This window comes from Cupressus sempervirens, chromosome 8 (assembly GCF_028749045.1).
Source record: "Cupressus sempervirens isolate cs-2001-9-10 chromosome 8, ASM2874904v1, whole genome shotgun sequence".
Lineage (NCBI taxonomy): Eukaryota > Viridiplantae > Streptophyta > Pinopsida > Cupressales > Cupressaceae > Cupressus > Cupressus sempervirens.
Genome location: NC_143125.1, coordinates 663,014,301 through 663,302,658, shown reverse-complemented (window position 1 = coordinate 663,302,658; position 288,358 = coordinate 663,014,301). Strand labels below are relative to the sequence as shown.

Here is a 288,358-nt window from a genome sequence, read left to right as displayed (position 1 = left end):
TTGTCTACATATTTCTGCTATAATAAAGAAATCTAAGGCATACCAAGGTAACTTCACCGATTCTTCTTCAAATCCACCTACTCCCAGGTACGTAAACCTTGGGAATTGGATGTAAAAGCTTCCATAAGTTTGGACAAGCTTTTGGGCCTCTAGGGATATCCTCAGCATTGAAGATTTCTTGAGATTTAGATTCATGCTCTCTATCACAACATCATGCACTTTCTTGAACTCTTCTAACACTTTGTCCTTTTAGAATAAGGGGAAATATTGATAAATAGTTATATCTTTTCTCCAAGGCTCATGGGGAATGGAAGCAATATTATTGAAACATGCAATGCAATAGGTCAAGTAGGAGGACATATGGAATTCTTCCCTTGATATCTTAGAATGTTTAAGCTGATTCCTTAGCAAACTAGCTATCAATTCTTTCCAATCTAGAAACTTCTTCCTTGTCAAGATAATATCAATGTAGCAGTAAATCCAATCTCAAAGAGTAAGACGTCAGAAAACCCCTTAATTCAATGTAGTAGAACCATTAGATCATGGACATGAGGTTTCATATGGTCTTAGGTGACTATTTTAGATAACCTCAAACACCCTTTATAATTCATTTTCATCCATTTTTGGGCCATGAGGTTGCAATACTTGTCTAGGTTCTCTTAGTAGTGAACTAGAGACTGTGTAGGGTCAAAAGTAGCAAAAGTGCACTTAGGTAGATGCAAAACTGATGAGATGGTTTCCTTATTAATGGACAATACTGGCTCCCCATTTCTATTCAAAATATTCTTAGTTCTTGCATTGTAATGGTCAATACACAATTGAAGCAATTTAGGGCTTAAAAGAGCAGGAGGGAAAGTAGTAGCTTCAAGAAAACCACTTGTCAAAATCTCTAAAAAACCTTTAACCTCATTAGCCTAATCAAGAAAGTTCTCTTGTAGCTTCTCAATCCTAGCTCCCATTATATTAGTGTAAAAAATTATAGGCCTTTTACAATCAAGACTAGAAACATTCCCAAAAAATGCAGAACAAACCTCATTTTAATCATAAGGAAAGAAACACCCCAACACTGCTCTTGTTTCTCAGAGTAAAAACACAAAAGGAAGGACAAGAAATTTCTTATATTCTCACTTGTAACCAATTGAAAGAAAACTAGAAAAACTTCCCTTCTTTCATTGCTGCTCCACTTTTGATTCACCTTGATGTGGGATAAAAAAACTAAGTGGAAAACTTAGTATTTGTAAAGGAAAGAGAACATATTGGAAAAATTACTACCTCATGATGAGGTATTTATTGTGAGATCATTATGGCCTAACTCACATGCTTAAAACTATGACAAGATCCTATTATTAAATGATCACCTTAAGGGAATGTCCTTGCAATAATTACAAAATTCTGACATCTGATCTGGCCCCAAAGTGAAAGATCTACCTTCTCATCACTCATGAAAACAACTCACCATTCGCATCAAGTAATTATGAATTAGAAAGGAAACTCTACTCATTACTTTGACATCAGATTTAACATCTCAAGAACTTTCGCCTTTTCAAGAATCATTAAAACTCATGTGTAAAGCCTCAGTAGTAGAACTAATTTGAACAAAAGGCTCAATGTGGTTCAAGTAAACATATCCTTTGCACTTAGTAGGTCCCACCTACAAGAAAAAAATTTAGTCTCAAAAACTTTAGTTGAACCACTTTGAACTACTTTGAACTTGGATTCAAAGAGGTTCAAGGAAGACTCACAAAGAAGCATCACAAGTCTTGACTTTAAAACACAAGGCACAATGACTTTTAAATAGAAGGAAGCATGAGGAGCTTTCAGACACAAATTTTTTGGAGTTAATGGAGAAAATGAAAAATTACAATGGCAGCATAAAACTAGGGCTAACAGATGGTACAATATTGTTGAGAAAAGATGTCAATTTTCTCATTTTCTGGAAGTTGTCAAGGATATCTAGAGTAGATATTTCTCCATCTTTGCAAAAAGGTAACAAAGGGTTCACCTGATTTTTGTCTAAAGTTGCATATGTCAAGCATCATGACGAGATGTTGAATGTTGTAGGAATAATGTTGAATAAATCTTTGAACAAGTTCATCAAAATAATTGAGTGAGGATGTGATCTTTATAAATCATTCCATTGCTTGTTTATTTTGACTCTTGGGAAATAGCCTCATGAGATAAGTGCCATCATGCATAAAGTTCATAATTAGAGCATAGAGTTACCTAATGTGATCACATGGATCCCCATTTCCATAATATTTATCATATTTAGGAATCTCAATGTACCTAGAGAAAGACATGATGTAAAGATTCTTGTCAAAAGGTAATGCACATAAGGATTCCACAATCAAGGAGGACTTAGGCTTCTCCTTTTCTTTCTTCAAGTTGGAAATTTCAGTTTCAAAGTCTTTTATCTGCTTTAAAACAATCTCAAGAGGAGTAGGTTCTTACTTTTGGATAAATATTTGAACATAAAAGTTGTGAGGTAGTTTCAATCCCTCAGAAGACAAGTGCATAACGTATTGGTCTCCATTTTTTTCTAAATTTTTAAGCATAAGTTTTTTGAAATAGTCATCTTGTTGATTTAAGAGAGCTTCATCAATAATGTCATTGGCTACTTCACTTCCATTTTGAGACATATGTGAGGCATGTTCATGATGAGAAGATCTAGGTCGAGACACGAAACCCTCAAGATGAGATCATGGAGTCTTAGGAGGAGTATTACTTCCATTGTTCAAAAAGGGGTTGACATTGTTATCTCTAAAGATATTAGCAATGAAATTATCCTTAAAGTCATTAGAATTGATCCTAGCCACCATAAGTCTCACTTTCTCATCTAAGTAAGCCTTCTTCCATCTTTCTAGTTGTTCCAATCTATCAGTAAAGAGATTGTCCAAGCATCTATTTCTTTCCTCCCTAAACACAGTGAAAGATAAACTGTGTTCAATTATAGAAGCATTAAGTGGAGTGTCCAAAGTACAAACAAAGTGGCTAAGTGGATCAAACCAAGTGGAAAATTTATCTTCCTCTCCCTCATCAAAGATAGGTTTAGTCTCAAAGTGTTGATTATGTGGTTGCCTAGTTATTGGAGGTAGTTCTTCAAAGCTAAAGAGAGGATGACTTCCTTGTCCTATCTTAAACCTAGTTGTAACTAACATGTAAGAGATAGTATTTAATTTAATAGGATAACACAAGATGACTTGGAGTCCAAACTTAAAAAAGTAAAGTGATCACTTGTCAAAGAGATAGTGATGGAGTTATCAAAGTGACTCATCAAGAAAAGTGCCCAAGTAACTTACAACACCAATGAATCAAGTAAAGAGATAAGTGAGTAGCTAAATAGCCAAGTAGATGAGTAAGTGAGGTGACAAGTGAACAAATCTCCAAATCAAGTGTTTAACCAAGATGCCAAGGTAATCTTTTTTAGCCTAAATAGTCCCAAACATGTAGATTTCAGACTAGGGAGCTAGTATGAACAAGTATAGACACTTTAGATCATCCAAGAATGAGTAAAAAAGTTAAGCCAACGAAGTGTAGAAAATTGGTGATACAATATAGTAAGCCAGATGATAGTAGAAAGGTTTGTATGATACTTTGCAAGAGAAAAAATGATAGTTTCAAGTAGAATGACACTTTGACTATGGCAATACGATAGAGGAAAAAGATAGAAGTACAAAATATTGTATTAAGGTAGTATGATATTTTTTCAGACTCCAGGATTGCTGTATGATAATTCTAAGTAATATAGAATGATAGTTTTCTAATAAAGTCTAGTTTATGAATTTTTGTGATAAAAAGAACAAAGTTAACTAAGTTTTCAATGAGTGACTATTACAACAGTGTTGAATTTAAGTTTTGATAGTAAAAATAAATTTTTTTGAGTAGCAATGGTGATGCAAACACATGTCTTCAAACATTTGGACAAGGGACAAAGAAACCTTGCCAATAAAAAGACTTGTGAGGTCTTGAAAAGTAAAATCCCTATGAGACTATTGATTGTGTATGTTCAATAAAATTTTGATGGGTCTCACACATTTGAAAAAACATGAAGCAATATCTACTTAAGGTCACTACTCAATACTCAATAACTTGGCCCACAACTTGATGCTCCCTTGCCTTACACAAAGTGGTCGCCCATAATAGATATTGGCTTTGTCGTAGATGGGTTATCCATATGTAAAGGAACACATATGGAGAATGTAAATCTTTGGGTGATCTAGTTAGTCTACTAGGATTGATCCTTGCACCAAGATATTGAGTGGAAAAATAGGGTAGCTTCTAAACCTAGGTGTCTAGTAAGGATTATGTTCATAGCACTGCCTTTGCACCTAGCACGAGATGAAGGCCTCATGACCACAAGATTATTTAAAAAAAAACCACCTAATGATTTCCTTATGATCAAAATACCACAAGTACTCTCACTAAATGAAGTCAAGTGTTATGTCCCCCAAGGACTTTTCCTTTTTGTAGGTCCTTGTGATTATAGTAGGTTAGATAGTTGGGTTTTGATTGTTCCCACTTGGGTCATTCATATTTGATATTTTTCTACCAAATAGAAGACCCTCTAAAGGTGTAAATCTTACTAAGAAATTAAACAAAATGGATCCACACCAAGGAGGTCAATATGTTTGATTTACCATGAGGGTAGTTTACATACTCTCCTATTCCTCTATGCTTCACCCAAACATACCAAGCAAGTTAATTAAGACCAATAAATAGTAGAATATGCCACTCACTTTCTTGATCCAATGAAGAGTCTAGATTTTTGATTTGTCTCTAGGGAAACAATCATACTCTCCTATAAAAAAAGGAACCTTGTAAATTTTATGCACATATGAAAATAACAACTAGTATATGTAAGCACAATAAAATGAAGTAAAGATATAATAAATGATTTTTTTTTTTTGTGTATGTGTTTGGGAAGCCCTACAAATAAGTGCTAGTAGCCCTTGTTGCAATTTCTCTTTAGTAATTTAATAAATCAATTGAGTCCCTACAAAAAACAAAGTTAGGGTATAAAATAAGCATGGAAAACTCAAACTAACCTTGCAAGAAAATTGGTAGAAGCTATTAGAAGACTAAAAAACTAAAAAATGAAATCTTGGAAATGTAGTTTGAAACCCTAAATTCAGATTGTACAAGCATACCAGACAGGGTTATACTTTACCAGTTGATATAGAGTCATACAATACATCCTAGTGAAGTTGTACAATAATTTAGGTCAATATGACAAAGGGCTTTAGCTAGTACAAAATTACACAAGAGGTAATATGATAATGTAAAAAGTACTAATATGATAGACTTATATAGAAATTTATCATACTATAGTAGAATGAAGTGTCATACTGCAGTATAGAAAGTGTTGTATGATACAAATGGTTGCAAAGAAAAAATTGAGAATCTTCATGTAAGAAATCCAATGAAAGCAAGAGGAATGGAGCTAAACAAAAGAGTCCAGCCCCATAATGGGTTCCAAAAAATATAGTGTAAAAGGGTGACACACACTTCTATAGACCATTTTTCTCAAGAATACCCATGGTGAAGTGAATCTCAAGAGGTTGCCTATAGATTCATATCTATGATGTGAAAGGATACAATATAGTATGGTGGTCCTTAAATGATCCTTATTAAACAACCCTTGTAAGGTGCACTAGAGAACGAAAGATTCAAAGGAGTAGAGGCAAGAGTGCAAATATCTAAGAATAAAGGATGTAATTCAAATGTAAGTAAACTAAATGAGATGAAAGATCTAAGCTAACAAAGAGTTACAAAACCCCTAATTAGACTATGAGAGCTAAGCTATTGTATTAAGGAACCTAAGCTAAAAATGCAAGACGCAAATAAGAAAAATTAGTGCAAGTAAAATATGACAACATAACTATAGAGTGCAAGAATCTAAGATGAGAGAATGAGGAGAGAGCCTCCTTTTGAAGAAAAAATTCTGGCAGGGAATAAGAGGAAAGATCAAGGGCGGAGAATGAGTCCCATGTTGGCTTTGTACACAAGTTTTTAAGAGAAAAAATATGCGTGGAGGAAAATTAAAGTTATTTTGAAAACAAAGATTCCTCTCACATAGAAAAGTATGCCCCTCACATGTAGGAAAAAATGTTTTTTCTTTTATTTTTGAAATAGGAAAATGCATTTTCATGTGCACACTTAGGAATAAAGGTACTTTGGGGATTTTATTTAAGTAAAAGGGTACAAGTTCTTTCAATTAAATAAAATACTTATGATAAGGTGGCCAAACCATAGGTTATAAATGAATAAATAGTAAAGTAATGATTTGATCAACTATGAGTTATGGGTAAATTATGCAAGATTTCTAGAAAGGGGACTCATAGTCAAGAGGACCATTTTTGGGTGATTATAGGAATGACATTGAAAATGACTACTACAAACAATAATATGCTTCTAAAATATATCATTAGAAACTATGGAGATTAGAGGTTTGTAAAAATGAGAAGAGTAGTCAAACTTTCTAAAGATGAAATATTAGTAATAAAAACAATGATATCAAATGAGCAATATAAAAAAGGAGAGGAACAATGCAAATGGAAAGACCCATTGGAACGAGGGTTAAAGAGATCAAACAAGATATTTTAGAGAAAGTACAACAATATTACTTTAGTTAGAAACTCCACATGAATGTATCATATAAATTTAAGACAAGTCTCAAAGCATAATAAACATGTTTCCTTCAGTTTTTAACCTTGTTGTTGAAGTTTTTCAAATATTGACAACCATGAAGACAAATTTGGCATTTCAAGATAGCTTTGGGCATGTTAGCACTTGTTTCCTAGATATCAAGGAGAATTTTTTTATTGTAACTCCAAATATTTTTTAAATTGTGATAGAAGGTGTTTCAATATGGTAAAAAATTATAACTAGCACTTCTTAATTATTTATTTTTTGTTCTTGAGTGTGAAAAAACAAATAAATTTGTTGAAACTCTCTAAAGAATACTTTCAAACTTGTAGTAGTTATGAATTATTTCTATTAAATCAAAAGCATCATTTCCTTCTCAAAATTTTTCTTGTTCTTAGTAATTATTGTCTAAATTTGAATTAATTAATGTGGGTTTTTAGCAAACCCTCAAGTTTATCACATTCAAACTTTATTTTGGTGTAAGATATTTCATATTAATGAAGATCATAGGTAGTGTTATTTATTAATGATAAAAACATGTTTTGGAGAGAATCAAGACCCTCTACAACATGGTCAAATATATTATTCCATGAAAGCCCATAACAAAGAACCAAAGAAGACCAAGATGAGGATATTATCAATAGGCTACCTCAACTTGACACAAATGATGCAAAAAAGACCAACTTGCAATAAAAAACTAAAGAAAGGACTAAAAAAAACTCCAACCTAAACACCCACAAATGAAAAGCATTAAGATCTACCTTAAGTCATGCACTTGTAGGAACAAAGGGTAATGTGAAATTAGGGAAAATAAATCTTTTATTTTTTACCTTTTACTATAATCAAATGCTTTCCCACCTAGTAGCCATATCCTTCTACACCAAAAAATCCAACATTTGATTTCCAAGACCTTGAGAGGGAAGTTCAACTGTGCCCACAAATGAGCTAAAGATAGGGCCAATAATATCATGAGAGACATGGCCAACCACCACTAGATATACTACACTATCAATGCTCTCAACAGTTAAAGAAAAACCTTTAGCACAAGCCCTATAATAGGGAGCAATTTTGTGAGACACGAAAGTGTAGATCCAAAGCACCAACAATAATAGTGATACCATCATGAGAATATTCCACACAAGTGAATTGAAGCACACAAGCCTCTATAAATATAACATCTAACATTAAAAAAAGTTGAGAAGAAGATATAAGGATATCCTACACAACCACCTAGGAGAAACTCCATTGGAAGAAGTCTTCTCAACCATATAATGCTAACTAGAAGAACCTTTCCACAATAAGGAAAACTTTTCTATTTTATTTAATCCACATTGAGTCATGAAATGACCATTTTAAAACCATATTATACATATGAAGAGAATACCTTCATAGTCCAAAGGTTGGATCAAACAATCCTTAAAAGACTCACGTTTAATCATTGGAAGAAGCCCCTTAAAAACATTTAAATCAACTAGAATTTGGAGAAAGGTCAAGTGAAAATATTATTCTTCCAAAACCTTACGTAGTCATCTAAGAGAGAATCAACCCATAAATAAAGGGGAAGGTAGGGAAGTATAACCCAAAAAAGAATCTTGTTGGATGTTTTAGAAGAGGGGTTGAAATTAGGATAACAAGGTGTTACCATTAGCATATATCTATCAACCCAACCAAAAAAAATCACATAGTCTTATTTCTACCCACAAAAGTCTTAAATTTAAAATAACCTTATTCTATAGGTAAATAAAATACCAATAAGGATAGGCTCCCAATGTTGATATATCCAACTGTGCAACTCCAAGAGATGGGGCCAAATGCCCCTAAACCTATAGATCACACCATGGGAGGAAATTCCAGAGACATTTTGATCAATCTATTCCTCCATCTCCACCTCCAATACAATGGCAATAGAAATTGAGATAGGGAATGACCCTTTCTCAATGAACTTCTTCTTCAATAGACCTCTATAAGCATCTGAAGAAGATCTCTAAGAATATAGTTGGTACCATGAAATTTGAACCCAAATGACCCAAAACAATAGTTGCAAAGGCCATTATTTTGGTATCAATAAATTGAAATCACAAAGAACTCAAAAACTCCTTTATACAAGCACTCCAACATGAACTTTATTATGAAATTAATGCATGTAATTTTATAATCAAGTTGTGAACATAAGCCTTTAATTTGAGAAATATTGCGAGTTAAAAAATATAGAAATCCTAAACATTTAATAGTTTGGTGCATAACCTTGTAGTAAGTTTACATTTCTTCTCAAAGCATTTCTAAATCTTTTCTCAAAGAGAATTAATTAAGGAGTTGATTCAAGGGAACCAACTGATGCAGGCGCATCAACACATGTAAAGATCCCTATAGAGGACAAAAGGTGGATCAAAGGCAAAGAAGTGTATGGACAAGTCAATTGGAATGTTTTAAAGCCAATCATGGCCTTAGGAGGCTTTGAAAATGTTAAATTTGTAATGAATCCTAAAGGACCTGTTGAGGACCTTAGGATCTTTAATGGCAACTTAAGGGTAGAAAGGAAATATGGGATCAAATAGGTCTAAGGGATCTTAGGTAGGCCTAGGATTGGTTAACTTGGTCTAGATGACCTAATAGGAAAGTTGACAAAGTTAAATAGTTATTTTATTCAATAATTTGTAAGTTGGAGAATTCAAATATTTGAATCTCGATGGTTAGTGCATTTTGGAGGGAAAGTAGTTTTAGGGAGTTTTAAGCCTAAATAATCATGGAAACCAATTCCAATTGATTGGAGTAGCTAACAGGAAGGTTTTTAAGATCCTTTGGAGGCATTGTACAATATGCAACACCTAGCATTGATCATTTTGTACGGGTTGTGTGAAGGAAAGTAATACAACCTTCATTTTCAAGAATTTGAGGCATGGTGTTTTCATTCTCATTGATTTTATTGTAACTTTGAGATCTCTTAATCTTAACTACATTTTGTATGAGCAATTCATAATGCATTAAGATTGGTGAAGTTCATTACCGTCAAGTTTGTTGTTGCTGTTTGGAAGGATTTCATTGTTTTAGTGACAAGTTTCAGCTTTTAAACTAACATGTTGATCATTCCATGGATGTAAGAGTTTGATTCTCATGGAATGATCTTGTAACAATATGTACATATCATTTCTAATAAGATTTTGATAGGAAAGTATAAGGATAGGTGATCACCATTGAAGATTGTGGAGAAAAAGACATTGAATTCTTGGCTATGGAGCAGTAGTAGAAGCTGTAGCCATTAGAGGTCATCATTTAATTATTGAAAGTGATTGAGTATGTTAAGTACAAGGTGAATCCACCATTTTTTGTTCTCATAAGTGTGGGGACAATATTTAATTTGAAAGCCCTAGTTTTGAGGGTTTTGGGGAGCAATTTGGGGATTTTGGTGTTGCAAAAGTTTTTAGTAAAATTCCTCTTGGATATGTGACATTCATGACCAAAGAAGAGACTTTCTAAAGTGGGGAGACTGGGGAGTGTAAAGAACTTATAGTTCTTTTGTTAAATTGCTCACTTTTTAGGCATTTTAGAGCCATAGTTTAATGATAGTAGGGTTTGGTCCAAAAGAACCCTAGGTAACCTTTGCTATGTTGAAGTATGGAATATCTCAAAAACCCATAAATTTAATTTTGGACTTTGGGAAAGTTGGAAGGAAATCAAAGATCTTTATCATTGGAGGCCTAATAGGGGCAACTAGGCCTAGAAGGCCATTTGAAGAGATTAGAAGGGCTGGAGAGTTTGGAATATTCTAAAACCTTAAGAATCCTTAAATCTAAGTTATTATCATGAAAATTGTTACTTGTGTAAAAGTTCCATATAATTTTGCTTGATGATTTTCAATGACTCCCTTTTTAGTTTGACTTTTGAACTTTAAACCTTGAACTCAATTGAGTTCAATGTTCAAGTTCACTAGCTTCTTTTTCTGCCATGTCCATAAATGTAAATATTTTTCATTCCCCTAAAATTGAACTCTAAAATAATTAAGTTCAAAGTTCAAAGTTCAACCAGCTTGTCCAAATAGTCTCCTAGGCTTGGTGTTGACATAAAATTTATTGAATATTAGGCACTTTTGAAACTAAACTTCAAACAATAATTTTCTTTCAAACTTCATTGTTCATCATCCATATCATTTTGATGAAGTTCATGATGGTTTCATGCACTTGAATTTCTATATTCATTGCTTTGAACTTGAAATCTAAACTTCTAAATAGTTCAAGGGTTTAGTTCATAAGCCCAGAACATTCATGAAGACCTGCAAGTGGTAGTATGAAGATGCATCAGAATCTTTCTAAAAAGGCTGAAGTGACACCTTGTGAAAGATGATTGGTATAAAGTGTGGTAGAAAGTTTTTTATGTGTAAAGGAAAATAATCTCATCAATGAATTTAGTGCTCTTGTCAAATCAGTACTTCCCATATCAAGTCATGATGCAAGTATCCATTTAAAGGCTTTTCTAGGTTTTTTTCCTTTTCATTACAATACCAACGATAAGGTAAATACTCACCCTTGTATGGAGTCATAGACAGTTTCCAACATAATTGTTCGTGGAAGTACATTGTTGTTTCTCCAACACGGTGAGTTTCTTTTACCTCCTCAATGGTTACTATTACTTCTTTCACTTAGGTGAGTAACTCTATTAACCTCCTCCATTTCCTTTTTCTCTTGACTATTTTTGAAAAAGACTGTTGAGTTTTGATTCCATGGATGGTTCTCGCACTAAGTTACCCAAAGAAAAGCCTGTCACTTTTCTTACCTACTTCTTGCCTGCACTAAAGGATACCTTCCTTGCTAATTAGGACATAAACAAGCTACTTTCTAGGTTCTCCAAGGTAAACCCTAGTTCAATTACTGAAAAGATAGCTAATAGTGAATTTCTACAAGCTGTTGGTTTTCCAGGATCAATACTTTTCCCATAACTAGTTTTAGAATATAGAAGTAGATATGATGTTACCTAAAGATGCATTAGGATATATCTTAGAGAAGTTCTTGTCTATATAATCATGGGTGCTTTGAGGATTTTTCCACATGAAGAATATAAAGCCTGGACGATTGGTCTCTCAAAAATTAAGTTTTCAATAGACCCCAACACATTCAACAATGATATTGCCAAGAACTAGTTACTCAAGCCAAAGAAAAGGGGGTCACATCTTCCTCACCTGTTGACAAGAGAACACATAATTCTTGACATCAAATATGTGATTACTCTTCTGAATAGGGTCAAAGGAAAACAAAATTCCTTTCATTGGGATAACTAGATGTATTTCTTTGTCCAAGCCATCCCGAGTGATAAAAACAAATGTATTGACTAGGAAAAAATCATAGCTGATAGATTACATGAAGAGCTTTCCCAAGCATCTAGAGTGTCTGGTTTCTATATGAGTTCATACTTGTTTTATGTCCTAGAATGTTGTAAAGAATGGGTCGGACTTCCTCTTTCTAGTTGGGTAAATAACATGCCTATATATGAATATTTCCCCTATTTGCAAAAAGAAAAGAATTGAGATTATTTCAAGAGAGTGTAAGATATATTCCTTTCTGAACTGGTCTTTGAGCTGCAATGAAAGGAACATAAGAGATTGACAAAAGAGGCAACATAATTCATATTGATCTATGACAATTTCTTCATCGAGTTCTTTAAGTTCACATACATCTGATTCAATGAGTATGAAGGAAAACCACTTAAATTGACAAGGCATTGCTTAGATAGATAGGTTTTAATGGAAGTCTATAGTCAGGTAGCTAAAGTTGACAGAAGATGCAAATTTTGGAGAGGTTTTGGTTCTACATTCCCTATAGAACTCAGCCACTACAAATGCAGAACTATACAAGGTGCCTTTGATCTCAAACATGAACTAAATTTGATGAGCCTAGAGGCTCGTACTATTCACCTTGACTTTGATGACAGAGACTTTTCTAAGCCCCTATTTGAGTTATGACCAGAGTTCTCACATGTCCCTCACTTAGAAGATTTCTAGGTTGACTGTGATGGTGATTATGAATTTCGGAAGAGGTGGTGGTCTAGACTAACCTTGAAGTAGATAAAATAATTTAAACTTCAGATGAATGTAAAACGGGTAAGGGAGAACAAAGATGAAGAAGTGGTTGATCCTTTTTATATAGTACATGTTGAAGCTTTTCCTCTACCATAAATAGATTGGGATTCACTTGAGGAAGATGACCTACAGTCCAAGACTGACCCAGTTATAGTGAGAAATAAAAATTGGTTAAAGGAGAAAATGAAATAAAAAATGAAATTTGCAGAGCGAGCCTCGCAAGAATACCTCATCAGCTCTAGCTCACTTCTGCCTATTTATGATACTGATACTTATAAGGATGCCACCTTTTCCTCTATAGGTATTTTGAACCTTGAAATTAAAGTTGCACCCATGGTTCAAAGTTTAGTTCAACATGCAAGGCCGGCAAGGCAGACTCATTCTCGAACCAAGAAGGAGAAAGCCCAAAAGATTATCATGAAGGATACTTGTATAGACCCAATTAAGGTAAAAGTTGTACCAGAACCTTCCAAAGGAAGAACTTAGGAGGCCATGGATCAGAGTGATCAACTAGCAGTAGGTGATGTTAATGCCTCAAGTTCAATGATCCACAATTATTCCTCCCCTGCCTTGCAAACCTTTCTATCGAAAGGTACCTCTTTAGCACTAAATTGGTTTGCTGTGTCTATGAACAAGAAAAGGAGCTTGGTGCCTGTAAGCATTTCAATTGAGGACATGGTTGGGAAATGTTTGGGAAAGACAACCAAAATCAAAAGGCCAAAGGTAGAAACTATACTTGGGGTTGATGACTGGATAGGGGATTGGGTTGCTAATAAGTTCAAACTATCAAAAGACAAAACACTTGAAGACATCACCTGTCAAGACTACACTATGGAGAAAAGAGTTCTTAGGCCAGCCTCTAGAGCCATGGATATGAAAATCCTATATGCAAGACATGCTAGGGTCACCAGTTGTATTTGGAAAGATTGGAAAGAGATGAAAGAACTAAAACAATCCATCTTCATGCTAGTAGAGTACATCCATAATCTACAAAATGTAGAATCTGAATGCCAGCCCCAAGCTATTTCCATGGTTGATGTGACTTCGTCAAAAAATAAAAAATTCATAGGCTAGGTAAAAAGGGATAGGTCAGTCTCTAAAGCCTTTGATGAATGGCTTGATTTGGTAGTTTCCCACAAATTTAGCTACATAGCTCGCTTAGCTGAAATGAAGGTTAAGGCTAAACAAATGATGATCGATTTGGAAGCAAAGATAAATGTGCGGGCTAAGGAAAAGGAGAGATGGGAGGACATCATGGCTCACATCACAGAAGTTCAAGAGTATGGAGCAAATAAGTTTTTGGTTGAAAAAAAAATCTGGGATCAATGCAAATTTATTATGTCTCTAGAACTAACCTTGAATGGAGGAACATGGTCATTCAACAATTCTTGGAGGAGTGTTCAGAGCTAGTCAAAGAACTCAATTTCCTAAAAGAGATCCCACATAATGATGTGAAATGTATCAATGCTGAGATCTTAGGAATAAAGACCGGTTGAACAAGGATTAAAAGGAGATAGATATTGCTTTCCAAGAAAATCGACAAGCTCTCAAAGATGCCAAGAGGTCTCTTCTATGAATGAGTCTTGCAATCATTGCTCAAGCAGATTTGATGATCATAATTAGTGATGATCATCTGATGATGTAGATTAAGAAGATGGAGCATCCTCATTGAGTCATCATCATCTGGCAGCTAATAACATAACAGTTGGGAGTCCCACAGTAGAAAGAGTATGGATTTTAAAGTCGCTTATAAGGATTGGAAAACCACAGGTGGCAATATGACTTTTGAGTAAGGAAAACAAGAAATCTAATTAATATTTCAATTGCTTAGCTTAGGACTAAGGTTTCAATTGTTTAATATTTTAGTTTCCTAAGTTAGTTACTTTATGGTTCTAGGCTTAGTTTTATCAACTCTAACTAGAGTTAGTTTTATAACCATTTTATAAGCCTTGTCAACTATATATTGTAAGACTTAAAAAGTTTTTGGTATTGATACTCTAGTGATTCTATGATAGTAACTTAAGTCATTAAATCAAGTTCAGACTGAACCATTTTGGTAATGTTATTTACTTGAACAAGAAATAAACACATGAATCTTTTTGAATTTTTTTCTTAAGGCAATAATTCAACACCAAGATCAAGAAGCTTAGTAGATAGCACAAGAGAGACAAATAGCGATCAAATGAGAATCTCAATAATGGTCAAAATGATAATGGATATCAAATGAATACATAATAGAAGTGCCTGCATATAAAGGCAACTAAGATGACTAGGAGTTGGCAAAGAGATAATTGTTACAACTAAGCACATGTCCACCAAGAGTGGATTATCCTCCATTTTGCATGAATTTACATGCAACAATGAGAGGATAATAATACAATGATGTATCTCATAAAGAGATGTAGTAGACAACATGTGCTCAATTGGATTGCAAACAACTATGTTGTCTACATGATAACTCATGTGAATATGCAAACTCCTAGGTGTCTACATGACAAATAATATGCTAATGCATTAACCTAAGTAAACTTAAGTAAAGTTTAAATAGTAAATACTTATTTACACCAACACATTTGATACTGGTTACATTATTGGTCAATTGTGATCTTATGGTTTTAACAATCTGAATTCGTTTCATATGGAATGTTTTCTTGATCATGATTAATGATGATATGCTCTATTCTATAAATGGTTCTTAATTATATTGTTCAATGGAATGAATCATCCTTATTTTCATTCATTCTCTAATATCTATTTTATTAAGTCTTTGGGCTTACTTTTGAAACAACATTATCCTTGCAATACTTTTGTGTAATAGATGGTAAAGTACTTCTCAAAAGCCTTAGTTCTTTCTAGTTAAAAGATCTCACTTGGTAAATTCTTTGAAATAAAGGAAATTATTGTTTATCATTTAAGGAGGGAGTTGTGCCTCAAAACAGAGAGAGTTCAATCAAAGGAACTCAATTGTTGTGGAAGTTTTTCTTGTTCATTACCCTTTGTGCTTCATTTAAAAAAAGGAAAAATTGTTCACTATCAAAAATATACCAATCCTATCACTTGGAACCTTGGCGAGCAGTTCTTGTTAGGTCCTAAAGACATTGGGGTATTTAAGGCCTTAAGAAACACTAGTTAACTTATACAAATTTATGAACTTGTAATTGGGCCATCCATACACCACCCTTACCTCTACATAACCAAAACTATAATTTGGAGGTCAAATTTCACTATAGGTACCAAAAATGTGAAATTAGTCCCATGCTTCATAGGTTTTCTAAGTATAGGCTTAACTAAGGTATAAACCTTAGTGATGAATATAATATTGAACTTGCGTAGAAAACTCAATAAAGAAAAAACCATGATGAGAATGTCTCACAATATATGAAACGTATTACAAATAGGTTCATTAATAGACTTGCATCCAAAACTCACCATCTTAGGGAAAGATACAAACTAATTGCTGCAAAAATTCACCATCTTCGAGAAAGATACATAGGACATGTAGAGAAAACTTATTTTTTAAAACTAGGATACATTACATAGTTACAAAATATATGCTTTCAATATAGTGATTTCAAAACTTCCCCTTAATGTCGAAGTTCTTGACTCACTGTCTAAAGCAAACACTAGGCATTTTTGTGCCAATAATCTCACCTCATATTTCTCCACTCACATATTCCTCAATCCACACATTTTGTACAATTTTTAGTAATTTAATTTCCTTGTCTATACCATTCAAATAATTTTAAAACATCAATTAGGATAGTTAAGGAAAGGGGAAAGGTAATTCCATCAATTTATCCACAAAAACATAATTGCAAAGAAAGTGGTCCTATCTAGAAGATAGAGAGGACCTAAAACATCATAACATAATATCCAAGTGATCTAAAAAACACACACACACTTAGTGCACATCCTCCAAATTCATCAATAGGATAACATGAAACATAAAATTACTCCGCTGAAAATACATCTTTAACATAACATTGCTCAATGTGGATCCACATATAGAAAGGTGTAACTTAAAAGAAACTTGTCACATCATCCAATGCAGTCAAGAACATTAAGCAAGAAAGAGAACAAACATGTTAGCCAAATAACATTAAAAGATAACTTTGAATTTAGTACAATACCAAATAAATAAATTACTAAATATTATATCATACTTAGATGTTCCTTGAGCATCAAACATCATTCCAAAGAACATATCTCATGTTTTTATATCATTCCAAGTTGTCATAACCATTTGAATACAAACTTCTTTACAATTGGAAGACTAAGAGATTCATTAAGGAATCACATCACTAAAAAAAATATGTGGTACACTTATCAACCATAAATTATAAATGGGACACTTCACAAACAATATAATCCTTCCATAAAAGTTGTAAAACAAGAAAAATTAATGTAGAGACTTCTAGAGAGTTTTCTAGACTAGTTTTAACAATCAACCATTCACAACACACCCAATATATGTTCCAATCCACAAGATCCTAGAATTAAATGTAGAAGAATATGAAGTATTCTTCTAGGCCTCCAACCACAAACTTCTCTACAAATTCAACCTTCAACATTATTCAACGACTAAAAACACCTTTGTAGCAACAATTTTTCATCCAGGAAAAATGCGAGAGATACTAGAATTATATGGATCATAAAAAAAATTCACACCAATGTAATGATTCTAATTTCCATCTCTATCTTCTTGTCTCAATGATTATAATCCTCATAAAAACATTGATCTCCAATACATCATTGTCAACACAAAAGATGCTTGGCATTAAACCTTACTACATCAACATGAAAAAAAAATGATTAGCAACACAACTTTACAACTACTTTTCACAATAATGGCAACTGAAAGGAAATACAAGATCAAGAAATTGAAAAATAAATACAAGTATGTTGATTGAAGTAAAGTTACCAAAGTAGAGAGAAACTTTAGGAATCACCCAAATCTTGAAGAAGAGGCACAAGAGCCTTTGAAATTGGAAAAGAAAAGAAAAAAACTTATGATTTTTAAATGAAGATAAGGCTTAAAGATAAAATTAGAGAAGGAATGAGAGAAATAAATTCACTACAATGATATCAAAAAGTTAAGAATGCGAGGAGAAAAACCTCTAAAATAGATACGAGGAGAGGAGTTACAAAGACACTCCTATATCCATGGATTCCACCACTCACAATATGTGTGTGCAATTTATCACCATCCTCATTTAGAAGATACACTAATATTCCTTAATAAAGGGAAATAATAGAAATGGCTTGTCCTCACTCATGTACAACAAGACAAATTGCATGTAGGGATTCTACAAGAAAACCATAAAATAATATAAATAAAAAATAACTTAAACAAGTGAAGACTAAACAATCTAACATCTTCCCATTAAGTTTTATTAAGGGAGTTGGCATCAAACCTTCAATGGGTTGCAAAAAAACATTTTAACAATGCAACTGGGTTTTATTTTTATAAAGTGGCTTTTTAAAAATATTAACAACTTGAGCTTCACCCTTTCAATATAGAAGTGAAACTTGTTTTTCATCAATTTTTTCTCTAACAAAGTTGTTTTGGAGAGCAATATATTTAGTTATTCTATGAAATTAGGACTTTAAGCTAAGAAAATAACACCTTGATTATCAAAATGCAAAGGTGTTAGATCTTTTTGAGGTAGTTCCAAATCTTCAAGAAATCTTCTAAGTCATACGACATCTTTAGAGGAATTAGTGTATCCTTTAAATTCAGTTTTGTGGGTCTAAAGAGGTAGATTATTCTTTCTTACCATTCTAAGAAATGGTACCTGAACCAACAAAGAAACAATATTAGAACTAGATTTTCATCATTAAAATCTCCCCATAGATCTAAATTAGTGTCATAAATAAACCAAAATTAATAGTTCCTTTACTATATCACAAGATTCTTTTTGAATCTTTAAAATGCAATTTTTTAGGTTTAGATATAAATCTACCAACTAAACATACACTAAAAGCAATATTTTTGGTCAGGTAAGAACTAAACAATTTAAATGCCCTACTAGCTATCTATATAAAGTAGCATCAACTAAAATATTTTTCATAGAAATCAATAACTTTGTTCCTAATTCAAAATGAGTAGAAACTACACACCTTGGGGATGTGTCCCTACCCAAAAAAGTCAAGGTTTTTGAGATTGGGACATCCCTAGAACATCCCTCGCCATCCCTAGATAGGAAAAAATTATAGGAGATGCCCCAGTACTTGGGGACATCTAGGAAGTAAAAAAGGGACAACAAGCTATCCTTGGTATAGAAAGGGGACATCTAGACATCCCCTAATCGTGTTAGGGACAGCCGACCGTCCTTGATTTTTGTAAAGCAAAAAGAAATAAACTTGAATATGATGATGAAACTTTATGGAAGCCCTATAACCTTTGGGCATATTTATATTTTAAGATTTTTTTCATGCTAAACTTATATTTAAATATTTTTGTTCACATATTGATATGCATATTGAAAATTGAGTACTGAAATTAGTCATTATTTCCTATATGACATTCAAATGGTGTATGTTAAGGTTCTATAGTGTTTAAATGACATGCTTTATGCTTAGTTTCATATGAATGACATGAATATTTACAAATCATAGTGTATATTTAAAAATTTCCCTATATATAGCTGTCCTCATTTGCCATCCCCCCCATCCCCAAAATTGCCAAAAAAAATTGCCATCCTAGAAACTCGTCTTGCCGTCCCTGTCTCAGAAACTCGAGGGAACATATAGTAGAAACAAAATTAGCACAATCAATTCTAAATGTGTCTAAAATATTTTGAACATATTTAATTTGAGATAGAAAATACCACTAGTTGTTTGCTAAATTTGCATTCCCAAGAAATAATGTAAATTTCATATATTGGTCATTTGAAAATTATGAATGAGTTTTGAAACTTTTCTAAAATCAAATTATTGCAGCTTGAAGTTAGTATAAAATCAAATACATATAAAATACTAATCATAATGTCTTTTTCACTATGTTTAACATATAATTTGGAAATTTTTTACTCCTAGTAAAACCTTGAGAAAGAAAAAAATGTAGTTATCTTATACTATCATTTTCTAAGAGATTTTTTCAAACTGTAAATTAAATTTTTAAGCTTGCAAAGTAAGATTCCAGTATGTTACTTAACTAATTCAAGAGATAGAGACATAAATTTTCTCATGTAAATAATCTTTCAGAAAAACACTTTAACATTAGTAACTAATCTAGCATTAAAATTAGTAACTTCATTATTGCCATTGAATATAGTTTTATATAACTGTTTGCAAAAAAACTAAGATTTTTACCTTGAGATAGAGTATCTAATTTCAAAGTCTATTAGAAAGAAAAGTACCATATTCCTCTTGCATAAATTTCTCCCAATGCAGATGAGATTTAGTTTTTTCAAAGGATTTACGATCATTAGTAGTCATAACTTTAGAAATCAAAGCATAATTATAAAAACATTCCCTTCTAGATTTAGATTTACAATGAAATCATCATCACTTTCTTGAATCAAAATATAAACCATTTAGACTTCCTTTTAGAAGTAGTAGAATCATCACTAGAAGAAGAACCAATGTGAATAGATTTATCACAAACATTATCACTCACTTTTAAAAATAGAATCTTGAAAAATAGGGTTTAAAAAAGGAGTAAGGTTAAGGGAAGGAGGTGCACTCTCCACAACTACAATTTTACTATCAACAAATTCATTATCATGTACTTTAGAATAATGATGAATATCGTTCTCATCAATACAAACATCTCTAGGAATTTTAACTCATTCGTGATAAGATTGTAAACTCTATATGCTTTAGAATGTTAATCATAACCGAAAAATATGTAAGGAGAAGATTTATAATCTAATTTTCATCTCTTTATTTATTTTTATGAACATAATCAATTGAACCTAGTGCTTCCTACTAGACCAAGCCTATTTAGAACTTAAATTTTGCAAAGCTTTTGTAGGAGTCTTATTAATCAATTATGTAGCACAAGCTATATCTTCAACCCAAAATATATAATCCATATCCTTATCACGTAAAAAAAATCTATCCATTTCAACAATGGTTCCATGTTTTCTTTCCACTAAATCATTTTGTTGAAGTGTATAAGGAATGACAAGTACATTTTTAATGTTAGGACATTTCAAATAACCATTACATGTATTATTATGAACAAATAATCCTTACTGTAAAGTAACTAACTAGATCTAAGTTCTTCTAAAAAAATCATCAACAAATGTAAGTGCATACCTTAATCCTTGAATACAATTCTTCTCCATGGGTCATAAAAGGCCACTATGAATGAGGTGTAGGTTATAATTTTCCATTCATGATAAATTAGGAGGAAGGGGATCCCTATACATCTTACCATTCATGCATCTTGTGCATGTCATATTAGACGGAATTTTTTTAGGTAAATCATCTACCATTTTAGTTATTTGCATCAAGGAAATATTATTAGAATTTATGTGATCAAGTCCTTCATGTCAAATTTAATAAAAATTGTAGTAAGAAAATAATATTTTGAATGAACAAACTCATAAATTTGAATAATTTATCATTGTCCATTTAAGCATTAGCAATAATATGGTTATGATTTGGATAAATGATGTAACAAATATCTTTATAGAATCCCATCTTATAATCATGGAAAAGATTAGCAAAAAAAAGAAAAATTAACTTTAATTTAGGAACATCAAGAACATCATGTAATTTACTATGAGGAACATTGACATCACCAATAGCTTCTATTTACAAGTGTATCCATTTTCAAGTTGAGCAAGAATATTCGAAGTATCAGGATGCATAAAACCAAACATTTATTTATGAAAAGTAACTTGTTGAGATGCACCAAGGTCAATAATCCATTCAAGAGTCTTTCAAACATTGTAACTATTAAGTAAATGCATGAAAAGATGAAATGAAATTATTGTTACCTTTCTTATAATTAAGTTTATGTTGTTGATTATTTTTCTTATTTTAGTTCATAGGTTTCTTAAAAGAATTATTAGTCACATGGTCATCCTTACCACAATACCTATAGTGGGGATTCTTGTAAGAATTAGTGTTATGAGTATTCTTAGAATTATTATTATAGGATTTAAAATTAAATTTATTATTAGACTAATGATTATTCTGATTGAATCACTTTAATTTACTAAAAGAGGGGAAAATATTTATTCAATAAAAAAAGAGGAAAAAATAAAGTGCCTAAAAGAGAGCACTAGAGAATCCTATCACTATCTACTAATTGATCCAACACATAAGATAGATAAAAAAGAAATTGCACCTTATCCTCTATATTCAAGCCTTGTATTTGATCTGAGGCTTATTTATCCAAATGATCTACAACATCATTCCACTCCCTAGGAATGTGGGTGAAAGTAATAGAATCCAGGAGCAACATAAGTGGATTTTTTTTTGGTGATAACTAAAACTAAGTTCCAAAGATCATATCCATGCCTGTGTCTAGTCAATGCAACTTGATAATCAGACTCACAAATAATTCTGAGCCAACAAAGATCATAAAAATGTTTAACAACATATAAAATGGAAAGAGCATCCATTAAATTATTGGTATGGAAGCCATTGTAGATTGAAAAATTAAACTTAAATCACCCCTAGAAATATCTCATCCAAAGCATAGGGTGTTGGTGGACAGGTGGGATCGACTAAGGTTGGGGGTAGGATTTCTTATTCCCATACTTTATCAACTAGCAATGACTCAAGGTCTGAAAAAAGTCAGGTGGAGAATCTACCCTTTCCCATATGTCACTCCATTTCCATCAATCTTGATGAAGAAACTATATCTGATATTGAGTAGTGTAATAAGGTTCTCTTAGTTGATGTAGTCATTTGCTAATTTAGGGGTTTATGGCCTACTCTCCCAGGGATTCATGATTGGATCACAAAATATTGGGAACCTTAGTGTGGATGGTGTTTAGGTATTTCCTTTGGAAAAAGGTTTTTTATTTCTAGATTTCACAATTTGAAGGATATGGGGGTTATTCTTTGCGGAAACTTATTTTAAACGAAAAAATTGGTTCCCATTGATGGTTAAGCCTTGAAATCGGGACTTTAGCCCTTCATCTGAATTATTTTGTAAAAAGTCTATTTGGGTTCACCTTCCCAATCTCTCACTCCATCTATGGGAGAATTCATTTATTAAGTCTATAGGTGATGGTTTATGAGAATTTTTAATGGTGGATTCAATGCCCTTTAGTATTCTTCAATAGACCTATGCTCATATCCTAGTTAATATTTATGCTTCTAAGGTCTTCTATGTAGATCAAACTTTGTACCCCTAAGGGGTCTTGGATTTAGTCTTTAGATTATGAAGGTGTTCCTTGTAGATGTAGAAAATGTTTCAAAAATGGTCATGTGGTAGAAAAATATGAATATGAGGAGTTAAGGTTAAGAACTCTTCCTCTTGGTGGAAGGGGATCTGTACACAATATTATATGTATTATAAAAACTATCTCCAAGGTGGAAATAGAAAAGGTTGTGGCAAATCATGTTGTGTTTGCTAGATTTAAAGTGCTTATTGGGTTAGATGTGACAAAAGAAGTCTTGGTTAGATGTATAGATGTTGGTTCTGATTTTTCTCTTGTTGGTTTTGGTCAAAATGTTGTTACTGTTTTCACCTCAATTGAACAACAAGATGTTGTTGGTTCTAAACCACATAAGGATTATGCCATGACTAGTGGGGGAATGGTGTTCATTCCTCTATTGTGGATTAGGCTATTATTTCTATGGGTCCTAAAATGGGGGAGTTCTCCCTTCCTAGTGATTTTTTTCGTAGGTCTTTTGGCCTCTCAACTCTTGCATTTATTTTTGTCCAACTAGATTCTACTGGAATTATCACTCTTGTTGTCTCAAATATTGCTCCCAGTCCTTTGGATTTCATTGGTCCTATTATAGATCTAGCTTTTTTCTTATCTATTTGTGATATTCATGTTGTCTCTTCCTTGACTCCCTCTATTTCTCTCTTGACTTGAGGTGGGTGCTCTTCTTTGATGGATTCTTTGTCATGGCATAAATTTGTTGCTAAAATGGAAGAGAAGTAGATTTCTATTAAAAGGAAGAAATCTAAACCCCCTCATGCCAAGTTTGACATGACTCTTCATTCTCATAAAGGAAAATCTAGTGGTAAGTTGTGTGGGTCTTTCAATTGTCTAGTCTATATGTTATCTTATGATTTGTTGCAATCATTTAGGTTTGTAGGACTTGTTTGGGTTTTACCTATTGTGCCTTTGTCTTATTTTTCCTATGTGAGCTTCATTGAATATTTCTAGTTTTGAGTTGTGGATCCTTTATAATTTATTTTGTAAAGTGTTTTAGGGTCCCTAAAAAACCCTCTTTCACTTAATCAAGAACTAACTTATCCAGCTCCCCCAATGCCAAGATGCTTGGGATTCCAACGAACCTTCCAAATGACCTAACATAAAGGAGTCACCTTTACTACTTCTACCATGCCCATTAGACACCAAACTAACCCTTCACAAGGATGATTATGATGAGAACAAATAACATTACCGGGATCCATATCTCCAATAAAATTACACTTAGTTGCAATAGTCTCATGAAAAGTTAATAATCTCCCACCACAAGTGTATATCATTCATTGTTTCATCATAAAAAAATCATAATCTTCTTTCCAACCAAACATGCCAATAGATAAAAGGACCAAGATACAAAGAAACCTAAAGAAAAGAAGTTTTAGCATGAAATTTGACCTAGCATGCCCATATCTCAAACAAAGAAGAGTCATGATTGCAATTTTGGCCTCACACAATTGATGAATGGTGCTCCCTTAATAACACAAACACACACAACACAATAGAGAAATAAACAAAAGTTACAAGAACCAAATAATTGCAAGTGCAAAAATATTATCTTTCTATTATCTTCAATGCACTTAAATTACAATATTCTGAATTATAACATATTACAACCACATAGGAATTTTCATTAAAATAATCTACAAGCCAGAGCCACATATGCACCATCAAAACTTCTCTAGATCTAACCCTAATTGTCTTCTTTACATTGAATTTTTTTTACCACCTTAGAAGTATTTGGAGGCCAAAAAACAATATATTATTATTATTTATTTTTATTACATTGGAATATCTTGAGAATATGTCCCAAATAGTCTCCCAAAGCTCAAATATGTGTTTAAAGGAATTTTATTTTCCTTTCAAAAGTAGTGCAACTTTTGAATACCATATCTTGTGAAATGTTGACTTGATTGTATATTATAATAACTTTTTGGAAACCTATTGAAGCATCCTCTATCATAATATAATGAAACACTAACTAATAAAAGTTTTAGTTCTTTTCATAGACTCTAGAAACTTCAAATTGAGTTCAAAGTTTTTGTACCATCCTCCAAAAACTAAAATTTTAATATATCTAAAACCAAACTTATCCTTGTTGTAAAACTTTGTTGGAAAATTTATATATCTAGAGTGAACCTACAAGGAAGTAGTTGAAACACTCTTTTCTCAAATGAAAAACTTACTAAAAAAATAAAACTCACAAAATATAGTAACCCTACCAAAAGTTACCCCTTATTGAAAAAAGTAGACATTATTTTTGGGTGATGCAAGATTGCTCTTGCACCTTGGATGCTCTTTCATCAAACACCCGAGGTAAATTGAGAAATGACCTTGTTACATCATAAGTGTATAGAGGAAAACCAAGGAAGTCAACCTCTTTCTTTGACAACCATGATGAATCTTAAATAATAATTCCTTTCCACTTGACCAGATACTCTTCATATATCATGTTTCTTGTGCTTCTTCCAACATAGCTATCCAAGATATCTTTTATCTCCTTTGGAGCTGAAGTAGGTGTTTGAATATTTCATTATGCCTCTTTTTGATTCCCCAAATTGGCTCTCACATCCACAAAGGGTAAGTTCTAGGAGTTTTGCATAGTGGGATTGGTTCCATCCTAAAATATGACCTTTGAAATTTTAGAAGTCAACTCTTCATGGTTGGTGTCTAAGGAAAGGGATGCCGACCACCTTTAATCAAAAAACCTAAGATAAGGGGAGGTGAAGCACTGAATCAAATTTTTTTACATAGGATATGAATTTTTCAAGTGGTCTCTATAATGGTTCAACCTTCCCTATTCATCGTTTTGTATCATCATTCACCCTCAATATGGTCTACCACATTCTCTTTATTATTGGTAGGACAACAAGAAGCCAAATTCATTGGATATAGGGCTCACACATTTAGATCATATCATGGGAGACATATACAAGGGTCCAAATTAAGGCACATTTCTCCTAATGAAAAAATAATTATCTTGAAAATGGGTCATGGTACATGACCATATTTATCAAAAAACATAAATAGTTCATGTAAGGGTCAAAAGAGGATGAATCACCTGCTAAAGTCAATATCCTTGGGAAGAAGGCTATACAAGATACAATTCATCATCTATTTTAAGATAAAAATATATCAAATACTTGCATCTACATTAACAAATTGGTTCACACCTATGAGATTTCAACACATGACACATAATGATTAATAAAGGGGAAAAGGAATTAAGTACACAATTCCTTTGGTTTACTAAGAGAAAACATGCCAAGGTGAGACATAATGCCCTTAGAAATTAAATGTTAAAGTATACACTCCTAAACTAATATCCTTAGGGTCTTGTTCTCAGAAAAATAAAACCTTTGCAAATAATATAGTTTGTTTCTTCTATTGAACCAGAGTACAATATTTTCAGCCTTCTTAAAATTACAAAATGTCAAGTCTTTATAGAAAAACCCTTGATTGAGATGACCTAGAATGATTACAATCATTATAATCAATTGAAATTCTAAAAAATATGGCATGGATTCCTAAAATCTTTGTTGTGGGAAAATGCTTGAATCTAATTGGTTTATCGTTGCATGTCTTCCAACTAGGCTGAAGTGCATAAACCATGATAGCTTGATCAGGGTTCTCATGATTGCATGGACCAATATGATCATTGGAATGAAAAATTTCCTAGAAAATTTATTAGTAATGGAGTATTCTTTAAAGAAGAATAGTCCTTGGAAATGTGTTGGCAGGATGTTGGTTAATAGTTGTTCTCCTATTAGATTTTATAACCTGACTCTTTTAATACCCAATGTTTTTGAGGAGACAAAAGGATGTTATCGACAAATGAGTTAGTATATGTGTTCTCTCACTACCCTCTAAATTACAAGGTACACCTCCCTTAGGACTTGCAATTATATGCAATGAATATGTCTTTCTTAGATCAAAAGTTTTGATAGAATAAGCTCCTAACCTGAGAGTAGTAAGGGCTAACCAAATTGCTTGTAGACACAAACAATTTAGGCAAAATGGATTGGGACAACCTATCTCATCCAATGGAATGACTATAGTAGGTTATCTTGAGATTTTCTAACTCTTACTCCTATTCTAAATGCAGATAAATTATCTAAATGCAGAAGAGGAAAGGAAGAAGAGATGCACATGAGAGAAAATTGAATTCATTTAACTATTAGACTTGGATGAAATAGAATCCAACAAGTTACTAATAGATTCAACCACATTTATTCTTCAATTCCCAATAAAACTAATTCTAACATGTCATGAAATAAACAAGAGGAGAAGCAAAACCATATGTGAAAAATTAAATGGAACTACTTATACTGTAAATACCATGGTGAAATGAAATCCACAAGGTGATCATAGAATCACATGTAATCGTCCTTCAACTCGCAATGCATACCTAATCTATGGGCAACAAAACATGAAAATAAAATTAGGTAAATGGAATTATAGAGCCAATTCACCATCAAGTTTTCTGACCTTTGTATTATCAAAAGAGATTACATTTATAGTTTTTTGTCATCCCTTTGTTCTAGTAGAGCAATAGTCACATAATAAAAAGAAGAATAGGATTAAAACATAAAAAAATTTAATTTTCAATATGGTATGGGCACGTGGCATTTTTCCATTGATGATCTTGACTTCATGACACTTCTGAAACATATGATGACTATTTATCTTCATGCTACTTCAGGAACCTTGTGAAAATTTTTATTTTCTTCATATTCTGTTGTTGGCACCATATTTATATAATTTGAATTCTAACGATCACTGCAAGTTTGAATTCTAGCCATTGATCTCAAATTAATGATTAGGATTAAAACATAATCATGCTCTTTATTTTTCCTTGTGGCTTCTTATTATTCATCTTATATCTTATTCCAATGCGATGATGTGATCGATCAATTTTTGTTGTTTCACTAAGTTAACTCAAGGTTTCATTTAACCCCTTGCGAACATGTGAACACCGATTATCACTCCTTTGTAACTTCAATCCTAGGTTATGATTAACCCTTTATGACCACATGATTCTTTTGTTTTCGCTCTATCACTACCTTAACTTTGGGTTACCTCTAACCACTAGCAACCATGCATCTATTTGTTTTAAAGTTTAATTGTTAACGCTTTTTCCAGGTCACAACTTAAAATGTATTGAATGTTTCTTAGTTGACGACCTTGCAAAAACTATTCACCTTAACTGCTACCATCTCTTGCACTATCGCAACCTTAACTTTATATTACCCTTAACTTTTTGTGACCATACGATCTATAATTTTTGTTTCTTTGCCACATTAACCTCAGGTCATCTTTAACCACCCATGACTATGTGATCATTGGCTTTTGGTGCTTCACCGTGCTAACTCTGAGTTACCTGTAACCACCAGCGACCATGCGATTTCTTCTCATTCATTGCTTTCGGCCTTGACTCGTGATTAACTTAACCTCCTTGCAACCCTACGATCATGGGATTTATACACTTTCTCTCTGTTGTTGCCTTAACTTCAAGTAAGCTTTAACTATGTGCGACATTGTGATAACTATTTAGGACTAACTATTACTGCATTTTCTAGGTCACAACTTAAAATATATTGAATACTTCTTGGCTAGTGACCTTGCACACACCCTTGATCTAATCTTCATCTGACGACCAAGGATCTATCTTCAAAGTTAATTGACTTTCAACAAACCAATCACATTTTCTCCTTTTATTGATTGACTTTTCCACTCATCCATGTAGCTGATTGATACAAATCAATTTCTTTACATACTGAGCCCAATCACTATGATATCTTCCATGAAAATTGTAACAAAACATGAATCTTGACATTCAACATGATTAAGAATATGAAATGATGGATCAACAGAGTATCCAAATCTTCTTTTCATTAGGGGAATGCATGAAAAAACCCTCCAAAACCTAATCACCTAGCCTTTTGAGTAGTGCATTGCTTGCATGACTTCCTACATTAGGTTAGCTCAAAGGAATGATAAGAAGAGAGGTAATTCTATGGGAATTCTAGATTTAAACTCAATACATTAACATGTTTAACTTGACTCGAACCTAAAGAAAAAAGGAATGAACCAAATTGGGCAACAACTGGCTTTGTTTGGGGATTTATGCATAACAATGCTTAGAAAAATCCTAGAAATATCTGGTTTTGCATAACAAGGTGACAAATTGGCTACCAAAAAGAACAAACTAATCTAGGAAAACAACAACAACTAGCTAAGAAAGCGAGCAACTTAAGAAAAAGCAAATTGCATGAAAGAAAAACCTACCTAGCTAGATACTATGCAGGGGTTACCTGCTTTCAATTTTGCATCTGATATAGCTTCAAATCTTGCCCATTATATGACCATGGTAGGGTTTCTCTAGTAGGATATGTGAACTTGAAAGAGTTTTTTTGGTTCACTTGTATGATCTAGAATGGCCCTTTCCACAAAGGCTAAAACTTGGAATGCATCCCTCTTGGTTCATGTCTCTTATCCCACAATAGGACCAAATCACCTTCCATAAATTTCCTTGGTCTTGCTCTTTTATCAAATAACTTCTTGACTCTTCCTTGTGTTTAGCAATTCTATCAACAATTTCTTCCCTTTCTTCCTACAACTTGGTGAGATACAAAATTCTTTTTTCTAATCCATCTTTGAAAGCATCTTCTTCAATCATAGTCTTCAGTTTACATGCAACTAGCTCCAGAGGCAATGACAAGTTATCTTCTACTCTATAAACTAACTTGAAAAGTGAAATACCAATGGCTCTTTTAGGTGTGGTTCTATCAACCCATAAAGCACCATGTATCTTTTTGTGCCAACTTTTATTATTATCTAAGACCAATTTCTTGAAGATATTATTTAGATTCAACCTTCCTATTCCATTAAGGGAAATAATCATAGGAATGACCAACTTGGATACCATAATCATAAAAAAACTTAAAAATCTCCGAGGAATAAAAATAAGATGCATTATCCATTTTCAATTTCACAAGGACTCTAAATCTGACAAATATATGTTCTTTGAGAAATTCACATACCACCTTTGATGAAGTCTTCTTCATTGGCTTGGCCTCTACCCATTTATTGAAATAATCTATGGCAGTTAGTATATAAGAATGTCCTTGACTGGAAGGAGGATTGATTGGGCCTATAAAATCCAAACCCCATTGATGGAAAGGAGCTTCAATCATCACTAGCCTAAGAGGCAAGGCAACTAGCTGGGGTTTACTAGTAAACATCATGCATTTCTCACAAGTGGCAACCCACTTATATGCATCTTTAAACATGCCAAGTCAATAGTAGCATTGCCTTAAGATTTTGAATGTAGTAACACTAGAAGAGAATTGTCCTCCACATGCTTCATTATGAAAATATTTTAAGAGCTTTTCTTGCTTCTCCTTATCAACACATCTTAAAAATGTACCATCAATAGCTTTCTTATACAAAACATCATCATGAATTACATACCTTAAGGCCTTTGTTTTCAGATCCCTTCTTTGCTTAGTAGTCAATCCATTAGGGCATTCACCATATGTTAGAAAGTATGCAATATTCAAAAACCAAGGATCTTGAAGGCTTACCATAAGAACCTTTGGAGTATCTTCCTCTTCAATTTGTTGATCTTCTACCAAGGCTTTACAAAGTGCATTTCCTCTCATAAATTTGGTTGACTTGATCTCAATGTCATACTCTTGGACTTTTTCTATCCAAAATCCTCTATTGTTGCAACCAACCTCTTCTTGTGTCAAGATGCTTTTGACTATAGAATCTGGCACATGTATCACTAAATGAGAATGCAAAATATAAAACCTAAAAATTTTAAGTGCTCTAACCATTGTATATGCATGTTTCTCCATTTGTGAGTATCTTAATTCTTGATTTTTCAATGACATACTCATAAAAGAAATTGGCGCTTGTATCCCTTCTTTATTTTCTTGCATCAATATAGCTGACATGGTATGTTCTGATGCATAACAATATATGATGAATTCTTTAGTGTAATTTGGATGAACAAGAACAAGGGCTTTAGCAATAACACCTTTAATGTCTTCAAAAGCCCTCTTTCCAATATCACTCCATTTGAAAGTCTTATTACCCTTCATCATATCAACTATACACTCAACTATTTTTGAGAAATCAGGCACAAACTTCTTTAAAAAATTTACCTAGCCAAAGAAAGACTTTACACCAATTTTGCTCAATGAAAGACTTAATTGCTGAATGGCCTTAACTTCATCTGGATCAATCTTCAATCCTTCTTGAGATACAATATGACCAAGTAATTTTCCCTCTATTACACAAAATACTATTTTTTTGGGATTCAGTGAGACATCATGATCTCTACACCTTTGTAGCACATTTTCTAGATCTTTGATATTATATTTTCTCTTCTTGGAAAAGACTGTCAAATCATCAAGGTGTATAAACATAATTCTATCTTTCAAATCACCAAAAGCTAAATTCATTGCATGTTGAAATGTTGCACTTGAATTAATTAAGCAAAAATGCATCCTATTATATGCACAAGTACCCCATGGTGTGGTGAAGGTTGTCTTTAATTGAGCTACCTCATCTACTTGAATCTAATTATACCTTGAAAAGCCATCTAACATAGACATCATCTTTGACCCTACAAAAATCTGTAAGAGATGATCCACGTTGGGGAGTGCACTATTATCTTTGAGAGATGCTTGATTTAGATTTCTAAAATCCACACAAATCCCTATTGCTCCATTCTTCTTCCTTACCGAAACAATATTAGCAACCCAAGTAGAGTGATAAATAGGATATATGTGTTGGGAATATAGATGAAGTAACTGAAAGGGGAGGGGTGAATCAGTTACCACAAAACCAATTCCAAAAATCCCTTAGATGTCTATAATGCTTACTTATTGCTGATACTCGATAAATAGTGCAGGAATACTCTAACTCGATAAGTTAACTAGTTACTGATCATCTAGCATTCAAAGTTACTAATATGCATGCAAAGGTTAACTAAATGAACAAAAGAGACACTAGATTTAATGTGGAAACCTAATATGAGAAAAACCACCAAGTAACTAGTCACCAATTTTCACTCTTCTGAAGTGAGCCCTATTAGGAGCCAACCCTGTTAAAGGTTACAATACACACTATTAGGTGTGACCTTGTTAGAGGATTCAATCACCTTGTTAGGAGTGGCCTGGTTAGAGGTCTTTAGAAAAATTCAATTGAATTGTCACCTTGTTAGAGTATTTACAAAATGGCTATTAAACCAACTCTGTAAACAGATTCTAGATTCACTGTTACAATGATTAGAAAGCAAAAATGAAATGACTTGAATGATATGCAACTTATCTTTTGCTGATTATAGATCTATGTTTTATTTTACTAGATCCTTACTGATCAAATACAACTTTGCAGCTCCTCCAGGATATCTAATTCTTCATCAGAATTCACTCATTATTTGCTTATTCCTTCCTCATCCATATACTCACACTTCCACTCTCACTATTTATTCCACAACTTGAACATTTATATATATACCTTTTAGATTATCAAGTCGGCTCAAATATAAGTTACAACAATTGAAAAACATCAGTCGGCTACATTTATTCCATGAAACAATTGAGCTTAATATCAAAATAATAAAATCCTTCATTGGCCGACCTAGCTTGGTAACCACTACTCCAGAATGGTTTTCTAGTGTTAACCAAGTGAACCTCAGTAAACACTGCAAACCCTGTAAAAATCCTTTGGAGACCGAGTAAACTCGGTTAGCACTGACCTTCCTTTGCTGACCTTGTGAGCTCGATAGAAGCTAACTTTTTGCCACATTTTCTTTGATGACCGAGTGAGCTCAGTAGACACTAACTACTCCAGAATGGTTTTCTAGTGTTAACCAAGTGAAGCTCGGTAAACACTGCAAATCCTACAAAAATCTTTTGGAGATCGAGTGAACTTGGTTAGCATTGACCTTCCTTTGCTAACCTTGTGAGCTCGGTAGATTCTGTCTGATGATTGATATGACATTTGTGTAACATCAAAGACAATACTCAATTAACAATTATATCCAACAATCTCCCTCTTTGGAATTGATGGCAACACAACATGTCATAGCATAATAAAATTTGAAAACAAGTCTAACAAGTCTTTTTCTGTTAGACCAACTTTCTTTTAGCAAACTCTCCCTCTTTCAGTAATCTCCCTCTATGAAGGAATTACATAGCAAACTCTTCCTCTCAAACAAATTTCAAAAAGATATGATAGTAAAACTCTCCCTCTTTGACAACACATGCCAAAGACAACACAACTCAAATGAATTTTAATGTACCTTTAGTACTGATTCATATGCAATGTTTCCTAATTATGCTGCATCAACTAATAGATCTTCAACTTGGTATGTGTTGATGTATCACTAAAACTTCATTTTAGTGAACTTCAGATAGGGGAGTGACCCCTAACTTACCTCTTAGATACAAGAATGCATCCTTAGGTAATGGATTTGTGAATATGTCAACAATTTGTTCTTTTGTACAGACATATTCCAATTTGATCTCCTTATCTTGCACCAATTCTCTAACAAAATGATATTTTATTGCAATGTGCTTGGTTTTGGAATGCATCATTGGATTCTTAGATATGTTGATTGCACTTGTATTATCACAGAACATAACAACTGGTTCTTTGATTTCCACCTTCATGCCTTCCAACAACTATTTAAACCAAACAATATTAGAATAGTTTACTGCTGCAGCAACATACTCTACCTCTGCTGTAGATTGGGATGTACAATTCTACTTTTTTCTTGTCTAAGAAACCAACCTCTTTCCAAGAAAGAATGCTCCTCCACTTGTACTTTTTCTATCATCAAGGTTTCCTACCCAATCAGCATCAGTAAACACTTTCAAATCTAGATTACCTCCAAATTTGTACCATAAACCATAATCTTCAATTCCTTTCAAATATCTCATTATTCTTTTGATTTCCATCATGTGATTTTCTCTTGATTTTGCTAAAAATCTTGCTACAATACCAACTGCAAGGGCAATATCTGGCCTAGTATGAACTACATACTGCAACTTTCTAATCATAGATCTATACAAGGTTTGATCTAATTCTTTTGATTCATCTTCCTTGGTAAGTTTTAATCCAGTACACATAGGAGTCCCAACTGGTTTACAATCTTCCATACCAAACTTTTTCAATATCTCCTTGATGCATTTTGATTGAGTGATGTAGATACCATTTTATTCTGCTAAATTTGAAGACCAATAAAGAATTTGATCTCACCAAACGTAGACATTTCAAATTCCTTGTTTATTTTCTCTAAAAATTCTTTGCAAAGATCATCATTCCCTATGAAAATAGTATCATTTACAAATATTTCTGCCAAGACAACCTTATCATCTAGTCCTTCCTTTATATACAAGCTACTGTTATCATTAGTTCTTTGAAAACCAATTTGAATAAGATAGTTATGCAATCTTTCATACCATGCTTTAGGGGCTTGTTTTAGACCATATAGTGCCTTGTGTAATTTGTAGACCATGTTTCTTTTATCTAGATCAACAAAACCTTCAGGTTGTTCAATGTAAACCTCTTCATCCAGTATACCACTGAGGAATGCTGACTTGAAATCCATCTGATAAACTTTGAATCCTTTGTGAGCAGCATATGCAAGTAAGGTTCTGACTCCTTCTAATCTTACAACAAGAGAAATTTTTTTTCCATAGTCTATTCCTTCTTCTTGAGCATATCCTTTGCATACTAGTCTAGCTTTGTTTCTTGATACCTTACCATCTTTAGTCAACTTGTTTCTAAATATCCACTTAGTTCCAATCATATTTTTATCTTTAGGCCTGGGTACAAGAGACCATGTCTTGTTTTTTTCTATCTTCTCTATCTCTTCATTCATAGCCTCAATCCAACTATCATTTCCTAATGCATCTTTGATATTTCTAAGTTCAAAATCAGCAAGTAAACAAGTACCTTTCAACTTATTTCTTGTCATGGTTCCTTCAGATTTGTCTCCAATGATCTGATCTGTTGAATGATGTCTCCTGACATATTTTGCTAATACAGGTTCTTTGCCTTTTGAATGAATTTCATTGTTATCCTTTTGCATTTCAACTTCAAGTTTTGGCTATTCTAGCTTGGTAGATATTGGCTCGGGTCCTTCAGACTCAATAGACACTTGTTTGGTAGCATTTGAATGTAACTCGATTACTGATGACTCAGGAGTAGAAGATTCCTGATTGATTGGTACTGTATAAGGTTCAATGAAAACAAACCTTCTATAATCTTCTGGTTCCATTTTGCTTTCTTCTTCAGTCCTTTCTGCAAACTCATCAACTTTCACATGTGCACTTTCTATGACTTTGTTAGTAGACAAGTTCAAACATCTATATGCTTTACTTTTGCAAGAGTATCCCAGAAATATTCCTTCATCACTTTTCACATCAAATTTTCCTTTTTCTAGATTCTTTCAAAATGTAACATTTACTTCCAAATACTTTTAGATAACTTACATTAGGTTTATAGCTATACCATAGCTCATAGGAAGTTTTGAATGAGTCTTTTTTTAGCTGTACTCGATTCAGGGTATGAACTATAGTGCTCATAGCTTCCTTCTAGTATTTGATAGCAATGCTCTTTTCAATCATTAAGGTTCTTGCACAATCTATGATAGATCTGTTCCTCCTTTCAGCTATTCCATTTTTCTCAGGAGTTCTAGGGGATGATACCTATCTTTTGATTCCTCTTTCAATGCAAAATTTATTGAACTCATGTGAAATGAGTTCTCCACCTCTGTCTAACCTCAAGCATTTCAATCTTTTCCCTATTTCCTTTTCTACTTTGGCCAAATACTATTTGAATTTCTCAAATGCTTCTGATTTGTTCCTTAGATACATGGCAATCATCATTCTTGAGTAATCATCAACAAAAAGAATAAAGAACTTTTCTCCAGTATAGCTTTCAATTCCAATGGGTCCACATAAATCAGTATGCACAATTTCTAATATATCTTCAAACTGATAGTTTTTACTTTTAAAACTAGTCTTTCCCATTTTACCAATTTGACAATTCTTGCATAGACCGACCTCAAGTTTTTTTATGTTAGGAATGCCTCTTACTTTCTTGAATTTTCTTATCTTCACCAAATTATCAAAATTGACATGACACAACCTTTTATGCCATAACCAACTTTCTTCAACTTGAGCAATAAAACATGAACATTCACTAAGTTTAAGATAAAATAAGTTACCTTTTGTTTGAGTGCCTGATCCAATCAGTTTTCCTTTGCCATTTAGTAGTCTTGCTTTTTCATGCATGAATTCTAATTTGAATCCATTATTGAGTAGCTGTGCTGCACTCAACAAATTATGCTTTAGTCCTTTTACCCAATAGGCATTATCACATATAAGTTCTTTGGTTAGAGAGATTCTTCTTCTTCCTTTTATACAACAAGGTTCATTGTTACCATCTCTTATACTACCACCATCATAGTCTTCAAAATATTCAAACTTAGTTTTATCACCAGTCATGTGATGAGAACAACCACTATCTATAATCCATGTATCATTTTTTCTTATATGAGAAATGAGTGCCATTTCCTCATCATTATCAGACTCATCTTTTACAGCAATGTAGACAATTTCATCTTCTTCTTCATCATTAGAATCATTAGAATCTGTAGCCATAAAACATGTTATCTTACCTTTATCCTTGAATGATTTGAAGTCTTTCTTGCCATTGTACTTGTAATCTTTCTTCTCATCTTTGTTCTACTTGTTTGGGCACCTAGTAGCAATATGACCAACTTCTTCACATGAAAAAAAGATTAGAGGAACTTTACCTTTATATTTTCCTCTACCTCTAGAATATTTCCTTGCTAGTAGAGCTTCAATCACCTCAAGATCACTGTCTGAACTTTGGTTTGATTCATCTTCACTTTTTGACTGAGATTCCTTTTTCTTTTTTCTTTTCTCCTTGAGTGAAAGCTTGGCTTCAAATGCTGATTCAATGTTTTTGGAAGCTGGAACATAGTTGTCAAAGTTGTCTAGTTCAAATGCAGTTAATCTTCCAACTATGGCCTCTAGATTTATCTTATGATTTGCTTCACATCTTCTTTCTTGAATTGTAGAGACGCTAATTGCATAGATTGGTAGTAATGTTCTGAGAACTTTACTTATAACTGTCTCTTCACTGATATCTCCTCCAGATGCTTTGATTGCACTGACACATGCTTTAACTCTTTCAACATATTTGGCAATGTTTTCATCCTCTCTCATTTTCATTTGGTCAAATTGTCCTCTCAGACTTTCTACTTTGGCTCTTCTCACATTATCATCTCCTCCATAGATTTATTTTAACTTGTTCCACATTTCAAAGGTAGTTTTGCAATCCTTGATGTCATCAAATTCTTCGTAACTCAGAGCAGATGCTATATCTATCATCATAATGTTGTGGGTCTTGTTTTCAGAAATATTATTGACAGATAGTGTGCCAGCTGGTTTTGCATATTTTTCACCAGAGTATTTTAGTCTTATATCTCTAATAGAAGCTAGATGAAGTATCATCAACTCTTGCCATGCTAAGAAGTTGTCCCTATTAAGTCTTGGAATTTCCCTCTTATAAGACATCTTGATCTTTGTCTTAGATCCTTGAAATCTTATCTTGTAAGCACCAAAAGCTCTGATACCAATTGTTAGAAATATAGATGAAGTAACTAAGAGGGGAGGGGTGAATCAGTTACCACAAAAACAATTCCAAAAATCCCTTAGATGTCTATAATGCTTACTTACTGCTGATACTTGGTAAATAGTGTAGGAATACTCTAACTCGGTAAGTTAACTAGTTACTGATCATATAACATTCAAAGTTATTAATATGCATGCAAAGGTTAACTAAATGAACACAAGAGACACAAAATTTAATGGGGAAATTCAATATGGGAAAAACCACCAAGTAACTAGTCACCAATTTTCACTCTTCTCAAGTGAGCCCTATTAGGAGCCAACTCTGTTAAAGGTTACAATACACACTGTTAGGTGTGACCTTGTTAGAGGATTTAATCACCCTATTAGGAGTGGCCTGGTTAGAGGTCTTTAGAAAAATTCAACTGAATTGTCACCTTGTTAGAGGATTTATAAAATGGTTGTTAAACCAACTCTCTGTAAAGAGATTTTGGATTCACTGTTATAATGATTAGAAAGCAACAATGAAATGACCTGAATGATATGCAACTTATCTTTTTTTGATTACAGATCTATGTTTTGCTTTACTGGATCCTTACTGATCGAATACAACTTTGCAGCTCCTCCAGGATATCTAATCCTTCATCAGACTTTGCTCATTATTTGCTTATTCCTTCATCATCCATATACTCACATTTCCACTCTCACTATTTATTCCACAACTTGAACATCTATATATATACCTTTCAGATTATCAAGTCGGCTCAAATATAAGTTACAAGAACTGAAAAACATTAGTCGGCTACATTTATTCCACAAAACAATTGAGCTTAATATCAAAATAATAAAATCCTTCACTGGCCAATCTAGCTCAGTAACCACTACTCCAGAATGGTTTTCTAGTGTTAACCAAGTGAAGCTTGGTAAACACTGCAAACCTTGCAAAAATCCTTTGGAGATCGAGTGAACTCGGTTAGCACTGACCTTCCTTTGCTGACCTTGTGAGCTCAGTAGAAGCTAACTTTCTGCCACATTTCCTTTGATGAGAGAGTGAGCTCAGTAAACACTAACTGCTCCAGAATGGTTTTCTAGTGTTAACCAAGTGAAGCTTGGTAAACACTGCAAACCCTGCAAAAATCCTTTGGAGACCGAGTGAACTCGATTAGCACCGACCTTCCTTTGCTGACCTTGTGAGATTAGTAGACTCTGTCTGATGACTGATATGACATTTGTGTAACATCAATGACAATACTCAATTAATAATTGTATCCAACAATATGATCCTATCCTACAACATTTTATCAATCTGCTTAAAGACTATTTCTTTGATTATAGGGTTGTAATTTATTTATTTATGTCTGAATGGCATTGCTCCTAGCTTAAGAGGGATTTCATGTTTGAATTTCCCATCCATGAAACTTTTTAGATCCTCATAGCTCCAATAAAATACATCTTGAAATTCAATGAGTAATTTTTTGATCTCTATCATCTTTTTTTATGTGCAACACTTTCCTATGTTTATCATTTTTGGATTGATCTCTATCCCTATATTGATTCCATCATACTCACCACATGATTTTCCATTTTTATCTCTTTCTCTCTTAATGTATACATTTTTGTCTATCAAAAAGCTTTTCCAAAGAAATTAGATGAGGTGGAATCTTATTACCTTTCAATTGAATCATAATTGGATCATCACTTGAGTTAGTGCTTCCTTCAAAATACAAACCTACGAAAGGTTCTGTCCCTTCAATGAATTTTTGTATGTGTTTTTCATCCTCAAACACCTTCCAAGAATATTCATTATCAAGAACATTGGGCTTGAATAGAACTTCCACTTTATAGATTTGATCCTTAAAATTAGGATAGGTAGATGCAAAGATGCAAAAATTGCCAAAGAATCAACTCTTGAATTGAATTCCTTTGCTATTGCTATAACTGAGAAAGCATCCAAACTCTCAATTTCATCCCACACCTAATTATTATAGTTTTTCAATCTTGAGTTCTTTACTACATATTGGTTTTTGGCTTGTCTCATCACCAATTTGGCATCTCCTTGAGCATTGAGTATCTTGACTCCTTTTTTTTTTGCTGCAATTATACTAAGGAGAATGGCTTCATACTTTGTAGTATTGTTAGTATTTTTGAAATCTAACTTGTATGCCAAACAAGTTGTTTCTCCACTATGTGATGTTAGCACTATTCTGCAGGTAAACCAACATTGGCACAACTGCCATCAAATTCTAAAGTCCACAATTGTTCACTATCAATTTACTCTAGTTCTTCTTGAATATTAGGGATATCAAAGAATAACATATAATTATGAGATTACATTCCTTGATATAAAATTTGAGACCTAGGATCATCTAATTTTATGACAATGAACTTTTCCTTTTCTTCTGGTTCTAATTCCTCTTTCTTGTTCCTAACTGGAATAATAGCATAGGACCAATCTAGTTTTATCTCTCTCCCCATATCGTTGCAAAAACTTCTACTTAGGAGCATTCCATAACTTGTAGGGATTTCTACAACTAGAATGGTAAGTTTAAGTCTTTTAGAAGGATAGGAAGCTAGAGGAACTTGAGTATCCTTTATTTGTCCAAGCAAGGGTACTTGTTTTGCATCCATTGAGTAACAATGACCAAAAGTTTTAGTTAGGGGTAGACCTAAATGTTTTGTCTATAGAAGCAGGCATCACATTATCATAAGCTCCTGAGTTTATGATGCAATTACTCAACCTATTTCCATTGATAAGTAAGGAAATGTAAAAAGGGTCTGGTTTTTGATTTGGAGAGTGGCTAAGACAATAGACTCTTCTTCTTGAAAAAACTTAGGAAGTACAAGATCTTCATCAGTCAAAGAAGTTCCACTAGTGCTAGCATCAATATTAGCATTATATTATCATGATCTCCATCTTTATTATTATAGTGATCAACTAACCTCTGTAATTGATCAGGATTAGATTTCAAGTAATCACGTAGAGATATCTAAATTCTCACCTCTTTACAATATTGTATTATGTCAAAGGAATTAGATGACTTATCTTTGTGCTCCTTTTGTGAAGTTGAGGGTACCATGTCATTGTCTTTATCTACTTTATTTAATGGTACATGATTTTTAGCAAGCACTACATTGGAGGATTGATTCTTATTCTTCTGACCCTTGGCCATGACTATCAACTGAGGTCCATCTAGAGTTGCAAAATAGTCCCCTCTAGTTTATGAATCTCATTCATACTCTAAGAAAATGTTTTCAGAGTTGCCACAAGGAGCATGATCAACCTCACTGTTAGGATATTCCACTATTTGTTCTTTATTTTCCACAATCTACTTATATCTAATAATGTCAACACAAGTATCTCCATCATGATCTGCCCTCAAGTGGAAAGCACACATATTTTTTCTCTTTGGAGCAACTTCAATTGCTAACCTTTGTTGAGCAGGTGGTATTTGCAAGGTCTTACCTCCATTTGGATGTCTAGAACCTTCTTGATAAGGTTGATGAAAAGAATGAGCAAGCCTATCGATTAATTTCTTTAATGAAATAACCTCTTTAGACAACTTTTGGAGCATGGCATCTATATTATTTGAAGTGTTATTTGCATTACCCATGGTCCCAAATTGAAATTGTCTTTACTACTTACCAGAGGCTATCATGTCATCTTCCATCTCCACAACTAGTGTTTGGGTAGCTTGTAAATTTGCTACATTTGCTCTTCTAATTTGATATCCCAGATTAGGAGGCATAGAACTAATGTAGAATGTCTTCTTATTATCATCTGTTGGTGCACTTGAAATAGGTATTCTCTTGATAAGTTTACTAAACTTTGCATTAAAATCTCTCATAGAAACTGATGTTTCTTGCTTTATTTGTGCCAATTGTAGTGAAAATACTTGTGCATCCTCTATACTTTTGTAGTGTTCTTCAAATATTTGTTTCATACTATTCAAATCTATGATGCATCCTACAGGTAAATATTGGAAGCAATCAGCAACATTATCTACAAATATCCTAACTACCACATCTTCATGTTGAGGATTCACCACACCACAAGATTTATGGAAAGCACTTAGATTTTGTTTTACAAAGATGGTGCTGTCACCATTAAATCTTGGAAATTTCTTCCTTGATGGGAAAATTATTATTAGCTGCAAGGGCCAAAGGACCAATTGAATTTCACCAAGGAAGTGTCGTAGCTACTAGTACAATGATCTAGATTGTTTGGAAAGTAATAGAAATAGGGAGTGTTGCACCAATTAACAACAAAGAATCAAAAATAGGAGAAATAAAAGTCCTCGTAACGAGAGGAGAAGAATATTGAATTCTCTTTGTTCTAGTAGGAACAATTGCAAACAAGTAAGTATCTTGGAGTTGTTTAGCTACGAATTGCCTTGCACATGTTCTTCCTCTTCTGTAGATATCTTCTAGAAGAGGGAAGTTGGCCTTCTTGAGTTCCTTGTATATTGGGTCAACCCTTCCTCTTTTCTTGGCACTCCTAGTATAATTAGGATCTATGATGTATCAAATGTCTTAGAAAATGGTGTTTTGAGTTTACGCTAACCTTGGTGATCAAGGAAACTTAAAACTAGTCTTCAAATTTGAATTAGTTTCTTCTCTCTAGCAGGTTGAGGCTGTAAAACTAGTATTAGGTTCTTATGGCAAACACCTTACTTCCACAAGACCTTTCTTGCAACTCAAAATATATATGGAATTAGAGTGCAAACTAATTATGAAGAGAAATTCTTTAGAGCTCTTACATTTTGAATTCTCCCTAGTAGAGTTGCCAAAAACTGTTGGTTAACAATTTGTTCTCCTATTATATCTGATAACCTAAATCTTTTAATACCCAATGTTTTTGGAGAGACAAAAGGATGTTACCAAAAAATGGGTCAGTGTATGTGTTCTATCACTGCCCTCTAAATTACAAGGTACAACTCCCTTAGGAATTGCAATGATGTGCAATGAATATGTCTTTCTTAGATCAGAAGTTTTGATAGAATAAGCTCTTAACCTGAGAGCAGTAAAGGCTAACCAAATTTCTTATAGACATAAATAATTTAGGTAAAATGGATTAGGACAACCTATCACACCCAATGGAATGACTATGATAGGTTATCTTGAGATTTTCTGACTCTTACTCCTATTATAAATGTAGATTAATTATCTAAATACAAAAGAGGAAAGGAAGAAGAGATGCACATGAGGGAAAATGGAATTGCTTTAACTATTAGACTTGGATGAAATGGAATCCAATGAGTTACTAATAGATTCAACCACATTTATTCTTCAATTCCCAATGAAACTATTTCTAACATGCCATGAAATAAACAAGAGGAGAAGTAGAACCATATGTGAAAAAGTAAATGGAATTACTTATACTGTATAAATACCATGGTGAAATGGAATCCACGAAGTGATCACAGAATCACATGTAACCATCCTTGAACTCTCAATGCAGAACTATTCTATGGGAAACAAAACATGAAAAGAAAATTAGGTAAATGGAATTACAGAGCTAACATTGAGTTACCTCTAACCACCAACGATCATGCAATTTCTTCTTATTTGTTGCTTCGTGGCCTTGACTTGTGATTAGCTTAAACTAAATTTTGACCTTGTGATCATGGGATTTATACACTTTCTCTCTTTCATTGCCTTAACTTCAAGTAAGCTTTAACTGCATGCAAACTTGCAATAACTATTTAGGACTAACTATTACTGTGTTCGCTAGGTCGCAACTTAAAATATATTGAATACTTCTTGGCTAGCGACCTTGTGCACACCCTTGAGCTGATCTTCATCTGACAAGTAAGGATCTATCTTCAAAGGTGATTGACTTTCAACTAACCAATCACATTTGCTCCATTTATTGATTGACTTTTCCACTCATCATGTAGCTGCTTGATACAAATCAATTTCTCTGCATTCTGAGCCCAATCACTATGATATCTTCCATGAAAACTATAACACAACATGAATCTTCACCTTCAACATGATTAATAATAGGGAATGATGGATCAATAAAGTATCCAAACCTTCTTCTCATTAGGGGAATGCATGAACAAATCCTCCAAAACCAAATCACCTAGCCTATTGACTAGTGCATTGCTCACATGATTTCCTACATAAGGTTAGCCTAAAGGAATGATGAGAAGAGAGGTCATCCTATGGGCATTCTAGACTCAGACTCAAGACATTGACATGTTTGACTTGACTCAAACCTAAAGAAAAAAGGAATGAACTAAAAATTGGGAAACACATGCCTAGGTGAAGTGAAGGTGTTCATGGACGTTTGATGGAAATTTGGATTTTAAGTTATGTACATTCTCCATAGAGTGATGAAAAAATATGATGAGGAAATGCATGTCAAATGTCACAAGGGCATTGTTTATTATGAATAATTCCCAGATTGGTCAAAGATAGAAGACAAACACATAGTGTTTAATTGATGTAGAAGGACCAAGGTAATTTTAGTCGCTAATATTTGTCAATTGACTAATTTTATAAATTTTTGGTCGGTAATTTGGCTAATAGTGTAAGATTTAATGCAACCTAAATCACCATATTTTTATAAATTTTAGCTCTAAAATATTTGAAATTGCTCAATAATTTATTTTATTAAAAAAATTAAATTCAAAGGTTCACGATAATATTTGATATATGATTAGCTTTGATTCACCTAAATATTATTTATTATTGGAGAAATTAAAATTAATTCACTAATAATTATCATAATTATTAGTTACTTTAGGGATATATCACCAATATTTAGTTTTTACTATTGATTTAAAATATAATGTAACAATCCTCATAATATTCCATGAGTTAAAAAATATTCAATTTTTATTTTTAATATTTAATGGTGATTAATGATATTTCTATTATTATTGAGATTTGCCAATATTTTCTATACAAAAATTATGATTCCAAAAAAATCGGCAATATAAATAATATTTAAAATTAAAAAATTGAAAGATTCGTGAATAGAAATATATTTTTTAAAATAATAATGAAAGATTCACCAATATTTTATATCTTTTTTTGGTGGAGGGTTTCTTAAAGACTACCTTGAGAAGGACTCTACATCTTGACAACTTTTGGGGAATCTCGGCTTGCTAAAAGTGAACCTTAGAAACTTTTGGTTTCACAAACTAGAGCCTTATCACTTTGGATGGGAGAAAATTCAGTTCTAATTTCTCGCTTTGATTATCTCCACGAGTTGTTGAATTTTTTTTGAGGCAACGAGACTTGCATGCGAATGAAGATCAAAGATTATCCTTGAAAGAAAAGTGACTACATTGATTATGACTTTGTGATGAAATTTATATTTGATACTTTGTGACTGTAATAATATTAAATAAGCATTATATTGACCTATCCAAAAATTAAAATAGATCATCTAGGGATTTGTGTATGTGTGGAAGGAGGTTAATCCTCCTCTTTCCTAAGAAGATGAACTAATTTCCATTTGTTTGCTACACTACGTAGGTGAGATATTGTTCCATCACCAATCATAGAGAGCCTCAACACTACTCATGCATTCACAACTCTAATGAGGAAATTGCCTTAATAGTAATTAACATTTCTCTATATCCAGAGACATCCATAACCCTTGAGTTGCTAAAAAAACCTAGATTTTTTGACTTTTGCATTTTTCTCTCTCTCATTTTATGCATCTTTGATTTTAATGCATATCTATGATTTTGACATCATTCTTCCAGATTGGTTTCAAAGGTGGTAGCAGATTATATCTGAATTTTCACCTAGAAGGTAAGGGAATGATATCTCATGATCATTGTTAGAAGTGTTTAAATGAGAAGCTTGCTAAATCCAACAAGATATCACCCATTTTTTTAAATGACAAATATTAATGCTAAATTTTGTGCAAAACATACAAAGGTGTACAAAATAATCTTTCATTTTAAGTTGAGAGTAAATGCAATTATCTTTTTCAAAGTTCAAGTAGTATGTATTTCCTTCATTGACACTATCAACAATGGAAAGTGAGCTCAAAGTTCTAGAAATAGATAGATGGAAACCCTTAAAAAATGAGTGGAGTACTTTTGCAAATTGGTGTGACATCTCACCCCACTTGGAAACCCAAGAGAAATAAACCTAACATGTACCAATTTTTACTAATTTTTTTTTTTTAAACACCATCGAGATAGCACTAATGTAGAAGCAATATAAACATACACATAAAATACACATAACCAACTACAAATACATTTTCAATTCCTCCAAGATTCCTTCATGTTGCATTACATTAAGAAGTTATATTAATTAGTTTAAGTCTCAAGTACAATGTCTCATGATCATAAAGAAGTAATAGATACATAATCTCATAAGTAAATTCATAAGTACAACTAATACCATAAAATTACATCAATTAAATAAAATTTGTTGCACATGTTTTAGGGTATGTGAGAATAGATACAATACACCAAAATTACATGATAGCATATATACATCAACTGAATAGAAGTCTCTGAGATAAGAATGATAATGGTACCATTGCATCCACGAGTATCTAAGATTCGTCAAACTGAGGGGGACACAAATGGTAAGAAGACACAGTTGAAGTTGATGAATGATCAACCCTACAACTCTTGAGAATCACTTGCATGCAAACACCTGTTACAAAAGAGAGAGGCAAAAAACTATGGAGGAAAAAATTTCTAAATCCATAGATGAGATATTCTTGATGAGAAAAAAGTAGATTGCTATAATCAAAAGTGAATAATGTTTACAATAAGAGATCATTCTTATAAAGAAGATTGAAACCCTAAAAAGGTCTAACCTAGTTTGCATCAAAATAATTAATAAAAGAATTAATTATTAGATGCATAAAGTTTAGATTAAGCAACTAGAGTTAATTAGGAAATATCTAATTACTCTAACACCCCCCCTTAAGATAAACTTAGGGAGTAGCTAAAAACCTAAAAACTACTATAGAACGTAGATTTGGGTCCTGACAACAAGGCCTGATGAGGTACCCAAGCACAACCAAATTTTTAAAAAGAGGAGAAATAGAGAAAAGAACATGGGAAAAACCCTACTCCAAAAAGAGATGGAAAACATGCTAAAAGAAACTAGTGAAAAACTGAAGAAGCCTCCAAACTAGGGAATGTCCCAGAAGATAGGAATAAGAGATGATCATGAAGAACATCACTAAAGCATGTAGAAGCTAAAAAGCTCTGTCAAAAAGTAACTATTGATCTGAAGAACCTCCACTTAAATGGAACTTGACCAGGTAGAGAAGATTGTAATTTGCATCGAATCAGGAGGCACAAAAAGGCAAACAATTGAACTTAAAAATATAGATGGCATGAAAAACCAAAGCCTGAAGAGTTGATCAATTGAACCAAGGAAGTAGTAGAAACAATAGAAGAACCCCCTAATGAAGAACAAGGGTGAGGTGATAGGCAACTGAAAAGTGGGCCAAAAGAATTGCATGTCAAGGAACCATGATCAAAATGCACAAAAGAGTACATATGTGTGTACTAAGGTGATCAATCTTAGACATGTCATGAGGTTAATGTCACAAAAGGGACACTCACTAGACAAAGGAAGATGACAAACAAAGGAAAAACATTAACCCCCATGACACTTTATTAGAGTAGTGCATGTAAAATAAGGCACAAGACATAATGATTCCCAAGAATACAATAATCTGCATGAGTGTCCTTAGATGACATTGCTCAAATCATAAGGCAAAATAAAGCAAACAACTAAAATGAAAATACAGATGCAATATGACACTTTATCTCAATATTTTTGCAAGAATGAATACACATGATGTCTAAAATAGACTAGAAAAGACATAATACTAATATAAAAGATAGTACAAGTCATGACGAATCATCTGAAGCAATGAAATCAATCCTCAGACCTAAAACAACCGAGATATCTACTAGAATGCAAAATTGCAAAAGTTTGAATAAAATGTTCTTAGAGAAGAATCTGGAAAAATAACTAGCATCATTGGAAACATCTCGGAAAGACCTTTCCAATGATATAAAGGATTCCCCAATCAGAGATTGAATGCTTAAAATATGTCCCCCAGAGTGAAAAACTAAACTCCTGACTTTGATAGTAGAAAAATCTATAAAAAAACATCAAAACTAAAAACTAGCTATATCACTATGACGGGCTCAAAACTAGCTTTCTAACAATATCTTGTTTTCAAAAAATAGAGTCTGTATATCTAAGATATGAGCAAATACATGAAGATAGGCCCAAAAAAACTCCAAGGAGGTAACATGAAGTGGTGAAGTAGTGCTGATGTAGTGTTGATGTCAGCAAGTAATGAGCCCAAATTTGATGGTTAGACAGTCGTCAAGGCAAAAAAAAAGCCTGAAAATGACCCCTATTGGTAAAAAAATTAGCTAATTGCTGGAAACACAATGCCAGACAAAGGGTCGATGCTGGATAAAAATATGGTGGCCAAGATCAAACTTTCACATGTTCAAAAAAATTGCCAAAAAAAAGGAAAATAAAGCATGTGTTTTGATCATATCACCCAAGCAAGTGGTAAACCGCCAATGAAAATTTGGAGAACACCCATAAATTCTGCCAAAAAAGGAAACTCATATAGGGTAGACCATTAATGTAAATAAACGATGATTTGATTGTGAGTCTTCCATAAAGCTTGATGTATTTTGCAAGGTCGGTGCACAAAAAGGAGTGGACACTCACCCACAAAAGGGACAAGTCATAGTGTGGGGCTCTCCTCCTTTTCGTTTTTAAGATCAACAGGTGGAATAAGTGAAACATAAGCCAAATACATGCTACTCTGACATGGAAGAATGGAGTTGATGGATCCCAAGCCAAAAAAAATGTATTGCAAAGCATCTAAAAAATCATGTGGTTATTTACTCCAAGAAACCTGGTAGAAGTCATGCTTAAGAAGACATAGTAGTGCGAGTACATGTGAAGTGACCAAAAATTGCACTAAAATCCTTAGAATTTCCACCTTCACAAAGTAACATTTAATAGAACCAAAATTAAGACCATCTATTAGCAGATTAAACCACACACATTCTCCAATTACAACAAATTGCCAATCAGAAGAGGTGGATAGGCAGATTTGGAACTGAAGCGGCACAACCAAGTCAAGGTAGGGTTGAGACACCCACTAATGATGCCTCATAATAGCTGAAAACCACCCTCATCACAAAAGAGAAACTATCGATTATAAAGTCACCATCACAATGCACAATATGAGAGTGTTTTGGAGAAGCACAAGGGTGACGCGGAAGAAAAAATGGAGGGTCCATTAAGACACTAACTAAAGCAAAATATGACCATTCAATGGCGACCCACAAGGTTTCAATAGCATCATATGTGGAGCCAAATACATGATAGGCAGGGGGAAGAAAAAATTGAATTCATGGACAGAGAAGCTAAAAAATTTGATGTGGGAAGTCATAAACACCACCTAGGAAATGCAGTGATCCACTAATCAAAACATTTCACCAGTTTTGAAGATGCCATCAATCAACAACAGATGAAAAGAGGACAAGCCCATGCATGGCCCAATCAACATGAGCACAAGGGATGAAATATGCCAACAAAAGTCCCTCAAAGCGCTCTCTCCGCCATAGATGAACCAAAAATGGAGCCTCGTAGGGTACAGGTAATGTGCATGATACTAGCTGATAGTCTACAAACGAAAATTGAAAGTACGAGCTTGTGTGTAGTGGGACCCCCAAAATAATTTCTTGCCCCTTGTCCTTAAAAAATGATGCCACCTTTCAAAATAACTACTCCCTTTTGGAAATTTTAACAAAAAAAACCCAAAAAAAAATTATCGTCATGATTTGCGTGCCTAGGTCAAAACAGCTTGGGTGCAAAAAAAAAATTGCCTCAGATTTCAAAAACATCCAAACTGGACATATTTTATATGGAAATGGAGTTTTTCAGGTGCTCTAAGCTCAATAGTGATGTCCATATTTGCTCAAAGTGCCTTGAAAATCAGTGACCCCCAGATCCAATAAAAAATGTTGAAAGCTTAGATCTAAAAACTAATGTCAGATCTGATGCCAAATCTCTCACGAATAGAATAGAGGCATGAAGATCTGGAGCTCTGATACCATGTTACAGTTGATGAACGATCAACCCTACAACTCTTGAGAATCACCTACATGCAAACACCTATAAGAGAAGAGAGAGGTAGAAAGCTATGGAGGCAAAAATTGCCAGATCCATAGACGAGACATTCTTAATGAACAAAAAGTTAGATTGCTATAATCAAAAGTTAATAATATTTACAATGAGAGATCATCCTTATAAAGGAGATCAAAAACCTAAAAAGGTCTAACCTAGGTTACATCAAAATAATTAATAAAAGAATTACTTATTAGATGCCTAAATTTTAGCTTAAGAAACTAGAGTTAATTAGGAAATATCTAATTACTCTAATAGACACTACCTCCCAACCGCATGATTACTTAGTTAGACTTCCACTCCCACTGTGTAGGGAAGATAATGAATGATTCACATATGACTAATCAACCATGAAATATTCCTAGGAAAGGAATCCCAATAGCCAAAACTAACTCAAGGGTAACACAAACTACTCAAGAAGAAAAGGTAATCCAAATAGAATGAACATTCAATCCAATACCAACACCACAATCAAAATAAATCATACATATACCAAATATAGAACAAAAGCCAAAATCATGATATACAATTCCAAAATTTATCCACCTCAAGACAGAAGGCACATGTCAAAAGTACAATCATCATGAATCAACAATCACCATCAATGAAAGTGAACAATAACATTAAATACATTCAACAATAAGTACACCAATGAAAACACCACTAGAGGAAAATACAAAAAATATAGAGGAGACTCATGCTCCATTCTAGGGAGTGCCATCACATGGTCAAACTACTTGAGTTACCCTGGAATGATCTCTCAATAGACCCTGAACCCTCAAGCGTTGAGTTACCCTATATTGATTACTCTGAACCCTAAACCCTCAACATGACACATGCAAAACTAGAACACCCTCTCAAGAAGATGAGGCAAACCACTCATACTATCATCCTGTTCTCATCCTTAGCCTATACAAGAACTCAAGGCATGGGTGAGGCAATATCTCTAACTTATATTTTTTAGTGTGTTTTCCAAAATATTAATTACTAGATTATCACTTATTACATAACTTACAATAGGTTACCTTGGCACTCACCACTTTGGGTCCTAGACCCCTACTGCAATCCACTCCCAAAGACATGTACTTAGACAACCTCTCCTTAGCACATAAAACATAGATGTGTCCCATATCACAACACCCATAATGATCAAACTCGATTCCTTAACAGATAATCCAAAATATAAGTTGTTTCTCCTAACCCAAGTAAACAAAGATGCACCATATAGGAAACTCATAAATGTAACTTTCAAATTAAAACAAAAGCTTGTCATAATATACAGAATATATAAACTTCATAAAAAAATATCACAAAAGAAAACCTCCAGTGTACGCCCTAGTTGTCCAACTAAATGACACAACAAAACCTTACATACACGATCGTGACATTAAATAGTTATACAAGTGTACAAACCATAAAAATATTTCAAGTCCAAGAAAGGATCCTTCTTAGGACAACAATATACATATGAATGACTATCAACTAATAACAAAATAAAATCCAAAAAATACATGAACATATAATTCCCCATTGATCATACAATATAATTAGCACTAAATATAACCTAATTTAAGTACAATCAATATTATTATAAAATTGTCTCATTTTCAACCTTAATTTAAATTAAAAATATATATTCATAATATAAAACACTTAAATTATATATTTAGAAGAAAATACACATATATAATAACTAAAAGAGTAAATAAGTTAAGTTTAAAAGATCATTAATATAAAATAAAATTTGAAAAGCTATAAATACATAATAAAATATATTCTAATAAAACTACATATAAAATCCATCTACATACCTTATTTTAACTTTATTCAAATTTGAGGCATCTCTTAAAAAAATCAATTACTTAAGGAAAAGTAATTTAAGAAAAAGTATAATATGAGACTATGTTTTGGACAAGGATCATGTAGCCCACATAGCTTATGGTAGATTTTTTAAATTTTTTTTTACATGTATAGGCCTAGCGAAGGAATTTTTCCAGCAAACCTACCTTTTTTAAAACAAATACCAAGATATTTAAATCATATTGTAAAATTCAATCTAATTAAAATTCCAATCAAACCTTAGCCTCAATATTTGTTTTCTCCCTAACATTTTCTTCTATAGAAACAATTAAGAATCTAATTTGATTCATACATATCTAGGAAAAATAACCAAAAAGACAAACATGAAGAAAACAAACCTTTTGCAATGAAATATTCAATCCTAGATTTTCAAAGCCTACCTCACATTGATGCTAAGAATCTGGCAACCTGGTGAAACCTTTGCTTAGATGAAACCCTTCAGGCTACCAAAAAATCCTTCCTCTCCAAATCCAAAAATTGCTCTTCAAAAAACTTGTGTAATAATGACTAGAAAACCCTCTGATATAGAATTCTAATTACCTTTTAGGATTTTTGTCTCCACAAGCTCTAAAATTATAATTATTTTATTTAATTATTCCTTTCATACACACTTAATTCACTTTTAAATTAAAATATTCTTTTATTTGTTTCTTCATTTATTGTTTAAAGTAAATTCATAAAAAGACATTTATTTATTATTTAATTAATAAAGATAACTTAAGTGCATTATTTAATTGCCAGTAAATTTTAAATCTTTATTAATTAAATAATATTGCTACACAATATTTAATATTTAATTTCTACACCCTTTTAATATAGTTTTCTAAATTAGGACTTTTAAATTAAATCTTTTAATTTAACTGAATAACCATATAATTCCAATAATGAAAGATCATCCTATTTTAATAGGTTTTTTCTATTTTTTTAAATTAAAAGCATTTAATAAATCAATATCAATGATCAATCCAAGAATCATAACTAACTAGTCTATTAGGCAAATCACTAGGTCAAACCCCAAGAAATGCATAAGAAAAATCAACCAAAGAAAGAACCAAACCACATACACACAAAAGACTCAAGAGTTTTAAAAAGGGTAGACAGTCAGTTACGAGTCCTCCTTTTAGGACAAGTATTTATGCTACGATTGTGATTGAACCTGATCGTTATCTTCCCATCCTCACCATTTGAGCACTTGATAAATTGACTGGTGATTTACTATGATACCTATCCCATACTTGCATGTGTATGGTGCACGTGTATGTTCTATCTTTCTATCTAACATGTTTGATGTGGTTAAGGAAGGGATTCATAGTCACCTGTTGGTCAGGATCTACATGATGTACCACTCCCTGTCACTATCTATTTAGTTGAGATATATTTATGTACATGTACATGCTCATCTTTTATGCAGAATGCTGGTACCAAGCATTGTAATGCCTACCCCTAGTTTGTTTTTATGTTATGTCATCGAATTCCTGATGATGTGATGTGATTTAGTCATACTTGTCACCTGATTTGGTTGATGTTATTTTCATACTTAGATTATATATTTGATAAGCTACTTTATACTTGGATATTTCATGTGTTCATGGTTATTTTGTTGATGATGATGATGCTTTGAATGTTTCATATAGTGATTTCAAGTATTTTCATGATGATAGTTATATGGAAGATTTATATATGGTTTTTATGGTTACTTACCCCATACTTGCTTGTGTATGGTGTACATGTATGTTTTACTTTATGCTTGATGTTTCTGATGTGGTTGAGGGAGGGGGTAGTAACCTACTAGTCAGGATCTAAATAATGTACCACTCCCCGTCATTGCTTGCTTACACACACACACACACACACACACACACACACACACACACACACGTTCGACTTTTATGCATATTGCAAGTATCAGGCATCGACTTCCTAAATTGCCAAGCTAAGCATGCCCTATCATAGTATCTCAATGGAAAAAGAGGGGAGATAGTTCTCAAGTCCAAATCCTAAACCTGAGTCAATTGTCTTAAAGTATAGGAAAAGTATTTGATTTAACTACCTTTCTGAATTTTTCAAGTGATGTGAATTCGAGATTTTAATCTTTGGGTTTGAATTTGTACTTTGTCATTTAGATGAGTTTTCTTTTTAAGTTTGTGGGTCTATTGTGATTTTCGGTAATAATTAAATAAAATAAAGAGATATTAAATGATTTAATCAAACAAAAAATTTAATAAAGAAAAATCAATTTTTAATTATATTTAATTAATTGGGAAATTAATTAAATAGAAGAAATAAACTTAAAGAATTAATTAAAAGACCAAATTTGGTGTAATTCTATTTATTTAATTTAATAATAATAAATTTAGAGGTTTCATTTAAATAATGAACTTTAAATATTAGTATCAGTTAAATTATTAAAAATATTTTCTAAATATGTCTTCTTGTTTGATAAAAAATGAAGTGAGAATAATTTAAATAAACTTTATTCTAATTAAAAGCAAAAAGTGTGCACAAGGAATTAAAAAAATTAAAATAATAAAAGAAAAGGCTTTTTGCATGTTAGTCAAACGGAAACCCTAAGAAGAGAAGATTCTTTATTAGGAGATTAAAGCTTGTTTCTACACACATAGGTTTAAAGGAGCAATTTTTAGAAGGATTTTGGGAGACGAGATTTTTTGCATTCTTCGAGCATTTGTTAGATCTTATTATTAGATTGAGGTAGGAATTTGGTAAAATTCATCATAGTAAACCTCTTGTTGTATCTTTGTCTTCTTTGTTCCTATTATATGGATCTTTGTTATGGAAATTGTGTGTTAAACCGAAACCCTTGTTCTTGAAACATTCATTCTTCATCATTGAATCATCTAAGAGAAATACAATTGAAACCCTTAAAGAAAATCTTGAATTTAAGGAAGAAATTAATGGGTAGGGTTTGAAAATCGAGAAAAGATTATTGCTTTGTAAAATTTGTTTGATTGAAAATAATTTCTTTACCAGATCTGAGGTGGAAAAAGTTTTTAAAAATTAAAATTTTTTACCACAATAATAAATATATTACTATGCTAATTTAATATGATTAGAAAATGATATTGATTTATAAATAGGAAGGGGAGGGGGTTATTATTATAAAATAATAGATTATATAATTAATGGTTGACGGGGCCATCAGCCCCCCACCCCACATTCCTTCCTCCCTCGCGGCGGTGTGAGCCTGTCGATGGGCTTTTAAAAGCTCTGCACGATAGTCTCAGCTACTGTAGCAGTAGGTACTGTCGTAGGCAATACTTTTTCGTAGCGTTAGTAGAGCTGCTGCAACATCTTTAAGCCCACGAGCTTTAAAAAATTATGAAAGGTAAGTTTCTTTTTTAATTTTAACTTTTTAAAAATTTAATTTTATTAAATGTTTTATTAAATTAGTTAAAATATATATATATATATATATATAATTTTATTAAGTTTAAATTGAATTATATTTTTATAGTTTAATAATATTAAATTTGATTTTTGGAATGAAATTTAATATTTATTAAATATGATGATTATTTAAATTCTATAGTGGTACTTAAAATAAATAAATTAGTAAATGGGTTTTATTGGTGGATTTTAAAAGAAAAATATTTTCCATATATATTATCATTGAACTTATATATAACACATATTTATTTGGAAAACATAGACGATTAAGATATAAACATAAAATTTATAATTTGATTGATCTACTTCTTGAAACCTTTATCCAACTATGAATGATTATGAAATGAAAACTTGAAATTGCCACAAACTGATTGTTATGGATCTATATCATAAACCAAAATAACTAAATGAACACAATTATTTTTAGTGCATGTCAGATTACCAATAGTGGCATGTTGTGATAGTTAAGTTGTTGAGTTGTTATCCTTTCCATCAACGTTCAAATCTAATGGGGATGAGGTACCCCGTTTCTAGCCTCACTGATTCATAGCTCCAGGTCAAAGCATTTACCCCTCTTTAAAAAAAAAAAAAAAATGCATGTCAAATTTTCATGTTTTATCTTGTAAGGGGTTTTCGAAAAACCTAGTTTTTGACCAGTTAGGTATGTTTACCAGAGGCTTGGGAAGTGATTGATTTGTGATGATATTATGTAATGTTCTAATTTTTTGAATTTTTCCTTTAAAGAATTGATTAGTTAGTTATTGTGAGTTCCAGTTGCTTGTATAGGATTGATGTGGACATTGTGACTTTATGAGATTCTCTGTTATGAGCTTAGGCTAGGTTATCTTTGTGTATACTGAGAAGTGGCTTGCAATGGAGGTCAGAGCTCTAAAGACATTGCCTGGGTAACCCATTGTAATTTTTAATAATAAGTGATAATATTTCATTAATGGGGGTTAAAATAAATGAATAAGAGTTAGTGTATTACCTCGCTCATGCCTTGAGTACTACTGTAGGCTAGGATGGGAGTAGAGAGGATGCTCGGTTGTGACCTTGCTTCATTGGTTTGCCTTGTCGATAAGAAAGGACATTGATGTTGCTTAGAGTCACTAGGGGGCCAAATTCCCAAGAGATTGCCAAGGTAACCTTAGAGTTGGCTCATGCAATGACACTTTACCACTTATATATTAGGTTTCCTATGTGTCTTTTTTGCCTCTGAAATTAGATGTTACTTGTGTAATTGGTACCTTTGAGATAGATTGCTATCAAGACTGCTTGACCTAGTTTCTTGTTATGACTTTTAGCTTGTTATCCATTTGGGACTTGAGATTATCTCCTCAACACAGTCAGAGTGGGCAATTTAGGTTCTACGAGGTTGGGTGGTACTATTTCTTATACCATTGAGATTTGATAGTTGGATGCCAATGTTGGATGTATTTGTGCAGTTATTCTATTATTCTGATCTTGTGATTATGCTCTATGATCATATTTTGATTTATTGTACTTTGATTCTTTGAGATCCTATGTGATATTGTGCTTTATCTCGATGTATATTCTTTTAGCATTTTATACCCTATGACTTGTACATAGGATGATTATGCATTTTGGTTATGCCATGTGGCATCTTATGTACTTCTACATTATTTCATATGATTTGATACTTATAGTTATTCTATGACATGGATTTTTTTTACTTATTAGATTTAATCTTAATAAAACTTATGTGTGCGATTCTATGCCATGGAACCCTTGAGAGATGTAATTGTTAGTGTGCTGCTTATGTATGTATGTGATTTATTGCTTCCTCTATGTTATCTCTTGTTTGTTTTAATCTTACAAAAATAAAATGTTTAGCAAACTTAGTAACTTAATAGGTTAGTTTCTTTTGGGTTCCCTGGCCAGGTGTTACATCACCATTTAAAATGCTAAATTTTGTGCAAAACATGTTAGTACACAAAGGTGCCAAAAATAATATTTCATTTTAAGTTGAGAGTAAATGCAGTTATTTTTTTCAAAGTTCAAGGAGTACGAATTTCCTTCATTGACACTAGCAACAATGGAAAGTGAGCTCAAAAATCTAGAAATAGATAGATGGCAACCCTTGAAAAATAAGTGGATGGTCAATTTATCTATAAAAGGGGAATGTGTTCAAAAGGTGGCATAACATTTCGAATACCGTTAGAGCCAAGAGTGAAGGATTTACCTTGCTTAGCTAGGATTATGGACACTCTTGTTAGATTGATAGGCTGGCCAAATTGGTCAATATAAATGATAAATTGGTTCTCACTACCCTGAAATAGGAACTAGGTAGAGACTACCTACATAGTGAGGACTATTACATGATAGAAAAAAAACATTTATGTAGGTTTATAGGTTTTCTTCTATATGTAGGAGATTCTAAGGATATGATACTATTTCTTGTAGTGGAGATATTTCATAGAGTTTATTATGAAGGGCTCATGAACTTTATTGTGTAGCTTGAAATGGCATCAAGTTGTCATTAGCAACCAATTTAAATATTTTTCTACATATAGGCGGGGATGTGTCACTCATTCCATTTGTGATGAATTTCCATTGTTGGCCTCTCACCATTTACCCTTTTTATATTTAGCATCGAGTCATATCTATAATGAAATATATGAATCTAGATGTTGATATAATTGAAAAAATAAATTAATTTCACTTCAGGATCATGTTTGAGTAAGCATGGGAATCACCTATTCTGTCCAATGAAGAGGAATCTGCATGCTTGAAAGAAACCCCAGGCAAAGGAGAGGACAACTTAGGTAATGATGGAACCAACTCTGGATATGCTTGACTCGTGCCTTGACAAAAAAAGATTTCTTTCAAAAGAAATGTTATGATTTTTAAAAAATTTAAAAAATATGAAGAAAAAAATCATTTGTATTTTTTTTTTTAAAGTGTACATAGGTAATACAAATATAATATATGAATTATTTCCATGTACGTTTTTTTCTTGTCATCCACTATCTTGGAAATGTTAAATTCTTTAAATCTTAAAATGAACCTTTAATGCTAGCTTATAAAGAATTGAAACATCATATCATTTAGGCCTCATTATCGTACACATAATTTTAATGGGCAGTGGGTACCTTTCTAAGAATGCATGCAGAAATGAGAAAACCTTATTGCATTTCCATGCCTTCTCTTATCAAACAAAAGGGATAGTGCAACATTAGGATTTTGTAACTTTACAAAATGACTATTATAATTGTTAGAGACCAACTACAACTAACAAGGGATAGAAGACTACACATGTGACACTAGAAATGTGTTCTCTTGCATAATAGTGCTTATTAAGACAAAAACACACCAAAAAAACTAAGTATTTATGCTTACAAGAAACTATTAATTGGGCTTGGGAAGTAGGCATCCTTGTGGCCTAGATTTTTCTATTTAATTAATGGCTCCAACAACTTATAGAAAAATAAGGGAAACATGGGTATGAATGAATGAGAGAAATATTTAATAATTTCCACAAGGTCAAAGCAACCTATGGGATCCACAAGTCAAAAGAATATCACACCCTCAAGAAAAGGGTATGAGAGCATTAAGCCTTTTGATGTTGCTTCTTTAAGACTACTCTTTGATAATGAATGTTGATCACTAAATTTTCTATCTTTTCTAGTTGTGTTTCCTCAAAAAGAGTACCTAAATTGCCCATTTTTATAATATCTCCATAGTTGGAGTGGATGTCATTGTATGTTGAGCATTCCATGAGAAAGTGTCACTCAGCTTCCACCACTCTCATGTTGCAAAAAGACATATTATGTTCTCCCACTCTTCCTTGGGTATCATCCATCCACCCATTTTGCATCTCAAATAGTAAGATCTCTTCCTAAGTCATGCTACGAGCATTTTAGCTCTCCACTTGATATTTTCTCCTATGTATGCTTTAATCTCCTCATGGTCTTGCATTGGGTTAAATTCTTTGATATAATAGTCTTTTTTGTACTCCTTTTGTTTTGACCATATGCAACTTCTAATTTTTTCCTTCGTGAGGTTTTTTACTCCAAGATTGTTATTGAAACATTCATGCATGCTAATATTCCATTCTTCCAATCATTTAACATTTTTTTTCATCCACGTGTTATTTCATTTGTCTAGCCTTTCTTCCATTATCAACTTTGGCCAACAATGATTTTTCATACTTCGGGCTTTCTTTAAGCAGAATAACTAAATCATTGTTGTGACCTCTAAAGGGAAGATGTCCATTTCTACAAATAAGATTTCATAGGGGACCATTTTTTTAATTTTGACATTATTGATGATTACATGATTTTGGATTCTTTCTACTTGTCTCCATTTCTAATCAGACATATTGCTGCCCCAAATCTCACAACCATAAAGGATCACCGGTGTAACCAAAAAACCAAAGAGAATATTTTTGTAAAGAATATATCACTTTATATCCTCCTTGAATTCTTTTTTCTCTACATGTTTCCCAACTGAGTTTATTAGTGAAGTCAATTCAAAGGTATTTGTACCTATCCACCGTCTCTAATGGGTTGCCATTGAAAATGAAAGTGTTTTGTTGCCTCTTGTTTCTTCTCAAAGAGAAAATCATCACTTTGGTTGTGCTAGTGTTTAATTTTTTCCCTCACTTTTAGTCTGAGTTGCTTCTCATCGAGTGTTCCTTTTCTCCTTTTGGTTGGGCTTTATGGATTTTAGTGTGCTTGTTTCTACCCCGCTTTCTCTACACGAAAAAAAAAACCTAAGTCAGATGTGCATCTGAGAAGTTGTCCAAATTGTTTTATTGTGTTTAGAAGAGTCTTAAGCTTCTCTCTAATGAGAGGAAAAATTTATAAGTTCTTTGTCCACGCTTCAAGTATGCAGATTTTGGAGTTTCTCCCATCCCACTACTTTTCTGCCTAGAAGAGAAGGGATTTCAGTGCAACCCCCCATAGCAATAAAATTGTCTCTATGGAGGAGAAGTATGTTGAAAGTAAGAAGAATATCCCAAGTGAGATTCTATTGAATTATGTCTTTAGGGAGAACCTCTTTTCAAAGATTCCTGCAATACAAGAAAGTGAGTGAAAACTATGACTTGTAGGAAAGTAGTGAAGGTGCTTCTCCAATGCACCAAAGAAAAGTTTTTGCATGCAAAAGTCATATCTCCAAGTATATCAGGCTTCACCATTTTCCTTAGCCACAAATTGAAGTCCAAAAACTAAAATATTGTACTCCTTTCACTTAAAATGGTGAATTTGAAGAAGATCTAATTTATTAAAAATAGGTCATATAGATAAGATGTGTTTGACGTCACTTCTGTCTGCTAAACCTTTGCATTCGAGTAAAATTTGATTGTTAAGCTCAAAAGGATCCTCCAAAATTAATGAAAACTTTCTCACTCATGTGACGTAGGAATATCTAGCTAACGACCATAAAGGAAGATCTATAAAGTAAGATTTTGCTACATTCTTGCATCACCTCAATTCCAATGGCTATTTTCAATTTCTATAGAGAAGTTAAGTGCTACATTTGCTATAAGTTCACCATAGATGCAAATTTATTGGATATGATAATCTAAATGGGATAGAATGCAGATTGAAAAATCCAAGTGATACTTAGCTAAGTTTTTATGATCTTAGTGATCTACATAGAAGGTTGCAAGTAGATCCTATTCATCCCATCACCAAAAGATTGAGGGAAAATGGTCTAGTTGAGGCAGTTGATTTTCCAGTAATAGTTAGGTGCCCAAGATAATTTTTGAATGTATTACCCACTACGACCTAGATACTCATCAAATCTAAACTCCAAACACTGAGGTGCTTCTCTCTCTTGACCAAGATGTGCTACATAATTGTTTTCAACTACTGATAAGAGAGGTGAACAATGACATAAATTTATAGAAGTTTTCCTCTATGTATAATGAGTTGAAATTGGCGAGGAGAGGAGATATGATGACCACATGGTTCCAAACCCCTTAGAGCCACAAGATTAAAGTGCCCAAGACCTTCTATGCCACCAATTTAAAATGGAAAATTATGAATATTCTTGTCCTCCTACACATGCTTAAGGGGAATGAGGAATCCTTAAATTTTAAGGAACACTATTTCTACTGGGCTCAAGTAGTATGCACTGAAGGAGAGTAAGTATACTGGGCCCACATAATGAGTGACAACCAAACTAGTTGTCTTTAGACTACAAAAGCCTAGAAACAATTTTATATGTCCTCATACCTAATTTATACCCTTCCTACCATCTAGTTGTGGCATGGACTACTGCATAATGAAGAGCTTAATGAAGACATTTAGGTGTACAATTTCTACCCATGCAAGCAATACATCAGAACTATGTGGAGTTTATGAAGGTGAATGGTGCCTTCACAATGAGGATTTTTTTTGATACTGCAGGGGTGCCCAGAAAGGTGGTTCTCCCCATAAGTTATTTCCATCGTGACCCAATTTGGAATCTATTTCATCCAGTTCCTGTAATTTTCCTATAGTAGGCACGTTTCAATGACTTCCCATGGAAGTTAACCAAATATGCAGACAACCAAATTGTCTTGGTCGAGATGTGTTGGAAAAATTTGTAAGTGAACTCTTTGTACTTAGATGCTAAGAAGGAAACTGACCTTTTTCCAATCAAAGTGGGAGTTTACTCTTGTGCCTCTTGATCTAATGCTAAAAACATGCTCAAGGCCTTTGAAGAGAAATACAACCCAGATTTATATGAGGTAATTTGGTTGATGTTAAATCCAATAGAATATATCAAGAATAACATGTAGCTAGGCTAAGGATTCAGGCACATCCTTGCACTAGAGGTCTATTGGGAAAATTGTCTTGATGGATGCATAAGAAGAGACAGATTCTTCTTCTAAATGATAGCGAAGAAAGTAAAATTGTACAATGTCAGTATAGATGTGGAGCAAGTAGAGGAAGATGGTCAATATATGTAGTCCTCCACATATATGAAGAAAATTAAAGACACTCCCATTGATTTGACTCATCCTATAGGTCCTTCCATTGACAATTTGTAGGAATTAATAGATGGGGTAATCAAAATGATTGATAAATTGGTGGAATGGATGAAGCTAGTATAATGAGAATGAGTAGCTTGTCTTTATAGTCTCAAACAACACAATCATCTTTCACAACTTCCACCAGCTTCATGGCAGCTATTGTATCCACATCCATGGGGCCCTCGCAGACTATAAGGAGAGGGGATGGAGATGAGCCTCTTGATAAAAACATCCCCACCACCCCAAATTGTAGAGGGGGCTCAGTCCCAATTATAGGCTCAATAGAAGAACCTAAGAAAGATAAGAATAAGGAGAAGGAGAAAGAGGAAAATTCCTAAGATGTTAAGGAAAAATATGCATCTATCTAGGTGATTATCTTAGATGGCCCAAATGGAGCCTAGTAGGATGATGGACATGACAGAGGACCACCACCATATGATACACCTAGAGCACTAGATACCCAAGGTAACATTCACACCACTGCTTCTTTGACTAAAACAATTATTTTTCCTTTTCCTGCAAGGAAGACTAGCACTCTACATATGAGAAGGAATCTTTTTGATGCCACAACACTCTAGTCCTCACTTAATGTGCTCACCTCAGAGTTTTGGCAAGAGAACACACTTGAGAGAACGTGGAAAAGAATAGAGGAAGGATTGCCTCCAAAAGACTTGATCATGCAAGCCATGAAGCAATATCACCAAGAAGGTAAAGAGAGATCCCACCATAGAAGGTCTATGAAAAGATGTGAACATAGGCAACTACATCATGGAAATTTCCCAAGCTCAAACTGATGGCAACCTGGTTGATCTCGACTCATTGGATTTCAATGTTTAGCAGTACGACATGGGGCCATTGAGACATGATGCCAAGCTCATGATGTGGAGATTTCTAAACTAGGAAGTGGACAAGGAATTAGAGGAGTTAAAGATATCAAAGGCCCAACTCAAGGCCGCAAAAAAGCAATTATCTAATTGTCTTAGGTAGTTGTTTGCTCCATTGGCTATCTAAGTAGGGGAATCATCAGATCCAAGATCCTTTGACCCCTCTGCAGAGAAAAACAAGGCTCTATTGGCCTAAGAGGAAAGGTACTTTGGTCAGATTAGGCATGGGTGACTAGAAGATATGAAGGTGAGGGGTCTGCCCTTAATGATAATGATAAGAACTTCTGCAACTTCACCTCTATGTATAGCAAGAAGAAATTGGTGATTCGAGGACATATGATGGCCATAGGGTTCCAGACCCCTTGGAGCCACAAGAATAAGGTGCCCAAAACCCTCAATGGAAACAATTGAAAGAGGGAATTTGTGGATATTCCCTTCCTCCTACACATGCTTAAGGGGAATGAGGAATCCCTAAATTTTGTGGAACATTATTTGTACTTGGTTCAAGTAGTATGCACCAAAGGAGAGTATGTAGACTAGGCCCAAAAAATGGTTGACAACCTAATTGGTTGGCTTTAGATTGTGAAATCCCAGAAGCGGTTTTATTTGTCCTCATACTTGATCTATGCCCTTGCTACCATCTAGTTATGACCTAGACCACCACATGTGGAAGAGTTCTATGAAGACATTTAGGTTTATGAATTCTACCCATGCCCACAATTATATCAAAGCTATGTAGAGTTCATGAAGGTGAATGATGCCTTTATAATAAGGATTTGTTGGATACTGTAGGGGTGCCTAAAAAGGTGGTTCTCCATTGAAGTTGTTTTCATTGTGACCTAATTTGGAAGCTCTTTCATCCAGTTCTGAAAATTTTCCTATATTAGGATTGTAGGCTTCAATGGTCTCCCATGGAAGCTACCTAGATATCTAGATGACCAAATTGTTTTGGTCAAGATGTGTCAGAATTTTTTTCAAGTGAACACTCTGTGCTCGGATGCTAAGAAGGCAGGTGTCCCTTTTCCAATCACAATGGGAGCGTACACATGTACCTCTTGATCTAATTCTAAAAACATGCTCAAGGCCTTTGAGGAGAAATATAAGCCAGATCTATATGTGGTAATTCATTTGAAGTTTGATCCAATAGACTATATCAATAACAACTTGTAGCTAGGCTCAGGATTCAGGCACGTCCTCACACTAGAGGACTATTTAGAATATTGTGCTAATGAATGGGTAGGTATAGAGAGATTCTTCTCCCGAATGACATTAGAGAAATTAAAATTTTACAATGTTAGTATAGATGTGGAGGAGTTGAGGACGATGGTCAATACATTTAGTCCTTTACATTTCTGAAGGAAATTAAAGACATTCCCATTGATTCAACTTCTCCCCTAGGTCCTACCATTAACAATATGGAGATATTAATAGATGGGTAATCAAGAGGACCAATAAATGGGTGGAATGGATGAATGCTAGGAGAAAGAGAATATAAAGCTTGCCTCAGGGTATCAACTAACACACTCATTTGTTGTAACTTCTACTAGCACTTTGGCAACCATTGTATTCACATCCATGGGTCCCTCACAAACCCTTGAGAGAGGGGATGGAAATGAGCCTCCGAAGAAGAATATCCCCATCACCCTTACTTGCAAAGGGGGCTTAGTCCTAGTTATAGTCTCAAAAGAGGAGTTTGAGAAAGATAAGGATAAGGAGAAGGAGAAAGCGGTAGAGTTCGAAGGTGCTAAGGATAAAGATGCATCTTTCTAGTTGATTAACTTAGATGGTCCAGATGGAGCCCAATAGGATGATGGATACAAAAAAGGACCACCACCACAAGACACACCTCAAGCACTGGATACCCAAGGTAACATTCTCAACACCACTTCTTCAACTAAAACAATTATTTTTTATTTTTCTACAAGGAAGACTAGCCCTCATCCCATGGAGAGGAATATTTCTATGCCACATCACTCCCGTCCTCACTTAATGTGGTCACCTCAAAGTCTTGGATGGAGAAAACAGTTGAGAGAAAGTAGAAAATAACAAGGAGTGCCTCCAAAAGAAATGGTCACACAAGTCATGAAGAAGCCTCTTATAACCAAGAAGGAAAAGAGGGATCCTACCTTAGCAGGTTTGGGCATAGATGTAAATACATGAAAATACATCATGGAGATTGCCAAAGCTCAAATTGATGACAGCCTAATTGATCTCATTCTGATAGATTCAATGTTCATCATTATGTCATGGGGTCACTGAGACATGAAAGAAAGCTCATGATGTGGAGATTTATGAACCAGGAAGTGGACAAGTAGTTGAAGGAGTTAAAGATATCAAAGGTCCATCTCAAGGCTGCAAAAAAAGAGTTATTTGATTGTCTTAAGCAATTATTCACTCCACTAGCTAACTAAGAAAGAGAACCATTAGATCCAAGATCCTCCGACCCCTCTGTAGAGGAAATTAAGGCTCTTCTAGCCAAACTCCAAGAGGAAGGGTACTTTGGTTAGATTGGGCGTGAGTGGCTAGAAGATATGAAGGTGAGGGGTCTTCCTTTGATTGAAAAGTTGTGTGCCCTTTGTTTAAGGGTCAAAAAATCAAAAGACATCATGTAAAAAAATATTGAGTCTTTTAATAAAAATATAGATAAGTATAAGGATTCCATATTTGTGTTGTATGATGTCATGAACACATAGGTAGAGAATGTAACATGTTTGGGCATTCTCAAGAATGGGGGCAAGCCCTTGTCCAATTAGATGAGGTCTCTCGAATTTAAAAGAGAAAGTATGGTAAAAGCTAAGAAGTAGATGAAAAAGGTGTATGAATCAAAAAAAGAAGCAAGGGGAAATAAATTTTTACTATCTCCAGGAGCTACATATGGAGTCTCATGTTAAAAAAACTAGTGAAGTAGTTGATATCAAGCACATGAAGAATGCCTACCAGGACCTCATTGATGGATTAGTGTGCCCTAATAAATTCAAGACTTTTGACTTCTACACTTTAACTTCCCTAGATGGAATGCTCATAGAGGTATCAAAAAAATTGCAAACCTGGGTTGACATTGTAGAAGGATAGGCATAAATCATGACTTTTGGATGATCCAATCAAACAACATGTCAATCCCCAACACAAAGGATCTATCAGCCATCATTGGGGAAATGGAGAGACATAAGTTAAGCCAAGAAAGCACCAAGCCAACCAATAGTGGAAGTTAAAACCTTCTAGTTCTCCTAGCCTAATCATTTCTCTATTTTTGGGATAATATGTGTCATACTCTTCTATTTTTGACTTCCCTCTTTATATCTTCTCATAAATGTAATCTTTGTAATAACTAGAAGATTAAGGGCTTATATGTGTAACAATTTGAAAATTAATAGAGGACCAAAAAAAATTGGTGCCAGTTTTCCCCCTGTCACTGAGATGATTGAGCGAGACTTGGAAGATTTCATCTAATTTGTTTGTCATATTCATTGTATGTTTGGTAATTGGGATATGGATAAAGTGTAAATCATTAAGTTCAATGTGTTGTTGAGTTCTAATGAGTTTTAGGTGATCCAAGAATTATTATGGTTTTAGTTGTATTCATGTTTCTTTTGTTTGTGTTTGGTGAATTGAATTGTGATGAAGCCATAATATATTGAATTTTCCATGGGTTGATGAAGTTTAATTGTTTTTGGTAATCTAAGAGTTAGCATTGTCTTGAGTACATTTTTGTTTTTCCTATTGTAATTACATATAAGGGTAGGACTGCATAATAATTTTGTTAGCTGAGTGGATTCATGTAGGAGTAGGATTAAAAGGTGAAGTATTAAAGAGAAGGTTATTTTGTCCTCATAGTTGTGGCAGCATTTGAACTAAAAATACGAATTCAACTTGTGTCTTTCATGGTGATGGAAAAATCAAATAATGACCTGTAGTGCCTCTTGTGTTTCCAGTCTATACCTTGTTTATTTTGATTCGACAGATACTTGATACTCTTATTATATGTACCTTGAGATGACTTGAGGGTTAGATGTTATACTTTGATTTCAGTATCATAGATGTTGTATTGCTATGTTGTTCAATTTATCATATTTGCATGTCGATGCCATTTTGAGATGATAGTAGGTTTATGATGATATTTGGTTATCTGGTATTTGGACATATCTCTGATTCTAATATGTGATGGATTTTATGCTATGGTGATTTACTTGATTCTTGTTTCATTATGCTATGTGTGAACATGAGTGATGTAAATGGATTATTTAGGTATTATTGAATAAATGGTTAAATTGGCTATTTAATGCATTTATTGCTTCGACTATGTTATTATATGTAATTACACTTGATCGTGTGTTTTAGTGTGGAGGATTTATATCCCTGGTAGTGGCATGTGGAGTTAGTGATTCAACTATTCATATTTTACCAATGTTATCCTTGTATGGTCAATGTATCCTTATTTTAATTGTTTAATTAAACCTTCGGTGATTATTTAATTCGAACTCATATGTATTATGTGACTAGACCAATGAGCATGTCTGTGCATTTAGAAGTTTGCATTGTCGCAAAAGTTGTTAAGGAAATTTATGTGATTTTGGATTTTCAAACTTTTTATTTTATTGAATTTAATTTCTGGTAGCTTTGCCATAGATGAATTCCTATTTCTAGGAATAACTTATTTTTGGTTGGGTCCATTTGGAGTTTAGCTAGTCTAACTGGCTATTTCCCCTAATTGATTATTCACTCAAAAAGTGAATAAGTATTGGAAAGAGGAATTTAATTCCTCATTTCTCACTTTTACAAAACACAAATTTGAGAGTTTTTTTGAGAATCCTTTTCTAGATGATCACTTTTTTTTTCATTGTGAGAGTTGTAGGCTTGGGATCTTTGTGAGGTTAGTCTCGTTGGATCTGGCTTAGATAGACCTTGCTTTTCCATGACTTTTGGAAGTTTTTGCTGATGATTTATTTTTTTGTGTTATTTTTGGTTTCAGTTCCTTTGGCTATCAGATGTAGCTCTCCTGTTTTCTTGTTTCAACTTAGATTCTATATCTATTTTTGGTAGCTATTTGTTTGGAGGTTGAGAAGTAGTGTTCCCCTCTGTATGTGTTTTCTGGTTCTACTCGATTGGTCGTGCATGGACACTTTCCCTATTTTTGGGATGGGGGTTGGGGGTTTCATGCCATTATGTTGGCCATTTTTGCATATGGTGTTCGAACCCAAATTTTATTGGATTTTTAAGACTTTGGTACCCAAAGACTAAATGGGGTTTAATTTTGAAGTTTTCTAGTTTTTAGGGTTTTTACCTCATTTTGTGTGCCACCCTATTTTATCAAGTTTTCTTGGCATGAGTTTGGTTGTGGACCTGGATCATCCATTTGGATGTCAATCCAACCATTGTTGCACTCTTATGTTGTATTGGGATGTGTGCCACATCCATCCTCTCAAGATTTTTTTTGGTTTAGTGATATTTTGTACTATGTTCTCATCTTCCTTGTGTTATAATCTTCATGATGGTGGTGCACCACAGATGAGTACATGTGTGTACATTTTTTGGGTGACTTGTGAGGCTTGATCTTTTGTGGTATTTTTGAGAGTTATGATCACTAGGGTTGGGTTGGGAATATGCATGCCTATGGGCACTCATCATTGGATGAGCATGGGTAGGATCGGGTAGCATATGGAGGGGAGTTCTATTTCCACATTCTGGTGTTCATACCCAGAGTGTTACATGGGAAGTCTTAAGTAAGTGATAACTAAATAAAAATACTGGATGGTAGTACACTTAAGATAATTAAAATTGGATTGTGCACCTTCTGTTGGGAAGAGCAACCACCAATACTAGCTTAGGCTTGTCGATGCCAAGCGACTCTCCATGATGTCAGCCCCTACATAGTAGCTCATTGAGTATCTGACTAGGACCTGTAGTTTATGCATTGTCTATGATCTTGGTTTCAGTCATCACACCATCTGACATAAGTATTAGCCATGAAAAAAAATTTTATGTGTGTTTTTGGTTGGATCATTATCTCCATTAGCACGATGGGAGTGGACCTACAGGTTCCATGTGGTTGGGAAGTGTAGCTACCTTGACCACTGTTGGGGACTAGTGGATAGAGACGGTTCTTTATTCCAATATGACCATTGCTTTTTGTTACATTTGGCACTTTGAGTTCAAGAGTATGTTATCTTGTGTTTTATGCTTTCATTAGAATGCTTGGATATCATGTTAGATAATGTTAGTTTTATTGACACATTCTTATATAATGATATTTAGCATATGTTAGATGATGAATTGATTTTTAGGATTATCTTATGCTTTACTTTTTAGCATGTTAGATTTCCTTATACTTATGTTGTTGTACATTTTAGTAGTGATGCCCTCATAAGACAACTTCAACGATCCGATCGGTAGTTTGGGATGTTATGCATGGGGGATGGCTAGGACCTTCGATGTCTCATGATGCTATTGTGGTTGGGAGGAACTGTGTACTTAGTCGGGTTGTTCAGTTCATTGAGATATTGTTTCAATTCACTATGACATTACCTTTAGTACTTTTTGTTATTGCTTTGTTAGATGGTTAGATGTAGTTCAGTCTAGTAGTTATTATTTCGAATGTCTTTGCCTTGACTATGTATCTGGTACTCCCTGGTGTGGAGGTTTTGGTTTCCTATTTTATCCCTTGATTTGTCCTTAGAGTAGTTCATGTTGTTCCTAGGCAACCATGCATCAACATTGGGTGATACTTTAAAGTATTGCAATGGCCAAAGGAGAAATATCGTGCAATCCCTGACTGTATTGCATGCCTTAAGGAGAAATGTCATGTGATACTGGAAAGTATAATATGCTTATTAAAGGTCGTACAATATTTGTGAAGTATCACACGCCTTCTTGAGAAGTGTCACTTAAACCCTGAAAGTATCACACCCCTTCATTAGAAGTATCCTACGATACTAGAAAGTATTGCATACTGTAGAATTAAAGTATCGCCTGGGTTTTTGAAAAACTTGTCCAAGTGGGCAAAGGGTACTTTTCAATTTGACCAAAAGTTTTTTCAGAGGTATTTTGGATACCCTTTACGATGTTCTCAAATATCTTTGAATTGCATTTTGAATTTGGAATGTTTTTAGATTAAAAAATGTTTGCATCCTTTTGTGGTTCATCATTTTGGTCAGTAGTGGTATTTGGAGGTCCGTTGGTGTTTGGATGTTTGTTTAGTCTTTCGTTGTGATCTTTGTGATCCTCATATGTTGTATCTCTTGTGCATCCATACTTGTTTATATATCTTTTTTCTTGACTTATATTTTGTTTCCAAGGATCTCTAGGTGGGGCATTACATCTGGTATCAAAGTCCATGTTGGAACATTGGAATCTCTGTGTTATGCTTCCACTATGTTTGTGTTTTTTGTTGTGTATTGCTATTACAAGTCGATATTGTGATATCTTGTTAGTTCATGCTTGCATCTCTTATGTTGTGACAAATTTTTTTGACTTTATCTTTTTTTTTTCCATAGTGATGCCTCTCACTCATAGGTCTGGTGGTTGGGGTGGTAACTGAGTTGTTCAAGAAGAACACCATGAGGAGGAACACCAAGATGGTGGGGGAGAGTAGGCTAACAATAATCAGAATGACATGGGGGCATTGATGCCAGTGCTTTAGGAGATTCTTGCTCGGTTGGGCCCTCATGTAGAGAACATTGACAGGATCATAATTAGGAAGAGGGATCTCATCATGGAGGTTCCCATCAATTAGAGCATAAAGAGGAGAAGCGTAAATGAGAACGTTCTCATACACCATCTGGTGGTAGAAGGCACTAATGGAGAGGTTGTGGTCGTAATGACAATGATGATTTCACTCAAGTTGAAATGATGTGGGAAGTTCAGAGGTCCAAACCATCATTGTTTGATGGCTAGGGGACAAGACTCAAAGATGAGACCCGATTTCTTGATATGGGGTGTTGTTTCTCCTTACTACCTTATGGGAGCAACATGAAGGCTCTTTGTGTGATTATGTAGTTGAGGGAACATGGTTCCATTTGGTGGGATACAAAGAGTGATAGGCTTCATATTAATGTTGTGAATCTCACTTGGGAGATCTTCAAGGAGATGTTTGGGGAGAAATTCCTATTGCCATAGTACCATGAGGCTCGAATTGATGAATTCCATGAACTTAATCAGGGCTTCATGACAGTAGATCAGTATGAGAAGAAGTTCCTTGGGTTGAGACAATACTTGAGCTATAGGCATGATGAGGCACTCATCAATCAACATTTTGTTAGGGGCCTTAGGGACTCTATCATTAGGGATGTCCATGCTCACCAACCAAGGACACTTGCACTTTCCATAGAGAAGGCAAGGATTATGAAGAGTAATGTGACCAGAGGGTTCAACAAGGCAAGTTCTCAGAACCAAAGTGCACAAAATTTGGGGTAGGATACATAGTATTCTTAGTCCTTGGGGAAGGGTCAAGCCCAATCAGCACCCTCTCAAGGTGGTTATGGTAAGGCAGATAGAATGCAGGTGACTCAGGAAAGAAAGGAGATAACCAAAGTCATGGGCAGAAATCTTAGCAGGATTTCCCTCCTCGAAGTGGTCATCAAAACTCTAGCAGGGGTAGTGCACCTTACCCTAGTGCTACTCAGGGTGGTTGTGGGACAGGTTCTAGCTTTGCAAAGAATTGTTATTCTTATGGTCAACCCGACCATAGATTTTTTGAGTGTTCCATCAAACCATCTACAAAACTTGGTAAGAGTGTAGCTAGATCTAAGCCTATAGTAGGTGATGCTGGTAGGAATCATTGATTCTTTGTGGCAGTTGACAACCATTAAGCTGAGCATCAAGGTACAATACTTGAGGCTATAGGTAAATTTTATGGTATTTCCTCTTCAGTATTATTTGACTCTAGTGCTTCAGACTCTTTCATTTCACCATCTCTTGTTCAATAATGTGGGCTAGTGGCAGTACATTAGGTCGATAGGTTGTAGGTTGAGTTAGCCACGTGTCCCAAAGTGGCTTTAGATTCCTTAGTTAGGGGTTGTATTTTGAATTTGGGAACCTTCACCACCATAGTGGATCTACGTATTCTACATCTTGGATCATATGACATTGTGTTGGGCATGGATTGGTTAACTGCCCATCAGGTGAACATAGATTGTTGCCATAAGTTGGTACAGTGTGTTGATGAAACAAGTGGGTAGGTGGAACTTTTGGGAGTTCAGAGACCGGTCTCACTTCGGATGATCTTAACTAATCAGTTGAAGTGAAGTGTGTGGAAGGGTTGTTAGTTGTTTCTTTTTTCTGTCAATGATCTTGAGGAAGCCAAGAATTGTACAATGACACTTGATGATCACCCACTCCTTTGTGAGTATGCAGATGTGTTTCTAGATTAGGTACTTTATATGCCACCACAGCGTGACATTGATTTTTAGATTGATCTTGTACTAGGAGTGGAGCTGATTTCATGAGCTCCTTACCGTGTGACTACTTATGACCTAAGTGAGCTCAGATTACAGTTGGAGGAATTATTGGCCAAGGGCCACATTTTTCCTAGTCTTTCCCCATGGGGTGCACTAGTCATCTTCATAAAGAAGAAGGATGGATCTTTGCATTTGTGCATTGACTACCAACAGTTGAATAAGATGATAGTGAAGAATCGGTATCCTTTGTGAATGATAGATGACTAGTTTGATTAGATGAAGGGAGCACAATTGTTCTCAAAGATTGATCTAAAGTCAAAATACAATCAATCTCCTATCTAGGAGGCTGACATTCATCTAACAACTTTTCATCTATGGTATGGACATTCTAAGTTCACAATTGTACCTTTTTTTAAACCAATGTATGATTAATGTTTATGAGTTTGATGAATGGTGTATTTTGCACATACCTCGATTAGTGTGTCATTGTATTCTTGGATGACATATTGATCTATTCAAAGACTGTTGAGGAGCATGAAATCCATTTATGTCAAGTATTATAGTGCTTGAGAGACCATTAGTTGTATGGTAACTTGAGTAAATTTGGGTTCCTCTAGTTAGAGGTGAAGTATTTAGGACACATCATCATTGGTGATGAATCGCAGTGGATTTGAAGAGAATTCATGCTATCATGGATTGGTTGGTACACACTAATGTCTTAGAGGTTCATAGTTTCATGGGATTGGCGAGCTACTACCGTCGCTTTGTGAAGGATTTTTCACAAGTAGCTCATCCCATCACTTCTCTTCAGTGGAAAGGGAAGAAGTATCTTTGGTCGGATCAGTGTGAGACAACATTTAATGCTCTTAAAAAGTGTTTGAATAGTGCACCAATCCTTATAGTGCCTAATCATGTAGGTGATTTTATGGTTTGCACAGATGCTTCGTTGGAAGGTGTGGGTGCATTGTTAATGCAAGATGGTCAAGTGATTGCATAAGTCTAGGAAACTCAAGGAACATGAGCTTAACTACCCCACTCATGGTTTGGAACTTGTAGCTATAGTGCATGCTCTAGTTTGTTGGAGGCATTTCTTTTTGGGACACAAGTTTGAGTTGTATAGTGATCATAGGAGCTTGCAGTATATATTTACTCAGCCAAACTTGAATGCACGAAAGTGTCATTGGATGGAATTCCTATGTGAATGACTTTGATGTTCATTACATTAAAGGGAAAGAGAATGTTGTCGTGAATGCCTTGAGTAGGAGGTGACATGAGATATCAGTGATTTCATTGGGAGTGGATTTGCAAGGCTGTATCTTGGAGGCTTTGCCTAGTGACACTTGGTATCAAGAGGTGAGGGAAGAGATTGAGTTTGGATGTACCCTTGAGGGGAGATTTTCCAGATACTTACTTGAGTCCAATGGACTACTACGACACTTGGGGCATATCTATGTACCAATTTTTGGCAACCTTCATACCTTGGTTTTGTCAGAAGCGCACCATGCACCATATTCTACACATACCAATGTCAAGAAGATGCATGCTGATCTTAAGCAGTTGTACTTTTGTGCAGGGATGAGATGCAATGTTTCTGATTTTGTTGCTCGATGTCTCAAGTGTGAGAGAGTGAAGGTAGAGCATCAACATCTGGTAGGTCTTTTGTAGCCACATACCATTTCAAAGTGGAAATGGGATACAATATCTATTGAATTTATCACAATATTACCTATATCATCATAGAGACATGAGTGTATTATGGTGACACTGGACAAGTTGTCCAAGGTAGCACATTTTTCACCCATGAGAGCATCTCACACAACTTCTTCTGTAGTGCATGTTTTCTTGGAGGATATTGTTTGTCTACATGGGATTCCTCGTCAGATTATTTTGGATAGAGATCTAATGTTTACTTCTACACTGTGTATGTCTCTCTAGCATGCCTTGGGTGAACGACTCAATTTTAGTTCATCTTATCACCCAAAGACCGACGATCAAACTAAGAGAGTGAATTAGGTTCTAGAGGATATGCTTCGCATGTATGTGATGGATAGGTAGGTGAAGTAGGAGTATTATTTGTACCTTGTTGAGTTTGCATACAACAATGGGTATCATAGTTCTCTTGGCATGTCAGCTTTTGAGGCTTTGTATGGTAGATTGTGTCATACCCCTTTGAGTTGAGATCATTTAGAGGACTGAGTTCTTTTGGGTCCAAAGATACTTCAGGGTATGGAGCAATAGGTTGTGCATATTAGAGAGCATTTGGTTATTGCTCAGGACAGGCAGAAGAAGTATGTAGATGCCCATAGTTTGTATTGTCATTTTTCTGTTAGTGACAGGATGTTTTTGAGAGTGCAATCGAGGAAGAGCCCCATCTGTTATGGGAAAGGCTCTAAATTGGTGCCATGTTTTGTCAAACCTTTTGAGACCCTCGAGAGGATTGGTCCTATTGCTTATCGAATAACATTGCCACCTAACCTATTGCGCATCCACAATGCCTTTTATATTTATGTTTTGAGACAGTATATTCCCTATGTGACCCATGTTCTTGATTGGGATGCTTTGTAGGTAGTAGACATGAAGCTTACTTTGGAGCCCATTCATATCCTACAACAGTGGAGGCTAACCTTTCAAGGTCAAGACATCAAGCAGGTAAGGGTCCAATGGGACCCCAACGATGAGACTTCTATGACTTGGGAGGATGCTACACAATTGAGAGGATTGTGCCTCTATTTATTTTCCAGTTTCAAGAAGTATGCTTATGCTAGTGGGGGAGGATGTAGTGCCTCTCATGTTTGCAATCTATACCTTGTTTATTTTGATTTGAGAGATACTTGATACTCTTATTATATGTACTTTGAGATGACTTGAGCGTCAGATGTTATACTTTGATTCAGTATCATAGATGCTATACTACTATGTTGTTCTATTTATCATATTTGCATGTTGATGCCATTTTGAGATGAAAGTAGGTTTATGATGATATCTTGTTATCTAGTATTTGGACATATCATTGATTCTATTATGTGATGGATTTTATGCTATGGTGATTTACTTCATTCTTGTTTCATTATGCTATGTGCGAACATGAGTGATATAAATGGATTATTTAGGTATAATTGAATAAATGGTTAAATTAGTTATTTATTGCATTTATTGCTTTGACTATGTTATTATATGCAATTGCACTTAATCATATGTTATAATGTGTAGGATTTATTTCCCTGGCAATGGCACGTGGAGTTAGTGATTTAGCTATTCATATTTTACCAATGTCATCCCTGTATGGTCAGTGTATCCTTATTTTAATTGTTTAACTAAACCTTTGGTGATTATTAAATCTAAACTCATATGCATTATGTGACTAGACTAGTGAGTGTGTCTATACATTTAGAGGTTCGCATTGTCGTGAAAGTTGTTAAGGAAATTTATGTGATTTTGGGTTTTTAGGTTCAAATTTTATTGAATTTAATTTTTGGGAGCTTTGCCATAGATGAATTCCTATTTCTAGGAATAGCCTATTTTTGTTTGGGTCAATTTGGAGTTTAGCTAGTCTAACTCACTATTTTCCCTAATTGATTATTCACTTCACTTCTCACTTTTGCAAAACACAAATTTGAGAGCTTTTTTGAGAATCCTCTTCTAGAGGATCATGTTTTTATTTTTTGTGAGAGTTGTAGGTGTGGGATCTTCACGAGGTCATTCTCGTTGGATCTAGCTCGGGTAGACCTTGCTTTGTCGTGACTTCTGGTAGTTTCAACAGGCAATTTATTTTATTTGTTGTTTTCGGTTTCAACCCCTTTTGTTGTTAGGTAGGGCTCTCCCAATTTCTTGTTTTAGCTTAGATTTTGTATCTTGTTCTGGTAGTTGTTTGTTTGGAGGTTGACAACTAGTGTTCCCCTCTATTTCTGTGTGCAAGTTCTGCTCGATTGGTTGGGTATGAATATTTTCTTTTTTTTAGGATGGGGGTTTGGGGTTTCATGTCATTATTTTGGCCAATTCTACATATGGTGTCCGAACCCAAATTTTATTGAATTTTCAAGAATTTGATACCCAAAGACCAAATGGGTTTTAATTTCAAAGTTTTCTAGTTTTTGGGTCTTTTACCTCGCGTTGTGTGTCATCCTATTTTTTTGGATTTTCTTGTTGATCTCATATTAGTTTTGGCAAGTAAGTGTCAACACACTTAAGTTATTTACTTAGTTCATGCCAAACAAGTAGTACACACCAAGCACAACATGTATATTATATAGCATGCTAAGTCCACAGTGAGTGTCGAGTCACTCAAGTGCCGAGTAGACAGTACATACCGAGTGATTCAAGAGCTGAGCAAGCAATGCATGCCAAGTGATGTAGATTTCGAGTCATAGTAGAGAGATCACTATATGTTGAGCATCAGAGACTTCAAATGCCGAGTAAGACAATTTTGACATATTTGTTTGTAATGGCACAAACAACTATGTAAACCATTTTATAGCTAACTTAAAGATGAATTATGATATTTTGGAGATAAGGATGACTCTTAAGTTGGATTCCCAATGCTATTACATGCAGTCAATCATAAAAAGGGAAGGTTTAAGTAGAAAAATAGATGAATCTCAACCGTAGATTCATACCTAACCCTAAGTCACCAAAATCTTGTGAAGGAGGAAAAACCCTAAACTCTTTAGCAAGTGTGTAAGTTTTTGAAGGAGCAAAGAGAGTAGTTTGCATGCACAAACAAAGCATTCATGGTGGCTAAGGAGTTATGAAGTGGGCTTACATTGCAGAATCCATTAGAGTAGACCAAAGGAAAGAGAAGAGTATATAGCAAAGAGAAATCTGATTAAGAAGGATCAAGAATACATCAGTTTAGAGGTGATTTGTTATCAAGCAATCAAGTGCTAACCATAGGATCAATGTTGAGACATTTTAATAGGTGATTTCAATCAAAATATTTTAATAGAGTATTCCTAACAAGTTGTATTGAAATCCTTTAATAAGGTGCTTACTTAATTGTGAGTTAAAGTCCTTTAGCAAGACACACTTTTAACAGGGTGTTGAAATCCTTTAGCAGGGTGAGATCTAACAGTCTTTGTAAGGTTTTAACAAGGAAAACCTTTCATAGGGTAGATGATGTCTCATGATCAAAACATTGTAACCTTCATTGGATACACTTTATTACTGTAGTAGTGAAGATTTGTGGGTGTCATCCCCACCCCAGTTTTATCTTCTCACTTGGAGGGTTTTTGGGTAATCATATCTAATGTCATATGTGTGTGAATGTTTACTTGCTTACATGTTTTAGATATACATGCTTTACATGTTATTTCAATTTACACATTGAATGTATGAGATGGATATGTGGTGAAATTTTTATGGGTCCAAGTTTAAAATGCTAATTCACCCCCGCCCCTCTCAGAAGTTTATCTTTCCTAATATAATTCCAAAAATTGGTATCATAGCCTTAGTCTCTAAAAGAGAAGCTTTGCAACTTTGAGGAAAGATCTTGAAATGGAAGTCTACAAGTTGAGAAAGACTCGAGAATCAGGAGATTGAAATACATCTCATTCTACATCAACTGAATGAAGCAAGAGAAGAACTAAAGAAATCCTTGAAGAGAAGGAAGGAAATTGCTATTGTGGCGAATGACACACAATACATAGAGATACACACTGCTAAGGTATTTTCAGATGGAGACTCCAATGAATTTGATGCAGTAGTTGCAGATCTAATGGAAAAGAATAGAGCCCAAGCTAAAGAAATTAGAAATCTCAAGTTAGAGCAAGAATCACAAGCCATACTACTATGTGAGGTGACTGAACAGAAGAATAAAGCTATGGAAGACAAAGCCATGATTGAAGATGTTAAAAGAATTTTGGCCAACAGACTGGAAGAGAAGTGAATACAACTAACCCATATTTCCAACATGTAATTGGATACTCTTAGTCAAATGATGAATGCCAACTATGAATTGAATGTCAAGAACATTGAGATGACAACATTGAAGTTGTCGAATGAACAACTACAAAGTGACCTAAAAAGGGAAAAGGAATTTGCTAAAAGTTTTTCAATAAGTCTAATGAAGCCATCAAATACTTTGAGCAACTATTGAGATCCCCTAGATCCAATAATGACACATCTAGACTGGAATGCACAAGCACTGAAGAAGGAGAGACATCCAAAAGTGCTGAAGAAAGGAACAACAAAGGTGAGAATTCCAAACTTGTCATAATTGTGGTAAGAAAGGATATACTACTAATGTGTGCAGGAGAAAGACTACAAATCAGAATGTCAAACATAAGAGCATGATTCATTGTCATTGTCATAAGTGCAACAAATAAGGTCATCAGGCACATGAATGCAGAACCAAGACCATGCACACACAAAGATTTGAAGGATATTGTTATAACTATTAGAAGTATGGACATAGAGCTTTTGAATGTAGATCCAAACCCATGTGTTCATAAAATAGGCAAACAAAGGTAAGGAACAATGGCAACTCTTATAACTAGAATTATAATACAAGATATACCTATCATTATTGTCAAGAATATGGAAATGTTCTTGAGAATTGTATTACAACACACTTCAAAGGTGACTACAAGAGGTGGTTGAGTCAAACCACATGTTTTAGCTATTTGAAGACTGGTCACATCAGTAGGTATTACCCAACAAGGTCAAAGGCACCAAGTTATCAATTTGACAAAGGAAAAGGCAAGGCAGATGTCCAAAATGTCAAAAACAAAATGAACAAGACATGGAAGAAGAAAGATGATTGCAACACATCTAATGGAGAAGGGATCACTTCACCCAATGGGTCAAGTGATCACACCTCATCAAACTAGGCAATCAAGAGGTATGTGGGACTAATAATTTAAGGTTATATCATTCATCAGTTCCAAAGGATTTAGTACTGAAAAGATTACATTAGCATGAATAAAGATGCAAGATGTCATTAGGAATTCAAGAAAAATCTTTAAGTTTTTCATGTTATTGCCGAGCATAGAATATCTCCTATGTGTGCCGAGTGAAATGTTAGAAGATGTTGAGCTAACAAAATGGCTAGTTGATGCCAAACTCATAGCAGTGGCTAAGTGAGCCTAAAATTGGTTGATGTCGAGCTTACAGTTGTGTAAGCACTCAGGATTAATTGCAAAGTTTTAAACAATATTTATCAATTTTAGCTCATTTCACATCATTTCAAATTCAAGAAAGAGCAAGGAGAGCATAAGGCGATCTAGAAATCCATTCAAAGTAGTTGTAGAAGATTTTAGCAATGATTCTACACCAACTTGTCATATCTTATAAGGTATTTATCGAGAAATGAGCTACGTAGTTTATATTTTCGTAAAACCCTAGTTTCACACCAATGGAATCTAGTTCTAAGAATGTCTAACTAGTTAGTAACAAAGTTAAGCAAGCAATTTTCAAAGCTATTCCTAATATTGCTTACAAGAAAGACCCTTCTGGTGTGTTATCCATGATACCACCAAATTTTTTAATGGTGCAAGATGTAAGAAAATGTTATAACTGCAAAATAGGAAGAATTGTTGATATGGAGATCAAGGAAGCATACAATAGACTCTGTGATAATGGTGTACTAAAGGAAGAATTCAAAATTGTGGAGAGGAAAGGGTTAAATCGTGCCCTAGATTTCCCAAATGTGTTCAAGACCAAATGGATCAGGATAGTTCTTAGCCAAATTCATGATAGTTCATTATGGTTGGACAATGGACCTATCAAGATAAAAAAAAATGATAATTCATTGGGTTACTAGATATCCAATCCTATATCGGCCTAAGACACTGAAAAGTGGCTCAAAAGAGGTGGTTGAGAAGAACACTAGAGCTGTATGGAACAAGAGAGGCATGACAATTGACACAATCACTGATCCTTTGATAGAGTTTGTTATAAGGGTTATATCACACAAGTTTTACCAATCTAGTAGATTAAATAGTGTGCCCTGTATAGTTGTAGATGTGGGATATAAAATTGTTAAGAAAGATCACACGTATGATCTAGTAAAGTTACAACTACAACAAATGGTTGAGAATTTATGAGCAATAAGAATTAAGAGTGCACAATGTAAATTTGGTTATATCTTGATTTGTATATTCTTTTATGTGCAAAACAGATTCCCTACATTTGGAATAGTTGCATGGAAAACCAATAGATTAGTAGTAGTGAAAATTGGTGAATATATTGAGCAATTAGGTGAGAATTTTGAATCTATGATGACAAGCTACTTTGCAGACTTCAAACAGTCAACAAAGAAGAGGTTGAGAATACTAGTGTCACTAGTAGAGAAACACTATGATGATGTATGTTTTCTAGTGGATGCTGATTATACTTCTGTACAAGCTGCTACACCAAGGGTGAGATCACTGAGGCCACTTGGATATGAAATAAATGTCGATGAAGTCTTTGCAACTATAAATGCATTACTTGCAGAATAGGTGGAAAAAAATGCTAAGGCATTTGGAAAATATGAAATGGAAAAGTCCAAAATCACCATGGAACTGAAGACTGCCTTAGTTATCAGGAAGAAAGACAGGCTGGTGAAGAAATTAAAGGCCAAATTTGGTGAAGGTGCCAAGCAGGAGGAAAAAGAAGAAGAGGATGAAGAAGAAGAAGACTCTCAAGCACAAGCACCACGTACACTTATGGAATGAGAGAAGACAAAGAAGAGGAGGAGACTGAGGTTACTGAAGGTATTGAGGGAGAAGAAGCGAGGAAGCACCTACTCCCACAAAAAAAGAAGAAGAGGAAGGCTAAAGCCCAACTAGTGATAAAAGCCAAGAAGGTAGCCAAGCCAAGTCAGCCCAAACCAACAACACCTACTATAAGAGCTAGTGCATGTGCAACTACATGAAGGGCTAAAGAAAAGACAAAACCTATAGAATAGGGAGGTCAAATGCAGAAAAAGCCAATAAGGAAATAAGTGGTACAAGTAGAATCTGATGAGGAGAAAACATAATCAGATGACAACAACCAATTTAAGGTGGTGAGTCACAATCCCCTATCAGATCTTGAGAACCTTTGTGAAAATTTTAAGAATAGTGTAGATCTATTAGGATTTTCTCATGTAGATTTTGATTATCTTGGTAAAGTGGAGAAAAATCAAGTGGAGGAAGCCATGATGGAAAAATTTAAGACTACCCCACTAGAGATTGCCAACTCAATGCCCAAAATCCTATATGATAGAGTTGAGAAAAAATTGCAACATTGTCTAAACTTGGAGAGACAAATAAGAGAGACCTCACTTGTACAAGTGATGCCTAAACTAAGGGTCAAATTGCTAAGGCTATGAAGAAGTATGTCATTAGGTTTATACCTAAATACAGAGGCTTCAACATTTTGCAAAACAATATTGAGGATGTATTTAAGAAGTCCACACAGATGTGGAAGATTATTTATGGGTTGACTACAATTAAGGAAGGTGGTCCATAACCCATTGAAGTGAAGGATGATGAGGAAGATGGCAAAAATGATGACACTACTAAGGGAGGAACATAAATGCATATAGATGACAAGGCAAAAACTGAGGTAGAGTAGCACGAAGAACAAGGTGTGCAAGATACACAACTACCTAGTGTCAGCCCTCAACATGTAACAAATGAGAATACAAAAACAGTAGTTATTAAGGATGTTTTTGATGTCACAACTCAAAACATTAATCCCCTTACAAAGGAAGATCTCAAGAAGATACTATATCGATCCACATTATAGGAAAAACTTTGTGATAATTTTGTATTGGTGAGTGTGGATGAATTGCAAAAATCAGTGATTGAAACAACAAGGGAAAAGGTGGATCCACAAGAACCACCTTCTACCATTCCTCAAGTCACTTATGCACAACATTCAGACAAAACACTAGAAGCTACATCTTAAAAGGTTGAGGCAATTGCAAAGGATATAGTTGAAACACAAGTCACTACTAAAGAACAACAAGAAATAGGTCAAATAGAGTCATTTACACCTACTAGATAATATCAAGGCGCGTCACAAATCATTGTGGAAGTCAAGGGAAATCATGAAGAGATAGATTTGACACCTAAGATGAATGAGCAAGCAGCTATACAAGCCCTAGTAATCTTACGAGCATTTGGCACTCCTTCCACCCAAACTCTTCAAAAGTCGAGCACAGATGCAACACCATTGTAGATCTTAGTGCCGAGCCCAAATTCATCAAAGATAGAAGAAGTCATAGAATATGGAGATGTGAGATTTGATGAAGAAATTGTTCTACCCAAATATGACTACAATACAATGACTATAGAATAGATGGGCATACTCTAACAAGCCCTAGCAATGAAGAAGCATCAAGAAATGCTTAGAAGGGAGCACATGCAAAAGCAGACACTATAGGATATTAAAGACGTCTTTTTAGATGCATTTAGTCTACTAACTCTAGATGAGACCAAGCCACTAATTCAACAGCTGACAAACATAGGGAGAAGGTCAGTGATGCAGACTTAGATACAAATGCTAATTTATTAGAATGTTCATAAAAGAAATTTCAAAGCAAAGTGAATGAAAAGGTATCAGGTGATATAGCACTTACACAAGTTGCATTGGCAACTAAGGTTGAGGGTGTGAAGAAGGTACTTGAGAACATATTATGATTGTACACTAAATTGTGTAATCCAACACTCTTCACCCAAGAAACTAGAAGTCACATTTTAAGCTTGGAGAGCCAAATCAATTCATCAGGAGTAAAACTATCTGTGATTCCAGCTCAAAGTGAAAAGCACTTCAGAACATTGCTATAAACCTAGAGTTAGTTAGCTGCATTGTTAGCAGATGAGGCCAATATAAGGGCTAAACTTATTAGCATCCAGACCACTCTAACCCCTCATATGAAAATTTTTCACAAGGAACTAGGCTATGCCAAAATCTTAATGAAGAAATACCCAAATATTTCTACACTAGATGGTCTAGTCCACCTTGCTATTGAGCTAGCTATCCAAATCAAGTCATTGGATGTAGCATGTGAAAATTGGGATGCAACTCTCAAGATAATCCTAGATGTCTATAAATCTTTCTTGGACAAACACATTATAAGTGTATAGCCAATTGACATAAGTTTCAAAAGGGGGGGGGGGGGAGAGGACATAAAGATAAGAGAAACAAAAGAGAGAGTGAGAAATGGGGAAGAGTAAGCAAAGGGGGAGACATAAAGATGAGAGAAACAAAAGTGAGAGAAAGAAAAAGGTCAAAGAAAAGACAGATTAAGCTAAGGGGGAGCAAGCATAAAACAACATGAAGTCAAAGAGTATTAATTGAGGCATATTTACTCAGTAGGAGTATAGCATTTTGGATATAGAACAAACTTATTAACTCATGGGGAGTTATCAGATTTTGAGGTATCTAAGTTACAAAATTTTGCAATTTTGAAGTTTTGTATATAAGCCGAGTTAGAGATATGTTATGCTCATGAGATTAAGGATATTAATGCATACTCAAGTGCTTGTGACACTCATGTCAAAGTGGAGATTGTTGATCTCAGATTGGTTTTGACAAGTTATTTACTTAGTTCATGCTGAACAAGTAGTATGTGTCGAGGACAACATGTATATTATAGAGCATGTCAAGTCCACAGTGAGTGTCGAGCCACTCATGTGCCGAGTCACTCAAGTGTTGAGCAGACAGTACATGTCAAGTGATTCAAGAGCCAAGAAAGCAGTGCATACTGAGTGATGCAGATGCCAAGTCACAACAGAGAGATCAATATATGCTAAGCATCAGAGACTTCAGATGTCGAGTAAGACAGTTTTGACATATTTATTTGTAATGGCACAAACAACTATGTAAATCATTTTTTAGCCAACTTAAAGATGAATTACGATATTTTGGAGATAAGGATGAATCTTAAGTTGGATTCCCAATGTAATTACATGCAACCAATTAGAAAAAATGGAAGGTTTAAGTGGAAAAATGGATGAATCTTAGCTATAGATTCATATTTAACCCCAAGTCACCAAAGTCTTCTTAAGAAGGACAAACCCTAAACTCTCTAGCAAGTGTGTAAGTTGTTGAAGGAGCGAAGAGAGTAGTTTGTGTGCACAAACAGAGCATAAGGAGTTATGAAGTGGGGTTACATTGCATAATCAATTAGAGAAAAACAAAGGAAACATAAGAGTATACAACAAAGAAACATTTGATCAAGAAGGATCAAGAAGACACTAGTTTAGAGGTGATATGTTATCAAGCAATCAAGTGCTAACCATAGGATCAATGCTGAGACATTTTAACAGGTGAGTCAAAATCTCTTAACAGAGTAGTCCTATCATGCTATATTGAAATTCTTTAACAAGGTGCTTACTTAATTGTGAGTTAAAGTCCTTTAGCAAGGCACACTTCTAATAGGGTGTTGAAATCCTTTAGCAGGGTGAGACCTAACAATCTTTGTAAGCCTTTCACAGGGTAGATCATGTCTCATGATCAAAACATTGTAACCTTCATTGGATATACTTTATTACTGCAATAGTGAAGATTTGTGGGTGTCATCCACACCTCGGTTTTACCTTCTCACTTGGAGGGTTTCTAGGTAATCATATCTAGTGTCATATGTGTGTGAATGTTTACTTGCTCACATGTTTTATATATACATACTTTACATGTTATTTCAATTTACACATTGAATGTATGAGATGGATTTATGGTGAACGTTTTATGGGTCCGAGTTTAAATTACTGATTCACACCCCCCCCCCCCCCCCTAGAAGTTTATCTTTCCTATTGTAATTCTAACATTTCTTGGCATTAGTCTAGTTGTGGACCTGGATCATCTGTTTGGATTTCAGTTCGACCATTGTTGCACTCTTATGTTGTATTGGGATGCATGTCGCATCCGTCCTCCTGACACTATTTTTGGATGAGTGGTATTTTGTACTGTGTTCTCATCCAGTCCTTGTGTTATGATTTTTTTGATGGTGGTGCACCACACACGAGTATGTACGTGTACATTTGTCGTGTGACTTGTGAGGCTTGATCTTTTGTGGTATTTCTGGGAGTTACAATCATTGGGGTTGGGTTGGGAATATGCATGCCTACGGGCACTCATAATTGGATAAGCATGGGTAGGGGGCTTCTCTTTCCTTAGCCTAGTGTCCATAGCGTTGCATGGGAAGTCTTAAGTAAGCGATCATTAAATAAAAATACTGGGCAGTAATAAACTTAAGATAATTAAAACTGGATTGTGTTCCTTTCATTAGGAAGAGTAGCCACCAATACTAGCTTGGGCTTGTTGATGCCAAACGAATCTCCATGATGTCAGCCCCTACATAGTAGTTCATTGAGTATCTGACCAGGACCTTTAGTTTATGCATTGTCTATGATCTTGGTTTCAATCACCATACTGTCTGGCATGAGTGTTAGCCATGGACATTTTCTTTATGTGTGTTTGTGGTTGGATCATTATCTCCATCAGCATGGTAGGAGTGGACCTATAGGTTCCACGTAGTTGGGAGCTGTAGCTACCTTGACCACTACTGGGAATTGGTGTACAGAGACGGTTCTTTATTCTAGTTTGACCATTTCTTGTTGTTACACTTGGTACTTCGAGTTTTAGAAGATGTTATCTTGTGTTTTATGCTTTCATTGGAATGCTTGGATATCATGCTAGATGATGTTAGTTTTATTGATGAATTCACATATTATGATATTTATCATATGTTAGCTGATGAGTTGATTTTTAGGATTATCTTATGCTTTACTTTTTAGCATGTTAGATTTCCTTATACTTATGTTATTGTACATTTTAGTAGTGACATCCTCATAAGATAGCTTTGACAAGCTGGTCAGTAATTTGGGATGTTACACGAGAGGGATGGCTAGATCCTTCGAGGTCTCATGACGCTATTATGGTTGGGAGGAACCACGTACTTAGTTGGGTTTTTTAGTTCATTGCGATGTTGTTTCAATTCACTGCAATTTTTATTGTCAGTACTTTTTGTTACTACTTTGTTAGATGGTTAGATGTAGTTCAGTCTAGTAGTTATTGTTTCGAGTTTCTTTGCCTCAATTCTAGATCTGGTACTCCCTGGTGTTGAGGTTTTGATTTATTATTTTATCCCTTGATTTGTCCTTAGAGTATTTTGTGTTGTTCCTAGATGACTATGCATCAGCATTGGGCAATACTTTAAAGTATTGCACGCCCAAAGGAGAAATATCATGCGATCTTTGATTGTATCACACACCTTAAGGAGAAATTTCATGCGATACTAGAAAGTATCGCACTCCCATTGGAGAAAGGTCGTATGATACTTGTGAAGTATCACACGCCTTCTGGAGAAGTGTCACCCAAACCCTACAAGTATCGCACCACTTCATTAGAAGTATCGTAGGGTACTGGAAAGTATCACACAATGTTGAATTAAAGTATCGCTTGGGTTTTGGAAAATCCTATCTAGGTGGACAATAGGCACCTTTTGGTTTAACCAGAACTTTTTTGGAGGTGTTTTGGATGCCCTTTATGGTGTTCTCAAATACCTTGGAATTGAATTTTGAATTCGAAAATATTTGTGTCCTTCCATGGTTCGTTGTTTTGGTCAGTAGTGGCATTCGGAGGTCCATTGGCGTTTGGATGTTTATTTAGTCTTCTTTTGCAATCTTTGTGATCCTTGTATGTTGTATGTCATGTGCATCCACACTTGATTTTTAAAAAAATATCTTTGCTTATATTTTCTTCCAAAGGATCTTCGGGTGGGGCATTACATGACCTCTTATGCTCTTTGATTAAGAGCATACCCACCTTTAGAATATGATTCAAAACAATATTCATTGCCTATCTACCCAAAAGGGAGTTACACCTTCAAAATTTAGAGGGATGTGAAGGGAGAATAAGAACTAAGGTAACTCCCCATCTATTAGTAGCAAACTAGTCTTCGTGCCATTGGGCAAGAAAGAGTTAATATTTTTGTTAACAAAAGTGGGAGAACAAAATATTAACCAATAGTTTTTGGCAACTTTGATTGGGATACAAAAAAGAATTACTCGACCATTTTCCCAGACTATTAAGAAAGATGGTGCTTCCTCATGAAGGCATAATCCTTAGCCTTCAACCCAACTTGTGTTTTCAAGATGAACAAGAAGATATTGTTGGATAGTTGAACACTTTGTCTTGGAGATTGAGAAGCGTCAAAGATTATAGAAGAGTAAGCCATGTCCTGGAAATAGAAGAAACCATAGTCAAGAACTATGATAGATTCATCCAACAATAAAGGTGGGTTCAATAGCCAAGTCTTAGAAAGAGAAGAAGCCATAGCTGAGAACTAGGATAGATTCCTCTTACGACAAAGGCAGATTCAATAGTAAAACACCAGAAAGTCAGCTTTTCCAAAGACATTCAAACCAAGAGAAATCATTCCATCCTAGAGTCCAAATACAATAGAAGTGTGAAAGGATGGGGAGAGATAGATTTGGTCTTTGAAGAGCTCAAAAAATATAATTTCCCACTCCCGAAGCTCGTTCGACGAGGTGCTAGGGAGAATAGAGGGATATATGTCATCCTTGAAGATATAAAGTTAACTCCTTGGCAAAGAACCCCACTCGTTAGAATCAAAGTAAGATCGCTTCCCCTTCAGAAGTCCAGAATACAAGTTCAACTTGTCAGGCTCTAACTTTATACAACATCATTGCGCCACAGAGGGTCAAAATTTGACACATTCATTTTAACCTACTAAGAGAAATGACAATACCATAGTAGAACAATATTGGTCCTCTCCGCTTAGCAGTGCATAACGACTTGCCATGTGCATCTAGGAAGAACTTTCCCAAGTTCAGTGGAAATGGTAAAGTATCAGCCAAAGAACAGATTGCCTCTTTCTTTGCAGTGTGTAGTCTAGTAGCCCCTAAGCATGAGGATTTAGCCATAAGGATATTCGTGGAAACCTTGGTAGAGCATGCAATAGATTGGTTTCAACACTTACCAGTCGAGTGTATCACCAGTTGGGCTGATAGGAGACAACATTTTGAAGCAAGGTTCAAGAGCCTGGCGAATGAGCATATGTTGTTGGCCCAACTCGCACACATAAAAAAAGAGCCAACCATTACCATGCAATATTCTGTGGCAAAGTTCAATAAGATCATCAATCAGATTCTAGCAGCTAGTAGGCCTACTCTAGATAACCAAAAGACCTTCTTCTTAGGAGCCATGCCACTAGACATCAACTTCAATTTGAGGAGGGCTTGCATGGAAGATTTAGCAATGGCTCAAAGCACAATGATTGAGCTTGAAGATGACCTATTTTTTCTTAGAAGGTGGAAGAAGCAAATACAAACTGGAGTCAGTAGCAACGGTGCAAGTAATTTAGAGACTATGTTGCAGAGTCTTTCAAATGAGATGATCATGTTGAAGAGAAAAATCTCTAAATTGGGACCTTTGTTTCAATAGCCTTATGATCATGATATCCCAAGGAAGAATGCAAAAGTATTGCAACTACCTTCAACGCAGTAGAGGCTAGCCATTGAAGTACCACCCAAAAAAGGGACCATGTGTGAATTTCACCTTACTACTGATCAAAATGGAGAAACTTGCCCCAAGATGGAAAGGCATATGCAGATGAAAAATTCAAACAAGCTAGCTAAAGACGTCCCCAGATGCAAAGATGTTTCATCTCCTAATGAAAACTCTAGAAAATTTTACTTGGAGCATAAATTGAATTTGGAAAGTGGATGTTATTGCTTCACCACCCTAGACAAGACACCACTGACCATGCTTACAAGAAGCCAAAGGAATAAAATCTCAGCTACTTCCACATAGCCTCAGAATAATGTAGCTTCGAGTAGTTCGACCCAAGTAGGTAATAGCTTGAGCTCATTTGATATATTTCAATTTTACATAGACACTCATATACAAATTTCCCCACTGGACTATTTGAAGTCATATCCCTCTGAATTCTAGAAGTTAGTAGAACATTGTAAAGGGGGTAATAATGGTGTAAATTCTTGCTTGAGCTCTTCACCCAAGGAAGAGTCTTCTTTGGAAGAATTATTCCAAGGGAACGAGCCATGTGTTCTAGCTACCTCTCTAGGGAAGAAACCTGATCCATTCTATGTGTCATTGTTTATCAATGGACATGCATTGAGAAATTGTATAATTGGCTAAAGGGATTCAAATAATGTAATCCCAAAACCCATAGAACATGCTCTTGGCATTAATCTAACCAATACCGTCAGTTAGTGTTATTCAATGGATGCCAATTAAGTTCCATTGGTCAGCCATATTAAAGATGCACAGGTAGCCCTAGTCATTGATCCAACCAAAAGACTAAATCTCACCATCGTAGTGTTAGACATTCCAGCTAGCTACGACATGCTTCTAAGTAGAAGCTTTTTTAGAGACGTGTGGCAAGATCAGTTTGGAAAAATCACATGTAGTTATTCCAATTGAGAACAAGAAGATCAAGCTTGAGCTGACAAAGAAGGCAAAGTACATGGTGATGAAATTTGACGATCCCAAATCTCAAGTCTTGTATCAAGAACCAGAATTCAGAAACTATATGATCTTCAATGACACACTAGTAGTCAAAGAAGAAGAAGAAAACCCTCCAGATGGCCTGCGCATGTGGATGCTTGAATTTGATGATAGTTGTGCATCAACTAGTTTTAGAGCAAGCATTTTTCTAATTTCCCCTAAAGGAGAGATGAACCATCTTGCCTATAATTTGGAGTTTAAGAACACCAACAACACATTGAAGTATGAAACATTGTTGTTTAGCATAAAAGATGCCAAAGAGAAAGGAGCAAGAGTTATAAAATCTCTTGGAGACACAAAAATTATAGTGAAGAAAGTTTGAGGGTTGTATACACTCAAGAACCATAGGCTAAGGAATATAGAAATTGTGTATGGGATGAGATTGAAAACCTTGAGGCTTTCTCCATCCAAGCCATTCCCAGAGATTAGAGCTCAAGGGAGGACTCCTTAGTCATTTCTTCTATGCTACTTCTTTCTCATCTAAATTTCAAAGATGAAAAGTATAAAATAGAAGTGCTCTTCTTCCCCATGTGCCTTACAACGTGAAGTTGTGGAAAGTGCAAAGGTGTTTTTGAGGCAATATTTTCAAGGAAATGAAAGTACAAACTATGAGCTATCTCTAGATGGAAAGAAGGACCTAGAACAGGGCATCGTGTAGTTGAAAGGTAACAAGATTCCCCTCAACCTAGTTTTTCTTGAGAGGGTTTTCAATAGGCATGATGGTTAGATTCAAAATAAGAGGAATGAGAAAGATTGAACCTTTGGGGAGCACAATGGTCTGAATATAAAAGATGAACTCAATATGAGGATAATAAATATTGGGAAGTGTTGCAATAGAGAAGAAAGATCATAGGCAATGGAGTTACTTCAAGCTTATCAGTTGTATTCACCTGGGGGTATGAATACTTGAAGAATTTCATAGATTGAAAGTTCAAGAACAAGATTCCTCTTAAGCCAAATGAAACACCCTTCAATCATAAAAAATGGAACTATAACCCCATGGTGGTCGACACCATTTTTAGAGAGGTGGACAAGATGCTCAAACCCTGAATCATCTACCCAATCCATCATTCTACATGGATTGTGAATATCATCCCTGTAAGGAAGAAAAATGGAGAGATTAGAATTTGTGTGGACTTTAGGAACCTCAATAGGGCATCCCTCAAAGATAATTATGCTCTTCCCAATATGGATCATCTGTTGCAAATAGTAGTTGGGCCAAAGATGATGTCCATGCTAGATGACTTCTTTGGTTACAATCAGATTAAAGTAGAAGAAAGCGACCATCACAAAACTTATTTCACAACCCTAGAGTACACACTAGCAAATTTCCTAATGCAAGAGAATTAAGAAGGAGTGCGAGCCCCAATAGCTCAAGTACTCAGAGATAGAGAAGCATGCGTACATAGTGGTGTGAGCCCTAAAATTTTTTAGGTTATATATTCTTTCACTCTCATGCTATTATATATGTCCTTGAACAACTAGTAAAGAGTATACTCACATAGTAGGAAGTGAGATGCAACACCTAAGGAGCGAGGGTAGCCAAAGTCCATGAATATGACATTAAGATCAAACAAACTAAGGTAGTCTGTGAGAATGGCCATTTCTAAGTGATTGTGAAAAGTCAGACAGAAGAAAACGATGAGAATAACCCTAAAGTCCTCGTGACAAGTCTCCAAGGCCAGTGCTTTTTCAAGTATAGCTTATTTCTTGACATACAAAGAATGCCTTGATGGTTTTACTCCCAACAAAAAGAGGGATATCTAAATAAAGCTATCAAAATATGTGGTTTGGAAATATCGGCTTTACAAGAAGGCAATTAATGGGACTTTCCTTAGATGTGTAGACAAGTCGTAGCAAGAGAAGTTGGTCGGAGCATTTCACGATGAATATTGCGTTGGGCATTACTCCTCCATTACAACATTCAACATACTAATATAGTTCCATTACTAACCAGGGATGTTTAAAGATGCCTACAAGTGGGTGTCATAGTGCGAAAACTGTAAGATGTTCTTTGGGAAGCCACAGTTAGCTACCTTGTTGCTGAAGTCTATGGTGATTGGTCCAATCCAATAGTGGGGGATAGAATTCATCAGACCTATTACTCATCCTCTAGTGTAGGTCAAACTCATATCATCATCGTGGACAATTACTTCACCAAATGGGTGGAAGAAACGCCCTCCAAGAAGACCACTTCATCGATAGTCTACGCATTTTTAAAGGAAAATATATTGGTGAGATGTGGCATTCCCTTGAAATTAGTTATAGATAATGCATCATACTTCTCCTCATCATAGATTATTAAATTTTTCTATGACCATATAATTAACCTTATCCATTCATTAGATTACCTCCTACAAGGCAATAGGCACGCTAAATTGAGCAATAAGAACCTAGTGAATATTAGGAAGAAGCATGTCTCCGACACTCAAAAGAATTGGCACAAGAAGTTGAATGAATATTTTTTGGAAGAAAGGGTCACTCCTGAGAGAGCCATTGGGATTTCTCCATTTGAGCTGGTGTATAGGAAAAAATCCAATCTTCATCTCCCCTTCAAACTTTTTTTTGTAAGATACAAATCATAGTAGAGGATGACACTTTTCTAGATAGTCTGGAGTAAAGGATAATGTATGTGAAACGAATGGGGCAAGAAAGAGAGGGGATAGTAGATAAGAACACACAACATTAGATGCGAGTGAAGAGTATCTTCAAATAAAGTTCAAGGCTCTAGAAGTTCATGGAAGGTGATTTGATCCTATTATGGGATATAATATGTGAGCTGAAAGGGATGCATTCTAAGTTTGAAAGTCTATGGAAAGGTTCTTTCAAAATACACTGGGTAAACAAATAAAATTCTTTCAAGCTGGCATATCCAACCAAACAAGTCTTACTATTGTCCTACAATAGTCAATACTTGAAGCTCTACCAGATCTAAAGGGAAGCAGGTTAGCCCCCTGCAGTGTACCTAGTAGGTTAGTTGCTAGTTTTCCCACTTTTTTTCCTATTCTACTTTCCTTTATTACGTGTTTTTCTTATTCTATTCATGTCGCATCTTGCCATCCTTTTGCAAAAAAAAATATGTCTAGGTCCCTTGCTTAGGCACTTGGGTGCCTAAGTCCCCAGTCAGCCATCTACTGCCCCATTTTTAGTCACCCTTATTTTCAAGCTTTCTCCCTTTGTTGCCTCAATTAAGATTTTTTGCCAAAACCTTGTCAAAATTATTCAAAGCCCAAATTAGGTTTCACTCTGAGGTACTTCTCATCGACTTTCCTTTTCTCCCTTTGGCTGGGCTTTCTAGATTTCAGTGCGCTTATTTCTCTCCAACTTGCTCTATGTGGAAAATACTTGAGCCAAATGTGCACGTGATAAGTTGTCCAAATTGTGTTATTGTGTTTAGAAGAGTCCTAAGCTTCCCCCCTCGATGAGACAAAACATTTCTAATTTCTTTGTTAATGCTTCAAGTATGCAGAGTTTGGAGATTATCCCATCCCACTACTTTTCTACTCGGAGGAGAAGGGATTTCAATGCTACCCCACATAGCTATAAGTTTGGCCTTGTGGAGGAGAAGTATGTCTGAAGCGCGAAGAATATCCTAGCTAAGATTCTATTGAAGTGTGTCTTCAAGGAGAACCTCTTTTTAAAGATTCCCACAATAAGGGAAAGTGAGTAAAAACTATGAGTTACATAAAAGTAGTGAAGGTGCTTCTCCAAAGCACCAAAACAAAGTGTTCACATGCAAAAGACATATTGTTTTAGTATGTTAGGCTTCACCATTTTCATTAGCTAGAAATCAAATTCAGAAAACTAAAAACTTCCCTACTTTCACTTTAAATGATGAACTTGAAGAAGATTTGATTTATTAAGAAAAGGTCATAGGGATGTGATGAATTTCTAGACCATCACCTCTATGTATAATGAGCATAAATTGACGAGGGGAGGAGATATGGTGACCAAATGGTTCCAGACCTCTCAGAGTCACAAGAGTGAGGTGCCCAAGATTCTCTATGCCATCAATTTAAAGAGGGAAATTATGGATATTCTTGTACTCCTACACATGCTTAAGGAGATTGATGACTCCCTAAATTTTTTGGAGGACTATTTCTACCTAGCTCAAGTAGTATGCATTGAAGGAGAGCATGTAGACTAGGCCAAAATAATGACTGACAACCTAACTGGTGTTAGATTGTGGTGACTGATTAGGGAAGTACTGCATATACTCCAATACAGTTGTGGCTGTTAGGCCATGACTGTCTGGGGGTTTGAGGGTGGGACCCTCAAAAAAATTTATTAGGGGGCTATTTTATTGGCATTTTAAGGCTGACATGTTCTAACTTATTTTAACCCTAAATCAAAAAAAATACTTGTATAAAAGGGCTTAAGGTTAGGTATTGTTTCATTATGGGTGATGCGAAAATTGCTTCTTGCAGCAGTATCGAGTTGTAAGGGATTACAGATTGTAATCAAGTTGTAATCATTGGATCATAATAATATTGGACTTGTTGTTTGGTGGGCATAGCCTAGGGATTGGGTGAACCACATTAAATCTTGGTGTCTTGTGTTCTCTTTTGTGTGATATATTATTTTCTGTTATTGTTTATATTTGCATGTAATTGTTATTTCTATCCATGGTTAAATCCTAACAACTAGTTGACTTCAGACTGTGAAATCCTAGAAGAAATTTTATATGTCCTCAAACCTAATCTATATCATCTAGTTGTGTCTTGGACTGCCACATGTTGAAGAGCTTGATGAAGAGATTCAGGTGTATGATTTCTACCCATGCCTATAGCTACATAAGAGCTATGTGGAGTTCATGAAGGAAAATGATGCCATCACAATGAGTATTTTCCAAATACTGTAGGGGTGGCAAGAAAGGTAGTTCTCCCCTAAGCCTATTTCCATCATGACCCAATTTGGAATCTATTTCATCCAATAACTAACATTTTCCCATATGAGGGTTGCACATTTTGATTGTCTCCCATGGAAGCTGCCCAAATATCTAGATAACCAAATTATTTTGGTCGAGATGTGTTGGAAAAATTTGTAAATGAACTCTCTATGATTTGATGCTAAGAAGGTAAGCGTCGCTTTTCCAATCATAGTGGTAGCATACTCCTATGTGTCCAAATCTAATGCTAAAAATATATCAAGAACTTTAAAGAGAAATACAAGCCAAAGCTATATGAGGTGACTCGATTAAAGTTTGGTCCAGTGGACTATATCAAGAACAATTTATAGCTAGGCTTGGGATTCAAGCACGTCCCCACACTAGAAAATTATTGGGAAAATTACGCTATTGAATAGGTAAGTAGAGAGATATTCTTCTCACAAATGATAGTAGAGCAAGTAAAATTGTAGAATGTTGGTATAAATGTGGGAGGAGTGGAGGACAATGGCCAATACATACAGTTCTCCACATATATGAAGAAAAATAAAGACACTCTCATTGATTAGACTCCTCCCCTAGGGCCTACCATTGACAATCTAGAGGAATTAACAGACAAGGTAATTAAGAGGATCAACAAATGGGTGGAATGGAGGAAGCTAGGACAAAGATAATGGGTTTCTCACCTTTAGGGTCTCAACCAACGCAGTCATCTGTCATAACTTCCAGTAGCACCATGGTGGCTACTGTATCCACATTCATGGGGCCCTTACAAACCATTAAGAGAGGGGACGAAGTTGAGTCTCCCAAGAAAAAACATCCCCATCATCCTTACTTGTAGAGGGGGCTTAGTCCTAGTTATAGCATCAATACAAGAGCCTGAGAAAGATAAGGATAAGGAGACAGAGAAAGAGACAAAGTCAAAAGGTGTTATGGAAAAAGACAAAATTGTCTAGGTGATTAACTTATATGGCCTAGATGAATCCCAACAGGATGATGGACACGAAAGAGGACCACCACTATAGGACACACCTCAAGCACCAGATACCCAAGATAACATTCCCACCACCACTTCTTTGGTTAAAACACTTATTTTTCCTTTTTCTACAAGGAAGACTAGCACTTTGCCTATGGCGAGGAAGCTTTTTGATGCCACAACACTCTAGACCTCACTTAATGTGCTCACATCAGAGTCTTGGCTAGATAACACAGTTAAGAGAAAGTGGGAAAGAACAGAGGAAGGAGTGCCTCAAAAAGAATTGATCACACAAGCCATGAAGTAATTGCCTATCATCAAGAAGGTAAAGAGGGCTCCCATCATAGCAGCTCTAGAAAAATATGTGAACACAAGAAACTACATCATGGATATTGCCGAAGCAAAAATGGATGGAAACTTGGTTGATCTCAAGCAAGACATGTCACCAAGCTCATGATGTTAAGATTTCTAAATCAAGAAGTGGATGAGTAATTGGAGGAGTTTAAGATATTGAAGACCCAAATCAAGGCCACAAAAAAAGAGTTATCTAATTGCCTTAGGAAGATGTTTGCTCAACTATCTAGCCAAGTAGGGGAATGATCAAATCCAAGATCCTTTGACCCCTTCCTAGAAAAAATAAGGCTCTTCTAGCCAAGATTAAAGAGGAAAGTCACTTTGGTCAGATTGGGCATGAGTGGCTAGAGGATATGAAGGTGAGTGGTCTACCCTTAATTGAAAAGTGGGGTGCTCTTTATATAAGGGTTGGAAAATAAAAAGAGATCATGTCCAACAATCTAGAGTCTCTCAAGACATATATATGGAAGTATAAGGATTCCATATGTGTGTTGTACGAAGTCATGAACTTGAAGGTAGAGAATGAAACTAGTTTTGGCATTCTCAAGAATGGGGATGAGCACCTATCCCATAGGATGAGGTCTCTTGAATTAAAAAGAGAAAGTATGGTAAAAGCTAAGTATGGTAAAAGCTAAGAAGCAAATGAAAAAGGTAGATGAATTATAAAATAAGAGGAAACAATTTTGGTCTATCTCCAGGAGTTGCATACAAAGTCTCATGTGAGAAAAAGTGGCAAAATAATTGATGTCGAACACATGAAGACTGTCTACCAGGACTTCATTGATGGATTGGTGTGTCCTAATAAATTCCATACTTCCAATCTCCACACTTTAACCTCCCTAGATGTACTGGTGACAGATTACAACTTCTAGATGACTGATTAGACAATGTGTCAATCCCTAATGTGAAGGATCTTGCAGCCATCATTGGGAAATGAAGAGACATAAGTTAAGCCAAGAAAGTGCCAAGCCAACCAACGGTGGAAGTTGAAATGTTCTAGTTTACCAAGCCTAAACATTTCTCTATTTTTGGGATGACAAGTGTCACATTTCTCCTATTTCTAGCTTCCCTATTTCTATCTTCTCGTAAATGCAATCTTTGTAATGACCAGAAGATTAAGGGCCTATATATATAATAATTTGAGAATTATGGAGGATCACAATATTTTGGTGTCAATGTTCCCCCTATTGCTGAGACGACTAAGTGAGACACAAAATTTCTCGTTTGATTTGTTGCTCATTGCATTGTATGTTTTGCCTCTATGTTTGGTAATGTTTATGGATACATTAAGTTCAATGTGTTGTTGAGCTTTAAGGAGTTTTAAGTAATCCAAGAATTAGTATGGTTTTAGTTTTATTCTTGTTTCTTCTATCTGTGTTTGGTGAATTAAATTGTGTTGAAGCCATAATACATTGGTTTTACATTGGTTGATGAAGTTTAATGGTTTTTTGTAATCTAAGAGTTATCGTGGTCTCGAGTGTGATTCTGTTTTCCCCATTCTGATTGCATATAAGGTTAGGACTGCATAATCATTTCGTTAGTTGACTAAGTTCATGTAGGAGTAGGATTATAAGGTGAAGTGTAATAGAGAAGGTTCTTTTTCCCTCATAGTTGTAGAAGAATTTGAACTAAAAATCCAAATTTATCATGTTTCTTTCATGGTGATGGAAAAGTTAGTAATGACCTCTTCTGATCTCTGGTTAAGAGCATACCCACCTTTGAATAAGATTCAAAAAAAAATTCATTATGTAACTACCCAAAAAGGTAGTTGTACCTTTAACATTTAGAGGGAAGATAAGGGAGATGAACTAAGGTAACTTACCATCTCTCAGTAGAAAAAATGTTCTTCACACCATTGGGAAATAAAGAGCTAAGATTTTTGTTGAGAAAAGTGGGAGAACAAATTTTTAACCAACACACTTGCATCTCGACCACCTGATAGAAAGTCTCAAGAACCTTCAAGTGTTTCCTTAGACCATTCATTATTTCAGGAATTAAAATGAGGTCATTTTCATAAAGAAGAAGCTTAATCACATAATTGGCTATTTGAATCACATTGCCATTATTCATGTCTAAACATTATTCTAATCAAACAATGTATAACCCAAACAAGGTAGGCAAGAGAGGGAAACCCTATTTGATACCTATATCACTGCCAAAGCTCTCTAACATCTCTTACGTAGTTATAATTGTAGCCATGTTCTGCTCATATAGTCTATTTGTCACAACTCTAAGTTCAGTACAAATTTTCAACTCTTCCATTCCAAGCCAGAGTTTGTCAGGTGGAACTATGTCAAAGGCCTTTTTATAGTTAACAAAGTAGAAAAATGCCTCCTCACCCTGTGTGTTCCAAATTGTTTCAACCAATAATCTTAGTGTAGGCCAATGGTCAACTATGGAGTGATTTGGTTTTAAACCGACTTTCCCCTTTTTCACCTTCTGATTTTGCCCACTTGCTAATCTTGCATTCCATCATGCTATCAAAGAGTTTTCCCAAGAGTGGATTAATCACAATAGTCTTATAATAAGAGGAATTGTTTATGTCACCACTTTTGTGGAGAGGGATAACCACACTAGTTGTCTAGTTTTCAAGGAACCCTTCTTTAATGATGTTGTTAAATATGTGATAAATAATGTGGTTCTAAGATATTGTTGCTCCATTTTAGATGTTCATCTTGCATCCCATCAACGACTTGGGCCTTTCCCCTTGCCAATTTCTTTAAGCCTTGGAAGATGTTTTCAATAGTAAAAGTTCATTTGTGGCCTTTATTATCAGAGGTCTATGCTTTTCCTTTTCACACTCAAATAACATCATTGTGTATTCAAGCCATTGGAGCCCTGTGATGTTGTTTACTATTTGCTTTCTCTTTTATTACCACTCCTTTTAGAACTTATTGGGGTTTTGTTTGCCTAAGGTAATCAGTTCCAACCTTCTCATTGTTGAAAAGAAGATTGTTGAAGTGTTGGAACCTATCATGGGACAATCATTATTTTGTCACTAATGTCAAACCTGCTACTTGCTAGTAAGATAATTGCTTTTTGGTCTGAATGTTGTCATTTAATTGATTGATGAAGAGAGTTTGAAAAGAAAGGATAACAAGAGTACTTGGAGAAAGGTTGAGTTATATGGTGTATAAAAGGAGCACTAAGACTAGTTAAGACTTTCATGATATGATGTATTTTTTATCTACTTAAGGCTATAGTGAAAGGTTACTTAAGCTAAGACAAGAAGAAGACTATGTATCAAAAAGTGTTTGCCAAGCCTAACCGAGCAAATAGTGGAAGCCAAGTAATTTAGTTCAGGTTGAGCAAAATTCAATATGTGTTGGGCAGAAAGTTGGTATGCACCAAGCAAACAAAGATTAGTAGGTGTCAAGTGTTAGATATGTTAGTAAGTGTCGAGCATTAGGTGAATAACAATAATGATCGAGAAAGGAAGACTTAATTCATGGTGAGCAACCTAGTGTTGGTCGAGCATCAGAAGATTTTTATTGTCAAGTGACAACATGTTGTTGTAGAGTGTCAGTACATGAGTTTAATCAAAGATTTGATGAATCTAAGCCAACAAAGTTGATTTCTTGAATTGTGTAAAGTGTGTTGAAGATAAGTATGATGAGTTGGTGGCATAGAATTCAACATAAACCATTTTGAGGAAAATCTAATGAGGATTATAAAAGAAGTTTCTAGAGGGAACCTAATGGAAAGAGGGAGGATTCGATGAATTTGACCTAACCCTAAGATGGACGATTGTGATTAAGCAGCAAAAGATCAAAATTCTCTATATAAGGAGATACAAGGCAAAAAGAAAAGTATCAAAGAGTGTGAATTGGATAAGATAAGATAATATTAATGTCCAACAAGAGACCATAACAAGGGTCTATGGGACTGGGAGCTTACAACCAAGAAGATAGCACCAAACAGAACACCAAATGGTGTCAATAAAAGAGCGGCCAAAAAACCTGAAAAAGGAGGATGAAGAAGAGAGCAAGAGTCACCCCGAACAAGAATAGGGTTTAGGGATCCTTATTCAAAGGGAAGAAGGACAACAATGAATGAGAATAATGGGGGTGACTAGGGACTCTGTTATGTTGTTGAGTGCTATAGGAGGAGTGTCATTGGCAAAGAGGAACACTATGAGGTTTCACTGATCTGTAATGGTCAATATCAAGGAAATTATACGGTCGCTTTATACCCTGAGTAGGAGATGAGGGTGAGAAGAAGGATGTGATAAGCTATACTCGAGTTTGACCCGTGGGAAAAGATAGCTACAAAGTATGGTCGCGAAGTTGGATAGCTTCACAAAGATAGAGCACAAGGAAACACTAATCTGTGTACCTGAAGAAGTTCGAGAGGAATTTGCACTCTCTAAACAAACACAAGAATCTCCCTCTAATCTCGTAGTATATGGGGCATCTGAAAAGGAAATGAGTCTCAGATTCTACCTCTACTATGGTACAAAGTCTACAAACCCGATACTCTCTATCACTATGGTGGTCAATCTGAATCTGGAGTTGGTGAGAGCCTACCCTAAAGGAGCCAAGAGAGATATGTAGGGAACTGGTCCACTGTCTATGTAAGTAGTTCGGGTGCCAAATGACCCCATCTCAAATATCCAAGAAGTGTTCGGCATAGAATATCATCCTCAGGCATAAACCCCCTGAGGATCGACCTAGGTCTGGATAGTATATTATCTATAGATGTCAAGTCTAATATATCTATTCAGCTCCTGTCGAGAGGTGAAGAGGTCAGCTGGAGCGTCCAGTGAGAATTGGTAGGGAAGGAGATGGTTGATGTCTATCCCAATTGATCTCAGTAGGATAGTAGCCTGAGTGTACCAACAACGCACCCTAGAAGTGGGATCGAAGTCTGAAATAGAAACTAAAGAGAAATATGCCAAGTGAGGGCATCTGTGTCAACCTTCATCAGAGTCTGCAAGCCACGAAGGTGGTGGAGGAACTAGATCAGGTCAAAAATGACCGCCACTTTGAAAGGGCGGGCTCCAAACTCAGCTAAAATAACACTGTGGGGGTGGATCTCTGGCATCTAATAATCTAATGGAGGAGAAAAATGTGGATACACTCAATCAAGGTCCAATCTAAGTCCAAAAGGGAAGGCCCCCATACCACCGAGCCATAGAGCACTATGGGTCTGACTAAGTAATCTGTGAGGGATAACTTAGTCAAGGTGTCCTAGAAGTGATGTGTAAAGCATTGCCTCTTCACCATGGCAAGGGAACCCAATGCTTTGCAAATTTGAGGTTGAATGGCTAGTCGCAAGCTAAAACAAGGCCTAGAGAACTTAACCCCAAGGTATGTGTAAGATGAAGCAATCTCAACTTCTTGACCCTAGAGGTGGAAATGGAGATGTGAGGTCTTTAGACCATTGAAGACCATAACACAGGTCTTATCCAGGTTCACAACCATCTCAAGTCACAAAAAGATGCAACTCTATTGAGGAGCCTTTGGAGCTCCTTAGGAGAAGAAGTTAAAAGAGCCACATCATCAACAAAAATGAGGACAAAGATTAGTACCTAGTGTAGATGGCAGTCGTCTCCCGAGGAAGAGGTGTCACTGAGAAAGGTCTTGAGCTCATCAATGTAAATCTCGAACAAGGTGGGTGAGAGTGAGCAACCCTGTTTCACTCCAATGGTGCTCTAGATAGGATTAGAGAGGCCCTCGATACCAACCACCTTCTCGTATAACCTCATGATCATTGTCAATAGGATCTCGGATATACCAATATCTCTAAGCCTCTGAAAAAGGGTCACATGGGGGATGGAGTTGAAAGCCTTACGGAAGTTCACAAAATAGCAGTAGACTTTCATCTTGCAGTGGCGGGCATCCTCAATAATAGCTCATAGTGTGAAGATATGGTCCATATTCTAGTAATCTGCCCGAAATCTTGCCTGACCCTTGGACCTACATCCTCTCATGCTTAGCTCTCTAGAAACAATGGTACTCAAAGCTATGACATAAAGTCTCGCAAAGGTATGCCCAATCATGATGGTGCTATAGTTGCCAAGGTCCGAAACCAATCCTTTTCTTATGGATTGGGTGGATAGTGTGCATCGACCAAGAGTCTGGGAACCCAGTACAAACCACTCTATTAAGGAGTGTAGAGAGGAGAGGACCTAGGATCGAGGCACCTAGTTTGAAGAGCTCAGCCTGAAAACCCTCCTCATCAGCTGCCTTGTTGCATCTCATGATTTTGATGGCCTCATAAATGTTGGAGGTGGAGAAAAGGTGACAATGGGGAGGTGGGATGGGATAGGGAGCAAGTTGACTAGGGATCTCATAAAGAATGGAAACATGAGAGGCGAGGAAGAGGTCTGGGGTGGACGAGGATTAGGGGTGATGGGGGAACATGATGTGCGAAAACAACTGGGGCCACTGAATAAGCATCTCGTGGAGGGACCTACACTGCGATGTTATAAATAACCGCTTCTTATGGCGAAGAAAGCGATACTAAGAGAGTTGTAAGTTCGTGAAAGCAAGGGAATGGGCATCAAAGGCCAAGCACAAGGAGCGGTGGAAAGATTTATAGGTATCATCATTCCATTAGTTCATAGGACAAGTACTCTTCCGCTTAGATCTAGGGATGCAAGGGGAGGGGCTATGGGGGATGGAGAAGAGAGATAAATCCCAAATCGCGGATGCAAGCATGTGGAACATGGTGGACAAACAAGGGGGTTAATCATAATAGTGTGATAAGGACAAGAATTCCGGAGGTGTTGCTTCATATGGTGGCTGAAGGAAAGAACCTGCTATTGGCATACTGAAAAAGAAGGCATAAGGAGGAGAAGGATTGAAGGGTGAACAAGTAATCAGAGGTGAAAGGAATGAATGCTAAGTAGAATTGAGGATTGAATCAGAGATCTGTAATCTGCAAGTGAGTTGTTTTGTTATCAAATCAAGTCCTACTACTACTTTCTAACAATTGTATCAGTCTGGATTAAGGTTGACCTAACAATCATTAGTAAATCCTTTAACCAGGTAACATTCTAATGGAATGTTCTAAATTCCTCTAACAAGGATCACTCCTAATAGGGTGATTGAAATCCTTTAATCAAGGTCACATTTAATAGTGTGCATTGTAACCTTGAACAGGGTTAGCTCCTCACAGGGCTTACTTCAGAAGAGTGAAAATTGGTAGCATGTTACTGTTGGTTTTTCCCAAATTGGGTTTCCAAGTTAAATCCTTGCATCAAATTGTGTGAATGAGTTTGTGATGTTTAATGTTTACATTTCTGCAAAGTTATTTTGACCTAGGACAGAAACCTACTAAGTTATGGAGTTAGTGGATAATCTAATCAATGCATGTACTTAAATGAAATTTAAAAAACTCATAGAGTCAAATTGGCATTGCATGTTATGTTTGTCCCTTTTCCCTTAAACCTTCATGCAACCTAATGTCCCAACTTAACGAACTATTTGATTAGAATTTTAATCTACTATTATTGACTATTTTTTGAAAAAAAAGGAACTATTGGCCCAACTGTTTATCAAACAAAATGACACAAAGTTATAAGAACAACGATCACAATTTTTGGGAGTCCTTTGCTTCTTTAGTTTGTACAACATAAAGTAAGGAAAAAGAATTATGCTTGAATCCTTGCAATATGTTCACATAATAAATTTCAACCACAAAATTCATTTTATTTCTAATAAATTTATATATAGAGTGCATACAAAAGATTGTATTTATAAGAGATTGCAAAACAATATTTCTAAATGAAACATTCAAAATAATCTACAAATCTTTTAATCACGAATGTTTAGAAGGCTATCCCCTTCATTTCATAACTCTTTGTGAGATGAGCCTACTATTGAGATAGGTTTTTCTTGCAAAGATATGAGCCTAATATATCAATACATTTGTATTGATATAATAGGCCTACTATATTAACAACTCTATTATATAGTAGGTTTATTAATAAACTAAGGTTATTAATGGACTCAATGTTAATAAAACCATTGAGTCTGTTATAACCATAATCTACTCAATAATTTTATCAACATTGACTATATTAATAAATCAACAATGTCGATTAGTTTGATTTCATTGACTCAAACTAAAATCATCAATCTTGTTGATGATTTTAGTTTGAGAAGTTTTTTGGAATCAATGGGACCTACCCTAGTCCTGCAAAAATTCTCGATACAACCAAGATAACCACAATTCTTCCAACCTAATGTTGGATAACAAATCATTCCCACCTAATTCAAACTTTGGAGTATGGATGGATTCCCTTCAGATTAAGATGTTTTAAAATAGGTCATGCAACTGCTTATTGTGAACTAGAGGAACACAAAATTGTTTGTATCATAATGGGATGGTGATTATGTTCAGTACTATGTGTCATGAAAACATTTGAAACTCAAACCTTTCTCTCAAGTGGTTTCTGGATTCTCATGATCTTATGGTGTCTCCTCAATTTGTTTCAATATTTTTTCTAGGGTTTCTAGGGACATGTTAATGTCAATGGTCTCCCCAAATGTTTAGGTTGCTCATGTGGCCTCTTCTTAGGGAGATTTGGTTAAAGATGGTTGGAGTGTGGAGTCTACTGTTGCCATCCCTCCAAATGTGGCTAGGATTGTGGTGTGGCTTCATCTTCTACTCCTAGTGTGTGTGTGGTATTGGTCTTAACATTCTTCTAGTTATGTTATGGATATTAATTTTGGTAACATCCTTGTTGATGAGGTTACTTTAGGCAGAAATAGTGATGTTGCTCCTAAGTTGGTGGGCATTGTTAGTTTTCCCTCTTAGATTGTTGGTACTTTTGCACTGGTTTGTTGGCTTGGCAAAGTGGTTGCTAAGGTGAAAGAGTATTGGATTATTGTAAAAGGAAAGGAATACAAGATAGGTGCACCCTCTTTGGACATGACACTTCACTTGGGCACAAGGGAACTGATAAAGGTAAATCTAAAGAGTCTCCTTTTGCAATATTAAAAAACAAAGCTTTTCTTCCATAGAGTTGAAGAAACTGAGATCAATTTCTCCAACTAAAACAATGATTTTGAGGAGAAAATATTCGAACCCTCGATTGCTTTAAAAAAAACCACAATTTTGTCAAAATATCAGCAAAAACTTTTACAAATGAACATCGTAGCAAATCTAGGCATGACCCAAAACAACTGCAACATATCATGATTTCTTTGGAAAAAATCATGAAACCCTTGATTTGATGCAGAGATAGCCCCTGATTTTGTTGACAAACCGACAAAACCTTGAATGATTTTCTTTCTAACCTAGACATGATTTTATAAGAGAAAATCAAAAGAAGCCAAACATGATTTTTGAGGAGAAATTTATTAAAACCCAAACACAGTTTCTAAGGAGAAAATTAACAAAATCCAAACATGATTTCAAATGAGAAAATCATTAATAACCATGACCACAATTTATCATAAAAATTAAGCAAAACACATTTACAAAGAAAAAAAAATCATTATTTTTTATGACAAAATCAAATGAAACCCATAAAATACCACCACATTTTGTTAAATAAAACAAGCGCTAGACTAGCAATTGCACACCTTTAAGCTTGCAATAATAAGTTGATAGATGCTTGATGATAAAATTATTTTTTAAAAATATAATCTTATGTCAACAAATTAGATTATTAATAATTTTCAATTTAAATAACATAATATTTACAAAAATCTTTTAAATAGATTAGTAAATATTATTTATTTAAATTTAATTTATCAAATATGAATAAAATAATTATTTTTAAAAGACTCCATCAAAAAATCTATTAGGAAAAATTAATAAGAGAAATACAAAAAAATAGTAACTCCTCTCATAAATATTCTTGACCAAATAAATTATAGAAACTAAAAATCAATATTTAAAGAAAAAACTAAACTAATCTAAAATAATAATTTAAAAACTAAAACCTAAATCAATTGTAAAAATCAAACTTTAATATATAGAGATCACAACATGAGCTAAATGTAGAGATTAAATCTAACTAATTTTGTTCTGTTTGGATTGCTAGCTACTGGACATAATTTGCGTCGGTGTTTTTGGAAATCTTCTGCAGTCAATTTTGGATTGGAGTTTTATTGTTTGCATGGCAGGGCCTGGGATTTCTTCTCCGTTGGTGAGAACAAATGGTTCTTCTCCAACTATGCATGCAATGCGATCTGAATCGTTTTATTCAGGGGAGAGCTCCAAGCTGAAAAAAGTTAATGGTTGTTTTCCGCGTAGCCATGATCGCCCTGTTCTGGTTATTCCTCCAACGGCTGTAATCGAGGACATTGATTATTGGACCAAGCATGCTTTGATATGCAAATTTCTTGGAATCCGGATTTCCCTATCTGCTCTTGAGGCATGGATCCGCCGCTCATGGCAGGTGGAAGGCGATATGGAGATTATGTTGGCGGGGAATAGTTATTTTTTTGTTGTATTCTCTTGCATGTCTGATTGGGATCGTGTTTTTAAAGGAGGCTCTTATTTCTACAACCATGTGGGGTTATTTGTCAAACCTTGGCATTCAGGTTTTAATTCTGCTGAGGATCTCCCTTCAACAGTGCCAGTTTGGATTCGCTTGCCTCGTCTTCCCTTGGAATTTTGGCGTGAAGATATCCTTCGACAAATTGCTACTTTGTTGGGGAAGCCGACTGCGATCGCGCATCAATCCCTCAATAAAAAGGTTATTTCTTATGCTAGAATTTGTGTTGAAATTAATTTGAATAACCCATTACCAGATTCTTTGGAAATTTGTATGGGGGATTTTTCTTGGGTGCAGCAATTAGATTATGAATCTCTCCCTTTCCGTTGCCAGATTTGTCATGAGTATGATCATTTACTGCGTCAGTGCCCCCGTAACTCAAGTTTCAAAGGAGTGGATGGTTCTACAACTGGCAATACTGGTGGTTTGGCAGATACTACAGGGAAAGGACAATCTCAAATGGCTAATACTACCAAGGGGATGAATCTGCAAGATGCTACAGGTAAGGGTAAGGCTCAAATGTAGGATAATGATGGATTTACCCCTGTTCGCCCTCGTGCTAAGGGTCGTGGTCAAAAGAGGCCTTTGAAAGAAAGATTATCTGATTCAAGTTTTAACCGCTTTGAGGTGCTGGATAGTATGGTTCTAGAGGAGGGTATTCCTCCTCATATCTCTTCTAATCCAGTTTGCCCAGATGAGAGATCTATTCCTAATGATGCTTGTGGGGCATCCCAAGTTGTAGTATATCAGAACTGTGAGGTCCCTGTAGCTCCTTTGACAGAGGCTCTGGTGACTCCTGCAGTGTTGGAGGATAATGATGTTGTTTTAGCTGATTTGGTTAAGGATGTGCCACCATCAGGTAAGGGCAAGGGTTCTCCTCTCCCCTTGGGGTTGATGTCTCGACCCTTTAAGCGGGCTTCTTCTACTCCTCTAAAGAGTGGGCGCAAAACAGACCAAGAGAAGATTAAACTCACAGGAGATATATTGATTGAGTCTGGTTCAGTGAAACCTTTGGATTCTCATTTTCCCAATTCTATCCAATGATGATTATTCTCTCATGGAATGTAAGGGGGTTGAATAGCATCCCTAGAGAAAAGGCTATTCATAATTTGGTGGTTGATCATAGCCCTGATGTTTTTTGTATCCAAGAGACTAAGCTCTCTATGGAGTCTATGGTCCAACGTGCCTCTAGTATTTGGTCTCATGGCCAATGCTAGTGTGTTGGGGCAACAGGCAATGCGGGTGGTTTAGCTATATTTTGGGATCCTCAAAAAATTTCTCATGTTGGCTGGATGTCTTCTCGCTCAGCTCTCTCTATGGTAGCTTCTGCTCTAGACTCAGGAGAGGTAATCATGGTTACTAATGTGTATGCACCTGTTGATCTTGTGGGAAAGGAGGAACTTTGGGAACATATTCAATATGTTAGAAATTGTCATCCTTATCATCCTTAGGTGTTAGCAGGGGACTTCAATTCAGTTTTAAGTCTGGAGGAGAAGCATGGTGGTTTGGCTAGATTGGGGCCTCCTTCTGCTCTTCTTCGGCAACATATATCTCTTTTGCATCTCTCTGATGTTAAGCCTTCTAATGGTCTCTATACTTGGAATAATCGCAGGACTGGTGTTGCTGCTATCTCAGAACGTCTGGATAGATTTCTTGTTTCTTGCTTTTGGGTTAGTGGCACCCTTACTATCTCTTCAGAAATCCTTGATTAGAGGGGTTCAGATCATTGGCCAATCAAATTTTCTGCTATAGGGGCTTATGTTCCGAAGCATCCTCCTTTTAAGTTCCAGTTGATGTGGCTTTGGGACTCCTCTCTTCATGATTGTGTTTTCTGTTGGTGGAAAGATGGTGCTCCTGCATATGGTACTGCAATGTTCTCATTTTCTAAAAGGCTTCAATATGTTAAAAGGCAGCTCAAGATATGGAATAGGGAATGCTTTGGGAACCTTCACTTTATGAAGAGGCTTGCTCAAGAAGATCTTGATGTCATCACAAGGGAGGTTAGAGATCGAGGTTTCTCAGAGGATCTTGGCAAGGTTGAATCCCTTGCTTCTAGAGCTCTAGAAGAATGGGAACTTCGAGAGGAAATTTTTTGGAAGCAAAAGGCTAGAGTTGATTGGCTCCAGGAAGGTGATCGTAACACTGCCTTTTTCCATAAAACAGTGCAATCTCGCCGGAATCAGAGCACTATCTCTTCTTTGGTTAATTCTCAAGGTATCCAACTGAATTCCTTGCCAGCTTTGTTCCAGGAGGCTATTTGGTACTTCTCTACCCTCTTCTCTAAGGATTCTCCTCTTGCTGATAATGAAGAAAATCTTATTTTGTCCTGTATTCCTTCCCTTATCACTCAGGAAATGAATGATTATCTCATGCGTCCTATTTCTTTGGAAGAGCTGGAGGAGGTGGTCTTTGGCATGCCTAAGGGGAAGGCTCCTGGTCTTGATGGCTTTCCAGTTGAATTCTTTCAGGAATTTTGGGACATCATTAATCATGATTTGTTGGAGGTGGCTAAAGAATCCTATGCTAGCAAGCAGATGCTTCGAGCTTTGAACTCTACATTCTTGACTCTTATTCCTAAGAGAGAGGGTGCTCATCAATTGGAGTTTTTTAGACCAATTGCCTTATGCAATGTGGTTTACAAAGTTATTACTAAGTTGATTGCTGAGAGATTGAAAAGGTGGCTTCCCATTATTATCTCAAAAGAACAAGGTGGTTTTGTTACTGGTAGACAAATTTTGGATGGGGCGGTTATTGCTACTGAGGCTATTCACTCTATGGCTATTTCAAGGGAGAGAGCCATGTTTGTTAAGCTGGATATGGCTAAGGCCTATGATAGAGTTAAATGGAGCTTCCTAAGGAGTATTCTTCTTTCTTTTGGATTTAGCTTTGACTGGGTGAGTTGGATTATGAGTTGTGTTACTTCTGCCTCTTTTTCTGTTCTTATTAATGGTCAACCTTCTCAACTATTTGGTGCTTCTAGAGGCCTCCGCCAGGGTGACCCTCTCTCGCCATATCTATTCATCATCATGGCTGAAGGCTTGGGCAGATTCATTAAGCATCAGGTGTCCCAGAATTCTATTCAAGGCTGGCGGTGGGGTAATGGCTTACCTTCTCTTTCCCATCTTCAATTTGTTGATGATTCTGCTCTTGTTGGTCTTGCTAGGATCAAGGAAGTTGAAGCCTTTCAACATGCTTTGGACGTTTATTTGGCAGCTTCAGGCTAGAAAGTTAATGAGCACAAATCTTCCATTTACTTTTTTAACACTCCTGATTCTATTCAGCACAGGATTGTTGGTATCCTACGGTTTCAGATAGGATCACTTCGTTTGACTTATCTTGGCATCCCTATTGCTATTTCCAGGCAGCCACATCTCTTCTAGCAAAATTTGATTACCAAGCTTTAGGATAAGGTAAATCATTGGAATCATAGATGGCTTTCTACTACTGCCCGGGTTACTCTTCTTCAAGCTATTATCCAAGCTCTTCCTACTTATCGAAGCATGGTTCACGCTGCACCTATTTACTTTCTCAAGGAGTTTGATGCTCTTTCTCGACAATTCCTTTGGAGTGGTAATTTGCGTAGTACTAAATGGAGCTTGGTTAATTGGGCAACTGTTTGTAGGCCTAAAAAGGAGGGTGGTCTTGGTCTTCGATCTGCTCTATTGAGTAGTCAAGCTTTGGCTGCTAAACTTTATTGGCGATGGTGCTCTGGACAACATCAACTTTGGGCTCGTATTATCACTCATAAATATTTTCATGGTGCCGATCCTTGCTCTGTTTCTGCACTTCCTCTTGAAGGTCGTGGCTCAATGGTTTGGCATACTTTGAAGACAGGTGCGATGTTGGTAAAGAGGGGTCTGTTTTGGATATGTAAAGGAGGTTCTCAGACTTTGTTTTGGTCTGATGCTTGGGATGGATTCCCTTCCATTTTATCCATATACCCTCATCTTCAGCCTCTTTGTGACTCTTTTCTTGCCACTGGATGGGATAAAGTGGCTCATTATAAGATTCCTTATCAATTGGGACCTGTTGTTGGTTACAAATGGAAGCATTCTTCTGATTGGCCTCCTGGAGGTACAGACATGGATCGTCAGGAGCTTTCTCAAATTCTGGCCTCTAGAGAGTGTTCTTCTTTGCTTGGTCCAGATGTTTTGGCTTGGGGCGGTACCTTGTCTGGTAAATATCATGTCTCTGTTGGGTATCAGGAGATAACTAGACAATTATTTGGGGATGCTGAGGTCCCTTGGTGGAAGCAAGTTTGGAATAAAGTTTCTTGGTCCAAGTGCAATTTTTTCATGTGGCTAGTGGCTCACAACCGTTGTCTTACCTGGGATAATCTTTGTAAACGTGGATTTCAGGGCCCCTCTTATTGTGTTTTGTGTGGTAATGGAGAGGAGTCTATCTCCCATCTGTTCTTCCATTGCTCCTATTCTACTCAGATATGGCACCTTTGGTGGCGCGCTTGGGGTTGCTCTTGTCGGCATGCTTCCTCTTTGCCTGAGTTCTAGGCCTGCTTGCGCACTGCTCCCTCCAAGTCTTCTTTTCTCCATGATGCTTGGATTGCTGGCCCATCTTTCATGCTTTGGCATATCTGGTTGGAGAGGAATCGTCGCATATTCCAAGATGTTCGGCTTGGTGTTTTGCATCTTTGGTGGAAAATATCACATTCTCTTCAGGAAACTATTCTTGTGAAGTGTGAGCTTGATGGGGGTATGGATCTGGTTGATCTTGCTATCTGTAATCGCCTCAATTTTCATCTGCAGGATGGGGCTGCAGCTCATAGGTTTCCTTTTATGTCCAGACAGCTTCATCATCAGAGGAAGGGTCGGGTTAACCGGGATGGGCACTGGACTCCTCCTCCCTATGGAGTTCTGAAAATTAACACTGATGGTTCTTCCCGTGGGAATCCTGGTCTGGCTGGTATTGGCGGAGTGGCTCGTTGTAGTTCTGGGGATGTTAAATTTTTCTTCTCAGTTCATAAGGGTGATTATACTAACAATCTCATGGAAGCTCAGGCTATTTTATATGCTGTGGAACAGTGTTGCTTGTGGGGATGGAGTAAGATTATCTGTGAGTCTGATTCCCAGGTAGTGGTGAACATGCTTTCTTCACAAGAGCTTGAGGATGTTAGTTGGCAGTTGGCTACTGTTGTTAAGCAAATTCTTTTCTTCTCTTCCTCTTTTCAGTTCATTAGGTTCACGTATATTCCTCGTCAATGGAATAGAACTGCTGATTGTTTAGCCAAATGGGCATCTAGTCATGATCCGGGTTGGAATAATAGGGATAGGAGGCAACTGTCCTTTGAGATGGTGCAAGAATTTGATGATCTTGTTGCTCAGGATCGAGCTCCTTGTTGAGCTCTCCTTGTTGTATTCCTTTCTGTCTTAATAAATTTTTACCCCTCTTTTTGCAAAAAAAACAACTAAGCAAAACCCATTTACAAAGAAAAAAAATCACTATTTTTTATGACAATCATATGAAACCCATAAAAGACCACCACATTTGGCTAAATAAAGCTAGCCCTAGATAAGATAACACATTAAAAACCCCACAATTTGTTGAAATTCGTGAAACATAGGATTTCGTAGATTCTGTCGCAAAAGGAATATAGGTAGAAGTAGAAAAAAATAATGGAAGAAAAAATAGTAGAAGAAAAAAATAGTGGAAAACAATGTGCATACTAGAAGCTTCTTGTTGAGAGGCGCAAAGAGATCGTAGGAAATGTTGCTCATACATTAAAAAATTTTTGCAAAGATATAACACAAAACACAGACGTTGTTGAAGAGCATGATATGCCAAATGTGTCAACACACGAGATTAGGTAAAACTAACACTGAAGATGTAGATAATGACAAGTGTAGACGATGTAAGAGGTGCAAAACAGTGTGAAAGAAGAAAAACATGATTTTGATGTCATAAGATAACTAAAAAAAGCTCAAATTTGAGGCAAAAATTACACCCTACTAATGCATCTAGCAATTTCTGATAGATCTATAAAAACATTTTTAAAAAAAAAAAAAAACTTCCCTTGCTTCTATTTTCTGATAGTTAGTAGAAGAAGAAAAAAGGAATATGTGAAAAATAGCTCTCTTACCACATTATTAATTGATATATACTGCAATGTTGTAAATTTGTACTCTTGTGCACCATTACTTGATGTCCCAACCCTAGCTGAATTACGAGGTTCCGTGCAAGCCACTCTTTGTCCTTGATATCATTTGTTAAGACTTTGCGTCATGTAGCCTAGTTGACTTAACACATGTATGTGTTGCTCCACATGACATTCACTTATCCAATGGATCTATACACGTGTAGTGATTCGTTGAAGGTTTATAACTGCTACCCCTATGTATAACACCTCCTAACACCACTTGCATGTGTCAAGAATCCACCCGAAAAGTTGAAAATTCAATCTTGGCCTTCATTTGGTCTTCTTCTTGGCTATGTACATACTTGGGCTCTCATTCAACAACTTCTCTATCATCTTTTGTAGCTTGTTCTTGCTTATTGGCATTCATTGCATCACAATTTCATTATCTATGTCACCCCACCTTCATTCCATCAAGTATTTCCTTTATGGTTGTGAAGGGGAGTCACACATTCCATCCTTATTTTAGTAGATTTATTTAATATTGCAATCTCTTAATTTTACTCTTGCTATATTATCATTTATCATTTGTCCTTTTTATCATTTTTTATCATGTATCACCTATTGTCTATCTAGTTCTATGTGGAGGTGGAAACACAAAAATGGGAGTTTTGACTACAAAAAGATTTTATACAACCCACAATCATTTTCCTCATTTATGTGTGTGAAGGTTATGTTTGAGGAAGAAGAAGTGAAGCAGTTAGCTCCATGAACCTCTCTCTGGTAGCAAGTTTACCTTGTTCTCATTCTTGTGTTTTGTCCCTACTTTTCTAGCAATCACTTTTTGCACTTTCTATTATTAGAACATTTTATCTCTAGTGCTTTAGTTAGTAATCGAGATCTATCTTGATTTGTGTTCCATGTTCATGTGCATCATATTGACATCCTACACATGTTGTTGTCTAAGGCAGTGAGCTCACATACTTAAGCAATTGATCTTTGTTGTCGACATTCTTATTTTCTATACTCAAAATAATTTTGTCAATAGTGTGTACTTATTTCTTTCTTGTATCCCATGTTTGAGTTTCTTGGATCCACTAGCTCACTGAAACGAAAGTTCAAGTGATGTGGTGCAACAAATAGTTCATCCGTTGAGAATCCAATCGGTCTTAAGGTCAATGAAATTTCCCTTCATTATCTATAATGATTTGCACCACATTCTCTACTCCCACTTCCATGACAACATTTTCCAAAATTATGTTAGGACTAAACCACAGACGGAAATAACAATTACATGCAAATATAAACAATATCAAAAAATAATAGATCACACAGAAAAGAACACAAGACACCAAGGTTTAACGTGGTTCACCCAAACCCGTGGGTTACGTCCACCAAACAAAAAGTCCAATATTATTATGATCTAGTGATTACAACTTGATTACAATCTGTAATCTCTTACAGCTTAATACCGCTGCAAGAAGCAATTTTCACATCACACCTTATGAAACAATCCTTAACCCTAAGCCCTTTTATACAAGTATTTTTGCCGCTTTAGGGTTAAAATTAGTTACAACATGTTGGCCATAAATTGGTGAATAAATAATATTAGCCAATTGGCGAATAGTAGCAAAAATTTTTTTGGGACAATACCTCAAACCCCAAAGAATTTATGAAGTATGTACAGTACTTCCCTGATCAGTCACCACAAACTAACAATCTCCCACTTTGCAACTGATGAAACTCCACACTAGACAACAATCTCCCACTTGGAGACTGATTCTGTAGCAATACCGCTACCAAATGGGCCTCCCAATGGATCAAACCACCCTGGACTTTGTTATTTTTTAATTCTATTTAGTCTAGAAGACCAACCAAAGCTAAAAAGGAATTCAACTTCTCCCTTATCACTACCTTTGTAAACATATATGTTGGATTTTCATCTACATGTATCTTGTCTAGTTTTAACTGGCCATCATCCAAAAATGACAGAATGAAATGGTATTGCAACTGAATGTGTTTTGTCTTTGAATGCAGAGCACAATTCATCGCAAGATTAATGACACTCTGGCTCTCTATAAACAAATAATAATCTCTCTGAGGGAGTCCCAATTCTTCCAAGAAGAACTAAATCCATATCATCTCCTTGGCTGCCTCTATAGCAACAACATACTCTACCTCTATAGTGGATAAAGCATTAACTTTTTGTAACATAGAAAACCTAGCTCATTGATGCCCCACCAACAGTAAATATATAACCTGTAGTATTTTGCCTGGTACCAATATCCCCTACCAAATCTGAGTCAACATAGTCATGTATGTCAGTAGTAGAGCCCCCAAAGTGTAAACACTTACTGGATGTTCCTCTCAAATATCTGAAAATCCATTTGATTGCATTCCAATGCTCAATTCTTGGGTGACTCATATACCTACTAACGACTCCCATTGCATGTGTAATATCTAGTCTTGTATATACCATAGCATACATCAAGATTCCTACAGCTAAACCATAGGGTACCTTGAACATCTTATCCTCCTCTTCTTGTCTTTGGACACATCTCTTTAGTCAACTTCAAATAATTGGTTAAAGGTGTGCTGACAACTTTAGCATTCTCTATGAAGAAACGTTGCAACACCTTCACAATATAATCAGTCTAAGATAATGTCAATTTTCTGTTTTCCTATTTCTGCAAATCTTCATACCAAGGATTTGTTTTGTTGCCCCCAAATCTTTCATATCAAATGCATGTGCTAACTGGAGTTTTAGCACCTTAATATGATTCATGTTAGACCTAGCTACAAGCATATCATCAACATATAAACATAAAATAATGTAGTTGTCATCATTCAACCTCTTAAAGTAAACACAATGATCTGAATGACACCTACTATACCCATGCTCATGCATAAAAATGTCAAATTTCATATACCATTGCCCAAGGTGCTTGCTTCAAGCCATATAAACTTTTCTTCAATCTGCACACTAAATTCTCCTTACCTTTGACCTCAAATCCTTGTGTCCGAGCCATATATATCTCTTCATCCAAATCACCATGAAGGAAGGTTGTTTTAACATCACACTGCTTCAAATGCAAATCTTCAGTAGCCACAATACTTTAAAAAAATGTGAATAGAAATCATTTTAACAACAGGAGAGAATATCTCATCAAAATCAATGCTTTTTTCTGTTGAAATACTTTTACCACTAACTTGGCTTTAAATATTTTCTTACCTCCATCCTCTTTTTTCAACCTGTAAACTCATTTATTCTGTAAAACCCTTTTATCTGCAAGCAACTTGTATAAATCTCATGTCTTATTTTTCAGCAAAGAGTCCATTTCATATTTCATTACAAACTCCAACTGAATCTTAGAATCCACCTGCACAACGTCATCATAACATTTAGGTTCACCAGCATCGGTAAGTAAAATAGAATACAAAGAAGGAGAAAATATTTCTGGAGGTCTATTTAGCTTTGTTGACCATCTAACATTCACTGGGGTGCAATATTTGTTGTTGTGGTTGTTGCACATCATGAGGAATTGATGGAACATCATCTTTTGGAGTACCTTCCAGCACTACATAATCATCTTCTTTCTTCTCATGTTGTTGCAATAGATTTTTGTACAACACTTTCTCACTGAATATGACATCCTTGCTTCTTACAATTTTACAATTTTCAAAAGCTTAAACCTTATAACCAAATTCATCAATGTCATATCTAACAAATACAGATTTCTTTGACTTAGCTTGCAACTTGGTTCTATTTTCAGAATCTATATGACTATATGCTTCATGACCGGAGGTTTTAAGAAAAGAATCACTCACTTTCTTACCAATCCATGCTTCCTCTAGAATACCACAACCCAAAGGAGTAAAGGGACCTCTATTAATCAAATATACAATGGTATTAACAACCTATGCCCACATGTTTAAGAGCAACACAACATGCAAGGAGCATGTGGTTGCATGTTGGGTTGCTCTAAAACATGTGGGCAGAGGCTGTTAATACTGTTGTATATTTGATTAATGCTCCATTATAATCATGTTCATGTGTTCAGCCACTTCATTTTCCTGTGGAGTCCTTGGAACAATTTTCTGTATATAAATACCATTAGTGGAGCAATAATCTTCAAATTCATGACTGCAATACTCACCACTATTATCAGATCTGAGACATTTTAATTGCTTACCAGTCTCATTTTCAACCAAACATTTTCATTTCTTCAAAGTTTGAAATACATCAAATTTATGTCTCAAGAAATTAACCCATACTTTTCTAGTTGCATCATCAATAAATGTAACATAATAATGAGAGCCACCAAGGGAAGATACCTAAGCCATTCCTCATACATCTATATGCACAAGCTCTAATCTCTCATTTTTCTTTTCCTTCCCAGTCTTCACAAAACTCACTCTCTTTTGTCTTCCATACATATAACTTTCACAAAAATCCATATTAACACATTTCAGACCTAGTAAAACTTTTTTTGAATGAAGTACTTTCGTACCTTTCTCACTCATGTGCCCAATAATGTTATGCCATAGCGCTATATCAGAATCTAAAATAGTTATTTGTTCTCCCTGCTCAACTGTAGCAACTATTCATGAACATTCATTTTTCTCTAAAACGATTAAAGTAAAAAGAACAATATGACTTGTAAAAAGATATAAGGTGCCTACTTTCACACCTCTTGCTACAAGGGAACTTTTTGAAACCTTCCAGTTTTTGTCATTAAAAATAACTACACAACCCTCATTACTGAGTTGCCCTACTGAAATTAAATTCCTACTCGGCCTTGGAACATGTATTACCTCATGTAGTAGCCAATGATTCTCATTTTTCAACTTAATCTTAACTTTTCCCTTTCCAACAATCTGACAGGGTTCATTATCTCCCAAATAAACAAACCCAAAATCCCCTTGGACATAATCAATGAAATAACCTCTATGAGGTGTAGTATGAAATGAAGCACCAGAATCTAAAACCCGTGAATCATCAACACTTTTTAAAGAAAGAAGCAAAGCATCCTCTTTGGATTTGTTACTTACCACATTTGCCTCCTTGTCTCCATCTTGCTTTTCCCCTTCATTTTTCTTTTGAGTCCAACAATATTTTTTCTTATGCCTTGGTTTCCCGCAGTACCAACAATCATTTGGTCCTCTCGATTGAGACCTCTTCACTTTTGACTTTCCTCTTGATTTCCCACAATTTTCAGAATTGATTCCTCTCAATCGTTATGCCTTGACTTTGTGCGTTCAAAGCAGTGATGTAGATCCGCCTGATGTTTTCCTACGAGTTTCCTCACTCAAAATAACACCGATCACATCATCATATTTTAGAGTATTAGATGTAGAAATGGAATTACTCACAGCCATTACCAAGCCATTCCAACTTTCAGGCAAAGAACACAAAATCAAGAGAGCCCTAATTTCTTCATCAAAATGAATATCTACAGAAGATAACTGACTAGTAGCAATATTAAACTCATTTAAATGATCTGCAACAAATCCACCTTCTATTATCTTCATATTAAATAAACGCTTCATGAGAAATACCTTGTTTGAAGTGGAGGACTTTTCATACAATTTTGCTACAGTTTCCATTAACTCTTCTGTCATCTTCGCTTTTGTAATATTAAATGCCACCGATGGTGTCAGACATAATCGAATGGTTCCAAGTGTCTTTCTGTCTAAAAGATCTCAGTCGTCATTTGTCATAGATCCTTGATTCTTGGTTTTTCCTTCCAATGACTTCCATAAATCCTTCTGATAAAGATAGTCTTCCATTTGCATCTTCCATGACTAAAAATTTTGCCCATTAAATTTGGCAACCCTTCAGCTTACCCTTATTTGCCATCGCTCCCACTCAACCGTGAGACTTTCTTGTACAGGATAACTGGAAAACAAAAAAAACCTCACTCTAATACCACTTGTTCGGATTAAACCACAGATAGAAATTACAATTACATGCAAATATAAACAATATCAGAAAATAATAGATCACACAGAAAAAAAAAACACAAGACACCAAGATTTAACGTAATTCAAACCCACCCTAGGCTACGTCCACAAAACAACAAGTCCAATATTATTACTATCCAACGATTACAAACTAATTACAATCTGTAATCCTTACAGCTCAATATTGCCGCAAGAAGCAATTTTCGCATCACACCTTATGAAACAATCCATAACCCTAAGCCCTTTTTATACAAATATTTTTGTCGCTTTAGGGTTAAAATTAGTTACAACATGTCGGCCATAAATTGGCGAATAAATAATAGCCAAAAAAAAATCGGGCCAATACTTTGAACCCTAAAGAATTTATGAAGTATGTACAGTACTTCCCTGATCAATCACCACAAACTATCTCCCACTTGGAGACTGATCAGAGTCCACACTAGTCAACAAATTAATGCCAATGTTAGTGCATTTTTCACTTTGTTAGAGGCATCAACACATTTCCAGAACACCATAAGGTCCTTGCAAGCAACCAAAAAATTAATAATGGTTCAATTTTTTCCAACTGTCCACCCATTAGAAAGAATAGTGCATCCAAAGTTACTCCACTCTTTTTTTTGGTCATCCACCACTGCTCTTGCCTTGTCAACTCCATTTACGAGCAACTTACAAAAACATAGTGAAATTGAGTCTTAATACACAATTTAATAAAAAAGAAAAAAAAATGAAGTTTAAAAATAAAATCAAGTGGATCCAATTACTTACTAACCTCCCACCCAAATCCTTGCAAGAAGGGGCCTTATACCCTTTTCTTGAAACTGTCATTGTGGTCACCAAATTAAGCCAATAGAGACTCTCAACCACACACAATGGTAGATTGTTGAAATACCAAAAATCAACACATGCAAAGTTTGTTTTCTCATGTGCCTCCTTGTTCCATCTAGTGCCTTCCAATGATGGTTGTGCTCAAGGTGTGTTCCTCAACACAAAACAATTGCATGTCCCTGATATTGATGGTGGTGAAGAGCCAAACACTATACTAAAGGAAGCAAAAGCAATAAAAGAGGAGGCACTATGTTTGCAGATGTGCGGGCTACAAAGAAAGCCCACTATGCTCTCAAGTGTTGATTCTTTTTCTTCAATGTCAAATGGAGCACACTAAATTTCAGCTATGACTTCCCTCGCAGCTAATGTTCCCCTCTCCCTTTTTAATTTTCTTTTCCCCAATTACAAGTATCACATTAATAGATATTTTTATCTCTTATATAGTTTTGTCACATGAATTTGGATCATGCTTCCTAATGCCTACAAGGTGGTATTTGAGGCAAGTTATAACTCTAGAAATTACTCTCAATACATTTTATAAAAATCACTTTCCCAAGCTCATCTGGTTGTCCATAGGCATACCTCTATGTCTTATCTCTAGTATTTTTATATAGGGTACCTATACATTCAGAAGGGCATGGTGTCAGTGGTAACTCTTCCGCGCCATGTTGAATTAATAGTTAATTGTTAATTGTTTCCCTACACAAAAATTAAAAAACACAAAGTAAATATTTTAGTTAAACAATTAATCAAAGTTAACAAACTATCTAAATTGCTTTCAATATTTTTAGACATCATTCAAAATTTTAGAAAACTAAACAAACTACTAGGGTTTGATATTTTTTTTTTTGAAATCTTAAAAAAAATAGTGAAAGAATTCCAGAATACTTGTAACATATAGTGTTGAATCTTGTTCTAATGATTTAAAGGTATTTCTAACTACTTAGGAATGATTCTAAATTTATTTAGATGCAATAAAAAATTAATATATATTTCAAAAAAACATAAAAACAAAATCTCTACAATAAAAAAACAATGGAGAAAAATGTCAATTTTTGTGTTCTAATGTAGCAAGGCATGATGCAAACAAGTTTTTTTTTTTTTTTAAACTCGTTTAGTTTTTTCTTTTAACACATTAAGTTCTAACAACATAATTCATAGTTGTCACCACCTCCTTCTAACTTCGCATATGATTTGACACCTTCTTCTAATGCAATTGCGGTCTTTGTGTTCCAAGGATTGACCCTTCACTCCTTCAAACTTGCCTCCCCTTGCTCATCCTAAGGGTACAATTCCTATCTGTTCACCTTTTATTTTCATTGGTTTACCATGTGTTTCAAGGATTGACCCTTCACTCCTTCAAAGTCATATCTCTCACGAAATGTGAGTCTCAATCCCAAAGTCATTTTGTTGCTAGTGCAACAGTAGACCCCTTGGTCTTTTATTTTGACCCTTTCACTTATCCTCCTTGGCAAGCGATAATTTTTCCTTTCTGTCTTATGTGTCATCCCCCTCTCCTCTTGTCAGACCTTCCACTTTTACCTTGCCTAACACAACTCCCCCTCTCTCTCCTCCCACCTTAAGTCAACCTAGGTATCCTCTCCAAACTCCCTCTCAAGTGACCTCGATTTTCTCGCATGTTTCTCATTCCTTTCCTTCATCTTGTCTCATTGATAATTGGTAGTCCAAGCTAGCGGTCAACTTATCTTATGCCACTTTGGACTCCCTTGATTTCAACTTTCTTAGAAGGGGCCTCAATTTCTCTATTGTTTTACATGATATCCTGCATGTGGACTTTCTCATCAAGATTAAGAAAGCAATTCATTCTTGACCTTCCACTATCACGAAGGAAGTCATGATTGTGCAATTGCATTGAGCAGTGACAAGTCACCTAAACACAACATTCTCAAAGTTGAGCTATGCGCCTTTTAAGGGGCCAGGCTAATCTCCAGACAAAATGCACTGAAGACAAAACAAAGTCAATTTTATTTTTTCCAGATTCATGAAAATGTAGTGATTTTTTTCCAAACTTTTTGTTGTTTTCGACTAGAAACTATGCTAATCATGAAGATCAAATGCTGAAATTTTCGGAAAAATCCATGATGTTTTCGATTTTTTGAAAATCGGTCAACAATACAATTCGTAGGGAGGATAGTTGCATCCCCTTTTAAGTATCTGCCCATAATCATGATCTCGTTATCTCCAAAGAAACTAAAGGTAATGTTGTCAAAATTTTGAACAAATATCACTACCAAAATGTGTGACCTTCTCTTTGCACTAGCAGTTACAAGGTTGTCTCCAACAAACCTTGAGCCAAAATTAAGGTCAAAGTGGTTATTGTCATCTTGTGTTTTGATGATGCAACAAAAAAAAATGTCTTCTACTCACCGAGGAGCTAACCCCTCACATTTATTGGGTTCCAAAAATCCACAAAGCTAGTGTTCCGTTGTGACCCATTATTTATACCATTGGTTCCTCGACCTACAAGTTGACCTCCTTGCTTACTAAATTATTATCTCCTTTGTTGGATAATTTAGATTCTTATGTTAAAGACCATAACCCGACTCTCTAATTTATTAAGGACACTAGATGTGATGATAACAAAATCTTGGTTAGCTTTGACATGGTTTCCCTTTTCACCAAGTTTTGAATTCCTAATTTTATCAAGATTGTTAAACGCAAAGCCAATGTTGAAGTTGCCACTTGTATAGTTGTGCTAACATTCCACTTTCTTGTTCCACGTGATCATTTATGAGTGGGTTAATGGAGTGGCCATGGGTTTACCCCCCTCTCTCTTCTAATTGCAAACTTGTATAAGGAGCAATTTGAGGAAGCTACCTTGCAAACTTTCCCCCTTAGACCTAAGTGGTGGAAACGATACATAGATGATACCAATGTTTGTTGACCTTGTAGTAATGATATATTGAACGAGTTTCATACACACTTCGCTAATGTGGCTCCTCGCATTGCCTTCATTAAGGAGATTAAATTTGATAACTATTTAATGTTCCTTGATGTCTTGATCCAAAAGCAACATGTCTGCTCTCTTGGTCTTAGGGTTTTCCATAAAATCACACACATTGACTTTTATCTTTATACATCACCACCATCCCAACCAAAAAGTTGGCATCCTCAAAACTCTTGCTTTGAGAGCCAATCGAATTTGTGAATAAGATAACTTAGATAAGGAGCTCGCCCATCTTCGTCGTGTGTTCAAGTGGAATGGTTATTCTGACAAGTCGGCCTCTAGAGCCTTCTACCAAGCGAGATCCTTCTTTCTTTCCATCCCCACTTCCCCTCCCTCTCTCCCCAAGCTTCCTTGATTATCTCCCTCTCCTATGTTGCAAGTATCTCCCACAAGATCTATGAGGTTTTAGTCAAAAAAGGTATATGAATTTCCTTCAAATCCTTGAGCGCCTTAAAGAATTGGATTCCTCCTCAGAAAGACTCTAGGGATGTCTTTTTAGAATTAGTGGTATATAATGTTGAGTTCTTGTGGACCCGCTACATATATCAAACAAGTTGCTTCTTCCACACCAAAATTGAAGAGCATGATTGTGTTCTTAAATTAGCTTTGTTTGAGCACTCCTCTTCTCACCAAAGCACCACTTTTTCTTAGAGGACACTCAAATTGTGTTCAAGGAAGCTTGAGGAGGCGATCAAAGTCAACAATATAATCCCTCCAACCTTAATCAGAATAATGGGGATGTCTAGCATTCATTTTTGTCCTCCCCACAAAATCTCTCTCGAGTCAACTCTTCTTCTTAGACCATGCTTTTTGCTCCCCCCCTTGTTTCTTCTTTAACCCCTTCTTTGCCAACCTGTTTTTTTCTCCCTTTATAAGTGGTTTGTCTCCCTTCCTTGCATCGCTCCAATTGGATGGCTACAGGTGTTGATGTTTTTGTTGTTTCTTGCATTCTTTATCATTGTCCCATTCTTCCACTCCTTGTTTCCCTTTTATTGTGACTCTTGTGCCATTCTTGTTCTTTCTTTTTTACCCTGTTCGTCTCATTTTCCCCCTTGCTCCTTGCTCTCTTTCTCTCCCTCTCGCTCCATATAGATATGTGTGTGTGAGAGCATTTACTTTGTGTATGCATGCATGGTGTGTGTGTGTGTATTTGAATATTCCTCATAACACAACAAACTATAAGGAATATTTAACTAAACAAACAAATTACCATATAGATATACATATAATTTTATTCATTGTGTATGCACTTTTGTTTTTATTTATTTTTCTTTAGTCTTATTAACTTTTGGGTGCATTTTTTTAAAATAAAATTATTTATCTTTTTTTTCCTTTGGTGCTCTTGTCATCCTTGGGCTACGTGATGTCCCCCGCCACTGACATTCCCTCCTTTCCCTCTTCTTATTATGTTTTAGGTCTGCAATCTGCATCTTTTCTTTCATTATGCTCTCTTGCATCTTGACGATGGATCATGTAATATGATTTGAAACATCGATGGTAAAAAATTGTTCTAAAAAAATACACAATTAAATCCAGAATGTCTGATGAACACACATATGGATTGTGGAAATCTGATAGCTTTGAAAAGGTAGTCATATCAAACTATTAATTGGAAAGAACAAAAAAAATACATATATATTAAACATAAGATTACAAACATCTTATCATTTCATCCAAATGCATAAAGAAAATATATATAAGGGAACTTTATTATTCACCACATGACTATATATATTAGAAATAACTGCCAAGTGAACATCGGAGTAATTAACAAGAAAGAATAAACACGGGCTACTACAGCAAAAATATCTCTTCTCTATTCAATTCCTAGAAGAAGCTCTATAGAACTTATGTTTTCTTCGTAGAATGTGAGGAACCCAATATCCTCCTAGCCAAGGACTGTAAAGAACCTGAGTCTTGATTGAACCCCTTTTTATATTCTCCTTCAATGTATTTATAACTGATTCTTAAATAAAACCATTAATAATGCAATTTTAATTGGTTAGACTTCTAATTTTCCAGAAATGGTAATCATTTCCCAACCTCAATTGTAATTTTTTTTACCTTAAAAAATGTTATTAATAATCCATACACTGAATATTGAATGAGTCTTGAAAGTGTGTTTGAAAGGTGCCCAAGGATCATATCTACTTCTATTCTAAGAACACAAATCATGCAAATTAAATATTTAGGAATCCAAGATCATATCCACCACTCTTCATAAGTGTATGCAGAATCAGTGCATACCCAAAAACTGTGTATCTGAAGTTTGCATTACCCATGTGAAGATGATTTTAATTATAACTTATGGGTGACTGCAACAAAGTCAAATTCTAGACTTCTGAGTAGCTAATCTATGTAAAATCTTCCTATATGCATCTCCTGAGTATATCCATCAATTCTGTTGTCCTTGTACAATGGTCACCTTTTTATTGTCAAAAGTTTCATCAAACACCCACAGGGTCCTATCTTTTTAAGAACAAGAATGGCTTACCCTACAATCCTTCATTTACTACTACCTTCACTCCAAGGCACCTATCTTCACCCCTTACAATAAGAGATGTTAAATTGAACAATAAATAGTCTAAAATTCAAAAGGGTGCCTCTCGGGGATGTGACTAATAATATACTATAACTCTTCCTTAAAATAAAAATAATTAATATTCAAACCTTTGAAGCAGACAGATCTTCCCACCAGAAATTTTAGAATATAAACATACAAATGGAAAGGTTTCTTAGAAGCTTGCAGCTATAAGTGCCAAAAATGGGAAGTTTTAACTTTTAACTATGGGCCAACTCAGAAATGTGATTCATAGTGATATCAACCAAATGTCTCTTTCAGACATTTACATGCTCATAGAAGTTTCACATACAATTCATCATAATAAATACTGATGTGGAAATTTGATTCGTACTGACGTCGACCAAATGCCTCTTCAAGAAATTGACATGCTCGCAGAAGTTTCATATACTATTCATCATAGTAAATACTGATGCGTTGATTTTGTTTTTTATTGCACAGTGTAGATTCTTTAACTGCTCTATGGTCTATATTGCAACTTTGTTTCAGAAAATGGTATATAGCTTTCAATCTCAAAAGCTCTGGTTTAGTACCATGTACCTCATGGCCTCTGTGAGTAAAATGATTCCTATAATTCTTTTGATATGAAAAAGAAAATGTACAATTTCAACTGTAGATTCGAAGATTATTTCATTGAGTGATTTTCTGGATTACCTTCATAATTAATAAGCTCCTTCCTTGAAGATTGGGCACTTCTAATGTTTGTAGCTCTCAAACAATTTTTGCTAGTGACTCTGCATCTCCAATGTAGCTTTGTGGAGTCAATTGTAAGAGCCTTTCTTTGATTTCTTTTGGCAACTCTAAACTTTGCAGGAACTCCTGAATGCTTTCCCTTGTAACTGCACGCCCACGAGTGAACTCCTTCAACTTTTCATACGGCTCTGGAATTCCATGCTTGCGCATTATCTAAAAATTTTAGAAGGTCCAAATACATATTAGGTATCAGAAGGGCCACATCACATGTTCTACAGTATTTAGGCACCAACTCCACATCATATGTAAGTAAAAATATAAGATCATGCCCTTGACACACAAAATGTAGTCAAGAAGATACAGGTTAAAAAGTTATAAGTGTAGACATTTATCTATCCAAGAGATTAGTAGAAGTATGATTGAAAGCAGCCTCTTCAAATATTGAAAAGAGAGTGATGATATTTTCCTCTTGTCGACAATTCAATAAGTATGTATTGTTTATCCTCTTCATCAGTCATTTGCTCAAGATTCAGAGCAATGAAATACATCAAAGATTAATGAAATGAGAACATAAACATAATGATGAGGACTAAAACAAGAGTGTGTGAAAATTTACCAATGAGCGAATTAAAAAGAATTTTCAATCATTAAACACATTTCAAATGGGATGACGACAAAACTAATGATGCCTCCATGCACAAATTTCACAATCAAATTCATCCTGCATCCTCATTGTAGATTTTAAAATGAGATACTGCATCAAGTTGTAAATTGCCTGACATAAGAACACCGTGCATAAAGGCAGAGATGTAACATAGAGATTGGGTATCCAAAAGCAAAACATAAATTTCAAAATAAGCACACATGATCTGAAGTCAAGTTACTAGCCCTAAATATTGTTTTGGGCTTCTTAGGCTATTTTATATAGCTCAAAGGTATACATTAGAGAGACTGAGAGGAAGGATACTTTTGACTTATCATAAGGTTTGTGCTTAGAGAGGATAAACTGAAACAAGTTAAATTGAACTAAGCATGCAAATAAAGAGGTTCAGTTAAAGAAAGTACCAGCGTACAATCCCAATCTTGTGACTCCCATTGGCCCTGTTTAAATAACATTTTATATCAATATTCCCTCTCTATTGTCTTATCTTAGTGATTGCTTCTGCCTCCAATTTATATTTGTGGCTAAGGGACTAAAGCCTTATTATTAGCAAGCAGATAAAGTACCTGATTGCTCTTCTTCCACATTGGAATTTCCTTAGAGTTCTACACATTTTTTATTCTAGATTTCATTTGCTATTTTCCTATAATGTTCCAACTTCCTAATCTTGTTATTTCTTTTCCAACTACTACTCCAACCTAGGAGGTAATCACATGATCTGTTGAGGAACTTATTGTATAAAATGTCAATTTCCTTGCTCCACTAGAAGGATCATTCCAATTGAATTGTCATTGATATGATGTCTTGCACATCATCTGGACAGTTTTAGTAATGTGTTCCACACCTCATGAGCACTAGAAATAAGAGCCACTCTATAGAACCCAATACCAATTGTTCCCACTGAACAAAAATCTCCATTGATAATGTTCACATTCTCTAGCTTACTCCATACTCAGAAGCTTATATTTTATCCCACTGTACTAAGACATGAACAATTACTTACACCTCTTCCAACACCAAAATTCTTCTGTTCATTCTCTGTACCCTTTACAGCTGTTCAATTATGAATGGAAATCCCAATGCTCACCTTGGATTGGCAAAAACATGTGGTTAACATGAAAATTTGATGTAAACCAAACTGCTCATACATACAAGAGAATGTAGCCATATCAATCTACCAAAACTACATATACTAGAAAGCATCTAGATAACTTGAGGCAAAAAATAATCCTAGCATTTTAAAAACAAGATACCACACAGAGACTCCAAACATAAATGCACATGTACAAGGCACACACACTAAAGCAAAGTATAGATTATATACAAGTATGTTTGGAACATAACAAACCAAGAAATAGGAAAGGCAGCCATCTGGTTTAGTTTCTTGCATGTATAGGACAAACCCACAAAAGAGTGGTGTTTGATTGAGGAGGTGGTTGAGTACAGAGCAATATCTAATAAAGCAATTAATATTAATGTTCATTCAGATATTTAGATATTAAGATATTTAATCTTTTAGGAAAGCTCTAGTCTTTTAGTTAGTTTCTCAATAATATGGAAACTTTTCGGTTGTCAACTCTTTAGAAAGTTTCCCCTTTGTGTTGGCCATGGACTAGTGTCCCTCGCGGGGTTTGCAACATGGCTTAACCGCCTCTTGTGTCTTCTATAGGTCTAGTGGTTGTATCAGGCACTAACAGGTCGATCTTTTGGTGCGAAGGCAATCTTAGCGGTTAGCAAGTGGTATCAGAGTTTGGTCACACGTTCGAATCATGCAAGTTTCATATTTAATAAGCTCCTTCCTTGAAGATTAGGTGCTTCTAATGTGTGCAACTCTCATACAACTTTTGCTAGTGACTCTGCATCTCCAATGTAGCTTTGTGGAGTCAATTGTAAGAGCCTTTCTTTGATTTCTTTTGGCAAATCTAAACTTTGCGGGAACTCCTGGATGCTTTCACTTATTACTGCACGCCCATGAGTGAACTCCTTAAATATTTCATAAGGCTCTGGAATTCTATGCTTGCGCATTATCTAAAAATTATAAAGGTCCAAATACATGTAAGGTATCAGAAGGGCCACATTACATGTTCAATACAGTATTAGGGCACCAACTCCACATCATATGTAAGTAAAATATAAGATCGTGACCTTGACACACAGAATTTAGTCAAGAAGATACAGGTTGAAAAGTTATAAGTGTAGACATTTATCTATCCAAGAGATTAGTAGAAGTATGATTGAAAGCTGCCTCTTCAAATATTGAAAAGAGAGTGATGATATTTTCCTCTTGTCAACAGTTCAATAAGTATGTATTGTTTATCCTCTTCATCAGTCATTTGCTCAAGATTCAGGGTAATGAAATACATCAAAGATTAATGAAATGAGAACATAAACATAATTACGAGGACTAAAACATGAGAGTGTGTGAAAATTTACCATTGAGAGAATTAAAAGGAATTTTCAATCATTAAACACATTTCAAATGGGAGGATGACAAAACTAATGATGCCTCCATCCACAGATTTCACGATCAAATTCTTCCTGCTTCCTCATCGTAGATTTTAAAATAAGATACTGCATCAAGTTGTAAATTGCCTGACATAAGAACATCGTGCATAAAGGCAGAGATGTAACAAAGAGATTGGGTATCCAAAAGCAGAACATAAATTTCAAAAAAAGCACACACATGATCTGAACTCGAGTTACTTGCCCTAAATATTGTTTTGGGCTTCTTAGGCTATTTTATATAGTTCAAAGGTATACATTACAGAGACTAAGAGGAAGGATACTTTTGACTTATAATCAGATTTGTGCTTAGAGAGGATAAACTGAAACAAGTTAAATTGAAACATGTATGCAACTAAAGAGGTTCAGCTAAAGAAAGTACCAGCGTACAATCCCATTCTTGTGACTCCCATTGGCCCTGTTTAAATAACATTTTATATCAATATTACCTCTCTATTGTCTTATCTTAGCGATTGCTTCTGCCTCCAATTTATATTTTTGGCTAATGGACTAAAGCCTTATTATTTGCAAGCACATAAAGTACTTGATTGCTCTTCTTCCACATTGGAATTTCCTTAAAGTTCTACACATTTTTCATTCTAGATTTCATTTGCTATTTTCCTATAATGTTCAAACTTCCTAATCTTGCTATTTCTTTTCCAACTACTACTCCAAACTAGGAAATAATCACATGATTTGTTGAGGAACTCATTGTATAAAATGTCAATTTCCTTGCTGCACTAGAAGGATCATTCCAATTGAATTGTCATTGATATGATGTCTTGCACATCATCTGAAGGACAGTTTTAGTAATGGGTCCCACACCTCATGATCACTAAAAATAAGAGCCACTCTATAGAACCCAATACAAATTGTTTCCACAGAAAAAAAATCTCCATTAATAATGTTCACATTCTCTAGCTTACTCCATACTTATAAGCTTATATTTTATCCCATTGTACTAAAACACGAACAATTACTTACACCTCTTCCAACACCAAAATTTTGCTGTTCATTCTCTCTACCCTTCTATAGCTGTTCAATTCTGAATGGAAATCCCAATGCTCGCCTTGTATTCACAAAAACATGTGGTTAACATGAAAATTTGATGTTAACCAAACTGCTCATATATACAAGAGAATGTAGCCATATCAAACTACCAAAACTACATATACCAGAAAGCATCTAGATAACTTGAGGCAAAAAAATCCTAGCATTTTAAAAACAAGATACCACACAGAGACTCCAAACATAAATGCACATGTACGAGGCATACACAGTAAAGTAAAGTAGAATGGCTTGAATAATTCTTGTATAGATTATATACAAGTATGTTTGGAACATCACAAACCAAGAAATGGAATGGCAGCCATTTGGTTTAGTTTCTTGCATATATAGAACAAACCCACAAAAGAGTGGTGTTTGATTGAGGAGGTGCTTGAGTATGAAGCAATATCTAATAAAGCAATTAATATTAATGATCATTCAGATTTTATTTTTTTTTGGTCAGTAATGAGATATTTTACTAATAAACTAAAAGATTTACATAGAGAGAGCATTATGAAAAAATAGCCATCACACAACTATCACCCTGCACTTCTACTTCATTTACAATCTTCAATTACTACACAAATATGCTACTCTTACTATCCTCAATATATGAGGTTCTTACCAGAACAAATAAGATTTATATTTTAAATTTCCTATGTGATTCGACATTGATGAACAAACTCTCATTTCATCCTGAAACAACAAAAAACTACATTGGCCCTGCTGATTTCGGAGAGTCAATTTTGTCTTAATCGTGCCCTTCTTCATCTTTCCTCGCTCTAGGATTTTCTCCTTGGCCTGTTTCTTGCCTTGCTCATTCCCTCCCAAAAATTATCCTTGCTTATCACATGCTTATCCGAGGTTGTTCATGGTTGTCAACTCTAGTTTCCAATCTTCCGTTCACTTCCACCCGCTGATTTCTTTATCCCTTGTTTTCTTTACCAGAAGCTTTACAGACTGAAAAATTCCTATCGTCCAACTTGGAAATCAGTAAGCCTATTTCCAATGAGGCAAAAAGCAAAATTTTGGTCATTTTTCCTTCCCCCTTTACACCCTCACCGAAAAGACTACCTTCACCGCCATTTGCCTTTTACAATAACTCGGAGTGCGACAACGTCATGAGTGAGAAACTTGAAAACGCTTCTTCCTACCCTCTCCTAGAAAGAGTGAATCTCCTCCACCAGCTTGAGCCATTCTACCCTCATTCTTTCCTTGTAAGCTTCCTTATTTACATTGTTTGGCCAACAAAGGAAACCAAATTTCCCTCTTTCCACGCCCTTTGCTTCATCCTCAAAACATTCACTATAATTAAAACCCATCCCCAACCATGCCCACTCTAACAGGGATTCCACACCTACAATCAAGTCTTTTGGAAACAACGATGTCATCACCCATTTGACCTCTTCTTCCAAATAGGCCAACTCCAACCCCCATGCCATAATCATTGCAGCAATATCCACATTTATTTTCTAGTGGTGGGTCGAATTTTGAGACCGCTCTCCTATCATTCCCTTCACTACCTCCATCACTTTTGGCGTCGAGCAAAGAAGCAATGGGCAAAGTCAATGGTTTTGGACAAGGCAATAAAGTGCTTTCTACTGTTAAGCTGTCTAAAATGTAAAGGTAGCCTCCATTTCTTTCACTCTATCACTATCCTTTCCAATCTCTTTCCAATCAGTTCTACACTTTCTAATTAAGATCTTTTCGACTTTCGTGATTTATAACAGAAACGCCCACCCACTTGCTCAGATCACACACTTTGATCTGACACTTCAATCTGTCATGCATCACCACTCCGTCCTTTAAAATTAAAACATCCCTTTTCATAATGAGAGCATTCATTACATATTTCCTATATCTCCTAATCATTTCACAAAGTTGACAGTTCACCTCAGCCGTCACCCTTTATTTATTTCATTATTGCATCACTTTTCTTTCTAAGATTTTTATAGTACATATTACCTTCTTTTTTAATCAACTAAACACCTCATCCCAATAGCACGCCATTCAAAACAACCCTTTCCTACCTCTAAACAATTTGCCTCCTATTTTGATAGTTGATCAGCTTCACCATTAGACTCCTTGTAAACATGACATATTTGAAGTCTTCCAAAGATTCCAGCTCCTTATTTACAGCAATCAAAATAAATTCTAAATGCCATGCAGAGATGATTTCTTCTAATTGCCTCCACCACCACCATCGAATCTCCTTCCACAATCCCTCTACCACCTCCCAATTTCTTTGCACACTGAATTCCTTATAAATTTTCCTGGAACTCCACTTCATTATTAGTCCCTTCATTATTAGTCCCATCCAATAATCGATTTGCCCCAAAGGCTAGAGTTTCTCCATTCTGATCCCGAACTATAAAGCCCGCCCTTGATTTACCAAGATTACCTATTGCAACCCCATCAAAATTTAACTTGATCCAACCCTCCTCTAGTGCTACTCACACTAGCTTTAATCTATGTTCTTCCTTAGAATTATCCATACTTAGAACTCCAGCTTGTCTAATTTTGATCCCTAGCCATTCTTTTTTAATAGTTCTATCATCTTTCGTAAAAACACATTTCCTCTAATCCTTTCTAAACACTGCAACACTTACTAGTTCTTCTATGGAATGGTCAATCCTTCTCAAGATTTTTTCCACAAGTTCCAAAATCTCTTGAAAGATTCTCCTATTTCTTTCCTTCCACACGTCACCTATTACAATAGATGGACTGATCCTCCGCACAGTTTCAAGCATATTTCTTTTTCTCATCCGTGGCCAAGATGAATCGAAATCCATTAGAGAATTTCTCCAAGGCCCTTGCTAGCCCAGCTTTACTTGCACATGTCTCCAGCATTTCTCTGCTACTTAACAATGTAACAATAAAGGATCTACAGATTCTTCCTCCCTCACACACGTCACACATTCCGACAAGCCCTGAAACCCTAATCTCTTCCTTCTTTCCCCTATCAGAATTCAACCTTGAACAGCTAACCAAGAAAAAGTCCCTACTTTAGGCAAAATCTCCTTATGCCAACAAAAATCTCCAACTTCAAAACTAACTTCCATTATGTATGATAATAAGTCAAGCCTAACCTAATAGAATACTCACCCGAAGACGATGCACACCATCTAATCTTGTCACTTCTTTCTATTAAGAAGAATTTTCTCTTAGAGAAAACATTTTTTAGATATTGTTGTTGGAGAGAGAGACCATCCACCCGCCAATCCTTCCAAACCCAAAATTTACCCAACAAACCTCCTAACTCTATCATGTAGTCTCTGACCTTACAGCCCCATTAGTCACACAAGTTATGTTTAAGGTCTTTGTCCTAACACTCCTCATCAAGAACCTTATATCCATTCCAAGAGTCCTCCCAAAAAATTGCTTGACCCCAATCTCCAACCTTCCATGAAATGTGATCTGTGATAACATGTCTACATGACATAACGAACTTCCATATAGTTGATCCTCTTAAAGGATTTTGGACTGTCAAGATCCCTTGTCTCCTCATTAGAATCCAAATATTTGGCACTTAAAATTTTAGTCCATAACTACTCTAAATTTGAAACCATTTGCCACACCAATTTTGCACCTAAAGCCACATTCATTTGATTCCAATCTCTCAGGCCTACTCCACCATACTTTTTTGGCCTACAAATCTTATCCCATCTCAGCAAAGAAATTTTATCACTTTCCCCTGTTCTACTCCAAAAAAACCTTCTCATTTGTTTTTCTACACTACTAATCACCTTCTTTGGTATATTTAGACACATAATTGAAAAAATGGGGACAACAGATACCACTGATTTTAAAATCAAAATCCTTCTTGCCAACTCTTCTCTACTAGACACTCCCACACCTCACCTTTATTTCTTCCTTGAAACAACGGAATCCCTAGATATCTACTGGGGAGTAAACCATGTTTGATGTTTAGAATTTTGCTAATAGTCAGCTTTTTACTAACAAGGGTGTTAAAAAAAAAAATCTCTGATTTTAGCCAATTAATCTTTTGTCCTGAAACTTTCCCATAAAGCTCTAATATCTTCTTCTTCATTCTAGCTTCTCTCTCTGAAGCATCCCCAACAAGGAATGTATCATCTACAAACTGAAGATGTGACATAGCCTCTACTCCATTAGCGACCTTTACACCTTTCCAGTGACATTCATCTCTTTTAACCTTGATCAGCCTTCCCAACACTTCAGCTAAAATCATAAAAAGAAAGGGGGATAATGGATCCCCTTGTCTAATGCCTTTCTTCATTTCAAAAAAACCTTGTGGACTTCCATTAACAATAACAAAGAACCTTGTAGAACCAATACACCCATTTACCCAACTATTTCATCTTGTGGTGAACCCAAATTTAGCCAACACTTTCAACAGAAAATCCCTTTTAACTTCATCATAAGCTCTCCTAATGTCTAACTTTACCATCATTTTACTATGTTTTTTGACTCTAATTGAGTGAATCATTTCGTGAGCTATTATAACACCTTCAAAAATGGATCTACCTAGAGCAAACCCGCTTTGTTCCTTAGAAATCACAACAGTTAACACCTTCTTAAGTCTATTTGCTATAACCTTTGAAATAATTTTCTAAAGAGTATCGCATAATGAGATAGGCCGAAACTCCTCAAAAGTACTGCATGCATCCTTTTTTGGCACCAGTGTTTTGAGGGCGTTATTCAAGTCTTTCAAAACAAACCCCCCTTGTCTAGATTCCTCGACAACTTCCCAAACTTCATGCCCCAAACAATCTCAAAAAAACCTTAAAAACCTTCCTGTAAAACCATCGAGCCCCGAACTTTTATCCTTTCCTAAACCCCAAAAAGCACATTTAACTTCTTCCTTTGTCACTTTTGCAAACAGCATCCTACTCTATTCTTCTGTTACACAATTTGCAATGCATTCTAACACTTCATCCTCTGCTACACCCTCAGCTTTATCCTACCTACCTCTATTTTGAAAAAAGGAGAGAGCCTCCTTTACCCAAGCGCTGAAACTCGGCAATGTAAGCATCCACAGAACCTGACTGTTTTAACTGTGCTAGCTCCTTGAAATGTAACTCGGGATCCTTAGTGTCAAATCTCCCAATCAATGTTTCGGTGAATTCCTCATAGGATGTAATCTGATTATGCCCCAAAGTCACCATGCCATGATGCCACCATTCATGTGCAACGCCATCCAAGTGCATAGCCGCATACTTGATAGCCTCCTCCTCAGGCATAGGATTTAGCTGCAAGTATGTATCTACCTTCTGCACCCAAGCTCGTGCAGTCATCTTCCCTGAAGCATCATAATAAGGTAAAGAAAGTTTTCCAACTTTCTTCCTCAGCTCAAAGTTTTGATTCCTCCCCCCCTTTGGGTCCTTCACCAACACTCCTTTTGGATTTTTGATAGAGAAAAACCTATTATGAGCTCTTCTATCTTTTACTGAATCATGGAAGAACATAGTGTTTCTATCACCTTCATTCAGCCATGTCTCTAGATTTTTGTCTCCAAAACACCTCCTCTCTTGACAAGATCTCATATTCCTTTTTTAGCTTTTTATCTTCCATAATGTCCTCCCCAATACCCTGCAAAATCACTCTGTCATTTAGTTCCTTTAAAGAGACTTCCAACTCCACTTTCTTCCTAAAAATGTTTTGGAAGGATTCCCTATTCCACACCTTCAACTTCTCCTTTATGAATTGTAATTTTTTAAAAACAATAAAGGCCTTATTTCTTGAGAAAAAAGGGGCACCAGTGCTCTACCAGATCTTTTAAACCATCTGCTTGTAGCCACATTGCTTCAAATTTGAAAGGGTATCGATTCGGTGAGGATTCTTCCTATATTCTAAGCCCAATTGGGAAGTGGTCTGAACCATGTATAGGCAAAATTGCAGCTTCTACCATCCATTCCACCTAAGTCCAATCACCCCCCATTAGAAATCTATCTAGTTTTTCAGCGATATTTACAAACTCTAGCCTCCTATTAGTCCGTGTAAACTCGCCTTGCTTAAAGAGGATATCCACTAGACCATTTTTTGTCACAAAGGCTAAGAAATCTTCTTAATTTGTCGTTCTCCAGCCTCTTTCTCATTTCTTTTACCCTGGATAGACAATAACATTGAAATCACCTCCTAACATTGTTATCTCATCTTGAAGGGCCTCCATTACATCTGTTAAAGATTTCTACAGTTCTCTTTTGTCCCTACTCTACACAAGACCATAAACATTTACCACATTAAATTCCACTCCAAGTTGTTTTGACCTTAGCTTTAACCATTGCCAATTGCTCTCCTGTTGCATCACAACCGCATTGACCAAGTCCTCCTTCCATAACACACTTACACCCCCCGAAGCTCCTACAACCACAACCCATTCACTTCTCCATTTTCCAAATTTTGTTTTTACTCCTACAACATCTCCCCTTTTAATCTTTGTTTCCTGCAAGAAGACAACATCCGGTCTCGCTTCATGAAGGCCTCTGTTGATCAAACAGACTTTGTCAAGGGCATTGCAGCCCCTAACATTCCAAGAGAGGATCTTCATCCTCTTCGGGAGGGGCTCTTCCCCCTTCCCTCTTTCAGTTTACTTTGGCCTCTTGCACTTCCAGCTATCCGGATTAAAGCATTTGTAGTCCAATGTCCTCTTTTTTGACATTCCTCAACCTGAATTTTATGATTCTTTGTTCAGTTTTAGCTAGAGTTCTCTTTTCTTTTAAAGCAATTTCATCACCCAAACCTAAGAAGTCCTCATCCCTTAGTTGTCCATCCTCCTTATCCAAATCTTCCTCATCCGAACTCTCTTCCGTGCTAGAATCTTTAGCAAAACATCCCTTCAAGTTTCTTATAGGGGAAATCTCTATTGTTTACCGCATAGATTAATGCACACAGACAATGAACAAGAACAACAGCAGTACTCCTTTTATTATTTGTGTATGCCAAGATATTACATTATGTTTGATAAGATGGTTTACAATGATCCCAGACGAGGTATAAATACTTCATGTCGAACCTTCCCGAAGGGGTTTGTCGGCTACATAACAATACTAATCTATCCGTTGGCAACAAATCTTTACCGATGACATGAACCCGTCGGCTACAAAATCTTTACCGACGACAACACCCTGTCGGCTACACAATCTTCTGCTTGTCTGTTGTTGTGCCTCTTTCATCTATTCTACCTCTCTAATATGTAGGGTTCCTGTCGCTATTGCCTTCCCGTGAAGAATATGTTTAAAAAAAAATATTCCCCCGCTGCTTGCTTCTGACCCGACGGCTCCAAGAACCTCCACGGAAGAGGAAAGTAATGACGCTGAGAAGAGGAAATAAGAGAATCCGCAGATGCAAAGAAAAGAAGCCGCGGGCAACAAGGTCTGCCAACCCGCATAAACAATACCATCCATCCGCGGATGAAATTGCAACTCAAGGAAGAAGATAACTCGTGGGAGAACAAAACCATCCGCAGAGGAACAAGGGCATCCGCAGGAGAACATAACGTGGAGAATGAACTAGGCCGCGGAGAACATAACACCCACGGATAAACTTCAAACTGCGGCCAAAAAATCACCCATGGGAGAGAGCATAGTCCGCAGAGGAACAAAAAAGACCCGCAGAAGGAGAGAAAAGCCATGGATAAACAAAACATCTGTGGGGACAATTTAGCCATCAAGGTAAGACCATGTTGCCCGCGGGAAAGTCATCCGACCTTGCCTGCGGCAAGCCTCCATGCTAAGTCAAAAATTATTATTTTTTTCTTCTTTTCAAAACTTTTTACTTTCTTTTTTTTCTTTCTTTTTTTTTAAACAAAAAAAGTACAACTCAACTTTTCCTCTAGACTTCGCCATACTGCAATGACAAGGGAGACATTCAGACTTGGCCATTCTGCGAAGACGACGGAATCTTCCTGGCATAGTACATCTTCAGCTTCGACCCGTTGACTGCCTGAGATACTTCTTGTCTGTCTAAAGTCCCCAATTTTATTGCTCCATTGTCACCTACCTCCCGGATTTGGTATGGCCCAACCCATCTAACTTTGAATTTGCCTGGTTTGACTTCATTCCTTCCATCATACTTCAACACCCACTGACCTGGTTGGAACCTGTTCAATTTCAAATGTTTATCATGTCACGCTTTGCGCTTGTTTTGTTTCATCTCCGTGGCCTTTTGTGCCTATCAATCGTCGAGGTTTATTTAGGTTACACGATCTCTCCCTTAGGTTTTCCATATCACCCAAATTGTTCTTGACACTCGGTACCATGAATTCTGTCAGCTGGCACTCCTTGCCGTCAACAACAGCTTTTATTAAATCCTTCCTCTTTGTTTCCTGTGTAGATCGTGCGATGTGTTTTCCTTGCTACTAGCACCTATCTGCTATATCTGTGGTTCAATGTAACAATTCCTTCCTATGCAGTCGTATGGTGGAATCTTTCCTTTTTCTGGGTTCGTACTGTATGTTCTTCCCTCCAGCTTCAATCGTAACCGCCTTTCCTTCTTCTGCTTTTGTATTCCTTCAGACATTCATTCCCCTCTTCTTTCTTTCCTTCATTGGCCCTTAACATATTACAGCTCAAAAAGAGTTCATAGTCCTCTATCTGCCAGTGGTAAGGACCGTTGACAGAATCCAAATCGTCATCTATTGATCCTCCTTCCAACTGCAAGACTCCCTCCTGAACTGGTTCCATACGCTGCCTCCCTTAATCTTCTTCTTCAGAATCTGAGGACAAAGTTTCTTCCCCCACCATCTGGGTGTGCAAATCAATTGTCGTCGGTAGAAATTGTGTATCGGCCGACGGGTCCCTTCGGAAAGGAAATTGTGTATCAGCCGACGGATCCCTTTGGAAAGGTTTTTTATGTAACGACATGTATGTGGCCGACGGACTCCTTCGAGAAAGTTCTTCGGAAAGTATTTATAACCCCTTCGGGAAGCATTGTATTCATCATATCATATCATGGAAGCATAATGTACTGTTGGTATATGCGAATAATAATAAGAGTTCTGCTATTTGTTGTTCGGTGTTCATGTCTATTTCCTGTGTGCGTTGCTTAATTAACCTATGCGGTAAACATCAATGACAAATTTCCACCCTTTGCTTTCAAGTGATAAAGTATTTTTTTTCCAATCATGTTCAACTCTGGCTTGAATAAACCATCCACGGTGCAGAATGGCATCGTATCCTTTTCTCTTCAGTGGGATCACAACAAAGTCAAGTAGGAACAGCTGTGTGCCAATTGTCACCGGTTGTGCCATCAAGACGCTGAGAGGTTTAATGCCGTATTGGTCCGCTGTCAACAATTGGAATGTAGGTGGCTACAACGTCAGCTGTCCCAACCTCTTCCAAGTATCCTCAGGTAAGACATTCACGCCGGACCCTTCGTCGACAATTGTGTCCGTCAGCATACTTCTGAGAATCCCCATCTTGACGACCATTGGATGTCATCCGAATGTGAGGGCTAACAACATTGGGTCTTCTCCACCGGTGGCAATTTCCTTCCCTCTTCCTAGTTCTCCTGGTAATTTGGCAGTTGATGCGATATTTGTGAATGCCGATCGGAGCTGAGGCATTGTGAGCAACAGATTGCTTATTTTGACGGGTACCTCAGTTTGTAGTACTTGTCGTACGATGTTCTATTCCGCGCAGTTCCTTGCTAAGGTGCTGGTGGTGTCCTTAAACTAAGATGTCTCCGCTTGTGTTGCTTTCTCAATTTCCTTCCTTACTTCCTCCAGCCTCTTCTTTTCTTCTGTTCGGTTAGGGTATAGTTTTGCTTGTTTCCACATGATTGCCAGCACCTCCTCTTCATCCGTCCCGACGATGATCAGATTCACTCCAGACTTCAGGCACTTGGCATCTTCATGATCATTGAGTCCGCACCATCTGCATAATAATTTTGGTGTTCGTTGTTGTACAATCCCGAGCAAACTGGCCCCACAAATTGCATACACGACATTGAACCATCGGTCAGCCGTTTGCATCGTACTGAATTCGACTTCGGCTGCCATTGTTATTGTTATTGTTTGCATTGTTGTTGTTTTGCCCTCTACTATTATTTTTGTACCCACTCGAAATGGCACCATCAATGTTTGTGTTTCCGTTCCCTCCTAACATGGAAGTTGCCTGTGTAAGAAGCACCTGTTGAAGTCCTCTGGTTTTCAGATTGAAGGGGGCATTCTTTTATGGAATGCCCCATGAACTGGCATATCTCGCAAAACTGGTTCTTTGGACAGGATCCCTTTGTGTGACCTTCCGCCGTACATTCTGTGCACCATAGTTCGCTTCCCTTTGTTTCCTTTTGCATGTTTTTATATTCCTTCATCATACGAATCATGTCCTTCTGTAGGCGTGAACCTTCTTGCTACTATTTTCATCATCACTGCTATCCTCTCCTGAGGACGCGTCGTCATCTAAGTCAGAGGAACTATTCTTTGTCTTCTTTTTCGTCCTCTACTCGCTTTCCAAGTTCATTGCTTTGTTGTATGCTTCTGTGTATGACGACGGCGACACAATTTTCATTTTCTTCCGCAACTTCGGTCGTAGGCCTTCCATGAACCATCTTTTCTCAAGTTCGTCCACCGGCTTATTTTCCATTTTACTTATCAAGTCTTTTAATTTCCTGGCGTAGACGTGGACAATTTCATTCTTCCCCTGCTTAGTATTGAATATCTCTACTACAATTTCATTATCATCGCGTAATAGTTGAAATTCCGCGATAAACTCCTTTTTAATGTTGTCCCAACTATTTAGCTTCTGCGGATCTGTATCAGTAAACCAATCAATTGCGACACCCCATAGGGTTGCTAGAAATTGCCTCACCCATTCGTTTGCATCCATTATGCCATTTGCCCTCTAGATCATTTCACATGTTTTACAATGTCAGAGGGGATTGGTTGTACCATCGCCATCAAACTTCAGCAGCTTTTCTTTTGGTCCCGCCATCAAACTTCAGCAGCTTTTCTTTTGGTCCCGCCATCACTACTAGATTTTGTGCACGGGCGTTGTTCGGTCCTGCAACACTGGCAGTGTTCACTTTCCCACCGTGGCTTTGCACTCCCACACTGGCAGTCTGTTCTCCCACACCGGCGGTCTGCACTCCCACACCAACGGTCTATTCTCCCACACTAGCAATCTGCACTCCCACACCGGCGGTATGCACTCCCACACTAGCGGTCTCAACAACTGCGAACTTTGGTGAAGAAGGATTTTTTGAAGTTGTCCCTTCCAGAAGTGTATCCCGAACAAAGAGTTCACTCCACACTCTTGCTCCCTCGGCACTCCAAGCCGTGCAAGTCGATTCTCTTCCATCTGGATTCTCTTCCCTCGGCGAATACAAATTCAAAAACTCCTCCCTTGCTTCTTCCACCAACTCCACCCACTGTCGAGTCTCCTCTAACAATTCCTTCGCGCTTCTGTGTTCGTCGGCAATCTTCTGGAACCTCCTCCTACTTTCGGCTTGCTATGCCAGAATTACATTTTCTTGCGCAATATGGATTCCATCTTTTCCCTTGACCTTATTTCGATCCTTGTTAAGCTGATTTGGCATTAATCTTCATTCCTCCCACCTTCCAAGTTCATAGGGCAACGGCGCCAAATGTTTACCGCATAGATTAATTGATTAATGCACACAAACAATGAACAAGAACAACAACAGTACTGCTTTTATTATTCGCGTATGCCAAGACATTACATTATGCTTGATAAGATGGTTTACAATGATCCCAGACGGGGTATAAATACTTCACACCGAACCTTCCCGAAGGGGTTCGTCGGCTACATAACAATACTAATCTATCCATCGGCTACAAATCTTTACCGACGACATGAACCCGTCGGCTACAAAATCTTTACCGATGACAACACCCTGTCGGCTACACAATAATTACCGATGACAACACCCTGTCGGCTACACAATCTTTACAGACAACATCTATATCTTTAAAAACTTATCCATCACATCCTGCTCCCTCTTCTAGGAACACCCTATTGTCTTCTCCCTCAAAACAAGACACAAATCCTCCTTCATTACACCCCCCTTTTTCACTTATACATTCCTCAATCCCTTGGCTCTGGTCTACCTCCCTTATCAACACTTGAGGATTGATCTCACCTTGTGAAGAGCTTTCTTCATAAAATCTTTCCCCAACTGTCCACAAACCTTTCAATCCTTTCCTGTCCCTTTCTACTTCTGATATTTGAGCCTCTCTTTCAACCTCCATATGATCCTTCAGACTATCTTTCTCCTTTAGAGTTTTCCTCTCTTCTAGACTATCCTCCCTTTCAATCATAACTTCCCAACCCCTCACACACTCACTCTCTTGCAAATTATTTTCTCTTGCTTTCAAAATCAAAACACTTTTTAGATCTATCACAGTATCTATAGAGTCTTTCTCCTTTATCTTTTGCATCACCTTCCATACCTCTGACATCTCCATCACCCTATTCAATAGACTTTCCTCTTCATTCCCTTTTAGGTGCCCCTCTTGCCCACAGTTTTCAAATTCATGGTCTTCACTAAGGCAATGCTCACACACCATTAAACCTTCCTCTATTGACAGAGGTTGTCTCCACACCCCCATATCTGAATAGAGCTCAATCATTTCTCATAAAGGGTGACAATCATTCCATATAATACAGATCCTGGGGAACATTTGAAAGGTTACCTTATCCACCATTTCCACTACTTTCACAAAAGCTCCCAACTTATTTCCTATCAGCTGATAAAAGTAATCATTCCAGTATTCCTGTGGGAGGTTTCGTAGACCCACCCAAACAGGAAAATGTTTAATGATCTCCTTTGTTGGGTCAAAGTTTGGAACCCATGCTTTCATATAGAAACCAAAGCCTTCCATAAAATATGGTCCTTCATTCAAAATCCAATCGCTATCCTAGGCAATGTCCACCGTTACCATGCAGAAACCATTTTCCAAAATTTTAAAATATTTTACCCACCCCCACTTTTCAGCACACCATTTTTTTAGCTTTTGTATTGCAAGCCATGCCCCCCCTCCCCCTGCCCACCCACTTTAGAAAGAAAGCATTACTCTCCAAAAAACTTACCTTCTCCTTCCAAGAGCTTTGTTGTATTATAACCTTATCCACTGTGCATCTTTCCTACTGCGGATCCTCAATCCTTTGTTTTTCCTGGTTTTCCAATGCTTGTGGTTTCTGCATGCATTGAGCAATCTTGCTAAAATCGACCTTTCCCCCCGAGTTATAAGAGGTAAAAATCTGCATTGGGTGACCACTGTTACCAAAGTTTTTTATCCTCCCAGTCCCATCTTTCCCCCCACATTCATCAACTTTACCAACTTTTCTCCAATAAGTCCTGTGCTAGCTCTGTCTACCACCCATCTGCCATCTGCCATTCCTATGACCCCAGTAGGTCAAACCCTCATGCCTTTGGAAGGGTTCAGATCTACCTTGCTACAAATTCTTCCTTCCATAATCTCTAAAACCTCCATCCTTCCAGCCGTTAAACTCTAAGCCCCATTGTTCCTGCATCTTGCTCCCCCCTTTTTTTCCTAAGATTTTTTATTATTCGTTCACCATGAAAACTTTTCAGTTGTCAACTCTTTAGAATGTTTCCCCTTTGCGTTGGCCATGGACCAGCGTCCCTCACGGGGTTCGCAACATGGCTTAACCACCTCCTATGTCTTCTATAGGTCTAGCAGTTGTATTGAGCACTAACATGTCGATCTTTTGGTGTAATGGCAATCTTAGCGGTTAGCAAGTGGTATCAAAGTTTGGTCACATGTTCGAATCCACGCAAGTTGTAGTGAGTGACACTAGGAGAGGTATTGTTGGCAATGGACCAGCATCCCTTGCAGAGTCTACGACATGGCTTAGCCACCTCCTATGTCTTCTATAAGTCTAGTGGTTGTATCAGGGCATTAACAGGTCGATCTTTTGGTGCAACAAAAACACTAGTAGTTAACACTCGTTCTCAATTATTCTCTGTATAAGGAGACTTCATCTCCATATTGTAATCAATCTTTATGAATAATACATTGTTCATAATAATATAAACCTTAAAATACTGGTTGTTTGAGAAAATGGCTTAGTGTCAAAAGATAACACAATTGTCTCCATCTGCATACGAAGTAAACTTATATATTGTCCACCATGCTGCATAAGTCAATTAACACTCAGAATGCGGACATTTACAGTAAACAGACAACTGAAGATTGCTTTGGAAATATTATCACTGTTTAGGCAATAGGGAAAATTCCATACCTTTCAAATCTGTAGAGCTACGAAATGGATATAATGCTAAAAGGAAATAAAAAGTAGGAGAATAATACTCCTAAAGTCAGTTGTCTTTTCTTGCTTTTTGAGACAATTACATTTATAAATAGTAATGAAGAACTTACGATAACATTAAATAGCTTATAAGATTGTACGGTTCTTGGATTCTCTTATGGTGCATGTCAAAATTACTAAAAACAATTGTATTTGTCCCATTGAGCATCAGTAAACTCTCCTGCTTAATCTGGGTTGAAAATTAAGACACATCTCAAACATTTGAATGTATTGTTGAAATGAAGGCATATCCAAATTTTTAAAAAGTCCAAGTAAAATTTGCTTTTCCTGTCTAGTAAGTGTCACTTTTTAGAAAATCATTTCAACTTCAAACAGAAATCCGTAAAAAAAAAAAAACCAAAACTGGTTGGCCTATTGGCAGGCTTACAATAAATCCAACATGGAGGGACCAAGTTAAGTATCATAGGTGGGGAAAACCAAGCCACCCATGATCTGCATATATAGAGGCATTGAATCATGCAGGTGTTTAGTGCCAGCTCTTTCTGTTTTGTTCCTTAAATAAAACCTAGTCATAAATTTTTAAAGCTACTTGTGCCCAGCACAGCCAATATAAAAACAGAATCGCCTACTGGAAGAGAACCTGAATTCTTCAATGATCTAATGTTTGAGAGCTATTCAAATTTAATGATTTGAAATTGCTCTATGTAGGATGCCAGTTTGTTCTTGCCCCAGCTAAAACAAACCAGGACATGATAATTATATAATTATGAGGCTGCATAAACTATTTTGATATAAGGGTAACTATGTTCCAATAATAAGATTATGCACAACTTTAAAACTAAGATCAAAGGGCAAACAATTTAGGTGAATCCCACAGAAATCTGAAGTTGTGTCTTGATCTGCTGGATGATGTCCAAAATATCATTTTCAAAAAAACAATTAACATATTGTTTCAAATAAATATAAATATTGAAAAGTTATTTAAAAATAAAAGCAATATGCAGATAAAATAGTGCAAAAAACTCACAGTTTGAATAGGCTCTGCAAGAACCTCCCAAGCTTGATCTAAATCTCTATTTATACTCAGTTCATTAACCTGCAATTATGCATCAGATGACAAAGATGAAATTCTAATTGAATTAAAAAACATCAAAGACAGTAGAAACACCAAAATAAAGAGTTAACATAATAAATTTCCTAGCAATTAAAACCCTACAGATTTGTACACTGACTGAGAAAAACTAAGAATCTGGCACGAATATTGTAACCACAAATTCGCATACTGATTAAAAAAATTCGGAAAATATATATATATATATATATATATATATATATATATATAATCTATCAAGAATGCTGGAAGAAAGAAACCAAACAACCCCATAAATTAATAATCCAACAATGTACTCACTTTGCAAATGAGTCTTTGTTGAACTTCCTTACACATGTCAAAAATGTACCAGAAAATTATACATACATTTCCTTATAACAAGTTTGTGGGAATCCTTATGATTGGAAAATTATACTGATGACAATGAAAATGCAGGACCTAGTGAAACCTGTTGTTGGGTATTACAATATGTCTCATCAAATGTGTTATATGGACACTCTCTCGGATGAATGAGAACATTATCATTGGTATCACACCTGTTGTGCTTATCACTTGATATAAACTTGATTGATATTAATGGTAAATATGGCAATTCTCTGATGTTACATTGTATTTACATGTAAATGTTATAATTCTCTATCAGTACTAGTAGTAATCATTAATCAGCTTTACTTGTGGGCGGTAAATATTTGGCGTCATTCCCTCTACAACCTCACAAAGCGACATAATGTTAATGGCAAACAAAAAGCAATGGTGCAACCAATAGACTACGGTAGAAGTAGTAGTTAGGAGCAAGAAGAGAAGAATAAAGAACTATCTCAAGGCAAACAAGCATTGACAGCTGACTTCATCTCACTACTCGAACCATCCATTGAAACCCACGTGAGGAGGGAAGGCGCACAAGGAGTACCAAAGAATGTCATGTGGAGTGCCCTTGGAGTGAGTATGGCAGTGGATCGTTTGATGTGTCATCTCCCTCGATCATTGGCACAAGCATTCCTTGCCCTTCAGAACCAACAAGAGAAAGTCAATCGGGACAATTGAAGGCAACAAGTCCGACAAGACTACAATCGCCGAAGGGAGGAAGAAGAGCGATGAAACTTGTCGTAAGGGAAACATGAACAAAACCCTGAAAGGGAAATTTCTTACTTGAAGTGGTGAGACAGTTATCATAGTTTGATCCTATTCAAAAGCAGAAGCATCGGTAAGGTATGACCTTTCGATCTTTCCTATTATACTTAGAAAGGTGTTGGAGACATGTCACACAACACTAGCGACAGAAACAGTTAACACTAAGTTATAGTTTACCAACTTGGAACTTACAAGTCAAGGGAGTACTTTCATCCATTTCAAAAGATCCCCACATAAATGAATGAAATAAAAAAACGAGATTGATATAGTAGACTATTGGGAAAGCCTCGCGAATGAGTATGGAGTTTGGAGAAAAATGTGGTCCAGGACGTTTCTAGACTTCGTAAGGAACTGCAACACATTTCCCATTCTTGATTTAGTTAAAGATAATAGCAATGATATACACCCTCAATATGGGAAAGAGAAGGATAAGTCAATCACATTACCTGAATGGTCACAAATGAAGGAGCCAAAAAAATTGAGTATTTTGATGAAGGAGGTGATGGATAGATAGAGGGATGGGATAGATAAGCAAATCAACAAGTTGAGAAAGCAACGATAACATTACCTTGGTAAATGCAAGAATAAAAACTAAGGAGTATTTTTCCAGGACAATTAGCCATTAAAGATTGAATAACAATGAGGAAGGACAAGCTTCAAGAAAAAGGTAAGGGATAGTTGAAAGCTAAAAAGAAAAGAATAAGGAAGTTACGAGTCTAGGCATAGAAAGTGTGAACCTACAATAGCTCAATCCAAAATAGGTTCCCCATCTATTAGGGAGATCAATATGCAAGATAAAGAAGAAGAATTAGGAAAAGTTATTGATATGGATATAGTAACCCAAGAGGATCAAGATGAATCCCCCTCATCACAATCAGCGGAGCAAGAGATTGGAGAACATCAAAGTCTCCTACCATACAGTTGGAAGTTGATTTGAGGGAAGACATGAGAAATCCTAGTCCCAATGATAAGAGATTGATGAAAAAATTAGTTAAGCTTTAAGTGGACTTACTGAAGAAAATCAACTTGAGGATGCCATAGTCCTTGATTGGTTGAATGCCAGCATGGAGAAGAAGGTTGAAGAGTTGCAGCTAATTGAGGATATTAATGCATTTGTAGCCTTATTTGGTAAGGCAAAGGAACCAAAGCAAGCTAAATAAGTTCACTCAAATTACTGGAGATGGTTCAAGAGCTCGCATCCTACGTGTGGCTGTCCCAATGGTTGATAAAACTAGCGAAGATATCACTTCTATTGATCATTACATTGCAACATTTGATCTTCAGCCATCAACCAAGAGATGGGAATTCTAAGAGCTAAAATATACTCCTGGTACAATTGAAGAAAGAATGGATAGGATTGAAGAAAAGGAGATGTTGGAGTTGGAGAACAAAAGATTGAAAGAATACATACAATGGCTTATGAATCCAACAGGACAAGAAGCTATTAAACTTGCTCCACCTATCCCTAATCCTAAAGAATCTGTTGACACCTATGAGGCAATGAAGAACATGCATTAAGAGGTGAAGAAATGTATTGAAGATTTTGTAAGGCAACCAGAAGATGTCCTTACCAAGATGGTTCTAGCTCATAAAAAGACTATAGTGCTCAATAATAACGTCTAGTATTTAGAGGAGTCATTGAAAGAGTTTCAACCAATCCAAGACAAGATGATCCCTAGCCTCCAAGCATTACGGAGAATCTCTACATCAACACTAGTTCGAGAAGGAGTAATTAAAGAAGTATGTATGTATGACTTTAATTACTGGTTGTAGCTATGAGGAAATCCACATTTGATCATGCACAAGATGATTGTCTTGGGGTTGAAGGATCTATCCTTGACATACATTTGAAGATCCTTATATCAATCAAGTACTTATCAGGTGAGGATACTGATGTTTCCAGTGAACTAAACTTGGAAGAGTTAGAAGGAAGGATTGAAATCAGTTTACTTTCAAGGGATAGAATCCATCAATAAAAGTCAATTGGATTGTCTTGCCTCTCATGGTTTCCATCAATCATTTGCAGAGGCATACAATAAGTTGCAAAAGCATTCTCGATACTTGCATGGCAAGGTCTAGATGTGATTCAGTTGCGACAATATAGCTTATCAAGCATTGCAATGGAAGAATTTGATAAAGTAATGTTCACATTCCTTGACCTTGCTAAAATAGAAAAGGATAAAGGCGTGCACCTTCTAGATGTGAGTTTTTGATGACTAGGCATTGCATGATTTTCCAATTGGTCCGTCAAGAAATATTTTGTTGAGTGTATTAAATGATATCATTTAATGTTTGTAGCAACCCTAAATAGTGTTTTTGTGGGATAATCTTGGCCATTGGTTTCAAATCAATCCAAGCGGTTCATTATACCGGGAATCCTATATAAACTTCACTCCTCCCATTTGTAAAAGAGAGCTTTTGAATTACTATCACTGTGGTACTGCCACAATTGAGATAAAACATTGAACTATGGTGATTTAGTGATTATTGTGAAGTGTTGTTTGGTTCTTTGATCTCTCAAATTAGTTTAGAATTCGCTTCAAGTATTTAGTATAGAATTTTCTTCAAGTATTTAGTTTAGAATTTGCTCCAAGTGCTTTAGTAGATTTAGTTGGATGAAGGAGATTGCGGATGAACCTTTGTGAAATCTAATCCATACTAGTTATGATGTGTTGATTGTAAGTCACTTTGTGTGGTCAACTAAAATCAAAATATAAGCTTAACTTCAATTGTTGCTTACTCATTTATATGCATCCTACAAATAGTGTGATGTTGCCAGCAAAGATTTGAACATCAATTGCTTACCTTAAAAGATTGCACTACCTTGGTGGAAATTGATGACAAAGCTATTTCTAGTAGAGTTTACAAATGCATTCATGGTCTCTTGCAATCGAGGATTAGATTAGGGCTTCTAGACTCTTAATCTCTTTGCAATTTATTTGAAAATTTGTTAGAAGTAGGATCAGGCACTGCATTGTTAAATCCTTTGAAAAGTAAAGTTGATAGATTCAAAGTGAATAGCAAACGTTCCTTTGAATAACCAGCATACATCAAGCCAAACCAGTGCATATCCACACTAAAAATGCAAGTACGCAATCAGAACCTTGGAGTCGCCTCTATAATCTTCTCATAGTCTTAGCATATGAGGTGTCTTTGTTCAAGATAGGATAGAGTGTCTTTTGGCACTTTATTCTATGTTGGTGTGGTCAATAAACACCCATCAACAGACCCACTTTTGCAATCTTGGCTAAGCTATTGGAGCATGTTGCTAATCTTTGGGATAGGATGTCTACAGAATTTCACTATTATTCATATCCAAATCTTGTTCTAGGATCTAAAATAAATGCAAGCTGTTTGTGAGCTCCAATTGTCAATGTACCTAGTACCTAAGACGAGATCATGTTTTGAAGAGGACTTTTGTCATTCCATGTTCTTTAATCTTGTTTAGTGAGGTTATCATTTGTGTGCACTAAAGGAACTTCAAAGAACATACTAAATAGAGTAATAGAATATAACACAATAGAAGACTAACAAACATAGCAAGATAATTTTATGGACTGCACCCATCTCTCTAGAAGGGAACATTTTGCTAATTTTGCACACATACCAAATGAAGTGTTTTAGAATGATTTACTATCCTTTTTTGAGTTTATCAGCTGCTTGGGACACGATAGAGAGCTGGAATTGTTGTCATTTATCCTACTCATAATTCATGAAGGGAATAACATGAGCTATCTTTTAAATCCATTTACTTCCAGGTTTGCTTGGCTAACTAATGCCTCATTAAAAATTCAGTTTTATTTATTCTGAGCTATTTTGTCCTAAGTCACTCGTGGATATTCAAAGTATATATTCACTGCCACAAAGTTACTGAAAAGTAATTATCGTTTCCTTTCTATGATGATAGTTACCATAAGGAAAGCAAGAAAGTGAATGGAAACTTCTTATGGGGCAAATTCTACAAGTTGAACACATACTGTAGTAGTTAGCCATTTGTGTGCTGAATTATTAACTTAAACCTGTTTTTGAATTAATACTGAATCCCATTTAATTTTTTTGTTTACAGTGTAGCAGGTAGCCCAAGTATGACATTGAAAAATATTGCTATTTGAAATGCTAACATCCTTTCTACTTGACTATTTTATTTTGTGATGCTGACAGGGATGATGTTGGAATTCCAATTGAGATGGTGTTTAATTCAGAAAACATGAAATTTTAATGTGGGTTCTTCATATATATGTCCATTCAACCTGTACTACCTGAAGTTTTAGCTGAACAGAGATGCTTGTGTTCTATAACTATAGCAGATAATAATACAAACATCTTACTCATCCTACATTTGAAAAATTAAAAGGGCAACTTCCTGTTGTCAGATCTGTATTTAACATTTTATATGGCTAAACTCATTGTGTACTACACGTGAACTCTGTACGGTATTTCAAGCATGATTTTTATGGCCTAGATTTGCTTCTAGGAAATTTTCTGAAATCTTGGAATTCTGTCAACCATTCGAAATGCTTAGCTACTCTCTGCACTCAAAACATTTTCTTCTATTTTGTTTCTTAGCAGTCCCCATTAGCTTACAATTTTACATGTGCAACAATAATATAAAAATTACCTTTCAAACATTGTAAGCCTTGTGAATCACACAGTTGAGAACTTGGACCAAAATAGAAATGATAAAATTCATATTATCAGGGACTGAAAATCCATGCAGAATCAAACACAAAATCGATTTTGCCGAAGCATCTAAATTACACAGAGTAAATAATCTGAGTTTATGTATTCCTCACCCAAAAATCCCTGTGAACATATATACTTGCCTCTAGTTTACTAATCCCTTTCAGTGTGCTTTTGTATGCAAGAAGAGAGTATCCCAATGCTACGCCAAGATTGCGGAGAACGGTTGAGTCAGTCAAGTCACGCTACAACATACCAAATTGGCAAATAAGTGAGTTTAAGAAAAATAGTATGTGATTCTGACTGACATGCAGTGAAGACTAAAATGTAAATGAAAACAAGACAAAGTACCTGCCAGCGTGAAATAGGGAGCTTTGAGCTAAGGTGACCAGAGACTTCATTAGCTACTCCAAGATTGCCCTCACTGTTCTCAAAATCAATTGGATTGATCTTATGAGGCATGGTTGAAGATCCTATCTCACCAGCTTTCACTTGCTACAAAAAAACATAAAATCAGCAACAAATTTCAAAAGTTGTCTTTCACATTGAAACATTTTTCATTATGAAAATCAATTAATTTTGAAAGCACAGGGTTCAATCAGCACCAATTTCAAACCAAAGTTTAAATGGTTGGTTGTACCTGTCTGAAGTAACCCAAGGATATGTAACCCCATACATCTCTATCAAAGTCAATTAGAATGTTGTTAAACAGCACAATTGCATTGCAGAGCCTTGCTATATAATCATGAGGTTCAATCTGTAAAATGAGACAATATAACATCAGATAAAAAAACTTTATAAGTTACTAATGAAGTAAAATAACTGTAATATATACCAATAACATTGAACTTTCAAAACTAAGAATAAGCCTAGGTTTTCCAAGAGCGTGAAAGAAGGAAGATAATTTATATTAAATGATCCAAAGAAATCAAACTATGTTGCAGTTTACCTCCCACAACCCTGCAAGATACATAACATGTTTCATGTTTTTCTTCATCTAACAACCAATTATGGCCAAAAGACAAAGAGGTGTTATTAGTGGCTATCTTCCCTCCACGGTAACCAACAGACATTATAGCTTTGATTATTTAGGACTGTCATCATGTTTGGCTATTTAGTCCCTTCAACGCAAGTAATCATGGATTCAGACTGGGTACAATTAAGATTAATGCCCTGTTGGTAAACGGATTCGTCTTCACACAGAACTTCCAAAATAACCCTTATCTGCCCAATAATGAAGACATAAAAAGCTACCAACAGTTGGGTCGCTTTGCGATTGGATTGTGCAAGCGCCCTCTGAATTTTACAGGGTACAGCTCCCCGATTTAGATATGCAAAGAATGAGATTGAGAAATGCTTTTAATCTGAAAGCGAAGGCTACCCTCACTATTCCTGGATAGGGGGCAAGTTACTATAACATAAATAAAATGGAACAACCTTCACATACGGCAATGGAAATATACATTCTTTCCACCTGTACATGCATTCATAAAGAATGACAAATGATTAAATGAACAAGAACTCTGCCCAATATACAGACCCAGCGATATAAGATGACCCCATAATCCAATCTTGATTTAGATATAAACCACAGAAAAGGATTCAAAGTATGCAACCTTCAAATAAGATATGGAGCTTTTCATTTATTCAAAATTCATTTGAACAGGATATACTGCTGAACATTCAAAATACTTGCAGAGATACTAACTTTAAAGTTTACAGTATGATAACAATAAAAAACTGCTAACCTATACAATCTAATACGCAGCACAAAATCTGCCTTTTCCCCTATCATGCAGCATACAATCTGTCAAAAATAGTGGAACCCCTCTTTTGTTTTCTCTGCTCAATTAAATAGAACTCAGGAAAAAATACTCATTCGGTTTTTGTAACTGTTTTTATGAAGACTATCCCCATCTTTTGCTTCGATGAGACCTTTTTCAGTTATCAAAACTGATTCTGGAAACTGCTCCTTTCTCATCTCCAAATTTTCATCCGCTTGTTCTGTCTTCATATGATCTTTAAATAAAATTACATATCCTACTATTGAGGAAAAGTAAAGTATCACGGATAAATGTAATGTTCAATAAAACATTATAATATCGTTTGCTTTTCTCCAAGCTTCCATTTACAGACACTTGTCACTATTAGGCTGGGCCATTACAAGGTGGATACATTTCAACAATCAAACTTGGATAGCAGAGGTCGTATCTTCTTCTTTCAATCATGATTGGGCATCAAGAAAGTCCACAGTCTTTATACTGTCGGCCCCTTGTTATGTTCATTCCTTTGTTGTCGCTGCATGTATACCGACTCTAAGATGTCACAATAAGCTCATGGTCTTTCCTGAAGGTATTATTCTTCTCTGATTAGCATACATAGGTCCTCAAGTTCCCTTACATATTTTCTGAATCACACAAGGTAGGTCAGCATTCAATCAAAAACTTGGCGGCTCCCTCCATGTCCTTGTGTTCGCCAAATTCAAGTAATTTGGCTAACAGTTCATATGCATGGTTTACATATTGGATTCAAGAAAACTCATTCAGTTTGGTCTCAATGAGTACCCCGCTCCTTCATCTACTATGGTGAATCAGCATATTTGGTGCCGCTAGTACTCGTGATAGAAGATAGGTGGAAGACTTTGGTGGTGGAGATATGCTTCACGGCATTGTGTCAAGCAGCTCATGTGTATGTCAATGTTCTAACCGTGGGGATTGGGTCCTCTGTTCGGGACCCCATTCTAAGGCACAATCATAGATAATGAGAAGGGAATCGGATTTCTCCACCAAACCCAATATGTGCATGATCTATCCCCACTGACAGCATCAGTATGGAGTTGTATTTGGCGCCATGGGTCGGCTGATTTTGGCTTGGGTCGGCTTCAATACCGTGGATGCCAGCACCCCTCAATACCAACACTTTACATTCATTCTCATAGAATCGGGTCCAACTAAACCTTTTGAATTCTAAGTATTGCAGTCAAAACACATACTTGATCTTATGTGCTCTATAGTTAAACTTTGGAAGGTTGAGGTCACTATTCAAACACACAAATGAGACTCGTGCCTCATTTCCTTTACTATGCATCTTTGGTGCAATCACTCGACCTCTTGAGTTAGAAAAACTTGGCACCAAGTTTATAAAACATCTCCATTCTTCAAGACCATCCAGGCCACAGCCGCTCATCTCATGTCCCACTTGAGAAATCACTCCTATCTGTCTAGGCATATTATTGATAAATTATTATCATGACTGTATTGAAATGTTGTCAAACAATTTATGTCAATCCTTGATCAGGCCTACACGATGTCATATGCTTGTTGATACATAGAAGACTCTGTTGTGTCATCTCACGCCAATATTTCTACAAGCGTAAGAATAAGAATACTCTTCTCTCATGACCTTTGATGATTTAGTGTGTGGGCACTTAGATTGGCTATGCTCGGAGGTTTGGGCTCACATATCAAATTTATTTCCCTTCTTTCTTGATGCATTCTCGTATTATACCCTGCATATTTGTTTGAAGATTTGAAAGAGTTTCGGTGCTTGACTTTGGGTCGAATTCACATTAATCATCGAGTGTCCCTTCCTGGTCACTTTATGAGATGACATCAGGTTTGATTAAAATCTTGGAAGAAGACATCCTCATTTCCGGCTTCCAAAGTTATGAACTTGTTGTGGGAACACATGACTCGATCAACTATCAAGGGATTACATAGTTTGTGTGTACACTCGGTGTCACTACACGTTCGTCCCTTTCTACCGGAAGGGAACTCCATATCTTTACCGAGCTTGGGCATTATGTCAAATGATTCTCATGCATTGTTGGTCTATGCATTTCATAGGGAAAAACCTGAATGAAATTAAGGGAGATGCCAGTGTATCTTTTAGCTGCATATATGCTCATATATAATCTAGTATGAGAGTATAGTAAAACTTCACCCATGCATCCTTGAAGCTTCAATTACTATATTCCCTTCATAGGTAACTCATATATTTATAATTTTGAGTTCTTGGACTTTAGATTCTGAACATCTAAGCTAGAAGTCTGAGCCTTTGAAGTCTAGTCAACATGAATTCTCTGGACTAACGAACTTGACCTTTCAAAATACTAAACTTGTGAACCTTTGGAATCTAGTGCATTTTCAAAACTTTAATACATGGTTAGATTATGGCAAACCTACATTTGGACTTGAACCATTGAACCTTGCTCAACAGGTACAAAGTGGTTCAAAACTACTTCATACCATCTGAAGTTTGACACGTGTCATTTGGCTTGTTTTTATGACAATTAATTTGAACATTGTCTTCGTAAAACAAGACTCCACAAAGTACTTTTTGATATGGATTAGGGGAGATTGAAGGGCAAAATATGAAAAAGTTATCAAGGGGGCCAAGTTTCCAAGCTTGCAAATTGGGGTCAAAACACCAACTAACATTGGCTCTAACTAGGGTGTATGTGCATGAAAAGTGCATAAAGAATCCAGCATTTCTTGTCAAAAGAATAGTGTCTTATCCATTGGGCAATAGAGTCAAAGCACGTGACGAGAAAGAGGGGCTACTAGCGGGGAGAGCAAGGCATCAACCAAAACGGAAAGCAAAACAAACTACTCAAGACCCCTAAACCAAACACAAAGCAACAGCAAATCAAAGAAAGAAAAGCTAAACTATGTGCCACAAAACTTGCAGAACAAGAGCATATTTACAAACATATACATAGGCAGGAAGATCATACCATGGCACTTAGAAACATGGAGTACTTACGTGAAGCCATCAACTGGCTAAGAAAAATAAGAGCCTTTCCGGGTCAGCAGGTTGCATTTGAATGCAAGATCACCATACCGTCTTTGTTTGGTAGGCTCCAGGTGGAAAGATTTCTAATTAATCATGCGCAAGAACTTGGCGAAGTGATTGTCATATCCAAACAACCATGACTCATCATAAGTTTCAGGCTGCAATATCTTGCCATCATTTTGAGTGAAGTAATTTGTATCACAAACAGCCACATCCTTCTCTTGGGAAAAACAAGCTAAACCATGAATGAGGTAGGCATTGGGGGAAGAGCCTCGTAGAAAATTTCAAACCAGATCTTGGAACTAGGCCTGCTGAAAGTCCATCTCCCATAAGTTCATCAGCAACTTTAGTTTTAAAATAGAATGCCTCCAACATTTGGGGCTGAGACCACTTCGCTTGAGTTGGGGTGAGAACAAACAAGAAAGCCTGGTGCTCAATCTTCTCATCAAATGCACAAACTCTAAATTCCGGTTCATCAATTATCACATTATGAATAGCATTGGACTCAACAAAGGAAGCACCATGATCTTTGTATTTGAAAACCGAAGGCATCAAGCTTAAGGTATCATTTACCTCAACCTTACATAGGTTGTCTTTGGCATGCACATCAATGATCTTTTGGACATCACCCACTATGTCATCTTCAGCTTTCTCAAGAAGCCGTGGATTATTCACTGAGGGAACTTCTAACTGGCTATCATGCCTTGGACTAGTTGTAGCTTTCTTGCTTTGCTGATGTATGATCATACTGCTAGAATTTCCAATATGATCTTCTTCTTCTTCATTACTATAAGGAATGAAGAGAGGATTATACCTAATTTCAAAGTCCTCAATATGTTTAGTAGGAGAGTATAATGCATTCATGTTGCTCCAACTGATCTCATCATCTATACTTTTTAACTGATTCTCTACTGTTGTCATATCAGCCACATTCTTGCTTTGACATGCAAAAAAAAAATCAGAATTCACGGTTTCTTCATGCATGTTACAAACTGAACTATCCTCAGGACATGTAGTTAAAACCAATGTTTTTTTAAAACTACTTTCAATGACCATAGAATCAAACTCAGTATAAGAAACTTCCTTTTTAGGAATGGGATAAAAATCTTCTTCAGGCAAAAATACAGGTTGAAAATCATGACCCTTCGCCTCTTTATTATCACTTACCAACAATCCCTCCATGACATGAGGTTCTTCTTTAACATTCAGCTCTTCTTGTTGAGCTTGTCGCTGACTGAGATTCCAAATCACGGATGATTCTACAACTTCTGACAAAAAGATTTGTTCTTCAGGAGCCACAGTGTTGAATGGCGTTGCTTCTTTAATCTCTGGTTTTTCCCTTGAACTCTCAGTGGAAATAAAGATTTCTTGACCAGAATTCTTGATATTATTATACCTTTCATACACACACTCCAACAGCATGGCAGATTGTCGATCTTCAGCAGGGTTTAACTTGTTCTTTTCAGCTTTACAAATGCTTCCTCTGAAAGCATCCCAAAAATATTGGAGCATTGGGTCTTCTTCAGAATTATCTCATCAGCAGTAGGTCTCTTTCGAGGCTATTCCTTTAAGCCAATTTCTTGTTCACTCATGACTATATAGTTGCAAGAAATATAAATAGAAGAAATCACTGGAACTTCTTCCTCCACAACTTCTAATTCTTTTTCGAGTTGCTATACCTTCCTCTTGAATGCCTCCAAATCTTTCAACTTATGGCATCTAACACAAAGGCTTCTCCAAAATAGAGATGATGTGTGATCATTTTCCATGCTTGTATCATTTCTAACAGCTCGGGAAATACTTTCTTTGAAGCTGTCTATGAATTCGTGCAACACTATCATCCATTTGATAGAGGTCTATGAGAGAGAGATTAGGCCTAGCCCTTCTCATGGCTTTTATATTCGGCATGGTCTTTACACGGAGTCGCCAATTTCTTGCATGTAAAGATTCTGCTAATTCTTTGCTCTTTGGATCAGACTTGTAGTTCAGTTTGACTGACTGGGAACGATCTTCTAAATATTATGAATATTCAGATTATTTGATGAAGTTATGACTTACCTTGAATGCAGATCCAATGCTCTTATTATCAATCTGAAAATTAGAATATCTCAGACTTAGTATTCGCTGGAGGTAAGATGCTTATAGGAGCAGACTGCTGTGTATTGCGTGTCCCATAAACTGCATTTACAACCAAATATATATCCTTTCTAGAGGGTATGTCCCTCAAGGGACATAGCCCTGAACTTGGCACTAATTATAAATTTCCCTAGGTCGGCGATTTAAGAGACTTGGATTAGTAATTAACTAACTAAGTGTTAGTTTAGTTATCAACCAAACAAACGCATCTCTTAGAAATTGCCGGCATCTATAGGAGAAGCATGTGTATGTATTGAGTGCCAATCGTTAGATATCTTATCAATAAGAGAAGGTACAGTCTGTACTGGCAGACCTGTAGGATTATCTTGGTTAGAATTTTAACATTGCACACGGAGATAATCATAAAACTGAGGAAATAATTGTTAGGCACTAAATCTTCAATTTGAATCCCCAGCGGAGTCACAAAAAATCTGTTGGTAAATAGATTCGTCTTCACACAAAACTTCCAAAATAATCCTTACCTGCCCAATAATGAAGACATAAAAAGCTACCAACAGTTGGGTCGCTTTGCCATTGGATTGTGCAAGCGCCCTCTGAATTTTATAGGGCACAACTCCCCGATTTAGATATGCAAAGAATGAGATTAAGAAATGTTTTTAACCTAAAAGCAAAGGCTACCCTCACTATTCTTGGATAGGGGCAAGTAACTATAACATAAATAAAATCGAACAACCTTCACATACGGCAATGGAAATATACATTCTTTCCACCCATATATGCATTCAAAAAGAATGAGAAACGATTAAACGAACAAGAACTCTGCCCAATATACAAACCCCGATATAAGATGACCCCATAATCCAATCTTGATTCAAATATAAACCATAGAAAAGGATTCAAACTATTGTCGGTAAAATCTATAGTGTAGCCAACGGGTACAATTATATCCGAATGGGCGTGTGACGGTTGAGTCACCCCTTTGGGAAGGTATATGTACACCGTTCGGAATGGACTTTGTAATCATCATTATTGTGATCAATCATATCGAATATTGTAGTATCTTTTGTATACATGTGAAAAAAAGAATACTTCTATGTTACATGTCCTTGTCTATTGTTTGAATGCACTAATAAACCGTTTACCCTGTATAGTAAACATTTGGTGTCGTTGCCTATAAGGACCGGGTGCTATGAATGTCAAACACATTGAATAAAGATTGAAATAAGAATCCAGAAGATGACAGCATATGTGTGGCACAAGAAACATTAAATCGCACACAGCTAAGCGATTGGAGGCACAAACTCCAACAACTTGCGGAAGGGTATGGCAATGGTGGCACGGGAGATGACCACAGTACCACTGGAGCACTGACGAACAGAGTGTAGTAGCCAAGTCGATCAAGGGAGAGGTTGATAAAAGAAGCCTGAGAAAGACAAAGGGTGATTGAGGGAACAAAGGAAGAATTGGCAAACTGGTATACGCCAAGGGGGAATCCAAACGGAAGGGAAAGGACCAGCGAGGCTCGAAGTGTCGAAAGAACACAAGCATGGGGTGAACTCTTTGTCCCCGATACACCTAACGAGCAAGTACAATTTGGTCGAAACAACCAAGTCCTTGAGGAAGCCTTCATGCCACTCGAGAATGTAGGTGTCCGTAACGCGGGTGTTCAGAGCAGTATGGGAGTACAGAACAACGCGGGTACTGACAGTAGCGCACAACAAAAGAAGGAAAGGGTACCGATGGCCGGTCCAAAGGAAAAGTTACCAAAGTTTGACGAGGATGGCACGGTTGACCCGATGAGACACTACAAAACTTGCGAGACGATTTTGGACAGCGAATAGAAAAAACAACTAGGACAAATGGACAAGGCTATTTCTAGCCACCTTACGAGGTGTAGCAATTGATTGATTTTCTAACACCGATCCAGCAAAGCTAATGACATGGGAAAACATAAAGAAGGAATTTATTACAAAGTTTCAACTACTACGAGATGACAATGAGATAGTAGCAGAAATCTACACCACAAAACAAGGAAAAAATGAAACAGTCCATGTATATGCTAGAAAACTAAAAGAATTAGTAAACAAAATGGAAAGTAAGCCAATAGACGGGTTGAAAAAGAGATGGTTCATAGAAGGACTACGCTCGGATTTAAAAAGGAAAATGAAGATTTCGTCATACACTAAAGCATACAATCGAGCGATGGGCTTAGAGAGTGAATAGAAAACAAAAAAGAAGAAGAAAAGCAGATCATCCGACTCAAATGAATCCTCTTCTAAAGATAGTAGTAGTGATGAAAAGAGCAGTAAGAAGGTCCGAGCCCTCCAAATGGATATGATTAGCATGATGAAAGAGTTTAAGAATATGCAGAAAGGGAATAGCCAGAACAAAGAAAATGAGCTATGGTGCACAAAATGCAAGACAGAAAGTCACACTAAGGGATCTTGTCCGAAGAATCAGTTCTATAGTATTTGCCAAATTGCAGGACATTCCACAAAGGAATGCCCGTTCAATATGAAAACAAAAGGGCATCAACAAGTGCTCCTAACACAGGAAGCATTCACGTCAGGAGGGAATGGAAACACAAACAATGATGGTGCCAGCTCAAGCGGGCATAGAAACAACAGAAGGGTACAAAACAACACCAACAACAATAATAATAACAATAATAATGGGGGCCACAGTCGAATTCAGTATGATGCAAACGGCCGACCGATGGTTCAATGTCGGGCATGCAACTTGTGGGGCCAATTTGCACGAAATTGTACAATGACGAACACACCGCAATTGTTATGCAGATGGTGTGGTCCTAGAGACCATGAAGATGCCAAGTGCCCAAAATCAAAATTAGGAGTGAATTTGATCAACATCGAATCAAGAACGGACGAAGAGGAAGTCTTGGCAATTACGCGTAAACAGGCAAAGTTGTACCCAAACTCGACGGAAGAAAAGAAGAGACTGGGAGAAGCACGAGCGGAAATTGAGAAAGGGATGCAGACAAAGAAATCACAAACGGAGAAGGGGGACACTGCGGGTACCTCAATGACGAACTCTACAGAACTGAACATCATAAGGCGGATATTACAAACTGAAGTACCACTAAAATTAAATGATCTGATCCTTACAATGCCCCAACTATGAATGGCACTCACAAACATGGCTCCGGCTGCTAAACTACTAGAAGAACCTAGGAAGGAGAAGAAAAGCAAAACAAGTGCAGCAGACCCAATGCTGCTAGCCCTCATATTAGTAAGGCATCCAGCAACTGTAGAAATGGGAATATTGGGAACGATCCTCTCAGACACAATTGTGGACAAAGGTTCAAACGTAAATGTCCTACCAAAAGATACCTGAAAAAAGTTGGGACAGCCGAAGTTGTGGCCACCCACGTTCCAATTGCTAACTGCAGACCAACATGGCATTAAGCCTCTAAAGATCCTAATGGCACAATCAGTAACTATTGGAACATAGTCATTCCTGCTCGACTTTATAGTCATCCTGCTAAAAAGAAGGGGATATGACGCCATTCTTGGACGAGGATGCCTCATACAAGCAAAGGGTAAACATGACTAGAAGAAGAATACACTATCAATGGAGAGCAGAGGATGAAGATTTATTATTGATTTACACACACAAATGGTGGGAGAAGAAGCTGGATCGTCCGATTCAGAAGGAGAAGACGAAGGTAAGAAGCAAATGGAACCGGATGAGGAAGGAGTCCTACGGTTAAAAAGTGGAACAAAGGACGATGATCTAGATTCGGTAAACGGTCTATTTCACTGGCAGATGGAGGTTTACGAGCTCTTTTTGAGTTGTAATATGTTAAGCGTTGACGAAGGTGAGAAAGGAGAAGAGAATGAATGTCCGAAGGAATACAGAGAAGCAGAAGAAGGAAAGGCAGTTAGGGCAGAAGTTGAAGGGAAGAACATACCATAAGAACTCAAAATAAGGGAAGATTCCATCATACGGTACACAGTGAACGAACCACACAGAAATAATATGTTATGCCACACCACAAATTTAGTAGAAAAGCACCGACAACAAAGAAGACACATCGTACGGTCTACACAGGAAACAATGAGGAAGGGCTTAATAAAAACTGCAATTGTATGAAGTGAACGTTCTAGAATCAAGAATACAGTTATTGATGGTAAGGAGTGGCAGCCGATGGAATTCATGGTATCGGCCATGAAAGTTACACAGAACAAGCATAAGGCATGGCACGACAAGCACTTGAAGTTGAACAGATTTCAATCAGGACAACTAGTGCTGAAGTATAATGGGCGCAACGAGATCAGACCACGTAGATTTAAAATAAAGTGGGTCGGGCCATATGTTTACTGTATAGGCTAAACGGTTTATTAATGCATTCAAACAATAGACAAGGACATGTAACAAAGAAGTATTCCTTTTATTATTCGCATGTATACAGAAGATACTACAATATTCGATATGGTTGATAACAATGATGATGATTACAAAGTTCATTCCGAACGGTGTACATATACCTTTCCAAAGGGGTGACTCAACTGTTACGCACCCATTCGGATACAATTGCACCCGTTGGCTACAATATAGATTTTACCGACAACACAAAGTATGAATCCTTCGAATAAGATATGGAACTTTTCATTCATTCAAAATTCATTTGAAGGGATATACTGCTAAACATTCAAAATACTTGCAGAGATACTAACTTTAAAGTTTACAGTATGATAACAATAAAAAACTGCTAACCTATACAATCTACTACGCAACACACAATCTGCCTTTTCCCCTATCATGCAGCATACAATCTATCAAAAATATTGGAACCCCTCTTTTGTTTTCTTTGCTGAATTAAATAGAACTCAGGAAAAAAACCCCATTCGATTTTTGTAACTGTTTTTATGAAGACTATCCCAATCTTTTGCTTCAATGAGACCTTTTTCAGTTATCAAAATTGATTCTGAAAACTGCTCCTTTCTCATCTCCAAATTTTCATCCACTTGTTCTGTTTTCATATGATCTTTAAATAAAATTACATATCCTATTATAAAGGAAAGGTAAAGTATCACGGATAAACATAATGTTCAATAAAACATTATAATATTGTTTGCTTTTCTCCAAGCTTCCATTTACGGACACCTATCACTATCATGCTGGGTCATTACAAGGTGGATACGTTTTAACAATCAAACTTGGATAGCAGAGGTCCTTTCTTCTTCTTTCAATTATGATCAAGCATCAAGAAAGTCTCCATTCTTTATACTGTCAGCCCCTTGTTATGTTTGTTGCTTTGTTGTCGCTGCATGTATACCAACTCTAAGATGTCACAATAAGCTCACAGTCTTTCCTAAAGGTATTATTCTTCTCTGATTAGCATACACGGGTCCTCAAGTTCCCTTGCATATTTTTTGAATCACACAAGGTAGGTGAGCATTCTGTCAAACACTTGGCAGCTCCCTCCATGTCCTTCCTTGTGTTCGCCGAATTCAAGTATTTTGGCTAACAGTTCACATGCATGGTTTATATATTGGATTCAAGAAAACTCGATCAGTTTGGTCCCAATCAGTACCTCGTTCCTTCATCTACTATGGTGAATAAGCATATTTGGTGCCGCTAGTACTCGTGATAAAAGATAGGTGGGAGGCTTTGGTGGTGGAGATATGGTTATCGACATTCTGTCAAGCAACTCATGTGTATGTCCGTGTTCTAACTATGGGGATCGGGTCCTCTATTCGGGACCCCATTATAAGGCACAAATCATAGATAATGAGAAGTGAATCGGGTTTCTCCACCAAACCCAATATGCACATGATCTATCCCCACTGACAGTATCAGTATGGAGTTGTCTTTGGCACCATGGGTCGGTTGATTTCAGCTTGGGTCGGCTTCAATATCATGGATGACAACACCCCTCCATGCCAACACTTTACTTTCATTCTCATTGAATCGAGTCCGGCTAAACCTTTCGAATTCTAAGTATTGCAGTCAAACCATAGTTTTGAGAATCGGCTGAATCGTGTGAATCGTGATTCAATTCAACGCAAGCGATTTTTTTGAATCATGAATCGGCTTTCCTGATTTTTTCGCATGAATCGCTTGAATGATTCATGCCAAAAATCGCCTGAATCGGTCCTAAAAATCGGCTACAGCAGAAATAAAGTTGGATTGAATTTATTTTTTAAATGAATGTTTCTTTTCTTTTCTTTTTGGCCTTTCCTCTTTGTTTTAACCCTAAAGGGCCTTCTAATTGTTAAGCATGAGTAGAAGAGAGGAAAAGTGAGAGAAGAAGAGAAAAGAAAAACCACAGGTTTTCAACCGGCAAGAAGAAAGAGCACCAAAGAGATCAGAAGTCCATCTGGGGAGGCCATAAATTGTATTGGGAGCATTAAGGAGTCAATATCAACACTCCTCAACTCATTTGCAAGAGGTAAGTGCTGATTTTTTTTTTGCATGTTACTGTATTATGCATTTTCTATTAAATTTTTTTAGTTTTCATTTGCAAATCTTGAATGTTTTTTAGTTTTACTAAATTGCAAACTAGGGTTTGTTGTTCTGTAGCTTTTGTTTATTGGTTTCAAACTTTGATATTTTACATGAATTTTCTTATTGCAGCAGCCCTTTGCTTTCATTTTCCGCAATGGGTGAAAATGATGAATGTTGGAAATATAGCGAAGAGTTTTGTGGAAGAAGCAAATTTCAAACAAAATATATGTTTTGTAAAGAAATAAATGTTGGAGGTATTTATAGATAGAAATACCACATTGCTGCTATATCTAGACATGATCTTACAATTTGCACTCAACAAACTGCTGAGGCAAAACGCACTTGTTTAGTGGCATTAGAAAAATATGAACAAGAGAAATTGAATAAGAAAATGCAACTTGAAGGGTTAAGGGCTATTGGCTCCCATGCTCCCGTAGCCACATCTACATCTGCATCAGCTTCTACATCCGTAGGTTGTGTTGGAGAGGGTTCTTCCAGGCCTCCTTTTCATCCTAGTTCTAGTACTCATGCGAGTGCTAGTGCTAGTCAATCTTATACTGAGACTAAGTCCAACTCCAACGTATTGCAGCCTAGAGTGCGGAAAAATAGAATGGATAGTTACTTTGTGCCCCGCACTACTCCTAGCTCACAACCCACGCTTGAGGGCATGGGTTTGAATAAGGAGATTCATGATGCTGCCAAAAAAGAGATTTGCAAATTTTGGTACTTTTGCAACATTTCATTTGTTGCAGCCAGGTAATTGATTCTTTTTTCTTTGTTTTCTTTAAGGTTAAACTTAAAAGTAAAACTTTAATTATATCTACTTGTTTTATGCTTACGTAATGATTTGACATCTAAATTTCTAACCATTATCTATTTGTGATAGGGCTCCCTATTGGCAAAACATGATAGATGCAGTTGCTATTTGTGGTCCAGGGTTTAAAGCCCCAACTAAAGCCAAGTTGAGTGGATACCTTTTGGATGATATGGTAGAGGATATAAGGGTTGAGCTTGAGGAGAACCGAAAAGAGTGGATCGAAAAGGGTTGCACTATCATAACTGATGGTTGGACAGATAGGAGAAATAGAACACTCCTCAATTTTCTTGTATCCTATGGAGGTGACTGATCATTCTACTTTTCTACATACATAATTGTGAATCGTGATTGAATATTTCAAATTTTGATTTGTTGATTGCTAATTTGTTGATGATTTATCATAATTTGTTCTTTTGTAGGATATACCATGTTTCTCGAATCCATTAATGCTTCCACTCATATAAAAAATGCCACATACTTATGTGAGGTTATTGAGGAAGTCATAGCAAAGGTGGGAGAACAACATGTGGTGTCGGTGGTGACAGATAATGCAGCAAGTTATGTTGCTGTAGGTAAACTTTTAACTTTTCAAGTTTTGAAAATAAATTTATTTGAATTTTGAACTTTTTCTAATTCTAAGTTTCTTAATTTCTAACATGTTTAAATTTCTAATTAACTTAAAATTGTTGTAGGTAAACTTTTGATGGAGAGGCACCCCACCATATTTTGGTCCCCTTGTGCAACACACTGCATTGACCTCATGTTGGAGGAAATTGGTAAGCTTGAGTGGGTCAAGTCATGTGTCGAAAGGGCAAAAAATATATGCAAGTTTATTTATAATCATTCATTTGTCCTTAGCACAATGAGGAAGTATACAAGAGGCGAGTTAGCTTGTCCAGGCATCACGAGGTTTGCCTCGAATTTCATCACACTGCAGTCCTTATTGACATCAAGGGATGATTTAAGGAGCATGTTTGTTGAGCAAGAGTGAATTTCATCTTCCTATGCTACGACCACTGCACGGGTAGATGTGGTGAATTGCATATTTGATGATGATGGTTTTTGGAAACCTACTAGACAAATCCTTAAGGTAAATTTATTGCAATTTAACATTTAGTATTTTACAAGTTACAATTTAGTATTTAATATTTAATATTTAATTGTTTAATGATTTAGTTTTACTTTAAGTTATATTATTTTATATTTAAGTTTTTGTTTTACTTTATATGTAGGTCACTGAGCCCCTTGTATCTCTCCTATGAACTACTAATGGAGAGAAGCCCTCTATGGGCTACATATATGAGGGCATGGATAGGGCCAAGGAGACCATTAGAGTCCAATATGCAGGAGTGTAGGAGAAGTATGCCCCTATTTGGGATATCATTGATAGGAAATGGTAGAATTAGCTCCACCGACCCATCCATGCAGCAGCTTACTTTTTGAATCCGGCATTTTGTTTCCATCCTGACTTCAAGGCAGATGAGGAGGTTTTCACTGGCTTGTATATAGTGATCGAGAGGTTGAGTAGTGATGAGGATAGCACAGCTGCAATCATTGAGCTCGACAAGTTCAATAATAAAGAAGGGCCTCTTTTCTCTAGCAGGATGGCCATAGATGCTCGAGCAACAATACAACCGAGTAAAAATTAAATAATATATTCATGAATCTAAAGTTTGACTTATAAGTTGTGCATTTTAAATTTTAAATGTTGATTATGTAATTTTAAAGTTGTAAATGAGACTAATTGTTTTTGTTTTCCCTTATTTCAGATAGATGTGGCAAATGTTTGGGCCCACAACCCCAAAACTTCACAGAATTGCCATCCGTATTCTGAGTTAGCCAAGCAGCGCTTCTGGATGTGAGCGCAGTTGGTCCATGTTTGAGCACATCCACTCGAAGAGGAGAAATAGGTTGACTGTGCAGAAGTTGAATGATCTTGTCTTTGTTCATTACAACCTTTGTCTTAGGATCAGACAGATTTTGGGCGCTGACTCCTCTCCGATCATTCGGGAGGAGATAGATCCAGAATCAGAGTGGCTCACAGAGGTTGTGGATTCAGTCTTCACTAAGGAAGACCGTGTGTGGGTTGCCCAGGTGGATATAGAGGTTGAGGCTGTGGCCATGGCAGAGGAGGCAGCTAGAGCACGTTCAGGCACTGGTAGACACACACTCGCATGCACAGACACAGGTCATAGCGATGTTGTTCGTGAGCCCATCTTACATGCGGGGGATATGGCTCGAGGGTCCTCTAGGCCCTACCTTAGACGCCTTTCTAGTAGGCAGACTAGATACTCAGAGGCTGAGGCTGAGGCTAAGGCTGCAGCCTAGCTTGAGGGTGACGATGAGGATGATGATGAGGCATGAGCTGGAGCCTTGTTTTTTTATTTTGTTTACAGATATTGATACTGATAAACATACATTTCATGGATCTTCATCTTAGATTCTTACATACATTTATGATTTGATGTCTTATGGATCTTCATCTTACATACATTCTATAATTTGAATCATTATGATCATATGATTTCTATTTACTTCAGCTAGCCTACAATTTACATTTTACATAACATAGTTACGTATGTGATGGATTTTATATTCCATGTTTATGTATGTTAAGTTTTAACTTTTATAATTCTATTTGATGATGTTATAGTGTGTTCAAGTTATATTCAATAAAGGGTGCATGAAATAAGTTTTAAATTGTTAAAATCTCTAAATTTAAAGGGTTTTTGTAATAACCCCAACAGGTTATAACTTCTTCAAACACCAAAAATCTTTACACTTCAGTGGTTTGACATTTCGTCAAACACTTTGCAAGCAAGCTCTGATACCAGTGTAATAATCCAGCTCAATTCCGACCTTAAAATGATGATTGAAGGCTCGAAGAATTTTGTCAAACACTTTGCATACAAAGGGTCATATGACTGATATAACTTTTTAGATTGCTGCAATGACTCTTGTTTCGATTTGCATCAAAGAGAATGCTTACAAAAAAGACTCCAGATTGTCTAAACAATGATCTAACATGAATGTGCAACTAATTTTGGCAATATTCAACACAAAGATGTGACTTAAACTACTTGCAATATGCAGCTACAGCAATTAGTAATTATAACAAATACTTTGGATGCAACCTAAGATGGCATTAATGCACTTACAACCAAGTGGCATTAATATAAACACTTAGTATGCAAAATTATAACATTATTTATGCCAAAAAGAGAACTTACAGCCAATTGACATTTTCTCAAACAATTGGCATGCAAACTAATAAGCTGATCATAAAACTCTAGGTTTGCAATATAGATAGTCTAAAAATTACAATGCTCTTTCAATTGCAAAATCCTAGCCTTCCTTTGATACCAATAATGCCAAATGGCAAACAAAGACAAGTACAATATGAAAATAGTGAAGTGCTGAAGCTATATTTGTACTCAGCTGAAAACCTACTTTTCTCAGAAAATATGCTGAATGAGAAGTGAAGAACCTGATTGTAGATGGCTGTAATAATTTTCTACAATGCTGCCCCTTCTGATTTGCTTTTTTCCGATCTGCTTTTTCCACTTGCTTTTTCCGGATTTTCTTTTTACATTTTTGCTTTTTCGAACTGCTTTTTCGGATTGCTTTTTTCGGACTGTTTTTTCCACCTGCTTTTTTCGGGTCTGCTTTTTCAGCCTGCTTTTTTCAGACTTGCTAGAAATGACCTCCAATAATTTCGACCCTGCTAAAAATGCCTCCAAAAATGCTGAAATGCTGAAAAATGGCCTTAGGCCCAATGATGCACTAGCTGAAGTAACTGAAGTATCACCTCCAAATGTGCAACCCTTCAGAAGATATTTCACTTCCTCAGTTATGCAAATCCAAGGGAGTTTTCGTTCCCAAAGATCAACTGACTATCTGAAACTACTAGGCTCCACAATAGACTATGTGACTAAATCACAATTTGATGTCAAGAGAGAAATAAACAACTGGATGATTAGAATGAAGCCCGGGGTGCCTATTTATTCTTTTTTCTCCACTTTCTCCAGAAGCTTTTAGAACATTATTTTATTTTATCTATTAAGTGACTTTATAAAATATTTTATAATTCAAGTCACTTTATTAAATTAATTAAATATAAAGTTACCTTTCAATATTTATTTATTTGATAACTTTATAAATAATTAACTTAATACCACTTATTTATTTAATTAAAATAATTAATTAGTCATCCTCATAAAATATTCGTTATTTTGGACAACCTAATTAATTAAATTAATTAAATCAAATTGCCTCCAAAATGGGGACATGACAGTTTTTTCAAATTTGTTGATTCATCACCGATTCATTGTCGATTCACGATTCGATTCGGCCTTGTCGATTCCGATTCTCATTACTTTGGTCAAAACACATACTCGATCTTATGTACTCTGTAGTTAAGCTTTGGAAGGTTGAGGTCACTATTCAAACACACAAATGAGATTCATGCGTCATTTTCTTTACTGTGCGTCTTTGGTGCAATCACCCGACCTCGAGTTAGGAAAACTTGGCACTAAGTTTATAAAATATCTCCATTCAGGCCATAGCCACTCATCTCATGTCCCACTTGAGAAATCACTCCTATCTATCTAGGTATATTATCGATAAACCATTATCATGACTATATTGGCATTCAGTCAAATAGTTTCTATCGATCCTTGATTGGGCCTATGCGATGTTCATATGCTTGTTGATTCACAGAAGACTCCGTTGTATCATCTCACGCCAATATTTCTACAAGCGTAAGAATAAGAATACTCTTCTCTCATGACCTTTGATGACTTAGTGTGTGGACAGTTATATCGGCTACGCTCCGAGGTCTGGGCTCACATATCAGAGTTATTTCCCTTCTTTCTTGATGCATTCTCGTATTACACCCTACATATTTGCTTGAAGATTTGAAAGAGTTTTGGTGCTTGACTTTGGGTCGAATTCACATTGATCACCGAGTGTCCCTTGGTGGGGTCACTTTATGAGATGACATTGGGTTTGATTAAAATCTTGGAAGAAGACATCCTCATTTGCGGCTTCCAGAGTTATGAACTTGTTGTGGGAACACATGACTTGATCAAATGTCGAGGGATTACATGGTTTGTGTGTACACTCAATGTCACTACACGTTCCTCCCTTGGTGTGGATAGGGAACTCCATATCTTTACCGAGCTTGGGCATTACGTCAAATGGTTCTAATGCACAGTTGGTGTATGCATTTCATGGGGAAAAACCTTAATGAAATTAAGGGAGATGCCTGTGTATCTTTCAGCTGCATATAGGCTCATATACAATCTAGTATGAGAGTACACTAAAACTTCCCCCACGCATCCTTAAAGCTTCATTTACTTTATTCCCTTCATAGGTAACTCACATATTTATAATTTTGAGTTCTTGGACTTTGGATTCTGAACATCTGAGCTAGAAGTCTGAGCCTTTGAAGTCTAATCAACATGGATTCTCTGGACTAACGAACCTGACCTTTCAAAATACTGAACTTGTGAACCTTTGGAATCTGGTGTATTTTCAAAACTTTAATACATGGTTGGATTATGGCAAACCTGCATTTGGACTTGAACCACTGAACCTTACTCAACAGGTACAAAGTGGTTCAGAACCACTTCGTACCATCTGAACTTTGACACGTGTCCTTTGGTTTGCTGTTATGACAATTAATCTGAACATTGTCTTCGTAAAACAAGACTCCACAAAGTACTTTTTGATATGGATTAGGGGAGATTGAAGGGCAAAATATGAAAAAGTTATCAACGGGGCCAAGTTTCCAAGCTTGAAAATTGGGGTCAAAACACCAACTAACATGCCCATAATTTTTACCACTGTTGAAAGTTGAATCTGTCTACTAACTTGATTTAACAGTACTAATAGTCATTAAGTTTACAAATTCATTATGCATCTACATGATGCTGGTTACAAGCAACTTTGGCTATGCACTGCAAGTACATTCCACAAAACAGACTTTCTGCTGCTCAGGTTCATTGATTTGCCTAACAAGAGGCCTTCAATGACTCAATACTAACCTGACATAACAGCATCATTTGTCAGAGAGCTGATAAGCTCACCATGCATGTTCACCTGACATACTGTAACTAGAGATCTAAGAATCTCTTCACTGGAGATTTTTTTCAAAATTTGCAACATATAGTAGTGGAGTTAAGTCCCTTCATCAGTGTTTCTTTCAAAATATGCAACATATACTAGTGGAATTTTGTTGTCATTTGTGCAACAATGATTATAGGGCCCTCCACACATGGATTTACTTCCTTCTCTTGTCTGCACGTGTTGTAAAACCCTCACCCAAGATGCCTTCTTGCTGCCTTTGCTTGATTTGAAATGAATTCTAGGCATCTGCCTATTAAACCAGTGACCACATGTCTCTAAATCAGCATGTATTTCTGCTTCCTGCCATCCTTCACCATCAAAATTTTCTATCCCATTCACATTTTTCATCATCTCTCATATATATTTATATATGATGATATCAAATCAAATTTATTAGATATATCAGAACCAATGTACACATGTTAATTGTATATAGAATATCAACGATTTATATGCATTTATAAATTATCTATTTAGAGTTATTTTTCATATTTTATATTAATTTTTCTTTTTACTATACACATAACCCAGTCATGCCAAACCCAGGAAGAAAGAAATTGTCACACTGACAAACCAGAACCCTGAACCCAACCCCATACCCAAACTAGCAACTAAGGTATTTATACATGCCCACAGTTTGGAATCATCAATACTCAACTGATGGATGTCAACCTCACTGGTATAATGACGAAGAGGGGGAAGATGTAATGTCCCCTCTTCCAGCATAAGGAATGAATGCTGGAACCTGCAACAAATCGTTAGTACAACATAGAAAACATATATTAAAATTCAAAACATGTTAAAAGTGTTCAACTAATCATACTTATCTTAATACTACCCTTCACTGACCCCTCCTAATCCTTCAAAATTAACTCTTCTCAAATCACCTAGCCCTCTAATGTGAATTACTCCTCAATTAGGCGATCGTCATATGAAGAGTGTCCTTCCTAAGGCCTCTTGGGATCTTTGATTATGCTCTTTATAACACTACTTGGTAGAGATCCCACCTCTAACCAAGTCACTTATCTCTGACATATGCATATGATTAACCACTACAATATATATATATATATATATAGAGAGAGAGAGAGAGAGTCTCGATGAGACTCTCTAAAAATCTCTCTCAAGGTTCCAATTTGAAATCCCGACATTCAATCAAGAATGCCCTCTAATCTCAGAGTTCTCTTAAGAGAATCTCGACATTCATAATGAATACCAAGAATCACTTGGTCTCTATGAGAATTCTCACCTTATGCATAATCTTGATTGGTAAACTCTATCATATAGTTCATGTATTTATCATATAGTTCATGTATTTCTTATATATATATATATATGCCTCTGATTGACTTTAAATATGCTACTGTACATCCCTTCAAAATATGTTTTGTTATTAAATTCTGTTTACTTCCTCTCACATAAATTGATTCTGCAAGTTTCTCCCAAACCACTAGTTGCTGCCTTTGGTAGAAGATTTGGGCTACTCTTTTAAACCTCTGTTGAGTATTTGTGTTCAACACTTGAATATGTTATCATCGTATCTTAGTTCCTGTCCCTTATTTATTATCACTGACTGAGTGTCCTTAATCTTTATTGCTACATTTCTTATTCATGTCTTTTGACAGTTAGAATTCTCTGTTCTTCTATTATTGTTTTTATATATTCCGCGTTAACCTGCTTTGTTTAATGTTTCTCTTATACCACTTCTAAATAATAACGGGTCCTCCCTAACTTTTCTCTAATGTTACTGCTAAGTATCTTCTTATCACTGCTGATTACTTTGATTTTGGTTCTTTTTTCCTGTTGCTATTGACTTTCCTTTATATGTGATCACTGCTTGCCCAGTGGTCACTGTTTGTTCTGCACAGAGTTGCCGGAAACTCCTCTGTCCCTCCTTGGGCGCGCATATCCCTGTATCCAATACTGCTCGGATACACATCAAATATTGTACCCATGTCTGACTAATAAACTTGATTTTCCAACCATACCAAATACTATGGAATTTGCTTTTTTTTTAAGATTTGATGTAGATCTTCCCTTTAATGTTAAAAATATATATATTAAAGCAATTTTTAAAAAAGAATTAGTATTAAAAAAAGCCTCCACTAGATGAGAAAGACAAATAAAATGTTTTTTCCTATTTCAGCAACCTGTTTTTTGGGTTATCTTCTAATGCAACTCTACTATGTTTACAAATTGTAAAGCGTTAAATTAACTTATAAATATTTATGTACCATTTATGTGTCAATATTACTTTTGAAGTAATGAAAATCTCCTACAATAACTTAGAAAACTATGTTAAATATATGTATATACATTATTTATTAATGTTGTGTCCAGCTGTATCCATATTGGGTGTCTAAATAAATGGCCGTATCCATACCCAATACTATTTCCGTATTTGTATCTGTATCCGTATCCGTGCAACTTTGGTTCTGCATGAGACTCCTTCCTCTTTAAGAGAGTGTGATAGATATTCCAACTTCAAGTGCCCCATAATCCTTTTCTCTAAATTATATGATCATCTTCGCAGTCCATTATTAGTTGTGATTTGATAACAACCTCTTTAATGACATGGATGCCTCCACAAACCTTTGCCTGCATCCTCGTTTAATCTTGATCCACTCTATCATCCTCTGCCCATGCTCCATCCATTAATCCATATTGTATGGTCATTTAATCCTTTTAACTGTTTATTGCCCAACATTCCATTTCTTCTATCTGCTACTGCCGGCAGTGACTCCATTTGCTTATGGATTATGATACTTGTTCGCAATAAATATTCTTTATCATTGGTGGGAGATGGTTGGTTCTCAGATAAATCATTCAACCATAGTTACACCACCCTGGGGGACAGGGGGACAGCAGAATGGGTGGACAAGTTTCTAGGGCAAGGGGACAGAGGGGCCTTAATTTGGGGACGGTGGGGGGACGGGGGAGGGTGGCAGGGGACAGGAGGGGGTGTGTATATATATACATATGGTACTTTAAATGCTAGTTATGAAAAGATGTATTACAATATAAGATATAAAGATGTAGAAGAGTAAATACTTGAACACTGGATTGAATTGGAACATCGAACATAGAACATAAATAGTTGAATTAGCAAATAGTCAACATCGGGATGTCCCTCACCTCAGCAAAGGTGGCAGAATTTGGTGGCATTGCTGGGGACGGGGGAACGGAGTCCCCAAGTCCCCGATGTGTCCAAGTCTCCGAGACGTGGGGCAAAAGGGGGGCACATGTCCCCGTGTTACAATGCTGATTCAACCTTATTTCCAGAATTCGTTTCTTGAGTGTCATTGGTTATGTCAAGTCATGTACCCATGAAGAAACTTAATTGAGGCAGATTCAAGAGCCACTTCAAATATAGCGTCATCAAAATTATATCTTATGAAGTCAGGGCTATCAATGTTTCCATTCCCGTCATCTGTTATCGTTCATTAAGAGGATCACCAAGTCTTCAAAACCATATTAGTGACTGCCACAATCTTTATTCTGGTAGCACAGAAAATTGTAACCTTCGCTGATTCCTCATGTCATATACTCTTCCCCCATCTCATATCATTTCACATCCGGCTCTTTTCTTCCCATTCTCTTATTCAATTTCTATAAAACTTTTCCCCGTGGCAGTTATGTCTTTTCGTGCTTGTCGTCCGATGGGTATCCCCTGCAACTCTATATATCTTTCCTTAATCTATTTTTTTGGTGTTAGCCCCTCCCCGGCCTTTTGTATGACAGCTACATATGTCATTTCATGTGTCTCTCTAAATAGTCCTGTCTCCATATAGTCCATTACTAACTGAATATTATTACTATTATATATATTGTTCTCATATATTATTTATTAAAGCAATAAATTTGGTTATTATTATTACTATTATATTTTACTATTTTATTGGTATTAATTAATTTATTTATTATATTATATTAATTGTTACTTAACATTTAATTTATATATATATAATTTTCTTGGGAGAGGGGATATTACAGAAGATATATTAATTAGAAAAACTAGCATCTGAATGTATAACTATCAAAGTGCTAGCCCCTATATAATTTATTTTAAAATAAATCACAACATGTAACCTTTGCCAGATACCGACCCCCAAATCTCTTAATGAATATAAAGTTCCAACTTAAATATTATGTAAAGGTGATCTAGGTTCAAACCCATTAAAATGCATTCGCTATGAGTGAAGAGTGAGACATCATTTGTTTCTGCAAAAAAAAAGACTTAACCGTTCACATAATGCAAGAATTTTAAAAGTAAGAATCGAATGCATATGTCTGTTATGCAACAAAGCCTACATCAATAGAAGTGCATTATAACTGCTTCAATACATCCTCAACTTTCCCCACGCATGTTATTCATTTAAGTTCAGGACAATCCATACTTAAAATTTTAGTTGGAACTTGTTCAAAGAAAATTTCATATGGTTGCTCTGGGAAGAGTCGCCATTTAAGTTCAGGACACCTTAAAATTTTGAATTGAACTCTTTTAAAGAAAATGTCATATGGTTACTCTGGTAAAAGTTACTGCAAAAAGCATTAACAATTTAACAATTATTATGACAATAGAATCTCAATCACTAATGTACTGTTTTACGGGAGCACCATCCCTCTGTAGCTAATCTAAAATATGCTCTCTGTTGAAATCCTGAATGCAATCACACAACTCTACAAAGAGGCCCTAACGACAGACTTGCTGAACAAAATCGATATAAAAAACTTTAACTGTGAGATGAAAAATTTAAGAATAATCATGGTAACAGGTTAATCAAAGTCACCTGTGTTACCAATGGATTGAAGCTTATTCCAAGAGAATTCACGAACTCCTCAGCAACATTGTGCCAATTAATATCTGGGTATGCTACAAGATGAGCATTGTAGTTCCCGACAGCACCAGCCATTTTTCCTAGTAATCTCACTCTAGAGACTTCTTGCCGCTGCTCCCGCAATCTGAAGCAAAAGACTGCCATCTCCTTTCCTAAAGTAGTTGGTGAAGCTGTCTGTATGAGCTCCAAAAACAAAGAATCAGGCCAGACTGCATTGATATTATTTAATTATGGGATTTAGAAAAGACAAGGTTTAATTTATGGAAGAGCAATCAACCATTGTGGAGCCCTAATTTTTAGGGTCTCCATTTGTGTACTATCCTGAATCATTTTGCCCTCTGATTAATATTGTTGTCCTATTATGCAAAATTTAGTTCTCTCTGCAAATTACCAATCACAATTCGTCTTCTCCATATTCCTACAAAATATTATCCTAACCAATACCACATAGGCATAATGTCTGGTCTGAATTTAATAAGTTCTTATTGCCTGATTGTAATATAGATATGATACCTAACTTTCTAATAGTCTCACAAGTCGTCAATGCATAAGTTAGCGAACACTTGTATGAAATGAACATTTAAATGTTGTCATTGCAAATAATTATGTTCCAAGGAAACACCAATACAGCAGTGACATTTCATAAAACATATTGCATTTAATCTATTAGATCTTCACAGACATTACATCAAACACTTGTCTTGCTTCCTCTAAACAGCAGACCTCTCTCACTATTAGTCTGGAATCTAATCAGAGAAATTCTGAGCATACAATATGAATGATTTGCTAAGAAAATAATGAAACCTATCACCAAGTCATGCTTAGCACAGGAGCAGCAGAAAACAGAGATATGCTGGAGGTGTTATTGCACCTGGAACTAATCTTCCTGCGGAAAACAATACAGTAAAATACTAGTTTCTTCAGCAATGATTATTATTCTGGAAACTACATTCGGTTGGATAAGGATGTGCATCTGTTTGCTAATGCCAAGGGAGAATCGTCTGTTTTAAAAACGGCACCACTATGCTGCACAGACGGAAAAGAATGCAGACTGCCTATGCATGGGAATGATTTTTGGGTTTCTAAATCATAATGCTCCATATTTGCAGTTTTTCGAAACTATCTATTTCATCCTTGTTCAAAATGGAAAAATCCCCTAAACCTGTATTTGGAGCGAAGTAACGAGAATCGGAATCAGCAAGGCCGAATCAAATCGTGAATCGGCCATGAATCCAAATCGAATCGGCTATGAATTGGAAAATTTTAAAAACCCTTGAAATTTAGGGATTTTAACAATTTACAACTTATTTCATGCACCCTTTATTGAATATAACTTAAACATACTATAACATCATCAAATAAAATCTAACATACATAAACAAGGAGCATAAATGATAAATCCATCACATATGTAAAATATAAATTTTAGCTTAAGTAAATAGAAATCATGAATCATAATGAGTCACGACATAGATATATAGAATTATAAATGTTGTCAAATCATAAATGTATGTAAGATGAAGATCCATAAAACCAATGACATCAAATCATAAATGTATGTAAGATGAAGATCCATGGAACATATGTCTATCTATAAACAAAATGAATAGACAAGTCTATTTGCTCTAGCTCTCGCTTAAGTCTATCTCTCACTTGTCCTCTCTTTTTGTCATACTCAACAAATAGAAAGCCTTTTAGAATCATAAGAAAGAAATGTGAAAAAAAAAAATCATTAAAGAAGTTTTTTTTTTAATGTGGCTGCCCGATTTCTCTAGCCGATTCATGGCGATTCATGCCAAGAAATCGTCGATTTGATTCACCAATTCACAAAAAATCGCCTAGCTGAATCAAACTGCCGAATCACATGAATTGTTGTGATTCTTGTTATTGGAGAATTAGCATCACTAAGGAATCCCTATCACATCCGTTCATCATTATCAAGGTTCCAATCCTGGACCACGAAGCATTCTTTCAATAGGCAAAGAACATGGACGAAGAGGGAAGCTTAAGATAGTGCATAGAGTTTTGTTCGAACAAGTTTTGCATACGTGGATGAGTCTTTCAAGACATTGTCAAACAGAGTAGAGACATTCCCTACCTAGAGAAAGCATTTTGAAGTAGAGTAAGTGTTTGAGCGCACAAAGTCTTTGTTAAAATGGATGGATATAAAGTGGCTAAAACCTTGTAACTATAATTTGGATGAATACATCTCGCATGGAATATGAATGGACAGTGCTCATACACAAATTGCATCTTTGCACCTTACACGATGCATCTTCTTATCGTTTGGCCGGAATGAACAACAATTCCAATCCCACATTGAAAGATCAGTAGGGTGAGATTTTATTTTGGCAAGGAGCAATATTAATTGAAGACCCTTGACACATGTTATAAACAATTGATACAGATACATGTCATAATAAAAATCATTTGCATCCACGAAGGAATTATTAATGCCTACCCTTGACACATGTTATAAACAATTGATACAGATACATGTCATAATAAAAATCATTTGCATCCACGAAGGAATTATTAATGCCTAAGTATATTTTACAGACGGGCATAGATAATTGAATTGGTTAATATGTTACAAAACTAAGCAGTTTCTTTTTGAAAAGACGCAATGTTTTGGGAGATACTTTCCATTCATTAGCATATAAATGAGAGATGCAAAAGGATAGGAAAAGAACAAGTCAGAAAATATTATAAGATGAGCAGTGAAGGAAATATATTAAAGACGGGCATAGATAATTAATACCTAAGTATATTTTAACACCATGTATATTATACAGACGGGCATAGATAATTAAATTTGTTAATATGTTACAAAGATAAGTAGTTTCTTTTTGAAAAGACATGATGTTTTGGAAGATAGTTTCCATTCATTAGCATATAAATGAGAGACGCAAAAGGATAGGAAAATAACAAATCAGGATCCAAGGCTGAATGATGGCTCCGCGCTGCGTATCTGCGTCCTGCGAGGCTAGGGCCTTCGTGCCCTAAGCCTACTGATCTAGGGTGTTTGTTGCGGTGTCTGGAGCCGCTATTTCTGCTATTCAGCTGCGTGTTGGAGCAGGTGACTGGGTAGGAGTGGGGGAGCTGCGGGGAGGGCTTTGGAAGTTTGTGCGAAGTCGTGGTCGGCCAGGGTTAGACGCACAGAGGGAGTTCTCTTTCTTCAGTGGCGTGGGGAGCACTAAAGTGGATGGGTGGGTCTAGTTTCAAGTTTTGGCTTGGAGATTACGCCTTTGAGTCCAAGCATGGGGCAATCGGAGGCCCCTAGGGCTCAGATTTTGTCTGATGATTTGGAAATGGCTGATACATCTTTTCAAATGCGAGGAGCGGCTAAAGGCCAAATGGACAATATCCCATCTGGAGAGAACGTGGCATCATCAAAAAGTTCTATCCGAATTAAAAAGACGAATGGGTGTTTGGAGAGATTTGATAATCGACCAATGTTGATCATTCAACCAGAGCAAATTTCAAAAGATGTGGAGTATTGGGGCAAGCATGCGCTCATATGTAAGTTTTTGGGTCTCCGACTCTCTCTCCCTGTGTTGGAATCATGGGCACACCGGATTTGGAATCCAGAAGGAGATATGGAAATTCTACTAGCGGCTAACAACTATTTTATGGTTATTTTCTCAAGTATGTCGAACAAGAACAAGGTATTCGAAGGAGGCCCATACTTCTTTAACCAAGTTGGGCTATTCATCAAACCTTGGCACACTAGATTCAATTCCGCTGAGGAGATCCCGTCTCAGGTCCCTGTGTGGATTCGGCTTCCACATTTGCCACTGGAATTTTGGAGAGAGGATATTCTTCATTCGATATCTCTTTTGCTTGGGAAACCTATTGGGTCGGCCACCCAAACCCAAGATCGAAAGGTAATTTCATATGCACGAATTTGTGTGGAGGTTGATCTTATTAATCCACTTCCTGATTCTATGGAAATTTGCTTAGGCCCTTGTTCATGGATTCCGCAGTTGGACTATGAGACTCTACCCTTCAGATGCAAGATTTGTCGTGAGTATGGGCACTTGCAACGCAAATGCCCCCGAAATTAATTTTCTCAATCATCAACAACCACGATGCCGACCCCTAAGGATGACAAGGGTAAAGCCCCTATGCCAGCTAGTCTCTCTGGGGATAAGGAGGGTTTTGTCGCAGTGAAGCCGCGTAATAAAGGAAAGGGGCAGAAGAGAACTTGGACGAATAAACAAAGTGATGACACCTTCAACAGGTTTAATGTGCTGGAGAACTTGATACAAGAGGAAGGTATACCTGTTGAGATACCCCTGGGTGATGGTTCTCTTTTGGAACCCCAGCTAGAGGAAGTTGAGAATCTAGTCCAGATTCCTGAGGAAGTACAAGGCCAGCCAGTTGGTTCAGATGGATTGGTTCAGGTGTTAAGTTGTGATATTCCTGGTAGCTCACATCCCCGTGATAGTCTAGATATCATAGCCTCTACCCATCCTGGCAAGAAAGGAGTGACCGACAACACAAAAGGCTCTAAAGCTGCATCCATATTGGGCTTACAGAAAAAGCCCTTTAAAAAAGGGACCTCAGAAAAGGCTGCTAAGAGTGGAAGGAAAACGGATCAAGAGAAAGTTAAGATGATGGGTGAGACTTTGGTTGAGGCGGGGTTTGTGAAACCCATTGACTCCCACTTCTCGCAATCTTCTAAATGATTGTTATTTCTTGGAATGTTAGGGGGTTGAACAGCATCCCTAAACAAAAAGTTGTTCGTAGATTGATAGATTCTCACTCTCCAGATGTTTTTTTCATTCTGGAAAGTAAGCTTTCAGTTGATGAATTGAATAGTTGTGGGCCAAAGTTATGGCCCCAGGGTAGCTGGCAGGCAGTAGGTGCTCAAGGAAGCTCAGGTGGTCTTCCCTGTCTCTGGAATCCTAAGGAGGTGACTCCCCTGTGGTGGATTGCGAGCAGGTCTTCCATCTCTTTTCTGGCTTCTCACTTTGAGACAGGTGAAAGGTGCTTGTTTTCCAATATTTATGCTCCTAGTGATTTGGTAGGCAAGTCTCTTATGTGGTCACATATTACATTTGTCCGATCTTTAGATCCTTTCCTTCTTTGGATTGTTGCTGGAGATTTTAATGCTGTTACTAATCTAGAGGAAAAGAGGGGCGGGACTTCTCGATTGGGTCCTTCTTCTAGTATGCTTAGAGACAATATTAGTTCTTTGAACCTTATTGATGTTAAACCTGGTTCTGGTAAATTCACCTGGAATAACAGAAGGAGTGGGATGGAGGCTATCTCTGAAAGGCTTGATAGGTTCCTGGTATCTTGTTTTTGGATGAATATTAGATGGTCTACCAGTTCAGAAATTCTTGATTGGAGAGGCTCTGACCATTGGCCTATCAGGCTCTCTGTCGCTCCTTTCAAGACTTCTAAGAATCCCTCTTTCAAGTTTCAGCTGATGTGGTTGAGGGATCCTTCCCTTTAGGATCTTATGATAGCTTGGTGGTATGAGGGCAGGCCTCCTCATGGTACTTCCATGTACACCTTTGAGAAGAGGCTTCAGCATGTGAAATTCGGGCTGAAACAGTGGAATAAACAGTGTTTTGGAAACCTTCAAGAGCATTTAAGAGGAGCCCAGGCCAGGCTGGACAGTATCACTCGCCAGATCAGGGACCAAGGAATGACTCCAGATTTAATGTCTGAAGAATCCTCAGCTTTGAGGGAGGTTGAAGAATGGGAGCTTCGAGAGGAAATATTCTAGAAACAAAAGTCTCAGGTGGATTGGTTGCAGGAGGGAGATAGAAACACTGCTTTCTTCCACAACACTGTTAAAGCTCGCAAGTTTGGAAATTCCATTACTTCTCTTGTTTCTTCTTCTGGAGATCATCTCTTTTCCAAGGAGGCAATTTCTTTAGAGGCCACTAATTACTTCTCTCAGCTCTTCTCTAAGGAGGAACCTGTTTCCTTGGTGGAGACAAGGGCTATTTTAGATTGCATTCCTCATCTTGTGTCTGGCAGTATGAATAGAGATCTGTTAAAACCTGTTATGCTCAAAGAGCTGGAGAAGGTGGTATTTGGTATGAAGAAAAGTAAAGCCCCGGGCCCAGATGGATTTCCCATTGAATTTTTCCAGGAGTTTTGGGAGATTATTAAATTTGATCTTCTAGAAGTTGTTCGGGAATCATATCAAAATAAACAAATGCTCAAGTCTTTGAATGCTACTTTCCTGACTCTCATCGCCAAGATTGATGGAGCTAACAGGTTGGATCAATTCAGACCTATTGCTTTATGTAATGTCATGTACAAAATTATCACAAAATTAATTGCTGAAAGGCTTAAGCCTTTTCTTACCTCTTTGATTTCCGAGGAACAAGGAGGTTATGTTGGTGGTAGACAAATTCTTGATGGAGTGGTTATTGCTTCGGAGGCTATTCATTCTATGGCCACGTCCAAGGAAAAGGCTATGTTTATTAAGCTGGATTTAGCTAAAGCTTACAACCGAGTTAGTTGGGAGTTCTTGGGTCGTGTGCTTCTTGCATCTGGATTTGATATGGAATGGGTGGATTGGGTTCTCAGCTGTGTGAATTCCACATCATTTTCAGTCCTTATTAATGGAGAACCTACTGATCTATTCTCTACTTCTCGGGGGCTTCGGCAGGGGGATCCTATCTCTCCATATCTATTTATCATTATGGCAAAGGCTTTGGGCAGATTTATAAATCTCAAGCAGAAAAGGGACTTGTTCAAGGGTGGAAGTGGCACAATGATATTCCAGCGTACATGCACCTCCAATTTGTGGATGATACTGGATTCACAGGTTTGGCTACCATAAATGAAGCAAGGAACTTCAGAACGATTTTGGATACTTATTTGAAAGCTTATGGACAGCAGATTAATGAAGGTAAATCATCTATTTATTTCTTTAATACTCCTCAGTAGATTCAGGTCAGGATTGCTAGGATTCTCAAGTTTCAGGTTAGATCCCTTCCTTTGATTTATCTTGGAGTACCACTAGCCCTGGGGACTCAGCTGAAAGAATATTGGCAAGGACTGTTGGACAAATTTCGTAGCAAGGTGAGTCACTGGACTCATAGATGGCTCTCCTCTGTTGGAAGGGTCATCCTCCTCAAGACTGTGATTCAAGCTCTTCCCATTTATAGGTGTCTGGTGCAAACTCCTCCCATTGGAGTTATGAAAGATTTTGATGCTCTGTCGCGACAATTCCTTTGGTCAGGCAATCTCCTCTCTTCTAAATGGAGCTTGGTCAAGTGGGACACTATTTGCTTGCCTAAGTTTGCTGGGGGATTAGGCCTTAAATGTATGGCTCTTGGTGTCAAGGCTCTGGCGGCTAAGTTATATTGGAGGTGGTGCAAGAATCAAGATCGAGATTGGGCTAAAATTCTGGCCCATAAGTATTTCCCATGAGCGGAACTTCAGGATATTCCTAGACTGGAGCTGGATGCTAAGGGATCCTTTATTTGGGACAATCTTAAAAGAGGTGCTCCTCTCATCAAGGACGGCCTCTTCTAGATATGTAATGAGGGATCAAGTGTGTTATTTTGGCAAGACTCCTAGGATGGCTATCCTCCCATTCTCTCCAGCTATCCACACCTTCAGCCTCTATGTCAGATTTTTTCAGCTGCAGGATGGACCAAAGTTGTTCACTTCAAAACTATGAAGAGATGTGGTTCGATGGTTGTGGCTAGTTGGAAGGATCCTCAGGATTGGCCCTCGGGGAGGCTCCTCGGAGATTCGGGCTGAGCTGGCCAATCTTCTCTTTGTTAGGCTATGCAGCTCTTTTAAGGACAAAGATATCCTGGCTTGGGGTCCCAGCCCTAAAGGTATTTTCAGTGTGGCCCAGGGGTATGCTCGGCTGGATAGTCAATGTAATGAGATTCAGGAGATTCCCTGGTGGCAGAAGGTTTGGAATAGATTCTCATGGCCTAAATGTAATTTTTTTCTATGGCTGGTTGCTCAAAAAAAGTGTCTTACTTGGGATAACCTCCAGAGAAGAGGGTTTCAGGGTCCTTCGCTCTGTCCCCTCTGTAGGCTGCATGGAGAAGATGTTTCTCATTTATTCTTCTTATGCCCTCTCTCTAGAGAAATCTGGCATAAGTGGTGGGAGGCATGGTGTCATGGATGCATTCATGCTGAATCTCTTATTGAGTTTTGGGATAGCTTGGGTAGACCCCCTGCGAAAACTTCATTCCTCCAGGTGGCCTGGGCTGTTGGACCTTCTTTCATTCTTTGGAATCTTTGGCTAGAGCGTAATCATCGGATTTTCTGTAACTCCAGCCTGGGAGTCACTAAATTATGGCAGTTGATCTTAAGCAGGCTTCAGGAGACTATCTATGCTAAATGTGATATGACGGAGCCAGTGGATCCTGATGACTTCAAGATAGTTAGGAATTTGGGATTGGTGGACAAAGGATTGGGAAGTAGAAGCAGTAAGAGATCTCAACCACTAAAAAGAAGAGTGTGTAGGATGGGGAGATGGAGACCTCCACCAGATGATGTCCTAAAGATTAACACTGACGGCTCCTCCCATGGGAATCCTGGACAGGCTGGTGTGGGGGGGATTGGGAGAGATGCGGATGGCAAGGTTTGTTTCATATTCTCTGTTCACAAAGGAGTTCATTCCAATAACGTAATGGAGGCCTTGGCCATTAAGGTGGCTATGGAGCAAGCTTGCTCTTTTGGATGGAGGAGAATAGTGTGTGAATCAGACTCTCAGATTGTTGTGGACATGATAAGTAACCAGAGAATAGAGGACTGTAACTAGCATATTGCCCCTCTTGTTAGAGAGATTCTTCACTTGAGTAGCTTTGTGGATGAGATCTCCTTTTGTCATATTCCCAGGGAATGGAATGGAGTTGCTGATGTCTTGGCAAAATGGGCTTCGAAAAAAGGAGCTGGTTGGGATATTTCTGATAGGGATGACCTTCCTGCTGATTATGTGGAGATTTTCGAGCATTTAGTGGAAAAGGATAGAACTTAATGGTTTTTGGGTTGTGGTTGGTGGATTGGGCCTGAGGCCTTTGTTATTTGGCTTTTACTGAATAAATTTTTACCCCCTTTTTTCAAAAAAAAAATAACAAATCAGAAAATATTATTAGATGAGCAGTGAAGGTAATATATTAAAGAAAAATAATATGGAGAAATAAAATATTTTAATGCAGTTATGATAGACTGGATATTATAATTAAAACATAGACTATTTATATTCATTTTCATATTTAATGCAAGAGCCCTGTTTTCCACTATTCATCTTAAAAATTGAAGTTTAGACTATTTTGTTCAAATCTATCCCCTGTGATATTTTGATTTTAAAATCAATTGCTGCTAACGGTAAAGAATTTAGTTAAATACAAGTCTTTGATTATCAGAATTTCCATATGAAACGTTGTCTATGTTGATTTTCTCTAATTGATTTTCCAAAGAAATTAAATTCCATTAGAATAATGTTTATGTTGTCAATTGAAGCTTCAGTCAATAAAGTAGTAGATGGTATAAGCACTGTCTCTCAGGGTTGTATATAAGGATCTGGAGAAAGTTGACTCTATTTGCCCAAGGCCGGATAAGGAACTGGTCTGCAGTTTATGTTGTGAAAATGGGTTAATGTTTGAGGTTTTGAAGTTCAATATTCCATCATCTCTATAACTCGGAAACACCATTATTTTCATTTAAATCATACTCATTTCATAAGTTAAAATATCAAAGCATTCATATAACCTTTATTTTGATCAAGTTTAAAAGATTTTACCAACTTATAACTTACAAAGTTAAATTCGTTATAGACAAGCTTTGTACCAGGTCATAAGGGTTTAAGAAAGGTTTAGCAAAGCCTAAAGTGCAGGGGAATTGAGGTTATTCCCGTTCGTTGGCCAAAACTGATTGAGTAATGCTATTCGAGAATTGGCAAAGGTCTCAGATTTCCAATCTGTGGTTTTGGAAACCAACACATTGACTCCAATGCTATGCTATCACAAGGCAGAAATTTCTCACAAATTAAGATATTCATGTGAAATTTATTTGTTATTCTAAACCCTACGCTGGGAATCAAATCACTGTTGTCCTTTCAGAAAGTTAAAAAGTAAAATGCTACCAATCATTGCATATCTTATTTTCCTCATTTTTTTTTTAAATGTAGAGACCAAGCCAAATTATAACAACTTGTTTGATTCAATTCTTTAACATGGAATAATATACCAAAATTACGTTGTTCCTAAGCATACCAAAATTATGTTGTTCCTAAGCACATTGGTTCTACACTATATTTATTATCTGAAACATTATATGGATTGCACAGTAACGAGGAAAAAAATGCTGAAAGTATATTAGGCTGCAAGATTGTCATAACCCTCAGTGAGGTATCCTGCCTTTTAAAAGGAATATACAAACTTGAAACATAGAACTTTAGGACATGACAAACATACTAGGCAAAATCCCCTGTTCTCATACAAACAAATGACAACATTTACTGGAATGGCATGTGTTAAATTTTTGTTAAGTTCATGTTAATAACTTCTGCCTTGAACTTCTTATGACTGCATCCATAACAATTTTTACAAACCAATAAGTCGCTTGTAGATGTACTGGCAAGATGTTGAAAATGTTTAATTCAACCTCCTTTCCTGGTTTGAAAATGACTTGTTAAAAGGTCACTATTGTAACTATATAATTATAATAAAACCACTTACACAAAATCAACTAATAGTTTTCTCACTCTAAACCTGGGAACAAGTAGTTCTTCAGTTCATATTAGGTTAAGATGCATTGTTATGCATATAGCACCAAATTCACATGTGAGATGAAGTAATTTATAAGGTGATTAAGGCAAGAATGACACAAGAGTGTGCAATTAGTGGCAGGGAGATAAACTAATTTTGGAAGACATTGTACATCGACTCCAATGGCGTTTGGAGTTGAGCACACGTCAGTCAAATAATTTGCTGGGTTGTGTATCTGTATATGTTCTATCTTCTTGTGACCTGGAGTTTACTCCATAAATAACTTGGATACCAATCGAGGGGTATACATGCAAGAGAACTCTAGTCAGCATTCCAACTATTATTTACAAGTAATTGTTCCAATATCTTTACTCTTTTTTAACTCTGTCTATCATTATTATATCTTATCCTTATTTGATCTTATTCATCCTATGTAATTATGGAAAATGATTGTGACTCTTTAAGTTCAGTTTGAATTGAAATTAAGCATATAAAACATTGGGCTCATTAAAGTTGATGCAAGATGTTTACATCAAAACAATCCATAAACTATGTCTACTAGAAGGGAGCATTGATATTGATATCCAAGATACCATAGTCAGCAAGTGGCACACGTTTTGTTCTTGTGCAAAAATCACATGTGTTTCCATTGTGATATTGCAGTTGGAATATCCTCCTGTGTCAAAATCATAAAATCAATTTTATTCAACGAGGGAGAGACACTCTCACATCCTCTTCATGGAACATACTTTGGTGCAACAATAATATTGTTGGTGTAGTTAAATATTTACTAATTACATATTACTTAAGCTTACTTGGGATAATGCATTGCACAGTAGTTTGTTATTGAGATACCTAGGAGTTTGTACCTTAATTAAGCACATGGTAGAGGAGAATTCCACTCTAGGTGGTGATAGTTGTTATGTAATGTCCCCATTTTCAGAGTAAAACTTAATGATAATAAGAATTAAGTATAAGATTGAATAATTAGAGTGAGAATCTATATATCATTATATTGCTCAAATAAAATAAATAATAAGACTGAATAATTAGAGAGTGAGAATCTATTTATAATTATATTGTTTAAATAAAATATTTAATAATAATGAAGTAGTAATAACATAATATATAACTAATACAATAATAAAAGATATAATCAATAGGGAAATATAACATGTGATTAATTTAACAATATAATATATAACTACAATAATACAAATATAATAATACATTATTAAATACAGATATAAAAATATTATATTAATGATTGAATAGGTGATTAAATCATCTAAACAATAAAGATTGAAAGGTCACATCACCCTAATCTTCTAAACTATAATTAACCAAGGCGATTAAGGCAGCAGGAAGGCATCAAATATACATATTGGAAATATATAATACTCAGAAAAGTATGAAATAACTTGTTACGCACTTGGAGATTGACTGAGTATGGACCAGCGGACAAGCAAATTGTCTCATGGCGTATAGTCACTATAGACATAAGGAACTTCAAGCATACAACGCAACATCAAAGAGAATGAATGTCAAACACATACACTCCTTGACTCTTTAAGGAAATATCCTTGGAGGTTTTACACAGACAATCAGAAGCAGACGAGGGAACATCTAACATGGATAGACAACCATCGAACAGGACAGTAAAAGATCTACGTTCAGTAATATAATCGAACACTCAAAGGATGGGGAGTCAATAATATATATATATATATATATAGTGTCCAGTCAGCAGGAACAATGTTTCTTTAAGGAAATTTCATGGGCTAAGATACGAACAAGAACAAGAAAGAAAAGGAACGATAGTAATCTACCTCTTATGACAATTCACAATAGCATACACCCAGTCAGGCAGCGTGCAGGGATAACAATACACAAGAGTAGAGATAGGAATTACTTCATTATGCACACATAAGAGGATATTGAAGTTTGTATTAAAGCATCAAATCTAATATTTTCCAAGTATATGAGACTGGCAAAGAATTAGACCTGAGAGTCAAGCAAGGGACGTTGATTCAATACAAATGCATAAAAAAGAAAGTGCAAATCTGAGTCAGCTGCGAGGGGAGGAAAAATGAAGAGATACACACTCGGTAACCACGAAGAAGAGAAAAAGACAAACAAACTTGCAACTTGGCATTTGACGCAGAAGAAAGAACACAAGAGAGACCGTAAGAAACATTGAAGATATAGAAGAGAGTAAAAGAGGGTTTGTTCACTCAATGTATTCACATCAATCAATACTCGAGTAACTAAGGCGATAAGAGGAAATTAAATTATATCCAAACGCATGAACGATGTCTAATACTTGAAGAATCTGACATACAAGGCATATACGACACTCCTATAAGTAGACACAATCTAACGCTTCTATACAGACATATGACCATCGGATCAGACATAAAGATGAATAATAGACAGAAGACAATGACCAATATGGAGGTTGGAGGAGAGTATTGCAAGGACCAGATTTACGGTCTTAATTATGTTCATATGAATGGATTGGTATAAGTATTGAAGCTAGATAAACATTGAGGATTGTTCATCAACAATAATATCGATATTGGATATCCATCAGTAGTGATAATTAATAATACGTATTCTAAGAAAGTATCGAACAAGCAATATGGAAATAGAGCGTAGAAGATGATAATCAAGTCAAATCTATAAACGTAAGTGATAACCACAGTCAATCAATAATTGGAGTAAGAAAGATGCCATCAATCATATATAGAAATTTGGGTTCGGAGATCCATCAAGAAGAATAGGGCAACAATACAAATCAGATAGATTCAATCACTTCAATATAATCATCAAGTCTATATACAGATCAAATAGGAGATAGATCTTGGGACCTTACATGTTATCTCAATCCACCTTTAGTGCACATGTCACATTATCATCCTCATCATTGCACATACTTCATTGCATAATGGAGGATGATCCACCTTTGGCGGATATGTGATTCCACTTTGTCTAGGTGATAAATTATCTTCTCCTTATCATTGCCTCCTATTGTCTTTCCCATTTAAGGAGGCCTATTATGTACATTTTAATCAATCCATTGTAATCCATTGGACTCAATCATGTCCATGTAATCTATTGATGTTCATTATTAATAATATCATTCTTGCATCTTAATGCAATTGTCTTACCAATCTCTTGTAGAAGTTATCTTGGTCTTTCATTTGATCCTAAGGGTGTTGTAGAGTCACCTAAAACTCTAACATAGTATCTAAGCAAATCTAACATGATATCGGAGCTCGCAAGGTGTGAAGACCTCTTCTCAAGATAGCAATCTTGGCTTGATCTCATTATAGCTACAAAATTTGGCAATTTAGACATCGCCATTTCGTCTAGGAGGTTTTTGGTTGTGATTGACTATAAGTACACCTATATTTGGCGAAAAATCAAAATCGAAGCATTTTTTTGGCAGACCAAGCCATATGGCCTGATCTACCCCTCCCGTACGTTTTATTAAAACATTATTATTTCTGCAAATTTGTCGAAATTTATTATTCACAGTCTTTGGTTTTTTTTCCTTGCAAAAAATTGGCATTTGGCCCTTTCATATTATATGTACTTGTCAGAGCAATCTAGACTTGAAGTTGCGATATATGAAGTGGTTATTCACATCTGACTTCTCAATCACCAAACCAACATCACATTGATTGGTTAGTGTGCATTGTGATATAAAAGTGCCAAAATTAATGGAAGGGTACATGCGGGACAAACAGTCCCAAAGCTGCCACAATTTTTTCTCCCATGTAGCTTAACCTTGTCACTCGACAACACACACAAACCTTGTTTGACTGCGAAGGCAGCCACCACTCCACGACCCTCCAACTCGCCGTGTCTACAACTGACACTAATTGTAGCAGGCCTTGCAACACGGTAAAAAACACTACGCACGCCACAGTCAAATTTGTCTTACTCAACTCAATTGGGGATCCTCAACACACAATCAGAGCTCAATCTGCCTCATAGTGCAAGCATCCCACACTCAAATCTCATCAATGTACATGGTGCCTGAACATGTAGTGCCCTGTGGTAAAGACCTTATTGCACATCGCCAATGCCACAAAAGGCACTTCTTAGATCTAGTTTTCCGCAGTTCATTGTAGACCTCTTTCATTCCAAGGCAGGTTGAATCTTGCCCAATCAAATCCTAGTCCACGAGCTTCCATAAGGTCTCGTACAACCAATTCCAATTTGTCGCCTTTGGTCATACATCACCACCAAGCAAGCCCAATCTTGACTCAATCCAAGCCTCACAAATCTCTACCATGCAAGCCTAATTGAACTTGATCTGCCCACACACCCGAGCTCACCGATTTGCCCACACAGCATCCAGTCATCCACTCACTTGCCCACGCAATGGAGGTGTTTCAACAACAATCTTCTTGACCCAATCTAGCTTGCTCACGATCTACATACGCCACACAGATCTCATTGAAAACTTATGCATGCAGATGACCAATTAGATTAGCGACAATCCCAATCTAGCCCATCAACAAGCTTCACACGCCACCAAATCCACCTATTCTTTGCAATCTCTGGCTCCCCTGCCACTCATTGGCGACACCCTCTAGGAATACACCATCAGCCTCTCAAATTTTTGGCTATGACAAACAAAATCTTGAGCATTTTAACTAGTCATTCATGGCTCCCAACTCACCTACTTTCTTGCTAACGGTGAGATCCAATCAACCCCACCAGTCCACTCACTATTGTCAATGCGATCAAACAAAGCCACCACGCCATTCACATTGTAATGTCCCCATCTTTTAAGCAACTCAGTGGGGTTCTTAGCCTTTACGTTCTCCAAAGGCTAAGTGGAGAAATAAGAAATTGATTAAATTAATTTCTTATAAAGTCATTAAATAAATTTAAATTAAAAGGTGACTATATATTTAACTAATTCAATTAATTATTGTATTGCAAGGAGAAGCTTCTAGATAGTACATTAATTATTAGAAGGGGGGGAGCCTCTAGTAATTTAATTTTCTAGAAGCATAATTAATTATTGTATTGCTAAGGAGAAGTTTCTAGAAAGTGCTTTAATTATTGGAAGAGGGAAGCTTCTAGTAAATGCAATTAATTAATATTTTATTTCCCTCTAGAAGGGTGAAGGAAAAGTATAAATAGAGGTGGGAGACTCATTGTTTAGGCATCGGATGATTGTGAATGGCATTTGATAAGTTCTTGGGCATTTGAGTTATAGAACTGTTCTTGGCATTAGAGGACGTCTATCCTCTCTTGTGACATTCTAGATGTCATTCCCTTGGGGTTTGGCTTTTGGAATTCATTGCTATCAACTCATTAACAAGCAGCTCGGATGCATTTCCAGCTACAGGCAGATTGGGTGTAATTAGTAAGTTGAAGATTTTGTTCTGTATTTGATTTTATGATGCTGGAGTAATTATTGAGTTTGCTATGTATTTAATTTTATTAGTTTGAAAACTAATATTATTTCAGCAGTAGTTCAATCTCTAGTTTGCATTTCCTTCTTGTTCATGATATGTGGTTTTAATTCTATGCAAACACATTAAAATCTCTTTTAGTAGTTGGTTCAATTCTTGGGCATTTCCAGGGTGCCTATTACAGTAGTATCAGAGCTTGCTTGCAAAGTGTTTCACGAAGTTATAACCGGTAGGTGTCCATTACAGTGATATCAGAGCTATAAGTCCTGCCATCCTATGAAGGTCTTAAGCATTTATGTTTGAGCATGCGACAAGGGCTTTATAATTTCCGCAATACTAGAGCCCATTCCATTACAGTGGTACCAAAGCCAGGTTGCAAAGTGTTTCACGAAGTTATAACTGGTAGGTGTCCATTACACACATCGTGCCATCTCAATTCATATCTACAGCAGCCTTGGAACGCCCAAATCAATTGAGGCCCCTACAACAAAGAGACACATGTCACAAATCCATACATCAAGCAAAATCTCCACCTCATCGGTGCCATGACATCACAGAACTACAAATCAAACCACAACCTTTTCCTGGCTATATACGGCGATTTTCCCATGTCAGGTTCTACCCAATTAGTTACGCCACATCATCATATCATCAGCCACATCAGTTATTTGATACTATCAATGATCCAGTGAGCAGGCTTTTCTTGCCACGAGTACAGGCTCATTGTGCCAAATTTGACATTCATTTGGACATCAAATAGGGGCAAGAGGTTGTTTCCTAAGACTATCATACGGTCGTCAAATTTAATCTCAAAATTTGTTGACGTCATCTTACTATTTGAATATTTGCCTTCACCATTCGAGTCTTTGGTTTTGTAGACCAATTTCAAATGCCCATATCTTGCTCAAATCTGATCCTTTTTCTGAGCAATTTTTTTAATTTTGGGCAGGATTTTCTGAACTTTCCGACGGCTGAATTAGTTTTTGATTTTTGTTTCCAGATTCTTCAAAATTTGCAAAGTTTCATGACTGCTCCTATCTAATCCTGGAATTGAATACTTCCAAAACTTCGTTTGAGCACATACAATAACATTTTCAGGTGCAATTTTTTTTTAAAGTGCGTGATTTGTCCTCTACTTTCCAGATCTGCAATAAGATTTTAGTGATTTGGAGTTGAACTGTTAGAAATAGGTCATATTTGGGCTACAATTGCATTTGGTTAATCCTTCGACTTCAGTTTTCTAATTTGCATCCGTAATTTGAAGGTGCTATCAGTTGATTTCAGTCATTATTTGCTTTTCTAATGGAATTTTGAAAGGTTCCAATGCTCACTCGATATAACTATCATGAATAAAAATAATAAGATTCTAATCAATTGTTGAGTATTGGACTATTTAGAATGATTCTTGGGCAGGATCCAGAACCAACTACAAATTTTGCAAAAAGGAGGAAATTGTTTGATCGTAGGGATAAAGTACTTGGCTCTTTAGATCTAACATCTCTCATGATTTGCTATATCACATTGAATCTTGCACATCCTCGCGATGCTTGGACAACATTGGAAAAAAAATTGATAAACCTAATAGAATAAGAAAATTCAGATTGGAGAATGAGCTCATAGATCTCAATCCTTGTGGTTTTGACAATACTCAAGACTTTCTCTCTAAAGTTCAATTCTACTAGATTGGAGCTTTCTAATTGTGGCATTACGAAAGATGATGAACAATTGATATTATCTATTCTTTCTAAGCTAGGTCGTGCGTTTCTACATTCCATGCTACTATGGATGCTCTTGGTCGTGCATACAAAATGCCTTCTCTTGATGAATTTGCAGCTTAGTTCACAAGGGGACAAGCAAAGTTAGCACATATGGGTCAATTGAACCCTTGAAAGCATCACGCACTAGTTGTAAATGGCTCCACTCAAAAGGCTTCCAAAGGCAAAAGAAAGAAGCAACACAAGGATCCTAAGCGACATGAGAAAGGTGATGATTCTCCTTCACAACATAATATTGAATCGAAGTCCTTTTCAAAAGAGGAATAATCTAGACAAAAGACAAATAAATGTCTATTGTAAAAAGCTAGGACATGATGAGCATAAATGTTTCCACAAGAAGGTTGATGAGCTCACTCGTGTTCTTCAAAAGAACAATATCAAGTGGCCCTCATCAGTGCTTTCTCCTCCTACATCTCCATCAAAATCCAAAGATAAAAGTAAAGGACAAGCATTAATTGCTTCCACACAACCTGAGCAAGGTAAATGGTTTCTACATTCAAGTGCATCACATCATATGACATCTTCTACGAATATGTTTTCTTCAATTGAACCTTATCATTCTCCACAACTATTGATGGGTAACAATATATACATCAAGGTTTGTGGGAAAGGTTTTATTCCTATGGGAGAGGGGACATTTAATGATGTTCTCTATGTACCATTCTTGACCACTAATCTCCATTCCATTTACCAAATTATTCATGGGGCACGAGGTAAAATTGTTCACTCATGATTATGTCTACATTAGAGACATAGATACTAGAGATGTCATAGCTATGGAAGTTGTTGATCATGCATCATGCTTGCATTGTTTTTCACATTTTGTTAATGATGATGATGATATTCATCATGTACCTGTCTGTTTACCAAGGGTGAATTTTGTAATGGGAAGAAGTTTGGACACTTGCATCATTATGTTCTTCAGATAAGTGTTAATAATCCTACTCCACCTCCTACTTCTTCAGCCATGGCTTCTACTATTAAATAGGATGATCATAATACTTCAGATCTAGCAGTGTGGGATGACTACTGAGATGGCATTTCAACTTTGTTTGTTGAATCTCATTTTGCAGATTTGGGAGACATACTCGAGGGGATCACTCTACTCTTTGATGATAGCATCATAGTTCGAGATACTTCTTCACCTTCCTTGGAGATTGGAGTTCCTAGCTCTTCAACTTCACTTGGTTTGTAACATCTCATAGGTCAGCTTGATGGTGTGATGAAATCCTTGTGTTTGGAGAGACTTCTTAACTCTTAAGAGATGCATACTTGAAAACTTCCTTCCTCATTCTTTCATATTCTTGTGGATTGGCTTCTTCATTATTTGATATATTTATTTATTCCTAAGGGGAGACATGTTGCTTGTAGGCATTGGATTATCTTTTGTTTGCAAGTACACTTCATCCACATTGGAGCTTCTTCATTATGGGGGGCATGTCATGTCTCCTATCATACTCCTTATGGGGGAATAATCTTTGTATATACATGATGTATGTAGTTCTTGTGGGGTCTTGAGTACTCCATCCATGCATCTTGTGTGTTTTCATCTCTCTTTTTAGGGGACGGTTTTTCCCATGAGGTTTTCTCTCATTCTTTGTTTTATGAGATGATTGCATGTCATGTATTGCATTGCATATTGTACATGGGTGCCTATATGACCTAGCAGTCGGGACCCATCTTGCATTGTGAGTTTAAGTTCATTCCCCTAAGTTGCACTCAAAGGGGGATGTTGGTGTAATTAAATATTCACTAATTACAATTTACTTAAGCTTACTTAGGATAATGCATTGCAAAGTAGTTTGTCATTGACACACCTAGGAATTTGCACCTCAGCACATGGTGTAGGAGAATTCCACTCTAGGTGGTGATAGTTGTTACCCAGTCCACCTTAAGCACTCATATCACATTACCATCCTCATCATTGCACATACTTCATTGCAAAATGGAGGATGATCCACTTTTGATGAACACATGATTCCACCTTATGTAGACGATAGGTTATTTTCTCCTTATCATTGTCTCTTATCATCTTTCCTATATAAGGAGGCTTATTATGTATATTTTAATCAATCCATTATAATCCATTGGACTCAATCAATCATGTCCATATAATCTATTGATGTTCATTATCAATAATATCTCAAATACTAATTCGTCCTGGCCTAGTTTGGATGCAGAAGCTAGTGCGTGTGGATGCCTGGTGTATCCAGAAGCCTTGTGGAGGCTTCTCGAAAGCCATCCACAGGCTCTCAGATACGTCCAGAAGCTAATATCCACAAGCTTCAAATCTTTCGGACGCATCTAAGACCCTATGGATGGCTTCAAGGAAGCCTCCACAAGGCTTCCGAACGCATCTGGAGGCACTGGCTAGCCCAGGGCCTAGAAAAGTCAAAAAAAGTCAAACTTAAATTTTTTAATTTGCATGTGCTTTGAAGTGTTTTTTAAAGTATTTCTTTTTTTGGAAAGAAACCCTAAAATGATCCTAAAGGTGAATGTTGAAGCATTCACAAATCATTTTGTAACTTTGTTTGGAGCTTCTTCTCATTTGGTCTCCATTTTGCATTGTGAAGGCAAGTTCTACATTTTCAAAGAGGATAGATCGGAGGGTGAGAGATAGCTTCCTCAGAGGAATTTTGAGCATTTAAGGTAAGTGTTTGAACCCATTCTTGAGTATCTTGATGAATGTTTTTGAGTTTTTGATGAATTTTTTCGAGTTTTCAAAGAAAATTTTCAAAAAAAAATTAAAGAAATAAGGAAGCAAGTTTGGGTATCTATTTTTTTAGTAGTTTTATTTCACTTTTTTGCACTTGTATGCTTGATGTTCATAGTTGTTTTCCTTATTTAAATTTATTTATTTTCTTATTACAGGTTGCTAAAAACTAGATTTTATTGTGCAAGAATGGCTGTTAGGGGTAGTCGAAGTTCAGTGGAGCAAGCAAGGAGGGCAAGGGAATGACAATTTCAAAATTGATATAAGATCTCCTTTGTGGAGACATACAACAAGTGTATCACAAGTTTCAGGAGGTGGCTCATACTATTGGAAGTGCAATTATGTGTAAGTAACAAAGGAAAACCTTTCAATAGCTCATATTCCCGAGAGAAGCTTCAATTTATGGGCCCTACTGACAAAGGATTTGGAATGTGCAAAGTCAAAAATGGTACTGGGATGACTAGTGCAAATATAATTTCATTTGAAAGAGAACAAGAAGTTGTTGATGCATTGGTCAAAAGATCAAAAAAAACTACTATCAACCTCCATCCTCAAAGCAAGATGCATGCACCCACTGGACCAATTGTATCCTCCCAACACACATTCTTGCAAGTAATTATACCATGAGAGGGTGAGGAAGAAGTGAGAATTTCAACCCGGAAAGGAGGCTCATTGTACGCCACATCTAAAATGGAGTCAAGAGACTGTGCTGATGAAGCTATTGCACGTTGCCTCTATGCAAATGGGCTTCCTTTCAACTTAGTGACATCACCATATTGGAAGGAAAAGGTGGCAACAATCAAAGAGAACCATCTGATTATACAAGCCCGGGGTATGAAAAGGTGTCTACGAGTCTGTTGCAACAAGAGAGGACGCATATAGAGAAGCACATTCAACCAATCAAAAAATCTTCGAAAACTTCGAGTGCAACTATTGTGTTAGATGGTTGGAAGGATACAAAAAATTGGACACTGATTAATGTGATTGCAGTGTCCCCCAAAGCGGCAAGGATTGTGAGGGGGAAGCGAAAGATTCCCGATTCATTTCTAGAATTCTCATTGAGGACATCGAGATGGTGGGTAGTGAGAATACGGTACAGGTGGTCACAGACAATGCAAAAAATTGTAGGGGTGCAGAAGCTTTGGTTGAGAACCGATATGACCATATTTTTCGGACCCCATTGACCGTACACTCCCTTAACTTGGTCATGCAGCAAATTGACACTCAAATAAATTGGGTGAAGAAAATATACCCAGAGGGCGAGGAGATACAACGTTTGTGACGAACCACCACGTCACAATCCATTTTTAGAACATACTCCAAATTGGAGTTGCTGAAGGTAAATTAATTTTTTGAAATTACTAAACTTCATGGATTTGTAATTTAGTTAAAATTTATAATTTTAGTGTCAATTGACATATTATTCACTTGCTTAGGTTGTTGAGACCCGTTTTGCATCTCATACAATTGTTATGAGAATGCTCCTCAAGGTGCAAGATGCATTGAGCCAAATGGTCGTCTCTACTCAATGGGTGTAATGTCTCCATTTTTAGCAGGTTCTTGCAGTTGGCTTGGTCAATTCACCATCGCCACCCTCATGAGCTAATACTGGGAATTGAGGGCCTCATTGGGTTATAGGCTTACCAGCAGCCTATGATGTGTTTTGGCTCCGTTTGAGGGACTTAGTGTTTATAGTAAGTCAAGTTGTTGGTTCCGATGACCTGAATTGAGTTAGACTAGTTGAGTAATACCCTCAATTTTTATTTCGAGCTTCTGATTTGGGCTCCAAGAATCTTGGAGAGAGTATTTATTTATAGTAAATCACCCCGCCAAGTTCATTCATCATCTTTCTTCATCAGGATGACTCTGGTGTTGTCAAATTTCAATTCCAATGCTTCTTCTGTTTTTTTCGCAAGGCAGGTGAATTATTACTATTATTCATCTAAATATGTCGTGATTGTTATTTTTGTTGGTGTTGTATGTTGGTCACCTCAGTATCATAGCTCATTGGTATTAGGGTGAAAAGTTTTAAATCGTGGGCAGAAGAAATAGTGGCCTTGTGTATCAGAATATTACGTTACGGTGGAAGAAGTCATTTTTTGAGCCAAAATCAACTAATAAATTATATTAAAATGACACTTTATTATATTTTTATGTTCTGTGGAGGAAGCTTCTTAAGTGAAGTTCATTTGGGAAACTTGTGTCATTTGGAGATTATAAATATGAGGCCATTTGAGGGAAAAAGGCATCTGCTTAATTATTTGCTTTTGTTGTCTGTGAAGAAGTTCTGAGTTGTTTTCCTTTGCCCTTGTTGAGGTATACAGGTTTGGTGATCTTGCTCGGACTCTCCTTGAATTGCAGCTGAGGTATTGTAATTGTTTACTTCTCTATGGCGGCATACTATTTATGAGAAGTTGGAGTTCTTTGTTATTGGTGGATTTGGGAAAATTGTTGTGCAAGCTTTGGGCTGTCGTTTTCTTATCTGTGGCAGCGTTTTGATATTTCTTGAACCCTATTATTGCTTCTTGGAGGCTGGAGACTTTCCCTTTCCTTCCAGTGTGCATAATGGAAGACCTGCATTTTACCTAATAAAGTCTGTGAATGAAACAAGAGCAGGCTGCATTGGAATTTAGAGGCCTGCGGTCTGATTTTTAAAAGGCTGCTACGAACAGCTTCAACATCCATTTGCTGTAATTCTCTATTTTCAGCAATGATGAATTGCCTGAAGCACAGTAAGTTGATCAATAAATTCAGAATTTGTTATGAGCCATTTGTTGTTTCAGAATTAAATGTGCAAATTCACATGGCCGATTTACATAAAAGTGCTTGATATTTATTTGACCAATGTATAAGGCTAAGGTTAACTGAATTTGTGAACAATTGTTGCATTTTTCGATACTGTGTTTTAGAATTATAGAAATCATATATTCAGTAATAATTGAGTTGTCTACCAAGTGTTTGTTGAAATTTCAAATGTCTGAATAAGTGGTATTGTTAGAGCCATAACCGAACAGGGTAAAATTATAGAAATCATATATTTAGTGATAATTGAATTGTCTACCAAGTGTTTGCTGAAATGTCAAACATCTAAATAAGTGGTATTGTTAGAGCCATAACCGAACAGGGTTATTACAAGGGGGCACATGGAAGGCCTCAAATTCAGAAAGGGCCCTAAAGGTCAAGGCTTTGGTCTTGGATGACAGTTGGTGGGCTCACGTGGCATATGTATTGGATTTCACCGAGCCCATCATGACTATGCTCTACAATTTGATACATATACACCTTGCTCAGGGGAGTGTACGATAGCATGGACACCATGATTGAGAAGGCAAAACATTCTATGCAAGCACATGAGAGTGACCCCACAGAAAGCAAAGCTTTATGCAATCAAGTGGAAGCAATCACCCACCATCGTTGTGAGAAGATGACTACCCCATTGCACCTCCTTGCATATGCCTTATCTCCTAGGTACGATCACAAGTAAGTTTTTAATTAGTTTTTGTTTTATGTTTACCACTTGCATTCTAAAATTTAGTGTTCACACATTGTTGCCATGATTTCAGTCCCCTGTTCTTAAACTTCTAAGGTTGATATCAAGTCAAGGGTTAGGTCTTGTTTGGTTCTAGTTTGCCATTTAGGGCTTCTTCTCTCATATCTTCCCTAAGTTTATATTGGTGGGAATCAATCAAGTTAAAGTGCATTCAAGTCCTGCTAGGTGATTTAGGTGGGAGGGTAAGTATCAATCCATCATCAGATGAGAGGGAAGAAGTTCTAATTCTCTAAGAATTTCTAACTTCATGGTCAAAGGTCTCTATCTAAAGGAAAGATAAATTTAAAAGAGATCACAGGCATATTCAGAGCAAACAGTAGTGGAGAATATCGAAGCCCAAGGCTAAAAGATGATATGCAGATCGTGAGAACAAGCCAGAAACAATATCAATTGAATTCGATGCAAAGTGAACACTAAAAGATGCAGAAATGGCAAAGAACAAGGTCAAAGGTGGCAAAAACTAAGTTGAAATCGAATCGACAGTCCAAAACACATATGATCATCCATGTCATCAAGTTGAATAGTCAAGTCACCTTGGAAATAAGACCTTTTCCACGATCGTCAGATCTTAAAAGATCTACGCTTGTCATTATGTCGCTTTCCAAAGTTGCACAAGGAATAGTCATAGTGAGATAGCAACAAGCTAACACCTGTCCGCAGGACCCAATTGAGGTGGGACCTTCTTTGAGTCATGCACAGTAGTTAAGAAACACAACACAAATCGTTGATCTCAAGACAGATCTACAGCTGTCATTATGTTGCCCTGTAAAGTTGCTTGATTGTTAATTATGGCGACATGGCAACAGAGAAACACGTGTCTCGATGGGCCCATCACTTTCTGTAGTCGTCAAACTCTCCAAGCAATGAAATAGTGTTGCCTGTCTGCCACGATGTACACAGCTAGAAGGTGGACCCGCACTGCAAACCAAACAAGATATCTTTTTCGCAACCTTCAAATCTTAAAAGATCGACACTTGTCATTATGTCGTTTACAAAAGATGCAAGAAAAATAATCTTAGCGACATAACGACAATTCGACACATGTACCTAAGTGGACCCACGGAGAAAGTCAAAAAGGGAAATGGTTGGGTTTTAATTGTGATCGTTGGTTTAAGATTGATGGCCAAAATTCAAAATCGTTGTGACCATTGAGATACAAATTATATGGATTTGGCGCCAACAACAGAATATGAAGGAAACGAAAAGTTTAATAGGGTTTTCTGAAGCCGCATGAAGATGAACGGTTTCCAAGTGTTCTTAGAGGTACCATGAGATCATGACATCGTCGGTAATGATGTCACGTGTCTATACCATGTTGAAGATTAGATATTTTTCATGTATTATTCATATTTTCTTTCTAATTTGTGACAGTTGCTCTACCAGAATTGAGAGATGACAGAAAACTATAAATGTAATCTCTTTTGATAATACAGAGGTTGGCAAACTTGATGGTGAATTGGTCTATAATTCCATTTACCTTATTTGCTTGTCATGTTTTGTTGCCATATGGATTCCATTTCATTTTGGTATTTACAGTAAAGGTGATTCCATTTACTTTCTTCATATATAGTTTTGTTTCCTCTCTTGCTGGTTTCATAACATGTTAGATAGTTTCATTGGAAAGTGAAAGATAAATGTGTATGAATCTGTTAGTTACTTGTTGGATTCCATTTCTTTCAAGGCTGATAGTTAAAAACAATTCCACTTGTCTTCATATGCATTTCTTCTTCCATTTCTCTTCTACATTTAGAATAGAAGTAAGAGTCGGAAATATCAAGATAATCTACTACAGTCATTCCATTGGGTGTGATAGGTTATTCAAACATATTTTGCCTGAATTGTTTGTGTCTACAAACAATTTTGTTATCCTTTACTGTTCTCGAGTCAAGAGCTTATAATGTCAAAACTTCTGATCTCATTAAAATATATTCATTGCATATCATTGCAAATCATAAGGGAGTTGTACCTCGTAATTCAGAGGGCGGTGATAGAATACATACACTGACCCATTTGTTGGTAAACATCCTTTTGTCTCTCCAAAACATTGGGTATCAAAGAGTTAGGTTATAAAATCTAATAGGACAAATTGTTAACCAACACACATTCTTTAAAATTAATTTACTTTTCATTTGTATGTTTTGTGACTACTATCTAGGTTGCTAGTTCTACTGCTGAAAGGAATTGGAGTACATACTCCTTTATTCATTCAGTGAAGCGCAATTGGTTGGGCTCCAAGAAAGTTGACTTGGTCTTTATCCACACCAATTTGTGTCTTTTGTCACAAAAGAATGATCATAACAAGGAAGGACCATCAAATCTTTGAGATGTAGCCCCTGAGTGGGCGAAGTTGGATGCAATATTTCATGATCTTACTACACTCGAAGATGGTGATGATGATGATAGCGTAGCACATGGTGCATCTAGCACAAGTGGAACCTTTTTTGGTTCAAAAGATCTTTCAATAGTTGGAGGAGATAATGATAATGTGGATTTTCTTGTGAATCCTTATGATTTAGACTCTGATTCAGATTAGTTGATTGAATCTTCAACCATGACCTAGGTTTTTATTTTGTCGGAATCTTGAACATGACCAATTGGTTATAACTTATTGTCTAAACTCTAGTGTTGAACAAGCACATATTTATATGAATTTTGATAAAGGGTGAAGAATCATAGTCATACTATCAAATGATTTATTTTTGTATATTTCTTGCATTTCTTTGCACATATTCTATATATATATATATATATATATATATATATATATATATATATATATATATATATATATATATATATATATATATATATATATATATATATATATATATACACTTCCTCAAATAATATCATTCTTGCATCTTAATGCAATTGTCTTGCCAATCTCTTGTGGAAGTTACCTTGATCTTTCATTTGATCCTAGCGGTGTTGTAGTCACCTACAACTCTAACAAGTATTACTAATCTAGGTAAAAGAAAAATGGATTCAGAAATACCTTGGAATGATACATCATTGTAATTAATATATTATACTGTGAAATACAATAATACTACTTTTTCCCTTTGTTTCAAGGATGACTTATTTATCTTAACAAGTTTCATGTTTCTTTCAGCTATCCACTATGCCAAATAAATCTTGCAATAATATTCCATCACAGATAACTCGCATATAAAATTCATAATAATTAAATAATATTGTGAGTGTTATATTGGAAATCAATAAAAGCATACACTTACAGTATGATGACCCGTACCTACAACTCCCCTAAAAATTGATATGTTGCCACTGGAACGCTTGTACAGATGTCAGAAGGAGATATGTTGCCACTGGAATGCTTGTACGGATGTCAAAAGGAGTGTATGCACCAGGCTGAAGGTCGTACGGTGTGATTATGGATACCAAAAATGGTGTATAGTGGAAGAGATGATGCAAGGTCATACAGTGAAGTAAAAAATGATTTGCAGTGGTGGCTGTACGATAGGAACTATGGGTCCGTACGGTGAGCCTATGGAGGTTGTACGATTGGGTATATGGTCATACGGATGGTTAGGGGAAAGTACGGCTTAGCTTGGAGGCTGTACAGTGAGTAATGCAGAGTGTTGTGAGAGATGGAGGAGGTACGGACAAGAATGATTTTGATCTGCACTTTAAACTATTAATTCCAAATTCATCAGACAATACCAAACAAGAATAGAGATCCGAGCACGAACAAACTTCAATTATTAATTGCCAAAAGATGGTGCTCCGACTTGCCAGATCCGAGCGAAGTGTTATAGGCAACGAAATACGCTGAGGGTTGATTCCCACCGACACCGGACAAACCAAATAGGGAAGGTCTTTCACTTTGGAAATGGCGAACAATAGAGAACTCCAATAGGAATTCATAGTACAAAGAAATAATCCAAATTGCATACCTAATGGCTACCTACAAGCCATGCTTAAATACCCGTCGAGGAAAACTTTCCGAGAGTGTACAAAGATAGCCAACGGGACACAAACTACAGAAACAAAACAAAATGGGTCCGAGATATATTAAATCAATCGGCCCATTGACAATAGTTCGATTTAATGATTTATTTTGTCCTCCTGTCCCAATTTTTGCTTATCCTCGAGCAAATGCAATGCCTAGTGCTGAAGAATGTGCTCGCCTTCCCACATCACGTCATCCCACAACATGTGTTTCCAACACACCAAATATTTCTTCATCGTGAGGTTTCCTAGGGTCTTCTCACGTACTTCGATGATCTTGGCTAGTTCCAATATGAGCTTTCCTTCTTCATTGAGCAACGGAAGGTCTGTGGCTACCGTGACGTTTTGCCCCACGGCCTTCTTCGGGCATGAAACATGAAAGACGTTATGAATACAGCTCCCCTCCGACAATTCCAGCTTGTAGGCAACTTCAATAGTGCGACAAACTACACGATAGGGGCCATAAAATCATGGCTTCAGTTTTTCTTTTCCCTTTTCCTTCAATGAGGATTGTCGATATGGTTGGAGCCTGAGACAGACCAAGTCCCCTACTTCGAAACTCCTCTCCATTCAATATCTGTTGGTGTACGTTTTCTATTGATTTTGTGCCCATTGTAAGTTTTCCTTCAGGCATCTGATGATGTCTTGTCCCTCCTGAAGCCAATCCCTCACCCTTGGTGCCGAATATCACCTAGTACTGTGTCAATAAAGGAAAGGGGTTCATACCCGTACAAAGCTTTGAATGGTGTCATTCTGATGGACATGTGGTACGTGGTATCGTAACAATATTCTCCTAGGTGTATCCATTTGACCCACGCCCGTTGTTGTGCCGAAACATAGTTCCGGAGGTAGCCTTCAAGCCACTTGTTCACAATTTCCGTTTGTCCGTCTGTCTAAGGGTGGTAACTGGTACTTGGTGACAATTTTGTCCCTGCCAACCAAAACAATTGTCCAAAAGATACTGATGAATCTGCCATCCCAATCACTGACAATGTTTCGGGGTAACTCATGCAGATGAAAGACTTCTCTAAAAAACAAATCGACAACTTGTGCGGCCTAACAATCTGGGGGGATGGCGAAGAAATGTGCGTACTTTGTCAATCTGTCAACCACCACGAAGATACAATCTTTTCCGTTCACCTTGGGAAGTCCAGTTATGAAATCCATCGAGATACTTTCCCACTTATGTTCTGGAATGGGCAGTGGTTGCAGTAATCCAACAAGTAGAGTATGTTCGGATTTGTTCTGCTAGCAGACCACACGCTTTCTTACATACTGCAATACGTCTCCTTTAAGTCCTTTCCATGAAAACTTTTCCCTGAGATGTCTGTACGTTTTGAGGAAGTCGGGTGTCCTACCAAGAGTGAGTCATGTACCTCCTTCAAGATTTTCTACTTCAATTTGGATTCCGACATTAGAAATATCTGATACTTATCGTAAATGATGTCATCCACCACTTTGTACCGATCATCCTGGGTGTTACCATCCATTAGCTCACAAGCAAAGGTGTTTTTGGAATATTTTACCAACAAATGTGTTTTTCGATCGGCTGAAATCTAGGTTAATAAGCAGATGGCGGGTTTCCTGAACAAGGCATCTACAACCACATTGTTCTTTCCTTTCACATATTCAATGTCAAAATCAAAAGCCTAAACCTTGCTTACCCATTTATGTTGCCTCTCGTTCAAATCTTGCTGCTCCGGAAAATATCTCAAACTATTGTGATCCGTATAAACAACAAACTTGGCACCTACCAGGTACTGTTGGAACTTGGTTAGCGCATGTACGATGGCCAACATCTCTTCCTCATAGATAGAATACAAGCGTTTTGTTTGCGTAAGCTTCCTACTGTAATATTCTCATTATAAAATAAATAATAAATTAAACTTTTGTTATGGACTGATTGATTTAGTGTATTCCAGACCCATTTTTATTTTGTTTTCGTAGTTTGTGTCACCGTCGGCTATCTTTGTACACCCTCGGAAAGGTTTTCCCGACGGGTATTTAAGCACGGCTTGTAGGAAGTCTGTAGGTATGCTTTGGAATATATTTCTCTATATTGCGAACTCCTGTTTAGGGTTCTTTGTTATTCGCCATTTCGGAAGTGAAAGATCTTCCCTATTTGGCTTATTGCAGTTTCGATGGGATTCAACCCTCACCCTATTCCGTCGTTGCATGTATTACTTTGCTCGGATCTGGCAAGTCAGAGCACCCTCTCAGCAAACATATACTGAAGAATTGTGTTCAAATCTTTATTATTGTGTTCAGATTTCATCTAATCTATTGTGTTTATATGGACAAGATAGCATTCACAGTTGTGTTCTAATACCTATCCGTACAACTTCCTGTCATCTCCATATTGCCTCCTCCTGGACCGTACGGCCTCCAGTCACCATCCACATATGGTTGTGTTTTTTCCAATCTACTGTACTGCCTGGACTCCATACCACCATACGGCCGTTGTATGGTTGTGTCTCTAATCCACCGTACTACTACCCCTTTGCCACCATACAGCTTGTGACTTCCCCATTGTATGGCCACCTCTATCACCCTTCCATTGGCACCCCGTATGGAAACATAAACTCTAACGTACAGCCAACAATATCCACCATACAGCCTTGCTTTCTCCACTCCAATTCAGTGTGTACCTCCTTCCTGTCAGTGCACTCTTGGCCAATTCCGTACGGCCATTTGGGATTCTGCAACTTGCTCAGCCTAGAGTCATCAAGAACATTACAATGGTATCAGAGCGCTTCGATCCTACCAGCCTATGGACAGTGAATGAGAGTTTATAGCCAGAAGAGAAGGACACATTCCGTTGATCGAATGGCTGACGAATGAGAACCGACCACTGCCGAACTTGTGGCTCTACTGAAGGAACTTACCAAGAATCAAGCACAAATCACTGACATGCAACGACTCATGGAAGAAACTCTCAAGTTGGCGGAGAACAAAATATCTAGAGAACAAAATGGTCACAGCGCGGACTTGGTGTTGGGTAAATCAAACCCTCAGCGAGCACACTCGACCTTCCATGCCAACTTTTCCACCATGGACGAAGGCACAACATGGAGGGAGACAACCAACCTTCGAAGAGATGAGAGAAGATTGGAAGAATGCAAACCATAAAGAAGATATATCCTACAAAGATTACGTAGATTTGAGAATGAGATATTCGGGGGGCGAAAACAGAGGATACTTTAATGATGATCTTAGAAGAAAGTTGAGTAAGGTAAATCTATCACCATTTGACGGATCCGATTCTATATCTGCACAAGCGTGGGTAATGAAAGCCGATATCTACTTCCAACTGAATCCCATGCCAGAAGAAGAAGCAATCAAATTTGTCGTGCTGCACTTGGAGGGAGTTGCGCATGAATGGTGGCACCATGGCACCATCACATTAAGGCATGATCAAATAAACACTTATGCAGAATTCATGGAGAGATTGATAGAACGATTTGATGGTAAAGATTCGAAACTCAATTTCATAGATTTGGCACAACTGAGACAAACTGGATCAGTCGATCAGTTCATTGCAAAATTTCAAAGACTGTTTTGGTCACGAACATTTCCGAAAGAAGACGGGTAGTGCTCTTCATGGACGAACTGACAGAACCTCTGAAGGGTTGGGTAAAGGGGTTCAATCCTGCCACCCTGTTTGAAGCAATCAGTAAAGCACAGAGTATGGCATCGTCATCGGCATCATCCTATCGAAGTTACTCACATCCTAAACCGCCGACGTTTCTGAGGGACAAACCCTCGCCCAAGAAGTCGTCGTTGGATGAAGCTACCAGATAGGAACTCCGAAGGAAGAAACTGTGTTTCAATTGCAAGGGACCTTGGGAGCCATTACATTGAGGTCGTGTCCAATGATGAGGACGAAGAGGAAGAAATGCCAGCCAAAGATAACCAACCCCACAATGACACCAACATTAGTTTGAACCATAGGGAGAGAATTGCCGCTTTGGTACAACGCGAAGGAACCATTGCATTGACTAGCAGCCCGAGGTGCACAGTTTTTCGTGTACGGGGTACCCTTCAAGGACCAAGGGTTAGGGTGATGTTGGATAGCGGAGCTACTCTAAATTTCATCAACTCATCCTTAGTAAAACGGAGAAGTCTCCTTACGGTGGCGCATGCAGGCTTTCAGGTCAAGGTAACCGGAGGGACTTTCCTTCCCTGCACGCACCTTGTTCCTTAGCTGAGTATCACGATGGCAAATCGCACGGTGACTAAGGACTTCTTCATAGTGGACCTGGCTGACATGGAAGTTATTCCTGGCATATAGTGGATGGAGACCCTTGATGAATACACCCAAAGTTTCAAATGGATGGGCTTCACTTTTGTGGCTGACGGAAAGAAGGTTGTCCTCCGAGGAATGGCAAATAAAGGTCCGAAGGAAGTTTCTGCACATCAGATGGAGGCAATCTTTCGACACGATGATGTTGCATGGGCTACGCATTGTTTTATCTCAGCAGAACCTATAAAGGGGCGTCAAACACCTCCACAAAATGATGAACTTCAAGATATTTTAAGTAGACATGATAAAGTTTTCATGGATATTCCTCCTGGCATACCATCTCATCGAGGGTTTGAACACACTATCGAGTTGGAATCAGGAGCAAAGCCAGTCATAACCACATACCGCCACCCCAAGAAATTCAAAGATGAGATTGAAAAGACGATTCAAGAATTGTTAGAGACAATTCTAGCCCATTCGCATCATCTATGGTGTTGGTCAAAAAGGACGGGACGATGCACATGTGCGTGGACTACCGCACGTTGAACCAAAAAAAATAAAGAATAGATATCCCATTCCAAGGATAGATGAGCTATTGGATGAACTGCATGCAACTATCTATGGAAAGAAGATGTAGAGAAAACGGCTTTTCATTGTCACTACAGACATTATGAGTTTCTGGTCATGCCATTCAGATTGACCAATGCACCTGCCACATTTCAATCATGCATGAACCGCATCTTCAACAAACAATTGCGTAAGTATTTATTGGTATTCTTTGATGATCTTCTTATTTATAGCAGGACATGAGAGGAGCACCTGAAGCATCTGAATGAAGTTCTAAGTATCATGGAGGAATAGTCCTTGTTCGCCAAGCAGTCCAAATGTGAATTTGGTATAACAAAAATATTGTACTTGGAGCATGTTGTCTGTAAATACGGAGTTCAAATGCATCAGGAGAAGATTCAGGCTATCCTCGACTGGCCTCCCCTAATATCACTCACGGATTTGTGAAGATTCTTCGGACTATGCAGTTAGTACAGGAGGTTCGTTAAAGGATTCTCTTAGCTCAGCGCACCTTTAATAGATCTGACAAAGAAAGGGTCATTCCAGTGGACCAAAAAGGTAGAACTCACCTTTGATAAGCTGAATGAGGCAATGAGCACTTGTCCCATGCTGGCACTATCCGACTTCACTCAACCGTTCATTTTGGAGTGCGACGCGCCCGGGGAAGGCATTGGAGCGATACTGATGCAAGATAGACACCCCATCGCTTATTCGAGCAGGAAGCTTACGCTAGCAAAGCGCCTATATTCCATCTACGACAAAGAAATGTTGCCCATCGTACATGCACTAACCAAGTTTCGGCAGTATCTGGTAGGTGCCAAGTTTGTCATCCATACGGATCACAACAGTCTGAGATATTTTCTAGAGCAACGGGACTTGAATAAACGGCAACAAAATGGGAAAGCAAAGTTCAAGCTTTTGATTTTGACATTCAGTATGTGAAAGGGAAGAACAATGTTGTTGCAGATGCCTTGTCCAGGAAACCCACCATTTGCTCACTAGACCAGATTTCAACTGACTAGAAGGCACGTATGTTAGTGGAATATTCTAAGAATACATTTGCCTGTGAAATAATGGATGGCCACACTCATGATGATCGGTACAAAATGGTGAATGACATCATCTAATATATAGACCGGATATACCTAGTGCCAGAATCCAAATTGAAGCAGATCTTGAAGGAAGTACACAACTCACCTCTGGTTGGACACCCAAGTTTCCTCAAAAGCTATAGAAGTCTTCGAGAGAGGTTTTCATGGAAAGGACTTAAGAGGGACATGTTGCAGTATGTAAGAGAATGTATGGTCTGCCAACAGAACAAGTCCGAACATACTCTTCCTACCAAGCTGCTACAACCTTTGCTAATTCCCGAACATAAGTAGGAAAGCATATCAATGGATTTCATAATAGGGCTTCTCTAGGTGAACGAAAGGGATTGTATTTTTGTGGTGGTTGACAGATTGACAAAGTATGCAAATTTCTTCGCAATCCCCTCTGACCTTCAGGTCGCACAAGTTGCCGATATGTTCTTTAGAGAAGTCTTTCGTCTAGATGGGTTACCCCAAAACATCGTCAATGATCGGGATAGGCGATTCATCAACATCTTCTGGACCGAACTGTTTTGGATGGCAGGGACAGAACTCTCGCCAAGAACAAGTTACCACCCGCAGATAGACGGACAAACAGAGATCGTTAACAAATGGCTCGAAGGCTACCTTCGAAACTACATTTCAGCACAACAGCGAACGTGTGTAAAATGGATCCATCTAGGGGAATATTGCTACAATACCACGTACCACATGTCCATCGAAATGACACCATTCAAAGCTCTTTACGAGTACGAAACCTCTCCTACATCCACACAGTTCTGGGTGAAAGTCACGCTCCAAGAGCGAGAGACTGGCTTCAGGAGGGACAGAACATACTAAGGTGCTTGAAAGAAAACCTACACAGGCAAAAAATCAACAGAAACTGTACGTCAACAGACACAGGATAGAGAGAAGTTTCGAAGCGAGGGATCTGGTCTATCTCTGGCTCTAGCCATACCGACAGTCTTCATTAAAGGGAATAGGAAAGGACAAATTGAAGCCACGATTTTATGGTCCCTATCGTGTGGTCCGTCGCATTGGTGAAGTAGCGTACGAACTGGAACTTCCGAAGGGGAGCCGCATTCATAATGTCTTCCATGTTTCTTGTCTGAAGAAAGCCACAGGGCAAAATGTCACAATTGCTACCGACCTTCCGCCACTCAATGAAGAAGGAAAGCTCATTTTGGAACCTATCGAGATCCTCTAAGTACGTGAAAAGACCCTACGAAACCGCATGAAGGAATACTTGGTACGTTGGCGACACCTACTGTTGGATGACGCAACGTGGGAAGACGAGCACATTCTCCAGCACCTGGAGTTGCATTTGCTTGAGGGCAAGCAAACTTTGGGACGGGAGGACTGTAATATTCTTGTTATAAAATAAATAATAAATTAAAATTTTGTAACAAGTCGGTTGATTTAGTGTATTCCGGACCCATTTTTATTTTTGTTTCCGTAGTTTGTGTTGCCGTTGGCTATCTTTGTACACCCTCGAAAAGGTTTTCCCAATGAGTATTTAAGCACAGGTTGTAAGAAGCCTGTAGGTATGCTTTGGAATATATTTCTTTGTACTGCAAACTCCTGTTTAGGGTTCTCTGTTGTTTTTCATTTCGGAAGTGAAAGATCTTCCCTAGTTGGCTTATTGCGATTTCGGTGGGATTCAACCCTCACCCTTTTTTGTCATTGCATGTATTACTTTGCTCGGATCTGGGAAGTCGGAGCACCCTCTTGGTAAACATATACTGAAGAATTTGTGTGTTCAAATCTTTATTATTGCGTTCGGATTTCATCTAATCTATTGTGTTTATTGTTGGCAAACATATACTGAAGAATTTGTGTGTTCAAATCTTTATTATTGTGTTCGGATTTCATCTAATCTATTGTGTTTATATGGAAAAGATAGCATTCACAGTTGTGTTCTAATACCTATCCTTACAACTTCCTGTCATCTTTGTATTGCCTCCTCCTGGGCCATACGGCCTCCACTCACCATCCACACCTCTGTACCTCCCTTCCTCAAGCCACTATACCGCTGTGTTTTTTCCAATCTACCGTATTGCCTAGACTCCATACCACCGTACGACCATTGTACAGCTGTGTCTCTAATCCACCGTATGGCCTGCATTCTTTCCACCGTACAATTACCCCTTTGCCACCGAACGGCTTGTGAATTCCACTGTACGGCCACCTCTATCACCCTTCCATTGGCACCCCGTATGGAAACATAAACTCTAACGTATGGCCAACAATATCCACCTTACAGCCTTGCTTTCTCCACTCCAATTTAGTCTGTGCCTCCTTCCTATCAATGCACTCTTGGCCAATTCCGTACAGCCATTCTGGATTCTACAACTTGCTCAGCCTGGAGTCATCAGGAACATTACAACTACTCTCATAGGCTATGGGGTGTCTATCTTGCATCTGTATTGCACCAATGCCTTCTTCGGATGTGTCACACTCCATAATGAACGATTGAGTGAAATCAGGTAAAACTAGCATAGGACAAGTGCTCATTGCTTCCTTTAGCTTATCAAAGGTGAGTTGTGCCTTTTCATTCCACTAAAAGGACCCTTTTCTTGTCAGATCTATTAGTGGTGCATTGAGCTGAGAGAACCCTTTTACAAACCTCCAGTAATAACTGCACAGTCCAAAAAATCCTCGCAACTCCGTGAGTGATTTTGGTAGAGGCTAATCAAGGATAGCCTGAATCTTCTCCTAATGAACTTGAACGCTATATTTACTGACCACACGTCTCAAGTACAAAATTTATGTCATACTAAATTCACACTTGGATTGCTTGGCGAACAAAGACTGATCCTTCGTGATCCTTAGGACTTCATCCAAATGTTTCAAGTGCTCTTCCCATGTCCTGCTATAAATAAAAATGTCATCAAAAAATACTAGTAAGTACTTACACAATTGTTTGTTGAAGATATGATTCATGCATGATTGGAACGTAGCAAGTGCATTCGTTAATTTGAACGGCATGACCAGGAACTCAATGCCCGTAGTGACAACGAAAGGCTGTCTTTTCCACATTTTCCTCCCTCATGCGGATCTGATGGTTTCTGGAACGGAGATCTATGTTTGAAAAAAAGACCGCGCCATGCAATTCATCCAGCAACTCATCTATCCTTGGAATGGGATATCTATTCTTTATTGATTTTTTGTTCAACGCACAATAGTCCACACACATGCGCATCGTCCCGTCCTTTTTGACCAATACCTCCAACGATGCAAAAGGGTTAGAACTGGGACGGATCCATCCTTTCTCTAGCAGTTCCTGAATAGTCTTTTCGATCACATCTTTGAATTTCTTGGGATGGCAGTACAGTGTGGTTATGACCGGCTTAGCTCCTGCTTCCAACTCGATAGTATGTTCAAACCCTTGATGCAGTGGTATGCCAAGAGGAATGTCTATAAAAACTTTATCATGGTCGCTCAAAATCTTCTGGAGATCATCATCCCGGAGAGGTGTTTGTTGCCCTTTTATAGGTTCTATCAAAACAAAACAATGTGCAGCCCAAGCAACGTCATCACGCTGAAAAATTGCCTCCATCCGATGTGCAGATACTTCCTTCGGACCCTCGTTTGCCATTCCATGGAGAACAATCTTCTTTCCATCAACAACAAAAGTGAAATCCATTTGTTTGAAGCTCTGAGTGTATTCGCCCAGTTTCTCCATCCACTGTATGCCCAAAATAACCTCCATGTCATCAAGGTCCACTATGAAGAAATCCTCAGGTCACTGTGTGATTTGACATTGTGATACTTAGCTAAGGAAGAAAGTGTGTGTAGGGCAAAAGAGTCCCTCTAGCAACCTTGAACTTTAATCCTGTGTGTGTCTCCATAGGTAGACCTCTTCGCTTCACCAAAGATGAGTTTATGAAGTTTAGAGTGGCTCCGCTATCAAGCATCACCATAACCCTTTGTCCTTGAAGGGTTACCAATACACAAGATACTGTGCACCTCAGGCTACCGGCTAGAGAGATAGTTCCTCCACGTCATACCAATGCTGCAATTCTTTCCATATAGTTCAAACTAACCATGTTGGTGTCGTCGTGATGCTGGTGGTCTTCGGCCAATATTTCTTCCTATTCGTCCTCATCATCAAGCACGACCTCAATGTAATGGATCTTCCCTTTTCCGAGGCATATGTGGCCAGGTTCCCAAAGTCCCTTGCAATTAAAACATAGTTTCTTCCTCTGGAGCTCCTGTCTGGTGGCTTCATCCAACAACAACTTCTTAGCCGGAGGTTTATTATCTCTGTCCCTCGGAAACACCAGCGATTTGGAATGTGAGTAACTTCGCGAGGATGATGCCGATGATGATGCCATACTCCGTGCCTTCTTAATGGCCTCCGACAAGTTGGCAGGATTGAACCCCTTTACCCAACCTTTCAGTGGTTCTGTTAGTCTATCCATGAAGAGCACTATCCGTCTTCTTTCAGAAATGTCCATGACCAAAATAGCATGTTTCTAAAATTCCGCAATGTACTAGTCGACTGAACCAGTTTGTCTCAGCTGTGCCAAATCTTTGAAATTGAGTTCTCGATCTTTACCATCAAATCGATCTATCAATCTCTCAAAGAATTCCGCATAAGTATTTATTTGATCATGCCCCAATGTGATGGTGTCATGATGCCACCATTCACGTGCAACTCTCTCCAAGTGCAATGTCGCAAATTTAATTGCTTCTTCTGGCATGGGATTAAGCTCGAAGTATCTACCTTCATTAACCATGCTTGCGCAGATATGGATCCAGCTCCATTAAATGAAAAAAAATTTACTTTACTCAACTTCCTCCTCAGATCATCATTAAAATATCCTTTGTTTCTGCCTCCCAAATATCTCATTCTTAGATCTGCATAATCTTTGTAGGATATATCTTCCTCAAAATTTGCATTCTTCTAGTCTTCTTTCAGTTGTTCTTGCATTTCTTCAAAGGGCGGTTGCTTCCCTCCGAGTGGTGTCTCCGTCCATGGGGGAAAAGACGGCATGGAAGGTCGAAAGCATGATGGATGATGGTTTGCTTTACCCAACACCGAGTCCACATTGTAGCCATTTGTTCTCCGAATATTTTATTGTCTGCCAATTTCTTGAGAGTCTCTTCCATGAGTTGTTGAGTATCATTGATCTGTGCTTGATTATTCACAAGTTCTCTCAGTAGTGCCACGAGTTTGGTAGCTATGGGTTCTGGTTCGACGGCCATTATATCCACAGAATGGGTTCTTCTTCTCTTTCGGCTATTTTCTCTTTCGGCTATATACTCTCATTCACTGTCCACAGGTTGGCAGGATCGAAGCTCTGATACCATTGTGATGACCCATACCTATAACTCCCCTAAAAATTGATATGTTGCCACTGAAATGCTTGTACAGATGTCAAAAGGAGATATGTTGCGACTAGAATGCTTGTAAGGATGTCAGAAGGAGTGTATGGACCAGGCTGAAGGTCGGACGGTGCAAGTCATACGGTGTGATTATGGATACCAAAAATGGCGTACAGTGAAGTAAAAATGATTTGCAAGGGTGGTCGTCCGATAGGAACTATGGGTCCGTACGATGAGCCTATGGAGGTCGTACGGTCAAGTATATGGAAGTCGTACGGATGGTTAGGGGAAAGTAAAGCTTAGCTTGGAGGCTGTATGGTGAGTAATGCAGAGTGTTGTGAGAGATGGAGGAGGTATGGACAAGAATGATTTTGATCTGCACTTTAAACCATTAATTCTGAATTCATCAAACAAATACCAAACAAGAATAGAGATCCGAACACAAACAACCTTCAATTATTAATTGCCAAAAGATGGTGCTCCGACATGCCAGATCCGAGCGAAGTGTTACCGGAGATGGAATAGGGTGAGGGTTGAATCCCACCGAAATTAGACAAACCAAATAGGGAAGGTCTTTCGCTCCCGAAATGGTGAACGACGGAGAACTCCAACAGGAGTTCGCAGAACAAAGAAATAATTCAAATTGCATACCTAATGACTACCTACAAGCCGTGCTTAAATACCCGTCAGGGAAAACTTTCCAAGGGTCTATAAAGATAGCCGACACAAACTATGGAAACAAAACAAAATGGGTTCGAGATATATTAAATCAATTGGCCCATTAACAATAGTTTGATTTAATGATTTATTTTATAATTGGAACATTACATACAATCACCTTATCCATATATTTTAACTATCCCGGTACACCTTCCCTATACTTATCCTAGACCCAATTGTACACCTTCCTTGTACTTATCCCTACCATAAGGCTAATCTATCATACGTGCATGTGAGGTGCCTCTTTATTATTATGTCAAAAAAGAACTTCCAAGATGGAGAGGACCAAAAGATTTTCTTTACACCGCGGCTACTAATATTATGCCAAATGCTATTCCATACCTTAACAAAGAGGATCATCTCAACATACCTACTGTAGTAGGTGCTTCTTCTACTTGTTAAAATATAGCTTCATTCAAATATGATAAAGCCTATGCTAGTATGTGAAACATATTTACACACACACACACGTGTGTGTATGTATGTGTTTGGTTTTCTTCGCATACTGACATCACATAACCGATTAAGCTATTTAATGCTTCGTGATCATGCCCAGATTGGGCTACACAACATATATATATGTTGTGATTATTTTATCTCATGTACATCGAGCATTGATACACTATGATAACATGACAATAATTTCATTGAGTTGCATCCATATTATCGACAGATCAATATTGGAAAAATATCTTTGTGATTGCTGAGAACACAATCAGTTCTACCTTGATATCGCCCAGATTAAGATCGGGCCTTTACAATTGTAATGGTCTTGACATGTATTGGTTGAGTTTAGTTATAATCAAATTAAATCTGCATATGGACATGACCCTACATACCATGTAGAGTCGTGTCTCTATGAAGATACGTCTATTCCTTCTAATATATATATTGAATCAGTGCAATGGAGAGCATATCAATTACAAGGCAATAGTATCATCTATTGCATCTTCTATTACCAGCAATTATCTCTTCTATATCCGCAGTCACCATGTAGAATGGAAATACTACTCAAGTTCACAGAATAATATGTATACATAGCAAAACATAGAATGTACCTTATTACCACAATACCAAGTTGGCGAGGAAATGATTTACTTTATTCATACCAAAACATCATGAGTACATTATCAATATTCCAAGTGCTTATAAAAGGGTCGGTTGGTTGGGAAGACCAATCGACGCATTCCCTCACCGCCTAACTGCCCAACCTGCCCAAGCTTAACAAGTGCTAAATATAATACTACTTTATCCTCTACTAGACACCACAAATTGAAGATTGTTAGTATTGTGTTGTATAAGTTACAGATTCAAATATTAGAGGAACACAAACATTATATATATATATATATATCCTTGTAGTCATATGATTGCAGAACTGTAGAATTCATTAGTACTCAAATCAGTGAATCTCTGATAACTGATTTACAAATAAAATTAAAAGTCTCACAGATCTTATATTCCTTAAGACTAGTAAGACATGTCTATTCCATCTAATATATATATTGAATCAATGCAATGGAGAACATATCAGTTACAAGGCAATATTACTATCTATTGCATCTACCATTACCAGCAATTGTCTCTTCTATATGGCAGTCACCACAAATTGGAGATTGTTAGTATTGTGCCATATAAATTACCAATTGGAATATCAGAGGAACACAAACATCATATATATATATATATATATATCCTTGTAGTCATATGATTGCAGAACTGTAGAATTCATTAGTACTCAAATCAGTGAATCTCTGATAACTGATTCATAAATAAAATTAAAACTCTATCACAGTTCTTATATTCCTTAACACTACTCTATCGTCATCTTCTGTTTCCTTTCTATTGTTGCCCCAGCAGATGGTATTCCAAACACACGAATGAACTTCGATGGCCAACAAGAAATAGTGAAAGGGTGGTGGCCACACTAAGGAATGGTGGTCTTGTGTGAGTGACTATAGTAGCACATAACAATTGCTCTCAGTATTTGTTCAAACTCTCTAATATTAAACACTAGCACCTATATCGCTTTGTCTGCTATGTGCTCAAGCACCTTCTCCATCTCATCATTATCCTTGATTTCATGTCACCATGTGCAGCATTCTATGCCACTCAACTCTTCCCAACTGAAGGAATCCAATGTGATTTTTCATCATTCTGAACACAAGGTCTTGATATCTTTATCTTGGAGCTACTATTGATTGTCATTCTTTGCCTTTTATTATTCTCTTCACTAATGTTGTAACGGTTTCATGTGTATGTTAGATCTCCAAAACTAACTAGCACTGTTCTCTTTTTGAGAATTAATAATGCCCACTTAACTGCTTTATGTAACGGTTGTCTACAATTCCATACGAATCGCATGGATCAATCCCTAGAAGTAATTTGAATCGAAGGGTGAAATATATATGTCAAAACTATCATTACTATTGTTGCATCCAAAGGGTGGAAGATACATCAAATGGACGTAAAGATAGCATTCCTAAATGGTGTTATATATGAAGAAGTATATCGAGAACAACCAAAAGGTTTTGTCATTAATGATAGAAGCTCACATTTATGTAAACTAAAGAAAGCAGTATGCAGGCTTAAAAAAGCTCCTAGGGCATGGTATGAGAGGATAGACAGCTACCTAATCAAACTAGGGTACTTGAGAAATGAAGCAGATCCTAATATATACTTCAAAGAATCATTGGGAGACATGCGAATATTTGTTCTTTACGTTGATGATCTTCAAATAACAGGGGAAAACCATCTTATTACAAAGTGTAAACAAGACCTTAGATCTGAATTTGAAATGAAAGATCCAAGTCTCTTACACTACTTCTTAGGATTAGAATTATGGCAAAACTAAGACAACATTTTATAAATCAAGCCAAATATACCACTGACATATTAAACAAATTTGGCATGATGGACTGCAAACCGTTGTCTACACCTGTTGAGACAACTTTTCATAAACTCAAAAAGTGAAGCATTTGAATCGGAATCTACAAACCCTACATACTACAAACAGATAATTGGATCTCTCATGTGTTTGGTGAATACTCACCCTGATATTTGTTATGCAACAAATGCATTAAGCCCATTAATGTGCAAACCTAAGAAGATCCATCTCATGATAGCAAAGCACATTTTGAGATATTTACGTGCCACTATTGGACTTGGTCTAAAATATGAAAATGTTGAGTTACAACTTCAAAGGTATTCAGACTCTGATTGGGCCTCAAATTCTACTAATAGGAAAAGCACTACAGGATTTTGTTTTAGTCTTGGGTTTGCTATGATATCTTGGTTTAGCAGGAAACAATCTGCAGTTTCTCAGAGTTCCACTAATGAAGAAAACATAGCCACCTCTATGGGAGCTCGAGAAGCTATATGGTTAAGGAAGCTACTGAATGGACTATTTGGGAAGCTCCTGAATCCCACAATTATACACTGTGACAATCAAAGTTGCATTAAACTATCAGTGAATCCAATCTTCCATAACAGATCCAAGCACATAGAAATTCCCTATCACTACATCAGAGATATGGTGGACAGAAATGTTATTAAGTTAGCATATATCAGCACTAAAGAGCAGACTACCAACATATTTACTAAACCTCTTGCAAAATTAAAAATGGAATATTTTAGAGGTAAACTTGGTATGACTAAGATGTGTCGATGTCAGTTTTGTACCACTACATAACATATAGCAATTGAATACTTGATATGGAATATCAAACACTCAACCCTCTCTTGAAAAGTAAGTACTCATGAAGAACATGAGAAAACTCCAAGGGTCCTTACACTTGTGGATACTAACTCAGTTATATTAATGTGATTTGTTGGTTAATCACCTAGGCGGGCTTACGTTATTCATTTGGAGATAACTTGGTGGTACTTCGCTTTTCTTGACTTGTTCCTTTTCTCCTTGATCATTTTCACTCTCAACTACTCCTACCACTAATTGCTTATTGCTCTACTACTACTCCTATGAATGAAGAAATTAGCAAATGGACAAGGATCCAACCATATGAAAGCTTGCCAACGGCACTACCTCCATTGGTGCAATGATTCTAAGGGATACTCTTAGGATTTTCACACAAACACCTATCTTCCAACCCAACTTGAAGTACAAGCAGAAAGATGAAATGCAAGAAGAACTTGGGACAAGGCTTCCTAATGAGCCGCTAGGATGCTAGTGGCCTAGTATATAGATCCCTATCAGACATTTACTAACATCATCATACAACTAGCCATCTACTTCTACTCTAACAACATGAAATGAAATCTTACTTTAATTTGAAAGATGAGAAGAAACCTGCAAATACACCAAAATGATCATGCATATCCACCATGCAAGCCACAACAATGAATAAAGAACAATTTTGATAGTATTTTGGCAACAATTCTCCAACATAAATCTCCTTTACAAATGAGAACAAAATGGCCTTATATAGAGGCTCAAAATTACGAGCAGCCAAGATTAAGAGGCAAAATCAACGATCCAAATCAAATCCCAGAAACCCTAATTAGGGTTGCCACCCCATCGGCCAATGAGAAAACACCACTTCATCAATGGACCAATGAAAAAAAGGAAAAGTGGCAACCAATAAGAAGGCACCAAAATGGTAGCCAATCAGAATCAGACACCTATCCTACCCAAGAAGAGAGGAGAATTTGTCACTTGGGCTTACATCAAATGATCCTCTAATATAATTCTACCCTTTTCTTTCATCTTCTTAGCCAAGGCAATGGACTTGGCTAGCCTATCATTGACTTCCTTCATGGGAGGGTAAGGCATGTGCTTCATCTTGAGCTTAGCCGAATTCTTCATGTTGCTCATTGCTTGCAGTGTCTTCTCATGATCCTTCTCATACCCTTCGCATATCCGATAAAGGCATTGAGGGAGGCAAGGGTGCCCAAATGTTTCTTCCTGATGGCAACCTTCCCCAACTCATCAAATCTCGATCCAAACTCTGTCTCATTGATACCCTCAAAATCAAGTGCAACCCCAACATTGCTCATCATGGTTGAAATGGAAGTGTCGACGCCTGGGTTGTGTTGTGCAATCTCATTCCATATCTCTTCAAGTATCCTCAATCTGATGGTCAAGGCAACATACCTAGACTCCACTGTACTCATTCCTCCATCCACCAACTTGGTCCTCTTCAAATATCTCTCTGGTAGCCCAATAACTGCCCATAGCCTGGGAATGGCTAAGTCCTTGACTGGAAAGAAATCCTTCCACTCTCCTTCAAATGTTTTGAATTTGTCTCTAATAGCCACCAATGACTTGAATGTCGAGATAAAGAAAGGCAAGAAATTTTGCCCATCTTGAATTATATCAATATCCAATCTTTGATTTCGTGCAGCTGAGCCGATATCTCTTCTATGTTGCTCCCACTGTCTTCTGGAAGCGCTACCTAATGCAACTGCTGGATAGGCTAGCAATCTCTCCAATACTTGTTTTCGGCCTCCAACTTTACAATCCTCTCGTTTGTCTTCCTCAACCTTTCTCTAATTGAAACCATGCCTTCCTAGATCTCCTCACATTCCATGTCATTCGTGATTCTTCCCAAGTTATGCTCTACTATCTCATACTCTTGGGCTACAATCTCATCCACTACCTTGCTAACCTTTGGTATAGCAATCTAAACTTTTCGGTGACCCTCATTGTTGCTCCTGATTACATTTGCCACCGGTTTTACAATTTGTTTTTTGTTTCTCACTATCTTCCTTTTCCACTAACCCTCAAATATCTTCAATTGTTCGAACAGTCACCACCTCGCCTCTTGGCATAAGCATTTGCCTTAACCATAGTGATGTAGTGCATCTCCCCAAATCTAGATTTGGTTCAACTAACAAAGCATCACCAACAACCTCAGGTGCCTGGCTTATTTCCTCAATATCAATTGGCCTATCCTCTTCTTCACTAGTGACTGTCATATCATCTCCATGCTAGTTCTCCAAGAGAGGAGAGTATTGGTAGTGTCACTATAACCACTTTATTCTAAATAAAAGTTCACCTCTACTACGACCCTTTGTCCACTTGTATTATCCTTTTGGCTCCTAGCCTTAATTATGCTCTCCCTTGACGATGTTGCATTTTGTCTCTTTGTTGGAGGCTCTTGATGTTCTTTACTTCTCTCAACCTCCAAATTTCTCTTATTGCCCTTAGCTGCTCTTTGTTGCTATCTACTGCCCCCACCTTTCTGTCCGACTAACTCTGCTGGACCTTCTTTCTCCAGTTTCATCTTCTTATAAGTTAGGCATACCTTTCGACTTTGTAATTGCCTTAACTTCTCATTGTACCATGACTCAGTGTGTAGATCAACTGTCCTTGTAACTACCTCTAAGGAAGGATCCTAATGATCATCCCAATCCACTGGACCCAATTCTGTTTCGTCCACTGTATTGTAATCTTGCCTTAGCACATTTTCATCATCTTCCAACTGATCAAGAATATCAAGGGCTCTCCATCTGATTGCCCTCATCATGCCCACTAACAATCTTAAGAAAGCTAGCTTCCTCACATGAAAGTCATGTACATTGGCCCAAAAATCTTCTATGGTAGAAATATGTCAATGCCAGTATGTGAAAGATATTTACACACATACACGTGCACATATATATGTATATACATACATAGATGTATGTGTTTGGTTTTCTTCACAAATAGACATCAAAAATCCGATTAAGTTATTTAATGCATTGTGATCATGCCTAGATCGGGTTGATATATATATATATATATATATATATATATATATATATATATATATATATATATATATATATATATATATATATATATATATATGTTGTGATTATTTTATCTCATACATCGAGCATTGATACACTATGATAACATGACAATAATGTCATTGAGTTGCATTCATATTACCGACAAATCAATAGTGGAATAATATCATTGTAATTGCTCAGACACAATCGGGATTACATTGAATATGAGTGCCTAGGAATAATATCGAGCCTGCCTTGAAATCGCCCACATTAAGATCGGGCCTTTACAAGTGAAATGTTGTTGACATATATTAATTTATTTATAATCAAATCATATCTACATAGTGACATGACCCTACATAATATATATATTGAATCAATGCAATGGAGAACATATCAATTACAAGGCAATAATACTATCTATTGCATCTGCCATTACCAGCAATTGTCTCTTCTATATCTACAGTCACCACAAATTGGAGATTGTTAGTATAGTGCTATATAAATTACCAATTGGAATATCAGAGGAACACAAACATTATATATATATATATATATATATATATATATATCCTTGTAGTCAAACAATTGCAAAACTGTAGAATTCATTAGTACTCAAATAAGAAAACCTCTGATAACTGATTTATAAATAAAACTAAAACTATATCACAGATCTTACATTCCTTAACACTACTCTATCATCATCTTTTGTTCCTTGGTATTGTTGCCCCAGCGGATGGTATTCCAAACACACAAATGAACTTGGATGGCCAACAGGAAATAGTGAAAGGGTGGCGGCTACAATAAGGAATGGTGGTCTTGTGTGAGTGACTATAGTAGCACATAACAATTGGTCTCACTATTTGTTCAAACTCTCTGATATTAAACACTAGCACCTAAATCGCTTTGACTGCTATCTGCTCAAACACCTTCTCCATCTCATCATTATCATTGGTTTCATGCCAGCATGTGCAACATTCTATGCCACTCAACTCTTTCCAACTGAAGGAATCCAATGTGATTTTTTCATCATTACAAACACAAGGTCTTGATATCTTTATCTTGGAGCTACTATCGATTGTCATTCTTTGCCTTTTATTATTCTCTTGACTAATGTTGTAACGGTTTCATGTGTATGTGGGATCTCCAAAACTAACTAGCACTATTGTCTTTTTGAGAATTAATAATGCCCACTTAACTGGTTTTTGTAATGGTTGTCTACGATTCCGTACAATTCGCATGGACCAATCCCCAAAAGTAATTTGAATCAATCCGGGTGTGCCCTACGTCCAAAACTCTTGTACGAAGTTTAGAGTCTATACATTAGGCACGTATCACTATATAATCGTGGGAATTGGTATGAAGTGTGTCTATGTGGCTAAACGAGGGTTTTGTATTGTGCAAGAGGTCCATACAATGCCTTGTAATAGCAATGCCCTTCCTACTCCATACAGAATTACTCTTCCTACATCATACAGCAATCACCAGCAATGGTGTAATGACCAGTAACCTTTGCAAGGCAAGTTTTATTACGGCTTGCTTTGACCGCACAACTAGTTCCCAACTCTTGCTACATACAACAACCACAATCTTTTCGTTTCAAATGCTCGTTGGGATCTCTTTTCTTTGTACGGTAGCCACCAACTTCTCCCATAATATGACCACTAGTTTCTTCTCTACGCCTGTCGCAACTTGCTCTCCCCGTATGGTGGACATAGACTTCTTCCATACAGCAAACACACTCTTCTCCCATACAGTAACCACAAACTTCTTTCGTATGACACTACTTGACTTATCTTGTACAATAACCGCAAACTACTTCCATACGACACTAAGGGACTTCTCCCATATTGAATGTCTTTCCCAGATTGGTCAACGTCAAGCATAGGGTTCGCTCACTTTAATTCTTCCATTGTTTATCTCGGATGTACAAAATCCTTTTTATATCATGTATACATGGTGATATTTTTATTTTGCACCTTGCTATTCTTTCAATAAGAGCTAATGTTTACATATGTGCACAATTATCCTTCTTTTTCCCTTTTGAATAGTCTTTCCAACTTAGATTTTTTAACAAAGTGATTCTTCCTTTTTTTTTCCCCATTTTGAAAAATTTTGATTTCTTACCTCCCATCTTTTCAAATACAACTTTACTTCTTAGTTACCGATGCATAGGTATAGCAAGCAGAGGCAAAGACGAAAGCCTTCCACAAGCACTAGCAAAAGCACAAGTGGACTGATGCAAAGGTTTTTGGAGAGTATATATTTACACAAGACCTCTTACCTATTCATAGATCAATGTCTTTCGATCAGTAGGGCCCCACACCTCATTAAGATCATTGGATATTTCACCCATCATTTATATCCCTTCCATACCCACAAATATTTATAACTACGATATAGTAGGCTTAAGGATATGCCTCCATATTTATTAATGGATATTTAGAAATGATAGGAGAATGTGAATAAGTTTCAAATTATTCAATCAATTCATTGATTCACTCGATGATATGTGATCGGGAGACATGGAAACAAATTCACTTGGACATATTTATATTTATTAATTCACATAAACAAAAGGAATTTTTTTTTTTTGATAGGTATTTGGTGGAAGCCTGAAATGTCCCTTTCTCTGATTTTGTATGATATTTCAAGCCTTAAATCAAATCTTTAAAATCAAGCAACCAATATTTCAAAGATCCACCAATTTCTCAATAAACCCCAAATCGGGTATGCCAGAAATAGTGTCAAAACCTTCACAACTTCACCTATTATTAATAAATCTGAAAGTGGACATTTTTACAGAAATTTGAGCAACATAACAGCTTATAAAATGATATTTTCAGATCTGTATAACATGCACACAATAGCTCCCAAACGGAGGACAAAAACAATGCTCATCGGGCTCCCGAAAATAGCACAAAATAACCCGGAATCACCACAAAAACTTAATAATCTATCACAGAAGTATAATCATATCCAAATACATATATTCAACTCTATTTTAACATTTTAAAGTCTGATATACAGCAGCAACCCAAACTGATATGAAATACTCAACTGGAAACACCAAACTTTTACAAAAAACACACCCGAAAACCCACAAATCTGCACTGTTCAGCACAAAGGCAAACTCTGCATGAGCATGCACATGGAATGGTTTCAAACTCCCGTCCTTAGCCTTCCTGGAAACCTGCAAACTCCCATTCTTGGATCTCCTTCTGCACAAGTTTGGCAGCCTCTGAAGAACAACAAAGAAATGAGCAAAAATCAAGTTCTGAAATCAGCCCAAAATGCCTCCAAACCCCTTAAAAGAGGGCATAACCCTAACTCACGTCCAAGAGGGGTTAACAAAATATATTTTAATAATAATCTTCATTTATTAGTCCATTAGCTTCCAAAGATTATTCCCTTTTGTTGAAACTTCGCCTTTTTGGGCCTGCCTGCCTTAGCAAAGATTATTATTTTTTAATTATTTGAAAAAGGAACATGACAAGTCCTCCCCTCCCAAATATTGTTTGTCCTCAAGCAATGGCTGAAAAATAAACCAATCAATCCCCCTGGATCCCAAATGTAGTCATGAACTATACTACTATCAATTATCACAAGCTCCTGCAATACCCTTTGCAATATAACCAAGAGGAATCCATAACCAAACTGACAATTATAGCTCAACCAAACTCCAAAATCACCACTACCACAGTCAGAAACCCACGAGACACAAACTCTTAGAACATAAGAACCCAAGTAAAGTGGACAAATCAAACTGCCAACATAGTAAATACCATCAACGCATCCCACTGGCCTATACGGAGTGTACAATTCAACTCTGCAACAATGGTGAATGCTCCTGAATGAAACTGTACCAAGTATGGAGAATCCACACACTGTACAACTCCTGCAATCAACACAACTCTGCAGATCACCGGCCACTACCTCATAACCATAACTCCCATGCACCCCTGATGGTGAAAAGCCATCACAAGATAAACAACAAGAAATGGAACCCAAACCAAATTTGTCTGCCATCAACTCCTCAACACAAGGATCAAATGCTAACTGATGTACATACCCTGCAATATAATGTTGATAAAAAAAACCAACCTCAGTCAACAGCTCACCATGAACAAGTGATACAACCCACTGTGACTAATCACCAGCTAAGTCAGGAGATGTCATAGCCAAAGGAGTAGAATCAATAACAACACCCATTGAAGCATCACTCCAAAACTCCTGCTCTAAGTCATGTATTATCAAGCTGTCAACTGTAGAACCTATCGCCATGTCGTGCCCATCACAACTCTCATCTCAAGGCGTCAAACTATCCCATAACTGATGATAAGAATTAGGAACCAAAGTACATCTCTGTATCATCATCTCATCAACGTGGTCATCAAAGGTGAATTTATGAGCATACCTCACAATGTAATGTCGATAGAATGCGCCAATCTCAATCAGTGGCTCAGACTATAATCCAAATGTAACTAACTGTAATCGATCATTAACCAAGTTGGAACTAACCACTACCTCTGAAGACATCACCAAGGGAGTAGTATTACTAGCAGGAATCATGCCAAGTATCGGCTCACCAACATCACACATGGTCTTTGATACAACATCTCTAATTTTCATGCCATTAATACTAGAGGTCACCACCATGTCAGGCATACCACAGCAATCTGCTGCAGCACCCAACTCAACTAAACCCGACTCTAGTGCGAACGAACCCGATATGCCAATGTTAGTATCAAGGATGGATCCATCCCCATCTCCATTGTCTTTGACAATCTCGACCATGGACATCCTCAGATCACCAGATACCATGGCTTGTGACTGTACAGAATCTAGTAAAGACCGTAGTTGCTCTAACTCCATGGTCACCTTAGCCAAATGAAATTGTGACTCTTTGAAAGCCAACTGTGTACTCTCAAGAATCTCAGAAGTCACCTCAAGCTGCTGAGTAAGCTCACTCACCTCATCTTCCTTGGCCAATAATGCATCATATGCTGTACTCCCCCACTCTGTAACATAATCTCTGTCGGCTACCAACTGCATATAATTCTGTCTCAAAATCCGAATAGCCTCCCATAAAGAGTGGATCTCTATCAAGGAAAGATAACTGCCTTCATGCTCATCACTAGTAGGAGAACCCCATCCATAAACTGCTAACAACTGACGAGCAGCATCGAAATGCTGGCAAGTGATAGCAATGTCTCGCTCACTAACTCTCAACTGATTAGACACATGATGGCACTGGCTAGACTGTCTCCTACAAACCTTCTCTGATGCACTGTCTAAAGGAGTATCCCCAAAGTTACTAGTCTCTAGAGTATTACCATCCATATCCTGTGAATCAACTCCAAAGCTCATATCAAGATACAAAGTATCAAAAACTGTAGCACTGCTGTCCAACTCCTCTGTACCAAAAGAAACTGCCAAAGAAACTAAGTCTTCAAAATTGCCCATTGCATCCTCCTGGATGTCATCAATGCCAATATGATCTTGGGACTCATCTGTACACACTGCCAAATATGAAAGATCATCAACACATTCCAGCAAGTATGTGCGACTAGATATATGAATAAAGCCCAACACTGGTGTAAAAAACTAATACCAACATCGGACAAGCTACTAGCACAAGAAAAGACAACACTGTGCAATCTGCTAATCGAATCCATGATAGCACCCAAACAAACACTGCTACCAAAAAGTGTTAAAGATCTCCAGTCAACTGAATCCCAAATGCCAATATAAAAATCTCGAGTCCATATCCGTAAACTAGAATCAGCTGGTAACTCAAGCAAACTCTTCACCTGAGTAATATGACCAATACCAACTAACTCCACATACCTGTCATGATGAGATAATAAAGTCACAATACTGTCTTTGTTCACCTTCAGTTGGCTGGACAAATCATGTGAAGTACTACCTGCCTCAACCTCATGTGATGAAGCATCTAACTGTGCCTGGTACTCTTTCTCAGCAAAGTCATGAATGCTCAATGTTTGCTCATCTCTACCAGGTATTTCACCATCATGCACAACAACATCCTCATAATCATCATCTAAACCCACTACCTCCTGTGGCAGAGTAGAATCTGAGACCTCTGCCTGGCTATAAGCTAATTTCTCAAACTCCTCATGCAAGTTTTTGGTAATTGTGTCATCTGCCTTGTGAGAAAATCTGCCAAATAGAAATCCAGTCAACTTATCCACCTTAGCTAGGTCGGACAACATGTCATTCATCATACGGTGGTGCTCAACCAACTGTTCAGACATGTCATGGCTTATTTTCCTAAGTTTATCTCGAATGTCTAAATAACCATCCTTTCTACTGTTCTGACTTTGGATATCAATTGTCCAAGATCGTGTCCTCTGAGACTCTGTACTATACCTGTCCATTTTGGATAAAGTAGAATGTAACCCCAATAGGTTATAACTTCTTCAAACACCAAGAACTAACATGCAAATGATTAGAAGTAGCATGCAACCATAGATTTTGACATGCAGCTGATTAGAAGCAACATGCAACCACCAAATTCACCAAGAACTAATCATGCAAATGATTAGAAGTAGCATGCAACAATAAATTTTGACATGCAACTGATTAGAAGCAACATGCAACCATAAATTATGACATGCAAGATTTGGGAAGTTGTCAAAACTGACATGCAAACTTCTACAAACCCTCAGGCTAGCAAGATCATAGCTCTGATACCACTGAAATGTCCCTTTCTCTGATTTTGTATGATATTTCAAGCCTCAAATCAGATCTTTAAAATCAAGCAACCAATATTTCAAAGATCCACCAATTTCTCAATAAACCCCAAATCGGGTATGCCAGAAATAGTGCTAAAAGCTTCACAGCTTCACCTATTATTAATAAATCTGAAAGTGGACATTTTTACAGAAATTTGAGGAGCATAACAGCTTATAAAATGATATTTCCAGATTTGTATAACATGCACACAATAGCTCCCAAACGGAGGACAAAAACAATGCTCATCGGGCTCCCGAAAATAGCACAAAATAGCCCGAAATCACCACAAAAACTTAATAATCTATCACAGAAGTATAATCATATCCAAATAAATATATTCAACTCTATTTTAACATTTTAAAGTCTGATATACAGCAGCAACCCAAACTGATATGAAATACTCAACTGGAAACACCAAACTCTTACAAAAAACACACCCGAAAACCCACAAATTTGCACTGTTCAGCACAAAGGCAAACTCTGCATGAGCATGCACATGGAATGGTTTCAAACTCCCGTCCTTAGCCTTCCTGGAAACCTGCAAACTCCCGTTCTTGAGTCTCCTTCTCCACAGGTTTGGCAGCCTCTGAAGAACAACAAAGAAATGAGCAAAAATCAAGTTCTGGAATCAGCCCAAAATGCCTCCAAACCCCTTAAAAGAGGGCATAACCCTAACTCACGTCCAAGAGGGGTTAATAAAACATATTTTAATAATAATCTTCATTTATTAGTCCATTAGCTTCCAAAGATTATCCCCTTTTCTTGAAACTTCGTCTTTTTGGGCCTACCTGCCTTAGCAAAGATTATTATTTTTTAATTATTTGAAAAGGGGACATGACAAAGCCTAGATTAATTATTATTATTTGTTGTAATTAATAATTATTATTATTATGTGTTAAGCTCTAGTAGACTCGAACAAGACCTCCCACTTGAGAGGCTCACACATTACTGTTGTGCTACTCTTGCCGAAAACATAAGGATATTTACCTAATGATGTTATTTATTAATTATTTAGCAAAATGGGCTAACAACATGTCATGAATTGATGGGCTAGAAAGGGGACATTTAGACAAGTCTTCTATTAGTTGATTCTGTTGTGTTCCTTCCTTGTTGTCTTCGACGACACTGTTAGTTACTAAAATTTGTTGCTCAAACAAGTGGCCCATTATTCCACCATCCCACTTATTGGCATTCTGTCAGATTTCCAAGTTCGAACAAGAAATGATGCCAAAATGTTTGCTTCCTACATAGTACATGTTTGAGTAAACAAGAATATAAATATAACACATTTTTAAAACTATTCAAATATAACACATACAAATGACAGAAAGATATAACTTCATTCTCAAGTGTAATGTCTCTACAATAATAGAACGAACTAACTCCCAAACCAACCATAAATAATGTCGAATAATTGGTTAAGACCACCAACTATTAGCAACCAACACAACCTCTCACAAACTAATTGCACTGCCAATAGTAACTAGACTAACAAAGTATTATTTCTTTACTAGCGACATATTTGTCGTCTATAAGAAAACTTATAGAAAATCCACAAAAAAATTGGAGAAAATTTTTAAAAACCCATCAAAAAAAATTTGAGAAAATAAAAATAAAAATGGACAATGAGTTTTTAAGGAAAAGATTTAAAACCCGGGAAACACAGAAAAATTTGCTAAAACCCTAGGTCATGCGAGCTAGAAAAGAGTAGGCAAGTCGCCAAAAACATACTAGTCGCAAGAGAAAACAAAGATTATTGTTTGTGAAACACGTAAAAAAAATCATGTGAGGAAGTAAATAAACTAATCTATGAAACATATATAAAAAGATTGTGCAAGGAAGTAACAAAATCTATTTGCAAACTGTGACATGAGAAAATGCGAAAGCATGAGTAGATAATTACAACCACACATGCAGTAGGATTCACATAGAAAATCCTCAAGCACTCATAAAATATCAACAAGTCAATTTGAAAACCCTTGATGCAACCTCCAATTTGCAACAAACTGAGAATTTGCTCAAATCAGAGTTGGAAACCCCTCAGTTTTGCACTGCAAACTAGAAATGCCACAAAGGCTCCAAAACCCTCACATAACTTTCATTAAGAAAATAACGAATCATAGTGGAAAAAACTACCCAAAAACTCTAGGTTTCAAAAACATGATTTTTCATAAGAAATCATTAAAAAAACGTGAAAAAAAATTCTAGAGCCCCATCGACCTACTCTAATACCATGTAATGGTAATTGTATAAACAAAGGAGACAAAAGCTCCTTATAGATTTACAAAGACAATGTTTATAAATCAAACAATCGTGAACTGAAGATAGCAAAGAAAAATTCCTAAAGCAACTAAGATGACGAGTAAAGAAGCATTGTTCCACTCTCCACCATTGTACATTCCTTCACCTTGGATTTTAGGAGATGTTCAAGAGGGGACCAGGAGTGGGCAGGGGTGGGGAACCTTTGCCTCCTAGGATTGTCTATTCAATACTCATTAAACTTGGCCATTCTACATATATTTGAAAATTTGAAAAACAACACCCAATTTACTAAAACTAAACTATCACTTGATCAATCAGAAGAATTACTCAAACTTGAATGAGATGATTCAGTAAAGGTAACACCTTAGAAGAAAATCATACAAAAGCGACTATCACGTTCGTTCAACATAAACTCCTCAAAAGTCATCATTCAATTATTAACATACATAATGTTCATTATGGTTGGGAAACATTGGTTACCACAATACAGCCATTGTTTCCTACTAGCTCACCCCCTCCAAATAATTTGGAGGAACCCCACCTTGCTTTGATCATGCTCACTCTATTTTCAAATAATTCAATTTTATATTTCAAATTACTCTAATTTGATGTTTTAAAGCTAGACAGTGGAAAAAAATCAAAACAATACTTTATGTGCTATGCATGGTGTTCTTAATCATACTGTAATTGCAAGTCTCATGAGGACCACTAATACTCAGTACACATAAGATAATAGGTTTCATTTTATCAGATTAGACTCTTTGTGATATAAAGCAGAAATGGTCATTTTCTTAAAAGAGGGCAACATAAATTCAAGCTACCTCCACAGACACAAACATGAACACCATTTATCAGTTAATCACAATTTCAAAAAAAGGTAAAATGTATAGATATATTAGAGCAATCAATTGCTGTTGCTGTTTTCAACTTAAAAGAAAAAAAGACAGTACCTGGCCATGCGTCCGAGATAACATTGGCATGTGTGCATATATGTGTGCCAAATTCTGTATGGCTTGAATTAAATCATCCATTTTAGGAAGTATTACTAGATCAAGCCCATCCCGCAGCATCAAGGCATAAGCTAAATTATTTATATCCTCAGATGTGCAAGAGAAGTGGATAAATTCCAGTACCTGAAAAAACTAATAAAATCAGATCTGTAACAGACTCAAGGACAACAATCCATGCTATAACTAAAACCACTAATTTCTAAACACCAGGACCTTGGGCACTTAAATTTATTAATGTTTTCTCTGTTATCAAACAGTATACTTCAATCCCTCTGTGATTAGTTTAAATACTTCAAAACCTATTTACTCTCCTACATTTCCTGGCACCAACCTGATTTTTGTACATGGTATACAAATGAAGCTTATCACATAAAAACATTCCCAGCATTTCCTGCTGATCGTGAATCATATGCATGTTATACAGATGAGGCTTATCACGAACAAGTAATCTTCAGCGGAAGGGTGGAAAGCTCTGATACGGCCTCTTATCCAATCATGTGTATGAAAACTAAGTCGACTTGGAAAACATTCAAGCTAATCTAATGGAAAAAACATCAGACAAATAACATTAAAAATAAGATTCGAAATGTGGGAATTGTTCCTGTAACTCGAAGTGCTTTAGTACCTTACAACTTTCACATGCTGATACAACAAAGTAGAATAATTTCCCCACACAGAATCTTCACTTAAAGTATCATTTTTGATGCACTGGATGAATCAAGCATAAGAAGGGGAAAGGACGACAGATGCAACAGAAGATATCATGGCGTTTGATTCAAACTGTTGTACCTTGCGTAAGAAAAATAGATATTTTGGCAATAATTGACAGTTCAATTGAGCTAGTCAGCACATTCTCAGATAAACATAGCAACAAGAAACGTTGCATGGAAGTCCTAATGCAGCAACGGCATAAGATATTGACCTTAGCTAGCTCTGGATGATTCTGGCATCTCTTTTTCAAAACATATTCTACTGCCTTGACATCATGGTTTGTCACATTCTCCACTCTTTTCACTTCAAGGGCATCCTCAATGTTAAAGTTCTTCACAATATCTTCCAAATATGATCTGGTTTCTTTGCTGAAGTTTGGAACTTCAGTGATTTCAGGAATCTGCATTAGTTTGAGTAACCACTGAACCTATCAAAGAGAAAAACAGAATGTCATTATATGTCAACCATCCAACCATACAGAGTGCAAAAAGATTTTTAAAAAATGCAAATATACAAGCTCATAATAAAAGCCATCACAGGAGATATAGGAACAAAAACTTGCTGTTTGAGAGATAAACTACCATATGCACAATTGGAAACTCTTTCCTTTCTGTAAAATAAATGACTATATTAATGCATCTAAATAGAAGAAAAGATGGCTTTTTTAATTCCGTACCCAAATTTCACAGCACTTGTTGCCACTGCTGCAAATGTAACTCATTATGGTGTTCACATCAATTAATGTTGATGTTTCAATGCTACCATGAACAGCATTTCACCGTGCATAATTTTCTATTGCAATATTTCTTAGTCAATTTCTGAATCTTAATTTCCCTTCATAAAATGAACTTGTCTTTGTCACCAATATAACTCACAGGAAAGAAAAAACCAGCACTTTCTTTTTGCATTATAATCTACCCCGTCTCTCATCCTTGACATAGAGAATATACAAAACTTGTTTTCTTTTTTCCCCTAATAATATTCATATTTTATCATTTTCAAAATGATCCAAAATGGATCTTGGAAAATGTTCAAAATCTAAGTTGCTAATTGATCCATTGCCCTTCTTAGTTCACGAGAGTACAGAAGAGGTCGAAACATGTTTTTGTTAAGACAGATTTGTGCAAGGCAAAGCGACAGACTCAGTTGCAAATCAGTAAAACATTCGCATTGGGCCTCAGATGTGATCTAAACATCTAATAGCTACACAATTAGAAACAAAATGTCCTAACACAATGTTTTGGCCACATTCAATCCACAAGTAAACATTAGTAAAGAATAGGGTTGCTCAAATCATTTCAATTGCAGCAGAAACCATTCCATAGGGGGTAAAATAACAGACCCAAACTGCAAAGGGTAAGTTAAAATAATCTCTTCATATAAAACTGTTTAATATCATCTATATGAATCATTGCTAATCCATTATTATAAACGCACCCTCTTGGGTCAAATGAAAGCCTTCTAGAAGCATTGTAGGCAATTCGGTAGGTTTCAACCATAGCCAAAAGTATTTCGTAACATATAAGATGCTGCACATGAAGCATGTTATAGAAGTAATCCACAGTATCCATATACTAATGATATGCTGTTGGTATCCTTATGACCATCCAAGGGAAGCAAGCTGATAGAAGAGATGAGGAAGCATAGCTTCAATCTTATAAGTGTTTTCCCACATTTGATACCTCCAGGGCTAAATCATTGTGACTATCGATCAGTTAGTGTTGTATTTGTTTCATTAATTACTGATTAATTTTCCATGCAACTTTAACCATAACTCAATCACTTACAAAATCATCTAGTTGGCACTTCATTTGATTAAAAATATAGTCCTTGTTTAAAAGCCATTGCACGTAAAATTCGTTCTCACATTAGTTTTCAAATCAGCACTCTCCTGTTTTCTATAAAAATAAAAACAGGTTTTCAAAGGGCAAATTTAAGCCTTGTGAGTTCTTTGGCTGGCAAAATCTTTGAACTCAATCAGCACAAAGTTGAATGCTTGCTTGAAATTATTAAATGTTTTGTATAATATTTGTCAATAATGGATTTGATGCTTGTAATAAGGGAGATATAGATTTTATGACTTCAATAATAAAAAGACCAGTGCCTCTGCTCCTCCAGGTAATAGAGTCAACTACAATGAAGATTATCACATACAACTTTATAAAGTTCTATGCACTTGAACTATAAACAATTTAATAGTCAAGACGAGACGGATATATACGCAATTTTAAACTAGTACAGATTGCACTTTAATTCCTAAGATAGGGAGACAAATTGGATATAGACACGAAAACAATTCAATATTTCACTATATCTATAATGATCGAATTTAAAATGCCATAAATGACCTTGTCCACTTATCTGACATTAAAATTGTTTATGGAATTTTAAAGACGATTATAAAGGACGAATCAACTACAATTTAAATCTCCATGCCTTAAATAAAAATAAACTAAGGACCTTCTATTTTATTATTAAAATAATAAATTTTAATTCATATTACAATGCCATATTTTTGCTCCTTATTCCTCCTTACAAGTGAATGTAAAATACTTTTTCTTCCAATGCTTTTTGTCGAATATCTTCGAATGTGAGTGTCATGTTCTCAATGTCTCATTTCTCTCCTCTGTTTATATTTGTCAATATAACAAATCGTGACATTTCCCAATTAAAAGTCATATTGTTTCTTGACCAAAGTAAATAAACTTTTGAAACTACGGACTCAAATTTATCAAATTTAATTATCTTCTATCGGATGACCATGTATTCGAATTTGACCTGTATAAGAAATTCTACATACACATCCTTGATGATTAATAGCGCACGATTTTAATCTTCACACTTCGTGGTAATATCTTTCATTCCTATTGCATCTTGTCATGTCCCCTCCTTACTTTGACTATCAAAGTCATGGGAGTTAGCCAATCATAGGAGTCTCATAGGCTAGCAGAGTTGGACAGAGACTCACACAAGGGATTCAATGGTCGGACATGGCATTTCAGATAGTTTTGGGCTACTTTGGTGCAGTTCCTTGATTTTAGGAGGTTTCCCTAAAATTTATTAGGATGTGGCAGTTTCCAGATATGAGGTTTCTCAAGACCAGTTCCTATTTTCAGTTTCAGGATGACAGGATGAGTTTCCTATATTTTAGGAGAATCCCTAGATTTTAAGGAAGGGACTACCAATTGACCCAATTTATCCAGCATCAGTCACAGACAGGTGATAGGGTCAGATTCATTTTTGGTTGGTTATTTTGGGCTATTATAGGCTATATGGGAAATATTTTAATATTTCCTAAGTTAGCAATTAAATAAATTAAAATAAGACTATTGAAAAAGCCATTTCAGAGTAATAAGGGGATATTTGCTTCATTTGGTCAGGTATGCCTACGTGTTATAGCTCGTCGGAAAGGTCTTGAATTATTACACACAATTTTCACTATCCAGAGACTTTTTGGTGCCTTGAGCAGTGAAATTTTAATAAAGTAATGTTTTTTCCTATTGCATGGACGCCTTTATTTGGGAAAATGTTATTTTATTATATTTTATTCAAAAGTGCAAGGTGTGAATTTCATTTAGGGTTCGATTTGCACTTGGGAGGAGTTATAAGGAGATGAAGACCTAATTGTTGATCATCTTTTTGGCATTTGAAACTTATGAATTATGAAATTGCTCTGGAAGGGCGATTTTGTGGCTTGGGACGAAACCCTCAAGTCTGGATTGTTAGGACGCAAACCTCAGTAGGTCTTGGAGATTGGAGTTGTATTTCATTGCATTCAGATTGACAGAGGAAGTGGTCGATTTACCTTGGCATTATCATTTGAGTGGAGTAGGGCACTTGCAGTTGGGCGATCAGCTTTTGTCAACAAGCATTTCATTGTAGGAGCTCACGTGGGGGTTGGAAAAGGTCTTTTCTTCACCACTGGACGTCGTAGCTTTCCTTTGGCATTGGACTGTTCATTGCAGCAAATTTTGTAGGGTTGAATCATTATCAAAGTATCTCCCTGTAGCTGGTGTTGATCCCTGTTTAAGACAGTTTTGTATAATGGTGATGATCTCTTTGATGTTAATATATCAAGTTGCCGGTTGGTTTGGGTATGTACTATTTCAGAATTCAGTAATGATAAAATTTGCAGCATGTGTTTACATTTCTTAAGTGCTATTTATTTCCTATTTGTTATGCAATTATTTTATTTCCAAAAAACCCCAAAAACTGAAAAAAAAACAAGGAAAAGAAAAAAGGAATCAGAATTCAGCTAAGATCATTCAGTGGTAACAAATGCTAGTCAAAGATTCAGGTTTTGAAACAAATGGTAATTTCCACGGTCACCGGAATTGGGAGTCTTTCACATCTATGGGTTTACTTATTTATCAACACATGTAAAAGCTTTGGAATGAAATCTTTATCAGTTGAGAGCATCCAGAAATCTCTTCTTCTAACCTGTAATAGTTCCGTGATTTTCCCCATATTCAATGAGTCTTCTTCAATGTTAGATAGAGACGACTATCATCTCTTGATTGCCCACTGCAAATGAACTGCAAGTATTATCTGTGCCAAAACCCATTCTAACAATATGAATGAGTGACTGTGAAGATGATTATGGTTTGACTTTCCTTATGTGCTTCCGGCTCTTACAATTTTGATATATTCCAAAGGATACCTCCTAGCGTACAGCAATGTTTACCATCGGCTCTAACATATTTATCCATTGAATTTGTGGCTTCTTCACATTGCTTCTATATCTTCCTGTGACACACAGATTAATCACGCACACCATAATTTTATGAGATTGAACTGCTTTGAGACAATTTGTCATGCAGCTTACAATTTCACAAATTGATTTCAAACAAATTGAAGATGTAATCTCTGATAACAACAATCATCATTTAGCAATATTCCTCTTCCTGATTCCCACACACATCGTATTTCCTGCTGATGTCAATGCTTGCATGCTGCTTAATTATATTTTTATCGAATCCTCCAATTAGGGTGTGATTGCCATGTTTGATATGGATGTTATCTTTTGGTATATACAGTCAATCATTTATCATTACCTTCTTAGATCAGAAAGATGATTGATACCTTGTATGGTTCATATAGACTTCTATCATAACCATTTCATGCTTGTATTCTAAGACCTCATTCCAGTTGTCTCTGTTTATTCTTTAGAACTATATGTTTGACCGTATATTTTGACATTAATAAATTTCCACCAGTAAGGACGTGTATTTCTGAAGCCTTGAGGGACTGCAGGGATAGGCTGAGAAAGTGGACCTTGAATTCTAATTCCATACTTTTCACACCAGCTAGTAATCAGAGTTTAGATACAGTGGTTGGAAGTGACTGAATAATTTTTTGCAGGGTTTTCTTGCCTGAGAAATTGCTATTGATTGGATTAATATAATCCCAAAACTTTGTTGATAGGATCAGACCTTTTACCTTGCTGCTTGCTATGTATGAGTTTTAAAAATCTGTGTTCTGCTTTCTAAATCAGGTAAGCCACACTCAATTTTTCGATTCAACCAACCTGGTCACAATTATGTCACCATTCAGTAATGACACTCTGAATCAATATATCTTATTGAATTTGAAAAACTTTCCTCAAAGTACAACTTGACATCAATGACAATATTTTGTCACTCATATATATATATATATATATATATATATGCAAGGATCCTTATATTATGTGCTCTGCTACTGCTGATCACATAGTTTTGGGCGATTGAAAAATACTTCTCTAGCAAGAATATATTATATTCACTTATTATGAAGGATGCAGGGGCAAATAAAAATATCCCCACATACTTGGCACTGCTTTGTAACAATTTTGCACAGACGGAGGCTCTAAAATTGGGCCTCCATCACCATGCACTTCATCTGCTTCATCTATATATTTGGTATTCTCAGCCTATTATTTTTGAGCTGGGCAAGGAACTATTTTAATTACATTATTGTGAATACCTAAACTTCATTCACACTCGCTTTCAGATTTCAATAGTTGGAACAGTCCACATCTCTCAGAACAAAAGGGTGGCAGAGAGAAGCCCTGGAGTCTTACAACAAAATCCCCTCCTTCAGATGGCTTTTTGGGTCAGAGATAGGGCAATCCCTCTTTATCCTGTACCTCAGGTGCTTGGTCACATTGGTCTTGACAGGGGGCCTAGGGCCAGGAGAGGAATTGGAAGAGGGTTTTTCGTCCATGATAGCTTTACCTTTATCAACTACAAGGGGTTTGTCCAGGACTCCAAGGGTCATAGGTGTGGTAGAGACCAGAATTAGATGCAACTTTTAATATCCCCATTTTTAACAAGTTCCTGCAGTTGGCCAGGTCAGTTCACCATTGCGACCCTCATGAGCTAACGATAGGATTTGAGGGTCTTAGTTGTGTGGTTATAGGCTTTCTAGCAGCCTATGGTGTGTTTTGGCTCCGTTTATAGTAAGTCAATCTGTTGGTTCCAATGAGTTCAATTGAGTCAAAGGAGTTGGAGGATGCTCTCAGTTTTTATTCCGGGCTTCCGGCTTAGGCTCCAAGAATCTTGGAGGGAGTGTCTATTTATAGTAAGTCACCCCGTCAAGTTCATTCATCGTCTTTCATCATCAGGATCACCTTGGTGTTGTCAGATTCCAATTCTAATGCTCCTTCAATTGTTTTCACAAGACGGGTGAATTATTATTATTATTCATCTAAATACGCTAAGGTTGTTATTTTTGTTAGTGTTGTTGGTTGGTCACCTCAATATCATAGCTCGTTGGAACCAAGACGAAAATTTTTAAATCGTGGGAACAAGAAACAGTGGCCTCATGTGTCAGAATTTTAAATTATGGTGGAAAAGGTCAATTTTGGAGCCAAAAAAATTTAAATAAATTAGTTTATAATGGTACTTTATTATATTTTAATGTTGTACGTGGAAACTTCCTAAGTGAAGTTCATTTGGAAAACTTTGTGCCATTTGGAGATTATAAATATGAGCTCATTTGATGAGTAAAGCATCTGATTGATTATTTTCTTTTGTTGCCTGCAAAGAGTTTTTAAGTTTGCCGATTTCTTTGCCCTTGCTAAAGTATAAGGGTTTGGAATTAAGAAGTGCCTGGTATTTCTCGGCTGAGGTATTGTGAATTAATTATGAGAATTGTCTTAATTAAATTATAGTATTTTCCAACTGTTATATACTGTCACTAGGAATTTCATTGTGGCTGGAGAATTTGTGATTTGGAACACCATTATTGTTTGTTGTTTAGTGTGGTTAAAGAGGAATGTACTGTGGTTGTCGTCCTTGTATTTGGTAGCAATTTCAGACTTTGTGGAAAGCTGCAATCAATTATTGGAAGGCAGCAATTAGGTTTTAGTGCACCTGCAATCATACGCGAGGAGCATGTATTTTTGAACTTGCAACTAAATTGGATTATTTCTTGAGAGCTGCAATCCATATTTCATTTGTTACAAGTCAATTTCCGCGTTCATTATTGCATTCTTGTAAACTTCCAGAAGTCAATTTTTAAATTGGATATTAGTAGCATTGCCATCAATTATAGAATTACTTTTGAATTGTTGATTAGCAAAAGCAAATTGATGTTTGTTAAGGATATAGCCTATTGAGGATTTTTACAAACTTAGCCAAGGGCAAGAGGAATTTTACTATAGCACAGAGTTGGGTTTGTTGATGATCACAGCCTTAAGGTGTTGGAGGGTGGGAGTTCCCAATAGCTATCTTGGGAACAATGAACAAGTATCAGCCAATGCTATTTTTATCTTCGAGCTAAATTAATGCAGGATTGACAATCCTAGGGATGAACAAAGAGGTAACTATATTAGCGTTCTCATACCTATCGATACATTATAGGAAGCACTAGTGCAAGGGAGATTGAGAATGCCCCAAAATCACATTTGAAACCAATTCATCCAAAAAGTAGAACAAGATGAAATGGAAACTCATTTTCTCGTTATACCTTAGTTTTCTCGTTATACCTTAGGTGGCCTAACATAGGGATATGATAAGAGTAGAGGCCTTTATACCTGTTGTAAGGTTTTCATACCATTGCCTCATTGTGAATGGGGACCCCTCTTTTCACTTGGCAGTTAGGTAGTTGTCCTTGGTAGTCTTAGTTTAGAAGCACTTTTTAAGTCTCTGGATCTAAGAAATGAGTTTGAGCAACTTTGGCTCCCTACAGAGTCAAGTCAGCTAGAGATATGAGTGAAGATTAGGCAAAGCTGATAAGGATGTGGAATTGAAGTCAAGAGATTTGTCATGAAGTGAATTAGAATTCTTGGAAAATCCTTGTTCCAGTATAATACTTATCTTGTAAAAGTCAGGAAGTAGTGGAAGGGAACAATGATAGAAACGTGTTGATTCCCAAAATTTGGTTAAGTCTAAATTTTTTTAGAATCTCCCAAATCTAAAATCTCCATTATAACTCCTATGCACTAAAACCACTCTCAAACATCTTGACAATGTTTATATAAAATAAGATAAATTTATTAATGTCCAACAAGAGACGACAAAGGGGGTCTAAGGTGTTGAAACCATACAAATAGGGCAAATGTCAACAGTAGTAGCACCAAATGGTGTCCATGGAAAGAACAAACAAGAAAGCATAAGAATCGAAGAGGAAAGACTAGAGGTCCTTCCAAGGTGGGAAGAAGTCCAACACCGAAGGATACGGTCTAGGGCAAGAGTTACCCCCGAACTGTCTAAAAATATCACTGGAGGTGTGGCACCGCTACCGAGTGTACCTACTACGAGGTCTCACAGACATGGTGTGACTAGAAGTAGGAGTGCTAAGAGGTCGCTTTGTGCCCCGAGCCGCCACCATGGGTGAGAAAAATGAAGTGATCTACCTTTAAAGTATAAGCACTTAAATGTTATATTTTATATAAAAAATTCCACCGTCCAAATAGCGAGTTTATCAGTGTTCCGGGGCTCTACGAGTTTGGGGCAGAGGCGGCCTTTCCAAGGCAAATGACCTCTAGACTCTGACTTGACCAAGTCCTGGCAAAGTCCACGTGGACTCGCTAAGTCCCAAGCCCAGGGCTCTCCCAAATTTTTTTAAAAAGATGGAGATTTCTGGAAGGCGTTTTTGTTTTTTCAGTATATATTAATTTTGAAAATGATGTTATGGTATAATTCTGAAAATGATGTTATGGTATGTGTTAGTGAACAGATTGTCCTTCAAGAGAATATGTGGAAATCCGACCCTAAATGCCCAAGTGAAAGGACAACTTGACACCAACAGTTGGATAGGTTATTATTAGATTAATAACCTTCCTCTGAATTTTATCGGGTACAGCTCCCCGTGCAAGATTTACAGTGAATTAAATGTGAGTGCTTTTACCAGAAAGCACAAAAGGATATCTAACATCTACCTGTAAACACAGAGTAGACGTGAAACCTAAGAACTAAAAAGAAAGGATACAGAATGAAACAGATTACACAAAGTTAACCTGCTGTATACTGCATTACAAAGGATAAAGTTAAAGAACGATTCCCATTCTCCTGAGGAAAAACGAATCAAAGCTTCCAGAAGAGAAAACAGCACATCTGATGCACTTAAAGAAAACTGAAAGTTACAGCAACATAACCATCAGTGGAAAGAAAAAACTACATGGACTCAAAGTTCCAATTTGCAGATTTCTTTCAAACCTCCCTTCTTTAAGATGTAAAAGACTACAAAGATACTTTTACACATGCAACAGAAAATGAAAACCATCTCTCCTACATTACATTTCAAAATCAAAAGCCTCTTTAATCACTAACACAAAGTTTAGCAAATAAAGCTTTGTTCTGCTCTGTTATGTATTCCTTTCCCTCAGGATTGAAAAATCTCCCTCTGCCCACAGCACAGTCTGTAGCTTTCGGAAGCCAAAAATGGAACCCCTAATTACTCTGCTGTCCACTTATTTAATCTTTCTCCTTCCCGTGACCTTTCAGTTTCATAACTGATTCTTGGAAGTATGCGTTCTTTGAAATCCTCCCTCTTTTTTAACTTTTAATCTTTCTTTAATAAAGATGAGAATTAAGGCTCAGGAGGGCTCATATGTTTTCTGACAGGTGGCATATATAGCTGATGACTCATCAAATCATTCCCTTTAGATTATTGCTCTCGGGTTAATTAATTATTATTATTTTTAAATAAAGTGACCTTTTGGTTTATTTAGACTGATAATCTGCCCACTGTCTGTTGCCACGTGTTTTGTATTTTGCATTGATTTGGAAGCTCGAATTGACTCAGCCATCATGATCTCGGGTATCAAATACTGTGGATGTATTTGAGCATTTGTATTTGAGAAAGACACAACCTCCTCTTATAGAAGATTCAAACTGCCTTCACTAGTTAGTATAACAAAGAATGGCTCGAAAGGTTCCTTTATTATTGGGATGGTGACAGATGTATCAGACAGAATCCGCACCTTGTATCTAGCATTGAGCACTTATTCCTTACTACAGTTCATACCCGTGGGTCTTCATATCTCAAGAAGCTTTGGCATTCCTTTATGGTCATATTTGAGCTTCTCCCTTAGCGGTTATGATTGTGAATTCTGCATGTTTTGAATGTAAAACCCGATAGCTAATTTCCCATTTGTTCTGAGCTTGAATGCATGTTATCGGCTCCACAATCCTATGTTGTAAATGTAGTGCTGACATCATAGGACATAGTTTACAACCGGCCTTGGTTTCAATGAATGCATGATCTTTGTCGAAGACTTAGTTCTTGGTGGTGGAATCCCACAGTCTGTTGTCTTTGCCCAGATCATAATAGTGAGTTCGTTGTCAAGTCAAATCCCACAAACACACTATGAAACCGAGATCTTTGTCACCTCTAATTGCTATCTTCATGCATACCAGTGCGGGCAATGAATGATTTTTTTTGGGTGTGAGTAAAATCCTTCGAGACATTCTTCGCGTGACCCTTCCATAAGGCTGAATGTAATAGCAGACTCTATGCATGCTTTCACCGTCTTCTGAATGAATGTTGAAGCCGTGTAGAGAAGCCAAGAGGGTACGGGTTCTGAAAATCATTCAACATTAATTCAAAATATTTGCTATACTTCTGCAAGATTTGGCTGTATCTTCATATTTGTGCTTTGACTCGGCATGTTTATTATTTAGTTTATGCTCAGTGTGTTTCATAATCTCCTCACGTTCTTTGTGAAGGAACCGGCTTCATTCACAATGGCTGCTTTGCCACAACACAAATGCTGACATTAATGTGTTTGGAATGCCTTCGAAAATCACAGCTCATGGAGTTCATGATTCATAAACTCCTTCTTTTTCTTGCTAGAAAGATCAACTGAAAGGCTTCGAAAGAAGTTTAAAAACTTGTGAATTGTGATTTTGAATCACCTCTTCCTTAGACGTGATGTTTGGTATGATCAGCCATGACAGAAATATAATAAACTACGGTGCAATGTGAAGCATTTTCTTTATCAAGCCGACAGCTAATGAGTTGCTTAATAGACATATTAGGAATTGATTAAGCATAAATATTCTGATTCAAATCTTTATGTCTTTATGTTTCCTCCCTCAGCTATCTACCACAATCTCTCGTTGTTCATTGTGCCTTGCTGAATTCAAATTGACATCTTCGCATTAGCATTTGAATCATCTCTGGTTATATACATCTGATGGAGAGCATGTGTAGGGATTTGTAGAGGCTTGTGTTATTTGGTTCAAAAGAGGATGTTTATGTCGAGTTGAACCCTTCGCAATCTCTTTTGAATTCATTTCTTGATCTCTTTAACCAAATGAAAAGCTCCTAGGCTAGAACCTGAAACTCGAACTTCGAAACTTTGAAACCTTTAAACTAATATGTATCAAGTCACAAGGAATGTGGGAAATTCTGAGCTTTTCCTTCTAAACCTTGAATATTTGAGAATCTGGGCCATGAGGTTACATTTCCTTGAAAGAACTTTGAAGATTCACCATGATAGTATTTTACTCTTTGACTGAGGAGCATATCCAAACTATGACCTCTGAACTTCTGCACTGAACCAATGAACTATCGAACCAGTTTGAACTACTGAAACACTTCGAACCACTGCATATGAACTTCATCTTAATTTGCACCCTTGCACTTTCTTGAAGTCATGGGACTAACAAACCGAACCTGGCGAATGCATTGAGACAGAATTCCGAACTTTTCTAACCGTTCTGCATTTTTGAACTGAACTGCTTTGAACTGTCGAACTACTTTGAACTACTTCGAACTTCAGTTCGAAGTGGTTCAAAGAGGTTCAACCTCTGAAACTGAAAGTTTAAAAACTGAGACCACCTTGGGTACTAACAGTATGTCAGGAATTTATTAAGGATTGAATCTTAAATCTTAAATCTTCAAATTAATGTCTGAGAGTCTTGAATATTATAGGAAATTTAATGTTTAAAATTTAAATCTTCAAATGTCGTTAACCAGGTTATAGCAAATTACACAGCTGAATAGCCCTGCATCTCAAAATGAACGATAGTTACCCAAATTGAAGGCTCACTACCAATATTGGTTACTATCAGGGTTTCACTATGAAGAAGTTGCTTTCAGCATTGTAGAGTTTAGTAATGCTGTAAAAATATTTTCAAATTTACATATATTTGTGTTAGAATTTTATAATGATGTATATGAGTTTTTCTTCTGTTTTTTTTTTAGACTTATGTGTTCATGAATGTTAGAAGTTTAAAAACTCTCTAGTGTTGTACATAAAGTTATAAACTTTCAAACTTACATGTATGTGTGTTGTTGGCTATGTCCTTGATCATTTTCTTGGCAACAAATTGTAAGCCAACTATAATTGTTATTAAAAGACTTTTACCGTTAAAGGTTGTGTTTCACCAAACATATTGATAGACACACTTGAGAGCCCTGTTGTTGTCTACAATGTACACATAAGCTGTAACAAACATATTTCTCAATATCTGAGTCTTGCATGACTTATCTTAGGTGTATTCGTAGGAGTTATAGCAAATTACACAGCCGAATAGCTCTGCATCTCAAAATGAAGGATAGTTACCCAAATTGAAGGCTCGCTACCAATATTGGTTACTATCTGGGTTTCATTATGAAGAAGTTGCTTTCAGCATTGTAGAGTTCAGTAATGCTGTACAAATATTTTCAAATTTACATATATTTGTGTTAGAATTTTATAATGATGTATATGAGTTTTTCTTCCTTTTTTTTTTAGACTTATGTGTTCATGAATGTTAGAAGTTTAAAAACTCTCTAGTGTTGTACATAAAGTTATAAACTTTCAAACTTACATGTATATGTGTTGTTGGCTATGTCCTTGATCATTTTCTTAGCAAAAAATTGTAAGCCAACTATAATTGTTATTAAAAGACTTTTACCATTAAAGGTTGTGTTTCACCAAACATATTGATAGACATACTTGAGAGACTTGTTGTTGTCTACAATGTACACCTAAGCAGTAACAAACATATTTCTCAATATCTGAGTCTTGCATGACTTATCTTAGGCGTATTCGTAGGAGGGCATAGGCTACTATGAGCTAAGTAGTCTTCTACACTCTAGCTGATATTTTGATATATGTTTTCAACTTTTGATTGCATGGGTTTCATATATTATAGATATTTGACAATGACGCTATGTTTAAATTAATATTATGTTATTCAAATTTTTTCCTTTAGAAAGTCGTCGTTATACTTATGTGATCTATGCAAAATTGTGTATGAGTGTTAAGTAGCTTCTATTTATCTCAATTATTGTGTATTTGATGTTAATTGACTAAATGATGCATGAAAAAATCATTAAATCCTTAAAAGTCTTTGAATTTCATGGGTTTTTCAATTTTCTGAGTCCTAGCTGAGTCCAAGTCAGATTTTGACTTTCTGAGTCAGAGGTGAGTCCAAGCCCCGTAACTATGGAGTTTATACTTTAAAAGAATTGACCATTCGAGAGAGCCCGAGTAGGTTGGAGTCCGACCTCTTCTAGGACTTGGAGCCCAATAATAGGTCGGAATCCAACCTATTGTGGGACTTCATGCCTCAAATTAAGCATTCAAAAATCAGATTGCAAGTTAAATTGGGCAAGCAATGATGAAGTGTGAGTAAGAAATCAAGAACCTAGCCGGATTTTGCCTCTTAGTTGAGCACAAGAACGGGTAAGAATCCGACCACCCTTGGGGCTCCAAGCCCAAGAGCAGGTCAGATTAGATCTAACCTGTTCTATGGTTCCATGATCACAACTTCCACCTGGCCCTTTTCGCTGGCGATTGATATCTACACTTTTCTATAGGAGGAATTGATGTATGTTGTGCAACAACATGACGAAACTGATGGTAAAATGAAAGTGTAATCAGGATTTTGTTAAAGATGATCAGAATTATATGCTAATGAAGTTTAATTTTATGTTGCAGGTATATAAGCAGATCGGACACTACTTTTAATATTCTCTGTTGATAATGGTATCAAAACAATAAGATATCAGTTCTATCTATCTGCTAACATCTGATTATCAATATCAATTCAATGTATGCACTGATAACATCAATTACTATGAAGGGACGATATCACTGTGACATGCATATAATAAACTATGATTATATATCACTGCTGAGATAGGTATTGCTGCTTAACTTGGCACCGATTATTTCTGTATTTCATCATGACCTGGATATCGGTCTTCGCATATGTATGAGGTTGTAGAGTCATGTCTCTATGTCAAACATTTACCTGCCCGATAATACTGTCTATTAAGCCAGCGATCTTAATTGATCGATTAGTAAGTTTTGATAATCACACTTAATATGAGGCATGAGATATGATGATTGTATTAAACCCAATCATTCATTTATATGTTTGATAATATATATGTGTGTATCTATGTGTGTGTATATATATTATCAAACATATAAATGAATGAATGAATATATAATAATGTATGTATGTATGTATGCATGTATGTATGTATGCATGTATGTGTGTGTGTGTGTCTGTGTATATATATATATGTATGTATAAGCTTATATCAAAGAAATGAAATTTGCCCATATTCATGCGAAATGGCGAGTTGATACAAGCTGGCAATTTTTTATGAATCACTGAATTGACTCGGTGATTTTTTCCATGTAAATCACCTAAATCGCAATACCTGAAAAAACGCCACAATTGCCACTAGGAAATCGGCTGTGCAGCAGACTTGATTAGTGACTTAAAAAAAAGTAACACTATTTTTTAATGTTTTTTTTTACATTTGCCTTCCTAATAACCCTAAAGGGCCTTCTATTTCTTTAGTATGACAAATAGAGAGGAAAAGTGAGAGAAAGAGAAAAGAAAAACCATAGGTTTGCAACCAGCAATAAAAAAGAGCATCAAGGAGATCACAAATCAATTTGGGGAGGCCATAAGTTTGCATTGAGAGCATTAAGGAGTCAATATCAACACTCCTCAACTCATTTGCAAGAGGTAAGTGTTGGTTTTTTTTATGGTAAGTTAGTGTATTATTCATTTTTTGTTAAATTTTTTTTGTTTTCATTTGTAAATCAGAATCTTGAATTTGTTTTATTTTTACTAAATTGCAAAGTAGGGTTTGCTTTTTTCATTAGTTTAATACTTTAGTTCAAAATTTTAATTGAATTTTCTTATTGCAGTAGCCTTAACTTTCATTATCCACAATGGGTAAAAAGGATGAGGATTGGAAATATACTAAAGAATTTCCTAGAGGAACAAAACATCAAACAAAATGTATGTTTTGTAAAGATATAAATTCTGGTGGCATCTATAGATTCAAATACCCTATTGTTGGCATACTTGAACATGATATTACCCTATGCACTCAACAAAGTGCTGAGGCAAGACGCTCTTGTTCTGTGGCATTAGAAAAACATGGACAAGAGAAGTTAAATAAGAAAAGGCAAATTGAACAGTTAAGTGCTATTGGCTCCCATGCTTCCACAACCGCATCTGCATCTGCATCCGCAAGTTGTGTTGGAGAGGGTTCTTCCAGGCCTCCCTTTCGTCTTAATGCTAGTGTTAGTCATTCTTATACTAAGCTTGGGCCTATTACATTTCAGCCTAGAGTACGGAAGTCCAAATTGGATAGTTACTTTGTGCCACGCACTACTTCTACCTCACAACCCTCGCTTGAGGGCATGGGATTGAACAAGGAGATTCATAATACTTCCAGAAAACAAATTTGCAAATTTTGGTACTTTTGCAACATTCCATTTATTGCAGCTAGGTAATTAACTATTTTTTATTTGTTTTCTTTAAATTTAAAGTTAGATTTTAATTATTTCTACTTGCATAATCATAGATTCATATTATATAATGATTTGTCATTTAAATTTCTAAACATAATCTATTTGAGATAGGTCTTCTTATTGGCAAGGTATGATAGATGTCGTAACTATTTGTGATCCGAGATTTAAAGCCCCTATTGAGGCTTAGTTAAGCGGCTACCTCTTAGATGAAATGTATTACAATAATAGATAATTGTCTATTATTAGATAATGGTAATCTATTGTAAATATCTAGTTAGCTTTAGTTATCTTCCGCTTTTTTAACTTTATCTGTTAGTATAGAATATTTATATTCTTTTTTATAGTTTCCTAAGGAAACATCACTTTATTCTTTTGTATATATAGACATCTTGGTCTCTATTAATAACAAACAAGTATTTACCAATTACTTCCGTAATATATCAAAGCCCAGACTTTAAATTTTTCGAAATTATTTGCTCCAAAAATTTTGAAATTCTTTCTAGTCTTTCATGGTTTTTTTACGTGCTTCAAAAATACCTGACATCGGCTAGGCTTTTTAAGAAACCAGTGTCTACAAAAGCGCGTTTTTTCCTCTAGTTCGGAACTGGACACGTCTGCAACTCGCGACTTTTTGACTCCTCAACAAAATTGCAACTTCTATCTTAGCAATCACGGGTTTTTGTCTTCAGACATCTCAAGTTTCCAGAGTTCTGTTTGGAAGATCACGTTTGTCGTTGTTGAGGTCGTTTTGTGACAAATCATGGCATCCATTCATGTTTTTTCGAGCGTCTATCAAATCATGATTTTAAGGGTGAAGAATCTGCTTGTTTAGTGTCCATTCTTCCCCATCTATACTGTCCATGCAAAAACGCCTCAGTTCTGAAGAAAAACGAGCATTATTTGACCTGCAAACACCATTTTTCTACTATTTTTGACCTCCATGGCTGCCAACTGTATTTTATTTCAAAACCCTAAATTCTAAACTCGAAAAAAAATTGCTCATAGATTCTTGGTGGGTTTTTCGAGAGCTCAATTGGGTTGTCACTTGTTTTTTCTCAATACCTCGATTGTTGTGCCTCGATTTTCGAGCTAGCGGATCTAGAAAACAACATATTCCTTTTGGGTTTCTCGAGCTCTCTTTTGGGTCACTCTGTTTTTTTGGGTCTTTCGTTTGTTGCCTCGAAGAACGTGTCTTCATAGATTTTCACAATTTTTCATTGAAAAACGTGTCATGGCATCTCTGACAAACATTTTGCTCAAGCACAACTCCAAATTCAATGCTCAAAATTATGGCACTTGGAAATAGCGGATCATCGCAATTTTTGAATATCGAAACACTGATCAACTTGTTTTGGGTGTTACGAAGCATCCAACTTCTCCTGGTCTTGATCAAGATACATGGGATCTGAATAATTGAGAGGCAATGATGCTTCTCAAATTATCCATGGTTGATGATCAGCTTTATCAGATTCCATCTAGCAAGACAGTTGCCGAGATCTAGACACATCTTAAAGGTCTTCATGAAACTTCTGACAAAAGCAGAGCCTTCTTTTTGAAAAACACTCAGTTTTCTATTGTCATGGATGAGCACACCTCGCTCCAGGCACACTTGAATCGGATTCAGGAAATCCGTGATCAGTTGCTATCGGTCGCAAGATGGAGGAAGAGGATATTGTGGTTATCACTCTTCGAAGTTTACCAAAGTCCTATGAGCATTTTATCGAGACTCTCAACATCACATTTTCTGGTGTTGATTTGAAGCTCACTGATCTCTACACTCTAGCGCTTCAGCTAGATCAGTGGAAACAACAATTTGATAGTAGCTCTAGTTCCACCTCCACAGAGCAAGTCTTTGCTACGAAATCCTTTCAGAAGGATAAAAGCAAGTTTCAGCAGCCATCTCAGCAGAAGTCTTCTACTCCAGCATCAAATGGTTCCCGAAAGAAGAACATTCAATGAACTACTGTCACAAGTTTGGACACATGAAGGTTGAATGTCAGAAATGCTTAGCTGCATAGTCTAAGCAATCAGGTTCGTAGCCCAAAGCAAACAGTGCAGAGGACACTGAGCAAGCGAAATCTGCCTTTTATGCCTTCATGGCCAAAAGATTCGCAAATCATGTCAAGACATCTGCCTAGTACATTGATTCAGCTACCTCTCATCATTTCACTCACCGCAAACACTGGTTTACTAACTACCAGCCTTATTCACACTGTTATTTTTGGTGGCAGAGAATAGTGCACAATTGTCGGTAAAGGCAACATTCAGATTCAGTCTGCTAGGTGGAATCTCATATTCCTTGATGTGCACTACATTCCAGGGATGGAACTAAATCTACTCACAGTCAGTCAATTGCTGCAACATTCTCCACACTTGGCAATCACCTTCAATTCACATTAGTGCACCATCACTAATCGCGTGACTAAATCTATTGTTGCAGTGGGTCTTGAGGATCATTGTCTTTTTAGACTTACTGATTCTGGTGATTCTAAGGACTTAGCCATGGCTGCTTGGCAGTCTTCTGTCAACACACTTTGGCATCAGCAATATGGGCACTTAAATGTGCATTTCTCTCACAACTTGCTCGGGATGAGCTTGTTCTTGGATTGCCAGAGATTCAAACTCAACAACTTGGAGTTTGTGACGCATGCCAGGCTAGGAAGCAACATCGCACACCTTTCACCAGTAGCGACTCATGGCGAGCTTCTCAGGTACTTCAGCTTGTACATGTTGATATCTGCAGCCCTACGACCACTCATTGTATTCTTAGGTCCAGATATTTTCTATTGTTTGTTGATGATTTCAGTAGAAAAATGTGGGTGTATTTCCTTAAAAAGAAATCAGATGCATTTCCTATATTTCAGAAGTTTAAACCTTTAGTTGAAAAAGAATCTGGGAAATCTGTTATTACTCTTAGATCAAACAATGGAGGGGAATTTTGTTCTAATGTTTTCTCCAACTTCTTGAATACACATGGCATCAAACGCCAATTAACCACACCCCACACGCCACAACAAAACAGTGTAGTTGAACGTCGGAACAGGACAATCACCAAGATGGCTCGATCCATGCTCGAACACAGACATGTTCCAAAGAAGTTTTGGGCAAAAGCAATTAACACTGCAGTTTATCTGTTGAACCAGTCACCCACAGTGGAGGTCAAAGGTACAACTCCGGAAGAGGCTTGGTCAGGTCGCAAGCCCAGAACTAGTCACCTAAAGGTTTTTCGCTCCCTTTTGTTTGGATCCCTGACGCATCGTGCACCAAGTTGGATGCCAAGAGTCAGAAACTCATGCTTGCTGGATATAGTAGTCTTCACAAAGCCTACCGCCTAATCAATGTTGAGACATCTTGTCTCATCTACATTTGTGATGTGGTCTTTGATGAGCAGCGAAGACATTTCATGCTTGTTTTTCTTGATTTTGATCCTGCAGACCGGCCTATGTAGGCTCATAATTTGGGAGTTCAACTTCCATTAGGTCCACCTGATGAGAGGGCTCTAGTAGCTCCTGCAACTCCAGTTATACCAGTGATACCTGTACAGACACCTCTAGCTTCTCCTGCAGGATCACCTTGCTTTGTAGACGCTTCACCTGAGTTTGATCCAGATTCTTCTAATGAGGATCCTGTCGCTCAAGCATCTCCTGGTACTAATGTTGGTCGTTCTTCTATCCAACCTAAGTGATGGGCCAAGACACTTGTTGATGATGAGCTCATTGATGGGATAACTACTCAGGAAAAGAGCAAAACTACAGATTCTGTTAAGTTTGCTCTCATGGCCAACATTCACAGTGTCTTTGAACCTCAAACATATTCTGAGGCTATAGGAATTTCAGAGTGGGAACAAGCCATGACAATTGAACACTAGAGCCTGCTAAAGAACAACACCTGGGTCCTTTTTGATCTTCCACCAAGGAAGAAACCCATTGGCTACAAATGGGTCTACAAAATCAAATACAAATCGGATGGTACTTTGGATAAGTACAAAGCTCGTTTAGTGGCGAAGGGCTTTTCTCAACATTAGGGCATTGATTATGAAGAGACCTTTGCTGCTACTGCAAAAATGAGCACCATCAGATGGCAGCACAGTTTGGCTGGAAGGTCCATTAGATGAACGTCCAGAGTGCTTTCCTAAATGGTGATCTCCATGAAGAGGTCTACATGATGCAGCCTCCTGGTTTCAAGGTTGCTGGTAAAGACCATCAGGTTCTCAGATTGGTAAAAGCTCTCTATGACTTGAAGCAGGCCCCTCGGCCATGGTACATAAAAATTGATAAGTACCTAAGTAATCAAGGCTTCAAAAGAAGTTCTTTAGACTCAAATTTGTACATCAAGACTACTGACAGTGACATCATCATTCTGGTTATTTATGTGGATGATTTGATCATCACTGGCAGCTCGACATCTTTGATTCAGGAAATCAAACAGAACTTATGCCAGTCTTTTGATATGACTGACCTTGGGCTCATGCATTATTGCCTAGGTGTTGAAATTTGGCAACAATCTTCTAGTATATTCATCTCTCAATCCAAATATGCCAGGGCCCTATTAGACAAATTTTGTATGCAATATTGCAAGCCTGCATCTACACCTATGGAGAAAGGTCTCAAGTTATCGACAAAGTCTAATTCTCCTTCTGTTGATGCTACTAGATACAAGCAACTAGTAGGTAGCCTCATCTACCTCTCTGCTACTAGGCCTAATATTAGCTTCGCAATCAGCTATATTTCACACTTTATGACAGCTCCTAAGGCTGATCATTGGATGGCAACAAAGCGTGTGCTTCGTTATGTAAAGGGCACTTCAGATTATGGACTTCTGTACTCTCGAAGTTCTAATCCTAAACTCAGTGGGTTCACGGATTCAAATTGGGCAGTCTCTGTTAATGATAAAAAGTCAACTTCTGGATATGTGTTCAGTTTGGGATCCAATGCAGTCACATGGACTAGTAAGAAGCAGCAAGCAGTTTCTCTCTCCTCTACAGAAGCCAAATATAGAGGGACTGTTAAGGTAGAATGTGAAGTTGTTTGGCTTCGACGGATGCTTTGAGGATATGCAGATGTCACTAGCAGGACTGACTACTTTGTTTGTCGATAATGAAAGCGTTATCAAGTTAGCACAAAATCCAATCTTCCATGAACGAACCAAGCATGTGGATGTTCATTGTCATTACATACGATAGTTGGTTGAAGACAGGACTATAGATTTGCAGTATGTTCCTACCACAGATCAGACTACAGACATTCTCACCAAGCCTCTTGGTCCTGATAAGTTTGTCAAATTAAGAGGACAGCTTGGTGTTCTAAATAGATTGACCATTAAGGGAGGGTATTACAATAATAGATAATTGTCTATTATTAGTTAATGGTAATCTATTGTAAATATCTAGTTAGCTTTAGTTAGCTTTCACTTTTTTAGTTTTATCTATTAGAATAGAATATTTCTATTCTTTTTGATAGTTTCTTAAGGAAACATCGCTTTATTCTTTTGTATATATAGACCTCTCGGTCTTTGTTAATAACAAGCAAGTATTTACCAATTACTTCCATAATAAAATGGTAGAGGATATGAAGGTTGAGCTAGAGGACCACAGAAAGGAATGGACCATAAAGGGTTGCACCGTCATGACTGATGATTGGACGGATAGGAAGAATAGAACACTCTTCAACTTTCTTGTTTCTTGTGGAGGTGGTTGATCATTCTACTTTGTACATGCATTGTGGATTGTGATTGAATAATTTAAATTTTGATTTGTTGATGATCCATGTCCCCTGATAAAGAATTGTTTCGCTCTATTTAAATTTTGTAGGATTCACCATGTTCATCAAATCTATTTATGCTTCCTCTCATGTCAAAAATGCCACATAATTATGTGAGGTTATTGAGGAAGTCATAGCAAAGGTGGGAGAAGAGAATGTGGTGCACGTGGTGACAGACAATGCAGCAAGTTTGTTGTTGCGGGTAAACTTTTAAGTTTTAAGTTTTAATGTAATGTCCCCTTTTTAGCATTCATAGCATGATGTTGTCGTTAGCCTATTTCCCCATGGTCCCGTAGGCTAACTAGGACATTAAAGGGGCTTAGAGGCCATTTGGCCTAGATAGTTTTAGTTGCAGATCTTTATGAGGGGTTTTGAGGCAACTTTGGGCATACTTACTATTTATAGTAAGTCATCGTGGACATGCTCAGACATCTAGGGGCAGCGGTATGTCGATGGTAATTGTTTAAAATCGACAAGAAGACTTGTTTATCATTGATAAGATTTGTTATGCATTGATAAAGCTATTTTATAAAGTTAAATTTAAATCTTTAACTTTATTAATGCATAGACTATAGTTTGTGGGAAATATTTAAATTAAAAGAGTCCCCTTTATTTTATAACACATTGGAGACATAAATTACATAAAGGGAGTTATGTTTTATCCCACATTGAGAAAACGAAGGACGGAGCTCTTCTGAGAACACTATAAAAGAAATGGAAAGAGCTTCTTTTAAGCGTGGTTGGAAATATCAAAGAAATTGGAGAATTTTCTGGAGGTTATGTCTCAATAGTTTGAAGGACGAAATCCCTTCAAGCTGAAAATCTTGACGCCATTGAAAGATATGGTCTTAAGATTCAACAGGGTAGCAATCCGAAAAAGCAGAAACGAAAAAGTAGTCCGAAAAAGCGGAATCGAAAAAGCAGGCGGAAAAAACGGAATCGAAAAAGCAAGCTGAAAAAGCAGAACTGAAAAAGCAGGCGGAAAAAGCATAATCGAAAAAGCAAGCGGAAAAAGTGGAACCGAAAAAGCAAGCCGAAAAAGTAAAGCAGAAGGGGCAGCATTGAAAGAAAATTATTACAGCCATCTACAACCAGGTTCCCTTGTTAGTATTGTTTTTTTTTTAGTATTATAAGTTTCAGCTGTAAGTGTGCATTATACCAGCATTGTCATTTTGGTAATCCATGTAAATGCCAAAGTCTTGGCCATATTTCATGAGCATTGTATTAGAAATTTGATTGCAATCAAAAAGATAATAGTTGCTGGTGTCATTTAAGCGATTCAATCTCATTATTTATCAGCTAGATAGTTTGCATACCAACTGTTTGCAAAAATGCCAGTTGGCTGTAGATGTTCTTTTCTCATGCTTAGATCATAATATATGCACTGAATATTGTCAAAATTAGGAGCACACTCATGTCAGGTCATTGTGTAGTTCATTGTAATCTTCTATCACTAGATTCTCATTGATGCAAATTGGAAAAAAGTCATTTAAAGCAAGCTGAAATACTATATCAGTCATATGTCTCTTGCATGTGAATTGTTTGACAAAATTCTTTGAGCCTTCAATCAGCATCTTTGAGAGCAGATTTGAGGAGGGTTATTACAGTGGTATCAGAGCTTGCTTGCAAAGTGTTTGAAGAAATGTCAAACAACTGAAGTATAAAGATTTTTGGTGTTTGAAGAAGTTATAACCTGTTGGGGTTATTACATTTAACTTATCAAGTGTCAAACTTTTCTAATTCTAAATTTCTTAACATGCGTAAATTTCTAATTAATTTAAAACTGTTGTAGGTAAACTTTTGATGGAGAGGCAACCCAAAAATATTGTGGTCTCCTTGTGAAGCACATTGTCTTGACCTCATGTTGGAAGACATGGGTGAGCTTGAGTGGATCAAATCATGCGTAGAAAGGGCAAAAAATATATGCAAGTTTATCTACAATTATGCATTTGTTCTCAGCACAATGAGGAAATACACAGGAGATAGGGAGTTAGCTCATCCAAGCATCACGAGGTTTGCCTCGAGTTTCATCACACTGAAGTCCTTGATGAATCAAGAGAAGAATTGAGGTAGATGTTTGTTGGGGTGGCATTAACTACATCTTCCTATGCTACGACCACTGCAAGGTTATGTGGCGAATTGGCACTTTGATGAGGATGGTTTTTCGGCACCTACTCAAGAAATAATCAAGGTAAATTTCTTACAATTTAACTTTAATGATTTAGTTTTACTTTTAGTTTTATCTTTAAGTGACTCAAATGTTATTTTTACATTATATGCAGATCAGTAAGACCCTTGTATCTCTCCTACGAACTACTGATGGGGAGAAGCCCTCTACGGGCTACATATATGAGGGAATGGATAGGGCCAAGGAGGCCATTAGATCCCAATATGCAGGACTGCAGAAGAAGTATGCCCCTAATTGAGAGATTATTGATAGGAGATTGCAGAATCAGCTCCAAAGGCCCATCCATGCAGCAACCTATTACCTGATTCCAGCATATCGTTTTCGTCCTAACTTTAAGAGGGATGAGGAGGTTCTAACCAGACTATATACAATAATGCAAAGGTTGAGTAGCGATGGCAGTGCCTCAACTGCAACCATTGAGTTAGACCAATTCAATACTAAGGAAGGGTCGATTTTCTCTACCAGGATAGCCATAGAAACTCACACATCATTACAGCCAGATAAAATAATATATCCTTAAAGTTAATTGTTATGGCTTATACGTTATGCATTTGGTTTTTGATTTTGTAATGTAGTCTTAAAGTTGTAAATGAGACTAATTGCTTTTCTTTTCCCTTATTTCAGATAGATGGCAGCAAATGTTTGGACCCTCAACCCTAAATCTTCAAAAGATTGTCATTCATATTTTAATCAGCCTAGCAGCGCTTTTGGATGTGAGTACAGTTGATCCATGTTCAAGCATATCCACTCAAAGAAGTGCAAAGATTGAATGATCTTGTCTTTGTTCATTACAACCCCCACCATAGGACCAAACAGATTTTGGCCGCAAACTCCTCTCCGATCATTCTAAGGGAGATTGATCCAATGTCAAAGTGGCTCACTGAGGCTCCAGATGCAATAGTCTTCACTGAGGAAGTCCATGAGTGGGTTAACCAAGTAGATATAGAGGCTGAGGTTGTGGCCATGGCAGAGGAGGAGGCTAGAGCACATTCAAGCACTGGCAGACATGCACACACAGACACAGGCCCTACTGATGTTGTTCATGAGTCCATCTCACATGGGGGGCTATGGTTCATCGATCCGCTAAAACCTACCTTAGACACCTTTGTAGAAGGCAAATAGAATACTCAGAGATTAAGGCTGAGGCTGCGATCGAGCTTGAGGATGATGATGAGGATAATGATGAGGTTTGAGCTAGAGCCTTGTTTTTTTCATTTTGTTTACAGAGAAGCATATGTTTCATGGTTCATCTTACATACATTTATGATTTGATCATGATGTCATTCATTTTATGGATCTTCATCTTACATACGTTTATGATTTGACAACATTTATAATTCTATATATCTATGTCATGACTCATTATGATCCTATAATTTCTATTTACTTAAGCTACAATTTACATTTTATGTATGTGATGAATTTATCATTTATGTTTCTTGTTTATGGATGCTAGCTTCTATTTGATGATATTATAGTATGTTTAAGTTATATTCAGTAAAGGGTGCTTGAAATAAGTTTTAAATCATTAAAATCTCTAAATTTCAAGCGCTTTTTCACTTTGTTAATTCGTAGCCGATTCATAGGCAATTCATGGTTGACTCATGATTTGAGTCGGCCTTGCTGATTCCAAGTTTTGGTTCTTTGGCTTATGTGTGTGTGTGTGTATTTATGTATCTATGTATATATTATTAAATGTATAGATGCATGATAGTTAATCATAGATTATGATAATCATATACTCCGATCAAAATACAAAATGGATAGAGATCAAATGCTCAAAGTCAATATAATATTTATCCATATGCTTTCATTAGTACAGTAATCCAAATGATACTACACTTTTCTAAAACTCCCTCTTAGCTAGGGAGGAGAACTTCTACCCATAATGTAGGCACAATAAATCAATTTACTATGAGAGATAAAGATATCAACTAATTATGATATTAAAACTCTATGGCATGTCCACGAATGTCAAGTCACATGATATTCACCAAGACTCCCAAAGATATATCCACAAATATGGTATATGCACTAGCGTCATGTCACGTGATACCTATCATAAGGATGTTTGATCATGGCATATCCACTTATATTAAGTCACATAATATCCACGACTCTCTCGGTAATATCATTATGGATTATCGAATGTTATCAAGTCTTATGATATCTACCATAATGTCTTAAGAGATATTAACTATCATTATATATCCATGGCTATCAAGTCTCACGATATCCATCATGATAGTGAGATTAATTATTGTGAATTTGTCACCTTACATATCAACCAAATACAAGTGTTCATCATTGAAAAGTCAACCTTTCAAGGATGTTCACAAGTGCCCATGAAGTCATGAAGTCACATGCGTATACATAAAACATCTTTAGAAATATTAGTACAATGAATCTAAATAATTTAGACTCAATCTCACATTAAGTTACATTTTCAACCATGCCAAGTTTATTCCAAAAGTGTTCAACCTTTTGTCTAGGAGAGAGGCTTGGTGAAAATGTATGTTGTTTGTTCACTTGTACTAACATATTTCAACTAAACACATTACTTTCTACCATGTCTCTAACATAGTGATAAGGAATCTCTATATGCTTTGATCTGTCATAGAACACTAGATTTATTGAAAGCTTTATACAACTCCAGTTGTCACGGTGAATGATATGAGGATTCAAGGATTGACCAAACAATCCTACAAGAACTTTCCTTAGCTATATTGTTTCTCTAGCTCCCGTGGAGGCTGCAATGTACTCATCTTCTGTGGAACTTTGCCTAACTGAAGATTGTTTTCTACTAATCTAAGAGATCACGGTTGATCCTAAGCTGAATCAACACCCTAATGTGCTCTTCGTAACAACCACACTTCCAGCCCAATCTAAATCAGTGTATCCATGTAGATCTAGGTCTACATTATTGTATTTAAGACCATATCTAATAATGCCATGTAGGTATCTCAAATGTGTTTTTCTGCAACCAGATATATCTGCTTTGGTTCACACATAAATTGACTAAGTGCATTTACTGCATAACAAATGTTTGGTCAGCGTTAACTAAATACATCAAGGACCCAATTATCTTCCTATATAGAGCGTAATTTGCAATTTTCGAGTCTGTTGTTGCTTCATTTAACTTGTACAAATTTATTTCCATGGGTGTAGCCATGGGTTTACACTCCATCATTCCAAACCTTTCAGAATGTCAATAATGTACTTTTCTTAATTTAGAGTAATACCATCAGCTCGCTGCCATACTTCTAAACCAAAACAATGAGTGGTTGAGATAAAGAGGTAAAAGACTTCATGGAAAGTCAAAATATTTCACTCGCCTTGGAAATTGCACTTTCAAGTTGTTTACAATTTATTTTAATTTTTATTTTTAAATTAGAAAAATGGCTTTTCATGTGTGCAATTAGAAGTGATTTTTATTTAATTAAGAGGAAAGGGGGCTTATAGTTTAGTAGACCAGAATTGGGTGATTACATCTTTGACTTTAGTATATTCTCTATTCCTCTAATTTTCTATCTATGAGATCAGAAGTGATTAATTTGAAAACTGAGCTGGATGAAATGATTGTGCCTCTTGTAATATTCTAATCTCACATCCAAAAATAGATAAACTAAGGAAATTAAATTAAGTTTCTGCTTTAGATCATTCTTGCTCACCACTGTTTGAGAAAACCAAATACCTTTTTCCTAGAATTTTGTGCTAGTCAAAGAATAATTTACAGTTTATATTCAACATTTGGATGCTAATCTATAACACAACACCCTTTCTAACTAATTAGCCCCAATCAGCATAGAAAAAGCTAAGACCACCTTCAAGCAAATATGCATCTAGCACTTTAGACTTGCCAAAGAATATTATTACAAATTTGTATCCATAATTTGGTTGCCCCCTGTAACACATATCCCCCTTCTAAAACCCCGTAACACATATTCCCCTTCTAAATAATTAACCTGGACAAGGTAAATAGAAAGATCCATGGACACCATCATGGAAGTTATTATTGAAATACTACTATTAAATGCAATGACAAGTCAGAATAGACCCTGGATAAATTCAGGCAAAATAGAAACAAAATTGAAAAATTATAATTCCACTGTAACAATGTCAAGGGACTATACACTGTAAAGGGAAAAAGGTATACCTCGACAAAAAAACGATACCGAATAAGACCATATTCACTGAAAATTGATCGTAGCTCCTTAACTTTATTGGCATATCGCCCATCTAAAGGTGATATTGCAGTCAAATCAGAGAGCTCAAGCTCTTCAAGCACTGTATTCACGTGAATAGTTTCCTGAGTATCAACAAAAACAGATCAATATTCAAAACTCAATGGTCATACCATCTTTCTACCCATTGAATTCAACCAAAAATGAAGGAAAATTATGAGAAATAGAAAGATCCAAACAGCAGTGATAATCGCTACAATCATCCTGGAAGACCGTTATCACCCATGCACAATGCTGGTGAAAAGTACAGGAAACAACATCCAATGGCCATAATAAATTTTTAGCTACAAAGGACATTTTTGTGTCTTTTCTAGAGACATTTTTTTTGCCTATCTGTAATGAAATGTATTGGTGGCCCTTCCAAATCAGCTTCATGGACTCAATATAAAAAGCTAAAAAATTTAAATCTTATTGATATGTAAGTCTGCCATAATGTACTAAACACTTCATATACAAACTGCATAAAAGAGTTGGCAAAATTAAATATTTAAAAAGAGCAAGTGGAATATACAGGATTCATTAAGATTTGTATCACATCTTGAGAATTGAAGGAAACTATATGTGAAAATTGCAGTCAATGGATAAATTGGCATTACCTTAACATCAGATGTAATGGCTTGTAGTAAAGTTGTTTCAATTCTTTGAAAAAAGGCAAAATTTGTAGGGTTCAATACACTTACATGGACTTTAAGCATCCCCAATTCCTAGGTTCAGAGGAGACACCTCTATATATGAAGTAGCTGAGATAAAAAGCAGATTTGATCTATGAAAGACTGAATATTCAGAATAAAACTAAAGGCAAAGAACTTCAACTACATTCTGCCCATTGGAACTCAATCCCGTTTGGACAAATTCTGCTTAAGTCCTTTACCCATTGTTACCCACCACTAATGACCAAACTGAAAAATTCCAAGTAGGTCCACTCAAGTTGTAAAAATCCAACAAAATCCCAAGTATTAGGTGTTTTTTGTTCAATGCCCATGTGTATTGGGCTATCGGAGCTTCCATTCCCTGGGTACCATTTCCTTGTCACTCCCCACTCCCAAAACCCCAATCCTTTGTGCTGTTCTTTGTGCTAAGTTCTTTCTGCATCATAGTCCCAGGTACCATTTCCTTGGCATTCCCAATCCCCAAGCTCCAATTTCCCCATCCTTGCCTTAGTTTTCTTTCAACGCCATAGTTTCAAGCCTTCCTTCCTCAAGTACCATCTTTGTGTTCCCCTGATCTCTGGAATCTCAACTTCTTCCACTTCCCCTGATCCTGTTTACTTGCCTTCATCCTGTATTTCTTGCAATGATGTCATTATCAGCTCTAGAAGAGGTCATAGTAGTGAGAATTTTTTTGTTTGATGACAACCTTTGGGATCAAAACTTGCATTCAAGTATCACCTTAGTTACCAGATTCGTGTCCTAGAGAGCCTGGATTTGTCCAGATCCTTCCAGATTTATTTATTTTTGTTTTTTTTTCAATTTTTTTATTTTAAAAAAATTGTTTATTTTATTATTTTCCTATAATCATAACGGCTTTGATCCATAGATTCATACCAGAATCACAAATTCGTACTATAAAATGATTTAGTTTTAGAATCCTGTATATTTCTCTAATTTTTTAGTATACACGCACATGCACACACGAATCCTCCACGAATCATAATTGGGGGAAAAGAAAATCACAAATCCATGGATCTGATTCACGTGCCCAAATCAGATTCGTTTCACGAATCGGTAACTAAGAGTATCACTGTAATTTGTTTTTTGCATGTTTATTTTCCAACTGTAACAGAAAACCTTATTCAAGGTCATCTCCAAGAATACTCTCTCGAGTTTAGCTGACGCCAGAGTGCCGAAAAGTTTACCGGCTCTCATTAGTTGGACTCTAACCCTCCATGATCTATAGATGAACCTTGGTTTTACCTTCTTGGTGACACCCCCAGCCTTGATGTGAACACTGTGTTCCAGTCATTGCAGCAGTAGTTCTGGTATTGAACACTACCTTTGCCAAGTTGCCAACAATAAAGTTGTTGGACTGCGCAGACCTTATTATCCAATGGTTGGTATCAGCTGCTCTAAGAAGGAGGCTTAAAATCCTTTTCCTATGTCAATAGATAAATGTTGTCACAGCAATATTGGCAGTACTGTTTTTAACTTAAATCCGGCTATATTTAGGTACGCATGGTTATGGGGCATGAGCAAGGCTCCTTTTGATGATGAGCTTATCATTTTAAAGGTCTATTAAGGAATGGGAGTGAGACTACATAGCTGTTTTATCAGTTTTACTTCATGACCCGTGATATGTCAATATTGCACTACAGAGTCCTGTATGGATCTACCGTATTTGAGGTAAGGACCAGAAGTGCACTCTGGCATTATAATATCAGTGCTCTTATTGGTGATGAGAATTGAAGGGTGCCATATGTTTTTGTGGCACTCTTGTTAGTTTCTAATTTCAAGAAGAAAAAAATTTTAAATATGTTTTGCTTCACTATGGGTATTTCTGTTGTATCCCCTGCTTTTACCAACTTTGCAATGTATTACACTGCTGAAATCTAATGCAATGCCGTGCATTTCAGGCTTTTCCAATCTGGGTGATTGTGGGGGTATTGGGAAGCTGTTGTTTGTCCAGTTCATGGTCAGAATACCTTTTTGTCAAGTTGACGATACAAGGAAGCACACAGAGTATGCTGGTTTTTGCTAAATGTAGCTGGATTCAGTCCGAGAATTCATTTTCTGGGCTTGAAAGATTTACTGTGGCCATGACCCTCGTGTCAAACTTCAGCATTCAGGAACTCTCTATTTCTCATTCATTCTTTTCAAAATGTACTCAGTTCTATAACAGATAAATCTTAAGGATAACTTTGGCCTTCTTCGTCCAATGACAAAGATTAGCATTTGGCTTGTTTCCGGTGATCGGGTTGGATGCTATATGGTTACTATGCCCTTAGAAACAAATCATTTGTAGATATTTGAATTCTATCAATTTAAAGTTAAGTACCTTTCTGCAATTTGATTTGGCCATTTCGACTTATGATTACCATGCTCTTTATATTGCCGAGCTCCTGCAACGCCATTTTTTCTAAATTTGCCAAAAAAAGGGTTTTGTTTTAATCGATTTTAAACAACTTTATGTTTATTTTTACGCAAGAAAACTGATTTTTGGGCAAAGTAAATCTAGATATCTTGGCATGTTAGGAACCTTTTCGACAAAGCGGTACAAAAATTAGGTTTAAGTACTAATGTATTTAGTAAATGAAATCAAATTTTATATCGCCCAAAAAAACTCCAGCAAAAAAGCAGTATTGAATGGATATGATAATAACTATAATAAATGCATTCTCGTATTCGTAAAAACCAGTAATAAGAACCAGCAATAGTACAGAAAAGAGTAAATCAAAGACTGGATTGGCGTAAAAAAGAGAGGTAAGGAACAGTACCTTAAGAGAATTTGCCGCGCTTTCAGTGTTTTCCAAATCTGCTACTGCTGCCTTTGGCATTGATAAGCTTGTATGAGAAACCATTAAATTCCTTCCTTGGAAACCCGTTCTGATGTTTTTTAAACAAAGGGAAACTGGGTATGGATTTAAAAAGCATGAGATTTTGTTACTGTTTCCAGAATGAAGTCCTTCAACCAACGGGTAAGCTGGTTTACAATGACAGGAATGTAACGTAAAAGCACATTGAGCCATATAGAAAATGTACGGTACCAGTATGGTTATACAGATTATAGAAAATTAGAAGCGATGGATGTATTACTGGTTGCAATCGTTACCGATAAGTGACATTGCTCAAAAAGCGAAAACCCACAAATGCTCGGCTCAAAACATCAAAAAGCTCCCACAAGATTTTGCTCGGGCATTTTATCGTACTGATCAATGCATGAATTCAAAACATGAATACACGACCTGTTAGCCAAAATGCTACTTTAGGCCAAAACCTGATATTCCTTCCTCCAAAATTTGGGACACACATGAAAAGAGGCAACAACAAGTGTTCCCCACAATTTCACCTTTAAAACAGTTCTTTTTAAATACCACTTTCATATAAGAACAAGTGTCACTTAATGACGGCAAAAAATGACATGCAGCATAGCTAGAATGATATATACTATACCACCATGACATGGTGCAATAAGACAGGTCATACGTCACATGATGGGATGTGGACGGAGGAAATCGGAAGCCTTAACGGTGTATGGTAGATGGTCATCTATAATTGCACTGTAGACTGCACGGTTAAGAAGATTCCGACTAATGGGAAATGCGTTGGAAAGAAAATTTTAAAAAATCGGTTCAAATAACCACTTCTTGTTAGCAAGCAATGAATTTCGTACTTTCAAACGAAACGTTGAAGGAACCACGCAGTGGCTCATTGGACACAAAATAGGGACAATCCAAGTGTGTAGTTTTTACGATTTTGTTGCAAATGATCAGGAATGCAATGTCGAAAGAGATTAATTATTTTTCATCATGTTATATGTTGTGTTGCCCAGTTTGTTTCAAGCTCCCTTTGTTTCAGGGGGGATTTGGAGAGACAGCGGCAATAGGTATTGGTGGATAGCAAAAGCTTGCAGGCCAACAGGGGATACAGGATAGCCAGGTAAAGTATATGCATTTAATAATGATTTTAAGTTTGCCATAATTTTTTAAGCTGTGAATCAAGAGGATGATAAAAAAAGGTTGTCAAGCTATATTTCTAAGGTTTTTAACTCTAAAGCTTCTTAAAACCAAGTTTTCAGTTCCACATAAGCTTTGATCCAACATTTCTCTGTGAACGAATGTTTGTGAAAACAGTATCTTTTTTGCTACCGTGTTTGCGTGTTGCCCATGTACCATGTCATTGCTTTGTTTCAGAACAGACGAGTCTGTTTTTACTCTATTTTTGTAACTGTTTTAGTTTTCATTAGATTCAATATTTCTCTGTCAAAGAATGTTTCATAAAACATTTATTATTTTATGATATCGTGTTCTCCTATTGTTCATGTACCATGCCATGTTTTCGAAAGAATAGATAGCTCCCCTTTCGAAAGAAGGGTTTTTAGTTGTGGAGCTTTATTTCTAGGGTTTCAAATATTCTTAAAACCAAGGTATCTTTTTTTAATAGGGTGTGAAGCTCCAATAAAATTCTCTGTGAATGAATATTTCATCAGCAACACATCATTTTTTGTGGGTTTTTACCCATGTACCATGACAGTTTTTGCATTAGGATAGATGGATCTTTGCATATTACAATGTCTATTTATCTATGGCCATGTCATTGTCTAGTAGGAATCGTCAGAAATTTACTATTTTTGAGATGCAAATGATGTAGCTATGTGGCTGATAATAATCAATAGTTCCATCCACATTGAAGTAGAAGCTCTTTTGTTGCAGAGCTAGATGCCTTATGGGGAATCCTCTTGATGGTACTAGGTCAAAGTAATCAACATTGACCTCTCCAGTGTGTTGTGCAATGATGGTTTCATGTTGGTTTGAAAGTGGCTTGTCCTTTTCCCGTGAAGATTTTACGTCCACATCTTCTGTGTGACTCTCCTGAACCACCTCCTTCAGAGCTACTAGCATGACATGGCTCTCCATATGTTGCTACTACAACTCTTGATCTTTTGATGAGGGAGCATATTTATTATTGTCTATGGATAAGAAAAACTTTTTCAAGTGATCTCGAAAATTATCTTCATCGAATCCTTCTTGCTCTCTTATAGTAGTAGGGATAGGTTGATAGACAACCTTGTGAATATCACCACGATCTTCCTCGAGCATAGAGCTATCCTTGGGGCCCTCTTTCTTATGCTCAATATCATGGAGGACTTTATATTCTTCCAGTTCTTGGTCTATCTCATGCTTCCTCTCAATCTCATCAAGCTACCTCTCATGTACCACCAATTACTCACTTTGTTCATGAAGCCTCATTTCCATTTGCGTACCACTTTCATATAGCTTCAGGTCGATTTGGCTCTTGGAATCCCAACATCATATCTTCAAGCCTTTTATATGGGGTTGTTAAGACTCGTGGAGCAGGGGAAGGAGGATGGTGAGGATTTTGAGCATATTGGCTATAACCATCTTGAAGTTGTGATTGGTATTGATAGTTTGAGGGCTTAGGAATAGCATTTTCATTATATAGGGGGGAAAGATTATATCTATGAAATTGGTCCATGATTAGAAATTCATAAAAGCTGCAATTCACATAAAATGTTAAAAATCACAAAAGGTCAAAAATGGTATTTACATACTAGCTCTTGGTCTTCTTGAAGCCAGCAAATATTTGAACTTAGAGTTGCCATGGAGTTTGATGAAATGCCTTGGAAGGCTGATGTCAATGAGAAAATACCCAAATTCGCATTGAACAAATATTTAAATGGCTATCGGTGGACTTATGTAGATGAATTTATGTCCCACCATTTGTGTCAAAAACTCTCGAGACAAAAGTTATCACCCATTCATGATGCATTATCCCACGAAGACCTTACATAACATGGAAACAACCTCCAAGTGTGGGACATGTGCTTTGAGGTTGAATCTCCAGAGAAGGTCAGCTTCCTTAAAATCGTGACCACAAAACTTGCAAGAAGGGCAGTTACTCTATCAAGTCAACTAGTGACTTTGTTTAATTTTATTTTGTTGTAAATGCATGTACATGGTAGGGTATGCTTTTGCAGATTTCCTAAAATGTCCCTTTTCTGATTTTACATGATATTTCAAGCTTCAAATCAGATCTTTAAAATCAAACAACTAATATCCCAAAGATCCACCAAATTTCTCAAGAAACCCCAAATCGGGTATGCCAGAAATTGTGCCAAAAGCTTCACAGCTTCACCTATTATTAATAAATCTGAAAGTGGAAATTTTTACAGAAATTTCAGCAGCATAACAGCCTAAAAAATGACATTTCCATATCCGTATAGCCTTTACACAACAGTTCTCAAATGTAGGACAAAAACTATGCTCATCGGGCTCTCGAAATTAACACAAAAATGTCCGAAAACACCACAAAAACACTAATAATCTATCTCAGAAGTTTAATCACGTCCCAATACATATATTCAACTCTATTTTAACACCTTAAAGTCTGAAATACAGCAGCAACCCAAACTGATATGAAATATTCAACTGAAAACACCAAACTCATACAAAAAACACACCCAAAAACCCACAAATCTGCACTGTTCAGCACAAAGGCAAACTCTGTATGAGCATGCACATGGAATGGCTTCAAACTCCCATCCTTAGCCTTCCTGGAAACCTGCAAACTCACATTCTTGGGTCTCCCTGGAAACCTGTAAACTCCCGTTCTTGGGTCTCCTTCTCCACAGGTTTGGCAGCCTCTGAAGAATAACAAAGAAATCAGCAAAATCAAGTTCTGGAATCTCCCCAAAATGCCTCCAAACCTCTTAAAAGAGGGCATAACTGTAACTCACGTCCAAGAGAGGTTAATGAAACATATTTTAATAATAATTTTCATTTATTTGTCCAACGGTTTCCAAAGATTAAACCCCTTTTTCCGAAACTTCACTTTCTTGGGCCTGCCTGCCTTAGCAAAGATTATTATTTTTTAATTATTTGAAAAGGGGACATGACATTTCCAAGAAGTGCATGTACACAACCTTTCCCTCTGGATCTTTTGCCTTTTTGCTCAGGTTGCAGATTTTGGGAAGTTAAAGTGGGCCAACACGTCACAGGTTGCAAAAATGTCACAATAATTGAGTTTTTGCTATTTCATTGGACACACTTTTCTGACCTTACTAAATAGTAAAACGGGCTCAATATTGAAGGTTTTTCTATTTTGCAAGGGATGAAAAGTGTACCCTCTAAAATAGCGAAATTAAAGTAATGGACATGTTAGCTTGCTCTCACTTCACAAAATCTGCAAGCTCAACAAAAAGGAAAAATCTCCTAATAGTTGCGAGAGGGAACTAATGTGCATGTGCACTTCTTGGAAAACTTAAAAATCCAACCTACCATGTAAAAGTATCTACACTAAAAGAAGTCGTAGAAAGCCATTAACTGGTTTGTTAGGCTAGTTGACCTTGCTTGCAAGTTTTTCGTTCATTTCATGTGTGTAAGAAGAAAAACGGACCAGAAAGTTTTGGTTCATTTCATGCCGCACTATTGTTGAAAAGGAAACTTTCTAGTACTAAGACACCTTGATTTTGAGAAAGATACACATGTTCCTCCTTGGTAAACTCACCCTAATACTTTAGACCAAGCAATGATGAGGAGCAAGTTGTTGTTTTTCTATAGAGCTAGATGCCTTATGTGGCATCCTGTTGATCCACATCTTCTCTATGATGCTCGTGAACCACTTCCTTTAGAGCTATTGGAATGGCATCGCTCTCCACATGTTATTGCTACAACTCATCATCTTTTGATGATGGAAAAAATTTCTTGGTGTGTGTGGATAAGCACAACTTTTGCAACTCATCCCAAAAATTATCATCATCGTGTCCTTCTTTCTCTTTTGCAGTAATATGCATAGGTTAAAGGGTGACCTCATGCATATCGACATGTTCTTCCTCAAGGATAGAGCTATCCTTGGGGTCCTCTTTCTTATTCACCATATAATGGAGGACTTCAGGCTACAACAAATGATTTTCTTCCTCATCTTCTTGTAACAAGTCCTCTGATTTGTGTACAAGCTCAAAAGTTGTTATCTCTTCCTCAAAAGAATGATATTGATGTTGATAGCTTTATTGATAAGTGTGATCTTGAAGTGTCATTTATTTCATTATGGCCATTAGTAGTAGGATAGGGTCCATTATTTTCTTGAATCTCTACACAACCTTTTACTAATGTGCAATACATTGCTCTTAGTGGCTAGGTTCACCTTGTATTGAAAGAGGGAAAACCTAGCACTTCAATAGGCTATCACATCCCTATGGAAAGATTTCACTGACATGTCTTGCATACTTCATCACACGTGCTGAAATATTGTCATTATTGTTGTCACTATTGTCACTATCTATGAAATTGGTCCATGATTAGAACTTCACAAAAGTTGCAATTCACATAAAATGTTAAAAATCACAAAAGGTTAGGAATGTATTTACATAGTAGCTCTAGGCCTTCTTGAAGCTAGTAGATATTTGAACTTAGAGTTGCCATGGAGTTTGATGAAATGCCTCGGAAGGCTAATGTCAGTGAGAGAAGACCCAAATTCTCAATGAACAAATATATATATGGCTATCGATGAACTCATATAGATGAATTTATGTCCCACCATGTGTATCAAAAAATCTTGACACAAAAGCTATCACCCATTGACAAGGTGTTATCCCACAGAGACCTTATGTAACATGGAAGCAACCTCCAAGTGTGGGACATGTGCTTTGAGGTTGAATCTCCAGAGAAGGTCAGCTTCATTAAAATTGTGACCACAAAACTTGCAGGAAGGGCATCTACTTTGACAAGCCAGTTAGTCGCTTTGTTTAATTTCATTTTGTTGTAAATGCATGTACATAGTAGGGTATGTTTTTTGAGATTTCCAAGATGTGCATGTACACAACCTTTCCCTTCGACTCTTTTGCCTTTTTGCTCAGGTTGCAGATTTTGGGAAGTTAAAGTGGGCCAACACATCATAGGTCGCAAAAATATCACGGTAACCAAGTTTTTGCTAGTTCACAAGACACACTTTTTTGACCTTGCTAAATAGTGAAACAAGCTTAACATTAAAGGTTTTGCTATTTCGCAAGGGATGAAAAGTGTACCCTTAGAAATAGAAAAACTCTCCAGCACTGGAAAACCTTGATTTTGAGCAAGACACACTTGTTCCTCCTTGGTAAAATCCCCCTAATACTTTAAATCAAGCAATGATCAAGGGCAAGTTGTTGTTTTGTTGTAGAGCTAGATGCCTTATGGGGCATCCTCTTAATGGTATAAGGTCTAAGGAATCAACCATGACCTCAGTAGCGTTTTGTGCAATGATGGTATCCTATTGGTTTGAAAGTGTCTCCTCTTTTCTTATGAAGATATGATATCCACATCTTCTTTGTGATGCTCATGAACCACTTCCTTTGGAGCTGTTGGTATGGCCTCACTCTCCACTTGTTGTTGTTGCAACTCATCATCTTTTGATGATGTAACAAATTTCTTGGTGCCTGTGGATAACCACAACTTTTGCAGCTCATCCCAAAAATTATCATCATCATATCCTTCTTGCTCTTTTGTAGTAATATGCATAGGTTGAAGGGTGACCTCATGCATATCGACATGTTCTTCCTCAAGGATAGAGCTATCCTCGAGGTCCTCTTTGTTGGCGTAAATAAGTATTCATTATTTACACTGTACTTAAGTTTACTTAGGTCAATGTATTATTTTATTATTATTATGTTGACACTTAGGAGTTTGTATACTCTTATGAGTTGTCATGTTGACAACACTAGAGTAAGCAACTCTAATTCAGCATACGGTGTCTACAACATTGGAGTTTGTGTAATTAACTGAATTGTCATGTAGACAACACAGTTATTCGCACTCTTAATTTAGCACATGGTGTCTACAACATAATTTTACGTGCTATACCTTTGTAGGCTTATCCTCTCATCATCACACTTACTCCTGACTCCTATGCTTAATGGAGGATAATCCACTTTTGGTGGACATGTTCTTGGTTATAAGATTTATCAGTGTGCTAACTCTTAGACATTCTAGAAGCATTCCAGAGGCCTTTATATTCAGGCACTCCTAGTGTGTATGTACATGACATTACATTAATAGAATATCATATTATTATTCTGATCATACTCTGTTGGTCTATTATGTGCTTGTGCTTGAGTTCCTTGATCTTGGGTGATTTTTCCCTAAGACAAATTCTTACATGGTATTAGAGCTGAGGGAGCTTCTCTTCACATAGCCATTGGAGACCATTTTTGCTTCACCTCTCGGAGGACCTCAATTCAGATCTGGAGTATCACACTCATTGGGAGCATCAAGAGCCAAGGCAGACCTCGTCATTGCATCTAGAGCGTCGATTCAGTGAATTTTGATTATAATTTTGCCTACCCTAGGCCATAGTCAAATTTGAGGCAATTTTTTTTTGGAAACAGGAACTCGAAGGCCCGATTTGCAAAATTGGTATGATCTCTTTAGATCTATGCAATTAATTTTTCAAATTTGAATTTTTTTTGTATCTACATTTTTGCTTTTCGAATTTGCATTTTATTTCTAAAATTGTGAAAAAATTGGCCTTTTGGGCCAATAGGAGAGATTTTTTGTAGGACAAGATTGGAGCTTGCTGGTGCAAATCAGATATTGGCATCATATTCAAAAGGTCAAAAAACCTCAAAATTGACTTTTGTTTCATCAAAATCTGACATTTGAGGTGAAATCTAGAGTTAATTGATTTTTGGAGGTGCGACGGCGACGATTCAAGAAAATAATTGTAGAGGTGATTTTCAAATAGCGAAATCTCCCTCATACGGACTCCTTTTTCGGAGCAATTTTTTTGTTTTGGGGTAGAATTTCGTGATCTACACATTGGTGCAAGATGTTTGATATCTTTGTTCCTAAATTTTTTTTGCAAATTGCAAATCTCGATTTTTGCAACCTCAAAGGCTTAGTTCAGGCTCATCTGGACACATTTTCAAGTTCCCTTTTTTTGTTAAGTGAATAATTTTTCATGTACTTTCTAGATCTACAATCAGATTATAGGTTTGTGTGGATAGAAATATCACTTTCAAAAATAGGTCCTTGTTTGCATTATATTGCTTTGATAAAACTTCAAAAAATTTGTATATCTAAGCTACATTGATAAGTACCAGATTTGAACTCCAAAAGGAGGTTGTAAACAACAAATTCAAAAGCCCACTTTTTTCCATTTTGACAAGTGGCCTATTGTAAACGCACTACATATAAAGTGCCAAAAGCATCACTTTTGGGGGGGTTCTTTGATTGAGTGAATGTTGGGGGGGTGGGGGGGGCGTTGTCTTGTGTTCTTCTGTCTCTCTTTCTCTCTTGTGCTCTTTTAATTTTTTGCATCATGGGTTCACCTAAAACTCCACTTCTAACTTCACACAATTATAATACATGGAAAGATATTGTATGGAGTAGACTAATGGAAAAAAGGTTTAAATCTATATGTTGATGGTACAATTGTAAAACCCACTGATGTTGCTGCACAAGTTGATTGGCAAGTCAAAGACAATCAGGCTTTAGGAATCATTAGGAGTTGTGTTCATAGAGATCTCTTCTTCCACATTTCTAGCTTCAAGGAAGGCAAGTCTGCTTGGAACAAACTTGCAAGGTTATATGCTAAGGTGGATGAGGAAAAGGGATTCCAAATTGAGGATGACCTACTTCTCTTGGATCCTAAGAATTTTGACACAATTCAACACTATATCAACAAAGCAAATGAATTGAGAGCACTACTTAAAGATTATGGTAATCTGATGCAGATGAAATTTGAACATCTAAAAATCTGCATGTTTAATGTCATTGACCATGGTAAAATAGTACAATAGTACGAAATTTGAATATTCTTCACTCTATTCAACAAAACCGGTCTCAATCCAACTTTCTTTCTAAAGCAAATGTCAGCATTCTCAATCTATGAAATCCACAAATAAGCATTTGTTGGCTGCTCATGCATATTGGTTGTACATACCCAAATCTTTCTACATTATGAAATTTCGAATTGACTCTATTAAATCTTAATTAAAATTAGATTTATTTACTTTTGTTTTAAGTAGAATCTACACAAAAGAACTGAGAGCATTCAACTTAAATCCCTCTTCAAAAGATATATAAATCTGCACTTTCCAAGCTGAAACTATACCACACAAATTAAAACTAAATTCCATCAACTTCTATTCTTCAAGAATGAATTGATTTAATACTAAAAACCTTTGAGAATTTGGATTAATTCAGCATATAACTGGTTCTTTTACCAAACCACCATAATCATAAAATATGAAAGGATGGGAACCTCACTTTTGTTAAATCTATGAATCAGTTCATATACGAAAAATTTGTTTTAAAACCCATACTATTAAGTATAGTTTTCAGCCCATATTAAAATTTGATTTCTTTTCCCATGAGCTTTGAACAAAATTTGAATTTCTTTTATATTATGTAATAGCATCAAAACATACTGAATACAAATGCACTCCCTTCCAAAATCTTTTAAAACTAGAATCGGGTTGCTTCCTTTCTCTATGTCATTCTTTTGCATAGCAATTGCTCTCATTACTACCATATCTAACAGTCTCTTTTCAACATTGGGCTTCCCAAATGTATCAGCATTACAAAGTGACTATCAATTTAAACAAGAAACATGCAATTGAAAGAACCAACATTATACAATGTCTCAACAAATGAGAAAGTGTAGTTTTAAATTAAACAGGAGCATAACCAATTCTTGAAATTGGTTTTCTTGAATAGAAGACAATGGCTACCAATAAGATTAAAAAATTTATTTAAGTTCACTTCCTCTTTGACTATGACCAACAGTAGTCAGAGAGATTTAAAATTTACATTACGTTTCGCCCTCGACCATCATTCCATTCAATTACATTCAACCTTTTAATAAGGTTTTTGACGGTTATATGGAGTTGGTTATTCAACTTCCATATTACATTTGGAAAAATTAAAACTTTTCCATCCGCCCACCTTTCCATTTATGTAATTTCATTACATTACTGACTTTAGCAAGACATGGGATTTAGTCTCATTTTCCCAACTTTGGACTTACATAACATCAACATAAAAAAATAATGAATTTAATTTAACCATTGGTGCTTCTACACCATACTCCCGGAATGTAAAAATTTCCATGTCGCATGGAAATGTTGGTTGGGTCACACTTTGGCTGCTCACTTTGATGTTGCAACTGACTTGGCTACTATCCACCTTGCTTAAAACTGCTTCACACCATCACCTTATTGCCATCTTACCTGACAACAGACTCGGTCTGGTGATGCACTTCCCACTCTTGCTCAGTGGTTGCTTTCGACATCCTACTCTAGATGTATCTCTGATGGAGACAATACTAAGACCTCTACTCATGAGATCTTCCCACAATAACATCTTTGTTCTGTTGTAGCTTCGATGGATTGCTCTAGCAACTAGTTACTAATTCTACCCACCACACTAGACCTTTTGCTAGCTTTAATACCAATCTGATGTGGGCGAAATTTGAACATCTAAAAATCTGCATGTTTAATGTCATTAACCATGGTAAAATAGTGCAATAGTAAGCAATTTGAAGATTCTTCAATCTATTCAACAAAATCGGTCTCAATCTAGCTTTCTTTCTAAAGAAAATGTCAGCATTCTCAATCTATGAAATCCACAAATAAGCATTTGTTGGTTGTTCATGCATATTGGTTGTACATACCCAAATCTTTCTACAGTATGAAATTTGGAATTGACTCTATTAAATCTCAATTAAAATCAGATTTATTTATTTTTGTTTTAAGTAGAATCTACACAAAAGAATTGAGAGCATTCAACTTAAAATCCCTCTTCAAAAGATATATAAATTTGCACTTTCCAAGCTGAAACTATACCACACAAATTAAAACTAAATTCCATCAACTTCTATTCTTCAAGAATGAATTGATTTAATACTAAAAACCTTTGAGAATTTGGATTAATTCAGCATATAACTGATTCTTTTACCAAACCACCATAATCATAAAATATGAAAGGATGGGAACCTCACTTTTGTTAAATCTATGAATCAATTCATATACCAAAAATTTGTTTCCAAACCCATACTATTAAGTATAGTTTTCAATCCATATTAAAATTTGATTTCTTCTCCCATGAGCTTTGAACAAAATTTGAATTTCTTTTATATTATGCAACAGCATCAAAACATACTCAATACCAATTTACTCCCTTCCAAAATCTTTTAAAACTAGAATCGGGTTGCTTCCTTTCTCTATGTCATTCTTTTGCATATCAGTTGCTCTTATTACTACCATATCTAATAGTCTCTTTTCAACAAATAAAATCAATCATCCACACCATTATCGGGCTTCCCAAATGTATCAGCTTTACAAAGTGACTATCAGTTTAAACAAGAAACATGCAATTGAAAGAACCGACATTACACAATGTCTCAACAAATGAGAAAGTGTAGTTTTAAATTAAACAGGAGCATAACCAATTCTTGAAATTGGTTTTCTCGAATAGAAGATAATGGCTACCAATAACATAAAAAAAAATTAAATTAAATTCACTTCCTCTTTGACTATGACCGACAGTAGTCAGAGGGATTTAAAATTAACATTCCTTTTCACCCTCAACCATCATTCCATTCAATTACATTCAGCCTTTTAATAAGGTTTTTGATGGTTATATGGAGTTGGTTATTCAACTTCCATATTACATTTGGAAAAATTAAAACTTTTCCATCCGCTCACCTTTCCATTTATGTAATTTCATTACATTACTGACTTTAGCAAGACATGGGATTTAGTCTCATTTTCCCAACTTTGGACTTACATAAAATTAGCATAAAAAAATAATGAATTTAATTTAACCATTGGTGCTTCTACACCATAAGCCCATGAAGGATGATCGATTGATTCATCACATCTTGTAGAGGCTACCATCAGAGTATGCATCTTTTGTTTCGAGTTATAACACTCATATATTGACCATGGGAAGTGCCTTCACTAAGCCTACATTTGATGCATTTGCAAAAATGTTGATGTTGGAACAATCCAAGTTGATAGATATGGGAATTCTCAAGTCATCCAAGACCAAGGCATTGGTGGATAGCAATGAGAACCAATCAAATCAAGGCAAAAAAAGTTGTACCAATAACAAGAAGAAGCAGTGGAAGCAAAAATCACAATCAAAGACACAATAATCTTCCTCCTCATAGCAAGGCAATTCTTCTTCCAACAAGAAAGGAAACAATGACAAGAAGGATAAATTTTTTTGTGCATATTGCAAGAAACCGAATCATGATGAGCATCATTGCAAGACTAAGAGATTAGATGAGTTGGAAAACTTACTTAGGAAGAACAAAATCAATGTGCCAAATGTTTCCAAGGATTCAAATCCATCCACTTCAAAGGGAAAAGGGCAAGCACTTATGACAGGTTCAAGTTCTTTGGGGGAATGGATTCTTGACTTGGGTGACTCATATCATATGGGTTCTTCAAAAGGACACTTTTCTTCATTGAAGCAATCTAAGGTACCTCACATATGTGTAGGCAATGATACACAAGTAGAAGTTGAAGGGAAAGGACAAGTTTAGATGGAAAATGGAGAGTTCGGAGATGTTCTCTATGTTCCTAACCTTACCACTAATCTCCTTTCAATTTACCAAATCACTCACTATGGAGGTGGCAATAAAGTTGAGTTCCTTCCTGATTCAGTAATTGTGAGAAATCTTAAGGATGATTCATTAGTTGCAGTGGGTAAAGTCAATCATGACCCAAGGCTTTATTCTTTCTCCCACTTTGTGCCTAAGTCTCCTTCACATGCCTTGTTGACACATTCACAATCACAAAGTAAATTATGGCATGAGCGGTATGGACATCTTACCTTCTACTATCTTTATCAACTTAGCTCAAAATATATGGTCAAACGTCTACCTACAATCAACTTTTCTACAGGTGAATGTTTGACTTGTTCAATGGATATGCATTTAGAAGAGAAGTTTGACAAAGGGAAGTCTTGGAGAGCATCAGTTGTTCTTGAGTTGGTTCACACGGTTCTAGCAGGCCCTTTTTCACTAATATCAGTTAGCAAGGGTCGCTACATCCTCACTTTCATTGATGACTTTTCACGCTATGCATGGGTCTACTTTCTTAATCACAAGAATGAAGTGTTTGATAAGTTTCTAGCCTTCAAGAGTCATGTTGAAAAGCAATCAAGGAAAGCCATCAAGGTTCTTCACATGGACAATGAAAGTAGATATGTGAACTCAAGACTTAAAGACTTTTGTACACTTGAGGGTATTGATCTTCAAAATCCAGTAGCATTCAATCCATAAAAGACAAGTGTTGCAGAAATGAGGATTAGAACTCTTTAAGTCTGTGGCAAGTTGCATGATTCAAGCCAAGTCTCTTGATCCATCACTTGAAGTTGAAGCTATCAGTAGTGCCAATCACATACTTAACAGGTCTCCTCATAATGCCTTAGATGGAAAGACTCCTTTTGAGGCGTGGTGCAGAAGAAAACTAGTTGTGAAACACTTCAGAGTCTTTGGTTGTCTAGCATGGGCAAACATATCTTCTAGGGAATGAAAGACACCACCACCAAGGCCTTGTACTTTCATTGGATATGAAGAGAGTGTTAAGGCATATAGACTTATGGATCCTGAGACTCATGAGATTTTCATAGAGAGGAATGTTCACTTCGAGGAAAGTTCACCTTGCTTATTCTCTAATCCTCTCCGCACTTCATACATAGTGGAAACTGATAGTGATACCAGTGACAGTGATTCAATAGAGTTAGATATGTGGGATCCTTTTGAAAGATTCAGTACAAGGTCATAGTATTAGCACATTTCACATGCATACATTACTTCAGTGATAGGTCTATGCAATTCATAACAGTTGAGTACACCTTGTCTTCCAACTCCAACATCAGGGGATGACTACATATCAGATAATTCAAGTTTATTTATGGAGTCATACATAACAGATTTGGGAGACATCATTGATGATATACATCTTCTCTTTGACGAAGAAGATCCTTCTTAGTTGTTGTGAGGGCTTACTTTGACCCTCTTGTCCATTCTCTACATGATCAGTCTTTACAAGTTGATATGATTGTGGATCCTTATGTACAACAGTTGCAGGAGGTCTCTTTATCATTTGAGAAGATAGTTGGTTCTTTGGGACATGTTCTACATCCATCCTTGCTAGATCTGACATTGTTCTTTTTAGTAGTATTGGAAGGGGCAACTGTCAGTATCAATAGAGAGACAATTGAACAAGTTTTAGAGACACCATTCATCATCGAGATTCTTTCTACACATTGTGGAAGCATCTCATATGTACCTATGATATTGTTTCTTTCAAAGGGGAGGAACATTATTCAACAGTCATGGATCAACTTCTACATTGGAGCAACTATCACTAGTTGGCATTCTACGTTTGTGGGGAGGGGGGAGGGGGGGTGTACTACCTTGTCTCCTTTCTTCTTCTTCTTCTCTCTTATGGGGGGGACCTTTTCCTCTTTTTGGATTGTGTTCTTCTCATACTTCTCTTTTGTATACACTTAATGTATGTTGTAATGGGGAGCCTTGATTACTCCATCCATCCATGCATCTTGTTTTATCATCTCTCTTTTTAAAGAAGGGTTTTTCCCATGAGGTTCTCCCTTTCTCTGCTTTATGAGAGATTTCATTGCATTTTGTACATGGGTGCCTAACATGGCCTAGTAGCCAAGCCCCATCATGCATTTTCATTCGAGTTTTTGTGAGCTTAAGTGCATTCCCCTAAGTTGCACTTAAGGGGGGTGTTGGTGTAAATAAGTATTCACTATTTACACTTTACTTAAGTTTACTTAGGTCAATACATTATTTTATTATTTATTAGGTTGACACTTAGGAGTTTGCATACTCTTATGAGTTGTCATGTTGATAACACTAGAGTAAACAACTCTAATTTAGCACATGGTGTCTACAACACTAGAGTTTGCATAATTAACCAAGTTGTCAAGTAGATAACACAATTATTCACACTCTTAATTTAGGACATGGTGTCTACAACATAATTTTATGTGCTACACATTTGTAGTCTTATCCTCTCATCATCATACTTACTCTTGTGTTTAATGGAGCATAATTCACTTCTGGTGGACATGTGCTTGGTTGTAAGACTTATCAGTGTGCTGACTCCTAGACATTCTAGAAGCATTCCAGAGGCCTTTATATTCAATCACTCCTAGTGTGTATGTACATGACATTACATCAATTGAATATCCTATTATTATTTTGATCATACTCTTTTGGTCTATTATGTGCTTGTGATTGAGTTCCTTGATCTTGGGTGATTTTTCCCTAAGGCAAATTCTTACACTCTTTGTTATCCACCATATAATGAAGGACTTCTGACTACAACAGTTGATTTTCTTCCTCTGCTTGAAGCAAGTCCTCTAAATTTTGTACAGGCTCAAAAGCCATTATTTCTTCCTCAAGAGAATGATATTGATGCTGATAGCCTTATTTATAAGTGTGATCTTGAAGTGTCATTTATTTCATTATGGCCATTAGTAGTGGGATAGGGTTCATATTTTTCTTGAATTTGCACACAACCTTTTATTAATGTGTGATACATTTCTCTTAGTGTCTAGGTTCATCTCGTATCAAAAGAGGGAAAAGTTGGCACTTCAATGGGCTATCACACCCCTATGGGAAAATTTCATTGACATATCTTGCATGCTTCATCACACATGCTAGAACGTTGTCACTACCGTATTCATAAAATACATTTCCTTTCTTCAAATTAGAAAAAATGATAAATGGCATGTGTTTTACTTGTTTTTTGTTACCATGTTCCCTTCGTAGGGTTGTAGTGTATGCACAACTTGTGTGATTAGGGGAATATAGGAATCCTAGATGTGCCTCGTGTTGTTTACTAGTTCTAAACCCTGTCTGGGACTAGTGGTCCACTAAGGTTGTTCATTTGCTAGGATGCTTTGACAAACATTGTGAGCATTAATAAATTAGAGGTCATCATTCTTATCATCAATCCATTCACAAATTTTATTATCTATTAGATATGTATATCGCCCTACGCATTCTTATCTCATGTCTTGCTTTCATAACTTGTGTGACACATTTCACATTTATGAACATGCTTATATATGTTATCTTTTATTTGATTGAACATGTATGTTGTTAATAACATAGAATCATACACTGCATCAACTGGAATGGAGCTTTTAAGGTCATACTCCTCAAGATTCTTTATGTGCAGGCCTTAAATTTTATCTTCTAGGACAACTTTGTACCTTGGCATCTTCGTATACAACTGATGTATTCCCACTTGACAATTTGTATTTGAATGCACACTAGGACATTCTTTATTTATCACACATGTGATCAATGTAGTTATTAATATCGTGGAATTGCTATATATGCCAATACAAGTTTTGTATGGTCCCAAAGGTGAGAATGGAAAGGGCGATAGGTTTTGTGTGCCCAATTGTCATAAACATGCATGCTATTGACTTGATTGTTATAATACGCATGCGTGTGCACATTATAAATTGATAGAGAAGACACATTTTATAGGAGAGATATATTTGGAAGTCACACTAGGCATATACAAAATGTGTGTCATTCCTTATTGCAACATCAGAATACACACACATTATATAAACATATATATACAAATATATATATAAATATGAGTGCTAATATGAGTGTGCGCACTAGTAGAGAAGGCACATTTCACATGATACACCTTGAACTGACTTGTAAAGGACATTGTATTTGGATACTCATCTGGTTTCTGTTGACCTAGAATTGTCCATCTTTTCTTGCAAATCAAGTTGATGCTGTAGAAATAAGAGAAATGCCCTTAACTGCACCTCTCTGACATACAAATTAAGCAATGATTCAAAATTATTACCCATTAGCATCCTATGCAAGTAGAACTCAAACATTCAGTTTTGCATGATTTGTGGAGAGCTAGTACAATCTTCCATAAATTCATAGTTATTGTCATAGCCAATATTCCTATTCAATTGTATAAGATTGACTTGCCATAGTATGAATTATTCTATTAAGAATAATGCATAGAGATGAGAAGCTTTCCTCATAAAAATTACTATATGCAAAATTTGAACCAATTTTTCAATGGTCTCTGTACCCTCCGGGAAAAAGCTTTTTTTATTACCCATGAGATCTAAGAGGTTTAATCTTCTCTTGAATTTATTCCAAAAGAAAGATTCACTTCCTTTCCAATTATTTTTAACAACCCCACATTCATCATCCCAGAACTCAATCATGTTAAAATCCCCTACAATAATCTAGTATGCTTTGGGTAGGGAACCAACCATCCAGCCCCAAAGTTTTGCTCTGTCACAGTTGTCATTAGCAGCATAGTATCCAGATTACCAGAGAGGTTCCACTCAAAATGAGCACCAGAAACTAGTTTGAAAATGCTATGGTCACATGAACACAACTTACGAGTTGTTTCTAAATATAAACCATGGAACACCATTCCTGCCCTTTTTTTAGAAGGATGAGTTGAGAAGAAGGGTTTAACAAATGCCCTAGTTTACCCTATAGGTTTTAAAATAGAATGGATAAGAATCATTTTAAGTAGGATACACAATGGTTGTTTATGGTTAGAAGGAGGACCCATGAAGATTATCAAGAGGATAGTGCATAGGGTTACAAGTTTCCCAACCCTAGATCGGCCTAAGACCCTGCACAATGATTCTAAATAAGTTATTGAAAGGAATACAGGGGCTAAGTGGAATAAGAGGGGTATGAAAATTGATACTGTAACTGATCCTCTTCTAGATTTCGCAATGAGAGTGATTTCTCACAAATTCTCCAATCCAACAGATCGAACAATGTACCATGTATAGCTGTTGATGTAGCTTACAAGCTTGTGAAGAAAGATCATACATATGATCTAGCAGAACTGATGTTGCAACAAATAAATGAGAACCTAGGAGTAATAAGGAGGTCAAAAGGTGATCAATGTAAGTTTGGTTCAGTTCTTGTTTGTATATTTTTCAATGTCTTGGAAGAGTTTCCATAAATTGGAAAAGTGAACTGGAATCCAAACAAAACTACAATCACACAAATCAATGAGTACATTGATTAGATGGGTGACAACTTTGAAGCCCAAATGACAAGCTATTTTGAGGATTTCAAGAAATCCATGAAGCAAAGGGTTAGAATACCAGTTTCCCTAGTGGAAAAACATATCAATGACATATGCTTTTTGGTTGACACTGACTATACCTATATCTAGGCAGTAGTTCCAAGGGTGAGATGGCTCATACCCTTAGGTTATGAACTTGACGTGGATGAAGCCTTAGCAGCAATCACTACATTGCTTGTAGAAGAGATTGATAAAGAGTCACCCCATTTTGGAACATATGATGTTGTACGTTCCAAAGTAGATATGGAACTAAAAAATCCTCCACCTTAAAGAAGAAGGATAAACTGGTGAATAAAATAAAGAAGAAATTTGGTACAAATATTGAAGGGGTAGCAGGTGTTGAAGAGGAAGAAGAAGAAGAGCAAGGGAAAGGTCCCATGGAATTGACCCAAGGCTTAGGAGAAGATAAGGAGGAAGGTGCAGAGGAAGAAGAAGCTGAGGAAGCACCTACACAAGCCGAGTGAAAGAAGAGAAAGGCTAAAATTCAGCCTCTAGCCTAGCCTAAAGCAAAGAAGACTACAATAACCACTCAAGCCAAGCCAATACCAGTAACAAGGGCTACCACAAGGGCCTCTACTCAAAAAGCCAAAGAGCAAGTAAACGAGAAGAAGAAGGCCATTGAAGAAACTGGTGAAGTGCAGAAGAAAAGAAGAAAATATGTAGCACAACCAGATTTTGATAAGGAGGAGAAGACTGAGACAGAGGATATCAACCAATTCCGAGTGGTAAGCCATCCTCCCAAATTTTCTATAGATAAAACTTGTGAAAATATTAAGAATGCAGATTTGAATGATTTGAAAAACCTTAATTTCAATAAGCTAAGTAGAGAAGAGCAAAACAAAATAGAGGAATCTATATATGGCATGATGGTTGAATTTAAGAACACACCTCTAGAGCTAGACATTACCATGCGTAGGGAATTATATGAGATAATTGAAAACAAATGGCATTATTGTCTGAAAATGGAAAAGGAGATCAGAGAATCTACCTTAGCACAAGTGATGTTTGACCTGATAAGAGGTCAAATAACAAAGGCTAATAAGAAACATGATGCCAAATTTGCACCTAAATATAGAGCCTTCAACATCCTACAAAATAAAATTGAGGATGTAATGAATAAGTCCACACAATTGTGGAAGACAATCTAGAAGTTAATTGATGACAAGGATGAATAAGCAAATTAGGTAGAGACCAGTGCTAAGGAGAAGATAGAGGAAAATAAAGAGGAAAAGGATAAAGAAATGAGAAAAGGACAAGAAGAGAAAAGAGAAGAAGAAAAGAAAGATGAGGAGGATAAAGAAAAAGTAGAGGAGGAAACACAAAAAGGAGAAGACATGGCAACAACTAAGCAATAATAGCAAGAGGAACTGAGTGTGCAAGACACACAAATGCCACTTTCTAGCCCTCCTCATGTAACCATCACACCTGCGGACACAATAACTACCAAGGATGTTCCTGACACTTCTGCTCAGAACATTAATCCTCGAATTGCACAGGATCTCTCCAAGATCCTTCACCAATCAATGCTGCAAGCACAATTATGTACAAATCCAGTATTGGTGAGTGTAGATGAGTTATAGAAGGCAATAACAGAACCAAAAAGAGACAAGGTGAAACCACAAGAACCATTTTTCATCTATACAACTACTAGTACTCAAATTTTAATGCTTCCACCACCATCTCCAATAATTGCAATAGTAGCATGAGAGACCATTTAGAAGCCGAGTGCAGAAGAAGGGAAATATGATGAGAAGAAGGGGGATACATCAAAAGAAGAGGAGCAAGCTACTATTCAAACATTGGTAGAGCTACCAAAGATAGGAATTCCTACAAAAACTCTTCAGAAGCTGAGCACTGAAGCCATACCTTTACAAATATCAACACCAGGCTCGAGCTCAATCAAGGTGACCAGGGTACTTCAATATGGAGACCCTAAGCTAGATGAAGAGATAGTAATACCTTCTTATGACTCAAAGATTATCACCATAGAGCAGATTACAGAGATGCAAGATGCATTAAATAGAAGGAAAAGATAAGAAATACTCAAAAAAGAGTATAAACATAAGCAAGCACTACATGAGATAAATGACATCTTCATGGATGCCTTCAGCTTGCAGTCACCAGATGAGTCAAAGCCCATAATGGAACAATTATCAGATATATTTGACCAAGTGACAAGTGAAGATCAGGACACAAATGTCAAACTTATGGAGTGGTCTGAAAAGTAGTTTCAAGGAAAGATAAATGAGAAAATATCAAGTGTCATAGCACTCCAACAAGTTGAATTGGCCAAGCAGATTGAAAAGGTCAAAGCTATACTTGAGAATATCTTCTTATTGTACAAAAAGCTATGTGATTTTTCCAATTTCACACAAGAGACAAGCTAGAGGATATTGAGCTTCAAGAGAAATCTTAAGATTTCTAGCATGCAATTACCAAGAGATCCAGCTCAAAGTGAGAAGCATTTTGCCCAATCACTTCACACTCAAAGAGAACTAGCTGCACTTACAATTGAAGAGGCCAATATAAAGGCCAAATTGATGCAGATACAATCCTCCATTACCCCACATATGGAGGTCCTCCACAAAGAACAAGTCTATGCTGAAAATGTTCTAAAGAAAGATCCTAATCTTTCTACATTAGATGGGCTTATACATCTTGCTGCAGAAACTGCCATCTAGCATAAGTCACTAGACATTGCTTTGGAGAATTGGGACTTAGCTCTCAAGATGATAATGGAGGTTAACAACACATTTTTGGCAAAATATGGTATTACTCCTTAGCACCCTTTGACATAAGTATCAAAAAAGGGGGAGATAGATATAATGTTTAGGGGGAGAAATAACAATAAGGAAGATATGACTAAAGGGGAGAATACTTAGTATTCTAGTGATTACATTCTTCATTCATTCTTTTGGAGAATATAAGGGAAAAGATTGTAGAATGAGCCAAAAGGGGAGAGATAAGATATAATGTGTAAATAGTGCAGGGGAGAAATAATGCAAATACAGTCAGAGCAGACAGAACAGCTCATCAAGTAGGTACAGGAAACAAAAATAGGGCAAAGACAAAGAGTATCAGATACATCAACACAAAAATTTTGGTTACAAGAATAGACTAGGCACAATCAGCTCAGGGGGAGTTATATGGTATTTTGAACAAATTTTGAAATTTTGTACATAAGCAAAGTAGAATGATTAATGTACTCATAAGGTCAGATCAATAATGTCTAGTTAAGTGTTTTTGACACTCATGTCAAAGGGGGAGATTGTTGGTCTTAGTTTGGTTTTGACATTTGAGTGTCAACACACTTAACTACTTTCTACATAGGAGCCAAGTACACTATACATGTCGAGCCACAACATGTACCAAGCCAGAATTCCAACAAGTGTTGAGTGACTTCAGGTGTCGAGCAATATACAGGTACCAAGTGATATATAGGTACCGAGTCATAGTTGATGCCAAGTGAGCTAGAACTATGCATGTGCCGAGCAAGATAGAATGTAATAGGTGCCGAGCAAACAAGGATCAAACAAGTGCCAAGCACTAGTAATCCAGTATGTGCCGAGTAATACAAAATCAACATATGAGTTTGTGGCTTCACAAACTCATATGTAAACCATTTTTTAAGCTGACATAGAAGAATTTCAAAGGATAATAAGGATAAGAATGAATCTTTTATATTTCCTATGCAATCAGCATGCAGGCAATAAGAAAATGGAGAAGGCATGTAACCAATGAGAAAAGTGCAAGAAATGAGCGAGAATTCAAGATTTAATATGGATCATAGATTCATACCTAACCTTAAGTCTACGAAGCTTTTATAAGAAGGCTTAGACACCACAATTTCATGTTGCTAAATAGAAGTTAAGGAAGTTGCTAAGCAGATAGCAAAAAAAAATATTCCAAAATAGGGCAAGCAGTAGGGGCATCAAAGACTTAGTGAATTGAGAAAAAATTACATATCCACTTGATCATAATAGTATAAGGGCTACGAATAAATATCAAATCAAGCAAGGATCACATTAGAATGAGCAGATCATGTGCCTGAAATTAGCAATTGAAGACTATAAGCAATCAGGTCAAAGATTTCTAATACTCTCTAGCAATTGTATTAGATAGTGGTAAATCCTATGTTGATAGGTTAGCTTAATAGCTATTTTGTAAATCCTTTGAAGAGGTGACTAAATCCTTTAACAGGGTGACACTTCATATAAAGTGTTTATAAATCCTTTAACCAGGTCACTATTGACATAGTGTAAAGCCTTTAATAGGGCAGACCATCAGGAGTGGTCAAACAATTATTGTTGCAGTGATTTTGTGGGTATCATCCCCACCCCAGTTTTGCCTTCTTATTCCTGAAGAGTTTATGGGTTACCAAAAT

The 288,358-nt window shown here is 36.5% G+C and overlaps 1 protein-coding gene across 1 annotated transcript; it reads right to left on the bottom strand.

The window, feature by feature from the left end:
• Positions 1-125,171: 125,171 nt before the first annotated feature.
• Positions 125,172-266,236, bottom strand: LOC149544202 (uncharacterized). The gene is made up of 10 exons (XM_089798713.1): positions 265,604-266,236; positions 262,086-262,238; positions 233,990-234,205; positions 233,008-233,190; positions 176,154-176,375; positions 151,696-151,812; positions 151,407-151,550; positions 151,199-151,300; positions 145,161-145,229; positions 125,172-125,902 (listed from the first exon to the last, which is right to left on the bottom strand). Exons 1-10 carry the CDS (start codon positions 265,853-265,855, stop codon positions 125,708-125,710), a joined length of 1,653 nt encoding a protein of 550 aa, XP_089654839.1. The 5' UTR covers positions 265,856-266,236; the 3' UTR covers positions 125,172-125,707.
• Between the last annotated feature and the right edge of the window lie 22,122 nt (positions 266,237-288,358).

Bases quoted from the DNA above. Each gene is read 5' to 3' on its own strand.
- LOC149544202 (XM_089798713.1), bottom strand. From the start codon at position 265,855: ATGGCTCAATGTGCTTTTACGTTACATTCCTGTCATTGTAAACCAGCT. The intron at 262,239-265,603 runs GTACTGTTCCTT...GTTGATACTCAG, and splicing joins GCGCGGCAAATTCTCTTAAG to GAAACTATTCACGTGAATAC. The intron at 151,301-151,406 runs GTACTTTGTCTT...GGTATGTTGTAG, and splicing joins TCCCTATTTCACGCTGGCAG to CGTGACTTGACTGACTCAAC.